The sequence below is a fragment of the Prionailurus viverrinus genome, chromosome E1 (assembly GCF_022837055.1).
Source record: "Prionailurus viverrinus isolate Anna chromosome E1, UM_Priviv_1.0, whole genome shotgun sequence".
NCBI lineage: Eukaryota > Metazoa > Chordata > Mammalia > Carnivora > Felidae > Prionailurus > Prionailurus viverrinus.
The window spans coordinates 22,387,990-22,631,782 of NC_062574.1; the positions used below are offsets into that span (position 1 = coordinate 22,387,990).

Here is a 243,793-nt window from a genome sequence, read left to right on the forward strand (position 1 = left end):
GGAAAAGTATCCCCTCCGCCGGGGATGACGCCTTGCTGATGTCTGGGGGACACCCCTGACCACACAAAGGCAGAGACCACTGGGTCTGGATTATCTTTGAACCTTTCCTCAGTGCCTCAGGTGGGGTCTGGTACACAGTAGGTGCTCAGTGAATTATGTTGCGTTTGAAATAAATCTCTTCGGGTATACTTGGCAATGAAGGGAGAGCTAGCTTCCCCGATAGCCCCTCCCCGCCACTTGTGCTGAAGAAATGGCCACGCCCCTAGCGCAAGGCTGCCTCCCTGGGAGACTGAGTCTTAGCATTGTTTTGGTGTGTGAATGAACGCGCGTGCACACACGCACACACACGCACGCGCACGCGCTGTCCAGAGCTGAGCCAAGAGTCTGACTCCAAGGCAGGCTTACCACATACTGGTCACATGCATGCCTACGTAACTGAATTAATGAATTGAGTTATGAGTAGTGCTGTGACCCACCTAGAGAAATTCTTTGGAGCAGTGGCCACATAGGGCCGGGAGTCCACTGGCCCGGTGAGAGGTGGGTGTCCGTGATGGCGAAAGGCTGCCTGATGCACACCCTCTGCCCCCACCAGGGGTATTCTTCCCTCCTCTTACAGCTCTGACCCCGAGACCAATGACCCAGCCCATGCACAACCACAGAGACAAGGAGCCAGACAAGGACCATCAGCTGGCTCTGGGAACCACATCCCCGCAGAGAGCCAGGGCTCTGGGGATGCCATTCAAGTTCTTTTCCACCTGGCAGGTCAGCTTTCCAGATGATGCTCTATGATTTGATGGAAAAGGACATTAGGGGAAACATGGTCCTCAACCGTTGCTCTGCTGCTTGCCACTAGGTGACCCAATGCAAATGCCAATTTTGGTAAGCCTCGGTTGTTTCGTCTGTAAAATGGACAAAGTTTGCCAAAAGAGAATGGCCATGGGGTTTGTCCCATTGTAGCCAAGTCCACAGCCCAGTGACCGACACAGAGCAAGCACTTGTCTCTCTCCTCCCTTTCTGTCTGACCTGGAGCGTCAACAGCAACTTCCTACCATCCTGACCCAAAGGCCCTGTGCAGAGACGGTGTGGAATCTCTCCAAGAGCCCACACAAGAAGAAATCTTGGAAATCCTGGGACAGATGGCCCAAGCATCCTATTTCTCTGAAAACTTCTGAAACAAGAGCGATCTCTGCCCATTCTCTGGCTGCTTTTATACTTCCTTTCTTGCCCGGCCCCCCAGACGAATCCCACCACCAGCTCTATTTACCTCCATGAATTCAGGAATTCTCTCAGGTCCTGAGCAACCTTCGCAACCTCACTATTCTTATGGGGCAGGGTGTACGTGAACCCATTTTCCAGATGAGACAGTTGATGCTCCAAGATGATAGCTCTCCAAAAGCCACTCAGCAGATTAATGGGAGAATGGGGACCTGGGTCATGAGACTCCTGCCTCCTCATCCTTGACCCAGGCATCCTGCCCAGCATCTATACCTGACAGTGACTGGGGACTTGTCTTCAGCAGCTGGAGATGCTTCCCAACCCCTGATTCCCACTCCAGGTTTGAAGCAAAGAGCAATAAACAATTTTTGGCATTTCTCGCCTGTCGGAGTGGATTTCTTGCTTAGAGAGGATATATGGGTTTCTGAATAATTAAGTACGACACTCAGCTTCCAGGGCCCAAGACTCCAAAAGGCACAGTGAAGCTGAAGCAGAAACTTTCCACCAGCAGCCAAGCCAGAGAAAGTTCGAGAAGTTTACTCCTCCTGTGTGGGCCCCACCTGGGAACAAGAAACCCAAGCTGGAAGGGCTCTTGGGGATGATCTGGGCCCCACACCTCATTTCCAGGTGAGAGAACACTGAGGGCTGGAGAGGAAAACTCACTCAGGGTCACCCAGAGCCTGAAGCCCTGGGAAAATGGTAGAGTTCCCAGATAGGGGCCCAAATATCAGGATGTGAACTCAACTGTTTCTTTCTAGCCATGTGACCCTGGGCAAGCCACTTCATCTCTGAGTCTTAGTTTTGCTTCTCAGCCACATGAGAACAAAGCCTAACACGTGTTGATAAATGCCATTCTACAGATGGGGAAAGAAGGAGGTGAGGAAAGAGAAAACTACTGGTGAATTATGAATAGACACGCAGAGGTGTGCTTTAGAAGCCAGGCCTCCCCTCTGGACTCCAGCACCGTCCTCTCTTCTCTCTCCCCCAGCCCCTCCTCCCACCGCTGCTGCCTCCAGGAAAAGACTGAAGGACACATTCGAGAGGCAGCAGGAAAACAAAGTCAAATTAGAACCAAAGTGCCACCTTCAGAAGAATGACAGCACTCGACAGAGACGCAGCAGGTAGCATGGCTTACCAGAAGAAGCAGAGTTAAAGGTCAACAGACTTAAGGCTATTCACATCTCAGGACTGTGAAAAGTCATCAACACGAGCATTTATAGACTGCTTACTATATGCCAGCACTATGCTGATCCTCTTACCTACTCTGTTACATTTGGTACTTACAACAACTCCATGAGATGATAAAGTACTTTGGCCTCATCTTACAGAATGAGGAAACTGAGGTTCAGAGAGGTTAAGTAACTTGCCTGAGGTCACACAGCTAGTAAGTGGCAGAACAGGGATTCAAACACAGTGGTCTGCCTCCAAGCCTACATTCTTAAGCCTTCTGCTTTTCTGCCTCCTTGGAGATTAAAGAAAATCTCTCTGAACCCCAGAGACTCCAGGCAACTCAAAGACAGCAAAGAAGCCTGTTTGAGCATCCACAGCTATAATTTATAGGAGATAGTAAAAAAAAAAAAAACACAAAAAAAAAAACGCCTCTCACCCCTGCCCTCCCAGACAACAGAAAAGGGCAAATGAAGAAGAGAAAGAAGTTGAATAACTTTTCTGTTTCAGCCTCCCAGGACCATAAATGGAGTTGCATAAATCACCCCAGGGCCAGGGAACTGAAATAAGACAGAAGGAGGATGGGCCCCCATTTATCACATCCCCCTGCCTATAACAAATGCCCCCTATTGAAGCCCAGTGAGTCAGCACCCCTTTCAACACACACACATGGTCCCACAGCCCCTGCCCTTTGCTCTGGGAACAAAGCCTCTATTCCAGAAGACTTTCCCCCACCCAAAGTTCACCGAAAGACCCCCAGGAAATGGTGGTTAGACAGGAATTTCAGGGGCCAAGGCAGGACCCCTACCAGGGGCTCAGGTCAGAACTACCCCCTCCCAAACACAAATAGGACAGCCGCCCACAGCCTCTGTCCGACCCTCAAGCTCGTGCAGGTGAGGCCACACCCACCCTGGAGCTGAGGCTGCCTGAAAGAGCCTTCTGCAGCCAGAGGATCTGACTCTAACTCAGAAGAGCCAGGCGGGAATGAACCGTGACAGCGCTCTTATCCAACTGACACACAGAGAAATGCAGGCTCAAAGAGTGGAAGGTCTGTCCCGGGTCACCGGGCTCATCAGGATAGAGCTCAGATGAGACGTGAATCTCCTGGCTCCTGGTCCAGTGCTCTCGCACTAGCCATCCCTTCAAACTTCAGGCTTAACTACATAACTGTCCCCCGAATCTGCCACTGCATATGCCCTAGAGCTGGAAGCCAACGTGCTGCAGGGCCTGCTAAGTACCAAGAGCTCGTCCACACTGGGGCTAAAGGGCACGGTTGGAGAGAGGCAGCCACAACAGAGTCAACCCGGAACGTTAGCACCAGCAGACCTGGCTTCAAATCCCAGCCTGGCCATTATGTTAGTTATCCACTGACGCACGACAATGACCCCAAAACTCAGCAGCTTAAAGCACCACATATTTACTAGCTCACTATTTCCGCAGGGCAGGAATTTGGGTACAGCTTAGCTGGGTTCCCTGCCAGCGTCGGCCCCGGGTCTGCAGTCTCACCTGGTGGTTTGATGACAAAAGAATCCATTTCCAAGCTCAGCTACCTGGATTCAGTTTCTCGCAGACTGTTGCAATGAGGGCCTCCCTTCCTTGCCACATGGGCCTCTCCCACATGGCGGCTTGCTTCATTAAAGCAGGCAAGCCAAGGGGTGCCTGGGTGGCTCAGTCGGTTAAGCAACCGACTTCGGCTCAGGTCATGATCTCGCGGTTCATGAGTTCGAGCCCCGCATTGGGCTCTGTGCTGACAGCTCAGAGCCTGGAGCCTGCTTTGGATTCTGTGTCTCCCTCTTTCTCTGGCCCTTCCCCTCTTGAGCTCTGTCTCTCTCTCTCTCTCTCTCTCTCTCTCTCAAAAAATAAACATTAAAAAAAATTTTTTTTAAAAAGCAGGCAAGCCAAGAGGGCAATAAGGAGAGTCTGATAGCAAGAAGGAAGTCATGTGCTTTGGTAACCTAATCATGAAAGTCACATCCTATCACCTGCCATATTCTCTTGGTTAGAATCATGTCACTTGGTCCAGCCCACACTTGAAGAGGAGATGATTATGCCAGGGCATGAATACCAGGAGGTAGAGGTCCCTGGGGGCCATCTTATAAGTCTACCTACCATAGCCATTGCCACCTGTGTGTCCTTGGCCACATTCCTTAATCTCTCTGTCAGTTTCCTCCTCTATAACCATAGGGAGGGGATACTGTGCTCAGCACCAAGGACATAGAAGGTGCTTAAAAAATGGGGGTTATCAGTCTTCTAAGTCCTGTCAGTAGACCTGGACTCCGGGAGAGGCTTTGGGGGCTAAGGAGCATCCAGGCACACATAGAGAGTCAGGTGGACCTCGACACAATGCAGGGGTGGAGGACCAGAGATGGGGGACCAGGAGCAGGACCAGGAGGCAGGAGAAAGGGAAACCATTTGCTGAGTTGGAGCCCAGAGGCAGTGTAACGGGGAGAGTGTGGGGCACAGAATAACAGGGGAAGCTGCAGATGTTGGCCCAGGAACCCTGAGAGTGAGACACACAGAGCTCCCCTTCACATCACAGCTTCAGAAGGAAGGCTAGGATGTCCTCTCTCTCGGGAGCAGGGATCTGGAGTTCCAAGGAAGTGGTCTCCCCCTGGCTGGCTGATCACACAGGATGCCCTTAAGTTTGCAAGTCCAGGGAGTCTGGGGAGGGGCAAGGGCTTTCATGAAGAGCTCTGCTTCACCCTGTTAAAATAACTATCTGATTAAAATTGGAGCCCGTGGTTGTAAACTGTAAACCATGGAGAAGGAAGAGAATAGAATGCTGGGGCACCCAAGCTCACATAACTTTAGAAGAATACAGATGGGCATTAGGGAGCCATGAAATTATTTATAAAATTGTGTGTGTGGCTGTGCATTTTGTGGAGGGAGAGAAATCTGCCCACCCCCCCGCCAAAAAAAAAACCAGATTAGGAACACAGATCCAATCCAACTCTCCCATTTTACAGATGAGGAGTCTAAACCCGAGTGGTAGCAGGGAGTCCCCCAGGCCATCCAGCTATCCAACAGGGAGGCAGGACGAGGACCCCCGCGAGCCTGTTTCCCTCTTGCCTTGGATGGACTCTTAATGCACCCTTCACCCATAGCATCTTAGGCCCTGTATCCTCCTAATAAAGCAGCGACGACTCTGTTGATGTTTAATTATTTTGCAGGAGAATAATTTTAATGGGCCACATGAAACTTAAAGGATTTTTAATAAAATATCGGGAGCTCCGGGGACTCCAGGCCCCTCCCCATGCTCCCCGCTCCCCTCTATTATTTCTCCTGATCCCATGAAGATATAACATTTGTCACTGTTTCATTAGGATCCGCATCGCCCCATGTTATTTATGAGCTTGCTATTTATTGAAAATTGTATTTTTGAGGGGGGAAGAAAGGGAGGGATGAAGTTTATCACAGAGAAGCCTTGGCATGAAAATTAGTGACATTTCAAAGTCCCCAAATCCCTGCTCCTATAAAAACTGGCTTGAGTTCAGCCCCCAGATGACAAAGCCATGACTTCAAGTCCTGTTTCAGGTGAGGGCTGTCCAGGGGCCCCTTGATGCCTTGATCACCTTTAGGGGGAAGAAAGGTTTTTATAATCTCCTCCTTGATTTGACCTGTGTCTGTCTTCTTTTAAAAAAAGAAAATGTTTTTATGCGAAATAACATATGCACAAGTTTAAATGCAGTATCCTGCTAAACGACTGCCTACTCCCAGTTCTGTTCCCCGTAGGCAGCTGAATCTGTTTAAAACATCTCTTCTTATATTTACCTCCATTTTTCCACATAATATGCTTCGGCTGATATTTCTTGATTCATCAATTTTAGACACAATCTATTGACTTACTACTGTAATAGGTGAGGATTTATCTCCCTCACACCCCTGTCACTTCTTCCTGCCATATCTCTCTTTGGAGTCCATCATTAGTCACCTCGTGATCTCCCAACCTCTGGAGTGGCACTTGACAAAAAGAGAATCTGCATGTCGTAAAGAGGATATTAATATCCCCACCCTTCACCTTGCTTCTCCCATTCCACCTCCTAACTTTGGCCGTTCATACTTTTACTTCTTTGTTGGTAAGGTTGCTGATATTTACGTGTATCCTGCAACCATATAGGTCTTTCATATTGATTCTAAGAGTTGAAAATCACTGAAAAGCACTTACATATGTGTGCCTCAATAAAGACCATTCATTGCAGAGCCGAGTGGCTACTAGGATTACGGTTTTCTTTCAGGTACGTTTGTGTATCTGTGCATGTGTGTGCGTGTGCGTGCACACTTGTAAGTTTCCACTTGCCTTTCTTTATTCTTTTGTCTTATTTGTCTTTATCACATTCCCAATTCTTTTTTTTTAACGTTTATTTTTGAGAGAGAGACAGAGTGCGAGCAGGGGAGGGGCAGAGAGAGAGGGAGACACAGAATCCGAAGCAGGCTCCAGGCTGTGAGCTGTCAGCACAGAGCCCGACATGGGGTTCAAACTCACAGACCGTGAGACCATGACCTGAGCCAGTCAGATGCTTAACCGGCTGAGCCACTCAGGTGCCCCAACATTCCCAATTCCTTTTAAAAGTCCTTATAAATCAGGAGCGCCTGGGTGGCTCCAATAGTTGAGCGTCAGACTCTTGATTTTGATCAGGTCATGATCCCAGGATCACGGGATAGAGCCCCACATTGAGCTCTGTGCTGAGCATGGAGCCTGCTTAAGATTCTCTCTCTCTCTCTCTCTCTCTCTCTCTCTCTCTCTCTCCCTCCCCCCCCCCCACCTCGTGCCCCTCTCCCCTGCTCACACTCATTCTCTCTCTAAAATAAAAAAGTCTTGGGGCGCCTGGGTGGCTCAGTTGGTTGAGCAGCCGACTTGGGCTCAGGTCATGATCTCACAGCTCATGAGTTCGAGCCCCACGTTGGGCTCTGTGCTGACAGCTCAGAGCCTGGAGCCTGCTTCCGATTCTGTCTCTGTCTATCTCTCTGCCCCTCCCCTGCTCACTCTCTCTCTTCTCTCTCTCTTTCAAATACAAATAAACATTAAATTTTTTTAAATAAAAAAAGTCTTTATAAATCCTATTCTATCCAGTCCTCCTTTCCATGAGGGAACACCACTGGCACCACTCTCCCCTACTGGTCCTCTTGCTTCAATCCAGACTGGTGTTCTCTAGGCCTGTTCACAGCCCATACCCTGGAATTCATCCCTGCTCTGCTGAGTTCTATGTACAGTTTTGTGCCTTCCCACTCTTCCCCCTTGGATGGTTTATTCCTCCAATATTGTAACACATCCTCAAGTTGCTTCTTTAAAAAAGATTCACAGGTGATAAATTTTCTGGGTTCTGGCAACTTGAATGGTGGGTTGCCTGGGTATAGAAATCATAGGCTGAAAATAATTTCTTCCAGAATTTTGAGGATATCTGATGTTGCTGATGAAATCTGATGCCCATCTGATTCTTGCTCCTTTGTAAGTGACCTGATTTCCCTCTTGGAAGTGTTTAGAAGATTCTTTTCTCTTATTCTTCTGACTCACAATAATATGAAATTTGGTATGGACTCTTCCTCCTATGTATTGTGTTGAGCACTCAATGGGAATGTTCTTTTTTTTTAAATTTAATTTAATGTTATTTATTTTTGAGAAAGAGAGACAGAGACAAAGCACGAGCAGGGGAGGGGCAGAGAGAGAGGGAGACACAGAGTCTGAAGCAGGCTCCAGGCTCTGAGCTGTCAGCACAGAGCCCAACGTGAGGCTCGAACTTGTGCACTGCGAGATCACGACCTGAGCTGAAGTCGGATGCTTAACCAACTAAACCACCCAGGCACCTCATGGGACCTTTCTTATTTTAAGTTGAAACTTACATGTAATTTTATATCTAACATATTGTAAACTACACAAATATGTATCAAGACACAAACATTTCCAGTACCCAGTTCCTCCATGCCTTCTCCTGGTTAGTAGATTTCCAAGAGTAGCCACTTTTGTCTCCTATCTCTATAAACTTAATTTTGCTGTTTTTGAGTTTTATATGAATGGACTTTTACAATATAAACCCTTCTGTGTCTGGATTCTTTATCTTAACATTATGTCTCTAATATTCACCCATGTTGTTCCATGTAGAGAATGCTGGCTCTTTTTTCATTGCTGTATATTCCACCATGAGCATATACCCACAATTATGTCTACAAATAGTGAGGAGCGTTTGGAACTGTCTCTAAGTTTTGAGCTGCTTCTGTAACATTCTTGCATGTTTTTCAGTGGAAATAAGTATTCATGTCCCTTCAGTCTACATTTAGAGGTAAAATTTGGATCACAGGGCAGGCACACATTTGACTTTTCTAGATGCTACCAAACAGCCTTCCAAAGCAGTGCATAAATTTACACTACCCGTGGCAATGCCTGAGAGTGCCACTCGCTCTACGTTCTTGCCGTATTTTCAGACCTTTTGCTTTTGCCATACTAGGGGTGTAGTGATATTTTATTATGGTTTTAATTAGCATTTCCCTGATGACTAACACTATTGAGCATGTTTTGCATATGTTTATTGACCATTTTTGTACTTCCCTCGGTGACTTATTTTGTAAATCTTTTGCTCATTCTCAGAAGCAAAAGTTTCTTATGCGGTGAACTTGTCGGATTTCTGCATATACTCTAGATGTAACTTCTTTGTTGGGTGTATGCATTACAAACATTCCAGGTCTTTGGCTTTTCTCTCTCAATATTGTCTCTACTGAAGAAAAGTCCTGGGTGGCTCACTCAGCTGAGCATCCGACTTTGGCTCAGGTCATGATCTCATGGCTTATGAGTTCGAGCCCCACGTGGGCTCTGTTCTGACAGCTCAGAACCTAGAACCTGCTTCAGATTCTGTGTCTCCCTCTCTCTCTGCCCCTCTTCTGGATTCTTTTTCCTTTAGATACGTTATTGTCTTACTTTTCACATTTAGGCCTCTGATCCATCCTGAACTAATTTTTAAGTTTATTTATTATGTTCAGAGACAGAGTATGTAAAAAGGGGAGGGGCAGAGAGAGAAGCAGAGAGGGAATCCCAAGCAGGCTCCATGGTGTCAGCACAGACCCAGACACGGGGTTTGATCCCACAGACCATGAGATCATGACCTGAGCCAAAATCAAGAGTCAGATGCTTAACTGGCTAAGCCACCCGGGCGCCCCATCCTGAATTTTTGCATTTGGTAGAAATCAGGATGAATGTTCATTTCTTTTTCATATGGATAGCCAACTGGCCCAATATTAATAGGCTCTTCTGAATCTAGATGCAGGTCTGCCAGCTTTCGGAAGTTATCTTGCATTGTTTCTTGATAATCTTCAACCCTCCCTTTTCTCTGTCCTGGAACTCCTATTATTCACATGTGAGACCTTCTAGATTCTTCCTCTGGGCTCTCTTTGCTCTCTCTACTTTCCTTGCATTTTTCTTTTTTTGTTTGCTTTCTGAGAAATCTCAACTTGATGTTCCAGTCCTTGTATCGAATCTCATTTCAACAATATCTTTTTATTTCCAAGGATTCTATCTTGCTTTCCCATTGTTCTTATTCCACAGCTCTGCCCTCCTTCTGCTTGTTGATGGAGAGCTGCCTTTCCATGCCATTTGGGGAGTCACTGTCACTCCATGCAGGGCCTTCTGCACAGAAGCCAAGGGCTAGAACATCCGATCTTGAAGTTCCAGAGGGGGACTCCTAGCTCCAGAGGAGCTGTTTTCCCGGTCTTCTTCCTTCTCATTCTCTTTCTCATTGTCTAAGGTCAGATTCCCTGAGGCAGTGAATTTGGAAACAGCAATTTACCTGCTGGGGATTTATGGGGGTGCCCCTGGGGCCACCCGGCAGAGAGGGTGAAGGAAGCAGAAACGGGCAGAGGGAGGAGCTGAATCGCCATGCAATTGCCATCAAGGCTTCAGCTGATCCCAGAGGTAGCTCTGGAGTTGGACTGGGTTCTTCAGAATTATGCCTCCTTGAGGACAGGGGGCAGGAGTTTTAACCTCCCCATCCCACTGTTCAGTTGCTGACTGTAGCCTATGCAGGAGAAGGCGAAGCAGCTCCCTTCGCCTCAGGGAAGCTTTTGGAGAAGGACTCAGCAGGGAGCCTCCTAACCCCTTGCACTGTAAGGCGTCCATTCGTGCACGTGCTCACTCCCACTGTAAGTGTTGTCTGTGTGCCGCAAAACCTAGGGTAAATAGTCTGTCTCCTTTTATAACAGGCCAGACCTTCCCCCAGCCAGGCTGCATGTTATCTCTAGTCATTGGTCTGGTAGCCAGACGAGAAGTGAAGGTAGGTCCTGAGGACAGTGCGTATTGTCCAAGACAGGCCTGTGTGTCATCTTCTGTAAGAGCAGAGCCAGGGTGACTCTTGTTGGCCTTTAACAGGGAAAAGCAGGCCATTTCTGCAGGCCCAAAGGGACCAAGGGGGTCTGAAGATTCATGATATTCAAGTGGTTTGACCCAGATGTTCCAGTCACAAGCTGAGGCGTTCCCACTCCTTCCCAGTTATAGTTATGACCTTGGGGTAGCAGACTAGGCTTGATATTTAGTTTTTTCTGCCCTTCAGTTCCAAGATCATTTTAAAGGTTTCCTCCTTGGACCACTTCCGGCACTAACTTTCTTAAGTCAACTTAAATAGGCTTTCAGAAAGAGATTCGTGTTCAGAAAGTTTATTGGAAGTTGCCTTGGGACCAAGGCCCATGGGGAAGCATCAGTGCCCTCTAGCCGAGGACCTCAAGGAACACCTCTACGGTGTACAGGTTGGGTTTATTGTTTGGTGCAATGGGGCAGAGCAGACACCATGGGGACCAGTAGGACCTCTCAGGAGAAGGTGTTTAAAAAGACTTATTATAAGATCTGGGCTCATGGTAGGTGATTTGGGGGATGGTTCAAGGAAGCAAGGCTTTGCTCTTAGCAAGCAAGGGTAATTCTATGATTGGGTATCTTAATAAATCTTATCTAGAAGGAAGGAAGACCAAAGCGAGGCTAAAGTTATAGTTGGGAAAAAGCACACCCCACCCCCGTTGGGACATGGGGGTGTTTGCTATTTTTGTGGCTTGGACAGTGGTCATGCTTTTGTCCTTGCTTCGACAAGATTACAGAGTGGTCTTGTTTTGTGCCTCACTTCAGCATGATCACTGAGTGGTCGTGTCCAGTGTTCTGTGAGAGGGTTCCTGTCCAACAGGGCAACACCAAGGCCAAGGTGTGAGTGCAGGGCCAGCTTCTAGGTGTCAGAGGCTGTGAAGGAAGCAGGATTAGGCAGAGAGAGAAACTGAATTGTGATGTAGTCACAGCAAAGACTTCAGCAGATCCCACAGGGAGTTATGGAGCCAAGTTGGCCCTTCAAAGTTGTCCCACTCTGAGGACAACTTATATCTCCCCCTCTGCACAGTGAGCAGTCATTGGTTGCAGACCATCCCTGGGAGCGGGTAAGACCTTGGGTGAGCTGGGGTGTTTTGGCTATAGCAATCCAAGAGAACAACTCAACTGAGAGTCATCAGCTGGGGGAATGAATGGTCCAGCCCTGAAGGGGGCATCTGGGCAGCGAGGCACAGCATCCACTACATTCAATCTCAATCTCGCTCTCTCCCTCTCTTTTTTCCTCTCTCTCTCCCATGCACACAAACAGACACACACGCACATGTGCCCCATCTGGAGCCGAGACCCTGAAACCCCTTCTATGTACTAGGCCTTGCTACGGGAAAATCGAGGAATCCTCGTGTGCCCATCTCCTCAGCCCCACCATACCCACACCCCCCATTTGGGCCTGATGAATGGGAGACAGAGGAGAGAGACCTGAGGCAAGTCAGACATGGGGGAGAGAATTAAAGCCACTGAAAGTAACACCTTTGCACCAAAGCCCCCCACCACAAACCCTAACTCAGCCCTGTCTTCCCCACCCCTCCTGGAAGCAAAATAATGTAAAACATCCTTCCATGTAGCTAATCTGCACTACAAAGAGAAGTTGGGGAGAGAGACTTAGGCTACAGGGAAGGATTCAAATTGAAAATGCTCAGGGGGCCCCATTAATAAAAACAATAATTCAGCTCCTTACTGAGCAATCCCAGAACAAAGAGGAGAAACCGCTGATAAGGAAGGGGGGACAAGAGGAGGTGAGACAGAGATAGGCTGACAGACCGGGCTAGAACCAAAATGCCCCATTGAATTTCTCCAGAGAAACGTGAAGTTCTATGGTTTTAATAAGCCCACACCACACTTTTCCCTGGCTGCTTCCCATGGTAGATCTCCCCACTGGAGCCATAAAGATCCCCTCCAAGGGGTGAGATGACCAGAGTTCTGGACTCCGTGGGAATCTCCCTACATCTCCCAGATTTGCTTGCGCAAGGAAGCACAGGATGAACGCTAACATCACAGTCACCAATTACATGTCAGACACTGTGCTCACTAGTTTTCCCCTATCTCTTATAATCTCCAGCAGCCCAGTGATAATGTTAATAACAAAACAATTAGCATAGTCTGGGAGCTAATTACATACCAGATGCCGTGCTTTATCTCACTGACCCTCATAACAAAACTGACAGGTAGACCTACCAATACCTCCAAATCCCCCTGGTAACAGCTTTGCTGAGATATAATTCACATACTAAATGAGTCACCCATTAAAGCACACAAGTCAATGGTTTTTAGTAGATTGTCAGAAGACAGCTGCATGATTATACAATATTTTCATCATGCCCCCTCACCTGCCAAAAAGCCATACCTTTTAGTTATCACTCCCCAAACCCCTTCACCCCCAGCCCTAGATGACCACTCATCTGCTGTCTTTATACATTTGCCTGTCCTGGACATTTCATGTAAGTGGAATCATACAATATGTGGTTTTCTGTGACTGCTTCTTTAATTTAGCATAATATTCTCAAGGTTCACCTATGCTGTACCATTTATCAGCACTTCATTCTTCGTTACAGCTGAAAAATATTTCATTGCGTGGATATACCACATTTTGCTTATCTGCCCATCAGACGATGGCCATTTGGCATCTTTCTACCATTTGGCTACTTTTTGGCTATAAACATGGGTGTATAAATTTTTGTGTGGACATATGTTTTCATTTCTTTCAGGTATATATGTAGGAGTGGAATTGTGGAATCATATGGTAATTCGTGTTGAACTTTTTTTTTTTTTAATTTTTTTTCAACGTTTTTGATTTATTTTTGGGACAGAGAGAGACAGAGCATGAACGGGGGAGGGGCAGAGAGAGAGGGAGACACAGAATCGGAAACAGGCTCCAGGCTCTGAGCCATCAGCCCAGAGCCCGACGCGGGGCTCAAACTCCCGGACCGTGAGATCGTGACCTGGCTGAAGTCGGACGCTTAACCGACTGCGCCACCCAGGCTCCCCATAACCCCATTTTACATATGAAGAAAACGAGGCAGATTTCTAGCAACTTGCCCATGAACACACAATAGTAACTGGTAGAAGCCAAGTCACTCTCTGAAGGAACTCCGAAGCTTCCTTGGAGGGCTTGAGCATGAGCAGGGACTCTGTCTCCTGTAGCTGTAGTCCTGCCTGAACTGGAGCAGGTCTCCCAACCCTGAGAGAATGCTTACTCCCGTCCCTGCCCATGGGAGTCAGGAATGGCCACAGCATCAGGCCCTGGCAATAAAATGGGGCTACCTATCCAAAGTGTTGATAACGCTCAACAAGTCTGCCCCAAAGGGCCACAGAGCACAGAAGAGAAATTCTTCCTCCTGGAAAGTGTGTACACGATAGTATGGCCTGTGGCAGGTGGATGGATAAAAGGAACCTCTCAATCTAGAACCCATCGACTCACCAGAGCCCCAGAGCTCACCCAATAGTATTAAGAGAGCCTTACAAAGTCCCTCTTGCTCCACTTTGATATTTCCCATACATCACCTCATTTTTCCTTATAAATATCCATTCCTTCCACAAATGTTGAATCAAGCACCCATTCAATGCAAAGCGCTAAGCAGAGAAACTGGAAGATAAAGTATTTTTCTCTCTAGATCACCCCGAGAAGGGGAGGAAACTATAGTCTGTGATCTAGAGATGAGGAAGTGGAAACACCAGAACATTTCATGACTTCACCAAGGTGATTAAACCAGATGGTGCTGAACTAATAAAGTCCAGATCCCTGGGCCCTGTGGTCAGGTTCTATCTACACCACAATGAACATCAGTCAGTGGGGTCAAACTCAAGGTTACCTCTGCCTTCGTTTCCCGTATAAGAATGGGATGTGCCCATTAGAGAAATATTACCCAAACCTGAAAACACAAAGGTGGCCACAAGTGAGTCTCACAGCCACCCTGCCTTCCGCCCATTCTGCTAAAACAAAGGGGTAGCCCCACAGCTCCAGAAAGGAATTATTGTCAGGTGCTGATTTGGCAATCTGGCTTCCTGCTAGGAAGATAGGGTCCAAACCCATCTTTTGATTATTACTATTTTACGACTAATTTTCCAGTCAAATCCTTTATTTGTGCAAAAGCCCATCCGGCCTTAAGCACATTCTTCTTGTCTTTGAATTTTATCTTTTTAATTAAAAAAAAAAAAAAAACACTCACATAAGGCGGCACAAATTAGGTCACCATCAAAGAGTTGCCTTCCCAAAGAGCAACTCTGTAGATATTTAACCCTAGCGCTGCCGCTCATGCTGAGAGTGGTTCCGTCCAGGTTGCTCCGCAGCCCTAGGCTCGGTTTTTTTCTCTCCAATAAGTGGTTTGGGTTCCACACTCCTGAAAGCTCCCCCTACCTCTAACATCCTTGGGTTCTTATCTAGGCCCAAGTCTCCAAGCAGCAACTATGATATACCTGAAGATGGGATGGTAGCCAAGATGCATGATGACCTTAAATGCAAACAAAGGGCACACTCCACCTGTTCTTGAGGATGACAGGCCCATTTATTGAGTACCTGTTGTATGTCAGAAACCTCATCTTTAATCTTCCATCACTAGTGTGAAGGAGCAGCCAAAGAATTTCCTTTTAAATATAAGCCAGAGCCTATCATTTCTCTGCACAAAACCCTCCAAGGGCTTCCTACTTATCTGGGAGTCAAAGCCAAAATCCCGACAATGACCTATGAGATCCTACATGATCTTCCACCTCTCCCTTCCCCTCTGATTCCTCTCTCCCCACTGCCCACAGCACCCCAACCACACTGGCCTCCTCACTGCTCCGTGGATGTGACAAGAACACACTCACCCCTCAGTCTTTGCTCCCGCTATTCCCTCTGCCTGGAATTTTCTTCCTCTGAACCAGTAGTTCTCAACCAGGGGATGATTTTGCCCCCTGAGGGGCACATTTGACACTGAGTGAAGACATTTTGGGTTGTTGCAACTGGAGAGAGGGTGCTACTGGCATCTAGTGGGTAGAGGCTGGATGCTTCTACACATCCAACAATGCACAGGAGAGTCTCCACAACAAAGAATTATCCCGCCTGAAATCGCAATAGGGTTGAGGTTGAGAAGTCTTGACCTAGATGGTCTCGTGGTGCATTCTTCCACTTCCTTCAGGTTTCTGCTCCTCCCTTCTTACATAAAATAGAGAACTGCCCAAGTCGGCGGTCCCCACCTCCTTACTGTCTTAGGTTTCTTCCTGGGACCTAGCGCCCTCTGACTCTAGCTGTCTCTTTTCCCAGCCGGAACATAAGCTTCCTGAAGGGAGGGAGCTTTGTCTGTCTCGTTTGCTGCATATTTCCCAACACCTGAAAAGATGTTCTGAATGAACAAATCAATTATCTCCCTCTCACAACTGTGGAAACTGAGGCTCAGTTAAGCTAAGTGGTTTACTCAAGGTCACTGTGATGGCTGATGTGGTGTGCTTCCCAGCTGCCCTCCCAGGGCTCAGCTGCTCACCTCCCCAGGGGCCAAGGCTCTCGATTATTGAGGCTCCCGGCTGAGTCCCGCTTCAGGCACTGCCTTCAGCTAACATCTGCCTTGCCAACGCGTATGCCCTTCTCTAGGAAGCCTATATCTAATGACTGGTCAATGGGGGTACAAAGTTCTGGCTCCCTTGCCTCCCCCTGGGACAACCCCCAAAAGCCATTCTGGCCCTAAGCCTCCCCCCTGGGATTGGCTGAGGCTTCCTGTTGCAACTGTACCATGATTCAACTTCCCCCTCGGCCCCCTCCTTCTTCTCTCTCACTCCCTTACAGCTACGCTTCCTGAGCACACACTGCCATGAACCTCCCACACACCCACACACACATTTAGGTTACAGAATCTATTTCTGGGGGAACCTGACCTATGACAGTCACAAAGCTTGAAACTGGCAGAACTTGAATTCTTACTCAGATCTAATCAAATTCAGCATCCTTGCTCTTTTGGGTCTTCTACACTGCCTCGGCCTAGACTTTGATCAGCCACAGGTAAGGCTCCATGTGATGAATATGACAGAGCCCTTGTTTTTGAGTCATCCCAGTCCTCAGGGAGAGACAATTAATTCCCCAACCAACCCACTGGAACCGAGTATCAAGGGTAGAGTGGGCTGGGCACCAGAGGAACCCATGGGCAGCCCCACTGGGACAGGCTGCCTTGGGATCTAAACGACAAAAATGCCTCCTGTCAGGTCCCTTCCCCCAGGCTCACAGCACAGACCCTGCAACCTCCAGAGAAGATCCCAGCCAGCAGGACCTAGAGCAGCCACTGCTACCTGAGCAACTTGAGGTAAGCCTGGAAAAAAGGACCACTAGGTATCTTGTTTCGATGGAAAAGGATACAGAATTCCCTGTCCCAGGCTGGGGCATCTCCAGGCTCAGTCTGGTTCTCAGCACAGTGAAAACCTGATGTCCTCCTAAACGCCCCTCCTCCAGCCTCTCCTGGGGCTTGGCACTGATCTGGTGGCCACTTTATCTTTTATGTAGTTTCCTTCCATTCTTTCCTATGCCTCCCACAGTTCCTGGGAGTCTCAAGAAATTCTCCAAACACATTCACCCTCTCCTGTGAAATTCCATGGTGCAATCCCATCTCACAGTCCTGGTTTTTGTCATTACACCAGGCTTCTCAGATGCTCAACAAATGTCATCAAAGGAAAAAGGAGGGAAGGGAAGGGAAGGGAAGGGAAGGGAAGGGAAGGGAAGGGAAGGGAAGGGAAGGGGAAGGGAGGGGGAGGGAAGGGAAGGGGAGGGGAGGAGAGGGAAGGGAGGGAAGAAAAGGGGAAGGAAGGGAAGACGAGGGGAGGGGAAGGGAGGGGAAGGAAGGGGAAGGGAAGGGGAGAGGAGGGGAAGGGATGGGAAGGGAGGGGAGGGAAGGGAAGAGAAGGGAAGAGAAGGGAAGGGGAAGGGAAGGCAGAAAGACCAAATAAACTACTCGTGATAGTGATTACCTATATTTATCTGTTTGAACGTCTAGGGCATCCTAAAGCAGGCCCCAGCATTTAGGGATTTCTCCAGGGCTCCTATCCTCCAAGGTGGGTCACTTGCCTCCATCTTACAGCTGGAAACACTGAGGCTGGAGAAGACAAGAGAAAGCTCTCCTGAGTACATTTAGAGGCAGCAGCAAGAGATTCAGACCTTGGGCGTCCTAATTGCTTGGCTGTGCTGAGACCCTGGGTGTGAAATACTAATGGAAGGATTCCGCCCACACAGTGAGTGATCAGAAAGCAGGTGAACAGATGCCCACAGACAGATCAGAGGCGCATCAGCAGGAGTGGGAGCCACTCCAGTTCTTCACCACCAGCCCCACCTCTTTCTCCACTGGCTTCAGGGAAGGAAGCTGGACCCTAGGAGCCATGCGGTCTCCCCAGGGGTTCTGGCCCTGGCGCCCTCCGGCTGCACTGCTCTACATTGGCCATCATCCACCCAGCCCTGCCTTCGGACCTGAAGAGCTGAGGCAAAGCACCAGCTCTGCCTCCTACCTGCTACTTGAGCCTTGGCCAAGGCCTTTTCCTCTTCTGGCCTCACTTTCCCTGCCTGTAAAATGTGAAAGCTGGGCATAATGGTTTCTGAGGGATCCGTCCAGCAGGAAAACCTCTAGGCTCTCAAGCCCACCAGGTGAAAGACACGGGAGCAGCCCCACACTGAGCCTCCCACCATGTCACACAGCCCTCCTCACCGGGGTGCACACTGGCCCTTGCTGACCAATCAGTTAACAAAGCTGAAGCCCCTCAAGGTGTCTGCTTCCCAGTCCAGTCTCCCTTACTTTCCTAGGGCTTCTCTGTACCCCAGCTCCTGGCTCTAGGGCCAGAACCCGGAGGACCTCTCACAGCTACAGAGAAGAGAGACCAACACTTGCTGAGCACCTCTGCCATACCAGGCACAGAGCTGTGGGCTTTTGCGTGTATTTCTCGCGAGGTTCCTTCCAGTGGGTAGTCTTATCCCCACCCAGTCTAAGGCTCAAAGGGGTGAAGTACCATGTTGAACATTACACAGCTCTTGGTGGGCAAGGCCAGAGTCCAGCCTGGAACATATATGCTTCCCGAGAGCACACCCTCCTGAACTTCCCCCCGCACACACAAATTTGGGTTACAGAATCGATTTCTGACTCTACAGAATCATCAGGGAGGTTGCTTACAGTGAGGACCTGTCTCCTCTCTCCACCTTCCCCACCCCTCAAGTGGGAGAACAGCCCCTTCTTCCACTTTAGAAGGAAGACGACTGCATGTCGCTCTGAGAAGCCAGGCTTCGGGGCTCATGTGAGAAGCAGCCAGAGAACATGCAAGAAACCCAGACTCAAGAGGCACCAGCCTTGAGACCGGCTCCTAACTCTGCCATTCGCTAACCGGCTTAACCCAAACAGGTTGTAACTAGCTCTCTTACCTGGAAGGAAAGGACAGAAGTACTTGCCTCATAGAGTGGTTACAAAAACTGAACCTGACAATGGCTATGAAAACGCATGGCACAGAGTATGTGTTGGATAAACACAACCCTCCTGACATTCCTCACCCCCACCCCCACCATCCCCCAGCCCAGCTTCTCTTAAACTCAAGTCCTGACTCTCTTCACATGGTAAGTCCCGAGAGATAAGCATGGAGACATTCACCTTAGCAAAATGTCTCTAGCATAAAAACATGCTCAGGATGGCAATTTGCTTCCTCTGCCCCTGCCCCACGGAGGAGTCACAGCACAGGCAGTGGCCACGGCAATCACCGCAGCCAAGCGGACCACAGCAGGCTTTGCCTTCCTTCCCTCCAGCCTGGGAGACTGCCATCTTCATGCATTCCATTCAAGCTGAAAGTTGGCACACAGGCGCCACAAGCCAGATGTTTGAGTTTTGTTAAGAGCGGCTTAAATAAAGCCTTTAAAACAATAATTCTCAGCCATCAAAGGGACATTTCTCTTCTGGCTTCATCTTTCTGACACACAGGAGATTTTTTTTTTTTTTAAGAGAAGGGGCTGAAAAACAACGCTTCTACAAAGCAGGAATCTTTTTTAAAGCACATGGATTTTTCCATCATGCTCTGCTTTTCTGTTATCGCCAACAAAAGAGAAAAGGAACTTTGGGGAAGAGCCAATTTCCTCCAGCCCTTGACACACACCTGCAGCTCCAGAAGGTGTTTGGGGGAACTTAAACAGGTGGTGGCCATCTGACAAACTTCCTAAGGCAAAGTTTAAGCAGACATACACTTGGATGACATTGGCAAGTTGGGGAACCTGCCTCCTTCTCCCTCCTGACCCCTCTTACTCTCCCAATGGAGACTTTGTCAAAAGTGTGCTTGAGAGAGGGACAAAGCTTGCCCCTCCACCATCATGATACCAGGAACAGTGATCTGGGAATGGATGCAGGTCGCAGTCTAGAAGCACTCCTTCCCAAGGAAGGTGATATTGAAGGTAACATGCATGGGGCAAAGCCACCCAGAAGGTTTTCCTGGGCACAGTTGCATGACATTTCCAAGAACCGGTCACAACACATCATTGTCTTAGTACCCACTATTAAATTCCTAGAGACTCTGATAGGATAAGCCTGGTGTGGCTCTAAGAACAGACCCACTGGGTAAGAGCCATAGGAGAAACTACATGCTCAAAAGCAGAATAAGGCTTCCAAAAACAGCCAAGTAGCTCCCATCAGGCTTGTCCTCCCACAGGTAACAACTACAAATTCTGTATAAAATATTTTATACAGAGGCACTGGTAAAACAACAAACAGGCAGAAATTGGAGAAGAATTGATACTTGGAGGAATGACAATGGGTATATTTTATGTTTTTAAAGCATTTTTCCTGAGGGCAGACCACAGTCGGTGTCAAACAGGATAGCTAAATTTATAGGAAATCTGAAATCATAGTGGCTTGAAGAAACAGAGAAAATGTGAGTGAACACAGCAGCTGGAAAGTGATGGCAGAAACCCCAGAAAGGAGAGAGCCACAGAGATTAAGCCCCAATTTCTTTGTATAATCTCTACCTAAATCTCTGGCTGATCCTTCAATATACATGCACAAGAGAGACAAAAACCCCAGCTAAAATTAAATGACCTGAACTGAGATTTCAGCTGCTGCCAACCATACAGGAGACAGTTTGAAGTTTGAGCCCAGTCAAATTAAAAACAAAAAATTGATACTCTTTTAGAGGAATAGAACAGAATCTAGAGTCTCTCTAATAGTTCATTAACAATGTCCAGGATACAATCCAAAATTACTAGACATATGAAGAAACAGGAAAATGTGACCACAGTCAAAGAGAAATAAATGAAGACCAATGGTGAGATGACACTAGGGTTTTAATGGACACAAAAGTGGGCCTGGTATAAGAAATCACTTTGCCGAAGAAACTCTTACACTGAGGTCAGACAGGGCCGGTTTGTGTCCCAGCTCCACCACATCCAGCTGGATGATTGTGACCAGTTCCTTTACTTCTCTCAGCCTCAGTTTCCTCATTTGCCAAAAGAGAGTAACACCACCTTCCTCCCTTGGTCATCATGGAACCAAATTAAATAAGAACGTGAAAGTGTCTGGGACAGTATTCACAATGTAGTATGAGCTCAATAACTATTTGTTGACTCTAAATAATGATTCCCAAGTCAACAGCACATCTCCACTCTTACACTTGAGGAGTCTAAACCCTCCACACGCCACCTCCTTCAGTTCTTAACATGGGAATGTTTTGCATTAAAGAACGGGAGTTCTAGGGAAATCTCTCTGATACATTCTAAGGGACAGCCCCACCCATCTAAGTCATTCAAATGCACACATCCGGGGATGCCCTAGTGGCTCAGTCAGTTAAGCGTCCAACTCTTGGTTTCAGCTCAATGTCATGATCTCACAGTTCTTGGGTTCGAGCCCCATGTCATGCTCCATGCTGAAAGTGCAAAGCCTGCTTGGGATTCTCTATCTCTCTTCCTCTCTGCCCCTCCCCTGCTCGCTCTCTCTCTCTCTCTCTCTCCCTCTCAAAATAAATAAACTTAATTAAAGAAAAGACAAATGCACACGTCCAGCCACACTTTCAGTAGGGCCCTAAAAGGGATGAAGAGAAACCAGCAATGCTCCCTACCTAGATATCATCCTGTTAAATGGCTGCTTAAACTAAGTCCTGCCTCCTAGACTCTGGAAGCCCCACCCTCAACTAGGAACACAGTGATCAGGAACTGAGATACCAGGACAGTCATGAGGTCAGATGTTGTTCAGGTGAGAAGGGGACTGAGAGTTGATGTGGTCTAATCTCTTCATTTCAGACACTGGAAATCTAGAAAAGGAAGGGAGAAGAGGTGTCTGTGGTAGATTCCCCTGGAAAATTAAGAGAATCCACCACCTTGACACGACACCTTAGAGGATACCAAGCACATATTCATTCAGAATTTTATTTCATCCATACCACAGCTTTATGAGTTATGAAAGGGGCCGATGGAAGGGAATGCTTTTTCCATTTTTCAGATGAGGAAATTGAGCGCTAACAGGCAATGTGACTTGCTCTGTGTCACCCTGTCAAGCATTGTCTCCTAGGGACTCGTCTCTGTCTCTCCCTCCCTGATCCCCAGATACAGCCATTTCTATTAGACAATGTACTTGTCAATGCATTTCTTGGAGTTCATCCCAAGCAGCAGAAACTGGACAGAAGGTGGGACTATCCAGCAGGAACCATGCTGGGGAGGTGGCAAGAACCGGCTGCTACTGGTTAGCCATAGGAGCAAAGCCAGTCAGATTCCCACCCCACCTCTACCAGGACCCATAAATTTCTGGGGCCTTGACCTTGGGGATGGCCTTTGGGATGTCCCTCTGGGTTCCTGGGGTTGGATCTATGTGGAGTACACCACAGCAGACTCAGCAGACTCAGACTGAGGGTCCCCCCACCAAGTGACTGGAAAAGCCTCAAAAGAAGCCACTTGGACAACTGGGGGTCTGTCTCACTCTCTCAAGCCAGTCAAGCTTCTCATTCTGGCACTCACCCAAGGCTGAAGAATATGCCCCCTACCCTCACCTCCCTTCTCCTTAGTACTCAAGCAAGGCCCAGGCCACAGGGAGACCAAATTCAGATTTAGGGACTGGCTAGTCCCTCTGAAGCCTGAGGAATCCCTGCCCCCTCACTGGACTCCACTTGTCCCATTTGGCCAGGACACAGACAACCTCCCACAAAGCTAGTGGCACGGATGCTTAGGTCCAGGCCTGCTACACTCCAGCCCTGCTCCCACCTCTGCCTCCCCTAGCTACGCCCTCCAGCCCTTCAGACCAGTCCTCTGGTCTTCCCCTGGCCCCACCATGCTGCTATTCCGAGCTGCTCATAAATTGCCAAGTTTGATTCATTTTTCTTCATAAATTCAGAGCTTCCAGCCTCCTGTTTGATTTGTGTTCCTGAATTATCCATGAAATTTTCAATGGCTCAATGAACAGTCAAGCAGAGGTTCCCCCTTGGCCCCCAGAAGAAGCCACAGAGACCAAGAAAAATGACGGTGGAGGTACCAAAGGGGGAGTGGTGTGGTCCAGCCTCTACGGAGAGAAGAAACTTCAGGGGTATGGCAGGAGACCTACAGGAAACAGAGGGGAAGCAGGTGGCCAGGTCTGGAGAAGCTTCTCCTCTACCACCTAAGGAGATACAACCAGAGGGGGAGACGAACTTAGCAGAGGTCACACAGCCTGTGCCTCAAATAATGATAAAGCCCCAGGCATTTCTTTGAATCCAAGATCATCAATCCACAGAGCATTAAGGCTGGAAAGACACTTCAGATACACCTAATTTTTCTTTTAGAGTCTGTGTGTGTGTGTGTGTGTGTGTGTGTGTGTGTGGCGAAGATACGTACCAAAATCTACCATTTTAACCATGTACAGTTAAGTACACTCACATTGCTGTACAACCATCACCACCATCCATTTCTAGCACTTCACCTGATTTTACACACGGAAAACCTAGTGCCAAAAGACAAGAGGACCAGATCGGGGCCAGGTAGCATGTCTGTAGCAGAGACCAAGTTAGAATTTGTCCAATGGAGTGTCTAGAGGTAGACCCCCCCCCCCAGAGATAGACCCCTATGGGAATGGGGGAGCACACAATGAGTGTGTGCTCCAGAAGAGAAAGGGCCCCTCCCACCAGTCTCTGCACCCCATGGGGTCCCCCACCTGACCGGCAGCCCCTCATCCTGAGCACCTGCTCATCCCTTCTTCCATAAACTTGAGACACAGCCTGAGCCAGCAAACACAGTGGGGGTCTTGGCCCCCAGCAGGTTTATGGAAACCATCCATCCCCTGCTGAGAGCTTAAATACATCTACATAATCAGCTCCCCTTGACCCCGCTGCTCCCTTCATTTCTCATGGAACCTCACAGAGGCCCTCATTCTTCCTCTTTTTTTTTTTTAATTGAAAACATCAATCCCCCTCAAGTCAGGGAAGTATGGTGCTCTGTTTAGACCCAGGTGTGACACAGCTAGATTAGACCCTGGGAGGGAACAGTGATAAAATACATCTCCCACCACACAAACACACACACACACACACACACACACACACACACACTGGTGTGAGCATTTAATTACCATGGGAAATCACTTCCTGACACTAAATCTACTCCACTCTCTCTGTTCCAGCCAGATGGCTTTTGCTGGAATATTTGTCCCCATAATGAGCCCTCAGCCTCTAACTAAATAATTCATACATAGGTAGGGCTGGGTCTTGTAGAAAGGTTTGGGACGAGGTAGAGGAGCCAGGGAAGACCCCCAGGACTGACGGAGGTAGGGGCTCAGGCCAGTCCATCAGGGGAGAGAGGGGAGAGTGTCTCTGTGAGAAGAGGACATTTAAGCTGACGGCTGAAAGTTTAAAAAGACCCAATCATGAGAAGAGGGGAGAGGAGAGCATTTCCAGCAAGAGGATGGCACATGCAAAGACTCCAGGCCTGGCCCATAGGTCTAGGGCCACCTGCTCCCCACCTTGTCCCAGCCCATCTCTCCTTGAGGTTTCTCCCTGCCCTGCTTACCACTACCTTGAACCCATGATTAGGGGAACAAGGTGACAAGCTGATAAGGAGTTATGCCACAATAACCCCCTGAGATAGATCAGGAAAATATTACTTTGGAGATGAGGAGAGTGTGCCTTAGAGACACTGAGTGACACATAGTATGGGACACGCAGATCCCCTCCTTCTAGAGAAGGTATCATTTGCTCGCTCCTGGAGGTTCCCAGCTAGGCTGAGTGGCAGAGTTGAGGCCACCACAGATAGGTCCCACTTCCTGCCAGAGGACCCTTCGGTCCCACCGCCTACTGGGCTCTTGGAGGGGGAGTCTGGGTGGCTGTGAGATGCTGTCCAGCAGAACAGCCAAGCAAGACAGGTATAGATGCCTAGCTCCCTCCCTTACCAACTGCACTACTGGTTCAGCTCACTTCACCCCTTCCAGTGTCACTTTCCTCGTCTGTAAAATGAGTTTAATAATTTTCCCTACTTGATAAGGTTGCTCTGTAAACACCTGGCATGGTTCCCAGCAGGTAGTAAGTGCTCAAAAAAACAACAACCCAAAACCATACTTATTTATTAATAATCTTATTAGTAGTATTATTGGGGTTCAGGCACAAGACAAGATTGGATTTTTTTAATTTGCCTTAAAAATAAAGCATACCCGGGATGCCTGAGTGACTCATCAGGTGAAGTGTCTGTCTCTTGGTTTCGACTCAGGTCATGATCTCAAAATTCGTGAGATCGAGCCCCAAGTCAGGCTCTGCACCAACAGCATGGAGTCTGCTTAGGATTCTCTCTCTCCCTCTCTCTCTCTCTGCCCCTCCCCTGCTCACGTGCATACTGTCTCTCTCTAAACAAATAAACATTTAAAAAAATAATAAAGCACACCCTTCACAGCCCACATTTATAGTTTTCACACAAAGCAAACACTGTCTTCATCCTCCCCTCCCTCTGTGAATGGCCCAGGGCTCTGGCCAGTGCCTCCATAGGAAGAAAGCCCCAGGATGCTGTGATGATCCAGGAAGGGGACATTCGGAAGGGCCACACAATGGTTTCTGTTGATTAACATGCTCCTAAAGCAACAACCTCATTATCTGATGCTCCTGGGTCCTACTGGGCCCTCTACTTCTATTTCCCAGTTGTAAGCAAGCAGCCATATAGCTGTGCCCTAAGTCATGAACAGACTTCCATGTTGTAATCAAATGAAACTCACAACAAAGCCATCCAGCCACATGTGAGTGCTGTGTGTTATGATTATTCAGCTTCTTGGAGATGAACTCTCAATGATAAGCAGTGGCTCAGATAGGAAGCATCAGTATTTTTCTCCTTTGTCAGTTCTGAATCTTTAAATGGTGGTGGTATTAGACTGAATCCGGATCACAGACACGTATACTGAAACTCATTCTCAGGAAGTTTCAGAGAGCCTGGATCCATCAGCCAGGGCTCCCTGTTGCCCCCACCCCCATCAAGCCTACAGGTCTAGGCTCCCTGGGTCTGCAAGTGTCCCTTCCATTCCTCCCTTCATAAGGGCATCTAGAATGTCAGCCTGTTCACTGGTCTCAAGGAGAGCAGCTTCTAGAAGGAGCACGGATTCTAACTTAGAATGCCTTGCACTCAAATCTCGGCTCTGCCACTCACAAGCTCCATGACCTGGAATGGGTCACCGATCTCCTCAAGATTTTAGTCTCCCCATCTCTACATTGGGTTGTTGTGAGAATAAACAAACTAGCATATGTTTTAACAGAGCAGCACATTGGTTAGACCCTGGCATTGGACTGCTTGGCCTTGGGTGAGTCATTGGCCCTCTCTGAGCTTCAGTTTCCTCATCTGCAAAATCAGAATAGGAACAGTACCTATCCCATAGGGTTGTCGTGGGGCTCAACTGCGACCTTCCAAGCACAGTGCTGACACTCAGAGTGCGTGCCACAAATATCTCCTGAGGTGCTTCTAACACTGTTACTTGTTCTGTGCTTGGCAGATCTTAAGCCCTCCTCTCAAATGTGCCGGCTCCCTGCTCCTACTGGAAGGGACAGCCTGGGGGTCCTGGGCAAAGGTAACCCTGGTGCCCACAGCCACAGCTCCATGCCCAGGAGGTGGTAACACTGACGCTGAGTTTCCTCTGGGGCAAGGTGGGGCAGGGAGATATGGACAGGGAAAAAATCAGGGAAGCAACCAGACAGGTGGGAAGGCCAGGGTTCAGGCAGGGCTGGCTCCGGATCTCAGGGCTTTGACTTGAGAGACAGGGTGGGCCCAAAAATGTGGGCCTTTGCCCTTAGCAACTCTGAGATGCGAGGCCCCAAAGCCCTGGCTTGGACATGTGCTCCACTCATCTGGGAATGAATAATTTACAGTCTTTCCTCTTATACTGCTGAGGAGGAGAGGGAGAAGACTGAGGGTGCTGGGCACCCAAAGATGAGAAAGGAGGGTGGGAAATAACACAGCCCTTTCTCCGGCCTCTCTCTGGCCTATCAAGTCTCCCTCGGATGCTGGCAGACCTGCCGATCCTTCTCACGAGGGCCCACACCCCCAGATGTTCAAGAGCTACGAGAACACGTTCAGAACACGCCGGTGCCTCGGTAAGACTAGCAGGGAAGAGAAAGGAAACGTTAATAAACGTGTGAGTCATCAAGGTGTAATGCTTGTACCAACATTGCCGAATGACTTCCACTTCCCCCCACTTAGATCCCGCCTCTCCTGTTGACAAACTACTTTTTTCCTTCATTCAGAAAACACCCCTACTTCACCAGCCTGCGAGTGTGAATGGCACTCACAAGGCCCAGATATCTCTAGCTCAGAGCACTCACCCTCTGCAGACTCTCTCCCATATCTGGGAGCCCTGAGGGCTTCCTCACTCATTAATAGGTTTGGGTTTCCACGCTCTTGATTGCTCCGCAAATTGGCTACAACAAACCCTTCCCTAAATGAGATGGGTTTTTTTTAATCTTATCAAGACTTTAACCCAGTATTTTTGAGCACCTACTTTGTACCAGGTACTGTGCTAAGCACTGAGCATTGTCCTGCAGGGTGGAAGAATGTTTCCCTGTGTTACGTTCAGGCGCTGGCAGGAAGCAGACCAGACCTCCTGGGGCCACTGTGATGAATTTTCGCTCAGGGATCCCACTCTTCCCCAGCATCCTGGCTTTCATTGCCCCTTCCACTGACCCAGCGGACACAGCTCTGAATACGTAACCCCCATTGTGGACACAGTTAAGGGTTTGGGTGCCTCCTCTCTGTCCACCAAAGTCTGACTCTCCCATGAGTCAGCAAATGCAGTGCAACTTAGGGTAAGAAGGGTCACAACCACACATGCCAGTGAGATCAGAGCCTGGGCCACCCCAGAGGCTCTGTCCCCTCTCTCGGCATGGCCCCTCCTGTGAGAAAGGGAGGAGCCTGAGTGGGAAAAAGTCACTGAAGCTCTAGGTGGGAAGAAAGGGCCACATCTGACATCACCCCTCCCTCAGGGCTGGGCCTGCTCCTGTCTGAGCCTAGCCACATGGGAGCCCAGTGTGGAGGCACTCAGGATGCCAGCCAGTGCTCCTGGCCCCTTCCCCCACCCCCAAGCTAGAACCCAAGGCGAGCAGGAAATATACTGAAAGGGTTGGGAGGAGGGGTGGTTACAGTGAGCCACACACCAGCCCTGGACACACACACGCACACCCCGACTAGACAACCCATCCATGCCTTTGCACAACCTAGAGGTTCCAACTCTGACCTGGACTGGGGTTCTAATTAACGGTTTCTATTGACCCTACCTCCTTCTTAAGGCTGGGTTCCATTCTAGGCCCCCATTCTGACCCCTGTGACCCAGTCCTCAGGCTTGAGAGCTTGCCTCAGCGGCTAACTAACAGTAAGAATAAAATCAGTAAAAATGGCGAATATTTATTAAGCACTATAACCAAATACCATCACATACAATTCACTTAATCTTCATACAACTTATGAAGTAAATACTATCATTAACCCTATTTTGCAGATTTGAAAGCTAAGGAATGTAGCCCGAGGGCCGAGGGCCTTATCTGGTAACCCATCCACCTGCTAACAGACCTCTGCAGGCTGACCCCTCATCTGACACTTCCCCCGGACATCATTTGGCCGGCTTGTGGCAAAGCTGAAGACTGGACTCTGCCAGGTCTGTGCTCCATGCCTCATCTACATCTCATTTCATCCTCAAAATGACTCCAGATGGTGAGCATTATTGCCCCATTTGTAAATTCCAATACTGAGGCTCAGAAGCTTATAGGCCGTGCCCAGGCCCACCCAGCTGGTGAGTGGCAAAGCTCCCAAGTATACAGCAACCTGTCCCCTTGCTTCCTACCACCCAGCATCCCCTCTACACAAACATCCAGCATCTAGTTTTGGTAGGCAGATGTCCCATCCCTACCTCCTCTCCCTTCCCACAGGTCTGGTCCTGGGAGGGGTGGCGGGGGGGGGTGCTCTGTTCTAGGGGAGACAAGAGGGTTCGCTCCCCTGAAAACAGGCTCCTGCGCTCAGGTGGGCAGGTGCCCCCCTCTGCTGCGTGTGGTGTCTCTTCCCACATCTTGCGCACCCTCATCCCCAGGGCTACAGCCCCAACCAGAGGCAAGGGGCTGGGTGCACCCCCTCAGCCCTCACCTCTGCCCCGGCATGGGAGGAAAGAGAGCAGAGACCGGTTTCACTTTCCTCCTCAACCCTCACCCTCCTCTTTTTGCCAGACAGAAGAGCCACCCCCCCCACCCCCCCCCACCCCCGCAAGCTCCCAGATCCTGTCCCCAGTCTTGTCAAACCTGGCCTCATCAGAGGAAAACAGGACTTCCCTGAATAGCCCCAGCAGCTCTGCCTCCCCCAGCCTGGAATGTGTCCTTTCACTGAAGCTGGAGCCTTTCTGAGTGCTCCTGGGGAAGTGGGAGAGCTGCCTACAGACTTGATCCCCAGGCCTCTGTAAATGTTATTTCGTTTTCAGGAAAACCCTGCCTTGCCTCCAAATCTTCCTTACGCGTCAATGCACAGTGGCTTTCCACTCTGTGAAGCCACCTCGAAATCACGCCCAGGGCTCACCATTCCCCACTCAGTGCCCACTATGCCGCCTCCCTCTTTTACCATCCCCATGACCCTGTGATATAACTGAGCTCCCTGACAGCACGGCAGGGGCGCAGTGTGGCACCCACAGTGCCAGCACATAGCAGGTGCTCAATAAAGATTGGGTGGCGATGCGGTTTTCCCACTGCCTGGAATGGGAGCCCTCAGAAGGGTGAATCTCAAGGCTTTTTAGGTCTAAAAAGGGCCCAGGGCAGAATCTACCTGAAGCAGGGCACGGCACGGGTACTCAGAGCACACTGCATGCATAGACTATGAGTAAAGCCAGCATTTAATTGGGCTCTTACAAGGGTGCTGGGTGCCGCACTAAGCACTTTACACCCATTATCCTATTTATTCCTCACAATGACTATGTCACATGGATACCATTAGCCCCATTTTCAGATGGGGCAATGGAAGATTGGAGGGTTAATTAAGGTGACTAGCATGATACTGCTACTTAGCGGCAGAGCTACACTCAGATTGGACCTGTCTGACTCTGGAGTGCAGGCTCTTATCCACACCAGCCTCCTGGGCATTTACACCCCACCTCACTACACAGTGATCCCCTTGTTTGGGTTTAAGGCTCCGTGTGAGTCCTTCACGCAGAGAACCAGAGGCTCAGCTGAAATCGACAATGCCACCCCTGCACCACCACCATCCCCCACCACACACACACCATCCCTTGTTCAGGGACTCAGACTACAAGGGGACCATCAAAGGTAAAAACATCCTGGTCAATTACAGAGTCAATTCTCCGGCTCCAGGAGATAAGCCTCACCTGTCAGATGAAAGCCTTACCCCAGGCGCCCAGCCACCTGCAAATCATAATTAAAGGGAAGTCCACGGCCTCTGAGGCAGCTGAAACTCCGACTCAGCCCCACAGGCACACCTCACCCTGCCCTCCCCTTGCTCCAGTCACCCAGGCCTCCATCCAGTCCCCTTCCTGGACCAGGAGTCTTGAACGTGCCTCCCTTGTATGTTTTTTTGTTTGTTTTGTCCTGATGAGTGGGAAAAGATACTAACAAAAAATTAAATCAAATCTAACAAATAACTTTACTTGCAGTTAATTGGCTGCTAAGCAAACAGGCCACCATGGATGGGCACCTGGAGGGAGAAGAGACATCCTTGCTGGCCCAGGGCTCAGGGCCCAGCTCCCCAGAGGTTTCAAGTTGAAGGGCAGCTGGGGGGTACTCAGGGCCATGCACACACTGAAAAGAACTTAAGAGTCACTTTTAAAAGAAGAGGATGGTCTGTCTTGAGCAAATCACTTTACCTTCTGAGCCTCCATGTGCTCACCTGCAAAATGGGTGGGTCTCCTAACGGATCTCAGAGGCTGCCGAGGGGAATTTAAACAGTTCACTTAGGGGAAAGCTTTACAGGGAGCCCAGGGCCATGCAGATATATGGGACTGTGACAGCTAATAGTGACAATGGTATACACCCTTACAGAGTGCTCACATGGAGCAGGTGCTGTCCGAGGTTGCTTTATGTCCATTAAAGCTCATTTTGTTCTCAGCACAACCCTCTGAAGTGGAATTATTGTCGCCCCGTTTTACAGATGAGAATATTGAGGCACAGGGAGGTTAAATAAGTTGCCCAAGGACACCCAGTTCGTGTGTGGCTGCAGCAAGCTGGTGAGGCAGGGCAGTTTGGCTCTCGACTCTGCTCTAATCACTGAACCACGCTGCCTCTCTGGAGCAGGGAGAAAGATCAGGGTGTCAGCCTCTCTGGACAAGATGGCCAGAGGCACCTGCCCCTGAGTGAGCACCTACTATGTGCCAAGCACTTTCCTCACTTAATTCAACATCCCTGCCCACCTCTCCTTCACCCCTACCCCATACCCCACCACCACAAGCTGCACACCAGGTGATTGAGGGCCAGAAAACCCAAGGTCTCCTGGCTGGCAGGGATATGAGCTGTGTATTCTCATTCCCCTTTCCCTTTTACTTCCACTCCACCCCAAACTTGTCTTCCTGAGCCCAAAGCCCCTACCAAGCCCTGCATTTCTGAGTTCCAGGGACTGGGCACCCTAGGGGATGGGCAGTGAGGTCACTAGAGGCTGGACATAGGCCACACCCTGCCTTATACCTCCTGCCACAGGGTCCATCTCTCCCTACCCCGGTTGCCAGCTCCTTGGTTCCCCCACCCCCTCTTCCCATTGCTACATCCAAACAGCCTGTCCGATCCAGGGCACCCAAAAGAGCCCTGCAGAGGGGGCACCTAGCATGGTCAAAGCTGGGCACTGGAGAGCTTTGGACCATGGGTGAGAACTGCTCCCCTGGACCAGACTGAGGTGCTCCTCAGCATCCTCAGATGCTCCCACCCACATGCCCAGGTGTGCCCCTGGTTACCCTCAGGGCACGACCTTCCCTCCTGTCCCCACTCACAGGCCCAGGGGAAGGGAGGAGGCTGTCCGGCTCTTCTGCCTCTTCCTCCAGGAGCCCCAACCTAACCCTTAGAGTAACTGGGCTCCACAGGACTCTACAGAGGGTGCGTGGGGTAAGGCTGCCCCCAACAGGCAGTCGGGGAAGGAGGTTGCTTTGCTCAGAAAACCTGCAATCAATGTAAACTGGGGGTGGACAGTCTCTATGCTGGATTGTGTCTGGGACCCTGAGCCTCACCCTCAAACCCTGAAGCTGGGAGAAATCCATTTACAAGGATATTAGGAGCGGGCTCAGAGTAGAGACTGTGGGTGAAGGGCTTCCAGGTCCAGCACATGGATGTGGGACTCCAGAAGGAGGTAGGCAGATAATCCCTGAATCAGAACTCTCCCCAAAAGCAGGGTCAGGGGACATGTGCCAGCACTCTCCCCCGCACCCCATCCCTCTTTCACTGTCCCTACTGCTGGCTCTGGGCCTTAAAAACTCCGGTCCTATATGCACCCTCCCACAACCCCTAATTGTCCAGAAGTGCTTCCTAGGATCCAACCAGGATGCCCTCTGCTGCAACTAAAGCCCAGGTGCAAATTCTCTGGTCCTGGTTGGTCTGGGTGCGTGCGGGAAGATGAGTGAGTGGGCACGGCTTTGTGCCCTCAGGGCTGCCTGGAGTAGAGAAGTGAGCAGAACACTATTGGAAGGGAACACGGGGTGGGGGTGGGGGGAGCCCCAGGGGAAATCTTCAGGCCAAAGGCAGCAAAGCCAAGAACAGAGCATTCCTTTAGATGTCTCTGTAGGAATACAGTCCAAAGCCCCGTTTCCGTAAAAACAACACCCTCACTGCTCTTTCGCCTAATCGGAATGTGTCTATAGGAAGGACTGCATGCCTACACCAACAGGAACACCACTAATTAGTATTTAAAACCCAGCAGGAGAGGCGCCTGGGTGGCTCAGTCGGTTGAGCGTCTGACTTCGGCTCGGGTCATGATCTCGCAGTTTGTGAGTTCAAGCCCCGCGTCAGGCTCTGTGCTGATAGCTCAGAGCCTGGAGCCTGCTTCGGATTCTGTGTCTCCCTCGCTCTCTGCCCCTCCCCCACTTGCACTCTCTCATGCACTCTCTCATGCATACTCTCTCTCTCAAAAATAAATAAACGTTAAAAAAATTAAAAAAAAAAAACAAAAACAAAAAACAGCAGGAGCAGAGGCTAGCATGTGCCCACCCCAGGGGCCAGGCCAGGGCCTTGACACAGCATTGGCTTCTTGGGTTTGAACGCCAGCCAGCTCTCCAGCTCCCTTTTTGAGCCACGGCCTCTTCATCCGTTAGGAGGAAGAATAATTCTTGCCTCTTGCACTTGAAAGAATTCAAGTGGCGTATTGCTTCGGAAGGTTTGAACACAAGGCCAGGTACCTACCCAGTGCTCCACCGGCATTCGAGAGCCAGTCTTTCTAGGGATGGCCTTGACTGGGTTCCAAGTCATCTCAGCCAGCTTATCCAAGCGTCTTGGGTAAACTGCCCTCTCTGAGCTTCAGCCGTCGAGCAGGGAGGATGCCCACCACAGGGTTGCCGTTACACTTACATAAGGCACCACGTGTATAAAACTCCTCGCACGTGGTAGGTCTGTGCTGAGTCAGCATCCTTGGTAACCAGATGCTGCCAACCAACTGTTAGAGCCAGGAACCCTGACATTTTGGAAGGAATTGTGAAGCCAGCTGAGGGGTTTCCTGATGCCCCCCTCCAGTGTTAAGTTTCCTCCACCCAGTCATACCCATAGTATTTCAGGGCCCAGTTTTTTAGGGTCAGAGTCCCTGACCCCTCAGCAGGGAAGAAGCAAAAAGCTGTGCCTATGGATTGGTGATGATCACCACCAGCTCCCGCAGTGTCATGTGGGAGGGACTCAAGTCAGCCGCCTGTCCACATCTCGGGGCCCTCACACAGTGCCGGGCTTGCCCCAAGCTCCAGCTCTGAGACCCCTTCCATCAACTCCCTGCACATCTGTCTGCTTGAGCACAGGAATGTCCAGGAGGACAAGAAGAGTGGGTTTCTGCCTGGCTCCACTCAAGCCTCTGTCCTGGGGATCTCTCAGAGCTGGCCTGCCCTTGACTAAGATGGTCCTTCTAAGCCCCCCCTATCTACAGGAGTCAGGTTGTGGCTGGAGACCCGGAGCCCTCCTAGGAGACGAGCCATGGGGCATCAACTTGACAGGGCCACTCACAGGAAAGGCCCAGAGAAGACAAGAGGCAAAGAGTGAGCCATCTGTGGCAAACTTGAGAGCAGACCTCAGGCCTGCTGAGTCCTGGGTCAGAGGACCTTTCTCCTGAGGCTGGGAATGGCTTCACTGTCTCTACAGAACGTTACTCAGTGCTAAAGTACACAGGGCAGATCTGAGTTCAAAGCCTGGCTCTCCCACTTCCTGTCAGGTACCTCAGACAAACCCACTTAGGCTCTCTGAGCCTCTGGTGGTGGTTGTTGTTGCTGTTGTTTAATCTGTAAAATAGTGGCATAATGGCCTACTTCACGGGTAGCTGTGAGGATTCAGAAAGATGATGGAAAGGAGTTCGGTAAAAGGATGCAGCCATGCCTGGCACATGATGAGCATGCAGTATGGGGAAGCAGTTGCCACGGCCCCCATTTTATATTCACACGCACGCACGCGTGCACACACACACATGCATACACAGTGTGTGCACATGGGCATACACACCCCACACACACAAACACGCCCACTCACTCACACACTCACAGACACACACACACACACACATACACAATGCAAACTGCAAATATTAATGAAAAGAAAGAAAAAACCTCAAGCCAACAACCTGGGACTTTGTCCTATCCCTGCACCCATTTGCTTCTGACGGCACTGGATGCAGGAGACAGGACAGAGGGTAGACTAGGAAGCGGGAGCACAGGACGTGACAAGGGGCAGGAATTCAGCCAGGAGCTAACAATCAAACTGGACCTGGGTTTTCCACAGCAGCCCTGCTCACCTCTCCCAGCCAACCCCTGCTGGTCACCTAGCAACAAGCATCTATCCCGAACCCTTCCTAAATCGCTGAGATTAGGCACTGCTCCTCATCAGTGCCTTCCATAACTCCCCATCACCCTCCCTCCAGGCATTAGCTGCCCTCACCTGGAAATCTACACCTCAGGCGTCCTCTGGGTCCACTTCTCAGGGTCAGGACAACATAGAAAGCATTGCTGGGACCTGTGACAAGGTGTTCCATGTGGAGGGAAGGGACAGCCGTCCCGGGGCTGGGCAGGATCAGGGCCAAGGAGGAAGCCCACAGTCCCGCCCTGAGAAGGAAGTGCACCCCGGCAGGATCCAGAGCCACCTGAGAACACTTTCCAGAAGACACAGCTGTGAAAACCCAGGGCTATTTAATGCCAGGGACCAATGTTTTGGGAAAGCCAGAGTGGAGCAGGGAAAAGAAGTGAACAGAAGCACTTGCTGGGTTCGTACTGACTGCGTGCTGAGCATTTTACACACGCTGTCTCAATCCACAAACCCCGCTGGGTTGGGACTTCGACCCTCATTTTACCAATAAAGCGGCTGAGGTCAGAGGAGAGAGGTCCCTCCCCCACGGTCAGAGAGCAGATGTGTGACAGCCCTGGGAAGGGAACTCGAATCCGACTGACCCTGGGACGCGGCAATGTCAGGGCTGGTGCCTGTGAGAGGGTCCGCGAGACAGACCCTGCTCAAAAACAGGTCTGCGAAGAGTCCCCAGCACCCACAGGGCCAATCAGGGCTTAAACCAGTCAGTGCAGCCCTCCCCCACCCCTCCAGGGGCCATGCCTCCACCTCCCCATAGCCCTGGGCTCTGGGCTGCCCTGGTGCGTCATCGGGCCCCTCTGGAGGGTTCTTCCAAGTCCCAAGGTCTCTGACAGGCAACGGCCATGCACCCCATGAGGCTTCTATGCCTTTCTGGCAGTCCTGAGCTGCCTCTGAGAGCCAAGGGCTCTTTATTCCCTACCCAGCACCACCCTGAGAGGTAGGCTGTGCACACGGCTAGCAGCATGGAGGGACAGTGATGGCAACAGGATGTCCGCCCCTCATAAGGCCGCCAGCGCCCCCAGGATGGGTGCAGGGCATGGAGATCTGTACCCGGGACAGCCAGAGCCCTCCCCGCAATCGTCCTTCTGTCCACTTCGCAGCCCCAGAACAGGCCGCCCTCTCTCCCACCTTCATGCCAGCCTTTGTCTCACACTGTTCCACCCCCAACATTGCTTCCTCCTTTCTTCCTGTCATTCAGTAGCTCTTGCTGGTGGCTGCACACTTGAATCATGAGGGGAGAGTCTGAATCGATGGGTCTGGGTGGGGCCCGGGCATCAGAATTTTTTAAAAGCTTCCCAGGGGATATCCCACCACGCCAATGTGAGACCTTTAGTGGATTGCCCCTCTTCCTCATACCTCGGCCCTGAGGTCACCTCTTCTAGGGAGCCTTCCCTCACCACCCCTCTACCCCCAGCCTAGGCTGGGTGCCTCCCTCTGAGTCCCCAGGTGCCCTGATACCTCCACTATCAAAACCCTTATCACACAATACTATAACTGAGTTTATTACAAATCTGTCCAGGGCCAGGACCACGTCTTATTCTTTTCTGCATCCCCAGCACCCAGGGACTGCCACAAAGAAGAGGCTTCAGAAATGTTTGGTGAATGGATGAAGGATTCAAGGAACAAATGAACGAATGAATGAATCCAGGTGCTAGTGCTCTGCCTGCTGATATCTCTTCCCCTTCTTCCTCGGCCAAGCCTCCCAGATTGCTAAGCTGCCCAAAGTCCCCTCTGCCTAATCAGCCTGCCCCAGCCTCCCAGCCTTGGCCTATGCAGGGTCAGATGCCTGCGGTGCCCACCACACAGGCGTAAACCTCTCAGGTCATTCTAAATGCTGCCCAGGTCTCACCTGCTTCAGGAAGCACCCAGTTAACCAGGCGGACCCCAACAATGCCCCTTGATGTAAAACACTCTGGCTTCTTTCCTACCACTTTCCTCCAACATGAGGTCTTGGACGGTCAGCACCTGGACTGACCTCGCAGATGACAACACTTGGCAATAAATTCAGGACTATGAGTCAAAAGACTTGAGTTCCTGCCACCAACTTGCTGTGTGACACCGGGCTAATCACTTAACCTCTCTGTGTCTCAGGTTTCTCGTCTGTAAAATGAGGGAAATAATAGTACCCTCCTCATTAGAGTTGCGATGAGGATTAATGAGTTAATAGACCTATCCTTAGAGTAACACTAGGCACAGGGTAAGTGCTATTACCGTACTGTTCACTACTCTTATCAACCAATCACTAGGCTTGAGGCTTTTCCAGCCTGATGCATTATTTTACTATATCATCTGGCCCAAGCCCCCACCCGTAGGCAGAGCCACCAGCAAGAGGCAGTGACAGTCCTGAACTTCCGCCAGCTGGCCCCGGGTCTGAGTCTGTTGATATTTCTGTAAACACAGCCAAGGTACGCCCAGGCCACCACCCAGCCAGGACCAAGGCTGGATTTTTCAGCCTCCATTTCCCGTCACGAAGGCCCAGCTTGATTCCCTCTGCACACACTCGCCCCTCCCTTTAAACAGACGGGAGCACCAAAGCGCGAAGACATGGAAATTACCAAACGCAATTTCTCTCCAGAGATGACAAATCTGCTGCAATTTGTATTTCCAAACAGGAGCTGCAGTTCCCGGGCAGCTCCCCAGGCGGGTTTCCAGCCCCCAGGGACCACCTCCTGGACGACACAAGCGCTCTCAGCTCCACCCCTGCAGAGGAGGGGGAACACACCCCCCCCCCCCCCGCCCCCATCTTCACTCCAGGGTCAGCAGTGCTACCGCAGGAAGGGGTCAGAGCAAGGGTAGGAGACCGAGGAGAGAACCAGGTGGTAGGTCCCTCAGGGTTCACTCGGCCACACCTGCTCTATCTGCACAGATGTCAGAGCACCCAACAACGGGTCATGACCCGGCTGAAGGACCGGCCCTGCCCCTAATAAACAATCCCAGTGACAGAGCCCACCATGCAACATGTAAGCTGGGCCTCTTTATTTGCAAAATCGCATTTACTCCTGGCTCCCCTACCCTGGGAGTTGGGTGGTCCTTTTCCCATTTTATGGGAGAGGATATGTATGAGAGGCGCCCCTGGGGCTGGCCCAAAGCTGCACAGTTAGTAGGACATGATGTTGAACCTCTCACGTCCCTGATTCCAAAGCTAGCGTGCTTCCCGACCACCACCTTGGGTACCTCATCGAATCTTAGTTTTCTCATCTGCAAACTGGTTTGGACCAATGTTTCTTAATATATATTTCTAAATATACGCCCCTGTTTAAGCAACATTGAGAGCTCACGTCCTTTCTGTGACCTGCACGGTGAAAAAACACAGAAGATTTTTGGTTTGTTTTCCAAAACAAAATTCTGAGAGAAGGTTCATTTCCAAAGATGCTGACACCAAAGTTGCTTTTGCCCATGCTAACTCCTCCCTGCTCCCAGGAGATTCGGATGCACTCCTTACAGGAGCACAGGGCCTCCACTGCTCACCCCACCATGCCCTGTTGAGAAGCTCCAGGCTCAGACCCTGGGGTGCTATCACTGCTCACACACTAGGAGAGGTAGCAGGACCTATGTCTGGGGCACCCCTCTGCACTGACAGCCTGAGAAAGTCACCTCTCCCCTCCAACGCTCTGTCTGTAACACAGGAATAACAATAGTTCCTAGTGGTGCTGTGAGAGCATTGAGTGAGTAAATACCTAGAACACTGCCTGGCCCGTGGCAAGTGCTAAGTGTTAACTCTTGTTAGGTTCTAGGGATGTTTCTTCACAGAGTCATCTTTTGCCTGCAACAGGAAAAGTCCTGTAGCAAGTGCAAGTGCCTGTCCCCTGGCTGGGCCCTAGGAGATCATTTTGTGGACATGTTCCATTACTGTAGCCTCTAACAGTGCTCAGGATGCACCCAAGAGTACAGTGGGTCCCATCATCTGTGAAAACCCAAACAAATCACAGCCTCTGATTTGTTTGGGCTCAATTCAAACAAATTCAAACAAACCACAGCCTCTGATTTGTTTGGGTTTCATTTCAAATATGAAGGACTTCCATTTGAGGAACTAGCCATCTGGGAAATATTTTAAGTTAGATCTTTACCTCACTCCATGCACCAAAATAAATTCCAGATGGATCTCAGATTTAAACATAAACAATGAAACCATAAATGTACTTCCAAAACATGAATCTGAAAGTGGGAAAAACACCTTTCTAAGTAGGACGCAAAACCCAGAAACCATAAAAGAAAAGACGGGTCAATTCAACTACATATGATTGTCTATTTCACATGAAAATAAAAACTATAAATAAAATTAAAAGACAAATGTAAAGTCAAGGGAATACATTTCAATACAGGTTTCAGAAAAAGGCCTCATAAAGAAGGGCTGGAAATGAATGCGAAAATAACAAAGACCCAGTTTGAAAAAAATGGGTAAAGAACAGACAATTCACAGAAAAGGAAAAAAAAATAGTCCTCAGACCTAAGACCTAAGATCCTCAGCCTTATTAACAAGGAAACACACAAAACCAGGAGCAGGATACCTATGGCTTTCTATCAATCATTAAAAAAAAAATGTCAATTATACTTCAGGAAAGCTGGAAAAAGCTTTTTTTAATGTTAAAGTTTGAGAATACTCCTTTGGAGAAACAGGAAGTGCCCCATTTTGCTGGTGAATTGGTAAAATATATAGCAGTTTGGCCAAATTTGACACAGTACTTCCGAATCTTATCCTACCTGTGCAAAATGACTTATGAACAAGGATATCACTGTTGCATGATCAATTCCACACCTGTGGGCATAATTAACCAAATGTGAGACCTTGGGCAAAGTGACTTAACCTCTTTGGGCCTCAGTTTCCTCATCTGTAAAATGGGGATGATAACAGAACCTGCCTCAGAGGTTGTAAAGCTTCTGGAACAGTCACCTGGTGTGTAGTAAGTGCCCACCAAGTGTTACCATTCATATTATCATCATGATTAATGTTGTCACCAGCGGGCCCCACCTGGAGACTAGCTCCGAACACCAGTGTGGAGTTTGGGAATAGCTGAGTTGCCCATCATCTTCCATTAGGAGGAATCTCAGTCAGGCAAGACGAAATTGCAACTGTAACTAAGTAGAAACCCATCGCTATATTCTGCCCAACACGTACAGAAGCTTGGTCAGCAACGGAAACAGGAAAAATGGCTTTCCCAGAAGCAAACCTTGAGAGGGCCCATTCCAGCTCTTGCCCTGGGAACATTTTGGCTAAGTAGATGGGACCATTCTGTCTTGGAAAATCTATCCAAGTGATGGGTGAAAGCCTTGCTCACTTAAGGCCAACTAATAATAAAAGTAACCGATATCATGCTGTGATGTGTTTTCTAAATGCCAAACAGAGCTAAGCATTTAACATACAATAGTTCTTTATTCCTCACACAACATTATCAGGTAGGTATTATTGTTCTTCCCATTTTATAGAAGAAGAAACTGAGGCTCCAAGGTGGAGAGACTGAAACAGCAGGTAAGTGGCAGAGCCCACATTTGGACCTGGGTCTCTGGTGCGTCAGCCGTGCCAAGGCGGGTGTTCTGTCCACCTGGCAGGTGTATCTCCATGTAGAAACCACAGGGTAGCACCCTGGCTTCTTTTACGTAGCTGTCATTATGAATCAGCCCCAAAGGCAGAAACTTTCTGAGCACAAGGACGAAACTGGGGTTTGGAGCTTAGGAGGCACAGGCCGGGTCATGTGACCCATCCAGCCCATGTGAGGCACACATTGCTGTCCTTATCCCTATTTCAGAGGGGAAACAGGCTCGAGGTGCCATACCTAGCAATGGCAATTGTCTCCTGTCTCCTGCCTACCGCATCTTTCTGTGGCACCTCAGGGCCTAAGAAACCGAGGCAAAGGCCTGGACAGCAGGCAGAGGGAAGTGAGGTCCCCTGCCTGCTCCTCCAATGAGAGGTCCCAGAGCAGAATCTGAAGTCTGTCCCCTCAGGCACAAGGGCAGGCACACGTGGGCTGCCAGCTGTCCTAGCCAATTACCTTCCCGGTAAAGGAGGGGTCAGTGCTGGGGGAGGGGTGCCCAGTGAGAGCACAGCTTCCTGGAATCCTTGTAGTCCCTTTACCACAAGATAAATTGTTGCCTCTGATTCCGCTTCTCCCTCCCTCGTCCCAGCCCTACTGGGCTTCCTAAAACAATAAGAAAACACATTTCTCATCACTGCATTTAATCCTTCAGGCAGAGAAGGGGAGCTGCGCATCTGGTTCCAGGCTTGAGATGAGAAGGGGAGGAGAGGCCCAGGGAGGGGCTGTGAGAGGGCCAGTGGAGTCCAGGAAGAGACTCAGGGGGGGAGATGGCTGGAAACAAAATTCTTGGGGGGAGGGGGCACAGCTTGCTCTACTGTGTATTTAGTGCCTGAATCACGCTTTCTCTCTGCTAGGATCCACGGAGGCAGGCCCTGTTTTATGCTGGACAGGCAGAAAGGAGAAATACAGGCCAGGATTCATAGTGCAATGGGCACCCGGACCTATAGGCCACTAGCTATGTAGATTAGAGCATTCCACAAACTCCAATAGGGGAAAGTTCTGGGCTTTGAGGGAGCAAGGACCAAGGGAAGACTTCACTCTGGCTGTGGAAGATTCTGCAGGGGACGGGGGCCTTTGTGCTGCTCCTCAGAAATTCATCAGGCTGGTGACAATGCGGAGGAAAAAATGTTAATTTAATTACGGCATTCTTCTCCTGCAACGGTCCTTACTCTAAATGTGTGAACAGGGCTTTACAGTTTGCAAAGCTGCCATCATCTCATTTCATCTCATGCCATTCCTGCAAAGCAAAGATTATTATTCTATTCTACTTACCCTGCAGAAGGGGAAGAAGAGGCCCAGGGGGTGAAATGGCTCCCCTGGGTCTCCACAGCCAATCAATGGTACAACTGGAACTCAAGCTCTTTCTACAACCCCAGGGATGCCAGTGTGTCCCCAGGAGAAGGGTGCTGCAGGGGAGGCAGTGACGGCAGAGTGGGCCCAAGGTGGGGTTAAGGAGGGCTGCGGAGAAACGGCCATGGCTCTGTGAAACAGGTCAGCTGCCGTCCCCAGGCCCAGGCCAATCCGCCCACATTGCTAGGTCTGAACTGAGAGAGCCCCTGCCCTCGGGGGTGACATTCTCACTCAGCCAGACAGCCATAGTGGGCAGTGGACGTGGTGAGGGTTTTGAAGAAAAGGATATCTGGTCTGTCAGCTTAGATTTGTTCTTGCCTGCAATTATGGAAAGAGAGATATATATGGAATCAGCTGCTATTCTGAAAATGGACTGAAGGAAAAGGAGCAAGGACATAACTTTTTGTAGCACTTACAGTGTACCAGGTACTATGCTAGATTTTTCATCTCCTTGGCTCCTCCTGATAACCCTATCAAGGGAAATACCACAATCCCCATTACACCCACTAGGAAACTGAGGCTCAGAGAGGTGAAGCTACTTGCCCGAGGTCTCTGACTCAGACCCTCAGCTGATGCTCCTTCCTTTCCACCATAAATGTCCAGAAGAGGAGCAACCACAGGTGGTCAGAACCCAAGGAGCTGGGGGTCACTGTGTGGCATCCTCCTGGATACCCTAGGGGTCTGAAGAGAGACCCCCTCACCTTCCTTTTAAGATGATCAGTGCCAATAAACATAATTTAGTGCTAACATTGATTTATCAGAGCATGACCCCGGGAGTGGCAACCACAAAGCTAAACCAAATCACAAGAGAGAACCAGAATTCCAAAGGCTGCCATTTTAATGCATCAGGAAGTGTGAACCTAATAGAAAGAATATAAACAGAACTGCAGCATTCTCCTCAAGGTCAAAGGTTATTAAAACCTGGAGATAGGAAGATATTTCAAGATCTCAAGAGGCCAACAAAAGCCATGTCTGAGCACATGTTGTGGTGGCCTAGGAGGGGTTGCATATTTCCGTAGTGGAGTGAGTCATGAAGGTGCTCAAGTCCTGGGGCGCGGACTGCATAACCACCTCCTTCTTTACTTTATAGCATCCCTGATGGAGCATCTAAATATGGAGCTTGGCGGGCTCCATCTATGCCGCTGATAAGAATCCAGCCTGAGTTGTGGCCGATGACTCTGATTATTAGGCAACCTTAACTGTCAAAGAAGGTGACTCCCCAAACCACTTAGGAAGGTATAATTATCTCCTTAGTGGGTAAAGACCTTCCATCCTCATAGAAATATTTGAGAAATTCAAACCCACAGAGTGAACATTTTTAGATGTTAAAGGCTCTGTGCATATTGGCGCTGTATTTACAGTATTTTGAGAACTTGGCCTATTTGAATAGCAAGTTGGCCTTTAGTTCCAATCTAAAATGTAATTTAACAATTGAGTTATATTTGTGACTTTAAGGTGAAAAAATCATCTTAAATTCATATGTGTGAAGTGCTAGAACACTTAAGATAACTTAAGATTCCTTTGCATTTATAAAAATTACCTAATTACTTGAGAAGATTTCACAGGTAATAAATCATAGTACTTAAAAATAAAATGAAATCTATGAAATATATCAAATGATGTTTTAAGTATTTGAAGGTGTGTGTGTTCTCTCTAAATAAATAAACTTTTTTAAAACATAAAGAAAAGGGGGGTACCCGGGTGGCTCAGTCGAGCATCCAACTTCAGCTAAGGTCATAATCTCACAGTTCGTGGGTTCAAGCCCTGCATCGGGCTCTGTGCTGATGGCTCGGAGCCTGGAACCTACTTCGGATTCTGTGTTTCCTTCTCTCTCTGCCCCTCCCTTGTTCACGCTCTTTCTCTCTCTCTCAAAAATAAACATTTAAAAAATTTTTAATTAAAAAAAAAACATAAGCGTCCTCTGAATATCCTTTCTGTGCAAACTGTCTTGAGGCTTAAAAGAAATCTCACACTAGGGCACCTGGGTGTCTCTGTGAACCATCTGACTTCGGCTTAGGTCATGATCTCACAGTTCGTGAGTTTGAGCCCCACATCGGGCTCTCTGCTGTCAGCACAGAGCCTGCTTTGGATCCTCTGTCCCCCTCTCTCTCTCTGCCCCTACCCTTGCTGGCACACACACGTGCTCTCAAAAATAAATTTTAAACAAATTTTTTTTAGAAAGAAAAAAATCTCACACTGACACGGAGCACTTCCTACATGCTCAGAGCTTATACTTTAAATGAATGATCTCACTTAGTCCTTATAACAACTCCATAAAGCAGGTACAATTACTATTTCCATCTTCTAGGCACTGAGCGCTGGAGCCAGGATTCTGAACTGGGGCTGCTGGGGTTTCAGAGCTATCTGCCTTAAGCCCTATGCCCCAGTTCCCACATAAGAACGAACCCTGTCAGGGCTGGCTTGGAAACACCAATGAAACAACCCGGTAACCGGCCTCATCTTGTGTTCATGAGTGTTTGAACCATGACCCCCGTCCTCATCTCTGGATTTTATCTCTAGGGCTTCGCTACTTACTATGTGCTCCAAGAGCTAGCAGCACACGCATCACCTGGGAGCTCATCAGAAAGGCAGAGTCTTAGGTCCCACCCCAACCTTTCTGGATAAGCACCTGCATTCACAGGAGTCCCAAGTGATGCGGGTGCCCACCAGAGTTTGACAAGCCCTGCTCTACAGCATTTCCTTGGACCCACCTCACTCAACCTGACAAAACAGGTTGCTGCTCCTGGTCCCTGTCCCCAGAAGATGCCAGCCTCCTGGGGATATGTGCAGTGTTAATACAGAGAGGCGCAAAGCCACTTGGCCCAGCCCTTAGTGAGGGTGGGGCTCTCCCACCACTCAAAGTTCTTCTACCAGCAGTTGCTGAGAAAGGTAAATTTTGTTGAACTGCCCAAGGCCACGCTAATCTTTAATTATGCCATTAATGTTGGTCTCCCCCCCAGATAGCTGTTAGGCTGGCAGTTACTGCGCTGCCCTGGCTTTAAACAGCTTGCAGATTTCCTGACAGTATTAATGGAAGTTTTGCAAATTGATTTGGGGAGATTAGATGGAGAGAGGCTGGCGTGACTCGATGTGAAGCCCATTCTAAGCAGCTCAGATCCTTCTGCCCTTGATCTCCACCCAGGGCAAGAGAGGAAAGAGAAAAAGTCAGGCCAAAGCCAAAAGTGGGCCTGTGACCCCAGGCCTGTCACTTCATGTCTGGGCCTCTTCTTTAAAATGAGCAGGTTGGGCTTGTCCAGATTCACCAGTGATTTCTCCTGGCTTGCTTCACTCCAATTTCTAAGTCTCGGAGGCTGCCAGAATGGCTTGCCTTAGAGGAAACAAGCTTCCTTTCTTCCTTCTTTCCCTCATCCATTCATTCATCTTTTCACTCAGTACACATGACCAAGGATCTGTAGGAGGCTCCAGAGTAGGGGACACAGATTTAAATCAGCTGCTTCTGGCTGGCATATAGTCACCCTCACCATGGTCTGAGCTCAGCATCAGGTTCAGAGTTCATCATCCCCTCTGCTCCAAGAGCCACAGGACGAGGACCAGAAGAGACAGGGAGATGGGGCAGAAAGAGAATTGGCCTTGTGCCACGCCTGGGTTCTGAATCAGCTCCGGCTCTAATGACTGTGTTAGTGACTTGGGCAAGTCCCTGTCTGTCTAGCCATCAGTCTCCTTTTCTGGAAAATGGGGAAATGGGAATGATAACTCTTGGTCTTGCTTGGTGGGGGAGGGAGGTGGTAGTTGAAAAGAATGTCATTAGTGAACCAGACGGCCTTTTGTGTGTTGATGAGGGAGAAGGATTGTGTGTTGCCAGGGAGCTGCCCTTCCCAACTCCAAGAAATCCAGCCACAGGGCAGAGTATCCAGGAGATCAAGCCTTGGCTGAAATCGCCAGGACTCCCTGCCCTTTACTCCTGACAGTGACCTCAAAGCCTTTAAAATATTCCCAGGGAGGGACACCAGGGTGGCTCTGTCAGTTGGGCATCCGACTCTTAATCTCAGCTCGGGTCTTGATCTTGAGGTCGTGGGTTCAGTCCCCTTGGTTGAGCCCCACATTGGGCCCCTTGTTGGGCATGAAGCCTACTTGAAAAAACAACAACAACAACAACAACAACAACAACAAGGGGCACCTGTGTGGCTCAGTCGGTTAAACGTCCGACTGTGGCTCAGGTCATGATCTCACTGTTCATGAGTTTGAGCCCCACATCAGGCTCTGTGCTGACAGCTCAGAGCCTGGAGCTGCTTCAGATTCTGTGTCTCCTTCTCTCTCGGCCCCTCCCCTGCTCAAACTCTGTCTGTCTGTCTCTCTCAAAAATAAACATAAAAAATTAAAAAAAAAAAAAAAACTGAAAACATTCCCAGGGAGACAGGCAGGGCAGGGGCAATAGCAAGACAGACCAAGGGTGGAAGGAAGCAGTCAGGGGCAGTATAAAAGCCATGGTCTGCCCTCACTCCCTGTAGAAGGCCCTCATCCCTAAACCATCCCACTGCACAAAGCCAAGCAAAATCCCGACTCCAGTATCCCAGGTTGGGAAAGTAGCTGACTTGGGGAATGGCTTGGCCACACACCGTCAAAGAAGTTGGGAGATGCTCTGGGCCTCCTGGCTCCCCTCATGCCTAAGGTGTATTCTTCTAGGCTGGACCGTCCCTGTATCTCTGGACCTGTTCTTCTAGCCACCGGCTTCTGGGTCTTAGCTCCTCTCTCCTCCTCTCTGATAAGCTGGCTAACCAAATTCCTAAATTCTGCCCAGCACACTACCCCGGACTCCAGAGCTGCTGTTGCCTATAAGTTCACCTGGCCCACCCCCTCCACCATCACTGTCACCAGCAGCAAGAAGTGTTTGTTTATGGCCCTGGGTTTTCTTCTAAAATTAAGTTTTCAATTAAAGTTGAGAAGTGGGAGAAAATGCAGCCTCAGGCAGGCAGCCCCTCTCTGAGGCTTCCTCTCAAACAGATGGTTTGTAGCATTTTTAATTAATGAGAGGTGTGCAGATGGGGGCCCTTAATAGCCTGCAGCAAAATGTAGAGGCTGGGGAGGGGTGGAGCAGGCTGGCCCTGAGCAGGCTCTGGGCCAAGGGATGATGCCCAAGTTGGGAAAGGAACCCTGCCCTTCAGCCCTGTCTCTCCACGGCCAGTCCTACCTGCAGCAGCCACACCTGCCCTAAGGATGAGAAAGTCTTGCACCCTGGATTCTCTGCGCTGTGCCAGCATGCCCTAAAAGAAGGACGGAGGGTGGGAGGGCAAGCCACTTACACAGTGACCAGTTTTGCCTGAGGTCAACTGTTTGATCCCTGTGAAAATTAAGATGATGACAACAATATGAAACAGACTATAACTTTGATTGCAGGTGCCAAGGATCTGGGGCCAGGAGAGGAGAAAACAGAGGTCCCAGAACAGCACCCCAAGCCCTGCTGTTGAAGCCCACCAGGTGACAACCAGCCTCCTCCTTCCTATCCCACCCCAGAGTTCACCCCCCACCTCAGGCTCAAGAAGGAAAAAATGGTCAGAGAAAGGTCAGCATTAACCAGCATTCCACTCCATCAACAAAAGCTCCTGGAGCCCCTGCTAATGTGCCAGGGACCGTTCTAGGCACTGAGGACTCACCTGGGGACAGAAAGCCTCTTCCATTCCGGTGCAGGGCAGATCAGCAATTAACAATGAGCATTTTATTGAAATCTCAGGTAGTGATGAGTAGTCCGAGGAAAAATAAAGCAGACAATACAGAACACGGGAGGAGGCAGGATTTAAAAAAATAAATAAATAAGTGGGACTAAATTAAGTAAAGGAGTAAGGCATGCAGGGGCCTAGGGGAAGAGTGTTCTAGGCGGTGAGAAAAGCAAAGTCCCCAAGACAGAAACAGCCAGGGAGACCAGCGTGGCTGAAGAGAAGTGGCAGGGGTGGTGCAAGGTAAGGCCTTTAGGACACAGTGGCGGGTGGGGACTGGAGACACAGGAGAGCCCTCCTGACACGAGCTGTCACCCCAGCTGCCGCCACAGCAACACATCTACTCCCAAGCTCCACTCTGATGCCGCTTAAGGTTCTGTGGGGAGAAGGAGGTGGCAAACTCTGTCATCCACTGAGGCATCGCCAAAGAGAAGCAGGTGGTGAGGGAGGGCCGCCGAGGTGGCCACAGGGACGGGAGAAGAGGTGCTTCATTCTTCACAAGAAACAAGAGGATTATGGATTTCAGTGGGGAAGGGAAAAGGGTGCACAGTGTAGACAAAGTAGGCAGAGAGAAGGAACATGCCAAATAAAAAGAGCAGCTTAACAGCACGTGCGGGGAGTGGTTCTTAAAGCTTTGTGTTAAGTCTCTTCATCTTGCGAACAACTCTGTGAGGCCAACAACTATGATGATGCCATTTTACAGATGAGGAAACTGAGGCACAGAGCAGTTAAGTAACTTACTCAAAGAGTAAGCCAGTGAAGGGACAGAGCAGGGACCCAACCCGTGTTGGCTGGCTTTACGGTCCATGCTCACGGCTTTGGAAGATGCTATATAGGGACAGGGACCTGCACAAAGATGGCTTGAAGAGAAGCAGGCTGGGCAAGGTTGGGGGGGGGGGGCAGGGAGCTCAAGGGGTGACTTATCTCCCATACTGATTTTCTCCCCATGAAATTCAATGATGATGCTATCCATTCAGCACTTGAGAATTTCACAAAGTGCTTTCCTTCCTATTTGATCCTTTCATGGGTTGTGAAGAAACTCATCATCATGCCCAAGTTATAGACAAGGACACTGAGACTCAAGAGGTTAGGTAACCTTACCAGGAAGTGGCAAACACAAGATTCAAGTACGAGCTTTGCCTGACTCCAAATCCCATGCTCTTTCATTCATCCAAAAGCACTTATGGGCATCTACGTAGTGGCAGGCACTGAACCAAGTATTCAAACATGGGAAAGGTGCTTCTCTCAGAAGGATCCCTTGGTTTGTGCCCGTCTCCTACATCCTTCACTCGGCCCCATAAGGAACATGCATCTCATTCCTGGCTGAAGCAAGTGACAGCCTTGGGGTAGATAGGGGAAAAACACTCGTGAGTTCCTGCTCTGAGCTTGGTTTTTTGTGTATTACATCACAAAGTCCTTCCATCAGCTAGCTCAGCAAGGTAGATGTGGCTGGAGCTGCTTGGCCAATCCAGTGTCATGCTTCCCTACTTCTGGAGAATGAGAACTCTGGTTTTACAGAGAGTGTCAATGAGCCTAACTAAAGACTCGTTTTAAAGTCTCTACTTCGATTAGGTAGAGCCATAAGACTCAGTTGTAGCCAACAAAATGTCAAAGAAGTCATTGTGTGAGACTTCTGGAAAAGATCCTTAAATCGAACAGACTCTGAGGTAGGCCCTTTGGGCTATTTCTCCTTTTCTCCTGCTTCCTGCCTGGAACTCAGTTATGATGACTGAATATCTAATAGACATCATGGATCATAAAGGAAACTCTGAGGATGGGAATCTTATGTTCAGAATAGTGGAACAAAAAATGTAGGGTCCTGGGTCCCAGATGATAGTGAGGAACCACTATACAAGCCTGATCTCCCTGCCTCTGAACATGGGTCGGAAATAAACTTCTTTATTATTAATCAAGTTACTACTATTCCTCATCTCATTTGCTGGCAGTCAAATGCATGCCTTAACAGATACAATGGTTATTACCATCATCCCCATCTGGAAACTGAGGCTGACACATTGTCCCAAATCCCACAGCCAAGTAAGGGAAAGAAACAGGATTCAAAGTTGAATCTGTCTGTTTCCAAAAGCCACGCCCCTCCCGTCCCTTTGGTAAGAGCCCTCCCTGTTCACTCTCAGTAATTCATGAGAAGGCACAGGCATTACAGCGATTTTAAACAGCCAACATCCCTACATCCCTTGTTCTTGTCTTAGAGATACACACCAGAGCAGATTGTCTTCCCAGTTACCCGTACACTCTAGTAGATGAATTAACCACATACCAGGTAGCAGGCAGATTTTTAATTTCCCATTCAATACCTCCTCTGTCTCCAAGTCCCAAGTTGCCAGGTTCTTCAGGACTCCAGGAAGAAAGTCCCCAAACCCATTCTCATACAAACTTGACAATCTTCTCTTAGGACACCTTGTGCTTATTAATTCCTTAGAGTTTCTAGATACCAGACAATGTTGTCTGGGAACACAGTTCTTCCTCTAATACTATGTTAAATTGAAGAGATGAGCGGGGGCATCTGGATGGTTCAGTCGGTTAAGCTTCCCCCTCTTGATTTTGGCTCAGGTCATAATCTCACAGTTCATAGGTTCAAGCCCAGCATTGGGCTCTGCACAGCCTGCTTGGGACTCTCTCTCTCTCTCCCTCTCTCTCTTTGCTCCTCCCCTGCTTACATTCTCTCTCTCTCAAAATAAATAAATAAATAAAACTTGAAGGAAAAAAAAAGAGGTGAGTGGACATCTTTGGTTAAGGAAGTTTCCTTCTACTCTAAGTTTATTGAGTTGTACCATGAAATTTGTTAATGATCTTCCTTATGTGTGCATATTGAGATAATTGTATGGGTTTTGCCCTTTATTCTATTAATATGGCATATTATATTAATTGATTTTTTAATATAAAAACAACTTTTCATTCCTGGGATAAATCCCACTTGGGTCATATACTGCATAATCTTTTTTGTGATACTGGATTCAGCTTGCTAATATTTATTGAGGATTTCTGCTTAGATATTGTTCTATAGTTTTCTTGTGATATCAGGAATATTGTGTTGGGGGCCCCCAAGACCATCCTCAGGTTCATTGATTCACTAAGAAGACTCAAAGTACTCAGTATATAGTCATACTCATGGCTATAATTTATTACAGAAAAAGAATACAAAGCAAAATCAACAAAGGCACATGGGACTAAGTCCAAAAGAAGTCAAGTGCAAGTTTTCCAAGGCCCTCTCTCACTGGAGTCAGTCAGTATGCTCTTAATTCTCCCAGCAAAAAACTGTGACACCTGTGAAGTGTTGCCAACCAGGGAAGGACATCAGAGACTCAGTGACCAGGGTTTTTACTGGAGGCTGGTCACGTGGGTGCCCTATGCCTGAGATAAACCCAAGTTCCAGACTCCCAAAAGGAAAGCAAATGTTCAGCATAAACCATATTATTGACAGCTTATCTTAGGCACAGTGAGCCACTCTTACCAGTTACGGTGGTGGGAACACCCCCAAATCCAAGCTACTGGATGTTGACTAGAAACAAATCTTGGAAGCAGGCCTTTGAAAGGAGTCAGGCCTGCTATGTTAGCTCTTTTCTGCACACTTGCATTTAATTTTTTTTTATATTTATATTTGAGAGAGACAGAGTATGAGCAGTGAGGGGCAGAGAGAAAGGGAGACACAGAATCCGAAGCAGGCCCCAGGCTCTGAGCTGTCAGCACAGAGCCCGATGCGGGGCTTGAACTCACGAACGGTGAGATCATGACCTGAGCTGAAGTCAGATGCTTAAATGACTGAGCCACCCAGGCACCCCTCTACACACCTGCATTTAAAACAAAAACCCAGATGGGGCGCCTGGGTGGCGCAGTCGGTTAAGCGTCCACCTTCAGCCAGGTCACGATCTCGCAGTCCGTTAGTTCGAGCCCCGCATCAGGCTCTGGGCTGATGGCTCAGAGCCTGGAGCCTGTTTCCGATTCTGTGTCTCCCTCTCTCTCTGCCCCTCCCCCGTTCATGCTCTGTCTCTCTCTGTCCCAAAAAAAATAAATAAACGTTGAAAAAAAAATTTTAAACAAAAACCCAGAAAGCTGATAATGCTTAATACAAAAGAATTAAATGCTGATGTTGGAATTTTAGCCACAGGAGGTAGAAAAGTTTGAGTGTCAGGACATTGTTGGTACCCTGAGACCATACTCTTTCAGCTTACCCACATGTGTGTGTAAGATCAAGCCTGCATCTCCAGAAAATTTAATTTGGAGCAACAGAAAAGAACTCCCAACTCATGTCACACAGTGCTTAAGCAGAAATATTTTCCCTACACTGTAGGGAAAATGGCTTCACAGGCCTTATGGTCTTTCAGCAATATTAGGCCCCCGCCCCCCCCCAAAAAAACTATGTAAGTTTCATCAGTCATAGTCTAGGGTAGAGACTGACAGCATGTCAAATGGGGAAACAGGAAAGAAAACACTCATTTGACTCACCGCTTTGGCATATTCTCAGGCACCCAACCTGTCTCCAGGCAGCATGATCCTGGTCCCACAGTCAAAGCAATGTTGACACTTCTTGAGCTCCAACAGCTAAAGCCAGAAGCTTCCAGGGTTATTGTCACTAGTTGATTTTACTCTATTTATGTCACCAGCTATGCCCCTAACACTTCTCTTATGCATACCATTGATAGTAATTAAAATAATAGCTAAACAGCTGTTAAGTACAAAATATGAACCAAGAACTCTGTGAAGCAATTTATACATACTAACTTATGCCCACAACAATCCTGTAAGATAGGTACAATACTGTCCCCCTTTTACAGATGAGAAAATTTTAGTTAACTGGCCCCAGGTTACACGGCCAATAGATGGTCGAGACAGAATATGATCCCACACACTCTGGTTCCAGAGCCAGAATTCTTAACTGCCAGCACAACCCAGTTCTACAAAGACAACTCCATGACAGAAAGAGTCTCCAAAACTTTCTTTCCCATAGGATAGCCCATCACATTCTCTGAGCCAGATCGGGGGTGAGGGAGAAAAGAGAACTTCTTGAGGCTGTTAGTGAAGACAAAGAAGCAGGTAATACAAATGATATACAATTGGGTAGATTCCTGAAGAAAGTTTCCTTCAGTGGTACCATCTTCCAGAGGACATCTGGAAATGTAAGGGCATTCGTAGTTGCCACAAGGAATGGGGGTGTACTGCCTGAGTGCTAGGAATGTGGAACATCGCCAATGGATAGGACAGTCAAGCACAACGAATGGTGACTCCCATATGTCAACAGCACCCCCCACTAACAAACACTGCATACAACTCCAGGGCTAGAGAAGAAAGAGGCAACAGGAAAGGTCCTTTTAAGCTCACTGCTTTCACAGCCTTACCCTATGCATCTTGAGCTTTTGTGAAGTACCTGCCAGGCAAGCATATGGCCCGAACCTGTTCTTCAACCTCTGCATCTAGATTTATCTCCTGCATGGGCAGGAGCCAGATTTAGGCCCACAGGCTATTTGTCCAACAAGACACTTGGCTCCATCCTGGCCCAGGGAACTAGCAGACACGGGGCTATGCCAGCTGACTCTGGGACGAAGCAACTGAAAAATGTTAAGAAAGTCTCAGAAGGAAGGAAACTGCAGTCATTGCTCATTGTGACTGTCATCAGCTCAGTTCTGTACCATCAAGAGCACAGAGAACATGGCAAACCTGATCATGGGAAAACCATTCTTACCATTTGTAGGCTCTGGGGAAATATCAGCACTCTGGTACTTCTCTCTCTGTCCTCAAACATAATGCCCAGTAAAGGCTCAGTGAAGACTCCAACTCAGATGCCCAAGTCTCCTTTTTAAAAGGCTAATATTTATGAAAAAACTAAAGAGCAGTGTAATCAAGAATTCATAATCAAGTGTATGTTGTAAGGCAATCTTTAGAAATAGCTTAGCAGCAGGTGGCCTGGGTGGCTCAGTTGGTTAAGCACCCAACTTCATTTCAGGTCATGATCTCACAGACTGTGGGTTCAAGCCCCATGTCGGGCTCTGTGCTGACAGCCTGGAGCCTGAAGCCTGCTTCGGATTCTGTGTCTGCCTCTCTCTCTGCCCTACCCTGCTCACTCTCTCAAAAATGAATAAACATGGGGCGCCTGGGTGGCGCAGTCGGTTAAGCGTCCGACTTCAGCCAGGTCACGATCTCGCGGTCCGTGAGTTTGAGCCCCGCATCAGGCTCTGGGCTGATGGCTCAGAGCCTGGAGCCTGTTTCCGATTCTGTGTCTCCCTCTCTCTCTGCCCCTCCCCCGTTCATGCTCTGTCTCTCTCTGTCCCCAAAATAAATAAATGTTGAAAAAAAAAATTAAAAAAAAAAAAGAATAAACATTAAAAAATTAAAAAAAAAAAAAAAGAAATAGCTTAGCAGCAGCTGTTTGTGTTTCACTAAGGCATTAAATCACTGATCTTCTAAATTCTAAAACACTGATCTTCCAGTTTCCCATTCCTGTCCCTTTCCCATATAGCCTAAACATCTGGCCAGGAAAAGTATGATTGAAGATTAACTCTAATTCATGAGGCACCTGATTTCCTGGTTGATAAGCTTAAAGACCTTAATCTAGAATAGGATAAGGAAAGCAAGTCTATTTACAGAGTCACTAGGGATGTCCTTAATGATTGTATCCCTGTTCCCCTAGATCTCTTTGACAATTATACAGGCAGCTGTAAAGGAAGAGTGAATGGATTGTTACAAGGCCTTAATACTTAGAGATATTAAACTGAATTATGTTCAAGAGCCAAAACCCTGGGATGGCAGTGTATTGTGGGAGGTTGGGAGGGTAGTAATGTATGACTATCAGACAGGATCAAAACATAAAGCAATAGTGATGGCACCAATAAAGTGATCTCAAAGAAAGAGTTATTGTTATGGAATGGACTATAAAAAAAAAGATAGGTAAGAAACAAACTGTTAGGAGAATGGCAGACAGGGGGATAACATTCTTGGCTCATGATACTTTAACTGAAACTGAGAGGTTTATGAAACAAACTTGGGATAAAGTCTTTTTTTTAAATTATTTTTAAGGGAATTGTTACAAATTTTCACATATTTAAAAGTTGGCTACTCTACAGAAGACAGAAAATTAGTTAAGCAATTTGCATTAAAACAGGATAGGTCTGGCAGTTGTAGCACATGTAAGATTTAGCTGATGTGGATGACCTCCCGTCAATTCAAAAACACAAAAAAATGCCAGATAAAATGCAGCATACTTGAAACTATACGGCACATTATGATATACTATTTTATAGTCATTAGGATGGCCATTATGGAAAAAAAATAACAGGGGCACCTGGGTGGCTCAGTCGGTTAAGCATCCAACTCTTGGTTTTGGCTCAGGTCACAATCTCCCAGTTTGTGGGTTCGAGGCCCATGTTGGGCTCTGTGCTGACAGCTTGGATCCTGGAGCCTGCTTCAGATTCTGTCTCTGTCTCTCTGCCCCTCCCCTGCTTGCTCGCTCTCTCTCTAAAATATAAAATAAAATATAAAATAAAATAAAATAAAATAAAATAAAACAAAATAAAACAAAATAAAACAAAACAAAACAAAATAAAATAAAATAAAACAAAATAAAAATAACAGAAAAGAACAGGTGTTGGCAAGGACGCAGAGAAATTGGAACCCTTGTGTACTGCTGGTAGTTATGTAAAATGTATGGTGATAGCTCAAAAATTTAAACACAGGTTATCACATGATCCAACAATTCCGCTTCTGGGTATATATCTCAAAAACTGAAAGCAAGGACACAAAGAGATATTTATATACACATGTTCATAGCCATTATTCACAATAGCCAAAAGGTAGAAGCAACCCAAGTGCCCATCAACAGATGAGTAGATAAATGAAATGTGGTGTACCTATGCAATGGAACATTATTCAGTCTTAAAAAGGAAGGGAATTCCAACACTTGCCATAATAGAGATAAATCTTAAAGCCATTATGCTAAGTGAAATAAGCCAGTCACAGAAGGACAAATACGATATGATTCTACTCATATGAGGTACTTAGAGTAGTCAGACTCATAGAAACAGAATGTAGAATGGTGGTTGCCAGAGACTGTGGAGAGAAGATAACAGGGAGTTGTTGTTTAATGGGTAAAGCATTTCAGTTTTGAAAGAAAAAAGTTCTGGAGATGGATGGTGGTAATGGCTGCACATCAATATGAATGACTTAATGCCACCGAACTGTACACTTTAAATGATTAAAATAGTAAATTTTATGTTATGCATATTTTACACAATTTGAATAATAGCAGAAAACAAGCAAACAAACAAAAAATAAAAACTATACTGAACTTTAAAAGAGAGGCATATTTGCCTCATGAGAAAACCCACAGAGAGTAATAAACTCTAAAGATGAATAGTAGATAGAAGCCCAGGAAAATAAGAAACTAGACATAAGATCCAGTCCAGGTGTCAAGTTCTGATGCCCACACAGAAACATGGCCATCCTCGAAGGACAGAGTTGATACCAGGCCCTAAGTGAGAGAAGGGCCTTGGAAAGGCCACCTCTCTGTGATGCTACACAAACTCTCCCCACCTTACTGCCACGCAAAGCAGTAAGGGAACTTGCTCCGCTCAGGGGTCCTACAAGAAACTGAAGCCCGAAGTCTGCACCGTGCTCAGGCTCGGATGAAGATTTTATGCTACCTGATGGGGCACCTGGCTGGCTGAGCTGGTAGAGCCTGTGACTCTTGATCTCAGGGCTATGAGTTCAAGCCCCACATTGGCCATAGAGCTTACTGTTAAAAAAAAAAAAAAAAAAAAAAAAAGGAACTTTATGCTACCGGAGTTTTTAAAAAAGGTAAAAGTGAGTTCCCATGCTCTATAAATTGGTGATGGGAACCCAAACTGGTACAACCCTTAGTGAGGGGAATTTGGAAACATTGTTGAAATTGCAAAGCATATACTATAGCAGAAAATAAGGAAATAATATTTTCAAAGTGCTGAGGGAAAATAATGGTTAACTTAGAATTCTCCACTCAGCTAAATTACCACTCAGTGGTAGGGGGGCAATGTAAAAAACCTCTTGAGGGAAGCAAAACCGAGAATATCGCTGCCAGACTCACACGACAAGGACTAAGGATATATGCGTCAGTAAGAAAGAAAGTGAGCCCAGATGGAAAAAGATAGTTACAAGAAAGAATGGTGAACAAAGAAATGAGTAAGCATATGGAAATTATAAACAATAACTGGCTATATAAAACAATAATTATTATTATGACTAACTAAGGGGATTTAAAAAATAAGATGGAACAAAATACTGAATAAGAACACATGTAAAACAAGAGGGGATGACTATATTTAAAATGTTTTAACGAGTTTATAATGCTAGGGAGGAGCAGAAAGTTAGTAACTACATTAAGTATGCAAGTTAAAATTTTTAAAGTAATAGTAAGATAGATGATTTCCAAACTAGCAGAGGTAAAAGAGGGGGAATAAACTATAAAACTGTGCCATTCCAAGAGAAGTAAAAGAAGAAAAGCATAAAAAAGAGAGGTAAGCAGAAAGTACCAAAATTATATGGAAGAAATAAATCCAATATATCAATAATCATAAAAAATTCACTTGCCAGTTAAAAGTGTCAGAGGAGCACATGGGTGGCTCAGTCAAACATCTGACTCTTGATTTCAGCTCAGGTCATGATCTCATAGTTTGTGGGTTTGAGCCCCGTGTCAGTCTCCACACTGACAATGTGAAGCCTGCTTGGGATTCTCTCTCTCTCTCTCTCTCTCTCTCTCTCTCTCTCTCTCTCTCTGCCCTTCCCTCACTTGCACTTTCTCTCTCTTTCAAAAGTAAATAGATAAACTTTACAAAGACACTGTCAGGGGCATCTGGGTGGTTCAGTTGGTTAAGCGTCCGACTTCAGCTCTGGTCGTGATCTCATAGTTCATGAGATGAAGTGCCACACAGGGCTCTATGCTGACAGCTCAGAGCCTGGAGCCTGCTTCAGATTCTGTGTCTCCCTCTCTCTCTCTGCCCCTCCCCCGCCTGCAGTCTGTGTCTCTCTGTCTCACAAAAATAAACATTAAAAAAAATTTTTTTAATGTCAGAATTTTAAAAATAAAAATCTAGTTATAGGCTGTTTTTAGAGTCATACTTAAAACTTAATAACAAAGAAAGTAAAAGAATGGAAAAAGAAAAATATTATCTTCTCTCCACCCACCCCATCCACCCCATCATAGCTAAAAGAGCCAGAATCTCTACAGTAACACAAAACAAGACTTCAAAGGAAAAAGCATCAATTTATAGAGGGTTTCTATAAAAATATAAATTATCAGAACAGACTCAAAAGAAAACACTTAAGACCTATAACAATGAAAAAAAATCAGTAGTCAAAAATCTATTCCTCCCATTTAAAAACTGTCCAGAGGGGCGCCTGGGTGGCGCAGTCGGTTAAGCGTCCGACTTCAGCCAGGTCACGATCTCGCGGTCTGTGAGTTCGAGCCCCGCGTCAGGCTCTGGGCTGATGGCTCAGAGCCTGGAGCCTGTTTCCGATTGTGTCTCCCTCTCTCTGCCCCTCCCCCGTTCATGCTCTGTCTCTCTCTGTCCCAAAAATAAATAAACGTTGAAAAAAAATTTTTTTTAAACAAAATAAAAAAATAAATAAAAACTGTCCAGAAATTATCCAGAGAGAACTCTCCATTTTAATGACTCAACTATTCCAAAGAAAAGAGTAAGAGAAATAACTCCCAACTCATTTTATGAGGTTAATATGTCATTTATACCAAACAAGGATACAGATGGTCCCCAGCTTACGATGGTCCAATTTACAATTTTTTGAGTTCACAATGCTGCAAAAGCATGTTTAAGGTATGCTAGGCTAAGTTACACGGTGTTAGGTAGGTTAGGTACATCAAATGCATTTTTAACTTAGGATCTTTTCTTTTCTTTTTTTTTTTTAAGTTTATTTTGAGAGACAGAGAGAGCACAAGCAGGGGAGGGGCAGAGACAGAGGGAGTGAGAGAATCCCAAGCAGGCTCTGCCCTATCAGACCAGAGCCCAAATCGGGGCTCGAACTCACGAACCATAAGATCATGACCCAGGCCAAAACCAAGAGTCAGCCGCTTAACTGAGTGAGCCACCCAGACACACCTCAACTTACAATATTTTCAACTTATGATGGGTTTATCAGGATTTAATTCCATCATAAGTCAAGGAAAGGCTGTAGTGAACAAGTAGAACCAATACTGCTTATGAACACATGCATAAATTTAAATAAATATTAGCATCAAGTGCAGCAACATACAAAAAGTTAATACAAAATTTCATTGAATCCAAAATGTCACTGACTGTAAGATACACCATTACTTTAAATACTAAGAAAGAAAATCTGCTGCCATTCAACCATAACATAATGCTTTCTTATCACTCATACATTTTATTCCATACTTAACTGAAGAAGCTTTTTTAGACTCACATAGGTTTTGTCATCTATCATTCTCATGCATCCATAACAAGGAAAACATAAGCAAAAAAAAAAAAAAGGTAAGATCCCCATATTTACAGTCTAGCTCCTCTAAATCACTTTTAAACTCAGTCTTTGATATTCATTCTTGCCATCAAGAGGTGGTGGTACATTTCATTGAAGATACTCTACTGCTATTTCTGGCATTTTCTTCTAAGCCACTGGCACACATTCTGAAAGTTTTGATGCTGAAAGTTTCTTTACCGTACCAGAAGACAACAACAAAAGTTTTCAGTCAATAATCAGGACTCATATTTCTTCCTCAAGTGATCCTTACATGGTTGCTGATTAAAACACTAAAGAATTACAGGTGACCAAGTTCAAACAAAAGCAATTAGAAGATGCCATTGACTGTGAAATATATTCTAACAGAATGTGACAGAAATGTGAAATGTGAAAAATCTGCATCTCAGAATCAACAAATGTGGTATATCAAATCAAACAGGATTTATCTCAGGAATACAAGAACAGTTTAACATTAGAAACTATTAAAGTAAGTCACCACATTAACAGATTAAAGAAAAAAATCTCAATGTATGCAGAAAGCATTTGATAAAACTCAATAAGCATAACTTTAAAAAAAAAAAAAAACCTCTTAGCAAAACAGAAATAGAAACGAACAGACTTAAGCCTTTATAGCTAGCTACCTGCCAACATTTCACAGCAAAAACAAACAAAACTAGTAAAATAGTAGAAACATACCCCTCTAAAGGCAAGAACAAAATATAAGTGACTGCCATCACTGCTTCCATTTAATATTATAACATGTAAGGTCTCAGAAACTTCAGTGCAACAGAAAAAAAGCAGAGGCAGTACAAGGATTGGTAACACAAAAGAACTATTATTACCAACCCAAATAATCCAAAATAATCTACAGAAAAACTACTGCAATAATAAGAGTTTGGCAAGGTTGTGGAATACAAAAGCCAATATATAAACCTCCATAAAGGGCCAATAGTACAGTGACAAACAATTAAAAAGTACATTTTTTTAAACATCCTATTCATAATAGCTTCCAAAATAAGACACATAGGAATAAATCTAACCAAAGATACATTTTTATATGGAAAATCTAAAGCTTTATTGTAAACAAAACATTTACTAATGTAAAACAACTGAAACACTTAGTAAGATATAAATGAAGTGATATCAAATATTTATGAGGTGTGTATATATATTCTACATTAATTTCTACCTGAAAAAATCTATAAAATAATTAAAGTTCTAATCAAAACACATAACTCAACAAACTGATCCTAAAATTCATATGAAAGAAAGAAAAGATGAGATCCAGGAATAGCCAAAACAATTTTGAAGAAAATAAAGAAGGGGTTGGGGGACCATCCTACCACATATCAAGAATTTTTATAAAGTTTTAAGAATTAAAAATCTACCAGACCAAGGGAACAAAATATTTAAACCAGAAATAAACACAAATTTAAAAATTTGATCAATTCAAGGCAATGCAATGTATGATAGAGGTGATATCATAAATCAGCCAGTCTGAGAATACTTGGTTGGCTATGGGGGGGAGGGGGGGGGCGGGAATAGATCCACAACACATACAAAAATTAAAATAAATTCCAATGAATTAAAGGCCTAAAAGTGATAAAATTTGAAAACTCATAAAATATAAGAAAATATCTTTATTGCTGAAGTAGAGGTGCAAAAAATTCAGTATATAAGAATAAAAATATGTGTGTCAAATTATTCTGTGTACTTTGCAAAGCTAAGAAGACCTCAGTCTGGGAGAAAATATTGTGAAATATGGATAGACAGACAGATAGATATACCAATCTGAAAGACAAATCCAATGAAAAAATACACAACAATGTGAATAGGCAATTTTATAGAACTGAAAATGGCCAACAGATTTATGAAAATATGTTCAATTATACTAGTAATCACAGCAATCCCTATTAAGACAAGATATAAAATTTTTTTTTATTTAAAAAAAATTTTTTAAGTTTATTTATTCTTGAGAGATAGAGAGAAATAGAGCATGAGTAGGGGAGGAGCAGAGAGAAAGGAGGAGACACAGAATCTGAAGCAGGCTCCAGGCTCTGAGCTGTCAGCATAGAGCCCGATGCCAGCCTCAAACTCACGAACTGCGAGATCGTGACCTGAGCTGAAGCCGGACGCTTAACCGACTGAGCCACCCAGACATCCCAAGACAAGATATAATTTTATACCCTTCAGGTGGGCAAGAATTACAACTTTAAAAATACCAAGACCTGGTAAGGTTATAAGGGCATGTAACTATTATATATTGCTGGGGAGAATGTAAAGTGAAATAATCACTTAGTAAATATAAAGATGAGGAACACTAAACCCAAGCCATTCAATTTCTAGGCATAATCTCCAAGAACACTCTCATATATGTGCCCAAGAAGACATGTACACAGAAATTTAATGCTGCAATGTTTAAAATGATGTAAAATTAGAAATAACCAAAAGGTCCATTGATGGATAAGTACATTATAGTATAGAAACACACTTGAAAACAGCTAAAATGAAAGGATAAATGAATGAATGGATAAATCGCAAAACCATATGTCAAGTAGGAAATTTAAGCAGTAAAAGTATATACATTTTATACACTTTTAAAACCCAAAAAGAAAAATTTTGCATTGCTACAGGCATATGCATACATATAAAAAGGCTTTTTTTAAGTGCATGAGGATGATACATATCAAAGATCAAAGACTACCTCTAGGCAGTCTTTTTCTAGGGAGAAAGAGTGGGAAAAGCAAATGATGGGGTGTGGGTGGGAAAGAGTGGCAATTTAACAGCATCTGCACTTTATTTCTTTAAAGAAAATCTGAAGCAAACATGACAAAATGTTACTATTTGTTAAAGCTAGGTGGAGGGTACAAAGGTGTTAATCATACTTTTTCAATCTTTTCAATATATTTGAAATATTCCATAATTTAAACATTTTACATAGAAAAGAGAAAGTCTGGCAGTATGCATGATATACACATCTTAAAAGGTCTATCCTATAAAACAAGGATAGAAGCTAAAGGAGGAGATGTTTGTTTTTACTGGGAAAAAAAACTGAAAACTCAATTAAATAATCACAGAATAGCCATACAATGAAATGTCATGTAACCACAAAAAAATTATATAGCTCAGAAGCACGGTTATTAACCCAGAAAGATGTTGACAACATACCAAGTCAGGGGGAAAAGGGGTATAAAAATATAGGTTTTTGTTCTTTTTAAAAAATTTTTTAATGTTTTATTTTGGAGAGAGAGAGAGAAAGTGGGAAAGGGGCAGAGAGAGAAGGGAGACAGAGGATACAAAGCGGGTTCCACGCTGACAGCAGAGAGCCCAATGCAGGGCTGGAGCCCATGAACCATGAGATCATGACCTGAGCCAAAGTTGGACATTTAACCAATTGAGTCACCCAGGTGCCCCAAAAGTATAGGTTTTCAACAAAGTCAGGAAATGGTTAAACAAACCTCCCATATGCACTAACAGAGGCCCAAGTCCCACTAACGCACCTGCCATATTTTAATCTCCTTATCAACTTGTGTCCATGGAAAGAAATGAACTACAAGCAGCCCAATGATAATAATAAGTACAATAGATTCATTCCAGTGTTTCAAACAAGAAAGCTTTTGCTATAATACTGAAACAGAAGAGCTGCATTCAAAGCCAAAAACAATTATTTCCCAATGTTGGTGCCAACAATCCCCACCTTTGCAGATGAAACCTGCTCTATTTAACCATCCAGTCGGAGAACTAGCACAGAAGCATAAGTTGCTGATCATATATACCAAAAACCCAGGTAAAATATAACATACTACAATCAAAATAAACTGTCATGTATCAGTGAAATCCAAAGCTATAGTCACAAAGTGATGTCATATTTGTAAGAGAAACGAGTGGCAGCAAGAAGTTACTGAAGGACTTTCGAGAGAGAATAAAATGTTTGCCTGTTATATTTATATCTTCTGATAAACTGGAAATTGACTTGGGTACTAGAAAACCTGTGCTCCCTATTTTTTTCACTAAAAGTTGTCAAAAGGTCTAAGAATCATAATGGATTCTATTTTATGAAAAGTACAGTAGCCTATGAAAGGAAAACTGTTTCCTCTTCTCACAACACTTCTGACTCCAAATGTGTATGGGGTTTTCACACAGCAATCAATTCTACAACTCTCCAGATACCAAGTGGGTGTTCTACAAACAATTCTGACACCACCAACTACCTGGAGTTAGTGCAGACCCCACAGACCAAGGGCTCACTCCCACAAGACTGCCCCCCACTTCACCTGATCTTAGCCAAAAGGCCGAGAAGCAATTAAGACTGACCTCCCACTTCAGACACCAATTGCAAGTAATGGGTACCCATGTAACTCACACTTCTGTCCAACAGGGCTAGAAATCAGGGTTCCCATGACCCCCTCCTCATGTTTGATAATTTGCTACAGCAGCTCACAGAGCTCACGTACTTACATTTAGTAGCTTATTATAAAGGATATTATAAAAGATATAAATGAACAACCTAATGAAGAGGTCCATGGTGTGAGGTCAGAAGGTTCCCAGACCCAGGAGCCTCTGTTCCCAGGAGGGTTGGAGCACACTGACTCTCTTTACACAGGCTTCATCACATAGGCATGACCTATGACCTAGCAACTCAATCTCCAGCCCTTCTACCTACCCCAGAGGTAGAGGGGTAGAGTGGGAGGTGTGGGGTAGAGGCTGAAAGTTCTAACCCTCCCATCACAAGGTTGGTCCCTCTGGCATCCAACTGCCCTCCTAAGGGCCCATCAGTCACTCATTAGCATACAAAAAAACCACTCATTAATTTCAGAGATTCCAGTGGTGTTAGAAGCTCTCCGGGACTGGGAGTGCCTGGATGGCTCCATCGGTTGAGCACCCAACTTCTGCTCAGGTCATGATCTTGTGGTTTCTGTGTTCAAGTCCCACATCGGGCTCTGTGCTGATAGCTCAGAGCCCGGAGCCTGCTTTGGATTCTGTGTCTCTGTCTCTCTGCCCTTCCTTTGCTAGTTCTCTCTCTCTGTGTCACTCAAAAATAAGTAAACATTTAAAAAAAGTTTTTTTAATAAAAAAAAAAAAAAAGAAGCTCTCCAGGCTGGGAAGTGGAAACTAAGACCAAATACTATAACCAAAAAAAAAAAAGCTCCTATCACCCCTATTCCTCAGGAAATTACAGTTTTAAAAGCTCTTGTGTCAGGAACTGAGGATGAAGACCAAATATATATTTCTACTATTTCATAATATTATACATACAATAAAGGGTAAGAAGTTAGAAATCTTTTTTTTATATATACTTATTTAAGTTATTTCTACCCTCAATGTGGAGCTCGAGCTCACAACCCCAAGATCAAGAGTCACATGCTCTTCTGAGCCAGCCAAGTGCCCCAAATGTTAGAACTCTTAAGAACAAATATTTTCACTATTATTCCTTTACTGTGAAAATATTTCTTGTATTCTTTATACTTTGATGAAGTATTATTGAGACTGCTAAGACCAACAAATATAAACTGGATTTATTTTACAGAACTTGAGAATGGCTCAGTATATAACGGTAGTTGGATATAAGGTATACTAAATCTCAGCTTCCAGAAGAGTTGGTTTTGAACTCAATCACCCTTTAAGAGAAGACATACCAGCTCGCATAATTTCATCAACCAGGAGAATGTTGGTGGCAATCACTGTGCTGAGGAAAAAGATAATAGGGTGAGTAGAGTCTACCAACCCACTCCCATCTTTTCCCCCGGCAATCTTTAGCTACTAAAAGTACTTTGTTCATCAATGATGTTGGTATGAGATCTTATGAGACAAAGCTATTATAAATACAAACATCAACTCTTGTATTGTAATTTCAACTCCTTTGCTGATAAAGTAAAAGTTTGATTTTAAATTGTAGCAAAACTGAGCTCATTTTTGGCACATCATTTGCCTTTCCCCCCTATGCATGTGGTACTATTTTAGTTAATTTCCCTCTTTCCCTTCCCTCTCAAATAAACAGTAAGATAAACATTTCTTATATATCACACTACTAGAATTAAAATGGAAAAGGGACTGAAAAATGACGGAAGCTAGTGTTAGTAACTGGATACCACACCTTTTCATACACTTAACCATTTTTCTACTATAGAGTGGTAAAAATAATAGACAAGTTTTAATGTTATTATGTCCCTAAAAGTCTTTATTTTTATTAATATGAATTTACCAAGAGTGAAGAAGTTGTTTTTTCACACAATAGTTATCCCAAACTCCTGCATCAGCTGCTAACATTGGCTCACCTGCAAATAAAAACAATGTTAACAATACAATCTTGATATATTCTGTTAATACTGGTTATATATTCTAACAGTACTTAATGTACCAACAAAACTATAGTGTCCAGGTCACAATGAACTCCATGGTATCAAATCAAATCCAGTGGCCAGTTGTCAGGCCTCATCTATAAGCAACATTTAACACGGCCTCCTCACTACTCTTTCTCACTTGCCTCCCAGGCCACCATGTTCAGCCTGACTTTTTTCTTTTTTGTTAGTGGCTCCTTTTCTGTTGACTTTCCTGGATTTTCCTCTTCTTCCCTTAATTTTGGAATACCCAAAAGCTCAGTCCTGGATTCTTTCCTTCTCTCTCTACACTCACTCCTTAGGTGATTTCATCCAGTCTTCTTGATTTAAACCATGTGCACTTTGGCAACTCTCAAGTTTTTATCTCCAATCCAGACCTCTTTTTTTTTTTTTAAGTTTTTCTTTTAATTATTGATTTTTGAGACACACACACACACACACAGAGTGCGAGGCAGGGAGGAGCAGAGATAGAGGGAGACCCAGAATCTGAAGCAGGCTCCGGGCTCCAGGCTGTCAGCACAGAGCCCAGGGTGGCTTCGAACTCACGAACCAGAAGATCTTGACCTAAGCAGAAATCGGCGCTTAACCAACTGAGCCACCCAAGTGCCCCCAACCCAGAATTATTTCTTGAGCTCCATACTCATACTTCCAATTGTCTATTTCACTTGAAAGTCAAAGACACTTCAAACTTAGCTTTGCCAAAACTCAGTGCTGACCTCCCCCCACACAACCTGCTGCACCCACAGTTCTTCAATGAGGTTAATGGCAATTTCAACCTTCCAGCTGTTCAGTGGACTTTTCTCCACAGAACAACCACAGTGATCCTTTTAAACATAATTAGGCCATGTCCCACCTCTACTAAAAATTGCTCCCTATCTCACTACAGTCAAAGTCAAAGTCCTTGGGCTGGCCCACATGTCCCTGCATGATCTTTCTATTACTTCTCTCATCTCCTTCCTCCTCCTCAGAAACTTCAAACCCTGGCTTTTCCACTGGCTGTTCCCTCTGCCTAGGATATTCTTTCCCCAGTTCCCCAACATGGCTACTTCGTCACTTCCTTTGATTTCTTTCTACAGACATATTCTCAATTAGCTCTACCCTGACCACCCTCTCTTTTTAAATTGCAAACTTCTGGGTCACTGGAGTATAACCTCTTTCTTTACTGAGCAGCTAATTTTTCTTCACTTTCTTACCTGTATTCAAGTCTATGCCAACAGGTTGTTTTGATTCTGAATGTTCAGCCTGAACTTTTACTAGAGTTTCCTGCAGGTCATAACCAGAATTCTGAGCAAGAACCTTTAGGAATAAAAATAATAATAAATATATGTATGAAATACCTTCACACATATATTTGAATATCAAAGATAATAAATAAGGCACTGCTCTCTAGTCTTGTGAAAACACACTTATAATACAATAATCCCCTCCTTTTAAAGACTTCCATTCTTTGAGAGAGAGTGCATGCACACAAGCAAGCGGGCAAAGGGCAGAGGGGGAGGGAAATAAAGAATCTTAAGCAGGTTCCATGCCCAGCACAGAGCCCAACTCAGGGCTCAATCTCACAACTGTGAGATCATGGCCTGAGACAAAATCAAGAGTCTAATGCTTAACCAACTGAGCCACCCAGGTACCCTTGAAGAATTCTGTCCTTAATCTAAAACAAATTAGTATTTTATGTCTCTAGCAGTTTTTATATTTACTTAAACATTTTCCATATGTACATCACACTAAATTCTGAGGACATTATAGTACCCCCATCCCCACCCCACTACAGTAATTTCCCTCCTTGCAAAAGATCTCTTAAAAAATGGAAAGAGGGACACCTGGCTGGCTCAGTTGGAAGAGTGTGTAACTCCATCTCAGGGTTGTGAGTTTGAGCTTCACATTGGGTGTAGAGAATAAATAGATAGATAGATAGATAGATAGATAGATAGATAGATAGATAAAGTAAAGAAGTAGAATGGTATGGTTTCTTTTCGTCCCTCTAGCCACACATTTTCCAGCTTTTCCTAGATACCTGCTAAAAGAACCCTTCATATTTGCAGGATGCTTGTGTCCCTCACCAACATGAAGAGAGTCATGACCTGTGACAACAGGAATGGAGCTAATAGCACTCCAGACCAGGTTTATTTCCAAGTAGTACAAAACCAACAGCTGATAAGTAAAGAACCACCACTGTACCAGTTTGTGTCAACTACAGGCTTACCAGTTTGTGTCAACTACAGGATTACCAGTTTGTGTCAACTACAGGATCATTACTTAACTGACTTTGCTGTTTTGGGGAAAGAGAAAAATAGATATCTGATTCTCAAAGATTCCACAAATTGTGAATAATTTAAAGCAATTACCAAAGAGACTTTGCTAGCATTGTTCTTTTTTTTTATTTAAAAAAATTTTTTTAATGTTTATTTATTTTTGAGACAGAGAGAGACAGAGCGTGAACAGGGGAGGGGCAGAGAGAGAGAGACACAGAATCTGAAACAGGCTCCAGGCTCTGAGCTGTCAGCACAGAGCCCGATGCGGGGCTCGAACTCACAGACCATGAGATCATGACCTGAGCCGAAGTCAGACACTTAACCGACCGAGCCACCCAGGCGCACCGCTAGCATTGTTCTTAATGTTTTTAATTCATGGTAATAACATCTTTGACATGGTCTTCTGTGTTTCTAAGTGGTTCACAACCAGATTAAGGCAAAGGAAAAGGAATGGTAGTCTGTTTCCTTTGTTGACACATGGAAAAAATACCTGGTTTCTCTCCTTTTCCAGGAATTATAATGAAAATGACAAAAGCATGCTAGTATTTGGAGTTCTCATTCCCACAGTTTAAAATAATAATTAATACTTTGGATACCACCAACAAAACAAAAATCTACGCAAAAGTCTGGTTAAATTTTAAGTTCTAAACTTTTTCATTATGATTAATCATAAACCATTTTTGAAGGAAATTTCTGGACTTACTTCCACTTTTGGAGCTCAGAGATTAGCAAGGGGGTAACTTAGTGATTTCAGGAAACTCTGACAAGGATTCTGAGCTATTATCCCAAAAGTTTCCCTGCTTTTGCTGTAAAATATCTTAGACAAAACTGTGTGGGGAAATGCAAATTAAAACTCTCTCTACTCTGGTGTTAGATAATGTGGGCAATTTGTAATCCAACACCCTTAGATCTAACCAGTTGTTCTTTAGCCATTAGGATAGTTGTACCTTAGGAATAATGAGTAAGGCATTAGCAAAAGCTTGTACTCCAAGACGAGCTCTTCCTTTTACACTATGCTTGTAATTAACAAGAGCTTCAGCTATTGCCACTTCAACTGCACCTGCTCCTGGAACCACACAACCTATTGGAGGAAAAAAGATTGGCAAGGCATTCCATACAGGGAAAAATAATTAAACAAAATAAACAAACAAAAAAAATAGAGAAAAAAAGCAATTAGCTATTCAGGTGTGTTCTATTACCTATTATATGGCCTACATCTAAAATATACCTAAGTAGACACAGAAATAAAGTAAGTTGCATAGTTCAGTGATTACTTAGATGTCTTATGAAGCATCCTGAAGTTACATACCATTAAAAAATTAGGCATGGTACAGACAACTGGCTGCAACCAGATTATTTAATTGTTTGTAAAAGTAGACATTCTTCCCACCTTCATCTTATTCTTTTATGACTACATGCAAAAGGTAATTATTTATCATGTATAGGGACAGGTAATAAATTGTAACATCCGATTTGAAAAAAATTTAGGCCAAGATGATTTGGCCACCATTTTGGTATGGAATTCTTGGGACTTAATGAAGTATTTGTTTTCTATACTGAAGCAAAACCCAAACTGCTACCTAAGGAAAAAATATAGGTGTTTTCATTATTCTAAGGCAAAAGCTCTGTTTAAAAACATCAATTTTCACAACAGGATATGACTTTTATACCTGCTGGTATGGTTTTATAAAGTTTATGACTCTCCTTTGAATCAGCAAATTTGTTTTGGAATCACCCATCTTTAAAACAAAACAAGAAGAATCTCTCCTTTGTCCCACATCATTTTTTTTAATATTTGTTTATCTATTTTGAGAGAGAGAGAGTGAGCAGGAGAGGGGCAGAGAGAGAAGGAGAGAAAGAATCCCAAGCAGGCACCGCGCTGTCAGCACAGAACCTGATGCAGGGCTTGAACCCATGAACCGTGAGATCATAACCTGAGCCGGAATCAAGAGTAGATGCTTAAAATGACTGAGCCACCCAGGTGTCCCTATCCCACATCATTTTTTAATTACTAGCTCCTTCGTCTGCTTCTCTGTACAACAAAACTGTTCAAAAGAGTTGTCTACCCACAAAATGATTGCATCCTTGCTTCCCATTCACACTTTTAAAAAGTTAAAAGTTCCCGAGGTGCCTGGGTGGCTCACTCTATTGAGTGCCTGACTTCGGCTCAGGTCATGATCTCACAGTTTGTGGGTTCGAGCCCCACACTGGGCTCTGTGCTGACAGCTCAGAGCCTGGAGCCTGTTTCAGATTCTGTGTCTCCCTCTCTCTCTGCCCCTCCCCCACTTGCACTCTGTCTCCCTCTGTCTCAAAAATAAATAAACATTAAAAAAAAAATTTTTTTTAAGTTAAAAGTTCCCTGTGGTGTAACACTGTATGTTAATTATACTGGAATTAAAACATAATTTTAAAAAACTTTTTTAAGTTCCTGTGAAATATTGAATATACACAAAAGAATATTTATATGTGTAAAGTACAAAGAATAAATGCACAAATAAATGTACTCATGTACTTCTCACCTGGCTTAAGAAACAGAACATTGCCAGTATCTTTGAAAACCTCCCTGATCCCTTTCTGTGAAAACACAACATATCACAATTTGTGGGATGCTACTCAAGCAATACCTGAAGAGAAACTTATATCACTAAACACCTATGCTAGAAAGAAGGGTCTCAAACCAATGACCTCAGCTTTCACCTTAAGAACTAGAAAAGAGCAAATAAAACCTAATATAAACAGAAAAAAGAAATAATGAGAGTGGAAATCAATGAAATAAAAATGAACAGTGTCCAAAAAAAAAATAAACAATGCCAGAAATGAAAAAGGTAATATCACTATAGATTCCACAGACATGAGAAGCATAATAGTAAGGGAATATTATGAACAATTTTATGCTAATAAATTTGAAAAGTTAAGGGATTAGCAAACTTTCTATAAAAGATCAGATATAAATACTTCAGTTTCTATGAACCACACCATCTCTTTTTAACTAATCAACTCTGCCACTATAGCACAAAAAGAGCCACAGACAATACATATATGAATGGGTATAGCTGTACCCCAATAAAACTTTATTTACCAAAACCAGGCAGCAAACAGGATTTAGCTCATGGGCAGTAGTTTGATCATCTTAACAGATGAAATGGACAAATTTCTTGAAAGACACAAACTCAAAAAAGACAGATAACCTGAATACCCCTGTCTCTATTAAAAAGATTGAATTCATAGTAAAATTTTCCCATTAAGAAAACTCCAGACCCAGATAGCTTTACTGATGAATTCTACCAAACATTTAAGAAATAAATACCAATTCTACACAAGATTTCAACACTTTCAGAAAATTAAAGAGGAGAGAATACTTTCCCACTCATTCTATGAGGTCACCATTATTCTAACAGCAAAAAAGATAAAGGCATTACAAGAAAGAAAATACACAAGTACCCCTTATGAACATAGATATAAAAATTCTTAACAGCATAGAGGCGCCTGGGTGGCTCAGTTGGTTAAGAGTCCTACTTCCACCCAGGTCATGATCTCAGAGTTCATGAGATCTAGCCCTACGTTGGGCTCCACGCTGGGCATGGAGCCTGCTTAGGATTCTCTCTCTACCTCTCTCTCTGCCCTTCCCTCATTTGCACTCTCTCCCTCTCGCTCTCAAAATAAATAAATAAAACTTAAAAAAATTCTTAACAGCATATTAGCAAATCAAGTCCAATAATATATAGAAATACATAGCAGCATTACTTACAATACCCAAAAGATGAAGTGATCTAAGTTTCCATCACTGGATAAACAGATAAATAAAATGTGGTTTATACATACAATACAGTATTATTCAGCCCGAAGAAGCAAGGAAATTCTGACACATCATTCAAGGATGAACCTTGAAGACATCGTGCTAAGTGAAATAAGCCGGCCCAAAAAGACAGATACTGGATGATTCCACTCAAATGAGGTACATAGAATAGTCAAATTCATAGAGACAGAAAGCAGAATAGTGGCTTCCATGAGCTGGGAGGAGAGGGGAATGGAGAGTTATTATTTAATGGGTATAAAGTTTCAGTACTTAAGATGGAAAATGTTCTGTGGATACATGATCATGATGGCTACACAACAGTGTGAAAGAAAGGATTTATTGCCACTGAACTGTAATACGTACAAATGATTAAAATGACAAACTATATACTTATATCCACAATTTAAAAAAATAATTTTAAAAATTGTAATCCATTTTTAAAGAAAATAATACATCATAAGTAAGTAGGGTTTACCCCAAGAATGTAAGTTTGGTTGAACATTTGAAAATCAATGTAATTTACCACATTAATAAACTTAAAGAGAAAAAACATGTAATCATCTCAATAGATCAACAGAAAAGCAACTGACAAAATCCAACATCTATTCATGATAAAAAGTCTCAGCAAGAGAGGGGAACTTCCTCAATATGACAGAGGGCTTCTATGAAAACCCTACAGCTAAATATCATACATAATAGAGAAAGGCTGAATATTTTCCCCCCATTATCAGGAGCAAGGAAAGAATGCCCACTCTCACTATTTCCATTCAACAATGTATTGCAGCTTCTATCCCATGAAATAAAGAGAAAAAGGAAATAAAAGATATCCAGATTGGAAAGAAACAAGTAAAACGGTCTTTATTAGCAGACAACATGATTATTTATACAGACAACTCAATTAAATCTGTAAGAAAGCTACTAGAATAAGTGAGTTTAACAAGGTTGCAGAATTCAAGATCAGTAACCAAAAAGCAGTATCTATATGTTAATCAGAAATTGAAATTTTTTTTTTTTATAATTTTTTTTTTAAACGTTTATTTATTTTTGGGACAGAGAGAGACAGAGCATGAACGGGGGAGGGGCAGAGAGAGAGGGAGACACAGAATCGGAAACAGGCTCCAGGCTCTGAGCCATCAGCCCAGAGCCCGACGTGGGGCTCGAACTCACGGACCGCGAGATCGTGACCTGGCTGAAGTCGGATGCTTAACCGACTGCGCCACCCAGGCGCCCCTAGAAATTGAAATTTTAAGAACATCATGTATAATAGGATCAAAATTCATGAAATACATAGATACATCTGAAAAAAATATATGCCACTAAGAATCACAAAATATTGCTGGGGTAAAAAAAAAATATATATATATATATACATATATATATATATATATATACACACACATATACATATACATGTGTGTGTGTGTGTATATATATATATATATATATATATATATATATATATATATATTGCTGAGACAGAATCAAGAAGGCCCAAATAGTGGCACCTGGAGAGCTCAGTCAGTTGAGTCTGACTCTTGATTTTGGCTCAGGTCATGATCTCCTGGTTCGTGGCTCTGTACTAACAATGTGGAGCCTGCTTGGGATTCTCTCCACCTCTCTCTCTCTCTCCCTACGTCTCTCTCTCTCTCTCTCTCTCTCTCAAAATAAATAAACTTAAAAAAAAATAAACTTATTTTAAAAAAAGAAGGCTGAAATAAATAGATATACCATGACTCAATATTGTTAAGATATCAAGATATCAATTATTCCCAAAATGTCCCACAGATTCAGTGAAATTCTAATCAAAATCTCAGCAGTCTTTTTAGTAGTGACAAGCTGATTCTAAAATTCATATGGAAATGCAAAAGATTTTAAATAACCAAAATAACTTAGAAAAGAACAACATGAGAGGATTAACATTGCTGATTTCAAGACTTATTATAAAGTTACAGTGATCAGGATAGTATATTAATATTGAGCCAGACAAACAGATCAGTGGAACAGAATAAAAACCCAGAAATAAAACCACACAAATATGGACAAATGGTCTTCATCAAAGATGCAAAAGCAACGCATTGGTGAAAGAAGAGTCTTTTCAACAAACGTAGCTGGAACACTTTGATCAAAGGTATATTATGGTATACCTAAGAGTTGATTTGCTGGGTCATATAGTATCTCTGTGTTTAACTTTGAAAAAAGAAAAAATTTTTAATGTTTATTTATTTTTGATAGAACACAAGGTGGGGAGGAGAAGAGAGAGAAGGAGACACAGAATCTGAAGCAGGCTCCAGGCTCTGAGCTGTCAGCACAGAGCTCAACGTGGGCTCAAACTCACAAACCGTGAGATCATGACCCGAGCCAAAGTTGGACACCCAACTGACCAAGCCACCCAGGTGACCCTAATTTTTAAATTTTTAAATGTTTATTCATTTTTGAGAGACAGAGACAGAGTGCAAGCAGGGGAGAGGCAGAGAGAGAGGGAGACACAGACTACAAAACAGGCTCCAGGCTCTGAGCTGTCAGCACAGAGCCCGACGCGGGGCTCGAACCCACGGACCATGAGATCATGACCTGAGCTGGTCAGTCACCCAACGAACTGAGCCACCCAGGCACCCTGTCTCTGTGTTTAACTTGTTAAGGAACTCCCAGCTATTTTCCAACAGTTCCCACCAGCAATGTTGAAGGCTCCAATCTCTCCACATCTTTGCCAACATTTATTATCATCCAGGTTTTTTGATTTATAGCCATCCTAACAGTTGTGAAATGGTATCTCTTTATGGCTTTCATTTTCATTTTCCCAATGACTATGTTGAGCATTTTCCATGTGCTTATCGTTCTATTTTAAACGTCTGTTTTTTATTGAATTATCTACCTCAACTCCTTTTAGAAGGTATAAATTATCAATTATAACTGATAATTGATAATTTATAAATTATCAATAAATAATAAATGCTAATATTCTGTCCTAATCATTCTTTTTTAATTTTTTTTTCAACGTTTATTTATTTTTTGGGACAGAGAGAGACAGAGCATGAATGAGGGAGGGGCAGAGAGAGAGGGAGACACAGAATCGGAAACAGGCTCCAGGCTCTGAGCCATCAGCCCAGAGCCCGACGCGGGGCTCGAACTCACGGACCGCGAGATCGTGACCTGGCTGAAGTCGGACGCTTAACCGACTGCGCCACCCAGGCGCCCCTGTCCTAATCATTCTTAAGATTACACTACATCTAAGGTAACAGAATGAGTTCTAAGCTATTAAATCCTTTTCATGGTTTTAAAAATAAATTTCTAAAAATAAAAAAACTTTATTATAGTGTGGGGTAACAGTCTTTCCATCCTGGAACTATGGCCTAGTTTGTCCATAACCTTGCAGAGAAGGCCCCAGGGCTGGTGAATGAACACCAGCATTTGGTGCTGGTAAGGTCACATCTTACCTGAAGCCCCGACTGGCCACATTTCGGCGCTATGCCAAATTAAACTGGCTCCTCCAATTCCTGCTGAGATCCCTACAGCTATTCAGAGCTTGAAAAAAATAGCCAAAAGCACTCAAACTGGTAGCTTCAAAAGGTTCACAGTTAAGGAATCTCGCTGACTGGTTTGGAGGCCACTGAGGTGTGGATGTGGTTTTATGTCGGTAAGATCATAGGCAAGCACGGCATCATTGGCTATAATGTTTGAAGACCAATCTTTAACATCTATTTACATTTGGTTTGTTATTTGAGCCCTCTTGGACCATGTGTAATCACACTGGTATTTGAATAAACTAAGATAACGCATCAAAAAAAAAGATACTATAGCATTAAATTAAGTGCTTTTTCATTTCATAAACAGAAGCTAATTAAAAGGGCAGCAAACTCACTACAAATAATGCAAAGGAAAAATCTTCACAATCCAAATTATAAATTGTCCAAAGTGAAATAAAGAAGAGTAATCAGTCATATCTTCTAAAATACTGTGTGTACCATGACAGATTTAGTACCACTTTTAAAATACATAAGGTTCACATCCATCATAAAAAAGAGCCTACCATCTTCAATGGCATTTTTGATGGCACGAAGTCCATCCCTTAGAGCATCCTTGATTTGTGTGAGAGTATGTTTATTTGGTCCTTTAACCAACAAGGTGACAGAACGAGGGTTAACACAGGCCTCGATAAAAGTGAACTTTTCTTCACCCTAGAGGGTAATCCAAGAAGATATAACTCTAATATTTAATGTCATTATGAAGTGAAGTCCTAGTTTATAATACTAGAATCCAATCTTGCAAATTTTTCTCATCAAACATAACTAAATAGACACTAAAAGCAGTTAAGTTATATTTGAACTCTTAACAAACATTTAGAAAGATAAATTGTAAAATACATCCTGGGGATTATTCAGATATCAAAAGGTAAAGCCTGAATGAAAAGATTTAGTATGTAAAAAAAAAAAAAAAGTTTACTCTTCACTTTATAACCACTGCCCACAGATATACTCACTAATGTACACTCATGTACAAGACCAGCATGCCCCAAACAATGTATACTGAGGTCTTCAAGAGAATTCACAGCCATTCCACCACAAGCAAGAGAGAGTCTGAAATTACAGAGGTCGTCGTAGCTTTGATTATGGTAAGCATGAAAGACTTAATTTCTCAAAGGTGAAAAAATACCTAACACAGAAGACTGCATTGTCACTTTATTGTACTGTTTTTAAAATCTGGGTTTTTAAAAAATTTTTAAGTTCATTTATTTATTTTTGAGAGAGACAGAGAGAGAGCACACAGGGGAGGGGCAGAGAGAGAGGGAGAGAGAGAAAATCTCAAGCAGGCTCTGCACTCTTAGTGCAGAGCCCAATGTGGGGCTCAAACTCACGAAACCATGAGATCATGACCTGAGCTGAAACCAAGAGTCATATGCTTAACTGACTGAGCCACCCAGGCACCCCTAAAATCTGTTTTAAGAAGATGAAAACCTTTGTCCTGCAACAAAGTTCTGACGTAGGTTAACAATCTTGATTTTTGACATTTCCATTATTTATTGAAATTAAAAACAAAATTTGGAACATGTATGCTACTGCTCTGTTCAACAATGTTTACATGCAAGTTAAAAGGAATATCATGAAATCATTTCAATTTAATCTGCTAAAAACTTAGGATACATAATTATCTGCAAGCTTACCTTTCCATATTTCTTCTTTTTGCCCTGCGAAGAGCTACTATGCCATGTTTTGCAAGAGCATCTAAGGAAAATGGATCAATTCCCTAAAATCAAATTAGCAAAAAGTTATAAGCACATCTTAAGCCACTAGTTCTCAAACTTTTTTTTATCTCAGCACTGCTTCACATTCTTAAAAATTAAGAACCCAAAAAACTTTTGTTTACGTGGACTCTAAGTTATCATAAATTAAAATTCAAAATAATAGTAAACTCATTTTATGTTAACATAAATAACATTTTTAAGTGAAAACTTACTATACTTTCATAAACAAAAAAATATGTAGGTTAAAGTAATGGCACAGTTTCACATTTTTTATATCGTTTTAATGTCGGTCTTAACAGAAGACATATGGAGTCTCATCTGCTTCTGCCTTCAATATGGTGTGATATCTTGTTTTGGTTAAAGTATATGAAGAAAGCTTGGCCTCACACAAATACATACTGGGAAAAAGAGGAATATTTTAATAACTTTTCAGATAAATGTGGGTGTTCTTCTTTGATACTACACCAAAACTCAATAAATAATAGTTTCTTAAAGGTTAGTTTCGAGGTGAAATATGGAACTTATCAATAAGCTTTTCTTCTTTAAATTTTTTTTTTTTAATTTTTTTTTTAACGTTTATTTATTTTTGGGACAGAGAGAGACAGAGCATGAATGGGGGAGGGGCAGAGAGAGAGGGAGACACAGAATTGGAAACAGGCTCCAGGCTCTGAGCCATCAGCCCAGAGCCTGACGCGGGGCTCGAACTCACGGACCGCGAGATCGTGACCTGGCTCAAGTCGGACGCTTAACCGACTGCGCCACCCAGGCGCCCCTAAATTTTTTTTTAAATGTTTATTTTTAAGAGAGAGAGAGGGACAGAGTGTGAGCGGGGGAGGGATAGAGAGAGAGGGAGACACAGAATCCAAAGCAGACTGCAGGGTCTGAGCTGTCAGAACAGAGCCCAGCACGGGGCTCAAATTAACGAACCCTGAGCTCATGACCTGAGCCAAAGTCCGACACTTAACCAACTAAGCCACCCATGGGCCCCTCAACAAAATTTCCATACTCTCTCATATGAAAATCCACCTGTCTGGGGCACCTGGGTGGCTCAGTTAAGCGCCCAACTCCTGATTTTGGCTCAGGTCATGATCTCACAGTTCATGATTTCAAGCCCCGTGTAGGTCTCTGCACTAACAGTGCGGGGCCTGTTGAGATCCTCTCTCTTCCTCTCTCTCTGTCCCTCCCCTGCTCACTCATGCTCACTCACTCTCTCCCTCTCTCTCTCTCTCTCTCAAAAATAAATAAATTTTAAAATAATAATAATAATAAAATCAAATCCACTTGCCTGTCTTATACTTCGAGTGTATTATTTACCCATGCATGATTTTGTTAAATCATATGGTTTTTTTGTCATTTAGAAAACATTGAGGGTGGGGGATGGGCTAGATGGGTGATGGGTATTAAAGAGGGGCTTGTGATGAGTACTGGGTGTTGTATGTAAGTGATGAATCACTGAATTCTATTCCTGAAACTAATACTGCACTGTATGTTACCTAACTAAAATTTAAATAAAACTCTGAAAAGAAAAAAAGAAGAAAACATTGGTTCACTATGTTAAGCAGAGCTTCCAAATGCTGATACATTTCATAGTTCTACAATATCAGAAATATCACATTTGCTAATATCACCATTAACATTATCAGAAAAGTCCTTTAAGTATTGGAGAGCTGTGACATTCACAATGGCAGATACAAGTTTTCCAAAATTTTAATTTTTGCTTGAAAGCTCAAATTTATTGGCAACAAATACTGTCAACTGTTTTCCTTGAAGTGACAGAACCACTTCTTCCTTTTTGAGAAAAACCTGCCAAATACCCACATCTAAATAACCATAGTTTGTCAGTTACTTTTTTTTTTTTAAGTAATCTGTCTGCCCAACGTATGCCTTGAACTCACAACCCTGAGGTCAATAGTCACTTGCTCTACCCACTGAGCCAACCAGCTGCCCCTGTCAGTTATTCTTTAAAGTAAAAATGGCATTCCATGAAAAAAGTGGCTAGGTCAGCTTGCAACTCAATTATACAAGAGTTTTCCTTCAAGATAACCCTATTCTGATGTGCAGACTTCACACTCCGTCACACAGAATTATAAAAGGATGCCTATGTAAGGATCAAAATTCAATAAAATTAATAAGTTTTACCACTTCATCAAGATATTCTCAAATGAAACTTTTTTTTTTTAACCGCAAGTGTACGGTAGAATGGGAAAAAGAATATAATGACTATTAGTACAGTTTGGGGCTACTGCTTTGATTTGTACTAATGCACCAGTAGTTTTACCTAAAGTTGCCTTTGCATGATCATTGCAAATGTCAGCACAACGTAAAAGGCATTATTATTACTATTGTTATCATGAAAATAATTTTGACCTCATAGACTCCCTGAAATGGTCTTATGGACTCCCGGGAATCCACAGACCACACTCTGAGAAATGGTGAAAAACATTTACACATAGTTAAAATCAAAATTTTCTTTCTCACCTTTTGATTAATGACAACAAATCCTTTACTGGACTGAGCACAGACTTTGTCTTTCAGGTCGATTATTTTTTGTACTCGATCTTCAATAAATTTTCTTTCAGCTTTTACCAGTTTCTCTTTCTCTTCAGCAGACTTATAAAAGAAACCAGAGCTCACCTCTCTAAAAGATTAATAAAACAAGCTAGTAAAGGCAGAAGAGAGAGGAGGAAAAGGCAGAAGGCATTTACACTAAACATCTGGCAGGGAAGCAAGAGATTAAAAAAACACTTTTAGAAAATACAATTTCAGGAGTGCCTAGGTGGCTCAGTCGGTTGAGTATCTGGCTTCAGCTCAGGTCATGATCTCACAGCTCGGGAGCTCGAGCCCTGTGTTGGTCTCTGTGCTGACAGCACAGAGCCTGGAGCCTGCTTCGGATTCTGTGTCTCCCTCTCTCTCTGCCCCTCCACTGCTCACGCTCTGTTGTGTGTCTCTCTCTCAAATAAATAAATGTTAAAAGAAAATTTAAAAAGAAAATACAATTTCAAAATTCACAAAGAGTAACTGACACGTACGTTTTTTCATATTCTAGTGATACATTGCAAGAAAGGATAAACGCATCTTCTACTCGTTTCTTCATATCTGGATGACGGGCACCATGATCCAGAACTAATCCTCTGATCAACCTATTAAAAATATGTAATGTTTCTTCCTCTGAATATACACTCTAAAATTTGTTATAAAATAAGGATTGTATTCTTAAAATTGTAACAGAACTACTGGGGCACACATTGTTTCCTTGCACCAACTTTAAGCCTAACACATAATTAGCAAAATTAGAAAAGAAAATTTATTTTAACACAGTGTGACTGGGAAGTCACAATGAAAAGTCAACCCAGAATTATTCTCTAAATTATTTGGCTCACACGTATGACACAGCTGGTCAAGTATTGAAAGGTAGGCACACAGTGAGTTTCTTAGGAACATTTGTTCAAAATAATTATATGGAACCACCAAACATTGTTAACCTAAATGTCCAATAATAAGGCATTGTTCAGCAAATAAATGACCCAACTATTTTGTGGTCGTGAAAATTATGTAATGACATAGAAAAATATTTACAGTGGTAGCTGATAAACACAGAATAGCAAACTACCTATAAAGCATGATTATAACTACTCTTTCAGAAAATAAGCACCTCAGTACTGACAAGAAAAAATGAAAAGAAATTAAGAGTAGAGTTATGCTTGGGTGGTAGGAATACAGATAATTCCGGAGTGGGAGATGCTTTTTTCTATCGTTGAAATTTTCTTTCAAGAGTAAATATTTTTATAACTTTTAAAACTTCATTTATACCCAATTAGGGAGTGGTATTTCTATTTACAAATCTTTTATAACCAATATTTGTTATACATAAACATAAAAGAAATAATTGTTAAAATAGTTAAACACAATTATAAGGAAGTTTTCAAACTTTTAATTTAACTACTAATTTTAATCTGACTACAACATTTTAATCTAATTATCCAACTCCCAGCTGAAAGTGCAGAGCTTTTCTTTAGGAAGAAAACAAGCAAACTATATGTTCAACACTTGTCACTCTCCAGGTCTCTTTACTCTTCCCCCCCCCCCATTCTCAGCAAGTGACCTTGTGCTTTGAGAAAATACACTGTCCCATCACTACCTCTACCAGTCCACCTGCACTTGACCCTGAACCTCCTGTTCCTATGAGCGAACTGTCCATGCTCTTCTCTCAGGTTAACCCCTGCATGTGTGTACTCTATTCCCTTTCTGGTCTCTGCTCCGGCATCATCCCCTCTTCCCCCATGTCAGTTCCTCCTGCCTCCAGGAGCATTCTCGTCAGGACACAGACTTGCCATGAAAATTCTCATCTTTAAAACAAAGAATGCTTCTCCTTCAAGTCCCTTCCCATCCTCCCTTCTAGCTACTGCCCGTTTCTCTGCTAACCTCCTTGGAGCTGTGTATGCTTGCACCCTCACTTCTTCCTTAACCACTTCTCTCTCTCAAGCCCACTTCAGTCCAACTTTCACACCTACTCCTTTATTGAATCAGTTCCCATCCAAGTCACCAAAAACATTAAATGCCTTCCATATCTAATGGTCAACTTTCAATCCACAACAACTTGCTTTAAGTTTCAGCAGCATATGACATACTTGATTATTCTCCCCTTGAAACATTTTCCTCTCTTAGCTTCTGGGACAATACTTTCTCTTGGCTTTCCTCCTATCTCAGTGACCATCCCTTCTGGTGCTGAATCCTTCTCATCTTCTCAATTTCTTTTTTTTTTTTTTAAGCTTATTTATTTTGACAGAGAGAGTGTGTGTGAGCAGGGAAGGGGCAGAGAGAGGGGGAGAGAGAGAGAATCCGAAGCAGGCTCCATGCTGTCAGCACAGAGCCTGACATGGGGCTCAAACTCACAGACCATGAGATCATGACCTGAGCCTTAATCAAGAGTTGGACACTTAAGCGACTGAGCCACCCAGGCACTCCTTGTCTTCTCAATTTCTAAACATTTGAGTTTCCAGTCACCAACTTTAAACTTCTATCTATATTCACTTCTCAGCTGATCTCACTACCTCTCATAAGCTTTAAGTCATCTATACACAGATGACTCCCAAATATTTTTCTAGATCAGACCTCTATTCTGAACTGCAGACACACCTCTCCAACTCCCTACTCACACATGGATGCCTAACAGGCATCTTAAAACATAACATTTCCCAAACTGCGCTCTTGATTTATTTCCCCAAATCTGTTCCCCCGAGTCTTTTCCATCCCAAGAAATGGCATTTCCCCTTCTCCAGATGCTCCATGCAAAGCCCCAAGAGACATCCTTGACACTATTTCTGCCACATTCTATGTCAAACCATCAACAGATCCTACTGCTCCTTCTAAGTATACCCTGATCTAAAGTGTTTTCACCCCTCACCCGTATTACAACAGATTCCTGACTGGGCTCCACTTCTGCCCTTGCCCTGGGAAATGCCCTGCTTCACAGTGCATTCTCCCCACAATAACCACAGAGATACTTCTGAAATAGAAATCAGAACTGCTATTGCCCTCAGCAATAGTAGACTAATTTGGACCTACTACCAAAAGCAAAATGCTGGGTTAAAAACAAAAACCTTAGGAGCACCTGGGTGGCTCAGTTGGTTAGGCGTCCAACTTTGGCTCAGGTTCGTGGGTTTGAGCTCTGCATCGGGCTCTGTGTTGACAGCTCAGAGCCTGGAGCCTGCTTCAGATTCTGTGTTTCCCGCTCTCTCTGCCTCTCCCCCACTCACATTCTGTCTCTGTCTCTCAAAAATAAATAAACATTTAAAAAATTAAATGCTTAAAAACACTGGAGAGCTTTAAAATAGTAAAGAAAACATGAACTCCAAAGGATAAGAAAAGAACTGCAAGTACTCTTATCCTAAAGTCACTTGACAATTCAGATCAATCTGAACTTGGGTTTCAACAACCTCACTATGAGAGGGGGACAGAATGAAAAGCTCAGGGCTCATCGAAGGTAGAGGGTCTAATAGGAGACACTCTTCACTTTAAGTAGGAACACCAAAGGGCTACATACTCAGGGCATAAACCAGAAGGATGAACTAGAAGCAAGCAGTCCTCATATGAATCAGCAGTTAGAACTACCAACTGGATATTTGGGATGCCTGGGTGGCTCACTGGATTAAGTGTCTGACTCTTGGTTTTGGCTCAGGTCATGATCTCATGGTTCATGAGATCAAGCCCTGTGTGGAGCTCTGTGCTGACAGCGAACAGCCTGCTTCAGATTCTCTCTCTCCCCCTCTCTGCCCCTTGCCTGATCATACGCTTCCTCTCTCTCTCTCTCTCTCTCTCTCTCTCTCTCTCTCTCTCTCAATAAACAAACATTAAAAAAAACAAAACTAGGGGCGCCTGGGTGGCTCAGTCGGTTAAGTGACTGACTTCGGCTCAGGTCATGATCTCACACACAGTTCATGGGTTCAAGACCCGCATCGGGCTCTGTGCTGATGGAGCCTGGAGACTCTCAGAGCCTGGAGACTGCTTCTGATTCTGTCTTCTTCTCTCTCTGCCCCTCCCCCTGCTTGCAGTCTGCCTCTCTCTCTCTCTCTCTCTCTCTCTCTCTCTCAAAAATAAATAAATATTTAAAAAAATTTTTAAACACAACTAGATATTAAAAACAAACAAAAACAAAACCCTCAAGCTGTGGATTTAAAGTATTCCCCAGGCTCCTTGCAACAACAAATTCAAATCCTCTGTGCAGAAATGCACCTTCATCCTAGGTGTCAAATAATTTCTACAAATACCTTTTTCAAACATGATGAATGGCACATATAGAAACAAAACACAGGGGCACCTGGATGGCTCAGTCAGTTAAGTGTCCAACTTTGGCTCAGGTCACGATCTCACAGTTTGTGCGTTCGAGCCCAACGCTGGGCTCTGTGCTGACCGCTCAGAGCCTGGGGCCTGCTTCAGATTCTGTGTCTCCCTCTCTCTCTGCCCCTCCCCTGCTCGTACACTTTCTCTCTCTCAAAAATAAATAAACATTAAAAAAAATTTTTTTTAATAATAAAAGGCAGGCTTGGAAAGATCTGCAGGGAATAAGACACCATAAAAAGTGCAATGGCCAATCTAAGAAAAACCAAATAAAACTTCAAGAAATAAGTAAATAAAGAGATCCACAAACACACATATATTAAAATAAAGTATTTTCAAATGAAATATGATATTTGGATTGGCTTCAAAATAATCCAGGTTTGGGATGAGGAAGAGAAAGAGGAGTTTATAAGGGGAAATAAAAGGAAAAATAAAATGGGCCACAGACTGAAAATTGATAAACATGAGTGACAGGTATGTGAGAGTTCACTATTCTATTCTTTCTGCTTTTATGTATGTTTAGAATTTTCCATAAAAGAAAGTTTAAAATTCATTAAGTCCAAAATCAACAACATGCTACATATTCTGACTACATACTTACCCAGACCATGTCAATTGTCTGACCTCTCTTTCCTCTCCAACTTCAAATCCTACTCTTTTTTCCTCTTACTCACTGTGCTCCAGGCACACTGGGACACCCCAGCACACTGGTGCCTTGGGGCCTTTTCAACCATCATTCCCTTGACTTAGAACTCTTCATCCAAATATACACATGGCTAACTCCCTTATTTCTTCAGACACCTCCTTAGCTCTTGAGTTTAGTTTCCAATCACAAGGATCTTCCCTGAGCACTCCAAAATCACACACATGCTCTCAGTCACTCTAGTTTCTTCCCAGCATTTATTATCACTTATGTATTTATTATCTCCCACAACTAAAAACATGATCTTCTTAGAGAAAGAAATTCTGTTTTGTATTACTCTTCATTCCCAGCACCCAAAACAATGACTGCCTCAGGGTAAGTATTCACTTAATATATGTTGAATTAACAGACTGATGTTGAGGGGCGCCTGAGTGGCTCAGTCAGTCGAGTGTCCAACATCGGCTCAAGTCATGATCTCATGGTTCATGAGTTCAAGCCCCACATTGGGCTCACTGTTGTCAGTGCAGAGCCCACTTCGGATCCTCTGTTCCCCTCCCTCTCCGCTCCTCCCCCACCTGTGCTCTCTCTCAAAAATAAACATTTTTTAGGGGCGCCTGGGTGGTGCAGTCGGTTAAGCGTCCGACTTCAGCCAGGTCACGATCTCGCGGTCCGTGAGTTCGAGCCCCGCGTCGGGCTCTGGGCTGATGGCTCAGAGCCTGGAGCCTGTTTCCGATTCTGTGTCTCCCTCTCTCTCTGCTCCTCCCCCATTCATGCTCTGTCTCTCTCTGTCCCAAAAATAAATAAATGTTGAAAAAAAAAATTTTTAAAAAAAAACATTTTTTAAAAAATAGACTGATATTGAATTAAAGTAACTAATGAAATTAATGAAAAAAAAGTATCTGAACGACACCAAATATTCTAGAATCCATGTATTGTCAAAGTTTATGTAATTTAGGGGCACCTGGCTGGCTCAGTCGCAGGAGCATACAACTTTGATCTTGGGGTTGTAAGTTCAAGCCCCATGTTGGTGTAGAGATTACTTAAAAATAAAACCTTAAAAAAAAAAGTGTATGTAATTTACTTTGTATCTGTTTCTGATTTATGCTTCATCTCCATGATTTCTATCATGAAGAGATCAATAGGATAACCTGGTCTTCTAATAGCCAAAACAGAATCCACCACAGCCTGAAAGAGAAGTGAATGAGAACAGTAAATTACTGGTCTATTAAAAGAAATCACTGGCCCAAGTAATCATCAGACTAAACAGATAAAGGGCTTCAGGCCCCAAAATATAGGGCAAGGCCACAAAGGCCACTCTGTCATGGACATTAGTAATAATCAATGCCAGTGGGTACTTTAGACCCTGAAGGAACTTCAGAGATCATCAGGCCCAAAGCCTTCATTTTACAGTTAAGTAAAGTAAACTCTGAAACTTTTAAGAATTTACAGACTTAACACAAGGTCTAAAAGCAGAGCCAGACCTAGAATTCCGTTTTCTTTAACTGCCAAGCCACTGCTCTACTACCAACACTACTCAAACTTTTCCACCAAAAGACATATTTAATGGAAAAGAAGGAAATGCAATTTGAGGTAAAAGCTAAAATTTTCTGGTTACACTAACACGAAGTGTCTTAAATTTTGTGTTTTATCATGAAAAGCTTCTACATCATGCCATGATATACATTTGTTTTAATGTGAAAGTAATGCTTTTCCCCAAAATTGCAGCGTGAAATTAATACTCCAGAAAGACATGTGCTATTTATTCTGCCACATAGCCCCAGGGATATATAGCATGGTACAATAATATATCCTATTGCTTAGCTCAGAAACCTTGGGTGGTTCAGTCGGTTAAATGTCCGACTTCAGCTCAGGTCATGATCACACGGTTCGTGGGTTCCAGCCCCGCATCGGGCTCTGTGCTGACAGCTCAGAGCCTGAAGCCTGCTTTGGATTCTGTATGTCCCTCTCTCTCTCTGCCCCTCCCCCATTCATGCTCTGTCTCTCAAAACTAAATAAATGTTAAAAAAAAATTTTTTTTAAAGAAAGTAATATGAAATTACATAAATTAAGTATTACAATATAACCACCCAAAATATAAATAAAGCAAAAAACTATACCTTAGTTTACCTGAGATAACATGATACTTGGTTTTGGAACCTAACAGGGAATAATGACAAAGACCACAGGATAATGAGAGTATCAGTGTTTCTACAACTCCAAAAGAGAATGGGCGCACTAACCAGATAACATGAAGATTCTGGATCACTTGATATATGTACTCCAACAGGAGAAAATACTGTAGTCTTTATTTGAACTCTGCTGAGCAAGAAATTGTCTGATCTTAATCTGATTTGCAAAGTAGGTTTTCCTATTGGTAAGGGGAATTGACCAGAAACAAATCAGGTGTTCTAGTCCATTTGTCATTTATATTTCTCAGAGTAAATTAGCAAGACAGCATTCTGATTTATATATCAATGCCTTGTGATTTTGGTTATGAATTCATCATTCCTGATAAACCAATATATTCAAGTTGCAGAAAATACAAAGCTGAGGAACAATGATGATATCAAACTATAGCCACCTGATAAAAGCCTTCCCCAAATACCCAATCTACTCCTTAAATTACATACATTTTACCTTTAGAAATAAACAAAACAAATACGCATTTCCCAGATGTGAAGATTATCTGTCAAATCAATCACGCTTCATTAAAGTGGTAACCTTAACAACCTATGTGTCACCTCACATAATAAATATTGACCTCTAGGTTTTAAGAGACCAGCACCTCACCCCAATGACATCCACAAGGGTTGATCCACAGGCAGCCAAGCTCCCTTCATGTTAACTTAAAAGAAAGTTTAATATAAGAGGCTCTTAAATACTGAGAACAAACTGAGGGTTGATGGGGGGTGGGGGAGAGGGGAAAGTGGGTGATGGGCATTGAGGAGGGCACCTGTTGGGATGAGCACTGGGTGTTGTATGGAAACCAATTTGACAATAAATTATATTTAATATAAAAATAAAAGAAGGTTTAAGAAGGCAGCCAGACCCCTTTCATTAACTTTCATGTTAACTTAAAAGAAGGTTTAATATGACACTTTTGAAAAATTACACATACTGTTCTGACCAATCAAGTATAGACTATAACTAAGTGAATAAATGTTTGCCTTCTGTATTTTATTTCATGTTCAAAAGAACCACATACGATAGTTGATTCTTATAGGAAAAATAAAAATATCATCATGCATTAGTCTATATTTGTTCTGAATGCAAAAGTTTAATCACAAACCTCTGTTAACACATCAGCCAATTCAGCAGGAACTTTAGTTTGTAGAGATGTTCTAGCCACATCTAAGAGGACTTCTCTTTTCATCTCTTTGTTAATTTTAACCTTTTCCAGAACTTCAAGTGCTTTTATCTTCGCAGCTTCAAATCCTTCAGCTATTATTCTAGGATGCAGGCCCTGTCACATCAACATAAAACTAAAAATCATAAAGTAAGTCATCCAAAGTAAAAGTAACCATCTTCTACTGTTAATAGGTATGTCCAAAGAAAGTAATATTACCCACATCAATGGCACTCAAGACAAATGCATGTACATAACTTATGAAAGTAATTTTTCAGTGCTTCATATTTAAAACAACCTCAAACTTACAGAAAAAAATTTATGTCCAGGACAAAACACTACAAAACTCCTCTTTATTTCCAAAAATTATGACACACTGTCATGTGGTACCCTTCCGAATGGGCACAAAAGAAAAGACTCCTTTAATGCAGAGGAAAAGAACCAACGCTGATTTGGAGGAAAGTACAGACAAACACCACCTTCACCAAATGTTAACATCACAGCAATAGGACAAATAGACATCATGTGCCTCCTGATACAATGCATTAAGAACACTACCACACGTCTATGGTATTTCATGCCAGAAGTTTATTACCTGAGTCTAATTGTGATAGTCAAATCCAAATTGAGGACTTTGTACAAAATAATTGGCTGTACTCTAAAAGTAGCAATGTCATAAAACACAAAAGACAGCTCAGGATAATTCCAGTTTAAAAGAGACTAAAGGAGGGCGCCTGGGTGGCTCAGTCAGTTAAGTGTCCAACTCTTGATTTTGGCTTAGGTCACGATCTCACAGTTTGTGAGATCCAGACCCACATCAGGCTCTGCACAGACAGCACTGGAGCCTGCTTGGATTCTCTCTCTCCCTCTCTGTCTCTCAAAATAAATAAAATTTTTAAAAAAATTTTTTTAAGAAACATACACTGAAATATTCAGATGATCATGTCTGCACCTTACACCATTCAAAAAAAATATGTACATACATACATATATGCATGCACCATATATACGTTTATATCTGAGAAAGAGAGAAATGTTATTCTTTGGAATATTCCTGAAACATTTCTATAGGCTTGATATTATAACAAAATAATTTTTTTTTATTTAAAAAAATTTTTTTAACTTTTTTTTATTTATTTTTGAGACAGAGAGAGACAGAGCATGAACGGGGGAGGGTCACAGAGAGAGGGAGACACAGAATCTGAAACAGGCTCTGAGCGGTCAGCACAGAGCCCAACGCGGGGCTCAAACCCACGGACCGTGAGATCATGACCTGAGCCGAAGTCGGACACCCAACTGACCGAGCCACCCAGGCGCCCCAACAAAATAATGTTTTTAATTGTCTTTTCTGGAAAAATATATAAACTTACTGAAAGCTGGAACTGGGTCTAATTTATTCCCTTCCTCCATTCCTCTACATCAGTCCTACAATAATTTTTTAAAGTTAACATTTCTTAAGGATTTGTGCCAGGTTCTAATCTAAAAGGCTTATTTCATTCAATCCTCTCAACACTACGAAGTGGGTATTATTTCTGTTTCACAGATGAGGAAATTGAGGTTTATAAGAATAATGTAACTTGATTTAGATCACCAGGATATTAAGTGGTAGAGCCAGGATTTAAACCTACAAAGCCTGACTCCAGACTCTGGATGTTATTAAACATTTTCAAAACACTTCCTCAGTCTCGGATCTCACAATTTCTCACCCGGACTATGATCCTCTAGTCTTGACTCCCTTAAAGCTGTCCCTCGAATATTTAAAATGCCAATCTGACCAGATCAGTCATTAATATGTTAACACGAACATTCTTCGTGGTTAGTATACCACATGCCCTCTGTAATCCAGCTTCCACCTACTTCTCCTGCCTTTCATTGCCCTCCCACAGCACTTTAAAGTCTGGCCAACACCAAAATGCTTGCAGCTTTACACACATACCATGCTGCTTCTCTTCTCTGTTAATTTTGCCTCTGTTAATTTTGTTCCTTCTGCCTGGAATGTCTTTCTCCTTGCTCCTCACTCTTTCCACTGGTTCACTGCCTCTCATTCTAAAGAATTAACCCAGGTCTTACTTCCTCCAAAGAGTGCTTCCTAATTCGGGCAAGTTTAGGCTATCACTCCTTCCTCAGTGTTTCTATCACATCTGGTACTTAGGTCTATCACTATACTGCCACAGTTTCACAATTGTGTCAACGCCCGTCAGCATCTCCCCCTTCCCAAACTTTTTTTTCCCTAACCAAACCCTAATCTTGTTTAGGTATCTCTTCCTCAGGTCTTCAGAGGAAGCTACCCTCTCTAGCTAACTCAAGGGGTGGGTCCTGATTGGATTAAGTCAATTCCCCTAAAACCTGTTATTGATTTGGGATGGACACAGATCAAGGTTGGCCCAATTATATTATAAAGGAAGGAGTTAAACTCCATAATTGGGCAAATAGCTTTATCCTCCCTCTCCTGCTGAGTGTTATTAAAGGAAGCAAGTAGCCCTACTTTTCTCTGACAGTCTTATAATCAGGACAGAAATAAGCTTTATCATGAAACAGCACTATAAATGGAAGAGCTAAGACACAGAAAGGACCAGGGTACTTGATGACTAATAGACATTTTCAATCAACCAAACTTGGATGTTCTGTAATGGGAGATAACTTACTGTTTAAGTGACTTTCAGTCAAGTTTCTACTGCTTACAGCCAAAGGCATCCTAAATGAGGTACGTTGCAGGTACTGAATTGTTAGACAATTCCCAATACTAAATGAAATGCAAAGAAGTACTAATCTTAGCACTTGGGCCAGGTAATGCTTTGCTGAAATGGTTCTTGAAAGAAAGGAAAAAACCCAAATACTTAATTAGATTAGACAGATAAATAATGCCAAGAAAAGGATACAGATTGAACAAAGGCAGTGACATAGAAATGTGTGTAGTGATTTCAGAGGCTAGTGAGTAGACTGGAGGAGTCTGGCTAGAGTAGATGGTTTATAAGGAAAATAAAATAGAAAGGTAGGTAAATTCACAATGTGAAAACCTTCAATTATTTTTCCCCAGTTATTTTTTAAAAGGTACATAATTTGGTTTAGACTTCATCAGTGATGTTTTCTTTTTTAGGTCATTATCCATGGGTATATGGCTAATTTTTTACCTTCTTATATACCTTAAATATTTCATTTTTTAAAAAGGGATATCATTCCAATGAAAGGAATTATTTTGGCAAAAAAAAAAAGAGTTCATTATTACTTCCATTTACAATTGTACTAAAACCGGGGTGCCTGGGTGGCTTAGTCGGTTGAGCGTCCGGCTTCAGGTCAAGTCATGATCTCACGGCTCGTGAGTTCAAGCCCCACGTCAGGCTCTGTTTTGACAGCTCAGAGCCTGCAGACTGCTTCAGATTCTGTGTCTCCCTCTCTCTCTCTGCCCCAACCCACTCTCATTCTGTCTCTGTCTCTCTCAAAAATAAATAAACATTAAAAAAAGAAAATTCACAATTGTACTAAAGTATCTTGATAAAAATTGGCACAAAAACAGACACTCAGATCAATGGAACAGAATGGAGAACCCAGAAATGGACCCACAAACGTATGACCAACTAATCTTTGACAAAGCAGAAAAGAATATCCAATGGAATAAAGACAGTCTCTTCAGCAAGTGATGCTGGGAAAACTGGACAGTGACATGCAGAAGAATGAACCTGGACCACTTTCTTACACCATACACAAAAATAAACTCAAAATGGATGAAAGACCTAAATATAAGACAGAAAGCCATCAAAATCCTGGAAGAGAAAGCAGGCAAAAACCTCTTTGATCTTGGCCTCAGCAACTTCTTACTCAACACGTCTCCAGAGGCAAGGGAAACAAAAGCAAAAATGGACTATTGGGACCTCATCAAGATAAAAAAAAAAAACCTTTTGCACAGGGTAGGAAACAATCAGCAAAACTAAAAGGCAACAGACAGAATGGGAGAAGATATCTGCAAACGACAAATCAGATAAAGGGTTAGTATCCAAAATCTATAGAGAACTTATCAAACTCAACACTCAGAAAACAAATAATCCAGTGATGAAATGGGCAAAAGACATGAATAGACACTTCTCCAAAGAAGACATTCCGATGGCCAACCGACACATGAAAAAATGCTCAACATCACTCATCATCAGGGAAATACGAATCAAAACCACAATGAGACTTCACCTCACACCAGTCAGAATGGCTAACATTAACAACTCAGGCAACAACAGATGTTGGCGAGGATGTGGAGAGAGACGATCTGTTGGGCACTGCTGGTGGAAATGCAAACTTGGGCAGCCACTCTGGAAAACAGTATGGAGGTCCCTCAAAAAATTAAAAATAGAACTACCCTACAACCCAGCAACTGCACTACTAGGTATTTATCCAAGGGATACAGGCATGCTGTTTTGAAGGGGCACATGCACCCCAATGTGTATAGTGGCACTATCAACAATAGCCAAAGAAGGGAAAGAGTCCAACTGTCCATCAATGGATGAATGGATAAAGAAGATGTGGTATATATATACAACGGAGTATTACTCGGCAATCAAAAAGAATGAAATCTTGCCATTTGCAACTACGTGGATGGAACTAGAGGGTATTATGCTAAGCGAAATTAGTCAGAGAAAGACAAATATCATATGACTTCACTTATATGAGGACTTTAAGACACAGAACAGATGAACACAAGAGAAGGGAAGCAAAAATAATATAAAAACAGGGAGGGTGACAAAACATAAGAGACTTCAATACGGGGAACAAACAGAGGGTTGCAGAGGGGGTGTGGGAGGGGGGGATGGGCTAAATGGGTAAGAGGTATTAAGGAATCTACTCCTGAAATCACTGTTGCACTATATGCTAACTAATTTGGGTGTAAATTAAAAAAATAAAATTTAATTTAAAAAATAAACATTAAAAAAATTTTTTTTTAAGTATCTTGATAAAAATTAACTTTTGCCCTCTAAAATTAAACCATTGTACGAGTGAAAACAACAATTTCTACCTGGGTGGCTCAGTCGGCTAAGCATCCAACTTCAGCTCAGGTCGTGATCTCACAGTTCGTGGGTTCGAGTCTGGCGACAAAGCCTCTGTCTATCCCCCCTTTTCTGCCCCTCCCCCCGATTCAAAAATAAACAAACATTTAAAACAGTGAAGTACTACATGAATGTGAATTCTGTAATATGCTAATACCTCAGATATGTAAAGATCAGCTTGTTTTAGTAACTCTCCAATAATTAGAACGTTGGAAGTAGTACCATCTCCTGTAATGTCATCCTGGGCTGTTGCTACTTTTGCTATCAAGGAAGCTGTTGGGTGTTGAATTTGCTGGAAAAAGCAAGCAACAGATTAAAAGAATGAGATTGAAAAAAAAAAAAAACAGTCCAATGCAAACAAGATAACCTAAGGGCCACCAGTAAAATTAAGAAATGAAATAAGCCTCACTCTACACGTTCACAAATTCTGTAGTATCAATACTTAATAAATGTCAATACCCAAAATTTTTAAATTGAGAACTAATGAGGTTTGAACATTTTAGAAGAGTCTTTGCTTTAGAATGCAATGACATTTCCAAAATAACATTAAATCCTTCAATCTCTAAGATGAATATATTTACTAAAATTGCAAAGGATTTTTTATATTTTCATGATTACAAAGAACATAACACAGTGCCTTTAAAAGATGGAACTAATTTGGAAGTATCTCTAAGCTATTACTTGATCTGTATGAAGATTTGAAAACAACCAAAAATATCTTTTATTAAGGTTTAACCCAGCAAGTATAACTCATGACTGCAGTATGAGCAAGCTGACAGCCTTGGTTTAAGGATATACAATTTGTGGGGCACCTGGGTGGCTTGATCAGTTGGGCATCTGACTTCGGCTAAGGTCATGATCTCACATCTCATGGGTTCGAGCCCTGCGTCGGGCTCTGGGCTGACAGCTGGGAGCCTGGAGCCTGCTTCAGATTCTATGTCTCCCTCTCTCTCTGCTCTGCCCCTCCCCAACTCGTGCTCTGTCTCTCTCTCTCTCTCTCTCTCAAAACTAAACATTAAAAAAAAATTTTTTTTGAGGATATACAATTTGTACTATGTTCTAGGCTTATTAAGGTTTCTTAGAGTCAGTAGCATCAGCTCACCATCTCATGGAGCAGTACGTTGCCATCTTTGGTGAGTTTGATGTCACCTGCACCAGAAATAAGCCTGTTCAGAAAACAGTGATGTTATTAAACCTCAGATGGCAAGGGTCAAGCAAGATATTCTCAGTTCTTCCCAGTGTACAATCCTTGATATCAGGAACTGGGCTTCAAAACATCTATGTGCCATAGGGAGATTCCATGGTAACCACCACCATGTACAGCCCACAGAATCACTTCTCCCCATGTGGACTGCTATAGCAATTTCATTCCAAATGCAGCATTTACAAGTTTAAGGATAACAGAAATTGATGAGTTATGAATGGCAGTTTGGTCCAAGAAGAGTATTTGTAAGTCTACAAACCACAAATTTGTAAATTTGCTGTAGGTTTTGTGTGTGTGTGTGTGTGTGTGTGTGTGTGTGAAATGTTACCATTCATTCACTCAACTTACTTTCTTCCCTCATCCCTCACATTGATTAGATCATCAAGTTCTGTCAATTGTACAACCTAAGTATTTCCTGAATCTACTCCCTCCTCTCCATGTTCAACTGTCAACATCTCTAGCCTGGACTACTTAAGCAGCATCCTAATATCTCTGAATTTGAATCTACCCTCCACACTACATTTATCTTTCTAAAAGGCAATGTGGCTCAGTCAGTTCTCTGATCAAAAATCTTTCAATGATTCTTACAAACATGGGGAAAAAATCTTTCAATGAATTTCATGTTCTCCATCACCTTCAAGGTAAAATCCAGACTATTTGGCAATGACCTAGTTCACCCTTCCCAAACTGGTTTATGTCCATTTTTCCTGGCATCTACCAAATGAGATCTGGTGGGAAAATACTATGGTTCCTTGAATACGTCATGCTTGTTTTCACTTCTGTTGGATTTACACCACTGGACTTTCTCATTCCTTAACTTACCAGGAGGCCTTTACTCCCTTCTCCAACTGGTGAACTCTAACTTATCAAGATTCTGATCAAAAATCTGTTTTCGGGAGGTTTTTCCTTCTCCCTACCACCATCAGTAATTAGTCCCTTTCCTCAGTATTATATTTGCGATATATATGATCAATAACATATATGATACCTTCACCATCTGTGTTCCCAGCACCCAATTAGTACACAAGCATTCCCTTTTACCGTTAATATTAATTTTGCTCATTCCTCTTAGAATGCATCTTTCCCCCTTACAAATTTTTTGCTCTTTTTTCCTCACTCTTCTAAAGAAACTTGTGATACTAAGTAAATGCATGCTGATGGCGCGAAGCGTTCAAGTTAAGTTGCCTAAGGACGCACGCTGGAAGGGGAACTTGGATTTGCAACCGCAAGGTCTTTGTGCCCTTAACGCTACAACACACTGCCAAACACAAACCAACCTAAGGGCATATAGTCTCAAAGAGCAGGGGAGTTAAACCGCTTAAGTTTCTAAAGAGACACCAGATGAAATGACTTTCCAACTGCACAAAAGCGTTAACGTGGGCGGGGGGTAGGTGGTGGGGAGTGGGTGTCACAGCTTCATTGGGGGCCCTTTCCTCGGGCTCCTCCCGTCCCAGGCCAGGGATGACCTCAGGGCAAGAATGAGAACGAGGACAACCAGGCCCACAGGTGCGTCCCGTCGCTCCAGGCCCTTCGTAGAACGTCGGCCTTAGAGCGCGCAGCGACACCCTACAAGCCCCCGGCTCCCTAACCGCCGCCTCACATTTTCATGGTGCCCTTGGGCCCCAAGTTGGTACGTAGCACATCTTGCAGCCCTCGGGCGGCGCATATGTTGACGGCCAAGGCCGACCGGGCCCGCGCCACCTCTGCCTTGGAGTTCACCCCCGCGATCGCAGCCATAGCACCGTTGAGCGTGCGACCCGGCCGGCAAAGACGGCCTTAGCGCGGATCCTGAGGGAGATCCCGGCGCCACCGCCCGCGCTCGCGAACCCTCAGCCAATCCTCGCCAGCACAGGAAGTGACGTTACCAGGCCTCGCCCGCACGGAAGCCAGAATCACCTTGGGTCAGGGCGCCAAGATGGCGTCCTCCGCCTCCGCTCGCACTCCGGCGGGGAAGCGAGTGGTGAATCAGGACGAACTGCGGCGCTTGATGAAGGAGAAGCAGCGTCTGAGCACCAACCGGAAACGGATAGAATCTCCATTTGCGAAGTACAACCGTTTGGGGCAGCTGAGCTGTGCCCTGTGCAACACCCCGGTGAAGAGCGAGCTCCTGTGGCAGACTCACGTCCTGGGAAAGCAGCACCGGGAGAAAGTGGCCGAGCTGAAAGGCGCGAAGGAAGCCACCCAGGGTCCGTCCGCCAGCTCAGTGCCTCAGTCAGCCAAGAGGAAGGTGTCGGAGGCGGACGGTCAAGATGCCAAAAGACCCAAGGCCTCCCCGCTGCCCCAGGTACAGCCCTCCACATCCGCTTTGTCCACCAACTTTGACAAAGCAGGGAAGGAGTCCACTAGAGCGACCCTCATTAAGGTTTCAGGACTCGGTTTACTCCCTGATTATGAAGATGAGGAAGAAGAGGAGGAGGAGGAGGAGGAGGGAGGAGAAGGGAAAAGGGGAGACGCCGGCAAGCCGCCGCCCGATGCACAGGGCAAGGAACACTCGCTTTCCTCCTCGAGGGAGGCAACAAGTAGTATGCTGCCAAGCGGCTTCTCGGATACAAATCCTCCCAAGGCCCCTTTAATTCCTCATTCAGGGTCCATTGAGAAAGCAGAAATACATGAAAAAGTAGTGGAAAGGAGAGAAAACACAGCGGAAGCATTACCCGAAGGCTTTTTTGATGACCCTGAAATAGACGCTAGGGTTCGAAAGGTTGATGCCCCAAAGGATCAGATGGACAAAGAGTGGGACGAATTTCAAAAGGCCATGAGACAGGTCAATACCATTTCCGAAGCCATAGTTGCTGAAGAGGATGAGGAGGGACGGTTGGACCGGCAAATTGGGGAGATCGATGAGCAGATAGAATGTTACCGTCGGGTGGAAAAGCTTCGGAATCGCCAGGATGAAATTAAAAATAAGCTTAAAGAGGTTCTGACTATAAAAGAACTGCAGAAAAAGGAAGAGGAGAATGTTGACAGCGATGATGAGGGAGAACTACAAGATTTGTTGTCTCAGGATTGGAGGGTAAAAGGGGCTTTATTATAGGGTTTCAAAGACCCAAGATTTCTACACCCTCTACAGTGGTACCAAAAGTGCTGTCTCTGGATATGATCTTGGTTACTTCATGCCTAACTGGGTTGTTAAGATACAATGAACCTGTGAAGATAGCACTTTGGAAAGTTGGTGTAAAATATTTTTGAGGTAAAGTTGTTTTTGAAATTTTTCAAGTATTACATACTATATTGCCAACTTTTTACACATTTACTCAAGTGTATAATTTTGAGTTAAGTCTGTAAGCTGTAAATGTACATAGTTAAATATATATTTACTTAAGTAATTCTGTTTTGAAATTTATAAATTAATAGAAGTCGGGCTAGCAGAGAAGGCTTTAGGTGAAAATCAAGTGTAGTATTTAGGATGTATTTGGTTTTTTTCTTTTCTGATCCCCTAAATCAACTCAAGGGTGGAGGATGTTTTTTATTTTAAGAACACTACTCAAACACATAAATCAGGGCAAATCAGTTCTCTGAATTTTCTGTTTCAAAAATGTGCCAGGGGAACATGGTGAAAACATGCCAAACATGACCAGCCTCCTTAACCCAAAAGTTTCTCTTGTTTAAACCAATGATTCTTGGGTGTAGGTGCACAGGAAGATGACCCGCCAAGCTTTTGAAAAGGTGCATATGAGTCGCCTTGGAGCTTTTAAAAAATTCATGTGCCTGAGGCCTACTGCTAGAGACTCAATAAACCTGGAGTGGGGCCCAGGCATTTAAATTAGTTTTGAAAGTTTCCCAGGTTATTCTAATATACACCGAAGTTGGAGAGCCATCTGGCCCTAGATCCAGAACACATATTTTTTCAGCCTGTTTTTTAAGTACCGCTTTTTATTTTTTCTAAAGATGTTCTTTTTCTTAAGTAATCTGTACACCCACCATGGGGCTTGAACCCACAACCCTGAGATCAAGCATTGCATGCTCCACCAACTGAGCCACCCAGGCACCCCAAGAAATACTACCTTTTATTTATATCTCATCTAGTCTTAAGTGTTATTACATCTTGTAGAAAATTAGGGTTTAGGGGCACCTGGGTGGCTTAGTCAGTTAAGCATCTGACTTTGGCTCCGATCATGATTTCGCGTTTTGTGAGTTCAAGCCCAGCATCAAGCTCTCTGCTGTCAGCACAGAGCCCATTCCAGATGCTCTGTCCTCTCTCTGCACCCCACCCCCCACTGGTTCTCGTTCTCTCTCTCTCTCTCTCAAAAAAAAAGAAAAGAAAATTATTGTTCACAGTTTCTATCTATTGCAGGAAGAGAAGTTGTTTTCTCAAGGAGTTAACAATTGGCTTGTGCCAATCAGATTGTTTAAATCACTACTTTTCCCTTTGCAGACAGACCTATTCAAATAGGAAAAAGGATTTAGCAGTGTTCCAGAGGTAGAAATGCATACAGCTTACTCAAATGAAAGTCAGCAATAATAATAATAGCTAAGATATATAGTTATTACAGTATAAACCAGGCATGGTTCTAAGTGCTTTACATAAAGTCAGTCTAGTTGCTCTAAAGCCCAGGTTTTATGGAGGATAGTACCAAAAGATAAGGAATGAAAAAGCCTGCCTTGAATGCTAGATGAAGGAAGGAATCTTCCTTTGGGCAACGTAGGAAAAGTGGACGTTTTTGAGCAGAGAATTATATTTGCAAAAAAATACTATGGAAGATGATTTTGTTGCAATATATAAAATGGAACGAGGGGCACCTGGGTGGCTCAGTCGGTTAAGCTGCTCTTGATTTCGGCTCAGGTCACAATCTCACAGCTCGTATGAGTTTGAGCCCCATGTGGGGCTCGGTGCTAATGGTGTGGAGCCTGCTTAGGATTTCCTTCCCTCCCTCTCCCCCTCCCTCTCTGTCTCCCTCCCACCCCCTCCCACCCCTTCCCACCCCCCGCTCACACGCTCACTCTGTGCTCTCTAAAAAAAAGAAAAAATAGACTTTAAAATGGAACAAATGTGGATGGGGAGAAAAGCTGGGAGACTACTTGGAAACTGAATTTTAAAAGCAAGGTGAGCAAGACTTGGATTAGTTACGAGAGAAAAGGAATAAAATTGAAAAACTTCACAGGAAGGGCTAACATTTTAGTAACTGGATATAGAAGAAAAACAAGGATAAAGATGGAATTCAAGGATTTGGGGTTTTTTTAGCGTGGGTGACTAAAGGCAATCTAACACTTACTGAACATGTTAACTATTTTGCTGTCTTTGCCAGAAAGTGTTTTCTTGAGCTGTCAGCTGGTAATAGCAACTTCGATTTGATAACAGGGCATGCCTGCCTTAAATGAATAAAACCACAGGTACTCACAGTTTTCTATCATCCATCACTTTATTATTTTAGAATGAGGAAATACTAAGGTGGGCTTGAGTAGAAGGTCCTGTTCTATGTTGGCTTAAGAGGCTAGGCTGATGATTTAGTAGAGCACTGTCCATTTAAAAATACGGTGTAGTGGGGCGCCTGGGTGGCTCAGTCGGTTGAGTGCCTGACTTCAGCTCAGGTCATGATCTCACGGTTTGTGGGTTCCAGCCCCACCTTGGGCTCTGCTGACAGCTCAGAGCCTGGAGCCTGTTTCAGATTCTGTGTCTCCCTCTCTCTCTGCCCCTCCCCTGCTCGCAGCCTGTCTCTCTCTGTTCTCAAAAATGAATAAATGTTTAAAAAAAAATTTGTTTTAATACGATATAGGGGTGGTTGGGTGGCTCAGTCGGTTAAGCATCTGACTCTGGTCACGATCTCACGGTTTTGTGAGTTTACGCCCCACATCGGGATATTCTTTCTCTCTCTCTCTCTCTCCCTCCCCCCCTTCCCACTCGCATTGTCTCTGTCTCTCTCGAAATTAAATAAATAGAACTTTTAAAAAATAAAAAGATGTAAGCCACATATATATTTTACATTACTTAGGAGCCACATGAAAGTAAAAAATGTGAAATTAGTATCAATGTGTTTTGTTTTATACACTATACCCAAAACATTCACTTTTCAATATATAGTCAATATTTATTTTCTCTTTTTTTTTTCAACATTTTATTTATTTTTGAGACAGAGAGAGACAGAGCATGAACGGGGGAGGGGCAGAGAGAGAGGGAGACACAGAATCGGAAGCAGGCTCCAGGCTCCGAGCCATCAGCCCAGAGCCCGACGCGGGGCTCGAACTCACGGACCTCGAGATCGTGACCTGAGCTGAAGTCGGCGCTCAACCGACTGAGCCACCCAGGCGCCCCTATAGTCAATATTTAAATACCATGAATGAAATAGTTTACAATTGGGGTTCTACATTTTTGAAACCTGGCACATCTCAGTTTGGACTGGCTCCATTTCAAGTGTGAGCCATATGTGATGGATGGCTACAATAAAGGACAGTACATACTTAAAGGTGTGCAGGTAGAAAAATAAAACATGCACAGGAGGTAGCAAGCAGACCAGTATAGAGCAGAATGTTCATTTCAGACAACAGTGGAAGCTATGATTGGAAAGCTAGATTATGAACTGTTGTGGAAGGTCTTTAATGCCATGCTCTAAGGAGTTGGAACTTTCTCTTAAGTTAACAATTGAGTATCTTTGAGGTTGTTGAGGCCTTAACTGTAACACAGTTAAAGAGTGCTAGGTATAGGGGCGCCTGGGTAGCTCAATCAGTTAAGCGTCTGACATTGGCTCAGGTCATGATCTCACAGCTTGTGGGTTCCAGCCCCGAGTCAGGCTCTGCGCTGACAGCTCAGAACCTGGAGCCTGCTTCAGATTCTGTCTTCCTCTCTCTCTGCCCCTCCCCTGCTTGTGCTCACTCGCGTGCTCGCTCTCTCTCTCTCTCTCTCTCTGAAACCTAATAAAATATTTTTTTAATTAAAAAAAAAGTGCTAGGTATGTGTTACTACACATGTAAATAGCATTGGGTGTTCAAGAGGGACAGAAGCTCTCAAAATCTCCCAATGCTCTGCATCCCAGAGAATGAGTGGTGGGGCCTTGAACAAAATCAAGGGAATCCTTGTTGGGTCCAAGATCAATGTAAATAGCTATAGGGGTTAGTGGATCCTTTCAGATCCTCCACACGTTGGAGAGCTCCTTTATGCCTCTCTGAACTGGGTCAAAGAGGTTCTGGCATTAGACTGTAAATCCACTGAAGTTCCCAAATCTTAAGACTTAGTCCCACAGATTTCTTCCAGTCACTGTTCTCTTTTTTAGAGAACCTCCTAATTTAGCCAACAGTATATCAGAGTTACTGTAAATGCTACAGAGGTAATCCTCTTCACCAATTCACTTGCCAATTTACTGTAGTTCCCCTGGGTTGAGGGGGAAAAAAGCTGATTTAATTAGCTTTCAAGTGTAAATTTGCCCAGTGCCTTACAACTTTCCAAATGCTTTCACATTTGTATTTCACATAATGATGAAAGTAATGACTACACACAAGGAAACAAGAGGCTGTGGAATGAGAATTCCAGAAAAAAAAATAATTTAGGCCTAAAACCTTTAGTAGTAACTCACTAGATTCCTATGGAACAATAGAAAGAACAGAGAAATTGGCAAGAGAACAGAAGACCGAGGTTCAAGTTCCCACTCTACATTTTAATGGTTAGTAATCTTGGGCAAGTCACATCTCTAAACCTTAGTACACCCTACATCAAATGATGATATATCATTTACAGGTCAAATGACGATACATCATTTACAGGTCAAATGACGCACGCATATGACAGGGATTTATAAATTGAAGTGCAATAAGTGTCTGGTCCCCCACCTACATGAAGTTGTATTTCATGAAGTTTTGATTTCATAAGAGTGGGAAAGCAAAACACATTCTGTAGAAACTGCTTCAAATTGTGAACTGTGGGCCACCTGGGTGGCTCAGCTGAGCATCCGACTCTTGATTTCAGCTCGGATCACAATCCCAGGGTCGTGGGATTGAGCCCTGCATCAGGCTCTGTGCTGAATGTGGAGCCTGTTTAAAATTCTCCCTCTCTCTTCCTGTGCCCTGCTCACACACTCTCTCTCTCTGTAAAGAAAAGAAAAGAAAAAAAATTTGTTTTGAATTGTGATTTGAATCTTCTCCTGGGCTAGTGATAGGGAGTATGATACTGTCGTGATACTGGGCATGAGCAGTGAGCCACAGCTACCAGTGAGCCACATGATCGTGGGTGTAAACAACCAATACTCTGACAGCCATTCTGTACTCCAACAAGTATTCTGTCCTTCACTTTGAAGTATTCAATAAATTATATGGGATGTTCAACACTTTAGTATAAAATAGGCTTTGTGTTAGATTTTGCTCAACTGTGAGCCCATGTAAGTGTTCAGATCACATTTAAGGTAGGCTAGGCTAAACTATGATGTTCGGTAGGTTGGCTGTGTTAAATCCATTTTCAACTTACAGTATTTTCTTTTTCTTTTTTTTTTTAATGTTTATTTTTGAGAGAGAGAGAGGCCGAGCATGAGAGGGGGAGAGGCAAAGAGGGAGGGAGACAGAATCAGAGGTAGGCTCCAGGCTCCAAGCTGTCAGCACAGAGCCCAAAGTGAGGCTCAAACTCACAAACCATGAGATCATGACCTGAGCCAAAGTCGGACACTTAACCGACTAAGCCACCCAGGCACCCCTCCACTTACAGTTATTTTCAACTTATGATGTCTCTTGGGATTTACCATGGAGTTACGTCCTAATAAACCCATCCTAAGTTAAGGAAGATGGACTGGTCTTACCCTGTTCCATGCTAACTTCATTTTAGGCTAATAATTTAGTGCCCCTTAATTTCTTCTCTGAAACTGAGGTAATTAGAGTAATGATTTACTTGAGATTTCTTTTAACTCCAGATGTTTAATTTTGCCATGAGACAAGTGGCATCTCACCTTTTAAACATTTTTAAAGTCATTCAATTGATCATCTGGAGACAGATGGCTAAAGTACTGTTGCTTTTACTTACAAGATTTGCCCAGCATAGTCCTGTTTGTCTTGGCCTAATATGAATAGTGCCCCCCACCTACCCTTCACCCTCAATGCTGGCCTTTTCTGGAGGTATATATACTCACCTAAAATTTTTATAAGAAGAAAAACCACTTTCTAATGAACATGGAATAGATGATCTCAATGGAGATAGCATGTTTCATTAACAGGAAATTGGCATGGGGCGCCTGGGTGGCTCAGCAGTTAAACGTCCGACTTCAGCTCAGGTCATGATCTCACGGTCCGTGGGTTCGAGCCTGGCATGGGGCTCTGTGCTGACAGCTCAGAGCCTGGAGCCTGCTTTGGATTCTGTGTCTCCCCTCTCTGCCCCTCCCCCACTCCCACTCTGTCTTTCTCTGTCTCTCAAAAATAAATAAACATTAAAAAAAAATTGAATTTAGGTCGAGTCTCTGTCACTTAAAACCCTTCATTGCATGCTTCCATTACACTTGGGGGAAAACAGTCCGGGTCCTTATTAAGCTCAAATGGTGCTCAGCTTTGCTGATTCGAATGTCTACTGCCTATGAACTAATGATGGGCCACAAGCCCCACTAAAGGGCGGTGGAAAGGGCAGGAGAGCATAACTGCTCTATGTCGAAATCAACTGTCCTCCAATAGTGGGCTGGCATGGCCATGTGTTTTTAATTATCTGGAGAAATTACAAGTCAAGGTTGTTTTTGTTTTTAGTGAAATCTCAAAAACATCTTGTAGGCTAAAGGTAATCCATAGGATCTCACTCTGTGACCTGTCTTTTAACTTCATTTGCTACACTCTCCCCCCTTTATTCTCCATGTCCCCATTCTTGCTGGCTAACTTTCTGTTCCTCAGACATGCCATTTTAGGACCTCCTCCTCACAGGACCCTCTGCTTAGAACCTGACTTCAAATAGCATGGCAATCTTATTCTGTTCTCAGCCCTGATGTTTCTTTCTCAGATGATATAAACAGCCATCTCTCCACCTCTTGTTACATCATTCTATGGGTTCATTAAATTTACCATTATCTTGAATTAGCTTGTTTATTTGCACATGAATTAGGTCTCTCCCCAACCAGAATGTAAACTCCACAAGGGCAGGGGACTCATCTGTGTTGCCCACAACTTAATGCCAAGCAATCATAGAGTTCAATAAATATCCACTGAATGAATAACACCCACATAGCAGGAAGTTGCTTGGAAACGTGGTGAGAAGACCAAGCTAACTCATGGAAGCCAGAACCAGAACAAAAGTCAATTCAGAGGCCTAAAGGGCTGAGAAATCTTTTCCTACCTTGTGTATCCCTTGTCTGGCACAAGAAGTCATTACCTACTCTGAGAGCAGCCGTACAAGAAGTGTCCACAAGAGCCTCTGGAGTGCAATGGGCCACCCCCGCATTTAGCAGCTAATGAGAATTCCTCATGGCACCAAACAATCAAAGAGGGATGTCCAGAGATGTCCGTATGTCAGCGGGAGCTAGTGGGCAGCCCTCTTTGCCTAGAGGCCCCTTAAGTGGAGGAAAGGAGGAGTAAAGTGATTCTGTAGCAGAGTGCGATCAAAAAGTCAGCAAGGACACATTGCTTCCCAGCTGCTCTCAGCCCTCGGTGCTCTTGTTTGCCACCGCCATTTCATTTGGCTCCCTCCTCCTGTCACTTGGCAGTCAAAGCTATTTCAGGGTGAGTCTGCACTCAGCCATCCTTCATTAAAATCACCCCCAGTCTCTCAGAGGAGAAAAGGAGTTCCATCTGGCTAGACCTCCCTTTTGCTAACGGCATTTGGCCAGCTTCACATGCACTTGGGAGCCAGCCGTCACCTTTAGGGGAGCACAGAGGACCACACTGGTGGGGTGGTTGATGGTGGGGGTTATTGCTGTTTTCGTTGTGTGCGTGTGTGCCGAATGTGGTTGTAAGAGAGTGTCGACCAAGCCAGGTTGTCAGGTTATTATTAATAATAGCTACCGTTTACTGGATTCCTACCATGTGTCTGGCTCTGTGTTAGGGTTTGACATACACTATCTCTAATCCTCCCAACATCCCTGTAAGTATGTAATATCTTCATTTTACAAATGAGATTGATGCTCAGAAGTGAAGGAACTTGCTCAGGGCAACAATCCCAAAGTCCTCACTATTACCCTGCATCATTATTATTTAACATCACCTTACATTTACATGGTGAGCGTATCTTTTATTCACTGCCTTCACATCAGTTTTCTTCAAGTCTCAATGCCCCCCGGAGGTAAAACAACTGCTATCGCCTCCATTTTAGACATCTAATGACTTGTCCAAGGTCACTCAGCAATTGCTAAAGTAAGACTAGATGTAACTTGATTCCCTCTACTATTTAATAGAGAAATGCGGAAAAGGGGAGAAGATCCCCCAAAATAGCAAGAATTAAGACTAGGGAAGTTTGCTATCAACATTAAGAGAACTCAGCACTGTTCAGAGACCTTGGCTGGGTTGGAAGCTATATTTTTTGAAGTTGTTAACAGACTGTCCACACTGCCCCACCCTCCTCCATTTCACCAGCAATAAATTTTACCTTTTTTTTTTTTAATCTTTTATTTACTTTTGACAGAGAGCACAAGCAGGAAAGAGGCAGAAAAAGGGGAACAGAGAATTTAAAAGCAGGCTCCCCGCTGACAGCTGTGAGCCCAATGCAGGGCTCGAACTCACGAACCTTGAGATCATGACCTCAGCCAGAAGATGAATGCTCAACCAACTGAACCACCCAGGCGCCCCAGTAAATTTTACTCTTTAGTGGTCTCTGATGGGAGCAAGAATAATGACTTCAGTTCCCAGACATTTCAACTAGGAAATAACAGAGCATGCCCTGTGGTCCACCACTTTTTAACTATGCGACCTTGGGTAAGTGATCTCACCCTTCGTTTCCACAACTACAGGGAAAGTAACAGTTCCTACCTCCTAGAATTACTGAGAGGATTAAGTGAATTTCAAGGCATGTACATGCTTTTACATATAGATTTTTAATTTTTTTATTATTTTTTTTATTTTAAAATGTAAAAGCATTTTACATAATGCTTTTGAATAAATGAGTGAAGACATGACCCTTAGATTCAAGAAAACTACAAGCTGGTTGTACTGTAAATAGTATAAGAAATTGAGCAGGACCAAGGCGTCTAGGTGGCTCAGCTGGTCAAACGCCCAACTCTTGGTTTCGGCTCAGGTAATGATCTCACGTTTCGTGAGTTCGAGCCCCGCAGCAGATTCTGCGCTGACAGCGGGGAGCCTGCCTGGGATTCTCTCTCTCCCTCTCTCTCTGCCTCTCCTCCGTGCTCTCTCTCTCTCAAAATAAATTAAAAAAAATTTTTTTAAGAAAAAAGAAATTGAGCAGGATCCAATTATTTTATTAAACTACTGGTATAGGCAGTAGAAAGAGAGCTAATCAAAAGTGTTCAGTCTGACTCTTCCCACTGACTAGTTATGTGTTATTTATCTAGTCAGTTTGCTCTCCAAGCCTCAGTTTTACCATCTCTGGGTATTATGCTATCTGGGTACTCCCTAAGACCCCTCCCACATCGGTCTATCACTGTGATATTGTGATTCAAAATAAGAGATATATATTTTGGGGCACCTGGGTGGCTCAGTTGGTTAAGCATCCGACTTCAGCTCAGGTCATGATCTCTCGGTCTGTGAGTTTGAGCCCCACGTCCGGCTCTGTGCTGACAGCTCAGAGTCTGGAGCCTGCTTCGGATCCTATGTCTCCCTCTCTCTCTGCCCCACCTCTGCTCGTGCTCTCTCTTTGTCTTTCGAAATTGAATAAATGCTAAAAAAAAAAATAAAAAAAAGAGACATATATTTTGGACTTTGTCCCCATTTCTGGCATAGATCTCCTAAAACCCTTGGAATTTCCTAAGTGATTAGGGTGGTAAGAGTGACAAAGGGGTCATTTGTTACTCAAAACAAGCCCCTTTCAACCACCTCAGGGTTCATGATAATCAGGTGACTTCTGGGCAGCCCCTAAGGTTATGTGCTGCTTGCCAGGGGAAGCAAGCTTGCGATTAGAAAGTTAAACTTTCAGCACCCCTCCCCCATCTCTGGGAAGGGAGAGGGGGCTAGAGATTCAGTTGGATCACCGACTGCCAATGATTTAATCAATTGTGTCTCTGTGAGGAAACCTCTGTCGAACCCCGAAAGGATGGAGTTTGAGAGTTTCCAGGTCGGTGAATATGTGGACATACCGGGAGGGTGGCGTGGCCAGAGAGGGATCTGTACTCCTTCTCGCACACCTTGCCCTACGCATCTCTTTCACCTGGCTGGTCCTGAGTTACATCCTTTTATTTCTCTCTTTATTTTAACGTTTATTTATTTATTTTTAGGAGCGAGAGAGAAAGTGAAAGTGGGGGAGGGGCAGAGAGAGAGGGAGAGAGAGAATCACAAGCGGACCGCACACTGCCAGCAAGAAACCCGATATGGGGCTCGAACCCACAAACCATGAGATCACGACCTGAGCTGAGGTCAGAAGCGACTGAGTCATCCAGGCACCCCGGATTACATCCTTTTATAATAAACGGATAATCCAGGAAGTAAACTTTTCCTGAGTTGCTCTACCACATTTATCAAACCCACAGAGGGGGGTCTGGGAAGCTCTGACTTGCAGGTGGTCAGTCGGAAGCCCAGGTGACAACTTGGCCTTGGGACTGGCATCTGAAGTGGGGGCAGGGAGCAGTCTCGTGGGACTGAGCCCTTACCCGAAACCCTTTCATTGCTGGATGTAGAAAACCCATGTCTGGTGTCACAAGTGAAGTAGTCTTCAGAGTATCGTCTGTAATGCAAGTGGAAGCAATTGGGGTTTTTTTCTTTACTATCACCAACACCAAGACCGAAGCCGAAGGCGGGAGAGGGAGAGCACAGCAGGCTGCACGGTCAGAAGGTTCAGTAAGAGGGCATGGGTGGAAGCTCCCAGAAGAGAGAAGAGGGGTAGGCCCTCTCCTGATGTAAAGGGAATGGCATGAGACACGAGAGAGGAAGGAAGCGTTCGACCTGATCTTCAAGCTGTACCATCATACCCAAACTGGAAAATCAATGGGCACCAAGGCCACCTCTCAGCCAGCTTAGAGTCCACTGGAGGAGACAGAACTTAGGTTTGTTTCCCAGATAGGCTCATCTCTTTATAAATTTCCCTTTTGAAAATTATTAACTTGCCTCCTAAAAATCGTGACTAGAAAACCCACCCCTGAAGTTTAGGGAAGACGTAGCAACTTTGAGGCCCCTCACTCCGTATCTGTGACCTCAACTGTCGGGATCGAACGTCCTAAACCCTGCCCCTGTCTCTGTGTCATGATCAGCTATTCCCGGAGGCACACGAGACACTTGACTCCACTCATCTCTGTCCTACCTCAACCTGGCAGCTACAACACAAAGCTATCCCAAGGAGAGGCCAAGAAACCCCACTGGTTAAGAACCAACCGCCACAGCCTTTATTGAAAATAAAAAGCCATGAGCTGATGTGAGTTATTACATCTTCCCACAGCTGTTCCCTTTTAAATATTTATCCTGGCAAACACCATCACCGTTTTTTACAACTTATTTTAATTGTGTGACTATTAAGCAAACCAAACCGTAAAATTGGCTCTCAGTGCTGAGATTTATGTGATTCATAGACCAGAGCTTATTAAAAAAGGGAATCTACTGAGTGTAAACTAGCTTCACGAGTGCCCCACACTGTCTCTCGGAAGGTGCGAAGCCTTTTCCCTACTCCTGCCTGTGACTGCCAAGCTTCCATAGTGAGTAGCATAAAAAATGAACAGAATCAATGATTTTTTTTTTCTCCTTAACAATCCTAATGAGCTTAAACCGGAAGTCAGGGATGTTACAGTTGTTTTAATTTTTTTTTTTTAATTTTTTTTTCAATGTTTATTTATTTTTGGGACAGAGAGAGACAGAGCATGAACGGGGGAGGGGCAGAGAGAGAGGGAGACACAGAATCAGAAACAGGCTCCAGGCTCCGAGCCATCAGCCCAGAGCCTGACGCGGGGCTCGAACTCCCGGACCGCGAGATCGTGACCTGGCTGAAGTCGGACGCTTAACTGACTGCGCCACCCAGGCGCCCCCTTTTTTTTTTTTTTTTTTTTTTTTTGAGAGACAGAGCACAAGCAGGGGAGGTGCAGAGAGAAAGGGAGACACAGAACCTGAAGTCGGCTCCTGGTTCCGAGCTGTCAGCATAGAGCCGATGCAGGGCTCGAACCCACAAACTGTGAGATCATGACCTGAGCCGAAGTCGGATGTTTAACCAACTGATCCACCAAGGCACCCCATGTTACAGTCTTAAAAGGGGGTGGCAGAAGCTCTGGGAGACTCAGCAACAGAATCGGTGCCCTGGAGGGTTTGGCAGCAACATCCAAGGGGAGGATTTAATCATGTGGACTTTGAATAACTAGGAACAGGTAGGAGGTACCCTGGTTATTTGTCACCAAGGTCATTTTTGGTTTGGATCATGGAATTGCTTTAGGACTTCAATAAAAGCGCTCCCTTGAAAAATGCACTTACAGGGGCGCCTGGGTGGCTCAGACTCTGACTCTTGGTTTCTGCTCTAGGTCATGATCTCATGGTTTGTGAGTTCGAGCCCCTCATTAGGCTACGTGTTCACAGCGCAGAGAGTGCTTGGGATTCTGTCTCCCTCTCTCTCTGCCCCTCTCCAGCTTGCTATCTTTCTCTCAATAATAAATAAAAAGAAAAGTGCACTTACAAAAATTTACATGAATACTTGGTTACTCTTTCACTGTTAACTACCCCAGCTGCCTTCATCTTCCCCTGTATTTTTATGGTAGCCAACTAACTCATCTCTGTTTCTCCACACAGCAGCCAGAATGATAGCAATCCTGGTAAACCTAAGTCAGATCATGTTACTTCTCTGCTTAATACAATCCACTGGCTTCCCATTTTACCTGCAATAAAAGGCACCAGATCTATAGGATCTGTCTCCGGATACCCTCCTGACCTTGTCTCCAGCTCCTCAACCTTAACTCCTGCTGCTGTTTGCACGCCCATCTCCTTGCTGATCTCATAACCTGACTGACACATCCTGGCCTCTGGGCCTTAATTGCTATTCCCTAGACTACCACGTGGCTCTCATTCATCCCTTCCTGTCTTTACTCGGTTGTCGCTTTGGGGGTGAGGCCTTCCTGACCACTGTGGGGTTTTTTTTTTTTTTTAGTTTATTTATTTATTTTGAGAGAAAGGACAAGCTGGGGAGGGGCAGAGAGAGGGAGAGAATCCCCAAGCAGTCTCTGCTCTGTCAGTGCAGAGCCCGATGCAGGGCTCAAACTCACAGATTGTGAGATCATGACCTGAGTCATCAAGAGTCAGAAGCTTAACTGAGCCACTCAGGTGCTGCTTGACCACTGTGTTTAAAACTGCACCCCCATCCCCGCCTTGCCTGGCACCTCCTATCCCCCTCCTCTGCTTTCTTTTCCTCCAGAGCACTCAACGTCACCTTACATACTATGCATTTTATTTATTATTTATTTTCTACCTCTCCCTTTTTGTTTCACTGCTGTATTCCACTTCCTGGAATAGTCCCGAACACAGAATAGGCATTCGATACCTGCCTGATTGATTCTGCTTCGCAGTGGGATGGATGCATCCAGGCTGGGGAGTGGAGGAGAATGTACATTTAGTGAAATACCTCTAAGTGCAGTTTGCAAGTTAATATAAATCCTATCACTTAACTGTCACACACAATCCTAGAAGGTATTTTTAGCCCCATTTCACCATGAAAACTGAAGCCCAGAGAAGTTAAGAAAATAGTTACACAGCCTAGTTCAAACCTAAATTTGTTATTCCAAAGCCCTGCTATTTCCACTACACGTTACTTCACCCTCCTTGGTAACAGTTCCCACTTCTCTAATGAAATGCAACTGCCAGCTTTCACACCTAGTTCTGTTTTATACTGGGGGACAGGGGAATGGAGGGTGAATCAAAGAGATTAGGGGTTCCTTGGAGCTGTATTCAAGCAAAACAAACATTAAGAGCCTGAGTCTTTTTGCACATTTATATCAAACATTGCCAAAGATACAATGTAATAAAACATTCTTCTGAGGGAGCTGATCAATGTCAGAGTTTCAAGTCCTTGCATTCACTCATGGGTTTCATTAATGTATTTATAAATATTTGCTGAGTGCCTACTATGTACCCAGTACTATTCTCCACAGTGACGATAAAAAGACACATAAGGCACAGATGTCACCCTCCACAAACACTGAAGTCCAGGGCAGTGCTGTCCAACAGAAGTATCAAGTGAGTGGAGTATGCAGTTTTACATTTTCTAGTCACATTTTCAAAAGAGTGAAACAGTTGAGATTAATTTTAATATATTTTTATTTAACTAACCCAACTTATCCAAAAGATTAGTTTAACATGGAATCAAATAGATAATTGATGAGATATCTTACAGTCCTTTCTTGTTTGGCAACACATCTTTGAAATCAGTGTGTATTTTACGCTTACAGCACGTCTCGATTTGGACCGGCCATGCTTCAAGAGCCTGATAGCCACATGTGGCTAGCAATGACAGCAGCCAACAGCACAGGGCCTGGGAAAAAGGTATAGTCAAGGGGATTCTCAAAACAATGTAGTAAATGCAGTGATAGAAATCAGGATTCCTCAACTGCCCGTTAAAATTTGAGCCTGCAGTGACCTTCCAAACCCCAAAACCATGCTCATTCTGCAGCACACTAAAGACTGCCCCACTCCAAACAGTGGGATTGTGGTTGTCCTCAACCAATCAAATATGTCCAAACAAAACTCATCCTTTTACCCCAAATACCTACTTCTCCCTGTTCATTTTGTATCTCAGTTGATGGCACCATTATCTCCTGCTCACTCAAGTCATTCTCATTTCATCTTTAGGTAAATGAGCATTGTATCCAAGTATTTATTTATCCAATCCAAGTATTTATTTTAGGGGCGTCTGGCTGGCTCAGCCAGTAGAGCATGCAACTCTGGATCTCAGGGTTGTGAGCTCCAGCCCCACGTCAGGTGTAGAGATTATGTAAAAGTAAAATCTTCAAAAAAAATTTTTTTTTAATAAAAAGTAAAATCCGAATATTTATTTTTCAAAAAATGCCTGTTCCTCTCCATCCCAACTAACTGAGCATGTTCAGGCCACTTTCTCACATGGGTCACTACCAGAAATGTTTTGTTTTTTTTCCCAGCTTTATTGAGATGTAATTCACATACATTACTACAGAAGTTTAAGGTGTACACAGCATAATGGTTTGACCTATATATTATGAAATGAATGCGAAACTTATAAAACTTACCCAGTAAGTTTGGGTAGCATCCACCATCATATACATAAAAGAAAAAGAAAAAAGGGGAAAAAAAAGAAAAAATTGTCTTTCTTTAATAATATGGAACTCTTTATGAATTTGTGTGTCATCCTTGTGCAGGGGCCATGCTAATCTTCTCTGTATGTTCCCATTTTAGTCTACGTGCTGCCTCAGCAAGCACCAAGAACCTTTCATTTCTTCCCTTGCCTCAGTCTCTCCCTGACCCAGCCTCAAAAGTAGTTACTATTCCCTAAGGCCCTTTATGGTTGCCCATCCCCTACACAGTAAAAGTCAAGCTCTTTTGCACATAGCACAGAATTCCCTCCAGAATCTGATTTAATTTGCCTAATAATGCCCGATTGTTTGCTGTTCCTAGACCCCGAACAAGTTCGCTTAGGTTCTCTGAGCCTGCTGCTCTTTTGTAAAACTAGCCATCCTAATCCCTCAAAAAGTTGACCTGAGGTTTAAGCAACACAAGGGATTACTCTCCCCAACACTCCTTTACACTTTTAATGTGTCCACGTATCTAGTGCTTTTCAACTCAATACTATTTATTGAATACAACGTGCTAGGCATTGTGCAGGACACAAGACACAGGGAATATAGAAAAATAAATTCAAAAAAAAGAGGTTGAATGACGCATTCCTTTGCCTTCCCCAAGCTCATTACAAAACAGTTTCTCAACCATTCGATTTCAGGACTGGAGCATCTCTAACATTATGAACGCATCGGGGCGGGGGGGGGGGGGGGTCCTCTGAAGGTCAGGCCAGGGTGTGACCCCAGCTACCACCATGCCCCCCCCCCGCCCCCGGCACCTCCACTTTTCCTGACCTCCACCGCAGGCGGGGAACCACCCCCAAACCCCAACACCATTCCCAAAGCCTCACTCGGCGGAACCTGACCACCGCCCACGTGGCAGGGGGGGCGGGGACGCGTAAAGCACCTTGGGCCCGGACCTCTGCGCCTGCGCACTGCGCGGGCTCAAGGACCCGGATTTAAAGAGACAGGCGCTACAACCGTCGTGGCGGCGCGCGGCCTGTGGGCGCCCGGTGCGAGGCCTGCGGTGTGCGCTGGAGCGGGGAAGGTAGGTGAGCGGCGGGCGCGGCGGGGCCGGGCAGCGGGGAGGGAGGCGGCCCGGGGGGCCGGGGGCCCGGGGCTCGGCGCGGCCCGGGAGCCAGCCCCCTCGGCTCCTCCCCCGCCCGCCCGCCGAGCCCCGGGGCACACCCTCCGTGACGTGGCGGCCCCCGGGGAACCCACGGGGGTTGGCCCGTCGTTCCCGGGGACCCCCACGGTTCCGCGCGCGGGAGGGTCCCCCGGGGCCCCCGCGGAACCACCCTGGCCGCGCCGAGGCCGGTGTGCGTCCGTGCCCGTCCGTGCGTGTCGGGAGGCTTTCTCTGCCGGCTGCGTCCCCTTCCCCAGCCCCGGGCCGTGTCCTCGCGCCCCTGGCCGGTCCGAACCGAGGAACTCGCTTCCCCGCTTCCTCCGCGGCCGTCCCCGGGCGTTCGCACCGGCCAGTCGCTCAGCCCACCCCCGCGAAGGCGTCGGGGAAGGCCCCCCGGGAAGAGCGGCTTCAGCGCGCTCGCTTCCCGGCCCGGGCTGCGTTCGGGCCCCAGCCGTTTCATTCTCCACCACGTTGGAGGAAACGCTGCGCGGCGGCCGTTGGGGGCTGCGAGCACATGGGCTTGCTCCGAGCAGCGTGGTGGTGCCTCCTCGTGGCCCAGCTCGCCCTGGGCCTTGGGCCCCGCGGAGGGTGGGGTGCTGCGCCGCGCCCTCCGGTCGGCTCCGTGCGGAGCGAGGGGGCGCGCCTCCCAAACATCCTTCTGAGGACCGCGTGGAGACCTAATTCGGCCTGGGCTCCCCGGATGGGCCTGCCCTGCCCACATAACTCACCTCTGCAGACCTCCTCTCCAAGAGAATGCCCCTTGATGAATCTGCGCACTTTGTGTACGTTTTCAGGGAGTTCAGAGCCCCTTCCCCCAGCCCATCCATGGACTCCTTTAAATTTTCCCAGTCATCCTGTGGAGTAGGTATTGTTTTCCCTACTTTGGAAAGAACAGAAACTGGGACACCAAGGAGTTAAGGGTTTTCTCAAAAATAATATAGTCACTCAACTGAACACTGCCAGTCGCACTCCCATCCCTGATCCCGATCCACCTGCCTTCCTCTGCTTCGTGTTGCACTACAGGAAGTAAAGCCTGCCTGTCATTGTAAACAGCTAACGTTATTTCCCTTTTGCAAAGCATGTGCGGGCTGGAAAGAATTTCCAGGATATTTAAAATGAGAACAATGAAGATACTTTAGAAAATGTGAATATAAAAAGGTGGGGGGATACCAGGTAGACATAATCCCTTGTTTCCATGCGGGTTGATCTATCAGTTCCTTTGATTCTTGCCGTCCAGTTGCTTCAACATTCCCTGATTCGAGGTGCTATAAATTATGAACAGGCTGATTGCACAGAGGGAGCCTCTCCTTAAAGAATAAGTGCTTCCAATGGGTATTGAACCTGTGCTGTGTGCCCAGCTCTGTTCTTTGGGCCTTCCTCTTAGAATGACAAGTTAGGTGCTATCGTTTTCCATATTTACAGTTGAGGACATTGAGGAAGGGAGACGTTAAGTGACCTACCAAGGTCACGCAGCTAATGAGCTGGGATATGAACCCAAGCAGTCTGGTTCTAGGCTCTCCACTTAATGGCCTCTCAAAGTAGGTCATCTGATTACATCACAAATCTATATAGTGAATTATTTTCAGAGGATGGCATATATGTTATGCTTCACATTAAAAACTTCACAAACCTGGGGCGCCTGGGTGGCGCAGTCGGTTAAGCGTCCGACTTCAGCCAGGTCACGATCTCGCGGTCTGGGAGTTCGAGCCCCGCGTCGGGCTCTGGGCTGATGGCTCAGAGCCTGGAGCCTGTTTCCGATTCTGTGTCTCCCTCTCTCTCTGCCCCTCCCCCGTTCAAGCTCTGTCTCTCTCTGTCCCAAAAATAAATAAACGTTGGAAAAAAAAAATTTAAAAAAAAAAAAAAAAAAAAAAAAACTTCACAAACCTAATGCAGTTCTTCTTGGTGATTAAAAAGAAACTTCAGGATAGCTTGTAATACTTACCAGTCATCATCCATTACGAGTATCGGATGTTGCTGATGGCCTGAGAAAAGCTTTTATGTTATTTGGATTTGATCCCCTTGATTATGATTTACTAGATGTACATGTGTGCATTAGATACTTGAACACCCTTTTGCAAACTGAATTTTCCTGTTTTGAACTTGTCTTCATCCTGTAGGCAATAAATCTTTAATACTTTGGGAAATGTTTAGTCAGTCAGCATGGACTGTGTTAGGACTCTGGCCTCTGGGGACAGTGGAAGCCTAGCTTCTGGTTTATATGTCACTTTTCCTGCCTCTTTTTCATGCAGCTGTATGACTTTGACTTTAAAGATCCTCTTCCTCCCAACCCTCCGCGCACTCGGGCGAAAAGAACTCTGCCTCTTCGGAGAACAACATCACTGGCCTGACAGAAGACAGTTCGGCCATTGGTCAGAAACAGAGCTGTTTCATGGGCACGGCCTCCTCCAGAGAAGAAAGGCAATTCTGTCATCCCAGAAAGGCGGTCTAAGACCACGTGCCACCCGCCTTGTTTTCTTGCCAGGGTCGCATGTGGGACTCTGCAGTGGCCCCTGTGAGATGGCCGAGCAACGGTTCTGTGTGGACTACGCCAAGCGTGGCACGGCCGGCTGCAAAAAGTGCAAGGAAAAGATCGTGAAGGGCGTATGCCGGATCGGCAAAGTGGTGCCCAACCCCTTCTCAGAGTCCGGGGGTGATATGAAAGAGTGGTATCACATTAAATGCATGTTCGAGAAACTGGAGCGGGCCCGGGCCACCACAAAAAAAATTGAGGACCTCACCGAGCTGGAAGGCTGGGAAGAGCTGGAAGATAATGAGAAGGAACAGATAAGCCAGCACATTGCAGGTGGGTGGGGAACTGGTGCTGAGAGAAAGGGGGGGGAGAGTAGGACCCCATTTTTTTTCCCCCCTGCCTGCCGCCTTCTTTTTTGTTGTGTTTGGTTTTTTTTTTTTAACTTTTTGAAAACATTTCCAAACTCACAGAAGAGTTGTGAGGATAAAAAAAGAAAAAAAGAAAGCTCTTATTCCCTTTCCCCAGACATACCTGTTGTTACCATTTCGTTGTCTTTGCGTTATCATTTGTGTTCCTGTGCTGTTACTCTCTCTGTCCACGCGCACAGTTTTCTTCCTGACCCATTTTAGAGTAGGTTGCATACGTTATGGCCTTGGCCTTGAAGTACTTCAGTGTGTTTATCTTAAGAATAGGAATATTCTCTTATGTGACCGTAACAGTTATCAGCTCCAGTAAATCGATGCCTTATGTAATACTTTCATCCACCATCTGTGTTCAGTTGTGTCAGTTGGTCAAACAGTATCTTTTTTTTTTTTTTAATGTTTATTTATTTTTGAGACAGAGAGAGACAGAGCATGAACAGGGGAGGGGCAGAGAGAGAGGGAGACACAGAATCGGAAGCAGGCTCCAGGCTCTGAGCCGTCAGCCCAGAGCCCGACGCGGGGCTCGAACTCACGGACCGCGAGATTGTGACCTGAGCTGAAGTCGGACGCTTTAACCGACTGAGCCACCCAGGCGCCCCTCAAACAGTATCTTTTATAGCTTTTGTCTCTGGTACAGAATCCCACTCTAGGATCCAGTATTGCATTTTGTTGTCTCTTTGTCCTCCTTAATGTGGAACATTTCAGTAGTCTTTTTTTTTTTTTTTTTTTTTTTTAAATGCCATTGATATTCTTAAAGACTAGAGTACCTACCATCACACCCTCTTATCTTTCAACTTCTTATCCTATGGACTCACAGGTTACTTTTTCCTGGTGGCTTATAATTTTATTGTATTTTATTAATTTGGTACTTATCCCATAGTTGGCCACTTGGGAAACCCCTTTGAGCTGGTTTCTGTGTCCTAGATGCCTCATCATTTTTTAAAATGTTTTTTGAAAAACTTATTTTTATTTTGAGAGAGAGAATGCACACGTGTTGGGGGGAGGGGCAGAAGGAGAGAGAGAATCTCAGGCAGGTTCCACGCTCAGCACAGAGCCCAATGTAGGGCTCGATGCCATGATGCTGGGATCATGACCTGAGCCCAAATCAAGAGCTGGATGCAGGGCGCCTGGGTGGCTCAGTCGGTTGAGCGTACGACTTTGGCTCAGGTCATGATCTCACGGTTTGTGAGTCCGAGCCCTGTGTCGGGCTCTGTGGTGACAGCTCGGAGCCTGGAGCCTGCTTCGGAATCTGTGTCTCCTTCTCTCTCTGCCCCTCCCCAACTTGTGCTTTGTCTCTCTCGGTCTCTCAAAAAATAAATAAATGTAAAAAAAAGTTAAAAAAAAGAGTTGGATGCTCAACCGACTGAGCCACCCAGGTGCCTGTTTTTAAAAATATTTTACCAGAGCACACTTTACATACTGTATGTTAGCCAATTTGACAATAAATTATATTAACAAAATAAAATATTTTAAAGTACTTCCTTAATTTTCTGGCATAACGCTCTTAGGCTTACTTTATTTTTTTATTTTATTTCCTTACTATTTTTAAGGTTTTATTTAATTTTTTTTTGGATGTTTGTTTATTTTTGAGAGAGACAGAGACAGAATGCGAGTGGGTTGGGGCAGAGAGAGAGGGAGGAACAGAATCTGAAGCAGGCTGCAGATTCCGAGCTATCAGCACAGAGCCTGACGCGGGGCTCGAACTAAGGAGCTGTGAGATCATGACCTGAGCTGAAGTCGGATGCTCAACTGACTGAGCCACCAGGCAGCTCTTACTTTTGAGATTTTAAAGTAATCTCTACACGCAGTGTGGGGCTTGAACTTACAACCCCAAGATCAAGAGTCACATGCTCTGGGGTGCCTGGGTGGTTCAGTCTGTTGAGTGTCCGACTCTTGATTTTGACTCAGGTCATGATTGCGCAGTTCATGAGATCGAGCCTGACATCTGGCTCTGTGCTGACAGTGTGGAGCTTGCTGGGGATTCTCTCTCTGCCTCTCTCTCAAAAAAAAAAAAAAAAAAAAAAAAAACAAGAAATCACGTGCTCCACCAGACTAACCCACCCAGGTGCCCTTCTTAGGCTTACCTCATGTGTATCCTACCATAACCCTGGAATCTGCCATTTCTCTGAAGAGTCCTGGTTCTGTTAGTGGGGAATGGCTTTAAAGAACAAAATCTAGATGCTCTGTATCCTTGTTACCATGAGGTATCTTTGCTTTTAAGCTCTTTTAGCAGACAGAACTAGAAAATGTATGTTCATATGCAAAAACGCCTGCATATACATACACAGATACATCTATATGCACACGTACATATTTACATGTGTGCATATTTTAGAAATCTTACACTGGTATTTCCAAATCCATTTAGTCCTTTATGACCTTCCTGTGCTCATTTTGACCTTTTTTTTTTAACTTTATTTATTTTGAGAGAGACATAGCATACAAGAAGGGGAGGGGCAGAGAGAGAGGGAGAGAGAGAATCCCAAGCAGTTTCGGTGCTGTCCGTCCAGAGCCCCATGTGGAGCTCAAACCCACAAATCATGAGATCGTGACCAAAATCAAGAGTCAGACACTTAACTGACCGAGCCACCCAGGCACTCTTCATGTGTTCATTTTTAAAGTAATCCTATCTTCAATTAAGTATAGTTCTGGTCACCGAAGGAGAACTATAGCAGTGGCTCTAAAAATGGGCAAAAAGATAAAAAAAAAAAGTGGGCATCTATCTATCATTGTTCTTGGAGAGGAGAGAAGACTTCCAAGAGAGAAAGCTACTTCACATATACTCTTTTCTCAAGTTCCCCATCCTGTCCTGACTTGGCCATTGGCCTTAGCCTTTGTCACTTCTTAACTAATCTCCTTCAGAGGAAGAGAAATACAAGGTGGAGTCAGACTGTCACACAGCTCAAAAAACTCAGCAGCTGGGGCTTTTCCTGCCTGTGCCAACCTGACCTGCTCTGTTTTCCATCTTTATTTTACTTTCCTGTTCATCTATAAATCAGGGGGCTAATTCCATGGAGCTGAGTCCCCAAGTTTTATCTGTGAAGATGTGATTTCTGATTTTCCCCAAATCTGGAGATTATTATATATGGGATAAGAAGTAGAGAGTGTTGATGAAAACATAAGTTACTAACAGAGGCAGAGTAATGGGGTCTTTTGTCGCCAGAACCTGCTCCTTCCCCTGCCCCCAGTATTCTGTTACCCACTAGCTTCACTCAAAAAGATCAGTCCAGGGACATCTGGGTGGCTCAGTCCGTTCAGTGTCTGACTCTTGAGTTCAGCTGAGGTCATGATCTCATGGTTTGTGAGTTCGAGTTCCACGTTGGCACGGAGCCTGCTTGGGATTCTCTCCCTCTCCCTCTCTCTCTGTTCCTCCCTCCCTCTGTTTCTCTCAAAATAAATAAATAAACTTGAAACAAAACCAGATCAGTCCACAGCCAACCTTTGTAATGCCATGGTAGTAACTTACCAAGTAAGGCTGTAAGAGCAGTTGTGAGGTTCTTTGGAAGCTTTTCTCAGGGAGTTTTCACTGAAACATATTTTCCCTTCTTTTGGGGTCCTACAGATTTGTCTTCCAAGGCAACAAGCACACCAAAGAAGAAAGCTGTTGTCCAGGCTAAGCTGACAGCCACTGGCCAGGTGACGTCTCCAGTGAAAGGTGCCTCATTTGTCACCAATACCAATCCTCGGAAATTTTCTGGTTTTGCAGGTGAGAGATTAGGGCTGCTTTAGCCATTATGGTTCTTTTAGTTTGGAATCCTATTTGGGATTCTGGCTAAGAGTGGAAGTTCTGTGCTATCTATCTGGCCTCCTTCATAATTCGCTTTCCTCTGAGCAGAGGCAGGTAATGGCTAATTTTCAGCATTCCAGTTGTATAGCAACCATTTCTTTGTATATGTGAATCTCTGTGACAGCCTAAAGAGGTTTTGTGTTGGCAGGACTTTTTGCCCTTGAAGTAGTCACCTGGGTCGGATGGAGATGATTATACCCTGCCCTAAAGCTTCCTTATTTTTTGGTACTGAATGAAGTTTGAGAACTTGCATCCCTAACCTTGCCCAAACCAGAGCTGAAAGTATGGAAGAAGGGAGGTGGCATGTGTGTCCTGTGTAACAGGTAGCACTGGGCTAGGTAGGGACTCTTGTCCATGTAATTTGGTTTGTTCTTCAGTTAACCTTACGAAGTACTTTTACGAGGCCTATCTTATGAAAGAGAAAGCTGACGTCTAGCGTTCATTATGGAATTAGTATTTACGCTAAAGTCTGTTTAACTCCAACACCTGTGCTCTTTTCCCTGCACCCTGCTGCCTCTATCATTTGGAGACATTTCTGTGACTCAGGTAAAGAAAGTAAAGCCAAACACATGGCCTTAGAAGTTGTGCGCGGAGGTGGCTTTTTGTGAGTGAAAGAAGCGTAGGCTTGAAGTCAGAAGTCCCAGCATGTGACAGCTCGCTCGGGGGAGCACGTCGCTCTACCTCTGAGCTTCTGTGGCCTCATCTGTGAAGTGGGAACTGTAACACCTGCCTTGTTTACCACCCGGTATTCTCATGAGCACTAATGGAGAAAAGATTGCAAAAACAGTGCCTGATTCTGTGGGGGTTTTATTGTTTTAAAACTCTGAGGTTTGGTTTTTGTGTGGTGGTAGGCCAGAGATGGAAGTACAGAAGAGTTCAGGTAGCAATAAGGACAGCATGTTTCTGGAAGGGCCCTGGTCCTAGGGAGGGAAATTTGGGAGGAACTGAGAGAAATGGGGTGTTCTAAATTCTCACATCCTGCTGAACATCGACACTTTGGAGAGTTTGTCCCCTAAAATCCTCTTTAGACTCCGGGTCAGAGATGGGGATGGGTTCATAATTTACAAACCCCAGACAAGAGGAAGCTTACGTCAGCAGTCTGCTTGCTAATGGATCTGCTGCAAGCTTGCAGAACAGAATTTGCTTTGTAAATAGCCACAAGGAAGTAAGAGAGGACCATTTGGGGATGTCTGGAGGAAAGTCTTGCTCATTTAGCCAAATACCTGTTATTTTGGCAAGAATAAAGAAGTGGTGATGGGCGGGTGGGAGTGGTGATGGGCGGGTGGGAGTGGCGAAAGGCTGGAAACGCCTTCTCCCTGGTCTTGGGTTCCTCAACAGTCTGCGGTAGTGATGATTTCCCACTGACTAATATGTCACTTGGTTTCTTCTCCTGCTCTCCTCCCTGCCTCTCTGGGGTCAGCTTTACCATTGCTGAGGTCTGCTCTCGGCACAAAGGTGACCTGTTCTGTGCGGCACTCATATAAACACATGCGCGTCAGCTGGGCACCTGCATGGGTGTGAGGCCAGTGTTTCTTTCCCATTAATAGCTGTGATGCCTGTTCTTTATCTGTAAGGTGGGAATAATGGTATCCCCCCACAGGGCTATTTTGGGGGATTAAGTGAAGCTCCAGCAGATGGCTTGTCACTTTCCCTTTCTTCTTTCTCAGTAAAGCCAGTGAACCCTCCCTCATGTTTCTCTCTCTAACAGCCAAGCCCAACAACTCTGGGGAAGCCCGCTCAAGCCCTACCCCTAAGGCAAGCCTGTCCTCAAGCAGATGTGACCCCAAGCACAAGGATTGTCTGCTACGTGAGTTTCGGAAGTTGTGTGCCATGGTGGCTGAAAATCCTAGCTACAACACGAAGACCCAGATCATACAGGACTTCCTTCGGAAAGGTTCAGCAGGAGGTGGGGCCTAGAACATCCTGGATGGGCATTTCCTTTGAAGAGCTCAGAGCCGTGACTGGTTTCATGGGCATGTGAACTATACGGTTTCACGGGGGGAGTGGGGGAGCTTGCTTTGATGTAATCTTCTGTTAATACCATCTTGAAATTCTCTTTTTTTTCTTTAGATTTTTCATTTTTAAGTAACCTCTACACCCAACATGGGCTCAAACTCACAACCCTGAGATCAAGAGTTGCATGCTCTACCCACTGAGCCAGCCAGATGCCACTTGAAATTCTTAATAATTTTGAAGAATGAGCCCTGCATTTTTACTTCTTCTTTTTTTTAATGTTTATTTTTGACAGAGAGAGAGAGAGAGAGAGATCGTGAGCAGGGAGGGGCAGAGAGAGAGGGAGACACAGAATGTGAAGCAGGCTCCAGGCTCCAACCTGTCAGCACAGAGCCCAGTGCAGGGCTTGAACTCACAAGCTATGAGATCATGACCTGAGCTGAAGTCGGATGCTCAACCAGCTGAGCCCCCCCCCCAGGCACCCCCATTTTTACTTCTTACAGGCTCCACAGGGAGCACAGCCAATTGTTCTTGGGGCACAGTGGCGTCACTCTTCTGCTGCCCTTATTTTATCCCCAGAAGGCCGAAAGGACCTATTGCATTTGACCAAGAGGAAAGTTCACTATCCTGCATGTTGGATAAGGTTTTTGTGAACGATTCATCTAACAAATGATCATTGAGCATCTGAATGTGCTCATCACTGGGGACACTAAAGCAAAACAGTGGCTCCGCCCTGTGGGAGTTCATCCGGGGAGGTAGATGCGTAAGCCACGAGCCACCAGATGCGGTAGCCTCTACCTCTGTGATGAAGTACACGGGGTATTGTGGCAGCACAGACAGCGATGTAGACATCTCTTTCAGTTCCTTGAGTTTATGTATGTGTTTGTTTAAGCTCCCATTTCTCAAGAAGGGTTCTATTCTTCTGCCTCCAGATGGTTTCCACGGTGACGTGTATCTAACAGTGAAGCTGCTGCTGCCAGGTGTTATTAAGAGTGTTTACAACTTGAACGATAAGCAGATTGTGAAGCTTTTCAGCCGCATTTTTAACTGCAACCCAGATGATATGGCACGAGACCTAGAGCAGGTCAGAGGAAGGGGAGGGTGGGCGGCATTCCAGGTGGGGCTCTGCCGAGCTAGGCACCTGCAACCTCTTTTTTCTGGTTGGGGCATATACTGTTTTAGGAAACTGAAACCCATTTGAGCAAGCTTCCTTTTCGAGAGAGCTTCCTTTACTAGAGGCCACAGCCGTTAGTGTCACAAGGTTGAGGACGGAAATTGGACTGCGACCCCATGAGAGGCCTAGATCTCAGCAACGGCATTTGAGACTTCCCACTGGCTCTCCTTGGGTTCTCATTCTGGGCCCTCCTTTTTCTTGTTTTTTTTTTCCTCCGTAACTTGGTATAACATTCAGCTTTTGTTTGTTCACAACTCCAGCTTTGGCACCATAGAAAGTTTCTAACCGAGCGCTGCCCTTACTGATGACCATATTTGTTTCTTGGTCCAAATTCTACCAGGAACCCAATTGGCTGCATCCTGGATTAGTCCTTCCTTGCGTCACTTCTCAGCCAAGGCAGATGGCCAGATCCTAAGGCGGGTAGAGGTGCCCTTTCCAGGAACTGTGGGTGGGATAGAGTCTCCAAGAAGTGAGCCCAATATGTGCGAGCTGGGAATAGGAGTGATGATTGAAATCCCTGACTCACCTTTAGTGCTGGGGGGTTGGGAGATACGCTCGGCCACTCTGGGGTTGCAGCAGAGCCATTTTGGTTTTTGGAGACAGGGTGACGTGTCAGAGACGATCAGAGTCTTCTTTGAGCAGAGCAAGTCTTTCCCTCCAGCTGCCAAGAGCCTCCTCACCATCCAAGAGGTAGATGCGTTCCTCCTTCGCCTCTCCAAGCTCACCAAGGAGGATGAGCAACAGCAGGCCCTGCAGGACATCGCGTCCAGGTCAGGGGAGCTGCCTCGTGGGGCTGGGCGTGGGGAGATGCGATCACCAGGAGAGGAGGCTTTGGGGGTCCACAGCTCTGCAGAGACCAAGCTGAATGTGCCTCACCCCTAGGTGTACAGCCAACGACCTTAAGTGCATCATCAGATTGATCAAACATGACCTGAAGATGAACTCAGGTGCAAAACACGTGTAAGTCCCAGCCCCTCTGATGTCCTGAACTGCCAGCTTCCTTTGTTGCCAGGTGGGGTCAGGGCCTTGGAGTCCTGATCTAGATTTAAATCCTCATCCTGCCTTATTCCTTCGTGTGGGACCCATCACTAGACCTAGCTCAGCCTCCGTCTTCTCACGTAAAATGTAAGGATCCCCTTCTCACGCAGTTGTTAAAATGGAAAGTATGGAGCATGTTCAAAAAATAGAATATGAGTTCTTTGTCCGCCCCGGCCCCCTCTTTGCCATGGCAGCACCCATGGAGGCCCAGTATCTCAAAATGCTGAGTTTTCCAAGAGCTCATTTTCCTGTGAAAGCCTTTAGACAATAGAGCGTCAGCTTCCCCTCAGAGGGGGAAGCATTCAGAGGGGGAAGCATTCAGAGAGATGCTCTCTCTCTGAGAACTGACTGCTATCTAAAGCAGTAAGGTCAGAGACAGTGGGTTTTGTTTCCTTGCTCCCATCTGCCTTGGCAGGTTAGATGCACTTGACCCCAATGCCTATGAAGCCTTCAAAGCCTCACGCAACCTGCAGGACGTGGTGGAGCGAGTCCTCCGCAATGAGCAGGAGGTGGAGAAGGAGCCAGGCCGGAGACGAGCTCTGAGTGTCCAGGCTTCACTGATGACGCCAGTGCAGCCCATGCTGGTAAGGATGCTGCTCCGGCCCCACGTGCTCCAGATACTCCCCGTGCTTGTGAGATCTGCTAGGGTATGATGCTGGAGGGGTTTGGGGAGGGAACAGTGGAATTGCGGAGGGGTATGTTTCCGCGGGGAATTAGAGGTAACAGAGAAGGCGGCGTGATCTAGCAGAAATACCTGAATTCTAGGCCCGACTCTGCCAGCAAGCTGTAGAATCTTGAATGAGTTACTTGGCCCTTCTTAGTTTTTTCCTTCCCTCACACAAATGATGTATGAAATCTTCTGAAGCATCTACTTAGAATGGTTTGTCGGTCATCTTTCCTGAAAACAGGTGGATGTATTAAGTAACTCCTGAGATTCTGTGACCTACCCCAAAGTAGCTCTGAGACTTAGTGGCAGAGCCGAGCTGCTTATGACAGGGTGGTTTGGCCTCATATTCTTCTGGAAAGCACAGCTCAAGGAATGAAGACCAGGTGTGACCGAGATCATCTTGAGCCTCTGTTCATTTCACGAGATGTGGGATTTCCTTTCTGGGATTGGTTTTTCTGTGCATCGGGCCCCTCCACATATGCTGCCGGGCCTACTCTGTGGTCCCTGGGTTGCTCCAGCCGGTGCAGTGCCTTTTGTGAACCTGCCTTGTGTGTGCTGCTAACGCCTTCGCAGAAGTGTTCTCTCCCTCCCGGGAATGTGGGATGGCCAGCTCCAAATTTGTGAGCTCACCATCCTGGGGACAGGACTCTTGTCACCGGCAGTAGTGGCCTTTCTGACTTTTATAAGAGTTCTGTCCAGAGTCTATTGTACAACTTGTCACTTATTTGAAGAGTGGCATGGGTTCTATAGCTTAGTGCTTAACCCCACAGGCTTTGGAGTTGGGGCTAGCTGCAAACACCAGCCCTGCCATTGACCAGCTATATAGCTTTAAGTAAGGACTCAACCTCTTTGAACGTCTTGTTTTCTCAACCATGAAGCTAAGACAGCGTCCCTCATGTAAGATAGCACATGGAGGGTGTGGCGGGGCTATGTCTGATCTATACCCGTGAATAGCCCCAGAATGGTAGTCAGTCAGTCAGTGTTGTGTGAGGCAGGGTGGCCCTGGTATGTGAGGAAGCACTCCTGTGACCTGTCCTGACCGCTGTCCCTGACCGCTGCCGCCCTGCCAGCCCCTGTCAACGTTCTGCATCCCTTATCTTACCTCTGCGTACCTCCTTTGCTGACCGGTGTGTTTAACAATAAGCCAAGACCCTGCAAGATCTTAAATTATTGAGAAGAAAATGAAATGCTGTTTCAGTGGAAGTTTATTACTCTTTTAAAATGAATCACATTCGTAGTCTTCAAAAGGCAAGCTCCGTGCCAGCCCTGAGGGCATCCTCCGGTCCTCACTCCCCGGGACCTGGACTCTGGGGCTGTCCCTGCTGAGCAGCCCCCAGTGGGAGAGCACCTGTAAGTCTCCAGGCTTGTCTTTCCTCACCCCAAGGCCGAGGCCTGCAAGTCCATCGAACATGCGATGAAGAAGTGTCCTAATGGCATGTTCTCTGAGATCAAGTATGACGGGGAGCGAGTCCAGGTACATAAGAACGGAGACTACTTCAGCTACTTCAGCCGCAGCCTCAAGCCTGTCCTGCCTCACAAGGTATAGGTTCCTTCTTTTCTGCCGGGACTTTCTTAACCTTCCCGCCTCTAAGACTCTCAGGGGCAGGGTTCCATAGTCATTTCAGCTCTGGTACCCAACAGGGGTTTTCTCGTATCTGTTGAATGAACGTGTGTTTGTTTTTGGAGTCTCATTAACGAGGGGCTGCCCAGTAGGGACAGCCAAAGAGCCCAGACTTGGGTAAGTCAGCAGAGCCCCAGGGGACAGTGATGCTCTCCTTGCCCACTGTGACACTGAGACAGTGAGCTCACCTTGCAAGTGACTTGCAGTGCTTGTCTCTTACATTTCCATGCCCGTGTGCTTCTCAGAGCTAAATTACAGGTCGGGTACAAAAGGCTGTGGACCTGTCGTTCGTGAGTTTGGTAAATATTTATCGAGTGTTTTGTCTGTGCTGAGCACTGTTCTAGGTAGTGGGTATACAGCAGTAAAAAAATGGGCAAAGGTTCTTGCCCCCTGGAGGCTTACATGCTGACGGAAACAGTCCAGTGGGGACATCTGGGAGCCCAGACTCCTGTCCTTCATTCAGGGGCGTTAAGAACCTCACCCCTCAGTCCTTCTCAGCACCAGGGCCTCTGTGAGCCTTGGGGCTCTCTTCAGGGGAAAACACCTGGAACATCTGGCCGCAGGAGCTTGTGAGTAGATGGACTTCCTGTCCTTGCTACCCGTTCTCTCCTTGCTCAGACTCCATTTTTCAGAGCTCCGGGGATGAAGGGGACCTGTTGGGTGTCTCCCGTGCTCCCCTCCCCTTGCCTTCCTGCTAGAGCCCTGAGCCTCGGGCTGTTCATTTCAGATGCCCAGAGGAGAGCTCAGCACTGCCCTCCCTGGGGAGATGAGCGCAGGCTCACTGGCGTATTCGGACCCAGTAAAGCCGCTGAGGAACTGTTCCCAGGGAGCAGCTGCTCAGTGGGCACCTCTGTTACCCAGGAAGAAGTTCGAGCCTGGCTTTTCGGAGTGTAGAGCCCTTTCCAAAGCTTCATTCGTTCCTTGTCTCTCCTGTACTTCGGGTTTGTGGAGAGTGGGTTGGGGATTGAAGTAGAGCAGGACAGGTATACAGGCCTCTCCTGTCCCAGCTTCCAGCCCCATAGGTAGCAAGGGCCTGCGTGCCCGGCCCAGGGGAGGAATCGGGCCGCAGCACGCTCTCTGGACCTCACTGCTGGCATCACTTGGCAGGGGCTAGCAAGGGTGGGACTCCTCCCTCTCTGGAACTATCAGAGACTAGGTTTCTACCTCTATCAGGAAAAACTCTAATTCCAAACATCCTTTCTTACTCATTTTTGAAGATGGTTGTGGATTTCAAGCTCTCAGAGAAGACCCTCCTGTTTCCTAGCTGCTCCTAAGAGGGTTCATTTCTTCCTTTCCATCCACCTCTTTGTAGCTGACCTGTTCTCCCCACAAGTGTCTGCCTGGCCGCACTCCCTCCTCTCATGTTTGTCCACCCCCACCTGCTCCTGCGCATACTCCACGCCATTTTTCTTCCTTTTTCCTCCAAACTCTCCTCCATGGCTCAGGGGACTCAACCCAGGCCCACCTCTTCCTGGGTCCGAAATACCCATTCCTCTGGTCTCAATGGCTGGTAAGGCTTAGGTCTGTTTTGCACATGAGTTTGGCTCCCCGTGTTGATGTTCTGCGTTCCTTGTGGGGCCTGGGTTTTGCTTTCTGGCTCGGCTGTAGGTCACTGCTGCCCATTCCTCTGTCCCTTACCTAAGTCACCCTTTTGCCTCCAGGTGGCCCACTTTAAGGACTATATCCCCCAGGCTTTCCCTGGGGGCCACAGCATGATCTTGGACTCTGAGGTGCTCCTGATCGACACTAAGACAGGCAAACCGTTGCCCTTTGGGACTCTTGGGGTGCACAAGGTACTGGCTCAGGGCCACACGTGTGGGAAGGAGCATGTGTGCGCATGTGGACGTGGACGTATGCGTGCTGTTGGTCTGAATGGAGGGGAATCTGTCACTCACTCAAGGTTAGGCTTATTCTTTGTTTCTGAACTATTTCTGAATGTAGCCCTGAGTTTAGATGTGTTTTTTTTTTTGTTTTTTACATAAAAGGAGCTAGTACAGGGAACTTAGAATTGGGTTGATTTCCATTTAGGACCATGTGCTAAGTGCCCTTGTGGCCCAGGGCTTCAGAGCATGTCAAGACTTTTCTGTCCAGTGCTTTAGAGGGTCTCCAGAAGTGGATTGGGACTCCCCATTTTTTCTGCCCTCTTGTTTTTGTCCCTCATGTATCTCCTATCTCATTTTTCTTTACAGAAAGCTGCCTTCCAGGATGCTAACGTCTGCCTGTTTGTTTTTGATTGTATCTACTTCAATGACATCAGCTTGATGGACAGGTGAGGGAGCTCTTTTTGGCTCCTGAGTAGGGAGGCAAGGGCTCGCTCACCTTGGGAAGGAGGGAGGGGAAGGGGCTGGAGCCTGTGCCTCTTTGTACCCAGAGCTGGGGAGGAGGGAGCTAAGAAGTAGCACACTTGCTACACGCACAGTGCTCCACGAAGCAGAAACGGGACCTGCGAGGGCAAAGTGGCTTTTGTGCCGCAGCTCGGTCACGAGAGAGGCTTTGAGCCATGGCAGTCCCTCTCACGAAGCAGCAGTTCGTCGCTGAGTCCCTCCCTCCTCAGAACTCCTGATGGGGTTCGGAGGACCCTGACCTCAGCTCTCTCATCCCCCTTAGGCCTCTGTGTGAGCGGCGGAAGTTTCTTCATGATAACATGGTTGAAATTCCCAACCGGATCATGTTCTCAGAAATGAAGCAAGTCACTGTGAGCAAAGACCACACCCCAGACAGCCGCCTAGTGGTTTGAAAGGGCACACAGCCCCTTGGTCAGATGTGACTGGGAGAACGAGTCTTAGTTGTCTTATGGGGGCTGCCGACGTGCGTATGTCGTCCACTAGTCACCCCCGGGAGGACACAGCATGAAACACTCTTCTGCGATGGGCTCCCCATGTCTCACAGCCGCAGTAGCTTTCTGGTTGGGAGAATCCCTGCTTTGCAAGACCTTGGTTTGTCGTACTCAAGTCGGGGTGTTTCCAGTGGGCCCCGCACTAGTGTGCGAAAGGGAACCGCGGCCACCTCCCCGCCACAGCAGTGTCTGTTCTCACGCTAACCTCAGCATCTCTCTGTTATCCTTCAGAAAGCTTCGGACTTGGCCGACATGATAAACCGGGTCATCCGAGAGGGGTTGGAAGGGCTGGTGCTGAAGGACGTGAAGGTGAGCCACTCAGCAGCCACTCACACCCTCGGCCTTCTTCCTCTCTCCTGTGGGCCCCCCCACCCACCCGGTCTCTCCAGCCCTGGCCAGCAGAGGGCGGCGTCAGCCTGAGGTGGCCGGGGCTGGCTGCAGCAGGGCCCTTTCCAGGGTCCGCACAGCTCCGTTCTGTGTCTAGAGGATGGGTTTGTGTATGTTTCCTGGGCCGCGAGCTGGGGGGTCTTGGCCAGAGTGGGCCGGGCATTGTGGTAGAGCTGAAATGTCAAAGGAAGAGGTGAATCCCACCCTTCTGCGGGTTCCATTCTAGTTTGAATCTTTCTTGCTTTTTCCTCTCAGGGTACATATGAGCCTGGAAAGCGGCACTGGCTGAAAGTCAAGAAAGACTATTTGAATGAGGGGGCCATGGCTGACACAGCTGACCTGGTGGTCCTTGGGGCCTTCTATGGGCAAGGGAGCAAAGGTCAGGGCGGCCTCTGGATGGGACTTCTTTGACAAGCACCACTCAGGGTGTAGGCTGGCCTTTTTGCTGGCTTAATCTACCAGCACGGCCCATCATGACTTCCACGGTTCTGGGATCAAGGGCCCCAGACTGGCCCGTGTCACCTCAGGTGGGGACATCTATGTGAGAGCTATAGACTTGGGCAGGGAGAGGTCAGGCAAGAGTACCCTATGCTACCTGGCATTAAGAAGCTCACCATCAACTACTTCCTCGGGGCCTGGCCACTTTCTACTCAGAGAAAAATCTCAAAGTCTCCTGACTGGAGGGGAAGCTGGGGTCTGAGGAATGAATCTACTATGTGCCAGACACTGTTCAAGTTGTTTTACTCACCGGAATCTGACAAATTCTCTATGATTGTCCCTAATTGACTAAAGAGGAAATTGGGGCTCATAAAGGTTTAACTTGTGCGGCTAGTAAGAGGTAGAGGAGGTAGATCCAGGAGGGGCACTCGGCGCTCTGATGCCTGGGACCAGGGCTTTCCCCTCCAGCAGGCTGCCCCTCACTGGGCACGTGGGGCTGACAGCAACGGCTCCCTCCATCCGCAACTTAACTCGCCGCCCCCCTCAGGTGGCATGATGTCCATCTTCCTCATGGGCTGCTATGACCCAGGCAGCCAGAAGTGGTGCACGGTCACCAAGTGTTCGGGAGGCCATGATGATGCGACGCTTGCCCGCCTGCAGAAGGAACTGGACATGGTGAAGATCAGTAAGGTGAGGAAGGGACCTGTTTGGCCCGGGCCTCTGGACTGGCCATCGTCACTGAGACTGGCTGTGCTTGGGGGACTGCGGGGATTGTTGATCTGTCTCCACAGAGAGTTGCTGATTGGCCATGGGAGCAGTATTAGGCCTTCAGAGTCTTTGAGTGCCAACCTTGTGCAGACCGGCCCGCCTGCTCCCTGGGCCAAACTCTCTCTGGGCAGGGAGGATCCCCTGGGGTGAGGGTCAGCCTTTTGTAAACAGTCACCTCTTTGCACAAGCCTGTGACTGGGGAGGGGAGTAGCATCTGCTTCTTGTTTTGGCGTGGGAACAGCCCAGCACAGCGTCTTTTGTCTTCAGGATCCCAGCAAGATACCCAGCTGGCTGAAAATCAACAAGATCTACTACCCGGACTTCATAGTTCCAGACCCAAAGGTATCAGCCCAGTGGCCCGAGGCCCTCCAGCCCACAGAACAAGCTTGCAGATTCCATAGGGCCACAGAGATGCCGTTTCAACCTTGCGGACAGCCCACCTGAGGATGGGGGTCTAGACCGGGCAGCCAAGTGATGGGCCAGTCGGCTCTGAGGAATCCTCAATAGAGGGAGGATGACACTGACCATCCCCTAGACAGAGGGTTTGCTCGAAGTGACCGGGCCCGGTTCCTTCTGTGCACTGACCGAGAAATTGAGACCCCGGAGGAGAGCCAGAACTTCCCTAAGGTCACATAGCGTCAGCAGCACCTGTTAGTGCTTTTTGGTTTTAACGGGTCTGTGTTGCTTCTAGCTGGTTGGGAGAGGCTTCCCTGCTTCACCAGCGAGTGACCTGACTTAACCCCTGACAGAAAGCTGCCGTGTGGGAGATCACAGGGGCTGAGTTCTCCAAATCTGAGGCTCACACGGCCGACGGAATCTCCATCCGATTCCCTCGTTGCACCCGGATCCGTGATGATAAGGACTGGAAATCTGCCACTGACCTCCCCAAACTCAAGGTGCCTGCTTACGCTGCATGTGTGTCCTCTGCCCTGCTGTCCTGGCCTGGCACCCCAGCTGTCTGGCCCGCTCACATGTTCTCTCTCCCCTGAGACCAGGAGGGCAGTGGAGGGAGACCACCTGTTACAGGGCCAGGAGCTGCAGCATCCTGAGAGAGAATGCTGTGCTGCTCTCCCGCTTCCTGCTCGGGGGCTGGCCCCAGGCTGTGGTCTGTGCTGCTGAGAAGAACCGGGGGACAGAGAACAGTGATTTGTACCGACTCCCTAAGAAACAGGGATGGAGTTTAGAAAAGCACTGAGGGACACCTAGGTGGCTCAGTCGGTTGAGCCGTCGACTCTTGATTTTGGCTCAGGTCGTGATCTCTCGGTTCGTGGGATCGGATCCTGCACTGGGCTTTGTGCTAACAGCGGGGAGCCTGCTTGGGATTCTCTTTGTCCCTCCCTCCCTCTCTAAATAAATAAACTTAAAAACATACACACACACACACACCAAGAAAGCCAGCTGCTTTTTTCCCTGCCATTTATTTGTCTGTCTCCCCTCTTTGTTCCTTAGCCACACGGACCTAAGACACACCTCAGAGGCCAGTGGCTGGGAAGGTAAGGGAAGGATCACACCTGATATTCTCCGTGCCTCTCCTCAGGAACTGTACCAGCTGTCCAAGGAGAGGGCAGACTTCACTGTGGCAGCCGGAGACGAGGGAAGCTCCAATACTGGGGGTAGCAGCGGAGAGAACGAGGTTACCTCGCGACCTGCCTCCAGGGCCTCCCCGAAGCAGCCCTCCACCAGTGCCAAGAAGGCAGGAGGAAGGCGGAGCAGCCCCGACAGCCGAGGTGGTGAGGAGAAGGGAGGGGCTGGGGCTATGAGTGTGGTGTGAAGGCAGACATCGAAGGACAGGGACCTGGTCTGACATTCCAGCTCTGAGATCATGTGATTCTCTGCATCCGCCGTGGCAGACGTTGACCGTGTTCCTGTTGTGTGTCCAGCCGCGGGCCAGAAGCCATTCTCCTGGGCCCCCTCCATCTGCTCAGTAAACCTGAGTGACGGGACCCCGGGAGAGCCCACCTGACCTTTGGATAAGCCCCCTCTGAGCTCCCCTCCCGTCTCAGCCGTGCTCCTAGGAGAGCCAGGGCCTGGCCCTTCTGCGTGCTGCCCTGACCTCCGGGGTCCGTGTCCGCTCCCCTCCCCACCGCCTAGTTCTAACCCTGAGCTCTCCTGCAGGTAGCAAGCCCACAGCGAAGCCTCCCCCCGTGAGAGTGGGAGAGAAGCGGAAGGCTCCCGACGAGCCCCCAGGCCAAGCAAAGGTGAGGGGAAAAATGGCGGGGTACCCGCGGCCGGCTTGGCCCGGGGCTGTGCGTTCCCGACCCTGCACTGGAACACGGAGAGACGAGCGATGTCTGGGGACTGATGGCCAGACACGCACCCCACCCCGCCGCGGCTGCCAGCGCCGCTGCTCCACCCTATGCCCTCTCGTTGCCTTGCAGAGGCGGCCGGCCAGCCAGCAGAGAGGAAGGAGAGCTGTGCCCGCAGGCAGGAGATAGAACAGCCGGGCCTCGCTGAGAGGCTGCAGGGACCCATCGGGCTGCCGCTCCCAAGTCACAATTTACATTAAAGAAAGGGGAGGAAGCCCAGTCTGGGTGGAGTGCGGCTGGCCGTGTGAGTCTGTGCTGTCTGTGCTCGGGGCCAGAGCAGACCGAGCCCACGAGGAGCAGAGTGGGGAGAGGGCGCTGGCTTGGTGATTGTCCCCCAGAGAGCCCTTCGCCTTTTGTAGCCCCTTCTCGGTCGTTGGTTTGACAACAGCTATTGAGCACCTACTGAGGCCAGTGATTAGGCTGGCCCAGGGGGGACGTGGGAAGTAAACACCCGATCTCTGTACCGTGTGACGGAGCCACACAGTCCTCCCCGCTAGCCAAAGCAAGCACCGAAGTTTGGCAAGTCAGGCCCTGAGCCCCGTCCCTGGAAGATGTGTAGAACCGTTCCCGTCTTTTCCCTGCGCGAAGCCCTTGAATCCGTCCATGGCCGAGGAGGGCTCCTGACCCCGCAGCCTAGCTAGTTGGGCACCGTGGACTGCTCGATCAGCCGGCATCCCGGAGTCCGAGAGCCACTGGTCCCGCCTGCCGGATGGTTCTCAGACACATGTACTTCCCCCTTCTCCAGGTCCCCGCACGGGGACCCACCCTGTCTTCCTCCTTTCCCTCTAGGCAGGGAGGGAGGGGGGTGCTTCCTCTAGAGTGGCTGGAGGACATGGGTTTCAGTGCCTGTTCCTTTTCTCCACTAAACTCTCCGTGCTGGTGTCCTGACCACTAGGCTTCATCTCTGGCTCTTGTTGTGTCTCAAGTCCCCTTAGTATCTGGCCTGTGCTCGTCTCTGTGGAGGCCCATCGGTCCCACTGCTGACCGCACTGACCCCTGTGCGTTTGCAGGTGCTGCTGGACATCTTCACTGGGGTGCGGCTCTACCTGCCACCCTCCACGCCGGACTTCAGCCGTCTCAGACGCTACTTTGTGGCATTCGATGGGGACCTGGTGCAGGAATTTGACATGGCTTCAGCCACGCACGTGCTGGGGAGCAGGGACGAGAACCCTGAGGCCCAGCAGGTCTCCCCGGAGTGGATCTGGGCGTGTATCCGGAAACGGAGGCTGGTAGCTCCCTGCTAGGACCGCGGCCCTCCGTCTCCCTTGGCCGCACTCTTCTGCCTCCCCACAGGCCTGTGCTCCTGCTGGGCAGGCAGGCGGCCCCAGGAACCAGGGGAGGCGGGTGGCATTTCTTCTCCAAGCGGTGCATTTTCAGAACACGCCAGCCATGCTTGGTCTCTTCCCGACCAGGATGGACTTGCTGTGGGCACCCCTCCAGGGAAATCACTTTCTCCTGCTGGTTTACATAGATCTTTCAGATCTGGGTGCTGGTTTGGTTGTCTTTGTTTTCTTTCAAAAGCAGTTTCCCCACGCCTCCCCCCCCCCCCCTAAATAAAATCTCTTGCAGTTATCCCTGGCCTTGCCCCCCATCCCCTGTAACTTCCCTAGCGATTAAGGCTATTGAAGGCCATCCACAAAGCCACTTGCCCCTTTTACTTGCAGGCTCATTTTAAAAGTTGTATTTAAAAGATTGCCTTCGGAAACGCTTCTTATACTTGGCGGAACTTGTATTCAACTTGGCCCTTTTTGCCAGGAATGAATCCTTATTTGAAAGAAAACAAAATGAATTTTATGACTTCTCTGTGTTCTCCTCTTCCAGGGTATGGGTCCTGGTTTGAAGGGAGGGCACCAGGATCAGGTAGGAAAATGGGGCCTTTCTACAGAAGCGACGTTGTGTGAGCTACTCCTCTGGGGGACACAGGGCTCCAGGAGGATCTGCCTCCTCCAAATCTGGAAGCAAGACTGGTTTTGAAAGTCAGAAACCCACCCAAGGACAAAACCTACACAGCGTCCTTACCAAGAAAGGCTCCTGCGCCACTGAGGCTGGTTTCTTTGAATAAAAGGAAAGCAATTTAGTGTAGAGGAGTGCTGTTCAGTAGAACTTTCTCTGGCAATGGAAATACCCTGTAAATCTTCACTAGCCAAAATAAATTAGGCACACTTAGCTATGGAGCTCTTGGAATGTGGCTAACACAACTGAGGAACTGAAGTTTTCATTTTAATTCAACTTTAAATGGTCCCAAGTGGCTAATAACTACTACATTGGACAGTGCAGGGATGGGCCTGGTTCAGATCCAAGCCGAGACTCCGAGGCTGTGACGTCTGAGCCTCGCTTCCTCCCAGAGGAGTGAGGAGAGGACTTGTGCCTGTGTCCTTAGGCTGCTGCAAAGAATAAACAGATCCAGGATAACCTGTGTGAAGCACTCAGCACAGCGCCCAGTCCACAGTTTTCTGGAGCAGGGACTGCACGCGTGCCCACTCCCTGCCTGGGACCTGGGAGAGGGTGCCCCAGCCCCTGACTTCCCAGCTCTGGTCACACCACTCCCACAGCTTCGGGTCTGTGTGTGCAGCTCACGCTCTGGGCTGGCGCAGGTTCATCAGGCTGCCCTCTCCTTACAGACCAGCTTCCACGTTTTCCATTCTGCAGACTCCAGAGAGTGAGTTTTTTTGTCTTACTATCAACAGGTCGTCAGGCTTGTTTGTCCATCTCCTAAGTTCATGAGCCTCAACCTCTGGAACATGCTGGAGTGTCTGAGTCTCTAGGATTGAGGACCACTGCCTCCCCCAGACCCCCTCCAGTGTGTTCAACTAAGGTGATATTCCGCTGGGAGGCTGCTTCCCAGTCGGCCTGGAGGCTAGCTCTAACCTCATCTGGGTGTCTACCTGCTGGTTCAAGTGTGTTGGGAGGAAGGGACAGGAGGGGTTGGTACCACCCTGACTCTAATCCAGCACACTGGTGTTTCTGAATAGGCACCATTCAGTCTCACATCAGTATTGAGAATAAGACTCTCTTTATTCTGTCCTTTGTGGAGACAAAAGCTGCTGCTCCTTTGAGCGCTGACCTACATAAATTTCCACCCCCTTCTCCAGCCTCCTCGGGCCAAGCAGCCAGACAGGGCAGCAGAACAAAGTGTGCCCCTTGGGATTCTGCCAAAGGACACTGTCACTGCCCTTTGGCCCAGCTGACTTAGACCCAACCTACCTGCCCTTACCAATCACTTAGACTCCAGGTGTGCCCTCATGGCAGAGGGGCCCTGCCAGCCACAGGGGATTATCTTAGTAATGAGCCTGGCCCTTTTTGGCCCTTCCCGGTTTTGCTGGGTGTTCTTTCAGTTCGCTGTTCAAGGTACTATGTCTATTTCCTTCTAGTCTCTCTCCTGCATGTTTTTTTTCTGCCGCTGAGATTATACTGTCTACACAGCTTCATATTTCCCAGACCCCGGGCAACAACATCTTACACCTCCCCAGCACAGTGCTGGAGGCCTGCCCTCCTTGGAGACTGTTTACATGCTGCTGGTTGGCAGCGTACAGGAGGTTGTCCTGGGTGCTCAGCAAGCCGGTCCCCCAGAATAAGGAGGATAGCTGCAGCTCAGCCTCCGGCCTTTACATCCACCAGGCAAGATTGCTTCCTCGAGTCCCAGGGTAGATGTGCATGGAATCCAGCTCTCCCCACACAGGCCTGTGTGCACACAGCCATCTGCCCACGAGGCTCAGTGACCTCTGAGCCATAACTACTACAGCTGTATCCAAAAACTACCTTCTGTCTCCCAGGGTCACCTGAAGTCTTGACTGGGCACACTGGCTGTCCTCAGATTCCTTTCTGCCCACATCTTCGAGGCCCATTTCTATGAGATCAGTGTCAAGTGTCTGAACTCAGTTGGTGTTTCTTGCTATTTAGTCTTAAGGCTGGTTCTTTTGCTACGCAGCTCCCGTCCTCTCGTAGGCTGTTCCGTGGCTTCTCCCATACTCTAGCTGTGAGACCTTGAACAAGTCAAAACAGCACCAAACTTCAGTTTCCTCATCTGTTGAACAGGAATATCAATAAGGCCACAGTGGCCCAAGCATCTCCACAAATAATGCAGTCTCTCAAGAGCATGCCTGTGTGCACACAGCCTGGGATTAGCCTGTGGTGTATCAACTCTGTCAGTCTTAACTCTCAGACCTCTGGTGTTCTCCCACCAGATGAGACAGGCTTCTATAGTGAAATTTTATTACAAAATTATAAAGCAGAGCTCTGTAACAAAAAATACACATTTGGGTTTGCTTTAACACCCAAGTAATTCTGAAGACTCTTAATATAAGCCACTTGAAGTAACACATTCACGTCCCCAAGATTTCAACCAATTTATACAATATATATTGTGCATGAATTCCTGTACAGCTTATTCTTACTAGCTTGGATCCAACTATTCCAATATATTATGAACCAGTCAGCTCTCCTAAGTCTTGAAACAAGTCTCAAATGAAATCTCAGAACAATCACAGCAAAAGCCATGGAATAACTGGAAGAATTAGAGGTTTTCATGATAATTAAGACCCAAGGATCCATGAAGGGTGGGGGCGGGGGCAGTGGTTACTCAGAAAAATCAGGTTTTCTACCTAGATTAGATAGTAACTGAAATGGGATCTTGAATTCCCAGCCTTTATTTGGTATGATAATGATGGATGACGACAAATCGGGGTGGTTTGACACCATTTTTCCTGAATGAAAACCTTCGTCAAAATAGATAAAAAGACTCCAAGGCAAGTTCTTTCTCCAGAATGAAACGATACCAGTTATAATTCTTACTGAGGTTACTAACCTTCAGGACATTATTCGTAACTTCTGTCTAGGAAGAGGGACTGTGGGAGGTGGGGAGAGGGAAGGCCTCAGCAGTGAAAGCAAGTTTTAGGGAGAGAGCCAGCATCTGCCCTGAAGTTATTGCTAGATCTTAACTGAGTTGCATAAATATAGACCTGTTTCACAGTGGAATCGAGAAGTGGTGGAATTCTCTGCCAAACTGGTACGCATTGTAAACCATAATATTTACTGTCCAGCAGAAAGGTCAAAGGTCCTCTCACTGACCTCTTGATTCCCCCAATTCCTACAAAGGCTGAGTCCCAGAATCCAGTCATCCAGGGCTTGGTGTAATGTCCAGGTAAGTGGCCCAGTGGTTCAACTGGCAACCACCTTATGCAATCATTTCACTCCTCTGAAGGGGAATAGTGGTTGATGATGGGGGAAAGCCTAAGCACATATGTACCGATAAACAGGTCCCCTTGGAGTTTCCCACCGTCTTCCAAAGTCATGCTAGGTTCCAGTCTGAGAGAACTTGACTGTTCGGCAGGGGAGTAGGGTGGGGGCGGTGGTCTGCCAAGGCCCTCGGTGTCTAGGGTTTGTGTAGTTCATCCATTGGTGATGGCCGCACACAAGGCTCTTCGATAGCATGTGTGTGGGTTCTTGACTAAGCTTCTCCAGCAAACCTAAGCCCTTTGGCTCTTCCAGTGGTAGAACAACCCTAAAAGGGCTCAAGAATCCTCTAGCTCAATGTATGGTCTTTCTAAAGGACCTTGAGAATGCTTCTTCCTGACCTTCCCTCAAGTCAGTGTTCTGAGAAAGGAAATGGGAGTAGAGAGTCCCCACCAACCTGGAGAAGTAAGACTTGGAGCTGTCTGCTCAACAGCTGACTCCAGTCTCATTCAGTAACTTCAGATACCCCTCGGGTGTTGAGGTTTGGTCTCCAGGAACTTCAGGAGAAGTGTGGCTACAGGAGAGCAAGGCTCTCTGCCTTCAGTGAGACCATGGAAAAGAGTGGAACTTCATTCTCAGAGGAAAGTGGTTTGCTATTCCTGTCTGCTGGAGAAGTCAAAGTTAAGCAGAAAGCCCCTGCCTCCACCCAACACTTTCCCTTCTCTCAAACTAACAGGGATGGCGTGCGGGCCCTAGAGAAGCAGAGAGGCTGTGTGAGCCGTCTCACGCAAACGGACTCAAACTTCCCAGCAGTTTGGGAGCCGGGGTTGGGGTCAGGAGACTCATCGCTTCCAGTCCCAGCACTTAAGGAAGCAACTCTTCATGACTTTGAAATTTTTCAGTAGCAGTTGAGTTTTGTTTCTCACCAGAGCTAAGTTTACCGGTCCAAATTCAGTCCCAAGGAGGATCACTCTCGGTCTGGTAAGCTAACATCTTTTTGGTCTGAAGAAACAAATGGATTTTAGGCAATGTAGCCAGAGACGTTAGCAAAGGTAGGTTAAAGCACAGAAAGCCAGAGCAGAAATAAATCCAAAATGTGCTGGGGAGGAAGAGAACCATTTCTACCAGGACTTCTGACCGGTGAAGGCCAGAGGCAGGGAGCTCAGAAGGATGGGTGGGGTACACAAGGGTGAAACTGTTAGGCCTTCGGATGAAAGGAGGAAGATGCGGTCCAAGTTCTGGCAAGTCCTCTCTTCATCAGGTGCCATCATTACCCCAAGATCACTGAGATAGGGACTTGCCCGTGCAGTCTGTTCCGGTTTCCACCGGCCTCCGGCGCTGCCAGCCAAGAGGTGCGCCTCCGCGGCAGGACAGGCATGCCCAGAGGTGACAGCATCCTTGCTTGCCCCGGTCTTACGAGCACTGCAGATTTTCTTGTTAGCCTGCCCCTCTGTGAGCTGCCCAGTCTGGAGCCCAGACACCTCAAGCTACGTCCCCATAAGGCACTGAAGAAGCCGGTGCAAGCCCTCACGATCGGAAGACGTGCACGGCTCGGATCACGTACTGCCGACAGATGGGACACTCGTTCATGCGCTTGCCACACTTGGTGCAGGTCACCATGTGGCCGCACTCCAGCAGGACACAGTCGATGGGCGAGTCCATGCAGATCCTACACAGGTTCTCCTCCACGCTGGACGGTGCCGCTCCCCCTGTACAAACACCAGGCAGGAAGTGGGCGGAGGGGAGGGGAGGCTGTGAGTGTGGAAGAGAACAAACGCCCCAGTCCACACACTTCCCTCAACTGGAGCTCCAGGCAGACATCTCCCCCCCGGCCCCAGTCCTCAATCCCAGCTGCGTGCTTAATCTGCGCCTCTGTGGGGCAGGCTACGGATCTGAAGAATAAAGTACTTGGAGATCAAACACAAGCCAGCACAGGAGAACTAAATAAGGCCAAGTCCTCAAAGCTTAAAAGAATTTTCAGACAGTTGAGGATGTAATATGGTGAGAAAGTGGCACTTGGGGACTCATTATCCCCTGAGGCAGAACATGCTGAAAAGATAAAGAACTGGTTCCAAAAAGTTTAGATCTAAATGGTACTGTAGTGAACGGCTTGTTAACGATGGCAGGGCTTATCGGTAAACATATCCCCAATTTCATATAGCCAAGGATCAGGGGGGCCCCCTGTGCTATCCCACAGACCTCCCCAGGGCCTCCTCCTCGGAGGGGACTTCCGGGCAGAAGAGCCCAGCAGAGATCATAGCTCCCTCTTCTGTGCCCACCCCCCGACGCCTGCTCCTCGCATTGGATCACAGTGTTTATCTCCCCCACCACACCAGGAGCTCCTTAATTCAACAAATTCCATCAACTTCTGCAGTTCTACACTTAGCATTTGTTGTCTGCTCTGAGGTCGGGTATTTCTCTTTGAATCCCTAACATGCCAGTCATGTGATAGGTGTTCTCTAAATGTCTCATAAATGAACATCTCCCAAAGGAGTGCTAGCAGCTCACGTTTGCGGAATGCTGTGCCAGGCAGGGTCCTAAGAGCTTTGCGTATTTTCACTCTCTGATTCCTCATTAGAAACTAGGAAGTAGGTACTCTTGGCACCTGGGGCCAAGGAGTTAAGTGGCTTGCCCAAGGACACACAACTGCTAAGTAGAGGAGCCAGGATTCGAATCCCAGCAGGCAGGCCTTCCGGGCAAGTGGCCCAAGGACAGGGACTATGGAATTAGTATCAGCTGCTCCGTGCACAGGGCTAGTAGCAGCTGGCTGGCTTGGGCCAGTGATGAGGTGCAGTGGGCATGGCCAGGATCCTAGTTTAGTGCAAACAGAAAATCCACGTCCAAAATCCCAGCCATCCCCAGCATGTTTTAAATGGTAGCCCAAACCAGGTAGCCATAAGCAGGGAGCTGGTCGCGTGCCAGTCACCTGTCCCATGCCACTGCTGCTCTGCACTTTCTTCTGTTTCCTGGACTATTCAAAAAGTCAGGAAACATTTGAGGTGGGCTAGCTGTGAAAGGCAGTGAAACCTACTGGCCCCTTCGAGCAGTTGTTGGCCCCAACAGGGGTTTGGAAAGGACTGAACTATATACATAAAATGATCTAGAGCGAACTACAGAATATCATACTGATTGCTGTTCTTAGGAACAACGATAAACCCATCTACTCAGTTGCCAGTATTCTCCCAGAGAAACAAACAAACAAAAAAGACAGCATGTGGATTAGCCTGATCTTGGCACCAGGAGAGGGGGTGAGTCTAGAACCCCCAAGGGTTTGTGGGGGCCGAAAACTCAACGTTTGAGGATTTATCTGAGCAAAAGGCCATTTTACTAAAGAACAAGTTTGGGAGAGTCTTCTGAAAGTTTTAAAATGGTTTGCAGGCCCCAACACTACTCTGAGAACATTCTCTCTTGGGGGCAGAGCTCAATCGCACAACCTTGAGGCTTTCAAAAGGCAGAAGGAAGGTATTTTTAGAATGAAGCCCAGGCCCCACCAGATTTCTGTAGTGCTTTCTGGGGTACCTGCAGGCCCAGTGGCTGTCTTTAACACCCAGGTGGGGGTGTGGCAGCAGGGTGGTATAGGAGTCTTGTGGTCAGAGAGCACCACATGTGACACCTTTCCTGCTCCATCCCAAGAGCAGCTCCAGTCACCACCCAGCCCTGTATGAACAAGGCTCAGGTCACCTCCCTCTCTTTTTGGTTGGTACCAGGAGCTGTGAGACATGTCAGGCGATTTCTCTGCAGGTACACGCAAAGACCCTCCCCACTCAGACCAGAACAGAGTGAAAACTGCAGGGGAAGGAGCGCCTTAGCAGCAGGAGTATGAAAAATGAAGCGAATGCGACACGCGCCGCCGCTCGCTTTGGTAAATATTTTACAGATGCTGGCTCCCAAGCTCTGGCAACCCCGAGACATGCACATCAGTCTGCCCCTGGGTAGGCTGCCACTCTTCACCTTCCCCAGCTTTCCCAGGGAGGCGAGAAGGACAGTTTTTAAAGATGCTGAGAAGCCCTGGTTCTCCGTGAAATTTTCCCTACGCTGTCTAGATGCCAATACGCTCACAATTCTTAGCCTGCTAAGAGGAAGCAGGGTTAGCAGAGGGGAAAAACAGAAGAGCTCAGAGTCCAAGCATGGTCCCAAATAGAAGCAACTACGTACCGTTCTGGTCTTCAGCACCACACACTGCAAAGGAAAGAAAAAGAAGATGTCTGAATGTGTGATGGCGTGAGGAACGTCTCCAACCAGCCTGTCCTCACTTTGTGCTCGGACCGCTTCCCTGCTTGGGAGCCAGGCTGGCCAAGAGCCCAGCCAGACGCCCGCCCTCCTCGCTCACACGCTCAGAGCTCACACACAGCTCCCGCTGGCGTGTCCGGTCCAGTCTTGGTAAAAGGGATTCCACTGGTTTGGATGAACAACACTGCCAAGTAGGCAGGACCCTGCACAGGCACAGTATCCTTTTCTATCACTTTTGAAGCAGCATTAACATCAAGAAGGAAGGAACAGTCAGCCAAGGAGTCTGGATGAGGTACTCCCATGGGGCCATGTCCTATTCCCCAGGACATCACAACTCTACAGGGATTTTGGGGACAATCCAAGAGAGGAAAGTGAGTCTGTGAGCAGGCGACTAGTCAAGACATCCTCAACTCTGATAAACTAGTGGGACAGGAGAGCCTGAAATCAGATCTCGACCACCAACAGCATGCATGGAATCAAAATGCTGATTGCAGAAGCTAAATCAGGTGGGGAGGAGAGGGCTCTGGGTGAAATTTTAGGAAAAGAGGAGTTTAAAAACAGCTGAATACACACTCCTCTTCCACAGGACTTCTCTGCCTTTCCTATGGCGTCCCTCATGAATCGGTAATAGGGAGACGAAGTTCTTTCCCCAAATTCATTCAACCACAGGCCTAGATATTTTACTGAGCACTGCCTAAAACTGATGCCGTGTAGAATGCTTTGGGAAATGACTGCAGGGAAAGCCCACGATCAGGCAGAATAGATCTATTCCCCTGCACCACGTGTGCAGATGCACCTCCTCATCTCCCAACTGCTCAGGAGGGTATTGCTGGGCGGGGTATGGCGGGGTGGGAGGGGGGGAAGGGGACACGTGGTGGGAAAGGCTATGGACTCCGTCCAGGATGCCTTCAGTTCAAATACAGGCTCTACAATAAAAGGGTAATGCCAATCATGCCTATTTCGCAGGCAGCTCTGAGGATTAAATGAATGTACACGGTGCCTAACCCGGTCCTGGCACTCAACTTCAAATGGCAGCTATTACTGGCCGGTGCAGATGCGTAAGGTGACTCCTTCCTTGGCTAAAAACACGGAAATCTAGTCAGGTCGGTGCCGTCAGGCTTTAGAGTGAGAGCAAGCAAGCGGTCCGGGTCCGTGTGCAGCTGCCGCGCAGCCGGCCCCTCACCCAGGTGCTGGAGGCCCTTCTGGTCCTTGTACAGCCGCGTCACCCTCTCCATCAGCTCCCACTTCTCACAGCAGCCCTTGTAGTTGACGAAGTTGCGCGCCAGGATCTCCTTCAGCTGCCGCACGGTCAGACCTTCAATGTCCTCCAGGTCGGTCAGGTCAGACAGAGAGGCCCTCCGGCCTGGGACGAAGCCGTCCTCTGAGTCGACAGACTGCAATGGCAACGGTGAGATCGGTGGGCTCAACTCTTACCTCCCAAGCTCTCGCCGAGACCGTACTTCTGGGCCCGACCTCAAGAAGTAAGTAGGAACAGAGGCAGGAAGAGGACCTGGCCTGGTGCTTTGCTTTGCAAAAGAGCCCCCAGTCTCTTCCTGACCCACGGTCCTGGGCTCAGGCACAGCCAGCCCCAAACCCACCAACCGGTGTCATACAGAAGGCGCACCGGTTTGAGTCACACGGCCCAAATTTTGACTCCTCCACCGACTGATGCTAAACACCATCGAGCAAGTTGCTCGCCTCTCTAAGCCCGTCTTCCTGTCCGTGAAGGAGAAATTGCCGTCCTGCCGCACAGGGTTCCTGTGAAGATTAAAGGTAGCAACACAAGAAACCACCAAGCATGGTGCTGGCCTTTCCCCTCTCCCCTGGAGTGAGTTCTGCTTCCCTCTGGAAGAGGCAGACTTCCCTGGCCAGCACTCCTCTGTACGCGACCTCGACCACAGCTTCGTGGCCCTGCTGCCTGTGCCCTCTGGACTGGCCCCGCCACGGCTGAAGCCTGAACTCCTGAACTCCGTCTCATCTTTCCTCCTGATTTTCTGACCTCCTTCTCCTGACAATAGCTACTGTATGCTAGAAGCAGAAGAAAAGAATGACAAGATTTGCGCGGCAGCACCAGGAGCCTGCCCTCTGGCAACTTACAGAAAGGCAAGAGACTAGAAACAAAGGGGCCGCGAGGCTCCCTGGTCTCCACTGTGACCTCACAACTCCTCACTTAACTGACGGCTTCCAAGGTTTATCTGGAACGATAACACTAAGCTCCACCCCTGAAAACAGAATTGTAAGACTATCATCACAGGCTGATTCTTCACTTCTGAGTCCGCTGAGAGGGTCCCAATCACAGCCTGGCAACACCAGTGAAAGAACAAAGGCAAAGGCACAGACCCGAGCAGAGGCCCCACCTGGGTCTCATCCTCAGCAGGTGCTCTGGCTGTGCTCTCCGGGTAGACGGGTTCCTCTTGGTCCTGAGACACATGGCCATTGGCCTGTGGGAAGAGAAAGGTGCCATCACATCCACAGAGACGACCCAGGGATTTGCACAGCATGGGCCTCTTCCCAGCTCATATCATATCCAAACGTATTCCCATCTCCCCCGGAAATCTGGTGTCTCGAACCACAGCATTACAAAAGACTGCTCTTTAATACTGACTCTGTCGGGGGGAGAAACGATACAAACAGATTTCAACTCTAAAAAACAAGCAATACATTACTTCTGCTCACCACCAGGGTGGCATTAGTGGCCACTCACCATCAATGTGATCTCAGCTTGAACAGTCCAAGTGAGGGGAGGACCACAGGTCCACTGCACTGCGGGCTGCTCTCTAACTGCCATCCAGGTTCTCCTTGACGCTGATCCCAAACTGCCCTTCCTGTAACTTCTACCCACCATCCTTGGTTCTACCCCTGGAACCAATGTCCACGATCTTCTCACAAATTGTTCACGTCATGTCTTCTCGCCTCCACACCATATCTCCCTGGCTTCCTCATTTGACCCAGATGAGACTTTTTAGACCCTTATCACTCTGTTCCCTCTCTTCCATCCAGTCACTGCTCTTACATTCTAGAAATGTGCTCCGACCAGCAGTGCACACTATTACTAAGAGCTATCTTGATACCTGGTCAAAAATTACCTTAATGCACCAGAGAATCTATTAGCCTAAAACTATAAAGACAGATGTCTATGCTTAAGGAGTTTAGAATTCTAACTTCTCAAAAGGCTTTGTCAAAGAGTAGTTAAAACTGTGAGCCTCCTAGTTCCATCACCATTTTTTTAATGTATATTTTGAGAGACAAAGAGAGAGAATAAGTGGGGAAGGGGCAGAGAGAGAGGAAGAGAGAATCCCAAGCAGGCCTGCACTGTCAGTAAGCAGAGCCTGACACGGGGCTCAATCTCACAAAGTGGGAGATCAGGACCTGAGCCAAAATCAAGAGTCAGATGCTTAACCAACTAAACCACGCAGGCACCCCACTCCACCCCCGCATCACCATTTAAGCCACAACCCCCTTAACTAGAGCCTCTTCACCCACTGCTCCCTCCAAGCAAAGGCCCTGGTGTGAGCCAGGAGCGAACAGGTGTCTGAGCTCACAGGTCTTTCCTCCAGACTCTCAGAACAATAAAGGGACAGCCCAGGAAACCAGTCCCCCATGGCCCCAACCACTCATCCCAGATTACGATGCATGACATAGAGCTAATTAAGAAGAGGCCAATAACTACAATGGAAATGAAAAGTAAAAATCACCACCACCACCAAAAATGGCAGGTGGTGGTGAGATCACACATGTAGCATACATGTACGGGGATGCACCCAACACAGTATCTGGTTCTCCCTTAGCTTTACGTGGATGTGGTACCCACCAGTCTCCTGGAGTTACAAAGCCTTTCCGAGCCTAACCTCCTAAGTAGACAGCTTCTGTATGTCCTTTTTTCCTAGAAAGAGAAACTGGAATCCACACTGCAAAGCATGCTCTTGTCTTTTCAGTTTGCCCACTGGCTAAATCAAAATCTGTAACTAGTGTCTACCCACTATTTTGCTTATTCCACCCACTTCTATCCCTAGTAGTGATGGCCAGGGTGCTAAGGGGAAGGGAAAGAAGCCTGGAGCGGACGCCATGGCAGATTTGCATCCTAGGTGCAGGTAGTCTGCATGAGTTACTTGACTTCCCATGTCTCTTCTCCTGGCTTGAAAACTGCAGATGTCACCAGAACAGGGGATGTGAGCTGTGACCTGCGGGTGCAGCCTGGAACTTCTGCTTAAGGGCAGGAAGTTAAGAACCTACTCCTTTCATGGAAAAACCCACCTGAAAGTTCTTTAGGGAACAGCAATTTCCTCAAGTTACTTTCCAGGCTCCCCATAAACAGGAGTGCTCAACCCAGCCAAGGGAGGAAGTCATACTAGGGGGTAAAACCTGCCAGGAGACAGAGCCCCAGTGTAGGGAAGAGTTAAACTCCAGCTGGGGAGAGGGCACACCACAGCCCCCAAGAGAGCTAAGTGAGTTTACTGCAGGTGAAGTAAGCCAGCACCCTGGCCTTTATGCCTCAGTGCCTGCCAGAGCTGAATCAGGGGCCCAGTCCCGGCGAAGGAGGGGGTCACAAGCAAGAGGCAGCGGCCAGCCACGGCCTGCACAGGACCTAACACTAGTGCTAAGCCAGCCGTAAGAGGCTCCCAGCTCTTCAGACCCGCTGTCACGCCAGCCAGTCCTCCCAACATCCCGGTGAGAGCAAAAGTGGTCTGGGATCGCTAACCCCATTTCATCGATGAAGGCTCAAAGCTTGCCCAAGGTGACCAAAGAGTCAGTGACAGATTGGATATGGAAACCAGATCTTCTAGGTCCTAATGCCAGAAAAATAAAAGGGTCACCGAGGCACTTCAGTGTATCTCTGGGGCGCCACCACTCCTGACACGCTGGGTAAGTGTACTGGCCTCGCTCTAATCCAGTAGCTGGTTTGCACATCTACCTTCCCTCTCACAGGGGCTTCCTGAAGGCACGGGCAGCTCTGTACTCCCCAGGCCTGGTTCACAGCTCCACCAATGTGCTGCTCTTTGCCTGCTGTTTCTAAGCCCCCTGGGAGGATGCCAAGGCCACTTCCCATTCCATAGTATACCAACCACAACCTGACCCAAACGATGACTGGCGAGAGAAGCAGCGACCGTGTTTTGGTCGCAGTGTTCCTCCGTTCTCCCTTCCCTCTTCATGTGCCTTTTCCTACGTGCCTTGTGACGGTTACTAAGGCACCGAGCTCCCCACCTAGCTAAGGAAGACTGATAACAAAGATAAGCAGGAGTGCAGTCTGCACAGAACTAAATTTGGAATTAACAGCTTTCTCACAGTATTTCTGGAACAATGAGTTTTTAAAAACTGACTAACAGGGATATATGTCTGTATTGAGAGGATACAAAAACCACAAAAATACCTGATGCTGTGCATTATCGTCTCTGAAAAAAACAAAACCGGGGTCTGATGTCCAGAAAACATGCCTGCATCAGTAGGCAGAAGGGACACTTAGCCTCACGCCCACTCGCACACAGCGAGCAGGAGAGCGCATTGAGCCCCCTGACCGGCCAGGGGCGGCCGTGACCCGGTGCATACCTGCTGGGTTTCCTGAGCCTGGGCTGGGGGAACAGAGGTGGCCTGTGCGGATGAAGAGGCAAGGTGAGGCGAGGTAGGAGGTACCGTGCTGGCGCGAGGCTGGGTCAGGAAGGCCTGCTGCTCGGGGACATCCGCGGACGAGGTGGGCGCGCGAGTCCTGCCCTCCTGGGAGATTACGGGCTGCTGGCCAAGCACCAAGAACACCAGCTCCTCTTTCTCCCGGCACATTTCGGTGGAGGTGTCATGGAGGCTGAGATAGTCCCTGAGGTCCTTCACCTTCATCTTCATGAGCTCCTCCCGCCGAAAGGCCGTGGCTCGGAACCGCTGGCACAGAAGGCAGAGGCGGGGCCCGTTTCCCACCTGGCTCGAACAGCTCAGGCAGAAATTCTTCTTGCAGTCCAGGCAGGTCTGCTGCTTAGAGCAAGAGGCAGCGGAAACCATGTCAGACTGAGGACAAGAGGGGTGGGATGGGGGCCTACAGCTGCATGACCAGCAAGGCCTCCCCCAATCACTCCTACTTGTACTAAGTTACCTATTTTTTAGGCTATTTTAAAGTAGGCCCCGCGGCCCGACATGGGGCTTGAACACACGTCCCCGAGATCAAGAGTCGGACGCTCTACCGACTGAGCCAGCCAGGCGCCCCAGGATGCGGGTGCCAGCTCCCTTTTTCAGGTTAAACACCACCCCCAGATGGCAGACCTCCCCCCGCCCCATATGCATCTGTGTATCCATGTACAGGACGCTACGTTTATTATTCCAGTTGAGGCTTACTTTTTCATTGTACAGATAGAGAAACAGAGGTTACTAAGAATACCAACTTTAGGGTCGGAAAAAAACCCAACATTTTTATTTAGTCTCCCCCTCCATTGTTTTCAAAAGTTTATTTTTTTTTTTTTGAGAGACAGCACAAGCAGGGGAGGGGCACAGAGAGACAGGATCATAAGCATGCTCTGCACCATCAGCACAGAGCCCAACTCGGGACTCGATCTCACAAAGCTGTGAGATCATGACTTGAGTGGAAATCAAGAGTTGGACGCTTAACTGACTGAACCATCCAGGTGCCCCTCTCCCCCATTTTTTATGGTGTCACCTTGGGTGTGTAACTTAGCCTCTCTAGCCCTCAGTTTCCTCATCTGTAAAATGGGGGCAATAATAGTATCTACTTCATATGACCGTTGTATAGTTAAGAGAGAATGCATTTAGCATATCTGACACATGATTCTTCAATAAGTGTTAACTCTTTTAATTATTTCTAGGAAATGGGAGATAATTTTGAGAGCCAGGATTCAAACTCTGAACTACAATTCTTTCTACTTTACTGCTGAGAAAAGAAAGCAAATGCATATGTATGATGGTGGTTACTACTATTATTAATTAAATTTACTGAGAGGCCACGATGTGCTAGGGCCTGTCATTTAATTCTCAAAGCAACCCCGCAAAGCACTACTGTATCACTGTATTATGTATTAATGTACATAATCATTAATCAATCATTATTAACAGGCCTCCCTGTTTCACCAAGCAGGCGAGGCCCAGAGAAATTAAGCACCGTACTCGGGGGCAGGCAGGGAACAGCAGAGCTGGGACTCACACTGCAGGCCTGTCTATGTGGAATGTCCGCAGCCACGCCCATTGCACCAGGCTATGCTGCCTAACTCAGTCCCGGTCAAGCCTACAGCAGGACCTAGTCCAGGGCCTGGCTCTCCATCTCCAAACCCCCCCCCCCCCCCAGGAAGGCCCAGAGTGCTGGCAATCCAGAGACACACGGCAGCATACCCAAGGCAAATACTCAGACAGCTACAGGGGCCCCCCAGACGCGATGAAGGAGCTCTCATCTGCGCAAGTGCAGAGTGTCCCAGCCGCACGACGAGAGCACCTAGCAGGTAGGAGGTACTGCATGACAGCAGCCTCTCCCATAACGGCAGACCACACAGCACACAAGGGCTTGCTCAACTCACAGGAAGCAAATCCTCAGCCTCTCGCCCTACAGGCTGAGCCAGCACAGCAACATCTGACTGAGCTCTGTCCCAGCCAAGAGCAGGCCACACTCCCACGGCAGAGGTAATCCGTGGGCATGCTGGCATGGCCCTAGAAGCACACACTACTAGTCCTCTAAAGAAATTAAAAACTTTTCATCCTCTGGTGACTTGAGCATTAACTAAACATTTCTGTTCCCTCTCTTCTAAATATAGAAAGCTGAATTCAAACTCGCAAGAATGCCCGAGAGACTTAGGTTCTCCTAGGCGAGATCAGATACCCCTGTGCAGGCTGAAGAAGGCTCCAAGTGGCATTTGTGTCATAAAGGGAAACGGGCATGTCTACCACCCAGTTTTGACCACTCATACTTAGAAGGCGTTTTGAAAGGACACATATCCAGCTCCCTCACTCTCTACAGTCATAACCAGACAATAAAATGGTCAGAGCCCAAGTTAAAAGGACACATGGCTGCATGAGCATCATAACAGTCCTGAAACCTGTAGCCACTCAGGTGGAAAATAGATGTTTTGGGGTCCTGGGGGGGTTCATTTAGATCTAAAGCTTTTCTATTGGGAAATGAAATACGTTTAGGATGACTGATCATGAAATGACGAGGCTTTGGTATAATAAAGCTGCAGGTCCTGATGTGGAACATTACTTAAGTCAATGCAGTTTGACAAGACCTAGCCTGACGCAATTAAAAAGCCCTGAGTTGCTCAATCAGCCAGATCTAAACAACTCTCTATTCTTTCTTCAAATGTGCCCAGCTTATTGGATTATTGGATGCAAGATCAGAATGCAAAGGCAGCCACCCAGCTTCTCCATATCCCCTTGCTCGCAGGGGACTCTCAAGTCAGCCGGCATCTGAAACACCCCCTCAAGGAGTGAGACAGCCTCCAGGCTAGCATACCAGCCTGCAGAGCCAGGACAGAACAAAGGGAAAGGAGAAAACGGCTGTCAACAAACGTGGGCAGAATGAGCAAAGGCAACACGTGTGTATAAATTCTAGCAACCCCTGCAAACCAACTGAGTAACAAGGAAGCATGAAAGATGAGTTAGCGGAGCCAACATCCCTGCAAAATTGCCAAGAGTACAGCACCTCCAGGCAGGCACCGCCCTTCAAGGGATGCCCGGCGTGGGGGGCGGGGGAGGGCAGGTCGCTCTCCTTGGCTAATCTGCCCTTCTGTTATTCCTCTCCACTCCCCGTGCACACTCCCTGGCACAGGTGGGATAGCCCCTCCTCCGCACCAGCCTTCCTATGGGCATTTCTCCCTGCAGCCCACTGGGGGGGGAAGAGGACAGCCTGAGGAGTGACACAGTTAGGATTCATTCCTGGCAGGTCCCTTCCTCGCTAAGGGAACTTGTACAAAACAAGTAAGTTCCCAGGGCATCAGATTCCTCACCTGTAACATCAGAAGGTCAACCCACCTCTAAGAGTTACTGAAAGCATTACATGAGGTCATGCACAGGAAACCTTAGCATAAGGTGGGCACTCACAAAAAAAGGTAACACAGTCACCTTTTATTCCCTTCTCCCTTTGCCTTATCTCTGAGCTTCTGCCAGTACTCTGAGATCCCAAGATCTTTTCCAGTTTCTAAGTACGACCTCCTCCTCCTCCGCAGCCTCCCCCAACTGGTCCAACTAAAGAGGCTGAGCACCAGCCCCCCCACCCCACTTTCCAAAACAGTCAGGGCCCCTGCCAAACTACACATGGGTATTGCAAATACAGAGGAGGTTTTTGGCTTGGGGCAAAACCTTTGGCTTGTCATCCCTCTCTAGGACTAAAAACTCTAAGGCAGGGGGTACAAGCTATGTTCTCTCCAGATAGTCCTGAATGTTATCTGTGCATTGTACTGGATGAGTATTCAGAAGATACTGACCACAATGAAGAAAAGAAAAACAGCAGGATCCTCGTAATCATTTCCTTTCAACCAACTTCTAGAAAAACGTTTTAAAAGCCTGTGGTTGTTATTTGCCAAGCCCTAAAGATATGAATGCTGATCCACTTAAGAAGGAAGTTACAAATGAAAAATTCTCTTAGGAGAAAACATCCTTAATATTCACAAAATCCGTTGTGAATTACACAAAATTAATTCTTATTTTTGTGGCAAGACAACATCGTACCAATAGCCATCTTTTTCCGTTCAAACTGGAACTTTTCTTGCTCTCATACCCCCCAAAAGCTCTTTTTGCTACAGAAGCTTTCTCCTTATCTCTTTGATCTCTTTCGTTCCTCTGTTCAAAATCTTTCTTGTGCTTCCTTGCTATCTGGTGACAAGCTCCTTCCAGCGGAAGTCATGGCCTTTCACCATCTGATCCCAGCGTGGTCCACCCTAACTCCTCGAGCATCCTGCACTCTGGCCAAACAGGCCACTCACAGTTCCCAAACACACCTGGCACTTGCCCCACCTCTGGTGTCTTTACTTCAGCCACTGCTTTGCAGATCAATAAACTTTCTTTCATCCAGCTAGAATTATCTGGTGTCTCAATTTACCAGCAATGCCTGATTCCCTAGTACACAACTTGCACAGTTGCTATGAGGGCCTCCTTAGCCAGCCAGGGAGCTCCCCGATGGAAAGGCCGACTCAGCTCCATCTCCACAAACCTGTAACCTCTAGCTGTGAGCACACTGCTGCAGCAGCAGAGTTGGGCCCTCAATGAAAATCTTCAGCATGGAATTATCAACCACGAAGTAATGAAAACAGAAACTCTCCAGCCTACTTCCTCCTTTACAAACTGTTGGCAACTCAACTGCCTAGTCATTCATTCATTTATAAAATCATATTGCCTATGACTGCATGTCAGTCACTGTTCTACTAGCACTGGGGACAGAGTTGCAAACAAAATCAACAGAATCCCCGTCCTGTGCTCCACCTCTGAAGATGGGCCATGGGCAAACATTTACGTCAGGTGGAAACAGGCACCATACACAAAAATGAAGCCTCCTCCCACGTTCACCTACCCGCCATTCTCTCTTCTCGGGGGGCAGTTTCCTTGCTCACTCATTCTCTTTTCTGGCTCAGAAATGTCAGGAACTCGCCAGATCCCTTGGTTCTCTCAACATGCTTTTCGACACGCTTAGTGTGCTGGTGCCCGAGCTGATCACCATCACTGCGCTCGCTCTCTGCTCCCCTCCACTCACCTTCCACAGGGTATAACTGATGTTTTCAAGAAAAGGTCACACAAACCTAGAGCAAATTCATGCAACCTCACTGAAACAAATGTCTTTCCTGTTCCAAAGGAACAGGAAGTTACTTTGCCACTTCTTCCCGCAGTTGTTCCCAGCATTTCTCGTTGAAAACAGCAAGGTCTTGGACTATCCAACAGACTCTAGTTGCACCTGAGGAATCCTGGAAACTACTGACTACCTTAAACAGAGAGAGCAATTTCTTCATCTCTAAAATGGGAACAAACAATAGCACACGTTTCATAGGCTGTGTTAAGGGGTCAAAGAGGGAATGCATTTGAAACACCAAGCTCAGTGCCCGGCAGGTGACAAGCAGCCCATGGGCCTCCTGCCTATCTCGCTTCGGCTCCCGAACCCACCCCACCGTCTCCATCACTAAGAGGACTCCCAGCTCCTTCTAGTCTCTGCATCGGCTTCCGTCCAAGGACTCGACCTTCCAGTCTAAGTGTAAGGGGAACAGCGTCGCAGCCACTGAACCACAGCTCCCTGGCCACCTGCAGTGGCCTCTCTGGTGGCATTCTAGCAGTGACCAGGGCGGCCAAGCAAATCGCGGCAAAGCTCTGCTGAGGGCCCACCTTCGCTGCAGTGGAACGTAGGCAAAACACAACCTACGAGGCAAAATGCCAGTCCTCCTCCACCTTATGGGGACAAAAGGGTGGTCAGCGCTACAGGAATTCTCTGACGTGCTGAATGTCTTCTGGGAGGCAGCTTGGGAATTCAAAGAGCTGGGTGTGAATCCTGGCTCTGCCCTCTACTAACCACATGGTCTTGGGGTACTACCTAAGTGGAGGGAAAAGACGGGAGTCGTTCAATCCCTCTCACTCCATCTGCCAGGAACTTGACAGTCTCCTTCTTAACGGTTAAACTCTAAAGCCTCAGTTTCTCATTTGTAAAATGGGAGTTTCGGGACCCTGAAACCTCTATCACAGAGACACTGTGAGGATGAAATGAAACCAAAACATCCACACAGCTCACAGCAGACCCTGGCATATAGCACGTGGCTTAAAAAGTAGCTCTTCCTCTCAAAGTCCCCGTCAGCGCCATTCTAACATCACATCCAGGGCTGCAAACCGCCCGCTCTGCAGAAGAATGCAGGAATTCCCAGGTCAGGGTTCACCTTCAGCCCTGGCCGTGCTTGACCGAGGAGAATATGCCACCTCTGAGCCCTCACCAGGGACGCCCGCACCCAGGCACAACTCCCCAGCCACTGGTCTCCCCTGCTGCTTGCTAATCTGGAAAACATGATGACTACCGCGCACGGCCAGTGAAGTCGCTACAGTAAAGGAGCCCCGGTCTTTGTCCTGTCAGGGTCTTGATGTACCTGAGATGTCCTCGGCACTGCGAGTGATAAAAAGAACAAGTTAATCTGCGGCCGGGCTTCTTATGACGACAGCGAATGAAGGGAGTAACACTGAGTGCCTGCTCCATTCCAAGCATCAGGCTGGACGCCCCTGGTGGCCTAACCATTTTATTCTCACGACACTGTCCGATGTGTATGACTATTACACCCCCATTTTAGAGACGGGGGTGGGGAAAGAATCTCCAGAAAAGTTAAGTCATATGGCTTGTAAGCAGCAAAGCTGACATCTGAATTCAGGCCTATCTGGCTCCAAATCTACACTGAGATGCTCTGCTTTGGGCTAGTTTTTCTTTAACAATCTTGTGAAGGGATCAGGTGTGGATTATGGGATCAGGCAACGGCAAGGCGACAGGCATTACGGAGGGGTCGGCAGGCTTGCCCGAGGACCTGAGGCTGTAGCGGCCCAGCAGGCCGTGAAGTCAACACTCACCTTCCTGGCCATGTTCGCGAAGTGGGCCCCGCAAGCCTTGCAGCTTGGTTCCGAGCCTGTGGGGGAGGGGAAGGAGCTGTACCCAGGGTTGGAATAGGCCTGCGTCCTGGCTCCCTGGGGCGGGGGGACCTCCTCAGGCTGTCCATCCAGGCAGAACCAGTTGCAGCAGGTTGCCCACATGATAAAATCTGGTGCGAGGGAGGAAGGGGAAAAGGGTCAGAGTTAAGACACACCTCTACTGCATTCCCCCATTCCCGAGGGCACAAGTGAGCCGGGATACTCAATCCACACCTGCTGCCAGAGTCGAGCGTCGAGGTGAAGACATGTTTTCAGGGGCCGTAGGTTTCTCGCCACCTCCTGCTTCACCAGTGGCCACTGCACACAAGACAGACGCCTGATCTACCAGGACGACACGGACAGCCGAGATGGCACCCTACCTTTGAAAGGTTGCTGAGCTATGTTTTGGTTTAATCCGAGACCTGACTTCAAGTAAAGAACTGCCTTAGCAATCGTAAGTGACCTAATACCCGCTTTATTCAGGAAGATGAATTTGCTCCTAGAGCTCAGATAGATAGAACTTTATCAGGGGCGCCAGTGTGGCTCAGTGAGTTAAGCGTCTGACTCGGATTCAGCTCAGGTCATGATCCCATAGTTTGTGAGTTCAAGCCCCACATCAGGCTCTGCGCGGACAGCTCGGAGCCTGCTTAGGATTCCCTATCTCCCTCTGCTCCTCCCCCGCTTGCGTTCTCTCTCTCTCTCTCTCTCTCAAAATAAACAAAAGGTTTTTTTTTTAACTTAAAAAAAGAAAGGACTTTATCATACATGTACATACACACACACAAGTATAATCCCATATTCACAATGACCATGGAGAGGAACTATTATTATTTCCTTTAGAGATGAGGCAACCCAGGCTCAAAGAAGTCAAGGTCACCCAGCTAATATACAGAGAACTGAGATTCTGAAAACCCAGGTCTTCTGACTCTAAACCTAACGTTCTTTTCCTGTACCATGCCACCCACCTTGATTTCCCCTCTGCCGGCCAGCAGAGCAAACTGCTGACGTTTGTTCTTCCAGTCCTTCCTAAACCTCTCTCCCAGCAGCTTAAACAGTTTGTTGCACAGACATTCTTACCCTCTATTTTCTGCCACTAAAGCATAAATTCCTTGAGGGCAGGGATGACTTCTTAGCCACGTGTGTGCTGCATCCTAGCAGTGTCCTGCACACAGAAGATGCTCAACCATGTTTGTAACCTTGCTGAAGAGGTGCCTCTATGGGTTTATTAAGAAATTCTGGAATATTATTCCCATTTAACATATCAAATAGGGGTGCTCCTTTGTCCAAAGGAATAGATTTTTTTTTAAGTTTATTTATTTTTGAGAGAAAGAAAGAGTGTAAATGGGGAAGGGGCAGAGAGAGACAGAGTGAGATAGAGAAAGAGAGAGAATCCCAAGCAGTCTCCACACCACCAGTGCAGAGCCCAATAAGGGGCTCGAACTCACAAATGGCTGGATCACAACTTGAGCCAAAGTCGGATGGATACTTAACTGGTTGAACCACCCAGGTGCCCCTGGTTTTCTTTTTTAATTTTAGAGAGAAAGAGTGAGAGGGAAAGAGAGAGAATCCTAAGTAGGCTCCATGCACAGCATGATGCAGGGCTCAATCCTACGACCGTGGGATCATGACCTGAACTGAAATCAAGAATCGGACGCTCAGACGACTGAGGCACCCAGGCACCCCAAATGCTTTAAGTAGGCTCCACACCCAGCACGGAGCCCAGTACAGGGCTTGAACTCACAACTGAGATCAAGACCTGAGCTGAGATCAAGTTGCTTAAGCGACTGAACCACCCAGATGCTTAAGATCACAGAACAAAGAAGATCCAATCCCTCAAATGTCAGAATAACCTAAAGTTGCAAAAGGGTCCCCTGAAATGCCAAGCATTGCCGTGATGAAGTAAGAGCGTGCTTTTCTTAGTACACTATGGCAGTCAATATGGACATTTTGAGCCTGAATTCTCTGCCTACAGAAATAATAAATGAAACATTTAGTGTTACTACTCAATAATCAGGTCACACAGAAGAATGGTACCTTCTGCTCTGCCTCCTGACTCATGCAAACTGCCTTTGTAAATCATAGTTCAAACATGTGCTAAGCTGGGAAGTACTAAGAGTAAGAAGCCGACTGGTTCAAGCTTGGTCATCTCACAGAGGAAAAGACAGAGGCCCAGCAGGAGGATTCACTTCCTGGTTCACACAGCTATAACCTTAGGTCTCCTGACTACTCTAGGGCCTTCTTAGCTTCTAGCATTTCCCAATACTCCTGATGGAGAATTCATTCCCTTTTGCAGGCATGTCTGATTCACATCCGCCTCTTCCCACCCCACCCCCCTCCCTCCCCTGAGAACAGGGACCATGACAGTCAGCCAGTGCCCAGCAGATAGATAGCTCAACAAAGACTACAGGATGAAACACACACGGTATTTAAACTTTAATCGCATTCACTCCATTTCCTACACATCAAACACCTTAGTCTCGGCCTAGTACTTGTCCAAGGCCTCTCAGTTCCTAGAAGACAGTCTTAACTGCAATGAATAGTTCACATGGAAAAACAAAGTGAGAAACAGTTAAATAAATGAGTTCTGTGTTGGCAAGATAATGGCGCTAACAGCAGAGTGGCCCCTCTGAAAGAGGGGTTGTACGATTCTCTCAATCACCTGGACAAGAGCATCTGGGACCATGTGTTGTAATGTAAGGAATGCAGGATCTGGAACCAAAAGACCTGGGCCAAAGCCTTGCTTTACTACACCTGCCTCTAGTAAGTCCTACCTTTCTGTTCTTCCTTTTTCTCACCTGGACATTCTCTGGGCTGAGAGCCACTAAACAAATCAGTCGTTGCTACAAGCATTATAACAATAGCTCAGCCACGATTTCTCTGGCAAGGTTCAGATTAAAAAGTAAACCTAGAGATTTCCCCCACAATTACCATTGGCTTTCTGGGCTATCCTAAAAAGGGATATGGACATCTGTGACAAAATTAGCAGAAGGGGTCAAGTAACTGAAGGGGGTGGGGGCAAGGCGAGGATCAGCGCAGCCCGGCTGTGGGTGGTCTGCAACTTTGGTCAGAATCTCCACTCCCCCACACACGCAACCTTTATGGAAGCCAGTGCCTTGCTGTTTCCAGTGCTAGGCAGGTAAAGCGAGAAATCTGACCCTCGAGGGGTTCACAGTCTGGCAGGGGAACAAGAAATGTAAAAGCAGGGGCACCTGGCTGGATCAGTCAGTAGAGCACATGTCTCTTGATCTCTGGGTGGTGAATCCGAGCTCCATGTTGGGTGTAGAGATTACTTAAAATCTTTTTAAAAAGACAGAAATGTAAAGCCAAAGCTAGAAATTTCAGGGTGCTCAGTGCTTTAACAGAGGTTCCTACAGCATATGGGAGGCTACAAAGATACAATCAACTCCCCAGGGGTGGAGGGATGACCAGAGAAGACTTTTCCAGTGAGACGCCACACATATCCTGCTGTTAGAGTAACTGGCCCAGAGTAAAAGGAATTTGCAAGAAAGAGCAAACTGCATGGAACATAGCATTAAAGAAACCACAAAATGGGGGTGCCTGGGTGGCTCAGTCTGTTAAGCATCCGACTTCAGCTCAGGTCGTGATCTCATAACTTGTAAGTTCAAGCCCTGCTTGAAATGGGCAAGCTGTGCTGATGGCTCGGAGACTGGAACCTGCTTCAGATTCTGTATCTCCCTCTCTCTCTTTGCCCCTTCCCCGCTCGTGCTGTCTCTCTGTCTCTCAAAAATAAACAAACATTAAACATTTGTTTTAAGTTAAAAAAATACAAAAAGAAACTACAAAATGTTCAGTAGGGTCAAGAGTAAGGGTGGGGTGTGCAGCAGGCAAACGAGCAGCCACTAAAGACCACGATAAGGAATCTGGACTTTATCCTTCAAGTAATGGAACACGGTGAGGGGTTCAGGCAAGCAGGTTTTCTGATCTTATTTACATTTTAGAGTGGGCACTCTGTCGGTAAGCAGCCTGGGGAACAAGCCTGCAAGGGGAAGGCTAGGAGCAGGAAGCTGCTATAGTACAGTCAAGACACGAGGACACGGGTGTAAGAGAAAGGCACAGACAGATCTCTGACAAACTCGTGGGATGTGTCAGTGAACTGAAGCAGTGGGAGAATGGGGAGAGAAAGCAGTCTTGGACGAATCCTGGGGGTCTCTGAAAAAAACAACAGGACACGGTAGAATCCTTAACTGTAATGAGGGACAAGGCCCTCAGGAGGAGGCATGTGTCTGTGTGAAGGCAGGGGGCAGTTAAGACGACAAGTGGGGTTTTGTACCCAGGGGACTTGCTGATGGACACAGCACACAGGAGCACAGTCCTGGTTGAGGACAAAGGTCTGGGAATCCTCAACCTGCTGGAAGCATGACAAGACAGAACGGGGCAGAAGACTGAATTAGACAGTGGGGGGTCAGAGAGGGTGGCCAGGGAGTGCCCCGGGGAAGACCCGACCTAAAGGGCTAGTGGAGGAAAACCATCACAACAGTGGAAGGAAGAATGCTCAAAGGTGGGCGATCTGGGGGCGCCTGGATGGCTCAGTTGGTTAAATGGCTGACTTTAGCTCAGGTCATGATCTCACGGTTCACGAGTTAGAGCCCCGCATTGGGCTCTGTGCTGACAGCTCAGAGCCTGGAGCCTGCTTCGGATTCTGTGTTTCTGTCTCTCCCTGACCATCCCCTGCTCACGCTCTGTCTCTCTCGGTCTCTCTCTCTCTCTCAGAAATAAATTTAAAAAATCAAACAAAAAACCAAAACTAAACAAAACAAACAAATAAAAACAAAGGGGGGGGGCACCTGGAAGAGGCTTGTGTTTCAGGAAGAAATGATCAATGCTGTCAAATGACCCGGAGAGTAGAACGCATGGAATACAAAATGTCCAATGGACCCAGGCCCCAGTTTCAAGAAAACGTGAATATGTTCTTCATCCGAGCAGTTAAGGAAGAGAGAACCTGATGGCTAACCACAGGTCAGATGTGAGGATGAGCCAGGCCCTAAGGATTAACTGTTCTCTGAAGAAACTTCTGGCCATGAAGGGAAGAGAGAAGGCCAGAGCTAAAGAGGATGCAGGTTACTAACACAAGACAGAGAAATGCAGAAACTGCAGGAGACCCCCAAAGAGGAAGAGGTTACAGGGGAAGGGAAGCTGGCAACACAAGGTGGGAGTCAGGGCCAGGAGGAGAAAGAAAGACTGGGGGTGGGCGGGGAGGAGAAAGGTCACCTCTTTCACCAGAGACTGGAAGCAAGGGGAGACAGATGTCACCAAAGATAAGCTGCCAGCAGACAAAGGTGAACGGATGAAGTAAAAAGACAAGGGTGGGGGGATGTTAACCACAAGAAGAAAACAAACTTTTCCTTCGCACAAGGAATCTGCACGTTGCAATTTTTTCTGAGAGCCAAGGACTTTGCCACACGATGGGTAGGCCCGCAGAGCAAGGCGTGATCAACAGGAAAACAGCCAGAAGGCCAGCCAGCTGTACAGTGTTTAAATTCCTGTGCTTTCCCAAGCACTTAGGGAGCACCAGCGCTGTGCTGGGCACTGGGAATACCAAAAGTGAGGTCGACTAGGTCCTTGCCCCCAGGGGACTCTGGGCCCAATGAGGCACAACTATACAGCTCAACTCGGCCATCCTGACAGAAGAGCTAAGAAAGGTCTTCCTCAGTCGAGAACCAAGACAATCTATCTTCCACGGCGGTATTTTCATTCTCTCAACTTTGGTTCTAATCTTAACTGCTTCCTCTGAAGAGCTGTGAAAGAAAAGCCATCAGCCTATCCAAGTATGTGGCCTGGCTCAGGAGGTCTTGGCTCTGGGAGAAGACTTGAAGATTGCCTCTGGGTTCTTCCCCCGGCCCCATGTGCAGGTGGAGAACGGAGTCTTATCCCGGGCATATTGAGTACGTGGGGACGGGACTATTACAGAAAGGGCTGGGGCGGGGGGAGGTCTCCAGTGCTGAAGTAGCTAACTTCAGTAACTGGTGACCCTGTCACCAATGTCAGGAGACCAGGCTTTTACTCTTTTTGACATATAATTAAAATACCATTTCCTAATGTGGCCAGTTAAAAGTACTCTCTTGCCAAACCGGAAAATACGAAGCCTAAATTACAACTGTATTCAGGATTACCTCAGGGAGTGAAAGGAAAGCGTTTGTAATTTTAACATTGCCATACAAACCAAACGCTTTTCTCTTGGCAATATTTTTTCATCCCTCAGCCCTAAACAGACACACACACTTGGCATCTGATCGTGTTACCAAAGGGCTGGAAGTGGAACCAACTGTGGGTGTATAACGAATTTTGCCCATGGCGCCATCATGAGAAAGTTCCCTTTCTGATCTGCAAATCTCCTGATCTTGAAAGAAAATGATCAAATCTTCTTTGAGGGTTTGAAAATTCCTTCCCCGATTCCCCTCACTCTCTTTGGAAAAGACGGACTTGGCGATTTAATCCCCAAATACAGTCTCTGACCACGGTCCCAGGGAGCTTGTTTGAAGCCTGCGAGGCTCTCCTCTCCCGCTCTGCAGGACCGGGAGGAAGACGGGAGGTGTAAGGCCAAGATGAGCAAGAAAACTTGCTCCTCCCTGTGGAGGAACCCTGCGGTCAGGGGGCCGAGAAGGCTAGTCAGCATGTGGGAGTGTGTCAGCTTGACAAGTATGCTGGCATTTCTTGAGAGACTAAGCTCTGCTGAACAGGAAAATTACAGTTTTAATAACAGGGTTAAGATAAATGATCTATCCCAGGTAGGCTGAGTACAGTTGTAGTTAGAGGCAAGAAGGGAGATAATGTGATTTCTCCCCATTAAGTCCTAGAATCCTAAGTAATTTTAAAACAGTCACTTCTGCACTCGTTCACCTGCCCAAGGCAAATAATTTTAAGCAGATCAGTGGTTGTCATGGGCTTTACCGAGGAGGAGGGAAGGGTCAGAATGGACCCATGGAGTAGAAGGGTCAGAATGTCAGTGCCGTAGTAAAATAAGTGCTAGTTTGCAATGCGACTCCAAACCACCTTGCTAACCTCCAAAATCTAAGGCAGTAAAGTCAAGTCCCCAAGGTTCTCATCCAATCTGTTCTGATTTTAATTAACTGCTCTGTGTGCCAAGGTACTTCTGCAACAACGGGCTTTACATAGATGCAACATCCTGGAATTAACATACTTATGGTGAACCACTGTGTAAGATTTCACAAAAATCCTTTTTAGAAAACCAAATTACAATGCCCACAATCCTCAAAGAAGTACCTTTCTGACAGGGCAAATCAGAAAGTGGCTACGAAGCAAGCCTTCAAGAATGTCTGCAGTTCCGTGAGGGAGGTTTGCCTATTGTCACTACCATATTCCTGGAATTGTTAAAAGCAGCTAGGCTGTAAGTGCATTATGAAAAGTATCCCACGTTATGGATCATTAATACAGAATAGGTTTTGCTTCATCTTGTATATTATCCTTAAAAAGCAATTAAAGTACAACTGCAATGACTTTGAAAGGAAATGCTATGAAAGCCTATCAATATGGCTTAGCTATGCCTCTTTGAAATAACTGATAAGTAATTACATGTTTTCAGAAGTAGAGAAGAAAGTAGTCATTCTCCACTTGAAGACTACTTCTGATCTGTCAGGCACTGAGCTAGGGACTACCTAGTGCCTTATCATGTAATCCTCACAATTCTGGCAAGGCAAATTAGATTAGTGCATCCCATTTACAGGTGAGAAAACCAAGGTTCAGAGAACTTAACTTGCTAAAGGTCATCGCTAGAGGGTAGTAAAGCCAAGATGTGAAACTAAATCGCTTATACCATGAAGCCCGTGCTCTGCAGGCTGCAAGAAGTAGTCCTGATTCCACAGTCCATCAATCAGTCAAATAATAATAAAATCAGCCTAGGGCGCCTGGGTTGCACAGTTAAGCGTCTGATTCTTGACCTCGGCTCAGGGCAGGATCTCATAGTTTATGAGTTTGAGCCCACACAGGGCTCTGAGCCGACGATGCAGCCTGCTTGGGATTCTCTCTCCCTCTCTGCCCCTCCCTTGCTCGATTGCTCTCAAAAATAAATAAACCTTAAAAAAAAAAATTCTCCCAATACTCAACTCACTTCATCAACTTCACTCTTTAAACCCTCCAGTCTCGCTTGAACCACTCCACCTAATCTCTTCTTCTCAAGGTCACCAAGGAATCCCAAGTGGCCAGATCCAAGTGACACTTCTCTGTCTTCCTCTTAACCTCCTGGCAGAGCCAGACACAAGTGACCCTTGCCTCCTCCTTGAAACACTCTCCACAACTCCGTGTCCTTGGTTTGCCTCCCAGCTCAAAGCCTATTTGCTGCTCTCTCCCCTCCCTCTGCTCTTCAATGTTGGGAGCCCCTAGGCTGTCTTTGGGACCCTCTCCATCCATAGTCTCCCGAGAGGAGCCCTGTCGGGTGACTTTGGGTACTGTTTTTAAGCTGAAGATTCATAAATTCCTATCTCCATCTCCCCTGTCACCACTCCCCTTCCCCTCTCCCCCCCCCCCCAATATGGCAGAGATCTCAACCGCCATCTCTGATCTATTATGCACACGGCACACTTCCCTCCTTAGACGTTGAATCTGCTGCTCTTGCTTCTGCCTGGACTCTTCTCCCCAGGATATCACATACCTGGCTCCCTCCTGCCATTCACTCTTCAGTTTCAATGTCATTTTCTAGTCTCATGCCTAACAGCATGAACTGGTATTACTGGCTTACTTGTTAACTGCTTTTCTAACTAGAATTTAAAAAATACACGAGGGCAGGGATTTTACACTCTACTGTAATTCCAGAGTCTAGAAGGGCTTCTTGGGTAGAAGAACTGATCCTAACTAGCTTCCCAGCTTCTGTTCTTGCCTCTCTCCAATTCTTTCTCCCCAACAAACACACACACACACACACACACTCTTGAACAGAGTCCCACTGCATTTTAAAAGGAAAACTCAACTCCTTGCATGGTTAAAAGACCCTGCATGTGCCACCAGTCCACTTCTCTGATTCGTGTCATGCTGCTTTTCTCCCGGCTCGCTAAGCTTCAAGCCATGGTGGCCTTTAGAAGGTCAAGCACACGGCTCCATCCTGCCTCCAGGTCTCCGCTTGTTCTCCCTGCCTGGGTTGTTCCTCCTCATCTTTCAGGATGCAACCCGGACACCACCGATTGAGAGGAGTCCTCCTCAGTCACACTGCCTCTCTCTCACTGCCCTTAGTTTCCTTCCTGAGCACTGCCGATATCTGCAATTATAAAGCTTTGTTTACAGCTGATCTACCCACAGACTGGAAACTCCAAGGGCAGGAACCCCACCTGTCCTCACTTTTTTATCCACATCTAGCACCGTACCACTTTGCAGCAGGCACCCAAATAATTGGTGAAATGAACAAACAGAGGTCAGAAGAACGTTCAAGTATTTTATCAATACAGCCAATGAGGCAAGTACTAGTTATCTCTCCTTAGGGCCCAAAGCATTTTGTCAATATTTATAGTGACATATAGGGACTATGAAAAAAAAAAGCCCTTTATCAAAAACAAAGGGTAGCTAACCTTGGACAGGTGACTTACGCTTTTTGAGTCTGTTTCCTCACCTCTATAAAAGGGATAATCCCTGTGTTGGGAGGTAATTGTAGGGATGAAAAATAATATTCAGAAAGTGCCTAACCCACAGTAAGTGATCACTGATCAATAAATAACATGCTAAAAGAAATTATCATTTAACTTTAAGTTACAATTCTAAAATGGCAACAGCCTAGATGTTTAACAGTGACTATGGGCCGGAAAGCCCCATACGTCTCACGCTTTTTCTCTCTGATGCCCCAAAGCTTGAGTCTCCTACCACCTAAGGGACTGGGTTAGGTGGGGCTCCGGCACAGCTGATCACACCACACACACGACAAAGAATCCTTATCTTGAGAACTCACCTGAAATTTACAATCATCTCTCAACTTGGAAGGCTGCTCACTTCTAAAGTTTGAAAAGAAACTTGAAATCCCTCAAAACTATTTAATTTAAAAAATTTTTTTTTCAACGTTTATTTATTTTTGGGACAGAGAGAGACAGAGCATGAATGGGGGAGGGGCAGAGAGAGAGGGAGACACAGAATCGGAAACAGGCTCCAGGCTCTGAGCCGTCAGCCCAGAGCCCGACGCGGGGCTCGAACTCCCGGACCGCGAGATCGTGACCTGGCTGAAGTCGGACGCTTAACCGACTGCGCCACCCAGGCGCCCCAAAACTATTTAATTTAAAACCCAAACTCAAAGTCACAACTTGAATTTTCCAGCAAACCTGCCTAAGGTAACCACCCTGGCTGGGGAAGGTTTAAAGGGCTGGCGACAACACCATGAGCATGAAACAGGGCCACTGTTGCATCTGTGAGTAAGCAACCCACAAGTGCACCATATTACACACTGGTCTCACTTGCTGCGCGTGGGAGAGTGAAGCATGTTCTCTGTGATACGGACATTATTTCTGAGGTATTTACTTTAGGATAAAGAATTCAGAACACCTAAGTCACAGAGAAAACAAGTATATTATGGAACTCTAACACCCGAGGCCTGAATCAGATCAGCAGCCCTGGTAAAGTGGTGTCTGGGCTGGGCATGAACAAGGGATCTGTCACAAGGCTGGAACACAGCAGACGAAAACATTTCCAAAGGCTTTAAATCCTAATAGACATTGTCCATCCTCCCAAGCAGTCCTTAGGATGTGGGGAGTGGATAATGCATATTTCCTAGCTAGGCATTTCATTTGGGGGCTAAATTTTTAGAAAATACAAGAGTTAAAAAAAAAAATTCTCGGGGCACCTGGGTGGCTCAAGTCGGTTGAGCATTCATTCCACCTCAGCTCAGGTCATGATCTCAGGGTTCGTGGGTTCGAGCCCCACATCATGCTTTGAGCTGAAAGCACAGAGCCTGCTTCAGATTCTCTCTCCCTCTCCCGTTTGCTCGCACTCTCTCTCAAAAACAAAAAAAAGGAAAAAAAAATTCCCAACTACATCTTACTCTGGTTTTAGCTTCAGTCAGACGTGACCTTAAATCCAACTCTAACAAGGAGTAACGGAATGAACTTGAGAAAGTGGGCTCTCTGAGCTTCGGCGGAACAGGAATAAACTTGCCTGTACCTCGCAAGCTGGACACAGAGTAGGTGCTCAGTATAAAGAGGGAGCGTACTTTACGAGCTAATTTTTAGTCTTACAAAAAGAGCAGAAGATGGTACTAGACATTCAGTAAATGGCTGGCCTTATAATAAGGCATGGGGCTAAGGAGGATTCAATGTTTGCCTCTCTCCAAACCAGCTCCCAGAGCCCCTATTCATTCTGAGATGTCAGACTTCAAAGACACTAGGACTCCTATGTCCTCCAGTTCCCAAGTTCTACTTTAATATAAAGGATAAAAGCTCTAGGTGAGAGAAAGAATTTCCTGTGCTGTTATTTCAGGGGTAGACAAGGGGAAAATAGGAAGTATTTAGACTCAGGGGTTCAGAAATCCCTTCTCAGATGATCCTAGAAAACAGTATTTTTTTCAGGAAAAGTAAAAACACTACAAAACACGTGAGTTGTTTTGTCGGCATCTGTTGTCTCATTTGATACAATAATCCTGCAAACATCGAAATTACAATGTTCTTTTTGTAAATCAAGAGGCTGGGCCCTTCGGGTTGGGTCATACAGCTAGGGGTGATTAATCTGTGGCCCTACAGAAAGAGGGCGATGCTTTCACCACCCACAACTCCCTCCCCATAGCACTACTAACAGAGCCTGTGTGCTGGAGAGCAAGGTAAATGAGTTGACCATAGGAGAGACAGTGGAAACCACCTACCCGCTGAGCCAACCTTTCAACACTTGAGGACCTTGTAAAAGGAATGGCAGACAAACCATCCCCAGGAATACAGAATTTTAATTTATACATCCAGTAGGCCATCTGCATTTCCGACCCACTACAACTTTGGGGTACTGACGCTATGAAGAGACCCCCAACTTTCTAAAGATAGAGCCCTTAATCAATATTTAAGATGTTTCGGTTTCCATCCTTGCCCACCTTGGTTCCAGCTGAGGAGGGGTTTTTCAGTTAATTGTCTCAACTACCTAATGCTCTATTACTCTCCTTTTAATAAGTGTTTTCACTGGTACCCATTAAATAATAATGAAAGTAAATCCTTAGCAATCAGGGCCTCGCTCTCCTTGCTCTTAGCTCCAGCTACGCCGCTATTCCGTCGACCCCTCAAAGACCAAGCTTATGTGGGTTTTCAGGAACCTCCCTCACGCTATACCCTTGACCTTGACCTCCTCATGCAGCATTTATTTCCTCAGGAAAACCTCCTCTGACCCTGTCTGTGCTCCCACAGCATCTCGTACACCTCCCAAGAACTTTAATTCATTCACCTGTCTGCTTAGCGCTACTTTCTGCAGAGCTCTCTTCCAGGTGCTGGGGACTCCAAGAGGAACAAAACCAGGCAAGGTCCCTTCACCACATGGTGATTACATTCTGAGGGGATGAGCATTCTAGCAGCACTGCATTTAATCAACTGGCTAACAATTTGTGTAATTTTTTTTTTCAAGTATTCTTCTCCCGTGGTTAGGGAGTGAAACAGGAAAAGAGTCTACAGTTTAATTCCCAGCCTTAGTGCCAGGTAAACGTGATCACCAGGTATTTGTTGAAGTCTTATTAATGATAACAACAACAGAGCTTTAAAAAGAGAGAGAGAATGAGAGAGAAATTCATGCTTGAAAACTCTACAATCCTGATTACAGGGTGATGAGCAAATTAAGGGTTTTAAACCCAAATGACCATAGCAGTATGTTAAGGGAAAGGCTTAATAGGTACATGCCTACCTCACACTTGCTGAGGATTAAGTTTTTAAAGTGTCTGCTAAGAACGGTAACAGACTGAGTTTCTAGAAGTAACAGACACATGTTAAAACTGCCAGTTACGATAACATTAGAAAGCCAGAAAACCTCGAGGATGAACAGGATCGGCACGTCCATCCCCTCCCTGCATCAAAAGGCACAGAAGCCTTCAGTGACCTCCCAGCGGCTTCGGTTGGGAATAAATAGCACAGTGATAAGAACTGCAGAGAACACAAATTAAAGTGAAATCAACACATGGAGAAGAGAAACAACAGAGAAAAGCAATGCTAGACAATCAAAGAGACTCTACCAGATCCACCCAGGTCTAAGCAGAGCTTTGCCAGTCGCTACCAATGTGCGCAGCTCAAGCAAGAGGAGGGAGAAGCAGGACACAAGGAACCATGGCAGCGGGTCTTGGAACACAAAGCGTTAAAATGACAGGGAAAGAAGGGAGGTTTCACTTTTCGCTAGTAATACATGAGCTCTTTTCCTGAAGTGATAACTGTTGTAAACAAGTGAAAAACATACACAATAATCCAAGTTATAAATGTTCTTGAAAACTCCCTCGTTTCAACTAGTCTATGACAAATACTTGCAGAGGGACCTCAGCATCTGCTGCGAAGTTCAGGGAAAAGTAATTCTAACCAATGGCCTTGTGCCAAAATCTCACCCTCGGGGTCTGACCAATTAAATGGCTGCTTCTTAGTGTGGCGTTCAGGAGAGATGACAGATTGAACACTGCAGCAGAGAAACCTACACATTTAATTTCAGCCCAGGCATTTTGCCCCAAAGGGCGAGTCAATCAGGAAAGAAAGCAGTTCAGAGGATCTTCAAACAAGCTGAAAACAGAATAAACGGACCTGTGGTTTAATTACCACAGGATCCTTCTTCCATCAAAACTGATGACAGAGCTCATCAAGAATAAAGAGATTCTGATCCCTCTGAACTCTTGTGCAGAAAACAGGATTTACCAGAGAGGCTATTCTGGACCCAAGAAGTTGTTCTCCTGAGCTACTATCACAGTGACGGGACTACTGAGTCACCAGGATAAGGAAGCCAGGGATTCACTGAGAGGGTTTCTGCCACATGCAAAGCCCTGGGGAAAGGCAGCACTTCAGGGCGTGAATTCTGTCTAGAGTCAAAATGACCCCGTCTGCCTTTCCAAAGTGGACCGCACAAAAGTCACTGTGGCTAAACGTACACTGGCGTGAACTCAACTGAGGACTCTAGCCCCTGGAGTTATTTAATCCCTTTAAACGTTATTTTTCTCAAAAACAACAGAGCTTGCTAGGTTGAAAGGATAATTGAAAGGATTAAAATAATGCAGGTCAAGCATGTACTCCAGAGCCTAGCACAGAACGGTACTCAATAAAAGCTGGCTACAAGTAACTTAAAGAAAAGCTGTTTTAAGGTTCTTTAAAGGGACAAAATTTACCTGTTCTATCCCCTATCTGCTTTTTTCAAGACCTGCTAATACCTTTCTTTCACCAGGCAAAGTCTAGTTTTCTAATGATCCTCCAAGAACTAAATCACCCAGGCCCCTCCCACCAGCTCTTAACTTTATAATCCCTGGAGAAGGGGCAGAGGAGATCTGGAGGTGGTTTTCCCTTCATGCAGCCCAGCCTGCTACACTTCTTCCCAAGTCCACCGCTTTGCCAACAAGTTTGCCAATTTTCCCACGGCTCAATTACTGGAGACTCTCCCTCAGCTCAACCCTTCCGTCCACCTGATGCAGAGGACTGAGCACACACCTCTGCCCCCCTCTGGCCCCCACCTGGCGCCCCATAACTGCCTGTGCTGCGCTGAAGTCTGATGGGAGTTTGTGATAAACCCAGGATAAATTCAGACTAACCACCCCCTTCCTCCCACAGACCTTTGGCTTGGTTTGATGTTTGATCTCAATCTAGAAATTATGCTGACTCTCTGAAATGTTTTCTGCTCCTGCCAGGATGTGATATGTCCACTATCTCTCCCAAGAGGCAGAAATGGAGATTTCTAGTTCACCTCATACCACAAAGAAATCCTTCATGTTCTCATCACCTTCCCTCCTTGGGAAGAACACCTGTGCTTAACCTGGTCTTCGGGTTTTATTCTGTCTGTATATCCCACAATGAAGTGCAAACTGGCTCATATTTACCACTCCTTGCGAGAGTCAAGAAAAGAGACACCTGTGCTGATATCGGTCTATCATAATACTGATACTGTAATGCTATTCTCATTGATGCCAACATGTGCCACTTTACCCATCTGCTCCTGGAATTACAAAGTGGAAGGACAGGTGTGCCTGGGTGGCTCAGTCAGTTGAGCACCCGACTCTTGGTTTCAGCTCAGGCCGTGATCTCACGGTTCATGAGTTTGAGACCTGCATAGGGCTCTAAATGCAGCCTGCTTGGGATTCTCTCTCCCTCTCTGCCACTACCCCCTCCCCAACCCCCTGGCCACATTCACGTGCACAAGTGCACTCCCTCTCTCAAAATAAATAAATAAACTTAAAAACAAGAAAAGTGGAAAGATAGTCTGCAATGTGGCAAGGATGTGGATTGCACAAAAAACATTACCCAGACTTGTACCTGCTCCATATTCATTAGTTTATGGTTTGAGACCACCAGAATGGACTTGTTCTGAAATAGCTCAAGTGGTTATGATAATCCACAAAGATCCCAAGATTACTTCCCACAGGGAGTTATTCTATAGACCATCCAGTTCCCTAACGAACGTAATAAAGCAGATTTCAGCAGTGGGAAGCAATGAGGAATGAGAAGGGGTTTATCAAATAGAGGTTCCTAAGATTGTTTACCAGCTGAGTGACCTCCCCAACAAGCAAACTGCTTATTTAATCTCTTCTCCAGAAACATGCCTACAGGGGTAAAACAGTTCAGCAGTTAGCTTTAGATCCAGCCTCCAACATACAAGGAAATTTTCAATTCAAAGACTAAAAAGGCCTGGGGGTAATTTGTAAACTACCACACTTAGGAAGCACTCAAAAGGTGTGCTAGAAATCCTGGAATCCAACAAAAGGAACCTGTAATTTAAAAGGCTGGGGAATTATAGGCTAAGATTTTCTACTGTTATTAAGAAATAAATAGCCAAGCACAGCTTGGATCCCTCATCTACCAAAAGTAACACATCAGCAGGCAATTCAGTGGTTTCATTTTATGAAACATATGGATGCAATACGGTGTAAGGGAGGAAAAACCATCATGCACCAGGAAGAATGGCTTAATCCCTAGAAGAAAGATGTGTACCTGTATACAGGCAAGGGCAGTAAAGGACTAGTTAGTTGCCTTACCACCTTTTCAAACCAGAAACAGAGACATCTTTGGTCAAGCTCAAATACTAGAAGTCTTGACTTTTTAACCACACCAAGTTTCAAAACACAGATACACAAAGTTACAGTAAAGACAAGCACATCCTGTTTGCACTTGACTTCCTGTTCTGGGCAGTCTGATCTATTTACACTGCTGCTGCCTAGCCACAAAACAGGTAACCTTTCATATCTGCCAACAAATGGTTCACTGAACAGCAGTCCACTGACAACATTTGTTCTACGAGTTGGGTTAAAAAAGATTCACCTGAAGAGCACCAAAAAAACAATCATGAGCTCCTGAGCCACTTTCGGTCTCTCCTACGCTTCCTACTGACGCCTGACCTAAATAATAAAAACTGAACACAAACACGCGCTGAGATAAGAAAGTCACGCCTGAAACAAAACGTGAAATATGAAGGCTGGGAAAAGAGCAAGGAAGATTGGAAATGTTTTTATTATTAAACGTGGGTCTCTTTTCAAATATAGAAGAAACAGGTTTCTGTCGGCCCAGAATCCCCACCGAGCAGATGCCCAGAAGGGAACCACCCGAGTGATCACAACCCTTAAAAGGGCCCTTCTAGTGAACACTGCCCCCAACCCAACCTGCTACCAATCTGAGTCTACTTGGCAGCAAAAGCCTTCTGGTTTTACAGACCTGAAGCCTCCACGTGAAGTGAAATTTTCACCGCTTTCAAAGAGTTAGTGGTGTCCCCCACAAGCCAATTCAGTGTTGGGAATAAATGCTGGGCCAACAAATATCCCAGTTTTTATGGACCCATCAGTTAGCCTCCTAGGGTCTGTTTTCTCATCTGGAAAATAGGAAGGCTGAACGACACAAATCCCTAATGTTTCTTCCAGCTGTAGATTCCAGGATTCAACACTAAGAGAGGAAGCTTCTGTGGCTTTCGGCGTTATTTCTTTGGTCAAAAAAGACACCTCCAACACCCCACAAATCCACAGTGTGAATACATGCCTTGATCTACCTCTCAAGTACCCAAGGATTCTTTTCCCTTCCCTTGAAATGTGGATCGGAAAGTTTCCCATTTGCAAGCTAAATAACAAACCTTAAGGACTGTTCTCTTTACACATGGTCTTTTTATTAAAATCTTAATGTAGTCACCACTCGGTTCTCATGCTGGTCATATGATTCCTGTACAGAATAAAGCCACAAAAGGATGGAGACAATCTGACCAGCAGCTTGTGGCACTCCCACACAGTGATTGTTAATGGGGAAAAAATGAGGCAAAATCTGAGTAAGAAAAAGGAGTGGTAAAGACAAGTTTCGGTGAGTCAGTACAAAGGAAAACACAGCAAGTTTAACAGAAAAGAAAAAGAAATGAAAAAGGAAAAAAAAAGGCGGGGCAGGGGGCAGAATCCAAATCAATGAGCAGAAACTTAAATCTTAATTTCTGCTTCAGGAGGGGCGCCTAAGTGGCTCAGTTGGTTAAATGTCCAACTTCAGCTCAGGCCATGATCTCCGGTTTGTGGGTTCAAACCGGCGTCAGGCTCTGTGCTTTGGATCCTGTGTCTCCCTCCCTCTCTGCCCCTGCCCCACTCATGGCTCTGTCTGTCTCTCTCTCTAAGCAAATATTTAAAAAAAAATTTAGTTCTGCTTCTCCATCTACCTATTCATCCAACAGATATCGAATGCCTACTACGTGCAGGGAACTGAATTAGACACTAGAGGAGATACAAAGGTCATCCGGATAAATCTATTCAGTGAGGTTATGGTCTAGTAGGAGAGATAAAGGCATGTACACAAACTATTGAAATATGTAGCAGAAAGTGTACTGTGCCATAAAAGAGAATTCTCTACTATGAGACCCAGAGGAAGGAGTGATTACTCCCAGGGAGGGATCAGACAAAGAGGCTTCACAGGAAGAATGACATTCTAAGCCAAAAGCACAACAGAAAAGCAAGGACACCCAAGTATGAAATCAAGGACATAGAGGTACAGTGAGAAACTGGATTTGATTTGAGCTATAAGTGGGCATGAAGGGAGGGATGGTAATAATAACAGTTAGCAATCCACAGAGCCACAGCTAAATTGGATAGCTGGACTGGAGCCAGACAAGTATTCCAAAGTCAGACTCAGAATTTGAGTTTAAATCCAGTGGAGAAGGAAGGGGAAGGAGGGAGGGTGACAAGTTAGGAGCCTGGAGGAATCTCATGAGCCATAAAATTAAGATAATAAAATTAATGCAAAATCAATGTGTACAGATTAGTACCTCCAAAGAGATACAATGTCTCCCAAACTAAAAGCAAGAAGACAGGAAGACAAAAGGGCTTGGGTGATGGTATACACATATTTAAATAAAGAATGTGACCACTTTGGGGTGCCTGGCTGGCTCAGTCGGTACAGCACATGGCTCTAGACCTTGGGGTTATGAGTTCAAGCCCCACATTGGGGGTTGAGATTACTTAAAAATAAAAAGAACACAAGCACATCAAAATGTGGTCAACAAACTTAGAAAAACCTAGAAAAAAACAGAGGGGGCCATTTTGAGTCCAGAATAACCCAAGGTAGAGAAATACTTCAACTAGGTGGCACACCATCTTCTCTCCTATGGGACAAGGTCTGTTTATGAAGCTTAAATGGGAACTGCGTACAGCAGCAGTTAGGGGTATGGGCTCTTAGAACTGGAGGGACTGGGTTCCAATCTCAGTTTATCCTCTTACCCGCTGAGACAGAGCTTTGGTTTCTTTATTTATAAACTGAGGATAATTGGCCCACTGGGAGAATTAAATGTCCTACTCTATGCAAAAGCACTCAGTACCAAACTGAGCGTATAGTAGGCAATCAACAATCTTTTTTCTTTTTTTTTTTTTTTTTTTTTTTTTAGTTTATTTACCAACTTTGATGGGGGTGGTGGACAGGAGAGAGGGGAGAGAGAGAATCCCAAACAGGCCCCACAAACCTTGAGATTAAGACCTGAGCTAAAATCAAGAGTCAGACAGATGGTTAACCAACTGAGCCACCTAGGCGCCCCAGGCAATCAATAATCCTAGCTTGTTTTTTTTCTAACTTCCCTCACAAACTATTCTATTATTCCATGCTCATCAAGCAAGCGTGGTATTATTAAATTTCATTTCTCAGATCTCTTGATATAGAAAAGCAATACCCTAGCAAAATCCAGATTCCTGTCAATAGGAAAGGCCTCAGTCACTCTAAAATAATAAGTTGTCATTCCTTTCTGATCACAGACACTGAAGTCTGAATACAGTGCTGTCCCCAAAAGACTGATCATTTCCAGGTACAAAACAAGACAAATGTTGTGCCTTGAACCAGACCTAAGACGTAGTGACCGAAACCCTGAGGGGTCTTCCTGAGGAAACAGATGGCACCCGCCGGGCCGGCCCTACCTAGTGCCACCCTCGATCTGCAACAAGCCAGTCTGTAGAATACTTCCCCATACTTCTTCCCCTTCTACCACTCCATACCCTTCAATCATGCACCACAGTCAAACACTTTCTCTCTCTCTGACCTTCTAGAGGTCAAAGATCCCATCTTATCATCTTTGCATTCTTGCCTCCATATCCCAACATACCTTGCATCAAACAGAACCACATTTATTATAAAAATGAATTTCAAACACAACTTTCTTCGACACCACAATCCATTGCAATCCACCAGTCCTACACCCTGAGGCAGGATTTATTGAACTCTCTTGATTTACTGAACTCTTATTCTATGGTTTTCTTCCCTTCTAACTCCCCAACCTCTCCACACCTGAGCTACCAAGTATTACAGAAACGTCAGAAGACTTTATTTACTGGGTACCCCACAAATTCATACAACTGGGACCAAACCACCACTGGCCTCAGAAATCTTTTATTCATCGTTAGTTGATGTCTCCACAGGAACTTTCCAAAGAGCAGTGTTCGGCAGGGTTTTGGGACATGGGGCCTGGAGTTAGACAGAACTCACAGTCTTCCTATGTGACCTCAGTCAAGGTGCTAAACTTTCCCAATCTTCGCGTCCACTTCTGTAAAATGGAATCCCTAAATGAGGTAATTAATGCAAGCCCTTAACAACACAAAATGCTCAAAAAGTGGGAACTATTACTGTTTTCTACTTTGTGTAAGCCCAACCAATCCCTCTCCCCTCTTCCACGGCTTGGTCGAATAACCAGCAACTGCCTCACCTACTTTACCGAAACAATTCAACAGGGTTCTATTTACTTTGAGGCAGTGGTGGTACCTTAGGAAGAGCACGGTGATCAGGCGCGCCGCGCTGCTGGTGCCCTACCCTAGATATGGGACCACGTGCTAACCGTTTACCTTTGCCTCAGACTCTTCAACTGCAAAATGTGGATTTCATTTTTAGTTTTTTTTAATGTTTATTTACTTTTGAGACAGAGCACAAGGGGGTTGGGGCAGAGAGAGGGAGACACAGAATCCAAGGCAGGCTCTGAGCTGTCAGCGCAAAGCCCGATGGGAGCTCAAGCCCACAAAACATGAGATCATGACCTGAGCTGAAGTCAGATAGTCAACCGCCTGAGCCACCCACGGACACCCAAAATGTGTATTTTAAGATGTGAGAATTAAATGGAAAAATATGAAAGAGCCATCAAGCAGACGAGGGGAGGGGGAAAATATGTCAGGTAAGAAGGCTTTCAAGCAAAACAGACCTGGCTTCAAATTCCAGTTCTACCGCTTAAGTAGCTGTGTGACGTCGGGCAAGTTAGTCTCTGGTCCTCAGTTTGTCTGTAAATGGCGGAAACAGCATCACAGGGTTTTGGACAGGTTTAAAACAACGTACAAACTACCTGGTATGCTGATTCCCCACCCCCCTTTCTGCCTCTTCTTTTCTTTCCATCTCAACAACTCCCCTTTATTTAGTAGACCAGGAGAGCACCATTTCTGACCATCAGTTAAAAAAAATTAGCACATCTCCAATATATCTATATGTAATATAGGTGCCCCTACTGTGTTCTTTCTAAAACCTAATACTAAGAAGAAATTTCAAAGAGTAAAATAAAAATATTTTTAAAAACTTAGTTCTGGGGCGCCTGGGTGGCTCAGTCAGTTAAGTGTCTGACTTTGGCTCAGGTCATGATCTCGCGGTTCTTCAGTTCGAGCCTGGCGTCCGGCTGTGTGCTGACAGCTTAGAGCCTGGAGCCTGCTTTGGATTCTGTGTGTGTCTCTCTCTCTTTGCTCCTTCCCCACTCACGCTCTGTCGCTCTCAAAAACAAACATTAAAAAAAATTAAAACACACAACAAAAAACTTAGTTCTGATGTCTCCTTCCCATACCCCAAAGGAAGTTCTTATATACCTTAGAATCTAGAAATTCATTTTGGAGGTCACTACACTATTAGGCAAACTGTTTAAAAACAAAGATAAATAGAACAGACTCAGTATAGTTCCTAGCACAGCAACTGGCATATAGTAGATGCTCGGTAAACACTGGTCCATTAAAGTTTTTATAAATCTGTTTCCACACACATGCTTCTCTGTGCAAGTTTGCACAAGTGGGCTCTCCGCTTAGTCTCCCTTTCTCTCGAACTCCCTACTTCTCCAAAAAAGAGTGGTGCTCTGCTTCACCTCCAGGTCACACACTCATTTGTTAGCTCCACTATCTTACCCAAAGCCCTTTCTCCAAGGTCACCAAAGATCTGATGGCTGGACGAATGACTTTTCCCTAAATCCTCCACCTTCCTGACCTCCCTGCAGCGCCATATACCAATGACCTACCCGTGTTCTTCCTTCTGGCTCCTTCTTCCCCTTTGGTTTCCACTGAAAGTGCAGTAGCTAGACTCCCCTTTGACTTCAAAGACCAATCTTTCTCCCAGTCCTTCCTGGCTCCTCCTTTTTGCCCCCTAAGTGTCCCCTAGGACTCTGTACTTACCATTCTTCTTTTCCTTCTCTAGTGAATTCTACAGGGTCTTTTCAAATCTATCCTGCAAATATCCCGTTCTCACTCTATACATTGCCATACCCTGTCCTACGTACCATTATCTTTCTCAAGAACTAGGGCAAACACCTCCTGACTGGTCCCCTTTGCCACTCTCTTTTCTCCACACAGTACTCAGGATCACCTTTCATTAAAAAAACAAAAACAAAAAACAAAAAAACATACTGCTTGTTACTCTCCTGCTTTAAAACCTTCAGTGACTTTCCTACCACCATGCTTATTTTGGTAAAGCTTAGACTCCCCATAGAGCCCACAAAGGCCTGTGTGATATGGGGCCTGTCTTTCTCTCTGCTTTACCTCGCCCCCCATTGCTGCCCTGTTCCCCCATTCACCTCACCCTAATCCCCTGGTGATCCTCCTTTCAGGTCCTCAAAAAGAAAAGGACGATTTATTGCCCCCCGCCCAGGTCTGCCCACTTGTGGTTCCTTTTCGACCTGGAACATTGTCCATAGCTCTCTTCACCAAGCTGGCTCCTCTTCAGCGAGACTCGAGCTCACCTGCCCTGTAACACAGTTTTCTGACACACAGTCGGAGCTTGGGGAGTCTGTGTTGAATGAATGGATTCCACAGACTTTAGTCAGATAACTCCCAAATCTAAATATCTGGAATCAGTTCTCACCCTTCAGTGTCAGCACCTGACTTCTAAATGCTTCCTAGATATCCATACCTCAAATTTAGCACAGCAAATACCCTCAAAACCAAACCCTTCATCTCCACCCAAACCAGTTCCTCTCATCTTCTAGAATTACATGAGCAATTTAACCTACACCTCCACTTCAGAACCATGAATTTCCCAGTCATTTGCTCCACCTGTCCACAATTCTAATTACCCTTTAAAACTGAATTCAAGTATCACTTCATTCAGGCATGCATTCAATCAACCACTTATTCATTCAACAATACTTGCTGAGTGCCTTTTATGAGGCAGGTACTATGTTAGCTACTGGAGAGCAAAGCAGACATATTTTTGTCTACTGTATATCAGTCAAATAATCACACAAATATTACAAATTGTAAAAACTGTAAACAAAAAATGTTATGAAGGAAAAAGGTGCTAGAAACTATGAGAAAAAATATGCAAGGTTTCAAAAAACATTCCTTAAGTGATGTGCTGAATGAATGAGACATAATTTAGCTTAGGCAGACTGGAGGGCAGAGCATACCAGGCGGAGGGTTCAATCAGGTCCTGGAAGCAAGAGGAGACCAGCAGGCCTATCTTAAGGCACCCACCATTCTGCCTTATGTTGTACCTATCTGGAGCAGTCTTGTTCCCTTTCTCAACCCCCACCCTCATTTTAAGGTTATCTGAGAGAAAGGACATAGACTGTCTCATAAGTGCCAACACCCTCCAGGAGATACTGATTAACATGCCCAGGCTTAGGCCTTAAGAGGCCCTGCAGCTTCCATTATGGCCACCTTGGAAACCAACCACCATGTAAAAGGAGCCTGATTTTGATTAATGAATGATGAGAGACCAAGAGAGTGTCAGAACTCATGGAGGAGAACCAAGATGTCTCAGCTAACAGCTAGCAGAGAGGCCCACGTATGTGAGTGAACCCATGTTGGATCCCCCAGTCAAGTCAAATCAAATGGAGCAAAGCAATATGCCCTGCTTCCCTGAATATAACTCACAGATTCATAAGCAATAAAATGGTTGCCATTTGAAGCCACTCAAATTTTAAGATGATTTGCTACACGGTAATAAAAAACTGAAATCGTCAGAAATTCAACACTTTTAGCAATCATTCAAATGTTTCCCAACTTGGATGATCAAGAAAATCTTCCTCATATTCATTACAATGACTCCTCCTTCAATTTAAGCCCATTTCCTCTTAGATCTTTGAAGTACCAAAGAACAATTAATCAAAACCCCCCTGGCAAAAACTATTCTTCTACTTTAAGATGGTAATCATGCCATCCCTTAGCTTTTCCTTCAGTAGGCTAAAATCATTCCTTTTTTTTCTTAAACTTACAATGATAGGACTTGTTTTTAAACTTTGTAATCATTTTTATCCTCTCAAACATTGGGGCAGTGCAGGCAGGGGGACAAAAATTGGAGGTCACATGCCAGCATCTAACAGAGATTTCCTTGCTCTATGGTTCATCGTATTGGTTCAAATTCCACACAGTCCCAAATATGGCATGTTAGCACCACAGAAGTTATTACCCTACAAATGCAATCATATGCTGACATTATTACGAAAACTTTTGGGCTCTTAAAGTTGAGCTTACTCCATCTTGTGCCGACTCCCTTCACTCATCAACCTGGTTTGACACTCCATTATTGAAATAGATTTTAACAAATTCTAGATATAGGAAGCACAACAGAAAAGCTTGAGGTTGGAGTGGGCACACCATTAATTTCAGTCAAGGTCTCTAACCACAGTCAAGGCCTTTCTGTAGGTCAGGCGGGCTCAGGGTACCTCCTTCCACCTTGATGGCAAAGCAGTCTTGTAAAAGGCAAGATCTTTAGCACTTGCCTATTGAGCAAAGGCACCTTTTTTTTTTTTTTTTTTTTTTTTGTAAAACCCAACAGGGTATATTTAACTACAAAGAGACAAACCAGTTGCTTAAAGCAATGTAAAAACACATTTTCTCTCTGAAGTATCACATGAATGTAGGCTTCAATGTCAAATGTAGCTTTATAATCACCAGTAAAATAGGGATAAATAAAGCCTACCCAAAACGGGGTATTGTAGGTATCAAATAAAATGATACAAGGGAAATAATTTTGTAAAGTACTATATAAAAATGGTAGGTGATATTGTAGAACTAAGTTTCAGCAAGCCCAAGAAATATTCAAATCAACTTTGAATGGTTACCTGATGGTTTCAGGTGAAATATATGGAATAGGCACCATGGGCTCAAGTTCATCTAATAGGAACTAAAAAGCTTCCACCTAATAAGAAAGCTTATGAATTTTCTAATACTGCCAAGACTAATAAAAATGTTTGGACTAGTGGCTGGACCCTGGGAACCCACTTCAAACACTGTCTGATGGTGTCAGGATCTAGGCCAGGGAACAGGCTCAGTCAAGGAATTCAACAGTCTACTGGAAGAAACCAAATAATAAACCGTGGAAGTCCAAATAAGGAGGAATAACTCTACTTGAAGAAGGCAGGGAAGGTTTCACATATGAAGTAAGTCTCCTGGGGGATGAGTACTTTGCTAGTCTGAGGGGGAGGCCACCAGAAAAAGACACAGAGTCCTAGAAGAAAGTGCAATAACCAGGGATTCAGAAAATGAGAGAAGTTGGGAAGGGGTTGGGCTGGAGAGAAATGACTGCGGACAGGAAGGAGATGAGACAGGTAACAATAACAGGTAGGATAGGGTCAAATTGTGAAGGATTTCACCTATCAAAATAAGTTGGTAACAGGGAACCAATGGCACTCTGAAAACCTGAGAATGAAAAGATTTGATTTGGGCTTTTAGGATGATAACTTTGGCAACAATGTGAAGGAGACAGGAGCAGAGAAAGACCCATGGTAGAGTGGCAAAAGCCCAGTCAAGATTTGATAAGGGGGCAGGGGTGGTGGTGGCACCTGGCTGGCTCAGTCGTAGAGACTCTTGATTTTGGGGTTGTGAGTTTGAGCCCCACATTGGGGGTAGAGATTACTTTTTAAAACAATAAATAAATAAATAAATAAATAAATAAATAAATAAAGTCTTAAAAAAAAGATATGATAAGGGTCTCAACCACAAGTTATAAACTCAAATTCCTGGAGGCAAAGTAGGTAAAATGTGATATCTTTAGTATTTAACATCTGGGAGAAGGGTTACCTGTAATCTTTTTTTTTTTTTTTTATGTTTATTTATTCTTGAAAGAGACTGAGCGTGAGCAGGGAAGGGGGAGGAGAGACAGAGAATCTGAAGCAGGCTCCAGGTTCTGAGCTGTCAGCACAGAGCCTGACGTGGGGCTCAAACTCATGAACTGTGAGATCATGACCTGAGCTGAAGTCGGACGCTTAAATGACTCAGTCACCCAGGCATCCCAGTTACCTGTAATCATTGAAGAGTGCAGGCCCTGCCTAAAACTATTTACACACATTTTAAGCCATTGGACTGGTTAAACAAAATGGCTACTTTCTGACCTCTGGTACAGTAATGCAATAGAGTGGAAATGAAGGAAAACCACACATGAAACAGTACTCCAATAATACAATCAAAAGGGTTTAAGCAACCATGGATTTAGCATATTTAGATGATGTGAGGCATTAAAAAGTATGAATAGGAAGATTTGGTAGACATCATTAACAGAGTTCAAACCTACAGCAATACAAGCAGATAACTGATACTGGGTAGTGGAGATAATGTATGTAACAATTTAAGATGCCTTTTGAACACTCTGGTAGGTTTGTCAAGTTGGACAAAGTCTATCAAGTTGGAAATAAGGATCTGAAGCGTGGGACAGACAGCTGGTTGGTAAGACATACTGAGGATAGCTGAATTTATGGGTATATTTGAGATCCTTGGAGTAAAGCTACGGGGAAGAGTGGAAAGACACGCAAGGCAAAGCCTTGGAGTATCTCAACATTTATGGGATAGTCAAAAGAGAATACAAAGAAATAATAGAAGAACACTGTGGAAACTCAGAAGAGACAAGGTAGCCTCAAAGCCAAATGAAGAGGGTTGGGGGTGGCAGGGAAGGAATGGTTCAACACTGCCACATGCCAAGCAGAGATTAAGTAAGGTGGAGGCTAAAACCACAACACTGGGTTTGGTAATCTGGAGTTTACTTGGGTTCTTCAGGAAAACACGAGCAAGGTAATGTGGGTAGAAGCCGAAATAACAAACGGTTTGGTAAGAGGATCAGAGCTGAGGAAGTACACTATACATTCTTCCTCATTCTACCCTGAAAAGCCATGTGCCAAGTAATATGGATAGAAGTCTAAGAAAACAGACGGTGATTCTTGATATACCCTATGGTCAGAGTAAATTCTGACTTTGTGGAAGAAGTGACTTCCGGGCTAAAGCCAGTAGCTAGGTTAAGTTGGGGCAGGGTGTTTTAGAGACGGCTGGCTTATGTAAAGGCCTTAAAGGCCTGAGGTAAAAGAACATGCGCCACTTGGGGGGAACTGGAAGGAGCAGAAGCAAACTTTGAGAGGGGCAACTGCCTAGCATTGAGACTTAAGACTTAAAAAGGTTAGATGAGAGGGGCGCCTGGGTGGCTCAGTCAGTTAAGCGTCCAACTTCGGCTCAGGTCATGATCTCACGGTTCATGGGTTCCAGCCCCGCATCGGGCTCTGTGCTGACAGCTCAGAGCCTGGAGCCTTGTTTCAGATTCTGTCTTCCTCTCTCTGCCCCTCCCCCATTTGCACTCTGTCTCTCTCTGTCTCAAAAACAGATAAACATTAAAAAAAATTTTTTTTTAAACAAGGTTAGAAGTGAAGAGCAGGAGGGAGAGAGAATAGTAGTCTGATCAGAATTAGGGATGAAGAGAGGTGCTTCATAGTACCTCAGAAATATGGAAACTCACTGATAAGACAGTGTTCCCTATAATTCGATATTCCCAATGATTAGGTAGATAATAAAATACCTTTGCTTCTCTCTCTTCCTTTAATAACGGTTCAGTTTGACCAAACTGCTTCTCAAAAAACATAGGACAGAAACTATAAGAGCAAAAGATGGATAAAGCTGTAAGCCTGATGTGTTTGGCTTCTCTAAGGTTTCTGTAATAAATGGTCTAATTAGGTCTAAAACCACATCCAGATCCCAAATGAAGTGAAACTTTTCCCCTTCAGACCCCTTCCAAAGGACTGAAGGACTGACTTTAAGACATCCAAATTGTTAAGGCATTAACGAACTTCTGAAACAAAGGACTGGCCCAGTTCGTCCTGCAGCTCAGTCTAGCTGATGAAAATGAAACTAAGAGAAAACAGTCTGGGGTTACCTGGTTTTGCCTGTTTCAAAACATTACCACAGCAGAGAGCAGGCTGCCTCCAGTTCCTGCCGCTGAGGTCCTTGGAGCCATTTCAGATGAGCTCATCTCAGGAGCCAACAGCAGCAGCTTTCAGGCAGAGTGAATGGTGCCGCCTGGGGACGTATCTTTGGTAAGCGAGATTGCAACAGAGCAGGCGGTTTACCCAGGGCAGTGCTGACTCATGCTAGGCAAAACTCCTCTTTCCCAAACAACCCAGCCTGAGCCAACCACAATCAAGTGCAACCTCGAAAAAGAAGAGGCGCCCCACTGATTTTTTTTTTAAATCCAGTGCTGATTACCGGGGGCAGCTTCCTCATGGCCCTCCTGCTGGTCGCTCGGCTGCCTCTGGAGCCCTTACCTGGAAGGCTCCAGTGGTCACTTTCCAAAGTTTCATTTGAGAACAGCCCGGGGCTCAGGGCAGCAAGATTACAGAAGGTAGCAGGTTCACAACCCTGAAGATTTCTCCAGAGTGGCTGATAAAGAAGTCACTTTGCATTTACAAATTAGAACATCTGGGTCAGAGGACTCCGGAACTTGCCCAGTCATCCTTAGCTGGTCAAATCATCAGAGTGAATTTGTCAGCTATGACCAGGCTCACTCTTCTTTTTCCCTACTAGGCCTTCTCTGACCTTTCTATTTCCTTAGGCAATTCAAAATCTCAAATTAAGACAGAAATAACTGAAGGCTTTTTTGTTTAATTAGCTGCCACACACAGCTTAAGCTACATTATCCACCATCACACCTACCAGATGCTTAAGGAATACAGGAGTGTGTGAAAACTGTATTACCACTTACATTTAAAAATCCCTAAATCTAGGTCGATTCTCATTTATTGGCCAGCTTATTAAATAATCAATTCTAGAATGAATGGTTCATCAACAGCTATTAATTATTATTCAATTTGCCCTGACCAGCTAGAACGGGCTTTGGTGCTATACCAAGAAAACAAAAGATTAAGCCCTTGCTTTCTGTGTTTTCTCATTTGATAAGAAAGAAACGAGATTTCGTATCAGATCCTTCTGTTGCCTGCTCAAAATTTCCCACGGCTACCAGCTTTTCCTTAGCATGGGCATTCAAGGCTCCCATTCCAAGCCTTGTCCATCCTTCAAGGCAGATCCCACATGCTATGAACTCTGGATATAACTACCAGCCCAGCCTGTCATTCAGTAAATGTTATTAGGTTAATTAAAATGTATGTGCAGACCGTCAGATTTTGGGTTTAATAACTATGCTACTTAATTCTATTCCTTTTCAAGGGTCTAGTTAAAGAAAAAAAAAGTTATTTATCCAACTTGCTTAATTCCCCTTAATTACATTATTCCAGTAGGATAGCCACACTGGGCTTTATAAGGTTTTATAAAATGTTCTCTCTTTTATTTCCTCCCTTTCAGCATTTTCTTTTTCAGAAAATGGCTGTTTAAAAGAAGTTTTCCTACAGTATGTGTTAATTAGTTCTTTTCAAATGATAAAAGCGTTTTACAGCAGCTGACAACCATTATCTCATGGACCACATTTTAAGAAATATTTCTGTAGTTGATGATAAACAACATTCTGGTATGGAGCAACTCTCAAGGTTCGTACAGTAATGGACAAATATGAAACCTCTTTTGGAAAAAACATTATTGTTAGAGGCTTCTGGCTCATTCTATATTAGTAACTGTAAAAAAGAAAGAGAAAATTCAGATGGTACTATACCCAGGAAGTAAATATAAATTATATAAACAGCAACACGGGGGCCAAAAGCATGAGAATCTCCTAATTCTGCTAAAATAAACACCATTAGCAGGTGAAGAGAAATATGGCAGATTATCATTTCCCGGTTTGGGATTCTGTACAGTTCCAATCAGTTTCCCCAAAATATAACCATACATACCCATCCCAGTTCCTTCTTTTAGACTGGAAAGGCTGAGGATTACACTGATTTAGGGCTTTCAAAAGATGCTAAATCTGAACAAATGGCTTCAGGCACTTGAAGTTTTATGAGGTTATATGAAAACTAGGAGGTTATATGAAAACGAGAAATAAGAAAAATAATTGTGGCTTTGTGCTTATTAAGTTCTCTCAATGCATTATGTTAAAACTCAGACAAGTTATTCCTCACCTAAAGGTACATTTTATGGGTGGTCACAGGAGAGATTAAGTGTGTGTGTGTGTGTGTGTGTGTGTGTGTGTGTGTGTGTGTGATATCACACTCACTGTTTTTCTTGAACAGGAATATGGAATGCTATTTATAGGCCCCCCCTTTTTTTTTCTGCAAGAGATCTTAACGTTACAAACGTTAAGTAAGCCAGGTGTCAAAAGAGAAAAAAAAATTCACATCTCTGGATTCTGTCATCTTCCAAATCCATAGAGAATTACCAAATACATACAAAAAGATATGGGAGGATACACACATCAGGGAGGGAACTGCAATGGGAGATCCAGGAGGTATTTTTAGTTTCGCGAGAATTTTAATTTTTTTGTTTTAACAAGGAACACGTATTCAAGTATTGGTAATTTATTTATTTTTTTAAATTTTTTTAATGTTGATTTTTGACAGAGAGAGAGACAGAGCATGAGCGGGGGAGGGGTAGAGAGAGAGAAGGAGACACAGAATCAGAAGCAGGCTCCAGGCTCTGAGCTGTCAGTACAGAGTCCGACGCGGGGCTTGAACTCACAGACTGTGAGATCATGACCTGAGCTGAAGTCGGATGCTTAACCAACTGAGCCACCCAGGCACCCCAAGTGTCGGTAATTTAAAACTGGGTTAAACGTTTTACCATTTATTAACTAATCTTTTCCCTTTCTCACTTTTTCCTCTAATCATCTCCCTTTTACCTACTTTCCCCTCCTCAACATCCTACAGGATACTGCACATTTATTCTTTTCAACAAAATTAATCTTATTAATGTCCATATCCTTTCTCTTATGGAGAAGAGATTGAATTGATAAATCCAAGTCTCCAGAAACCAGTGGCTGCCTCAGCTTGTTGAGTATTAGGGACATTGCCAAATTCTCATCTTTGGAGTTCTAGGATCTTCTAACCTTTTTTAAAAAACTAGAGTACTTCCCCTTCAACGTTTATTTATTTTTGGGACAGAGAGAGACAGAGCACGAACGGGGGAGGGGCAGAGAGAGAGGGAGACACAGAATCGGAAACAGGCTCCAGGCTCTGAGCCATCAGCCCAGAGCCGGACGCGGGGCTCGAACTCACGGACCGCGAGATCGTGACCTGGCTGAAGTCGGACGCTTAACCGACTGCGCCACCCAGGCGCCCCATAGAGTACTTCCCCTTCAAAAAAGACAGATGAGCATCAACTATCGTCTAATAAATCACAGAAATTAAATGTGAAAAATGAGTAAATTTTAGGATACTCGAGAATCCACTCTAGGGGTACTTAAGAATCCACAGGGGTGCCTACTGAAAATAATTCTTTCTCATCCGAGTCCCTCAGACATTCTGGATTAGCCCAAGTGGAGAGGCCCCAGAATCAGAATTTTCAATAATCATCTCCTGCTCCCACATGATTCTGATGCAGGTGGGACTCAAATATTTTGAGATACCAGTCATATAGCTATGTTCCCCGAGCACTGTTTACAATAAAATGAAAAGTTGTGTTTCAAAGACCACCAAAATGAGCCACGGTCTCCCTGAGTATGCCACAGACATTAGTCCTCTTACCCACAAGAATCACCAAGTATACAACAACTGAACTGTATTTATTTTGTCAACTGGACCATTATTTTCTTCAAGCCTCCAGAGACAATTATTACCCTAACTACTCTTAAGGATTTTAGCTGTCACCCACAGTCGTTATACTGAGACACTTTCACACCTGGGATGCAGTACAAGGGGCTTAATGGAATTTTTATGGCTGTAAAGATTAAAGTTCACTTGACTCAACAGAATAGTCAAATAAAACAAAGGATAAAACCTCCCAAAAGGCACAGGTTGAAAGTAGAGGCTTTTGACTTCCTGATGAGGCAGTTTTGCCCAGAAATTCAAACCATGGGATGCTATATAGCTCATATGTCTTGAGAGTACCCAAATGCCAACTTATCACCACAGCATCAGCCAATGCAGGCTTACTGTAACATTTGGAAGCACAAACCTCCTGTATAAAATGGCCTCTCCTGGGAGACAGAGGCTGTCGCCATGCCGGGGATCATTCCATCTTGGGGCCAGAAGGACCAGGCAGTCCTTTTAATCTTTAACGAGCCACTTTCATGTTCAGGTGTGGGAACCTGCTTCACAGCACTTTGCTGCAAAACAACACCCCCCCCCCCCAACCAGCTGTGTGAGGGCACGTGATGTGAGTCTGTCCCTGATGGTACAGTGACCAGAATCTGGTCTATAATGTAATTGTGGGCATTTGATTATCCACTGCGGTGTAATAGTTCAGAAGGGTATCCAATATCGAGGGTACAGCAACTGCCTACCTCAGTCACAGTGAAATACTAGATCCCTAAATGTCAGGGAATTGAAAAAGTAGCAAGCCTGCGGGAAAAGGAAGAATCCTAAGCTGACAGGACACAGTGGGAGGCCCTAATAACAAGATGGGGGGAAAGGAAGTCAGCAATGTGACCAATCTGCTATCCTGGGCAGCTCAATTTAGAAACCTGGCGATGGAAATGTGGGAACCGTCTGATAGTGTAATTTCCTTTACAAAGCTATTTCTTCATTTTCTCTCCTGAGTTGTTAATACAGAAGAAGGGCAGGGACAGGCCCTTGTCCTCCAACTCCATCACGTAAACAACTCCCATAGCTTCATAATGAAGTGACTAGTAGGCTCACGTCCTATTCCCCAGTAACCACCCTCTCGGACCAAAGATTCTGTAATTCAACTCTGAGGATTTCCTGAATTCACAATTCTTCTTCACTGTTTACCTCTGGACTCTCCTCTTTAAATACATCCACACACACTCCTCTTTCTCTCTCTACTCCCTGCCACCTCCCATACCCATGCCCTGCCTCCCATAAGTCAAACTTTCTGACTTTTCACTTTGGTTTCCACTAAAATGCCACAAGATTTAAGTTACCTTCTCGCAGGTGCCCAAGTCTATGGGGCCTCTGTTGACATGTGTCTCATCTGGATGGGTGATTTCTGGCCAAGTAGATAAAACTACCTGTTCACCTACAGTTAATCTTCAAACTGGCTTGTGTAGGCTGTGGAAATAAAAGAGTAAGGCTGCACAGCTTGAATGTCCCATCAAGGTAATCAAAATAATGGAAGAGAGACAGTAGACAGGAGAGATTTCAAAATAAAGACTGAACTGTGCATTTCAGTAGCACTTAAGAAAACACTCCATCTGATTAAGCCCCTGATGAGTAGGCTAATACCCAAAGGACTGTACGTTCTCCAAAGATTATTGTGCTCACAGCTCTTGCTTCCCTCAAGGTTCATAAAATGAAACTTGCATTACTTATAATAAAGTGGATAGGTAGATTCCAACATCAAGAATTCTGCTGATTTCCTTGCAAATAAAGCTACAACCTTATTTCAACCCAAACTCATGTAACGAAGAATAAAATACATTTTGTTTAGGTCTTTCAAAGGTACCTCTCATGCCTTTTATAAGAGAACAAAAGGTGTTAGAAAAAGGAAAACAACACTATCCCAAGCTGAAGCACTTAAAAAAAAAAAATCACAGCCAAAATGCCCATAATACATTCTCCACTGAAAACAAAAAAAGCATTAACACAACAGCAGATGGGGACTATGGGAACACGAACACACACACACACAGAATATACATACACATAGAGTGAAAAAAGATACAAAACACATATAGTTCAAAAGTTTAAAACCATTTCATAGTTACTTCTGATAAGGATGGGGTTTACCTCCTGCCTTATATTACACTCTCGTGCTATTTTAGTATTTTTAAATGAGTGACATAAGCTAAGTAATATTACCAGAAGTGGGGTACCTAAGGTCACTTGACAAAAAAACAGCTATGTGAATAAGATGGTAGGGCCATTGTAAAATCAATTTTCAGCATATTTAAGGATATTTTCACTGAGGCAAATTTCTAAAGAACTAACCAGAAATTTGGGGCACCTGGGTGGCTCAGTTGGTTAGGCATCCAACTCTTAAAAAAAAATTTTTTTTAATGCTTATTCACTTTTTGAGAGACAGAGGCAGAGCGTGAATGGGGGAGGGGCAGAGAGAGAGGGAGACACAGAATCCAAAGCAGGCTCCAGGCTCTGAGCTGTCAGCACAGAGCCTGACGCAGGGCTCAAACTCATGGACTGTGAGATCATGACCTGAGCTGAAGTCAGACACTTAACTGACTGAGCCACCCAGGTGCCCCCAAGTATCCAACTCGATTTCAGCTCGGGTCATGATCTCATGGTTCATGAGTTTGAAGTCCCCCCCCTCCTTGTCAGGCTTGCAATTCTCACTCCCCCTCTCTCTCTGCCCTTCCCCAACTCACACCCTCGCAAAAATAAATAAAACATTAAAAAAATAAAAATTAATAAAATAAAGTAAGTGAAACATTAAAATAATAAGTAAAAATTAATAAAATAAAATAAACATTTTTAAATTATACATAAGTATAAATTAGACATTTTTGAATTATAAATATAAAATAAAATAAAAATTTTATTATAAATAAATAAAAATAAAATAAAATAATAAACATATATAAACCATCCGACTCAGCAGTTATACTCCTAGGCACTTAATCTAGAGAAATTAAAACTTGTATACACAAAACACCTCTAAACAAATGTCCGTGACAGTTTTATTTACATTCTGAAAACTGGAAACAACCAGTAGGTGAATCGCTAAAAAAAACCTGTGGCACATCCACTACTTCTCAACAAAAAGGAACGGGCTACTACAACACACAACTTGCATGGAAGGCATCGTGCTAAGTTAAAAATGCCAATCTCAGAAGGTCACATATTGTTGTGAATCCATTTCCATAACATTTCAGAAATGACAAAATTATACAGACAGAGAACAGATCGCTGGTTGCCAAGGATTAGGGATGATGTGACTATAAAAGTGCAATTACTCATTCAACTGTCCAATCACCACGGGGAACCCAGAAAGGCGAAAAGTTTGTAAAGCAAAGCACATTTCTTCTTATGTTGCAGTTCCTACCATGCCAGAAAAAAAAGAAAAAAGATTCTCTAAGCATGGATCAGTTGCTGGCCCAACCACCTGAAATACATTTCAGGCATTACCTGTGCTTCATCCCTCCCTGTATTTCCGTCTGAGCTCCCCCAGAGCCATAAGCAATGAGCCAAAAGGCAGAAGTAACCCATACAGAATGAATTCTGCTGTAGTTTCAGCTCAGCATTCAGCCGAAAGTACCCTGCTGGAAATCAAAAGCATCTGAACACCGCAGCAACAAGACAAAGAAATTGTGAAAGACGTGGTTACCAGGTAGGGCACCTCACATGTGACAGGGTTCTTACTACAAATAGCTTTCCTTACAAAAGTCTCAGGAGCATTCTCCAAAAATGTGAGGGAGAGGTTAGCAGAAAAAAATTAAATGATGCTTCTTCTGTGATTCTTCAAGCCAGTCCTCAAGGGTTTCATACGTAGGGGAAGCAGGACATGTGTCTCAAGCCCAGAGAGCAAAGTTTTACTTTCCATACTGATCAGGACTTCCTCCTGAAAATGGTCTATCACCATTTATTCCATTATCATTTACAACAGGAAGTCAGAATATCTACATGTCTTATGTAGAGGGCAATTTATTGAGGCCTAGTGACAAACAGGAAGACACTGCCCCCACCAGAAAAAAAATAATTGAAAAATGAAAAGCCATCAATAAATCCTTCTCTAAGCCAAAGCTTTAGCTGTTTAGCCAAATGTGCTTTTAAGGGTGACTGGTTTATACACCAAATACAATTACAGGGGCACCTGGGTGGCTCAGTTGGTTGAGCATCCGAGTCTTGATTTTGACTTAGGTCATGATCTCATGGTTCGTGGGTTTGAGCCCCACACTGGGCTCTGTACTGACAATGCAGAGCCTGCTTGGGATTTTCTCTCTGCCCCTGCCCCACTTTCTCTCTCTCTCTCTCTCTCTCTCTCTCAAAAAAAATAAATAAATTTTTAAAAATACAATTATAATGTTAGAATTTGGAATAAACCATGAAACAACACTTCAGTGCTAACAGAACTAAAACTAGTAAGTAACAAGTGTTGCTAACATCTTTTTTTTTTTTTTTTTTTTTTTTTTAAGAGAGAGAGATAGAGGGGCGCCTGGGTGGCTCAGTCAGTTAAGCAGCCGACTTCGGCTCAGGTCATGATCTCGCGGTCCATGAGTTCGAGACCCGCGTCAGGCTCTGTGCTGACAGCTCAGAACCTGGAGCCTGTTTCAGATTCTGTGTCTCCCTCTCTCTGACCCTCCCCCGTTCATGCTCTGTCTCTCTCTGTCTCAAAAATAAATAAACGTTAAAAAAAAAAAAATTTTTTTTTTAAAAAAGAGAGAGAGCTAGAGAGCCAGCAGGGGAGAGGGGCAGAGGGAAGGAGAGAGGGAGAGTGGGAGAGAGGGAAAGAGAATCTTAAGCAGGCTCCATGCTCAGCATAGAGCCCCAAGTGGGGCTTGATCCCATGACCCTGGGATCATGACCTGAGCCAAAACCAAGTTGTACACTCAACAAACTGAGCCACCCAGGCACCTAATACTCTTTTTAAATACCATTTCACACAAAGAGGCCCACATATAAGAAATTTCAAAGCCCACCACTATATGAACTAGAACCTACTTCTGAAGACATACTCTGAAAAGTAATGGCAATGGATGTGTCAACGGACCATGTGGCCACTATAGCCTGGTGGTTGAAAGCTTGGACTTCACAGCCAGAAGGGTTCAAACACTGTGTGGCCTTGCACCCATCACTTAACTTCTCTGTGCAGTGTTTTCACATCTGTGGAACAGAGAAACTAGTACCCATGCTTCGTAAAACTGTTGGGAGGATGAAATAAGTTCATATAGTCAAGTCCCTGCACACAGCAAGTACACAGGGAGTGTTGGTAATTTTTATACAGGTAAAATATGGCACAAAGACAAGTATAACACAGCAAAAGAAATGTCAGTCTTTTCATCAGTCTTCCACCAAATTCTCTCATACTTTTAGACAAGAGTAAGCCTTCCCCTGACTCCCACCAAACAACGCATACAATTCTATTTAGAAAAAAAGTATCATTTTACACAACGGAATGAGTAAAATAAATCCTGCTGAGCAGGCCTAATGCTTCCCAAACTCTCATGGGCAAAATATGATTTCAATAGGAAAGGGGGCTGTTTTGTCGAGACAGTTTTATAATGTCCTTCACCAAATCAAATGTTCAAAGTGCAAATTCAAGGCTTCACACAGCAGGCACAGACTTTCAAAAACATCTGTATCCTCACACTCATGTTCTCCATCCTTCTTTCCTAATCAAGGTTATAATAACCAAAGTCCTCTGTAGGTGGCACACTGCCGGACAACATGCCATCCTACTGAATAGTCAGTAACTAGGAAAGAAAGGCCCAGGGAGTCAACACTCTCTTTACAGCCCCCCACCCCCACCCCACCCCACCCCAGTCAGAAAGATGGCAAGAGACATTTGTTCGTCTCGAGAGACACTTACAGAAAACAGTTTTGACTTGAATAATCTAGACACAATGCCATACCTTTCTCCACTTCTAGGTTTCCCAACCATTCAGAGAACAGCCAAGACGTTTTGGAATCAGAAACGTAAATTGTTTCCAAAAGTGTTCAACAATGCTTGTCCAAAGGCCCCAACAGAGCTGGTAATTTAGACAGCTGTGCTAGGAGCCACAGAAGCTGCATTTTCTAACTAGTATTGCTTCTGAACAATTGAAACTTTCTCCAGTGCAAAGTCCAGACACAGGGAGCAGTGTTCCTTGAGAACATCCAAACAGTTTCATTTTTGTTTAACCACCAAAATAACAGCTCCAATAATCTATCAAATTTGACATTTTATCCAACTAGGCAATTTAAACCAGGATGCAAAGCCTGCAGAGATTATCCCCCCCTGCTCCATATCAACATTCATTTTGACATTACAGCAACACAAACTAGGAAGACTTGTTCCTAGACTACTTATAAAAGGCTTCTAAAAAAGGCACCGCAAACTTTAGTGCCTCAAAAAAACTGCACATCCCCATATTTTATTGTCTTACACTTTTAAGCAGGTTTTATTAACTGTGAGTAAAGTTACTCACAGTTAGGCCAAGAGGTTGAAAACTCCTTTTTAGTGGTTAGTCAAAAGAGGTAAACATCCCTCCTGATCCAGGCACCAAATGCAAGTTGTACTGACTTATTCTTAAACATATTAAAGGTAAGTATCCCTCACCTAATCTCCAAGTAGTAACACTGTGGTTCTGAATTAGCAAATCACCAGGTGATGGAACTTCTCTCCCCAAGCAGGGATGGGAGCTCAGGGCTGTTTCATTTACAGGTAACAGGTAGCTGAGGAAGACAGTGATTATCAATGTCCTCAGAACCACCTAGAACAATGCTATTCAAAGTGCCTTAAGCTCCTCTGGGCCTTAAATTCCTCCTCTGCAAAATAAAGGCAGCCTCGTAATTTCAGAATTTCTCAGCATCATCACCACCACCACCACCACCATCATCATTATGGTCGTCAGAAACCCAAGCCTCAGTCCCAAACACTGATTGTATAAGTCTAGGCTAAGAAGCAGGAAACTGAATTTTTTTTTACAAGTGCCCAGGGGATTATGGGGCACACTAAAGTTTGAGATCAGCCATATATTTTTATATATTATAGCAATGTTTTTAGGAATAAAAAAGGTTACAATTTGTGTGTAATCCCTGATAAATTATCTTAGGTAAAGAATATTTTTAATTTCGTATATTAAAACTTACAGAAAGCATATTTTAATGTTTTTAAAAAATTTTTTCAATGTTTATTTTTTAGAGAGATGGAGTGTGATTGGGGGAAGGGCAGAGAGACAGGGAGACAGACTCTGAAGCAGGCTCCAGGCTCTGAGCTGCCAGCACAGAGCCCGACGCAGGGCTTGAACCCACGAAACATGAGATCATGTCCTGAGCTGAAGTCCAGCACTTAACAGACCGAGCCACCCAGGCGCCCCTAATACACTTTTATAATATTTGTAATATGTAACAAATTTCAACTTTTCCCCATTTTTAAATTTTTTTTTAGTAATCTCTACATCAATGTGGGGCTCGAACTCATGACCCTGAGACCAAGAGTCACGTGCTCTACCAACTGAGACAGCCAGATGCCCCAACTTTTCCCCATTTATAAAAATGACATTGGTGAGGGTGCCTGGCTGGCTCAGTAAGTGGAGCCTGTGGCTCTTGATTTCAGGGTTGTGAGTTTGGGCCCCACGTTGGGCACAGAAGTTAAAAAAAAAAAAAAATGATGTTTGGTTGGGAAGATCAAATGTAAATTAAAATACATGTAAATATGTACGTTATGACATCAAAATTGTTTTGTTTGTTTTTAGAGAGAGTGCAAGCAGGGATGGGGAGAGAGAGGGATGTAGGGAGAGAGGGGGAGAGAGACTCTTGAATTTTCTGCAATCCCTCCCAAATAAAACCAGTGGCTTATTTTTATGTTTGTGTTGTTTCTAAAAAGATGAGACAAGGAGGATTTCAGGCTACGGTTTATGAGCATTTCCAAAAGTAGGTACAGTGCAGGTATGGACAGCCTATATCTCAAATAAAAACCAATTTAAATATAATTGTCAGTGTATTTTCACTTTCAGTATTAGTTTTGGTACTACAAAAGACATGTTGATATGCTGTATGAAAAAAAATGTTTAATGTTTATTTATTTATTTTGACAGGGGGTGGGGAGAAAAAGAGAGAAAGAGCGCCTATGTGCCTGCAAGCAGGGTAGAGAATCCCAAGCAGGCTCCACTCTGTCAGCACAGAGCCCAACACAAGGCTTGATTTCACAAACCCAGCCCATGAGATCATGACCTGATCCGAAATCAAGAGTCAGACACTTAACTGAGCCATCCAGGCACCCCTCAAAAATTTTATCACACAAAGTTTAAGAATCTGATGAAGATCATCTGGAGGTGAAGTGGCAGAATGATACCATTTTTATGTCCCCTATTAACTGGCTGGCTCACTGTCCCTATTCATCAAGCTGCTGGTCCGCAACTGTGTCAACAACCCAGAGAGTTAGGAAACACCTAACTGGATCAGACCAGTGGGCATGGGAGTAGAGGATTCAGATTCATCTGGAGTGCTGGGTCCAACTATACGGTGAGGGCAGTAAGGAAGGTGGAGTGGCCTTTGTCAAGCTTTCTGGGAATATTCAGGCACCCCCTCGCTCCACCCGCCCCGTAGCAAACACTGGCTAAGGCAAACTTCAGCTTGCACTCAGAATGATTAAGCAAATTCTTCCATCAGTAAATAAAATGACCAAGAATGGTACCTGAAGTCCAGTCATGCCCAAAAGGTAGAAACCAAGGCAAACAGGAGAGAAGCTGAAAGACTAAGAATTTCCCGCTATGGGCTGAGAGGGTCCTAGCATCCGCAATTCTTCCTGCCACCTTCTTCCAACTGTACAAAATGTTAGCCCCTAACTCTTCCTCTTCACCCCTCCAAAAATCCCAAATGCCCAAACAATGGCTGCTACTTTACAAAAAAACCAATTCCCCCTCTTCCTAGAACCATCCTTGACTAAACATTCCTCCAACTAACTGAACTTCAGCTGACCTACTGCTGCTAGAGCAAGCCCTAGAAAACACTCTGCTCTCTTTCTCCAAACTAGAATGCTCCTTTTGTCCAGCATTTTCGATTAAAGCCTTATGCTCTGGTGAATCTTCTTCCACACCAATAAATAATAGTTTACCATGGTCAAGAGGAGGTATAATTAATTGGTTGTGGACCCACTGACTCAGGACCTCGGAAAAGGTTGGAAGCAGAAATAGGATGAGGCTATTTCCCAGGCAGATGTCTTAAACATTATCATAAAGAAAAAAGGTAAGATTCACAGAAAATGCTGGAGGGACAACACACTTCTATACATTTTAGGATCAAATCTTGTGCTGTTCGTCTGTATGCCTGTCATCTGGACTGAGACTGGAAAGATTTTCCAAAGCAAATGAGTAAAGCATGAAGAAGATGGGGTGGGAGAGAAGGATGCTCCATTTACTTAAGAAAAGCTTTTTTTTTTTTTTTTTTTTTTGCAAGTCTTTTAACATAATCCAGCAGTTGCAAATAAACAATGGTGCTGATTACTAACGAACTGCATTAACCACTCAGAGGCCAGCAGAGCCTCCAGTTGGCCTAACTTCCTGTAAGTTTCAGGATGACTAGGCAGCATTTCTTTCAAGAGGATCAAGGCAGTTAAAATGTTTTCAGGGAACAGACTGGCTCCTGGTAGTTCAAATGGGGATGGGCTTCCCCTCCCTTTAGAACTGGACTGCGGGAAACAAACAGTTGTCCTAGGGAGCCCTGACCACTCCACAACCCAGAGACAATGAAATCGGGTCTTTATACGCGATTCCAGAAGGCCTGAGCATGTTAAACCGGGAGATGGGGGCCTAGCCCCCAGCACCAGAGAGGGGCAGCTTTAAAAAGTCAAGTAACACTTGCTCAACAAAATTTTTTAAAAGTTCAAAATCAGCACGAGGGGTAGCTGCTGAAAAAGGCTGCTGAGATTGCAAGAAGGTTTTGCTTATCTTTTTATAGGAGAGGACAATGGAGAAATTACCAGACCAAGGTCACTTTCCATTAAAAAAACACAAAACAACACAAAAAGAGGCTGGAAGCCTTAACAGAGCTAAAAACCTGTGTAAAGTCATGACTCCATGAAATCAGCAGCCTGGTGAGAATCTCTGCAAGAATCCTATAGGAAATGAGGGCGGATTAGAGTAATTAAATGTAAAGTCTCCTCGAGAGCAACTTCTGTTCCTGAAGACTAGAGCCATTTCTGTGAAACGTATCATAGAAAAATTGTGAGGAGGATTTGCCAGGCAGCTCAGCCTCTCCACTTTCACATCAGGTCTGCAAACGCTATGATCTAAAAAGAACAGAGCGGTGATTTGGGGAGGGCATTAAATAATACACCTTATCAGAGAAACCCACTCCACTCTCCAGTCTTTGCAAAAGTCCACATGCTCGTGTAAGTGTAATATACTTAGAGGTTTCAAAAATTACACACATTTCCTCAAAAGAGATGTAAGGAAAAAATATAATCATGGGGTAAAGGCCAAACATTGTCTCTTCTGAATGCTTAAATAGCCAATTATGTGCCTTAATACATTAATTCTATGGAGAGAAAGAAGACTATTACAGGAAAGTTGAATAAGACATCTTAAAAAATGTACCCTGGGGCCTAAGTCCATTCAACTGACAGTAAAATCACCCCCTCAAAAAAGCAGTTTTATGCAACATCTAGTATTTTAATTTCCCAGCTGCCAAGAGAAATATATAAGGAGCAGAAATTAAACTAATTATGTCAGCAGCACAGTGAACAAAACTTTAATTGTATTACACACCAGTTAGACATTTGCTGAACAATACAAAGGCCCTTAAGGGTAGAAACTTCTTTAGAATATAAATGATTCCCAATCAAATGACAAAAATTAGTCTGTTTGGGCAATAAACAGATTCATGGCTTAGACACAAACTTTCAACCAACATCATAATTCAATATAAAAAATAAATATATGGTATAAGGAAGAAATCTTGAAAATGGCTTTGAATCACTCTCTGATTTACATATGCTGTATCATTAATAGGTCCTTTAAGCCAGTATTGTACTAATCAGCTTTTTTAACATCCTGCCCACAAAAGGGCCTATTCATTTAGCTGGGAGACAGGTGTTAGCAACCAGCAACCTCTCTTTTAGCCTGGAGTTTCAGGGGCCTGGCCTGTGATTACTGGGGCATGATTGGCAAGTCGAAAGGAAGGGCACTTTGAAAGGGAGGAGAGAGGGAAAGAGAAACAAAAGAGACCGAAAGGGAGAACGGGAGATGAGGGAAGAAATGGATGTCAGCTGCTACTTAACGGGGCCACCCTTACAGCCTCCTAGACTGACGTGAGTGCCCGCGCACTACCACCCAGATAGATACGTATGGCTGAATTTGGATGGCATTAATTCATTTCTGCAAACAGTAACTCTGGATATATGCCTATACTCCTCTCATTCTAAAAACACTTTTGAGTGTCCTATGACTCATCTTCTTTACCCATATCATCCAGTTCCTAACTTTAGTCCTCACTCTTTCAGAGACTCTCTAAAAGAGCTGACAGAGTAGATATTCCTGGAAAGAGATACAGAGAAGGCCAGATTTAGAAAGACATCTTAAGCCTCTGGAATAGAAATCCTAGCAGAAAGTAGGAGAAGTGAACATTCACGGAGTTGCCTGCAATGTATAAAGAATGGATCTTCTCTCTTTTAATCCACGGAACAATCCCATCAGGCATTATTTTCATCTTGGGGATGAAGAAAATGAAGCTGACAAAGATTAAGGAACGTGTCTTGAAGTAGCAGAGGCCAGGAGGTGGAAGAATTGGGATTCAAAACCAGGTTTGTCTATTTCCTCAACTGTTACACTTTTCCCAAGTTTAATTCCCTAACATGTTGAGTGCCCCAATTCTGTTTTAACTGGGATGGTTCTGTACTTCAGCAATTGTGCTTCCTTCCATGAACTCCGCAAAGGACCCGTGACTAAATTTTATTGACTATTAAGCCTCCATTATTTTCAATAAAGCTCTTTGGCTATGAAGCAGTGAAACATCTGGCAAGTTGGCTTTATTTTTAAATCCTACACGCGGAGAATTCCCAGGCATCTCTCCTATCCAACACTGATCGTAACTAGATTCGACTACCGATTCAGACCTCCAGTCGTTTCCACATTATCATTCATTTGTCCACTCAGGAAATAAAGGAAGCTACTTTCACCAACCCTCCCTCATGACTCCAGATAGATAATACAGCGGGAGGGCGGGGCCTCTTTGTAAAGTAATTTACATAAAAGTTATAAAAGCTCTTTGTTATCTGTCATGACTAGGAAATGGGCTCTTCTAGCAAATCAAACATCCTGGATACCATAATGATGCTTTTAAAGGGACTACCATTTGTAAAGAATTTCAAAGCAGTGCAACAGTGGCTCCCAAACCTGGCTGCATATCAGAATCGCTTTGGGGACCTTTTTGGAAATAGATGCCAGAATGGTTTTTAAAATGTAGATTCTTGGGGCGCCTGTGTGGCTCAGTCAGTTAAGCTTCTGACTCCGGCTCAGGTCATGATCTCACTCAGGTCATGATCTCACAGTTGGTGGGTTGGAGCCCCCCATTGGGCTCTGTGCTGACAGCTCGGAGCATGGAGCCTGCTTTGGATTCTGTGTCTCCCTCTCTCTCTGCCCCTACACGGCTCATGCTCTGTGTCTCTCAAAAATAAAATAAACATTTTTACAAAATTAAACAAATAAATAAATAAAATGTAGATTCTTGGTCATCACTCATTCACTCAATCAAATCTCCAGGAGGTGGGGCTGGGAAATCTGTATTTTTAAAGAACCCCTTAGTGACTCAGCTGCAAACTGCAGCTTTCAAGGAATGGCTGGCTTTGGGAACTCCTTGCAATAAAACACACTAAAAAGGCTAAAGGCTGCACTGAATACAATGTGACCTTTTTTTACTGATTCGGGAAGACTTGGGGATCTCCCAATGGCTCTAGTTCATCATTCACTACTGTCACCAGTCACTGTACTGGCAAAACCAGAAAGGAAAGGTTAAGATTTTGTATTGGTACAAAGCTGGAAAAACCAGCTTTGGTTTTCCTATCAGATTCAAAAAGCTAATTTTCCCCCAGAGGAAACACAGATTTTATGCTTGCTCTGAAAAAGGAAAATGTTTAAGATTGTGCAGTAGGATTCTCTTAACCAACTGTTTGGCTCCAATTCAGAACGTTAACAGGCCCAAATTCATCAAAAATGGGGAATATTCAACCTGCACAGGGGAAAGCAAAGAAACTTCATGACCATCTTAATCAAGGGAAAGGAAGATAATGGGTTTAAAGTAAGAATGGCATTATAGGATTAGATAAAACCACTGTCCTGACCATGGCAACTGATAAATCCTGGAAACTGGGAGAGCCAAGGCCTAGGATTCCTTCCTGTCAGGGATGGCTTTCATTTGAGATGTAACAGAATATCCTATTAAAAGTCCTATTTAAAACACTGTTGATAATATAAAGTCATGATACAAGAAAATGACCAAACCATTTCCCTATTGAAAGAATGGGAGTTCGCGTGTTTGCATATAAAAAGACTGTCCTTGTGTGTCAACTATAGTTCAATTAAAAAATAAACCAAAAAAAGGTAATAAAAAAATAGACTGTCCTTATAATTACCAAAATCTTTCTTACATAAACACAAGTAACCACTACCAATAACCAGTAACCAAACAAAAATAATAACCAGTAATCATTACCAAACCAGTAATCATTACCAAACAATAATAAAGCAGCTCGTCCCTTGAGATTTAACCAATAGCAATTGAAAACTATGTATTCTCATTAAACTCTAAATTATAACTTAGCTCTGTATTGCAGAGGTGAGGAGATTCGAAAGGTACATAGGTTAAAACTTTCATCCCAAAATATAAACACTATGGTCAGTACAAGTTTGATATAAAAGTCTCTAGGGGCGCCTGGATGGCTCAGTCGGTTGAGCGACCAACTCTTGATTTCAGCTCAGGTCATGATATTGAGGTTCGTGGGTTCAGGCCACGTGTGGAGCTCTGAGTGGATATTGTGGAGCCTGCGTGAGATTCTCTCTCTCTCTCTCTCTCTCTCTCTCTCTCTCTCTCTCCCCCCCCCCACTCCCCCTGCTCATGGGTGCAGCACTCTCTCTCAAAATAAATATTTTTTTAAGTCTCTAATCTACCATTAAAGCAATAGCAGCATTAAAGATTCTATTATAAGACATCAAGGTGGAATTTGTCCCCCTAACACTCTTTAGGTGTCTATAGGTGTTTCCAGAAAGTTCTAGGGACAATACTCTTACAGATGGGTGTGGCTATATTAAACATGACAGTGAACATGTGTTTAGGGAAGAAATTGTGCCCTTTTTTGTTACTGTTGCTGTTTTGTCTTTTCTAAATGCTGGTAATTGAAAATGCTTTTTCCACTGCTATCTTAAGAGGCCTTAAAGATGCATTATTAGATAGTGCTAAGCAGTTAGTTATGTCAACCCCTTGGCCATGAGAAAGATTAAAAACAAATTAATTTCTGGGGCACCTGGGTGGCTCAGTCGGTTAAGCGACTGACTTCGGCTCAGGTCATGATCTCACAGTTGGGTGAGTTCGAGCCCCGCGTCGGGCTCTGTGCTAACAGTTAGCTCAGAGCCTAGAGCCTACTTCAGATTCTGTGTCCCCCCCTCTCTCTACCCCTCCCCTGCTCACACTCTGTCTCTCAATAATAAATATTAAACATTAACATTAAAAAAATTTAAAAAAAACAAATTAATTTCTAATCTGAGAACAGCTCTTGTTTTGTGCATATTATTTTAGCAAATGGTTAAATTAAATCAATTTAGAGGATTTAAAACCCTTGATCCCAATGTAAACAGAGTAACAGCTCTCTACCTCTACCTGACCAATTTGAAAGTTTTTAGTGGGCTTATCTTCATAATTAGATATAGACATTAAAGTGTGTGGGTGTCTCCTAGATTACATGGAAATTTCCTTCAAGCACAATCAAGTTATTATTTAGCCTTGCCACATCAAGTTGTTATACACAACTTCCAAACTTAAGAAAAATAACACCTGTAAATCAACTGTAATTTATGAACTGTACTCTGAAGTCCAAAATTATTAGGAAATATGCCATAATGCTTCAGAAATACTTGCCATCACCCACTTCCTTGAATGTGAAAAAGAACACAATCAGGAAAAAACGATAGAGAAGTTATTCAAACCTGAAATCCCCTGAACAGAGAGAAACCCTGCATCTTCCAACCCTGGAACTCTGTATAGGAACTCGGCCCTGCACCTGTCCCCTGCCTACTCCCATTCCTAAAAAAAATGGCTCAATAAATAGGACAGCTTTGGTCACATTGCAGTAACTTGAATTGTCACTAAGAAAATGACAAGGCTCCCCAGACAGCTGTAGCAACAGGAGTGACGGGAAATCTTCCCGGTCCTCCAAACCACCTGTAAAAGGGGATGAATAAGGAACTCGCTGCTTTCTAGAAGGCCACATTCACCTGTGGATGTCTGTAATTAGGTCACCGTGGCCTTTAGCCAAGGTGCAAAGTGACAGTAGTGGGTAAAGCCCTATTTCCAAGCTAACCGTAATTCCTCCCTGCGGTAGACTGGGAGGAGCTTGATACACCCTTCCTTGATTACACAAGCAGTTTTTTCCCACTAGAATAAATGACAGGCCAACAAAAAGGAGAAAATATGCTGTTGTTTGTATCTTCTACCAGCCCGAAATCAGGCTCTGAGCAGACAGATGCCTGCCATGCTCTGACTCCCCTGGTCTAGCCATACTTCCCTACGCCTGGGCAAATGTCTCAGGGGCTGCCGGCTGCAGAGAGGTCCCACTTCCCTCTCCGTCTTGGCCACTGACGACCTCACACACCACCTCACACGAACAGAGGACAAATCCCTAAAGCGGGAGGGGGTTGGGGGGAGCACATTCCCAAACTTCTCCACTAAGCCTCCAAACTCCAGCCGTCTCCTTCCGAGAGGCCCGAAAGGCTCCTCCGCTAGGAAGCAGGGACAAGCCAGCTCCTTTAAGGGGGCACCAGGCCGCCGCGTACCTGACTCAGTTTCCTCTGCCGTAAGGCGGCATCTTTCCCCCCACAAACCAATTGAACCTGCCGGTATGTAAGGCGTTTGGGGATATTTGAAAAGACCCGTCTCCTGTTACTGCCCCCACAGGTGAAATGCTTTCTTTGGAAGGACTTTTACTGGGACAGGTGCGAGCTGCCCCGGATGCGGAGACTTCCAGCGAGGCAGGGAGAGTCCCAGGCCGCGCCCCGCACGGAGGAGGCGCTTCCAGACCACAGCGCGGCGAGAGCCGAGGCCGAGCAGCGCCCCCACCCCGGCCTCCCCCAGGACCCCACCCAGGCCGGGCGCCCCGCGGATCCCAGCGCCGCCGCCGCCGCCTCCTCACCTGCCGCGGCCGCCCGCCCGGTCCGCACCTGGGAGGGGAGGGGAGGGGAGGAGCCGGATCCGGGCCGCGGACGCCTCAGGCAGGGGGGCTTCGGACTCCGCCGCGGCGGCGTCTCCGGGGCTGAGGGGCACCGGGGGGCGGTCGTGACATCCTCACGGGCGGCCCCAGGAAGTTGGCCCCCCCACCCATCCCCAGCCGCCCGGCCCGGCCGCTCCCGCCCCTCGCGCGGCCCCGCCCCCGGCGCGGCCCCGCCCCCTCTCGGGAGCGCGCCTCCGCTCCCGCAGCGCCCGAGCCACCATAGAGAGGGGCGAGGCACGCGGCGGGCTAGAGCGCGGCCTCCGAGCGCGCCCCCTGGCGGAGCTGGGGCCGCCGGAGGCGGGGCTGGCCGAGTCCGAGCCTGAGTCCTGTGGATGCATGCATTCGCCCCTATCTGGGCATCCCTCTGCTCCTCGTTGCCTTGGTCACCAGACTGCGCGACGAGCTGGAGTCCAGGTCTGAGGCTCAGCTAGATGGTGGTCCAGCCTGGTGACCTTGAGCGAGTCCTTTAACATCTTTGAACTGGTTTCGTTGTAAGAGGTTGTGAGTCGCCTCTCCTATCTCATTGTTCCTCGCAACAATGCTATAAGCAAGTGATGGTTCATAATGGAGGCAACCCGGGCCCATCAGGGTTCATTAGTTTAGTCAAGGTTCTGTAGCTGGAAAGCTATTAAAAGCCAGATCTGTAAGACATCAAAACCCAAGCTTGTCCCACTCACTCGCTGGCACCTCCCTCTTCTAGGATTTCCCAGTCTAAACCCCCAGGGTTAGTTTTACCCTAAGAGGGTGAGGAAACTGCTCAGAGGAAGGCCTTAGTAAAAGGAAAATGACCCTGTGCTCGGGAGCCCACCCTGGCTATTCATCGGCTGTGTACCTTTCAGCAGGTACTAACACCTCCAAACTCCAGCTTCCTCATTCTTGAAAGAATTGGAATGGTTTAGGAGGTAGGTTGGTATGAGGATTACGGAGCACTACGGAGAAGTGCTTAGCAAACTATAAAGCACAAGGGTTGCATGGGGGATCGTTAGCCAGTGTAGACTAGGAAAATGCCTTAGGAAAATAATATACATTCTCATCATTCTGACCAAGTCTAGTGATACTTTCTCCTATTTTTAGGGTCCTGTCAAAACCTCCCACAGTTGTGAACAGTTTGTATTTGAAAATAATGAGCATCACAAGGAAGTGATGTAAAAATACTATCATCTATACACGTAGACTCTCACAAGTATGATTTCTAATCTTCACAACCCAGCAAACTGAGTCCTGTCATTCCCATGTTATTAACAAGGATCTGAAGATTAATTCACCCAAAGCCACACAGGTAGAAAAAGGCTAAGTTGAAATTTTAAACCAGGTCTTTCCACCCCCAGGAACTCATGAAAAGACTAGCCTTCTAGAGGTCTCCTACCCCTAAATTAAATGTGCTCATCTTTTTCCTACCTGACTATATTCGTAACTTTCTTTGATGGAATTCTGTCCTCTCTGCTTCTCTCCAGGGCTTTAATTCTCCCAGTGAAGGCATTTATTGTCTCTTATTTTCCCCTCTCAGGACATTGTTCATCTTCATTCTGAAATGGATTTGTGACCTGTGATTAAGGCCCAGTATTCTCCACCTGATCTCTCCTTCTCTCAGTGTTAATTATAGTCATAGAAAGTTAATAGGTTCAGAGCAAGGATAGGGTGAGGCCCAGAGATGTTTTTGTAAGCTCAGTTTACAGGCCGAATGCTCAGTTCCAAAGGGAAGTGTGCTCAATCCATGGGTTAGAGCCTAGATTCATAACATCCTATAGAGGTCATTTTTTTCCCAGGGCCCTCTGGTCCATATTATAGCTAAATCATTGGAATGCTGCTAAATAATGTGCAGATCTCTGAAGCAAGGAGGTCTCAGAGCTGCATTTACCCACACTTCTCATTTCTCCACCTTTAGCATTATCACCATCACTATTTTTCATCTTTATCGTGTCCTTCTGCAGAGGCACTCAATAATGTACCCATTGTGCAAGTAATCTAAAATCCTTTTCGGCAAGCAATAGTATTTAGTAGTAATAAAACACTAATTTGTCTACCAAGTGACATATTTATAGGAGCAGTTTACTTTGACATATTTTTATTATTTCTACTCATTTGCTAAGTACTTTCCAATACATATTTATGAAGCACATGCCTTTCCCAAAACAGTAGTGAAAAAATAAATCATATTATTTCTTTTATTAGTAGCAGCATGGTTTGTAAGTTCTAGTGCCCTGATTTTGTTACTTCTGGCAAGAGCCGAAAGAATTAATGGTGATTGAGCACCTACTAGGTGCCAGACTCTCTATGGAAGGCATTTTGCATAGATTATCTGTTAAATTCCCCTGAGACAATGTAATTTTACCAATAAGGAAAATATAATTCCCCCACAACATAGATTTTACCAATGAGACCAAACACCTTACCTTGCCTGAGTAATTTGGCCAGAAAGAGCCCCGCAGCATTTTGAACCTGGATCTTTTCCTTATCCAAAACCCCAAATCATCATTCTACTTCATCAGCCCCCTCTTAACTTCTCTGAACCTAGTAAATTATGTAAAATATAAAGTATTCCTTTCTGAAAGAGGCCATGTAGATTACCCCAGAATGGAACAGAGATAAGACACAAGATGTTAACCCCAATTTTTCTATAGGAGGTAACTCTCTAAGGGAGTTATTCCCTAAGAAATCAGTGGTAGGGTATTTTCCAAAGGGAAGGGCCAGTACAAGAGTTCTACTCATTGCTGGGGACAGGACTGGTTACGTAGCTTGCAGGGCACAGTGCGAAATATGGGATGCTTGTTCCAAAAGTATTAAGAATTTCAGGATGGCAACAGTAGAATATAAGCACAGGGCTCTGTGCAACTGCACTGGTCATACTTCCTTGAAGCTGGCCTTGCCCGGACAGAAGGAAGCTGTCACTAATTATCTCCCAGGCATCAGAAGCCTCATAATAATAATATGAGGTTAAGTCCCATTATAGGCCTGGAAAAGTCTTCAGTGCTTTACGTAAACCATATGAACCTAAAGCAATTATAAGCAGCAGGTCTTATTTTTCCCATTTCACAGATAAACTGAGGCTTAAGGAGTCTAAGTCATGCAGTCTCTTGTAAATTCCCTAGGGGAAATTGGGAAGAGCTAATAAAGTAGATCTCTGATGCAGCTTTTTATGGTGAACTAAGCTGAAAAGAGCTCAGGGTGTATATAGCCTTGGCTGCTCTCTGGGCAAAATATGAAAAATAATCTTTTTTTTTTTTTTTTAGGATTTTATATTTAAGTAATCTCTACACCCAACATGGGGCTCAAACTCACAACCCCTAGATTAAGAGCTACATGCCCTTCCGACTGAGCCAGTGAGGCACCCCAACAAAGAGTTTTATCAAAACGTTTACATATTCACAGCTGAAGGCAGCATGAGGATGGAGAGAAGAGTTTAGAATGAGACAGACCCGAGTTTGGATTCTGTTGCTATCACTTATTAGCCTTATGTCCTTAGCCTTGCTGGGCTCCTATTGTCTGTACAATGGAAATGATTCCCCATGCTAGAAGGGTGTCTGTTCTAAGATCTAAATGAGATGTGTACAAAGGGCCTAAGCACATGAGAGCCTTGAAAAACTTGCCTTCTGGACTTGGGGCTGCCCACTGGATGTCTAATTCCTCCATGCAACTCCCTCCTTTCTAGTAGTGCCCCATTTCCCAGAAGGCCACAGCATGTGCTTAAGAGAAGCCTGACCCCAGCCCTAAGGCTATTTTCTTGTTGGTCTCAGCCAATCACAGACCCATTTCCCTTGCCATGATTTAGGTGTGGGCTATAAGAAAGCAATTCTGTGCTAAGGTATGAGGTAAATCTGCTCTGGCCAGAAGTTGAATTTTCCTGGTTCTTAAAAGGACCCAAGGCCCGGGTTCCTGCCTATAGATACTGTCATGTCTGGATTGATGCTCAGAATGGCCACATCCAGAATTTAATGAGGAAAATGAGCTTGAAGACAAAACCAACACAAAAGGAAGGCAGAGTGGAGAAATCAAAGAGGCCTTATACCCCTTCACACTGAGCCACTGAACAAGCCAAACTCGGACTCCTTGTAACTGGAGATAATGTCCTTATTGTTTAAGCCTCTTTAGGCCAGGTTTTGTTACTTGCAGTGGAGAGCAGCCTCAAGGAGACATGGACCTTTTTTTGCCTGAGAGTCTCTGGGGGCTCAGGTGCCTGACTTAATGTCATCAAGTGCCAGCCCCGGAGTAGGGACTCAACATTAATTTTTTTCTAATATCAAACCCAGGACATACAAGAATCCTCCGTAGAAAGCTCTATAAAAAGCTACTCTGGGGAATCAATAACTATCTAGATCTAGAGAAAAACATCCCTGCGTTCCTCATTTGCCATCTTTAAAATGCATTAGAGCCCACCCATTCATATAGTTAACCATTACTGAGCTCCCAGACTGCAGAGAGAACAAAAGGAAAATTGACATGGGGGCTCTTAAAATGGATCTTGAGCTCGTGGGCAGACAAGTGAACAGAAAGAGAGGCAGAGAGGGGTTATGATGTCTATCTAGACAATACTTGCTGCATAAAAAAGGGAGGATGTCAGGGTGAGTGTGCACCTGACACAGCAGACACATAAGCAAAGGGAGCAAAAGGCACTTGGGCAAAAGAGCCAGCCTGGCCCGAGGCCTGCTAGGCCAACGCACCGTGCAGCCTGCCCAGAATGGAGTGTGCAGTGGCAGCACGCAGGGTGAGGTGAAGCCCTGGTCTGAGAGCAAGATCCAGGGAGGAAGCAAGCTTGGGGGTTGGGGGGGGGGGGCAGGATCCTGCAGGAATGTCACAAGGTGGTCTGGAGCAGCAGCGAATGGGGCAGCTTCCCGTGGCCAGTGAGGCCACCTGGGTGATGGCTGTGGCACCCTGAGTTGCAGTGAATTGTCCAGGGGAAGAGAAGTATGCAGATGGGAAACTAAAGGTAACAAGGAGACCCAAAGGTCTCTGGGGTCCTGGGTGCCCGCTCCTGTTCTGCCATGGGACCATCACTCCTCCTCTTTGGGCCTCAGTTTCCCTCTCTGGTTGGTCGTGACTACCTGGACTCCTGAGTTCCATAAAAAAAAGAACCCTTGAGTGATTGGGGAGACCGCTGTGCAGAAATTACCTCTGTGGGCTCAAAATGCCCAAATGTCAGGAGCGGCAGGGATTTGCAACTCCTAGCTTAACGTATTTTTCCCTGCTATGGTTGCAGAAATGGGCCAGCCCCTCATGGTGTGAGGATACCGAACATTAATTTCTCCCAGGGTCCTCTCTGCAAGCAGCAGTGCCGGGCTCCCCCTCATCTTAGGCTCACCAACCCTGTCTTCGTTCAGGCAGATACCCCGGAGCCAGCGTGCTGCTCGTTCCCGGTCCTCCACGCTTCCTGCTTCTGCCTCAGCTACGTTCATCATCTTAATGTCCTAGCTTCCCCCTGTAACTCTGACCCCCCTTTTCCTGCAGCCAAGACACAACTAATTAATTACATGACAGGCTCTCTAACCAAGAAAGGCGACCTTCCTTTAAAAAATGTAGTCAGTAAACAATTCTGATCATTTCTCTACTTTGCCTTTTATTATTCTTTCCCTGGTGTCCTCCTCACCACCCCCTGCCCACCCCCCCAGCCACGGCTACAGCCCTCAGATGGATGGCCACAGTGCCAATAACAGACAGGGGGGTTATTTCATACACTAGGGCACCAGGCTGTGGTACAGCTGGCAGGAAGAGAAGGGTAATTATATTGCATCTCGGAGCCACTGGCAATGAATTTCTGCATAAAGGACTAGATTTGCCATGTATTATTTACGCCAGCATCAATTTTCCCAGCTGGCTCTATTTACTGTGCAAATTCTCCTCTGTCTGTTTATGGGCAAGGCTATGGTTCAGCACCTTTGGCTACTCTATACTGTAGAGGGGCCCTGCAAGGCACTGTGCATAATAAACAAGTAGCTGGATTCACTGTGGTCACATCCTCCCTTCCTGTTAGATTATATCCCTGGGACTGCAGGGAGTTCACAATCTCACCTAGTCATGGTGATGCATGCAGGTGTGTGAAACCAAATCGGCAAGAGGGAAAAAAGGAATAACCGTTCTTTGGAACCTCACCAGGAGAAAGTGAAAAACAACCTTCTGGGGGGAAATTAGGTGGCTTTGGGGCTCAGGGAATTTCGTCTTTGTATTTTTCAGAACATGACATAGATAAAGGTTTTGCATTTACAAGGGCACTTCCACCTAGTACCTCAGAGACAAAGCTAGGGGAGCTCCATCTTACGGATGGAAAAACAGAGGCCAAAAACCCCCAAACAAAAACAAACAAAACAGACAGAAGCGGGGGCAAGCCGGAGGCTTCATGGCTCAGTCACTGTGTAAGGATGGAGTGCAGGCACAACAATGACACAAAGGGTTCTGCTCAGTTACTAGCATGCCTCTTCAGAAATGCCCTAAGCCAGGGTGAACTCAGCTCCCACTGGAAACATACATGATAGAAACAAGGAAGAAAACTTGGCACCGGCATGGATTTCTGGGTCCTTCCACCACAGCACCTCTCTCGCCTGTAGCTCTGTTTCCACAGAAAGAGAGGCTGCGGAAACAGAGATGCCTCTTCTGTCCAGCCCAAGAGCTTCGACTGGAATCCCAAGCGCTGGATGGCAGTGAACAGCAGGTGTTACTGTGCACAGAGTTGGGGGGCCCATGATGGCCCTCCCTTTCCCAATCAGTAGAACAGTCACATCTGATCTCCCTGTGACGTGGGGCTCTGCTCTGGAGTCCCCCAGGTTCCAATGTCTACCATCTCCTGGAAACCTGTTGGCTGGGAGAAGACAGGAGGGAAGGGTAAGTTTTTGAGTGAAGCAGCCCAAGCCGGTGGCCACTTTGGTTGCAGGGTCTCAGCATCCAAGATGTCTCTATAAGACATCTGGGCCGATTCCTGGCTTTCCCCTGGGGCTGGCTCACCAGACGGGGAGATTTGGTCAGATAGGCCCTGCGCCAACTGCCTGACATCCCTGCCCCTTCCTCAATGTCCAGGAGAATCCGGGTGCTGGGTACAAAGCTCCAGGAGCGTCCAAGGGCAGGTTTGAGCTTCCCACTGTCCCTGTCTCGGGTCATGTGATTGGTCACCTGGGGAAGAAAGCATCAAAGACTTAATGCAAGTGTAGAGGACATCAGTTCCTACTGCTTCATTCTACAAGTGGGAAAACTGAGGCCTTGCACAGAGAAATGACTTCCCCAAGGCTCCATAAGTTAGTAACAGCAGGTCCTGCGTTAAGAACCGTGGGTCCTCACTTGTGCTCAACTCTTTCCATTAAATCACAATGCCTCAGGCTGGACTTGGACAGAAGGTGATGGGGCATGTGTCTGGGAAAAGCAGTGTTGTCTGCCCTTTGCTGAAGGGAAGCCAGCGGCGGGCTTCCCCGACCCAGCAGACAGGCATCCTGAGACCACGTCCACCCAGCCTTTTGTGTCAGGGAGTGCCTCTGTGTGTGGGGAGGTTGGGGGAGCTTTGAAAGGGAGGTCGTAATCTGGTCAGTCCGTTCTACTCTGCCCAGGATAGTCATAGGTAGGCGACCTGAGCCTCACGGCATCCTCTTAATAAGATTCTCCCCACCAGACCCCAACCAGGGGCAGGGGATGTGGCTTATTCGTCACCGAGTCCCCACTGCCTGAGCCAGAGGCACAAGCAGGTGATCACGTGCATTCTAAAGTCAGGAGAGGGAGGCCCTGGGACTCAAGAACACTGCTGGTGGGTGTAGAAATGAGAATACCTCCCTGGAAATTAGTTGGCATCTACACATTTAAAAATGCATGCACCCTCGGGGTGCCTGGGTGGTTCGGTTGGTTAAGTGTCTGACTTCAGCTCAGGTCATGGTCTCATGGCCCCATCGGGCTCCCCGTCGTGCTGTGTTGACAGCACAGATCTTGGAGCCTGCTTCAGATTGTGTCTACCTCTGCCCCTCCCTTGCTTGTGTGTGCTCCTTTTCTCTCAAAAATAAGTAAATAAACATTAAAAAAAAAAAAAAAAGAAAAAGAAAATGCATGCAACCCTGACTCAGGGAATATACTTTCAGGAGTTCGAGGAAATAATATGAAATGTGCAAAGAGATTTAGGTATCAGCGTGTTGTTCACTGGCGTCTTCCTTAAAATAAGAGGAAAACCAGGAATGACCTACAGGCCCCAAGATCATTATGGTATACGAGGGGCTGGCAAACTAATACCCAAATGTGGCCCAAAATTGTTATTGAAAATCAAATGTGACTGGAACATAGCCATGCCCTTTTGCTCAAGTATTGTCTATGGCTGCTCTCATGCTATCTAGGCAGAGTTGAGTGGTTGTGATGCAAACCGTATGGCCATAAAGCCTCAACTATTTACTGTCTGGCCCTCTACAGAAAACTTTGCTGACCCCTGTAACCTAGGTATTAGATAAAATATATAACTGCTGGGGCGCCTGGGTGGCTCAGTCAGTTAAGCGTCCGACTTCGGCTCAGGTCACGATCTCATGGTCCGTGAGTTCGAGCCCCGCGTCAGGCTCTGGGCTGATGGCTCAGAGCCTGGAGTCTGCTTCCGATTCTGTGTCTCCCTCTCTCTCTGCCCCTCCCCTGTTCATGCTCTGGCTCTCTCTGTCTCAAAAATAAATAAAAACGTTAAAAAAAAATTAAAAAAATAAAATAAAATATATAACTGCTAAAAATGGCATTCTTAAAACATCTAAAGACATGGGAAATGGAATGAGTTTTTTAAAAAAAATTTTATTTATTATGAGAGAGAGAGAGAGAGGCAGAGAGAGAGGAAGAAAGAGAAGCCCAAGCAGGCTCCACACTGTCAGCACAGAGCCCAATATGGGGCTCGATCCCACAAACTGTGCGATCATGACCTAAGCTAAAATCAAGAGTCAGACGCTTAACCAACTGAGCCACCCAGGTGCCCTGAGTTTTTTTTTTTTAAACAAGGTTACAGTTTAGTTGGAAAGCTGGTTAAACATATAGGTATATATGCAGAGAAAAAAGATCCTATGGAGATATACAAAAATATTAATATGATTTCTGTGGATGTGGAGATTTATTGCAAATTTGATTCCTATATTTAACTATTTTGCCCTATGAGAAGAATGCAGACTTAAAAGGCAAAACTATTGAGATAGAAACCAGATTGGTGGTTGTCTGGGGCTGGGTGACCTTTTTGGGGTGACCAAAATAGTTGAGATCTTGATTGTGCCAGGGTAACAAGACTGGATACATTAGTATCTGTTAGCCAAACTTTAAATGAGAAGAGAGTTACTCTGTGTGAATTATACTCAAATAAACCTGTCTTAAAGTAAAAAGAAAAACAAGACTGTCCTTGACCCCTTGGCTATTTACGTCCAGTCCCATCAAAATCCAGTGCTCGATGACCCAGGGAAGTTGGGCCAGGACCCTTTCCTAAAGGGCCACTTTCGGGTTTCAGAGGTTGCCATTTAAGGGAAGTAAACAGCCTAGAAACTGAATTAGAAATTGAATTCATGTGCCCCCTTGGCAAAGCCCTGGGATCAGACACAAAAGCAGCAAGCTGGCCAAGTCCAGTTCCTCACCATTACCGCCACGCCAACGTCCCGGGCCAGGGTCTTCAGCTCTCGAGCCATCTGCATCATCAAGGCCAAACCTGGAAGAGAAGCAAAGGGCGAGGGCAGCAGGGCACCCGGGACTAGGCTGGATGGGGACTGGATTTCAGAGCTGGGAGGCAAGGTCATGTCCCGGGCTGTGGGCTCTGCCACACCTCTTACCTTCCCTCTGCTGACCTCCCAGAAGTGGGGAGACCACGGCAGTGACCGAGTCCACAACCACCACCTTCACAGTCGCTGAGGCACTGCTCACCTGGGGAGAAGCAGGTGCCATGAACCACTTAGTCTCTAGGGGGTGTCCATTACAGGACAAGATTGCTCCTCTATCCGGAACTGGTAAGAAGTAAGTTCCCCAACCCCAAATATTAGCTGTGCAGGTTTCATGGACTTTCAGTCCCCCCACCCCAGCTCCTATGTAGGTATGAGAGATTTTACTGAAGACTTGGGTGGAGAGAGAGGTTTTAAATCAAAGGACATCACAGATACACCAAAATATATTTGTGAAATCCCTGTTCCAAGTTCTATAGCCCTAGCCATGAATTTTCTTTTTCTTTTTTTAGGATTTTATTTTATTTTATCTTATTTTTTAGAGAGCACATACACACACGTGCGAGGGGGATAAGCAGAGGAGGGAAGAGAGAGAATCTTTCTTTTTTTTAATGTTTATTTCTTTTGAGAGAAAGCATGTGAACAGGGGAGAGGCAGAGAGAGAGGGACAGACAGAATCCCAAGCAGGCTCCCAGCTGTCAGCACGGAGCCCCACACAGGGTTTGATCTCACAAACTGTGAGATCATGACCTAAGCCAAAATCAAGAGTAGGGTGCTTAACTGCCTGAGCCACCCAGGTACCCCGAGAGAATCTTAAGCAAGTTCCATGCTCATGTGGAGCCCAACTCAGGGCTCGATCCCACGACCCTGGGATCACAAGCCGAGACGAAATCAAGAGCTGAACGCTCAATTGACTGACCCACCCAGGCACCCCTTAAGATTTTACTATATTTTTTAAGTGTATTTACTTATTTTGAGAGAGAGAGAAAGAGTGCATGAGCAGGGGAGGGGCAGAGAGAGAGGAGAGAGAGAATCCCAAGCAGGCTCAGCATTGTCAGTGCAGACCCTCATGTGGGGCTCAGTCCCGCGAACTGTGAGATCACGACCTGAGCCGAAACCAGGAGTCAGATGCTTAACCGACTGAGCAACCCAGGCACTCCTTAAGATTTTATTTTTAAGTAATCTCTATACCCAACGTGTGGCTTGAACTCACAACCTTGAGATCAAGAGTTACATGCTCTACTGACTGAGCCAGCCAGGTGCTCCAGTCCTGAATTTTCTTAGCAGCCATCTTTCTCCTGATGGCCAGCCCTCCACCATCTTTTCAGGTCCCTCTTCTCCCTCTCCTTCCTACTCCCCAAATTCCTAACTTCCTGTGCTGAAGGGTTAGCCTTCTATTTACTTCACTGTCTCTTTCCAGATCATCATGCCTCTAGGGCCTCATCTTCTGCATCTGAAGTGGTTCTAAATATAGACTATATAGACAGCCATCTGTTAAAACCATAAACTTTTGTCTTTACACAAGCATTAGCATCTTGGACCTAACCTCCCTTACTCCTTATATCCAAGCCATTTGCTGATTCTGTTTCTACAGCTTTCTTTCTCACTTCATGCCAACCAGATCTTGGATATTCAGCATTATCTGGCCTGTCTTTTGCATGTCTTCGTTCATCTTCCAGTTTCTGACTCTCGGCCATCAGCTTGTCTAAGAGAAGACGGCAGAAGAGAAGCTAAAGCTGAAATCAGCTTAACTCTTCCTCACTCTGGGAGAGCAGGTTGAAATCTCTGGCTAAAATGGGGACAGCCAGGCTCTCACAACTGTCATCTGTGGCAGACAAAACCTAAAGCAGCCCCTTGACCCCCACCTCCAGGTGTACAAGCTCTCATATAATCCCCTCCCCCCAACTACGGGTGAGTCTTATGGCTTGCTTCTGACTAATACAGTGTCAAAGGTGTTGGAATGTTACTCTCTTGTCTAGGCTACGTTATACGGCAAAGGTAATGAAACATCACTCCCAAGATTACATTATGCTATATGAGACTGCGTGTTGCTCTCATTCTTGTGCTGTCTTGAAAGCAAGTGGTCATGCTGTGAACTGCTTATGGAAAGAGCCACATGGCAGACAACAGGGGGCAGTGTGCCAACAAGAAACTGGACCCCACTAGGAAATGAATTCTGACAACAACCTGAGTGAACTTATAAGTGGATTCTCCCCCAGTTGAGCCTCCAGATAAGAACACAGCCCAGCTGCCATCTTGATTACAGACTACTGAGATCCTAAGCAAAGGCCCCAGCTAACTGTGCCAGACTCCTGACCCATAGAAATTGTGAGGTAGTAAACATGTGTTGTTTTAAGTCATTAAATTTATGTAATTTGTTATACAATAATAGGATACATACTATCATAACGGTCTTCCAGTAAAAAATACAGTCATTTGGGGCGCCTGGGTGGCGCAGTCGGTTAAGCGTCCGACTTCAGCCAGGTCACGATCTCGCGGTCCGTGAGTTCGAGCCCCGCGTCGGGCTCTGGGCTGATGGCTCAGAGCCTGGAGCCTGTTTCCGATTCTGTGTCTCCCTCTCTCTCTGCCCCTCCCCCATTCATGCTCTGTCTCTCTCTGTCCCAAAAATAAATAAACGTTGAAAAAAAAAAAATTTAAAAAAAAAAAAAAAAAATACAGTCATTTGACTTGGGAGTTGAGAGATTTGGGTTATTTGCTTAGTTCTTATCCTTATTATGTGGTGACTATAAATAACTTACTAAACTTCTCTGGACCTCACTCTCATCTCTAGAAATAGAGGGTTGGATTAGATCAAGGCTACTTGACTTCATGTCTCAACACACATGGGTCATAATCAGCAATGGCTCCTATGGCAAGTATCTCTTCAGTACATTCTGAAGTTTGTAAAAATGATTTACTTTACATGCACATGTTATGCTTTGGGGTCAGAGTTTAACATGAATTGAGCTATTCTTTTTTTTTCTTTTTTTAATGAATTGAGCTATTCTAAGATGTCTTTCTAAATCTAGTAGCTCATAAATCAGTGCACCAAATCCTAAGTACCTAGGCAAGTATAGTGCAGTACCAATCCAAATGCCATTCTAAACTCCTCTTCCTTGTTTACAGGATTCTGAAGGTTTTCAGGTACTGGGCAGAAATCTCCTGACATCATGGAAAGTGGGCCCAAGTCCTAGTCTGAGATACACATAAAACTCTGTTTTGGCCAACTAGATGTAAAGCAAAGTCTACTAATGGCTTCTGAAGACAGATTTTTCTTTCCTGATAAAAGGAGAGAAGTACAGAAAAGGGGCCATCTATTACTGCCCTGAACACCAGGGTTGATGTGTGAAGACATAAGGCTTAGAGCTATAGCAGCCACTTTGCAATCATGAGGGGAAAGAGCAAGAGAATCAGACACACCACCCTAGAGCCCTGATACTGTGGACCAGCCAACCTCCAGACTCATGTGAGATAATTAAATGTCCTCAAGGTTCACGTGTCTGTCAGGCAGACTCTATCACTTGCCGCTGAAAGTAATCCTAGCTGATCCTGTGGGGGAATGAATGCAGAAATGAGTATGACATGATCCTTGCACTCAAGGGTCTTACTGTTTAGCAGGAAATATGGGCATGTAAACAATGAGGTACTCAGGAATGGATTTAGCACTCAGGAGTCCCATCCTGGAAGTGGCATGCACAGCTAGAGTCACCAGATTGCACATCTGCATTTCCAAACAGTCTGTCGTAGGGCACCTGCCCACATACAGATCGCCCTGGCAAGTTGGGTGAAGCAGGAAGGGACAGAACAGTAGGCTCACCTGCTGGGACATAGCGCCTCGGAGGTCCTGCAACACGTCCAACATCTGGAAGATGTCAAACGCACGAACCACCTGGATCCTCTGGAGAGCTCCTGCCTAAAGAGGTGGGAAAGAGAGGGAGGGGCTTTCAATAAGAGGGAGCAGGGGATCAAGCAAGTTAAAGAGGGATTTTAAACCTGAGCAGACGCATCTAGACATAAGGACTCAAGTCCAAGATGGCAGATGGGTTTTGTCTACTGGGCCAGTTCTCACACTGGTGGTTGCCGGGGGCTGACCTACAAAGCCAAGTCAGAGTGCAGTCGGGGAAGTATGACTGGCAGAGCTGGTTAGGAACGTCTGCTGAGGGCAAGCAATGGGAAGGAAACACAGATGCTGGGTGTTTGCCAGCCATGACTTAGGGTGCGCAAGGGTTGGATTACCTGGGAGATCAGTGCGGTAGCATCCCAGCTAGGATAATGTCATAACAGGGGAAGCTTGAAGAGTACAGGAAGTATTAATAGAAATGACTATTAATCCAAATGGCCATAATTCTTGCAGTATAAGGGATACTTGGGTCTTTCTGTGTCAGAACCTCAAAGGAACTCAACCCTCCTACCCCTTACCTGCTCCTCCTCATCTGGGGTTCTAGCCTGAAGCAGCTGGAGGAGGCGGGAGGCTGTCAGTCCTCCATTGGAATCAACGTATACAACATTCTGCTGCAAGCTATAGGCCACATTTGCAGCCACACAAAGACATACCTGAAAAGACAAGGCATTGGGAGAACTTGAGCCCCCAAAATGAGAACTCCCCACCAAATCCTGTCCAAAGCCCAGTGACACGATCGAGCCAAGTTCAAGCCCCACTCCTCATCACCCATCCTCTCTCTTCCAAGTTCTGAGTCACAAGCACATTGGGAGAAGCTCCCTCAGGGATACGGAGCTATGTACCCACCTCCCCCTGTCCTCCTGGCTGCTGGCCGCACATGTACCTGGGTTTTGCCGCTACCTGGGCCTCCTACAATTTCAGTCACTTCTCCAGTGTAGAGACCAGCATCAAGCAGTTTGTCTAGGCTGATGAAAGAAGAGGAGGAAGGATGAGAATCAACCCAGGGGACTGGAGGGAACAGAGGGGAGTAGGAACCAAGAAGAAAAGGAAGACATTCCTTCCCAGCACTGGTTCTGCCCAGACGATCTGAACATCTCTGGGGAAAGAGGGCACGGCTACAAGATCCTGCTTGGGGCCATCCTCATCTGTTCACTCTCAGCCTAAAGATCACTCCCCACAGAGGTCTCTGCTGCCCCATCAAAAGGTCCTCCTTCCTGATCTGAATCTCAGTCCCTTGTGGGTTTCCTTTAAACTCTGAAATAATTATAGATTCATTAGGAAGTTGCACAAAAAAAAATCGTACAGGGGTGTTGCATGTACCCTTCGCCTCACTGTCCCTAACGGCAGCCTCCTGCACTGTAAGATACACTGTACCACAGTACAACATCGCCAGGCAACCCTAGTGCAATCTGCAGAGCTTATCCAGATATCCCCAGTGTTATGTGTGTGTGCGTACAGTTCTATGGAATCGTATCACACGTGGTTTATGCAACCACCACAATCAAGACACAGAATGTCTCCATCACTATAAGGCTCCCTTTATAGCCACCCTTTTATAGCCACACCCCTCCATTCAACCCCTACTCCCCTAACCCCTGGAAACCACCAATCTGTTCTTTATCTCTATCATGTTGTTTCCAGAATGTTATGGACATAGAATCACACTGTATGCAGCCATTGTGGCTAGTTTCTTTTGCTCAGCATCATTCCCTTAAGATCCATCCAAGTTGTTGTATCCATAGCCGTTTCTTTTCATTGCTGAGAAGGAGCCCATGGTAAGGATGTACCAAGTGTGTTTAACCACCCACCCATTGAAGTCTGTTCTAGCTGTTTCCACTTTGGGGCAATTATGAATCAAACTGCTATGAACATTTGTGTACAGGTTTTTGTGTAAACCTGTTTTTGTTTCTCTGGAATAAATGTGTAAGAATAGAACTCCTAGGGGCGCCTGGGTGGCTCAGTCGGTTGGGTGTCCGACTTTGGCTCGGGTCATGATCTCACAGTTCGTGAGTTCAATCCCCACATCGGGCTCTGTGCGGACAGCTCAGAGCCTGGAGCCTGCCTCAGATTCTGTGTCTCCCTCTCTCTCTGTCCCTCCCCCACTCGCACTCTGCCTCTCTCTCAAAAATAAACAAACGTTAAAAAAAAAAAAAAAGAATAGAACTCCTAGGGGGTGCTTGGCTGACTCAGTAGAGCATGCAACTCTTGATCTTGGGGTTGTAAGTTCGAGCCCCACGTTGGGTATAAAGATTACTTAAAAATAAAATGTAAAAAAAAAAAAAAAAAGAATACAACCTCGGGGTTGTGTGGTAAGCATATATTAATTTTATAAGAAACTACTAACTGATTTTCCAGAGTGGCTATGCCATTTTACTATCCCACTAAGAATGTATGAGTAATCCAGTCTCTCTATATCCTTACCAGCATTTGGTATTTATCACTGCTTTTTATTTTTTTTATTTTATTTTATTTTATTTTTTTCAACGTTTATTTATTTTTGGGACAGAGAGAGACAGAGCATGAATGGGGGAGGGGCAGAGAGAGAGGGAGACACAGAATCGGAAACAGGCTCCAGGCTCTGAGCTGTCAGCCCAGAGCCCGACGCGGGGCTCGAACTCCCTGACCGAGAGATCGTGACCTGGCTGAAGTCGGACGCTTAACCGACTGCGCCACCCAGGCGCCCCTATCACTGCTTTTTAAATGTTTGTTTATTTTTGAGAGAGACAGACAGAGCATGAACAGGGGAGGGGCAGAGAGACAGGGAGACACAGAATCCAAAGCAGGCTCCGGGCTCTGAGCTGCCAGCACAGAGCCCGATGCAGGGCTCAAACCCACTAACCGTGAGAGACCATGACCTGAGCCGAAGTTGGGACACTTAACTGACTGAGCCACCCAGGTGCTGCTATCACTACTTTTTATTGTAGCCATTCTGGTAGGTGTGCAGTAATATCTCACTGTGGTTTGGTTTTGTTGTTTATTTTTTTAATGCTTATTTATTTATTTTTTAGAGAGAGAGGAGAGAGAGAGAGAGAGGGAGGGAGGGAGGGAGGGAGGGAGGGAGGGAGAGGGATCATGAGTGGGGGAGGGGCAGACAGAAAGGGAGACAGAACCCCAAGCAGGCTCCGTACTGTCAGTTCAGAGCCCAGCACAGGGCTTGGACTCACGAATTGTGAGATCATGACCTGAGCCGAAATCAAGCCAAACTGAGCCACCCAGGTGCCCCTCATTGTGGTTTTAATTTGCATTTCCTTAATAACTAATAATGTTTGACATCTTTTCATGTGATTATTTGCCACCTGTATGTCCTCCTTGGTGAAATATCTGTTCATGTCTTTTGACCATTTGCTAACTGGATTGTTTCACCATTGAGTTTTTTTTTTAAGTTTATTTATTTATTTTGGGAGAGAGAAAACTTGTGTGTACATGTGGGAGAGGGGCACAGAGAGACAGAGAGAGAGAGAGAGAGACAGACAGACAGACAGACAGAGAGACAGAGAAAAAATCCCAAGCAGGCTCTGTGCAGAGACTGAAGTGGGGCTCGACATGGGGCTTGAACTCATGAACTGTGAGAGATCATGACCTGAGCTGAAATCAAGAGTCAGATGCTCAACCGATTGAGATACCCAGGTGCCCCTCACCATTGAGTTTTAACAATTCTTTATATATTCTAGATGCAAGTCCTTTGTTGAATATGTGGCTTGCAAATACTGTGCCCAGTCTATAGCTTGTCTTTTTGTCCTCTTTTGCAGGGCAGAAGTTTTACATTTTGACTAGTTTTTATTTTTACTTTTTTGATTAAAAATTTTATCTTTTTTTAATTGATCACACGTTTGGTGTCACATCCAAGAACCCTTTGCCTCGCCCTAGTTCCAGAGATTTTCTATATTTTGTTCTAAAACCTTGACAGTCTTAGGGCACCTGGCTGGCTCAGTCGGAGGGTGCAACTCTTGATCTAGGGGTTGTGAGTTTGAGTCCCACGTAGGGTGCGGAGATTACTTTAAATAACATCTTGAAAAATAAAAATAAAGATAAAAGCTTGACAGTTGTACATTTAAGTCCATGATCCATTTTCAATTTTTGTGTGAGATGAGGGGTTTAGGGATACTTATTACCCCATGATGCCCACCAGCTCCAGCACCACTGTTGAAAGATTATATCCTTCCTCCACTGAAGTGTTTTTGGACCTTTGTCAACAATCAGTTGGCCATATCTGTGAGTGTACTGCTAGGTTCTCTACGCCACTCCGCTGATCTGTGTCTTTTGCGTGGCCAATACCACACCAGTCTTGATTACTGCTTTATTGTAAGCCTTAGCATGTGGCAGACTGATTCCTCCAACTTTATCCTTTTTTAAAATTGTTTTAGTGATCCTACATCATTAGCTTTTCTGTTTAATTGTTAGAATAAGCCTTATCTCTACCGTCAAAAAAAATCCGCTGGGACTTTGGTAAGAACTGCATGAAGTTTTTAGGGCAGTTTGTGAAGAATTGCCGTCTTTACTCTGCTAATCCACGAATATAGTGGGTCTCTCTATTTATTTGGGTCATCTTTCATTTCTTTCATCAGCAAGTTTGAATTGTCAGCATACAGCTCCCATACCTGCTTTGTTAGATTTAGACCCAAGTATTTCATTTTCTTTGGGGCAACTGTAAATGGTATTATGTTTTAATTTTCCAATTCCACATGTTCATTTTCAGTATACAGAAATGCAATTGATTTTTATGTGCTGATCTTGTATCCTGAGGCCTTGCTGAACTCACTCAGTTCTAGGAGCTGGTAATTATTTTCTATGTGCTTGTTTTTGTCTGTCTTCCCCATTTGGCCCAGAGCACCCACGGGCAAGGACTAGGCTCCGACACTGGCATAGTGCCAGAAACACAGGAGATGAACAGTGAATGTTCCCAGAGAAGCAAGTGATAGAAAAGTACCAATTAGTTCCTATATTGCCAAAACCCTGGCTGCAGAAGCCTTGGGATAAACTCAAGACACAGCCAATTCCTAATCCACATCCTGTCCTTGAACCACGATGAAACAGGTCACTAACCACTTTCCACTCCCTGCCTGACCTGTGGGCTGAAGCTTCTCTATCTACACCACAGCCCATACTAATGGCTCCATGTCCTGACCTCATGCATCCCTTTCCCAGCCCTGCAAACCCCTTCCCAGGCCCCAGTACTCTGCAAAGGTTCTGGAAGACCTCCCCTGACCCTCCTGTGTACTCCAAGCATCACCTCAGTAAATACTCCATCTATTTCGATTCCAAGGACTCCATGATTATAGGCACACGTCCCTGCCAGTCAAAACACTCTTATCACCACTCCAGTAGCCTGTGGCTTCTCCTGCTGGGACCAGACAATCCCTAGCTCCATCACGGCAGCGGCAGCGGTTCTCCTGGGATGGTCCCCAGACCAGCAGCAACAGGGTCACCTGGGAACTGGTGTGTAATGCAAATTATCAGGCCCCGCCCCACATCCGCTGCATCAGAAACTGGAGACTGTATCTGATTTCAACAAGGCCTCTAGGTGATCTGGATGCGTGCGCATGTTTGAAAACCACTAGGCTAGACTAGTGATTCTCAATCCTGCCTGCATATTAAAGTCTCCAGAGGAGTTTTGAAAAAGAGGCCTCTGTCAGCAGTTCCCAGACTTGTCCGCACAGTGGAATCACCTGGGAACTTCAAAAACGACTGATGCCTGGGGCACCTGGGTGGCTCAGTTGGTTGAGCATCTGACTTCAGCTCGGGTCATGATCTCACAGTTTAGGAGTTCGAGCCCCGAGTCGGGCTCTGTGCTGACAACGCGGAGCCTGGAGCCTGCTTCCTATTCTATGTCTCCCTCTCCCTCTCCCCTCCCCCGCTCGTGCTCTGTGTCTCTCTCTCAAAAATAAATAGACATTAAAAAACAAAAAGTGTTAAAAAAAAAAAAAACCTACTGATGCCTGTGTCCCATCCCCAGAGAATGTGATTTAATTGGTCTGCAGGAGGCATGGGCTTTGGAATGTTTAAAGATTCCCCAAGTGATTCTAATGCCCAGACATGTGTGGGACCCACTGACCTAGAGTAATTAAGTCAGAATTTTTCTTAACCTCCCATTTGATTCTAATGTGTAGCCTGGGCTAAACCACTGGTACTGACTCTCCAGACAAGAATCAACCTCGTTCTTGGCCACGAGGACCACGCTGCATAAGGAATTCTCAAATCCCCCTCTCCGCTGACTTCTTAGCTGTGTTCCTGTGTTTTCATTTCATGCCTCCTACTGCCCACAGGGCTCTCCTACCGAGCACTTCTAACTCGGGGCATGCGACGTCAGAGAGAGACACCTCGCCCCGCCTGCCTGGTGCAGCAGAAGCACACCCTGCTCTTACGACTTGCTTTGAATCCGAGTGATTTCTGGGAGTTAGCCTCCCCCTTTCCCTTGGGATTGGCTTTCAGTCTTTTCTTTTCCAGCCGTTCATTCCAACATGACCTAAGTACCTCACCATTTCCTGAAGGTCTTACTCTAAAACGAGGGAGATACAGAGACACAGAGAGACCTAGCTCCAGCCTTGGAGATACAGAGATACAGAGAGACCAGCCTTCAGGGAATCACCTGTCTCCCCCAGTCAATACAGCTTCTTACAAGGTCCACTTCACTCTCTATTGTCCTTGTAAAGACTGACATTGCACATCAGGCTCTGAGATGGCCTACAACAAAGAAACTCATTTAATTTGGGTTAATGAAGCATTTCCTCAGCGTGACAACAGAACTCCCCACCTCCCTTTTAAAAGTTACATCCATCCGTTAACTGTCCAGAGAACGTTGTGAGGAGGGCAGAAACCCAGCACATCATCTGATTCCTCACAGCCACATCCCACCAGGTAGCAAGGCCTGTTGCGCATCTTTTCAATGCGTCTCCTGCTGTCACCTGCTCTCGATGGGACTCACGCACTCCACCGCTACTATCTCGGTCTTGGCCTCTCTCCTGCGAGCCTCCCTAGTCCGGTCCACCCTGCACACCTCTGCCTCCGTGCCCACAGCTCATTTTCACATCACGGCCTCCCTCCTGGAGGCAGGCAACAGGACAGAGCAGTCCGAGTCAGAAGTGTGACAGGTACAGCCTCAAGGGCCACTTATTAGTTGTGCGAACTTGCCCACGTCACTTAACTGGAGTTCCGGTCTCTTCATCTAGCCAATGGTGGTTTTACCTGTGATGGTGGTCGTGGAGAACAAAGGAAATAATGTACTGTGGAGTGCTAGCATGGTGCTGGGTTCTTGGTAGGCACTCAGAGAAGACCCATATGTTCCTCAATGCCCACAGCCTGCCTCCGCCTCAGAACTTTCCAGAACCACTCTGATTTCCTTTTCTTTAAAAAAAAATTTTTTTTTTACATTTATTTATTTTTGATATAGAGAGACAGAGCACAAGTGGGGAAGGGGCAGAGAGAGGAGACACAGAATCCGAAGCAGGCTCCAGGCTCCGAGCTGTCAGCACAGAGCCCGACGCGGGTCTCGAACTCACAAACGGGGAGATCTGACCTGAGCCGAAGTCAGACGCTCAACCGACTGAGCTACTCATGTGCTCCTTGCCCTGTCCTTCAGTGAAATGGGAAGCAGGGCCAGAGAAGAACTGCTTTGATCTGCTGAATAATAATGAAATACTGACATTTTGTGTGATAGGATAGTGGTTCTCAACCAGAAGCAATTGTGCCCCCACAGGGGTCATTTGGCAACATCTGGAGACATTTTTGATTGTCACAACCTGGGGAGAAGGGAGGTACCACTGTTATCTATTGAACAGAGGCCAGAGATGCTGCCCAAAATCCTATAATGCACAGGACAGACACTCCCCCACCCCCCCCCCCGGGGCAAATAATTACAAATCCCAAAATATTAGAAGTGCGAAGTCAAGAAACCCTGTCATAAGGTAAGACAACTCAGAAGTCCTGGCCATCTGCCCATGCTGCCCTCATCACAGCTTGAAAAACCCTGCTCTCTCTAGATTCAAGAGTGAAAGGCGGTACGGGAGGCAGCCCGGTCCTCCAGCCTCTCCCCTTCTTCCCCAAATACAAACCTTCCGATGCCAGTGGACAGGATGGCTGTGGAGGTCTTTAGTTCCTCGTACAGATCAGCGCCATTGAAGGGGAAAGCTGAGAACTGAGCCAGCAGCACCCTTCTCAGGGCAACCAGGGCCTACGAAAGGGGCGGGGGCAACTCAAGATGGGGCCTGGATCGCTTCAACCCAAAGCAGCCCGGAGCACACAGCAATGACCCGCCAAGGGAGGGGGCATCCCAGGGTCTCATACGCTGCTGCCACCCCAGTTTTCAATCTCTGGGAGCCCTTTGCTCCTTTGACTCAGGGTTGAGCATTTAGAGACACCCAAGTTTGTAGCGTGGAGATAGCTCACCTTGTAAGACAAGCCACACTTCTGGGCTACATCCTCCAGGTCTGCAGAAACCAGGTCCACCACTGAAAACAAAGCACACGTGGTTGATTGGCAGGAAGGGAGGCGCCGGGCTTCCCACACGTGGCTTTTCCTCTTCTGTAAAGCGAGGTGACGGTTCTACCCCGGGGCAGGCAGTCCCAGGCGGCCTACGTGACAGCACAGAGCCGTGGGGCCTGGCGGGGCGCCTGGCACCCAGTAGGGGTTCTGCCCTCCCCAGGGGCTCGGTTGGCCCCACTCCCGCCTTCCCGAGGCTCTGCAGAGCGGTGCGGGGCAGAGCACAGGGGTGCGGGGAGGACCCCTCCCGGCTACGCCTAGTCCGCGCTGTGCCCAGCTGGGTGGCGCGCACGCGGTCACCTGTCTTGATCCCGCGGCTCTTCAGAAGCTGGACTGTGTCCTGCGTGAGGCCCGGGCACAGCCCGGCCCTGAGAACGCCCATGTTCCCTGGGGGTCGGTCCGGGTAACGCCGGGCTCGGGGCTGGTCGTCCCGCGGGCCTCCGCGGGGCCCTCTCCCTTCGCCCCGGCGGCACCCTGCTCGAGAAGGGGCGCAAGGCGGCAGCGCGGAGGGGGCGCGCCCCACCGGGTCTCCGCGCCTCAGCCCAGCTGCTCGCGCCACGCCGCGCTTCCGCCTTCCAGGCGCCAGGACCTGGCTTGCAGCGCCATCTGCTGGCCGTGCGGCGACAGGGCGGTTGGGGCGGGAGCCGGCCCCCAGTCCCCAGTCCCCAGTTCCCCGCCCCACGACACTCCACCCCCGTGCTCCCCGGCGCCCGCCGCGCGCTGCGTACTGGACCCGCTCTCCGCCCGCCACGCCCCGCGCCCGCACACGCCTCCACCCACCTCCGGGGGCGCGCGCGCAGGTCGTGCTGCGCGCCCCCGGGCGTCAGCTTCTGTTCTAAACGCTGGGCCGCGGAGTTCGACCCGACGGACCATCCCTACCCTCAGGCACCTACGTGTTAGTGGGGAGGACAGTGAAGAGGAGTCCAAGATACCGGGTAATTACAGATTTCTATGGTAGGTGCTCAGAAGCAGCAGAGAGGGCATCTGCGGCTCTATTTTTGAAACAACACTTTCTCTTTTGGGGGATGAATTAACAACAAAAACCCTGATGATTTGGAACACAGAAGATATGATTTGGCGTTTTTAAATATCCTTTGCTTTGCCTCGTCCTCTGGGAAACATAAAACAACTTTACAACTCCTCACAATCCAATAAGGCGGCTGCTGTTTTTATCCCCAGCTTCCAGAGGAGGAAACTGAGGCTCAGCGAGGTGAAGTCACTTGCCAAAGGTTTACACAACCTGTAGGTGCAGAGCGGGACTTAGAGTGGACAAATCCACATGTGAGTGCAAACCCACTCTAACCACTCCCGGAGTTATGTGTCGGTTTTCCTACGGTAAGGTGGTTTCCTTGAGAACAGAAACATGTCTGGCCCATATTTGTATCCCTGTGCAGCATCCACCGTTGTCACTCAACACACAGAGACGCTCGGGGTGAGGATGTGGCACATTTAGAGTTCTAGCAGCAAAACCTGGCTGTATGTGGGCTGTGAACCCCATGAGCCATCTGGACTTTCCCTGTGCCTACTGACATAGTTGGGGTTTGCTGCCCAGGATTTCTGGATATAGAGCCTCAGCATTCTGGAGACAAACTCCCCCCTCCCAGAGACCCATTTCAGTGCTGCCTGTCTCCCAGGGCCCCTGCCGACTCCCACCTGCCCCCGGGAGCCTTTCTCTTACCACCTGCTCCTCCTTCCCAGAGCAGCTCCAAAGGGAACAGGTGGTAAGCATTTTGAGATCTTCAGAGAAGGACAGGGTTGCTGTAACCACAGAGCATTAGAACTGGAAGGGGCCCAAGGGATGATGTAGCCTGTCCCTTGTACGCCACTCCTCACACTGGCCCTGGGTGGCAGCAGCCTCCGATCAAGGGGGAGGCTGGCCCCTAATTGTTACACTCTGCCGTGATTATGAAGTCAGCTCATTGCACCCCCAGCCCACGCAAACTAAGGGTGGGTCCACTGCCCCCAGTTTCTCTCTGCTTCCTGTCAGCTGTGTGGTGACGGCTGCGGTCCCCAAACAGACAAGATGGCATCAAAGGCACTGTGTAAAGTGGGAGATGGGGGGGAGGCCATGCTGAAGAAGGAAAACCTCAATGTTCTGAATGCACTCTATCAAATGTCGAAGCCTTTTCCAAACCCCAAGTCTATGAACAGGACCGTCACTACCAAAGGACTCCCACTTTCCACAAGAGGCAGTTTGGTTAACTTCTTGGAGGAAGATACCATCAATCTACCGTAAGACACAAGTCTGGTCCTTTCCTTCTTTCTAAGGCCGGAGCTGAGGGGCAAGGAGAGGGTCCCGGAAAAGCAATGCTCCTTCCTTGACCTGTCACAGCTTGGTCCCTGAACTCCCCGGGAAGAGCACGGCACGTGTACAGGTTGCACTTTGGATGTCTGACCCCAAATCAGTTCTTGGAGGCTTGGAGGCCTCCTGCTCCAAAAGGCCTTCGAGGATTAGAGTTTTGTTGACGGTACTTTTTATCCTGCTTTGTCTAGCTGTGGTCCTCCCCACTCCCACACCCCCATACAGACACCCCTAGTCCATTCCATTCCCCATGGCTCCTCTTCCTCAGTCCCCCCTTTTGGTGCCTTTGCCTGCCTGATTATGTCCCCCCAATAGTCTGCCTGCTGTCAGCCTGAAGTTTATTGTTCTTCCTCAGTGATTCTGGGTTCTCTTTAGTTTGTTCCACAAAATTCTCTGAGCATCTCTAAGGTATCTGGCCTAATGTCAAGTTCTAGGAATGCAGAGTTGAAAAACCCAGCCCCTGCCTTCAAGGAGCTCTCAGTCTGGTGTGTGTGTGTGTGTGTGTGTGTGTGTGTGTGTGTGTGTGTGTTTGGAGATGTTTGGCAAGAATCAAGAATAATAAGCCCAATCTGTGCTATGACAGGACACCTTGAGGAACCAGACAGGGCTGTCACTGTCTAGAAATTCTTAATAATTTTGAAGAAGTGGCCCCATGAACTGTGTAGCTAGTCTTGATTACATGAAAGGGATATGACATCCAGTCCCTAAGGGACCTATAAGTAAGCAGGTGTGGCTAACGTGACAGATACTTGTAGGAAATGTCATGGGATATGACAGGAAAATCTTGGGCTAGGAGCCCAAGTTCAAATCCAAGTTCTATCACTTAAGATACATGACTATAGACTAATTAAGATCAGGGACCTTCAGTCCCTCATTTGCAAAATGGGGCTAACACCCATCCAGCAGAGCTGTCATGAAGAGCATAAAAAATTTTTGTCCAGCATATAGCTCAATACTTAACTACTTTCTGTGCCCACTTCAGCACTGCTCTTTTGAATAAGAGAATCTAAAACAGATATTCTTGGGGTGCCTGGCTGGCTCAGTCGGTAGAGCATGTGACTCTCGATCTTGTGGTTGTGGGTTCGATCCCTGTGTTGGGTGTAGAGATTAGCTTAAAAAATTGCTTTAAATCTTATAGATAAATAGAGACTCATTAGGACAATCTGAAGTATAAGTGACCTAAATACAAGACTCCAGCCTACAAAGGGCCTTGATGGGGGAGTCACCTATGGCAAATGTTCACCAAAGGCTAGCATAGAAGGTTTGGGCGGATCAGGATTTCTCAGGAGGTAGTCTTTGGGGCTGGAACTCAAGGAAAAGTTGGCATATCCATCAGCCATGAAGCCAGTGGTTGGCCTGGAGTGAGGGATCCAGGCATGTGTATTGATTGCTGGATCTGTCTGGAGCAGCTGGGGAAATGGGGTAAGAAGCAGAGGAGAGGAGCCAGAATGCACCAGAGGCAGATGGGAGCTGTGAGGCATGGGACCCAGGAGATCTGGGTTCTGGTTCAACCTCTGCCTTCAACTCACCTTGTGACCTTGGTTAGGGTACTTGGTCCCCAAAGGCCCAGTGACTGCTCCTGCTATACCACTGCTCTTCAAAATGTGGGTTGTGGTCCATTAATGGAGTTGACAGAGACCAGGATTATAAAAATGAAACAGAAGAATAGAAAATTCCAGAGCACATCACACATAGAGTAATTACTGGTTCGTGAAACGTGTTTCAGTTTTACATGTATGTATGAGTATACCAGGTTTCCAGGTAGTATGTATTTCTTCCTTTTGGTCAAGGAAAAAAAAAAAAAAGATTTGAGACCCAACCTTTTTGGATTCTGGACTACATCAGTAAAAAAAAAAACCAACCAACCAAACAAACAAAAAAACAAACTAAGGAAACATGTACAAGGTTTTTCTTTGTAATAGCAAAGAATTGGTAACAAGACAAATGTCCATGTAATGGAAAGTGTACAACAGTTAAAATGTCTGAACCAGAACTGCATGTATCAAATGAATCTAAAAAAACCAATGTTGAATGAAAAAAGCAAGCTGCTGACGGATATGACACCATTTATTTATATGAAGTTTTAAAATATGCAAAATAACTTGTGTAAGGATAGCGTACACATGTAACAAAGCTTTAGAAACACACATGAAGAATAAACACAAAATTTGGAATGTGCTGTACTGGTTACCTCTGAGCGGGAGGATGCAGACTGAGGAGGGGGACACAAGTGTCAGGGGCTTTAACTGTACTGCTGAGACTTTAGAAGGTGTACATGATTTGATACGTGTGTGTATTATGAAGTGATTATCCCAGTAAGTTTCATTACCATCCATCACCACACATGGTTATAGACTTATTTCTTATGATAAGAACTTTCAAGTTCTACTTTCTTAGCAATGTTCTTCTTTTTGTTTAAAAAAAAATTTTTTTAATGTTTATTCATTTTTGAGAGACACAGAGCATGAGTGGGGAAGGGGCAGAGAGAGGGAGACACAGCATCTGAAACGGGCTCCAGGCTCTGAGCTGTCAGCACAGAGCCAGGCGCAGGGCTCGAACTCACAGTTCACGAGATCCTGACCTGAGCCGAAGTCAGACGCTCAACCGACTGAGCCACCCAGCTGCCCCTTTCTTAGCAACTTTCAAACATACAATATAGTAGTACTAACTACAATCACCATACATTATTATATATTAATATATTATTCTTGATATCTCGTGTATGTCTAAAATATTTCATAATTTAACAAAATTGGAATGGAAGAAAGGTTTTTGAGCTTTTACCCCAATATATTCATATTTACGTGTACTATTGTTAACTTTACATGCTACATATTAATAAATATTGTTAAATGTTGCAAAATCTAATTAGTAATTACTGTTCAACAGTAGCAAGTAAGTATTAGTAAAGCTTAATTATTTTTAATTTAGACACTTAGATATTTTTCCATACCCCACTAGATTGGTTTGGGCATTCCCCAGGGTATTTGCACCCTGCTGTGGAAGGAGGACTTAAGATTTTAGCAGTGTTTCTCAAATTCTGGGCCTCAGAACACATGCCTCAGAATCATCTGAAGATCTTATTAAAGATACTTTAGTAGCTTCCCCAGTCCCATCCCAAAGCGGGGCGGGGGGGGAGTGGGGGCAGGGACCAGGAATCTGCATCTTTCAGTAGGTGCCCTGGTGGGTTGAATGGACTGCTACAGGGTGATAAGGATGTTCTGAGCTATTCAGAAGCATCTGGGGTTACTGGCGAGTCAGGCTCAAGGCCTGCCTTCGGGGAGCTTCCCAGCTGCATGGGCTGGGGTGGCCTCCTTCAGTGGCTCACCTGTCTCCCTCCCACTCAGGAAGCCGATGCCAGTGGAGGATTCTGAATGCAGCTCTGACGACACCAGCATCTCCCCACTCTCATCCACCTTGTTGAATCCCATCAAACTGGCTGTGACCCAGCCCAACAGCAGCTTCTTTGCAGGGATGCTAGAGGGGGAGCTGAACAAACTCAGCCTCTCCTCGATGGGCAACGACACACACAAGAGGGACCTGGCTCTCTGCCCCCGTCCATCGAAATCCCAAATAGTCCCTGGGGGCCTGCTGGACCTTGACAACCCTGAGCTGGACACAGACACCTCCTCAACACCCTCAGAGTCCTCTGTGGTCATGGATGTGCCGGAGGCGCCCTTCATCTGCGAACACACAGTCAGCGACTCCACGGCTGTGGTGAGTTTCCCTCTTCGTGCCTTCAAGTGCAGGCTTACTGGCCGCCCCCGTGTGCCAGGCACTGAGCTGAGCTCCACAGGGAGTGCGAAGATGCCTACCACCTGCATCCTGACCTCACGCTCCTGGCACAGGAGAGAGGCCGTGTCTGTAAAGCACTCCATTGCAAGCTGGATTGGATGCAGTTCTATGGGCAGAGTTCAGATCAAGTGCCACCAGGAATTCAGGGGGAAAGAAAAATTACTTCCAGGTGTAGGAATAAGCTTGGTGGCTTTGGTAGCGTTTAAGCTGGGATGCAGAGGTAGGATTTAAACATCCAGGGATGGGAGAAAGACATTCCATGGAGGGGTTGACACTAGCAACACCTCACAGGTGGGAAAAAGTGGGAGCAAACAGCCAGGTCCCAATGTAGGGCTCTCGCACTTTTCTGTGCCTACAGAGCCAACCGTCTTCTTAAAAATGAAATTCCTGGGCCTCATCCCTAGAGATTCTGATTCAGTAGGTCTGGGGTGGGGCCTGAGAATTTGCACCACTAACAAATTCCCAGGTGGTGCTGATGGGCCTCATGTTGAGTAGCACTGTTCCAGGTCCAGGACAGGGAACAGAGTGGGGGAAGTTAGCCTGGAGTCATTTTTTTGGAGGTCCTGCAACGTTAGACTACTGTATAGATTTTTCTGTAAGCAGTAGAGAACAGCTTTTTGCAAAGCCTTCTATCTGGTGATATAAGGTGATATTTGAGCTGTATTTTAGGAAGATAAATCTGGAAGTCCCAGATGAGCAGTGTCTCTCCAAGTGTGGTTCCCAGACCACCAACAGTGTCAGCATCGTATGGCAACATGTTTGAAATTTAAATTCTCCTCTCCTCCCCCTCCACCTGGGCCTACTGAATCAGAAACTGTGGGGGCCAGCAGTCTGTTTTAACAGGTCCTCTAGGGGGTTCTGATGCACACCCAACTTTGAGAACCACTGGCCTAGATGGAGGAAAAATTGGTAATGGGAGACCTGAGAGAAGACAGCATGGCCAGGAATCTGCAGTGTTATAAAAACTCCCCCAGCTCCTTAGCCAGGCTTGGCAACCACTGTTGTAGCACAAAGTATGTGGGCTCTGGAACTACTGGTTTGAACTTTGGCTCTGTCACTCTGTGTGACCACGGGCCAGCCACCCGCCTTCTCTGAACCCGTAATCTCATCTGCAAGGAGTGAGGTGCACAAGATGATCTCTAAGGTCCCTCTCAACTAGTCTAGAAGAAATACGGGCTGGGGGCACACCCTGAGGTGGGTGGGGCTGCCCAGGGAGAGTTGCAAATGCTACAGGCCCGTAGCATGCCTTATCCCTTCCATCAGACCTGCCTCAGCCCCAAGGAGGGACAGGGGATGGGAGTGGGGCATTCGGACCCATGGTTGGGGGTGGGAGGTGAAGGGAGGACAGCCTGGAGCAGGTCTGAGGAAGCCTGGTGGCGGGGGGTCTCTTCTTCTAGATTTCCTGGACGTATTCCCTGGGCAAGCAGCAGGTCAGTTTCTACCAGGTCCTGTTGCAGGAGGTGGTCAAGACAAAAGACAATGAGCCGCCCAAGACAAAGAATCGCCCGTGGATCTTCAACAAGATCTTGGGCACCACTGTTAAGCTGATGGAGCTGAAGCCTAACACGAGTTACTGCCTCACCGTCCGTGCGGCCAACACAGCCGGGGTGGGAAAGTGGTGCAAGCCCTACAAAGTGAGCCCTGGGAGAAGAGGGCCGGGAGGTCAGGGGATTTGGAGGCAACTCATCTTCTCGCTGGCTGCCTTTCTGCCTGGGCGGATGGGCATGAATTCCAGGCTGCTTCCTTCTGGGAGGTTTAAGGATTACACCACTCTGGGGCCCACTGGGAATGCAAACTAATATATTCACCAGCACCTCTGTAATGTTCAGCTTCCAAAGCCACTACTTTTGGGATTCTTCAACTCATAATAATCGTGAGTGGGCCAGGAAGTTAAGGGCACCGAGGGAAACACAGGGAAGAGGCGAAAGGGGGACAAAGAAGGGAAGGGAGGTGGGCAGGGGCACGGGAGGAGAGGCCCAGACGACTGTGGTTGGAAACCTCACACGACAGAGAAGGCACTGGTTTGTACCTGTTTCTGGAGTCCGTGAACAGGCGGTAAGGCTACCTAAGATCCCATTTGGCAAACAGCAAGGGGGTTGCAGAGATGAAGAGCTGAGCTAGGGTCAGGTCTGGAATGGAATTCTGAGGAGTTTTGTTTTATTTCAGTTTGCAACCGTGGCCACTGACTTGAACAGCTTTCCCGAGAACAACCCCATCCAGATCACCGTGCAGCGCAAGGAACCCCAGCGGAAAACCGTCTCCATCGGGTTGGAGGAGATGCGGAAGCTGGAAGATCTGGAATACCTATTTCCCTACTAAGGAGGGCCCCGGGAAGCCCCTCACCTATCTTCAGCTTCAGCCTCAGCCCAGGGCTCTCAGGAACCAGAATCGTGAGATGTACCACCAGCACCATGCCAGGGAACTGCTGACCACCCTGCCCAGAGCCTGGTGGCGATGCTCCCAAATCTACACTCCTGGGCCCGGGCCTAGGCTAGATAGGAGCTCCATTCACCTGGAGACGCCACAGGCCAGGTCTGGTCAGCTACTGCCTACAGCTGCTCGGCATCCTCCTCCCCAGATCTGGGCTGGGTCCAGTCCCTTATTAAAGCACTGCAGGTCACCCAGCATACCGAATTGTGCTTCGTGTTGACAGCCGGGCTGGCTGCCATTCACCTTCCTAGCTTCTGCCAGGACTGAGAGTCTGGGTCGGGGGCTGGGGGGATATGGAACATATCCCCCTTTCCCTGGGGGAGGAAGAAATGTTAAAGACTAAAACGCACATACACTGGGATAAACAGCAACACTGGACAGAGGTGGTGGCAGCTCGTCGATTGTCAACAAGCTCTGGAAGGACGTGGTGCAAAGTGCACAGGTTATGGGGCAGGGTCTGCTCTAATCCTAGTTTTTCCTGGAGGTGAGGGCACGGACAAACCATCTAAGATTCCTGGGCTGTTTCAGGGAGGTGAGAACCCTACGGGCAGGACAGTAGGGGTCCCATGAGGATCACGTGAGCACATAGAACAAGTGCACAGGGTAGGAACTCCGCCACTGGTGGCCCCCTTTGCCCTTCCTGCAGCCTCCCTGCAGAGACACACAAGGTGGAGACGGAGCACATCCAGATGATGTGCAAAATCACAAAGGCATGGTGGGCGGGGGATAAGAGGTTAGAAATGCCGTGGCCTTGAGTAGTCCGTACAAGAATCCAACTGCCAGAGCATTGAAACGGGACAAAGCAAAGGCAGGATGCATGGGAGGCAAGACTTTGTTCAAGCATTTGAGGACATCTGGTGGGGATTCCTTCCACTGTGTGACAGTCCTTATGGGGCAGAGAACCATCCTCCCATGTCACATCACACCCACTTCTGCTAGAGCCCTCACCACTGCACGCTGTTAGAGGGAGCCCCCTGGGATAGCGGTCACCTTCTGCTCTGTACCCTGAGAGCCCGGCACAGTGCTCGGTGCACTGCAGGAGCTCAGGAAGTGTGTTGTGTGAGAGAGGGGCGGACAAAAGAAGCCCTAGAACAACACTGGCCCGCACAACTCCATGGGCTGGTGAAGGTGTTCTCCATCTGTGCCGTCCGGTGCAGTGAGTAACCTTCAGCTAGCATCACAGAACTGCACTTCTAACCATGTGGAATTCTGGTAAACACAGCCACATGTCGCTAGCATCTGCTACACTGGACAGCACAAGCTCACATCATCCTCTGGCCACTATCCTATGGCTTCCACCAGCGCCCCCAGCCACAACGAGCCTCTCCCTCGTAGGCACAAGAGAAAGAGAAGAAAGGCCACCTCCCAGTCAGTATGGCTTTGGTGTAGCCCAGAGGGAAGGGTTAGACAGACTGACTCAGCACAGCCCTTGGGTGAGCCTTGGGGACAAGGAATTAACCCGAACACACAAAATAGAAGTTATTTATTTGGTCACAGGATCCAGGGTCTGATGCTGAATAGAGAGAACATTCAGGAAAGGAGGAGGGGCAGCAGCAAGGGTCTGGTCACTGCCTGCCCCCCGCCCCGCCCCAAGCAAGGTATGGAGTAACGGCCAACGGCTGAGCCCAGTGATATTTTCCCATAACTTCGACCTCCTGCTCTGGGGAGGGACCTCACTGGGATCTGTCCAAGGACAGCAGACCACATTGGTTCACAGGGGCACCACCCTGGCCTTTGGTCTCTGTCAGGGTGGGCACTGGCAGCAGCTGAGTCCAGGTGGGAGTCCAAGAACTTGGGATTTCTCATCTCCTCCATCTGTGGAGAAGGGGAGGGAACAGCATGGGGATCCTATCTTGGGAAGGGGAGACTGCCATATAATCCCAGGAGCCCACTACGGGGGAGAACCTGTATTCACTTGGTCATTAAGAGACTGGCTACCATTTCTGCTCTGGCCACCCAAACTCACGCTGGGCACCCATTGCCTGCCCCGGCCGAGACCTCATCCCAGGGCCTGGCCTCTCAGATGCCCACCAAGGTCATCTGATAGCAAACAATGACAACATTTACAAGTACACGTGCTTTGGGTTCCCAAGTGTGTTCGCCTCCTATCTTTGATCTTCCCATCTACTGAGGCTTGACAACTCTCAGGAGGCAGGTGAACCACGCTCTCCAAAACCGCACAATGAAAGTCGGAACCAGGATTGGAACTAGGTGTGACGCCTTCAAAACCCAGTGTTCTAAGAACTACTGCCTCGTGCTGGAGGGACTCTGGGCTCACCCTTCGGAGAGCACCGTCAGGGTCTCCCATAATCACTGTAATTCTGCAGTTCTCCCTCTTAACCACCGAGAGAACGTGGCACCACACGCTGTCCTAGGCACCTGGAGAACCCTTAGAATTCTACGCCAGAAGGGAAAGGTGCAAGGAGTAGCCAACTTAAGGGCAGGAGAGCCAAGCACACCAACCGCCACCTCCCCCAAAACTCACATCCGGAGGCATTTGTCCTTCCCACCACTTGCCACTCTCTGGCCATCTGGACTCCAGTCAACAGCATACACCTAAACGGAGGTGGGGGTGGGGAGAAGCAGGTAAGGTGCCGGGGGTGGGGGCAGGAGGGCCAGGCTTCAACCCCTACCTGCCCCACCTTTGCTCACGAGGTCAGCCATACCTCATCTGCGTGGCCTGGAAGATCAGCAGCCAGCTTCTGGCCCTTCACATCCCACACCTTCAGCGTGCTGTCACTGCTACCACTGACCAGGAGCCGGCTATCGGCTGACCACGCAATCTGGTACACAGCAGCCACGTGGCCACGCAAGGAAGCCAGATACCTGGGCCAGGAAAGTGATGATGGGTATTAGGTCTGAAGGGGCCCCTGTGCCCTCTGTATCTGGACAACTTTGCATGACTTCGAATCCAGTGTAGTCCCTGCTTAGCCCATCTGCCTGATAATCCCCCTAACACAAGTTGCTTGCTGACAAGTGGCATGGAGTAGTGGGCCAGGCTCACCTGGCACTTCCAGGTCAATACAGATTAGCTATGTCTATTTGGACAAGTCATTAGGACTTGTCATTTTGGACAAGTCTCTGAGACTCAGTTTCCTTATCTTGAAAAAGAAGGGAACGCCCTATTTCAAAGACCGCTATACGGAAACCCACAATGGCCGAGACAGCAAGGCCCCAGCAAGGGTTTCCCTCGTCCCCTTTCTCTTCTTGCCCGTGCCTTTGCCTCTCTGCTGACCTGATTAACCTCAAGGGCACAGTATCTCGTTATACTGAGGCTTCTCAGACTTCAACGGGAGCAGAATCAGCTGATGACTTTATTAAGATGCAGGTTCTGATTCTTAAGGTCTGGGGTGGGACCCAAGACTCTGATTTCTATCAAGCTCCCAGGTGATGCTGCAGCAGCTGGTCTGTGGACCACACTTTGAGGGGGGCCAGAAAATGACTGCAGCTCAAGTCTACACTTCTGCTGCAATCCCAGCCGTCTTAAGGTCATTTCTCTCCTTTGATACAAAAGGAACTAGCACTTCAGTGCCCATTTATTGCCAGTCCTAAATATACCATCTCCCTTAGTCCTTGTAACAAAGCTGAGAGGTAGGTCTGCATATTACAAAAGAGGAGACAAGGCTCAGAATATCCAAATGCTTGCCAAGGCCACGCAGCAAGTAAGTGACACAGCCAAGCTCCTTCTAGAGGACCAGTGCCCTTCCTCTCCCTCCCCACGCCTCCACTCACCTGCCTGTCCTGCCATCCCACAGTTTGATGGACTTGTCAAAGGAGGCACTGGCGATGATGCGGGAGTCAGGGGAGAAGAGCACCTGGTTGATGAGGGCCTGGTGTCCCGTCATCCGTGCAAGGGGCTTCTTGTCCTCTGCTGGGGACCACAGGAATAAGGTGAAGTCGTCTGAACCAGACACTAGCCTCTCTGGGCCCTGGCCCTAGGAGAGGCAGAAAGCACACCGTGTTGGGCACGGTCTCAGACAGGACAGCCTGGCCTGAGCAGCAAACGCACCACTGATTGCCCAACACCAGCACGGAGGCCAGGACTAGGAGAAATGAGGCCCGGCCTGCTACCAACTCACATGGGACCCCTGGCAGTCACTTCCCGCAAAAGGAAATGTTATGCACCTGGGATAATTTCTAAGATACATAATCACAACAAAAAGCAAGGTACAGAATAGTGTACTAAAAAAGGGAAAGATTTTATGTGTGGGTTTGTACACACGTGTATGTATACTGCATCCTGTGTACACATACACGTGTATGTGGAGGTATGAAGTCTCTGGAAGGAAAGACAGGACACTAGTAGCTCTGGATGTTTCCAGAAGGAAAGGATGGATGGGCAACAGAGACAGGAGACTTCTTCACCATCTACCTTTTTGTGTTCTTTGAAGCCTCGACCACATGAATGTGCTACTTAAATTAAACACAATAAAAAATACAGAAAATGCAATAAACAGATAAGCAAGTGAACACAACAGAATCACATGGTCCTATACATTAAGATTTCAGGATTAAAAACTAGGATTTTCATGAAGAACTTTCTGGAAGAGGAACGTCTGAGCTAGGCCTAGAAGGGGGAGGGGCCTGAGTGCCTGCAGAGGGTTTGAGAGACCAGTGGAGGAAGAGTAGGGAGCCGGGCATGCTGGCGGCAGGCACACACTCACCCGCACGAGGCTGTATCGGCTCAGAGCCCTTTCCTTCAACTCCTGCACTGTGGCCAGGTACCAGAGGGGAGAGGAAGAGATGAGGAACAAGGCTGATTAGAAAATCCAACACAAATGGCAAACACCCCCGGCCCAAGTTGCACACTAAGCCCAAGAACCGGCTCCTTCCCAGGCGGCCCTCTCCCACGCACTCACAGGACCCTCGGAGATCTTGGGCGTTAACCGAGGCCTCAGCTGGCTCGAAGGCGCCCGTGCGCAGGGCGTAGTCAGTGCTGAGTGCCATGGTGTTCACCCAGTGGCCGTGGCCTTGCAGGGTCCGGCACAGCACACCCTAGGGCAGAGGAAGACCGGTCAGACGCACACCCACCCTACTCTCCACCCTAGGGAACTGGTACCCCCAGATTAGCCCCAGAAGACAGCGACATGGGACTCAGAATTAGGTCCCTCGTTCATTGTGATCTTAATCAAATCACCGCTCTGGGCTGAAGTCTCTCCTCACTTACAAAATGCAGGTACTGGCCCAGATTGTTGTTTCCAAAAGTATGTTTCATGGAAAGGAACTTAAGTATGTGAGAAGAAAAGGGTTCCAGTCAAGTAACTCTGGGATGTGGCAGGTTTAATAAAGCTAACAACAGGCTTCCTGCAGCGGCAATTTCTGGACCACGTTAATGAACACTGGAACCTCCACTATCATGCAGCACCAACCACAGGAACCCACTGTTCCTGAAGCACCTCCTGCCACCCGGATCCCAGAACACACTGGTCAACATTCCTTCCAGCCCTGGCATCTCATGGCCCGAGATTTCCCCAGGCTGCTCTCTGGACCCTCCCAGCTCTTACATCGTGAGCCCTCCAGACTTTGATGGTGCGGTCCTGGGAGGCAGAGTAGAGAAGCCCGTCCCCTCCCCACCGGAGACAGGTGACTGACTGTGTGTGCCCGGTGAGGATGCGCTCACAGCGGCCCACAGTTGTATCCCAGACCCGCACGCTGCCATCCTTGGAGCTGCTGGCCACATAGCGGCACTCGGGGTTCCTGGAGAGGGGAAGGGAGATGTGGCCCCACTTCTGATGTGGGAACAGCAATAGCAACCCCCCCCCCTTCTTAGCTCAAAGGCCAGGGATAATGACTCAACAGCTTCCTGACTCCAAGACCCAGCTGCATTGCAAGGCAACTCTCAGGGCCCATGATGAACAGCCCCCTCTCAAGCAGCAACAGATTTGGAAGCCCTAGCCCACTGCCCGCCATGCCAGTACTGTCAGTCGGGCTGGCCATCCCACCCCCTGAGGCAAAACCCCTCTGCATCAAGCAAGGGAGGAGACCACCTTGAAGCCCTGGCTCCTCACTTCCCCCAGTTCTGTGAGCATCACTTACACGTGGAGGGGCTCCCAGCTCAGGCCTGTGATCCACTTGCTGTGGCCAGCGAGGGGCCTGCCCACCTGCTTCCCTGTGCTTGGGTCCCACAGGAGAATCTGAGGAACAGAAGCTTACTAAATAACCCTCTCCATCCTGTCCCTAGGTCCACCAAAGTTCCCGCCCACTGCCCCCAATCCATCTTTCCCTGAAGGCCCCAGAACCTCACTTGACCCATGTCCTAGGAAGGAAGCCCAGAGTCCCTGACTGGTTACCATGACCACCATCTACCTGGCCATTCTTGCAGCCCGAGGCCAACTTCTTGCCATCTGGGGACCAGGATATGCTAAGGACCCAGTGTCTGTGTCCTAGGAAAGCAGGGGAGGGAGAAAGCAAGGAGCACATATCTGTCTTTATCCCCAGTACCTAGCACGCCTGACATGCTGCAGAAAGTCCTCAACTAGCCCGAGAATAAATGATTGGTCAAACCAAAGGGGAGACGCAGTTTTCTAGGCAAAGGAAGAATTCATCCCAAGTGCTACAGCCGTGCATCCTGCTGCATAGATAGTACTTCCGCTAATAATTCCTTCCATGATATGTGGTATAAAGTTTCAAATCCTTTTTTTTTTTTTACCTTAACCAAAAGTAAGAAATGCATGCTACCTGGAAACCTAGTATACTCATACATACACGTGAAACTAAAACACATTTCACCAACCAGTAATTACTCTATGTGTGATGTGCTCTGGAATTTGCTTAAGGGTATGGAGCAAAGCAAAAATTATTCCCAATTTTCCAGATGACAAAACTGAAGCTTAGGGAGCAGGCCCTACCCACACAAGGTCACCCAGCTAGTGTGACCTCAAACTAGCAGCATCAGCACCAGCTGGAAACTTGAAATGCAAATTCTCAGGCCTCATCCCAGAACTAAAGAGACAAAAACTCAGGGGTGGGGCCCAGCAACCTGTAGGTTAACAAGCCTCCCTGCTGATTCTGATGCTCAAGTTTGAGAACCACTGTGGTGGGGGTTGGATTTAAGGCAGGTTCTCCTTGCTACTCAGCACAACTCACAACCCCACACCCTCTCTCTGGTCCAGTCTCTGGAAGTGGCTGGCTGGGTTCAAGGATAGCCACTACCTAGGAACAGGCAGCTGCTAACTGGGTTAAGGGGTTGAATTGGCTCTGGGCCTCCTCAGAAACTAAAAAGCTGAGTAAATGATCACCCACCTACCACTGGGTTAAGACGCTCCCTCTAAATGGCTAACTGCATACTGACCCTGGCATGTGAAATGGGGTGTCTCGGTGCTGAGATCCCAGAAGCGCACAGTGGTGTCTCCGGAGCCACTGGCCAGGTACCTGAGGAAGAAGAGAGGACACCTGACCTCTGCAGTGGGGACAAGGGGTAGGGCTTACACCAAAACAGGGCACATGTGCATTTTGGCTGCCTATTCAACTGTCTTCTACACATACAGTCTGGGATTGGACTTTTCTCCCTCCCCTGAGGAGGAGAAGTATAACACTGATACCATATGGGAGAAGAACCCCCTACCTCAAGGCAGCCATATCTCTCTTCTTCCTTTCTAAAAGGAATGGCCACAGCCATAATCAGATTTAGAGTTTCTCGTTATCCGTGTAGGATTGCAAAAAGCAAACAAACTCAGTTTCACAGATGATGAAATAAGTCAGAAAGTGATTTGTCTGGGGCACACCGCCAGGAAGCCTACAGTTCAGCTCTCCTGAGATCAAGGCCAAGAAAGGCCCTTCCAAGGTGGGTGTCCTTCAAAACCAAACCCCACTGGGGAAGTCATCTACCTGGAACCCGTGCCCTGAGCTCAGGTCTATGATAGGCAGCCTGAGGTCCCATTGATTGTTAACTTGGGGTATCTGCCCCACCCCAGCCAGAGCTGTACCCCCACATTCTATTCCACGATTCTGCAACTGTCCTTACTTTCCTGTGGGGCTGAAGGCCACAGAAATGACTGCCTCGCTGTGACCTTCCAAAGAGCTGGTGCAGCGGGTCACAGCACGGACCCTGAAGATAGCCTGTGGCTGGTAGATGATGTCAAGGACCTTCTCTGTCTCCACTGCCTGTGACTCCAGCGTCCTCCCCAGTGATGAGACGATCTCAGCATCGTGGACAAAGAAAGCCAGCGGCACGGGATCCTCCTGGAGGGCAATGGCAAAGGGCAACTCCTCCATCAAAGGATAGGAGCCAGGGGTGCTCCCCAGTGTGCTGTGGCCAGGTGAAGCTTCACTCTCTCCAGCCACGGTGTGGGTACCCCCACCATGCCCACCCAAAAAGGCCTCTTTTATCCTCCAAGAGCAATGGCAAGATACTTAAAATAGTACTTTAAAATCCTTTATCTGCATCTCACAACAACCCTGGGAGGCAGGCATTCATATTCCCACTTGACAGATGAAAAAACTTGAGGCTCAGAGCAACTAATTAACGCAACGTCATATTGGTAACGACTAATCCAGAAAGAAAACTGAAGTCCAGAATTAGTGTCAGTATACAGGATTATGCGGCGTTTTCTAAACTGCTACACCATGATGTACAATGTGTAAGAAGCATCCAAAACTCTGGCTGAAAACACAGACTCTGCCTTACCCCAGGGTCTGGTGTAGTAAACCTGGGGTGGGGTCTAGGTATTATATTTTTAAGCACCCCACCCCACTATAATGATGAATGGCCCCACTGGTTTAGAAGACCACGGGTTTTGAACCTGACATTCGGGTTCTAATTCCCAATCTACCACCTACGACATAGCATCGTACAAATAATTTACTGCCTCTGGGCCACACTGTCAGATGGGGATATTAACGAGGAGCTGCGTCGCGGAATCTGACGAGGTACCCGATGCGTTCAAAACGCGCGGTCTCTCTTCCCAGGTGGACCTCGCAGGTCGAAGCGTAAAGCGCTGTCACACGAAATACATCTCCTGACCGTCCCCCGACGTAGGTGGCACTGCCACGGACGCGCGCCAGGGTGGTTCTCCCAGTGTCGGCGAGCGCTGGGACCCCCGAAACCCCAGACCTTGGATCTCCCGGTCCCCTGCGGGCCGGCCCAGAGCAGGCCCTCCCGCCCGGGGGAGGAAAGAGGGACCGCCCGGGCCGCCGCTCACCTGGGCCAGCAGCGCGTTGCACACGAGCTGCAGCTTGTCCGGGGTGATGTCCACGGGCACGTCGAACGGGGAGCCCAGCAGCTGCCCGCCCTCATCCTGGAACTGCACCAGCAGCCGCTGCACGTCGCGCGCCGCCGCCTCGTCCTGTGCCTACAAGCGCCGCGGGGGTCAGCCACGCCGCCGGGCTGGAAGGCCCCCACTGCCGCTTCCCTCTGAGCTCGGGGACCCCGGGCCGGAGCGCCCCCACTCCCATTCACTCACACCCACCGCCGCCGCCGCCGCCATCCCGCGTTCGCACGTGGAGGAAAAAGACTCAGGCGGGACGGAGCGCCGCCCCCGGGGTAGGGCGGCGCTGCAGCCCGCGACAGCGCCCTCTGGTGTGGCGGAGGGGACGTGTCACGCCGTGCCGGCCAGGCTTCGACAGTGGGAGCACCTGGTACCTGCTTCCACAGCCCCACCTTGGACAGGTGGCTGTCACCCCGACCCAGTCCATCCCAGTGTCGTGCAGGATACAAACAGCCTTTTGTCTCTGCAGAACAGGGATTTTTGCCCCACTTCATAGGTGGGGAAATCGAGGCTCTGAGCGGTTGACTTAACCCCAAATCAGAGACCAGAAATGGCAGAAGACTAAATTGGGTTGGCTCTGACAGCAGCTCCTCTGCATGGGTGGCTTAGGAAACTAGAGCCTGTTGGGTTGCAGGCAAGAAATTATTATTCTTTTTTAAATGGACCAAATCGATTCATAATTCTTGAGTACAAAAGCAAAAAATGTCTGCAGTTTTCAACACTGTAAAACAATAACAATAATGATGATAACGAGAGCAGTGTGGCAGGCATTGTTCCAGGCGTGTCACACATATAACTCGTTAAATCCCCACCTTCCTCTCCCCACATTACAGATGAGGAACTGAAGTGCAGACCCACTAACATGAGGGCTCTTACCAGAAACCTGGGGTCTCTT

At 46.2% G+C, this 243,793-nt stretch overlaps 7 protein-coding genes and 2 non-coding genes across 34 annotated transcripts; 4 read left to right on the plus strand and 5 right to left on the minus strand.

The window, feature by feature from the left end:
• Positions 1-64,642: 64,642 nt before the first annotated feature.
• Positions 64,643-95,668, minus strand: CCT6B (chaperonin containing TCP1 subunit 6B). Of its 8 annotated transcripts, none has more exons than XM_047831753.1 (14): positions 95,430-95,668; positions 93,728-93,791; positions 92,783-92,917; positions 87,539-87,712; positions 85,331-85,434; positions 79,799-79,909; positions 79,248-79,407; positions 76,689-76,771; positions 76,008-76,104; positions 75,558-75,705; positions 68,682-68,815; positions 66,673-66,775; positions 65,344-65,416; positions 64,643-64,827 (listed from the first exon to the last, which is right to left on the minus strand). In XM_047831753.1, exons 1-14 carry the CDS (start codon positions 95,564-95,566, stop codon positions 64,755-64,757), a joined length of 1,596 nt encoding a protein of 531 aa, XP_047687709.1. In that variant the 5' UTR covers positions 95,567-95,668; the 3' UTR covers positions 64,643-64,754. The 8 variants fall into 8 exon arrangements, 6 of the variants coding, with proteins under 6 accessions (XP_047687709.1, XP_047687711.1, XP_047687708.1 ...); XM_047831755.1 differs by lacking the exon at positions 75,558-75,705 and adding an exon at positions 70,254-70,308 and having other exon boundaries at positions 76,008-76,128; XM_047831752.1 differs by having other exon boundaries at positions 76,008-76,128.
• A 52-nt stretch (positions 95,669-95,720) lies between these two features.
• On the plus strand, positions 95,721-111,775 carry ZNF830 (zinc finger protein 830). 3 transcript variants are annotated; one of them, XR_007146682.1, is made up of 2 exons: positions 95,721-97,019; positions 111,226-111,775. XR_007146682.1 is itself a non-coding variant. In XM_047831773.1 (1 exon), the coding sequence occupies exon 1, from the start codon at positions 95,745-95,747 to the stop codon at positions 96,861-96,863; it is 1,119 nt and encodes a 372-aa protein (XP_047687729.1). In that variant the 5' UTR covers positions 95,721-95,744; the 3' UTR covers positions 96,864-97,155. The 3 variants fall into 3 exon arrangements, 1 of the variants encoding a protein (XP_047687729.1); XR_007146683.1 differs by lacking the exon at positions 111,226-111,775 and adding an exon at positions 105,333-105,353; XM_047831773.1 differs by lacking the exon at positions 111,226-111,775 and having other exon boundaries at positions 95,721-97,155.
• A 347-nt stretch (positions 111,776-112,122) lies between these two features.
• Positions 112,123-112,228, minus strand: LOC125152294 (U6 spliceosomal RNA). Its single transcript, XR_007147143.1, has one exon. It is a non-coding gene; the product is annotated as a U6 spliceosomal RNA (small nuclear RNA).
• Positions 112,229-113,006: 778 nt separating this feature from the next.
• LIG3 (DNA ligase 3) lies at positions 113,007-134,870 on the plus strand. Of its 6 annotated transcripts, XR_007146679.1 has the most exons (21): positions 113,305-113,991; positions 115,459-116,012; positions 119,664-119,807; positions 121,597-121,794; positions 122,774-122,925; positions 123,619-123,785; positions 123,898-123,975; positions 124,469-124,637; positions 126,105-126,260; positions 128,003-128,134; positions 128,531-128,610; positions 128,949-129,036; positions 129,409-129,486; positions 129,820-129,943; positions 130,550-130,692; positions 131,038-131,112; positions 131,520-131,666; positions 132,308-132,500; positions 132,886-132,968; positions 133,149-133,320; positions 134,087-134,218. XR_007146679.1 is itself a non-coding variant. In XM_047831747.1 (20 exons), exons 2-20 carry the CDS (start codon positions 115,463-115,465, stop codon positions 134,318-134,320), a joined length of 2,991 nt encoding a protein of 996 aa, XP_047687703.1. In that variant the 5' UTR covers positions 113,007-113,131; positions 115,459-115,462; the 3' UTR covers positions 134,321-134,870. The 6 variants fall into 6 exon arrangements, 5 of the variants coding, with proteins under 5 accessions (XP_047687703.1, XP_047687704.1, XP_047687705.1 ...); XM_047831747.1 differs by lacking the exons at positions 113,305-113,991; positions 133,149-133,320 and adding an exon at positions 113,007-113,131 and having other exon boundaries at positions 134,087-134,870; XM_047831748.1 differs by lacking the exons at positions 113,305-113,991; positions 133,149-133,320 and adding an exon at positions 113,116-113,135 and having other exon boundaries at positions 134,087-134,870.
• A 2,401-nt stretch (positions 134,871-137,271) lies between these two features.
• On the minus strand, positions 137,272-203,312 carry RFFL (ring finger and FYVE like domain containing E3 ubiquitin protein ligase). 12 transcript variants are annotated; one of them, XM_047831763.1, is made up of 9 exons: positions 203,092-203,229; positions 188,024-188,150; positions 155,268-155,375; positions 154,977-155,164; positions 148,023-148,436; positions 144,836-144,919; positions 143,662-143,872; positions 142,404-142,427; positions 137,272-139,957 (listed from the first exon to the last, which is right to left on the minus strand). In XM_047831763.1, the coding sequence occupies exons 3-9, from the start codon at positions 155,299-155,301 to the stop codon at positions 139,776-139,778; spliced, it is 1,137 nt and encodes a 378-aa protein (XP_047687719.1). In that variant the 5' UTR covers positions 155,302-155,375; positions 188,024-188,150; positions 203,092-203,229; the 3' UTR covers positions 137,272-139,775. The 12 variants fall into 12 exon arrangements, with proteins under 12 accessions (XP_047687719.1, XP_047687728.1, XP_047687720.1 ...); XM_047831772.1 differs by lacking the exon at positions 188,024-188,150 and having other exon boundaries at positions 155,268-155,351; positions 203,092-203,312; XM_047831764.1 differs by lacking the exon at positions 188,024-188,150 and having other exon boundaries at positions 155,268-155,351; positions 203,120-203,252.
• Positions 203,313-209,475: 6,163 nt separating this feature from the next.
• Positions 209,476-225,828, minus strand: RAD51D (RAD51 paralog D). Its single transcript, XM_047831774.1, has 10 exons — positions 225,466-225,828; positions 225,073-225,134; positions 224,739-224,857; positions 217,574-217,655; positions 217,209-217,343; positions 216,607-216,702; positions 212,904-212,994; positions 212,712-212,782; positions 210,100-210,264; positions 209,476-209,956 (listed from the first exon to the last, which is right to left on the minus strand). Exons 1-10 carry the CDS (start codon positions 225,545-225,547, stop codon positions 209,873-209,875), a joined length of 987 nt encoding a protein of 328 aa, XP_047687730.1. The 5' UTR covers positions 225,548-225,828; the 3' UTR covers positions 209,476-209,872.
• A 1,274-nt stretch (positions 225,829-227,102) lies between these two features.
• Positions 227,103-233,872, plus strand: FNDC8 (fibronectin type III domain containing 8). Its single transcript, XM_047831775.1, has 4 exons — positions 227,103-227,397; positions 230,815-231,184; positions 232,660-232,896; positions 233,429-233,872. Exons 1-4 carry the CDS (start codon positions 227,189-227,191, stop codon positions 233,579-233,581), a joined length of 969 nt encoding a protein of 322 aa, XP_047687731.1. The 5' UTR covers positions 227,103-227,188; the 3' UTR covers positions 233,582-233,872.
• On the plus strand, positions 228,496-228,568 carry TRNAE-CUC (transfer RNA glutamic acid (anticodon CUC)). The gene has a single exon. It is a non-coding gene; the product is annotated as a tRNA-Glu (tRNA).
• A 1,286-nt stretch (positions 233,873-235,158) lies between the features above and the next one.
• On the minus strand, positions 235,159-243,125 carry NLE1 (notchless homolog 1). Its single transcript, XM_047831758.1, has 13 exons — positions 243,100-243,125; positions 242,833-242,982; positions 241,656-241,873; positions 240,984-241,063; positions 239,999-240,075; positions 239,729-239,826; positions 239,197-239,389; positions 238,552-238,687; positions 238,357-238,403; positions 237,425-237,627; positions 236,359-236,518; positions 236,178-236,248; positions 235,159-235,507 (listed from the first exon to the last, which is right to left on the minus strand). Exons 1-13 carry the CDS (start codon positions 243,115-243,117, stop codon positions 235,495-235,497), a joined length of 1,464 nt encoding a protein of 487 aa, XP_047687714.1. The 5' UTR covers positions 243,118-243,125; the 3' UTR covers positions 235,159-235,494.
• Between the last annotated feature and the right edge of the window lie 668 nt (positions 243,126-243,793).

Coding starts and splice junctions, on each gene's coding strand:
- CCT6B (XM_047831752.1), bottom strand. CDS start 95,566: ATGGCTGCGATCGCGGGGGTGAACTCCAAGGCAGAGGTGGCGCGGGCC. Junction 85,435..87,538: donor TGGCTGATGTGTTAACAGAG/GTTTGTGATTAA, acceptor CTTCTCTTTCAG/GCTGTGGTGGATTCTGTTTT. Junction 66,776..68,681: donor CCTTACTCATTATTCCTAAG/GTACAACTATCC, acceptor TTATTCCTAAAG/GTTCTTGCTCAGAATTCTGG.
- ZNF830 (XM_047831773.1), top strand. CDS start 95,745: ATGGCGTCCTCCGCCTCCGCTCGCACTCCGGCGGGGAAGCGAGTGGTG.
- LIG3 (XM_047831746.1), top strand. CDS start 113,963: ATGCCCCTTGATGAATCTGCGCACTTTGT. Junction 119,808..121,596: donor GAAATTTTCTGGTTTTGCAG/GTGAGAGATTAG, acceptor TCTCTCTAACAG/CCAAGCCCAACAACTCTGGG. Junction 132,501..132,885: donor CAGCCCCGACAGCCGAGGTG/GTGAGGAGAAGG, acceptor GCTCTCCTGCAG/GTAGCAAGCCCACAGCGAAG.
- RFFL (XM_047831772.1), bottom strand. CDS start 155,301: ATGTCTTCACCTCGACGCTCGACTCTGGCAGCAG. Junction 155,165..155,267: donor ACGCTCGACTCTGGCAGCAG/GTGTGGATTGAG, acceptor CCCTCGCACCAG/ATTTTATCATGTGGGCAACC. Junction 142,428..143,661: donor GAAGGGCCTCCAGCACCTGG/GTGAGGGGCCGG, acceptor TTTCCTTTGCAG/TGTGTGGTGCTGAAGACCAG.
- RAD51D (XM_047831774.1), bottom strand. CDS start 225,547: ATGGGCGTTCTCAGGGCCGGGCTGTGCCCGGGCCTCACGCAGGACACA. Junction 225,135..225,465: donor GAGCCGCGGGATCAAGACAG/GTGACCGCGTGC, acceptor CTTTGTTTTCAG/TGGTGGACCTGGTTTCTGCA. Junction 217,656..224,738: donor CTGTCCACTGGCATCGGAAG/GTTTGTATTTGG, acceptor TTCTTTCATCAG/CCTAGACAAACTGCTTGATG.
- FNDC8 (XM_047831775.1), top strand. CDS start 227,189: ATGGCATCAAAGGCACTGTGTAAAGTGGGAGATGGGGGGGAGGCCATG. Junction 231,185..232,659: donor TCAGCGACTCCACGGCTGTG/GTGAGTTTCCCT, acceptor CTCTTCTTCTAG/ATTTCCTGGACGTATTCCCT. Junction 232,897..233,428: donor AGTGGTGCAAGCCCTACAAA/GTGAGCCCTGGG, acceptor GTTTTATTTCAG/TTTGCAACCGTGGCCACTGA.
- NLE1 (XM_047831758.1), bottom strand. Junction 239,827..239,998: donor CGGGCTGCAAGAATGGCCAG/GTAGATGGTGGT, acceptor TCTGTTCCTCAG/ATTCTCCTGTGGGACCCAAG. Junction 237,628..238,356: donor GCCGATACAGCCTCGTGCGG/GTGAGTGTGTGC, acceptor TGCCTCTCCTAG/GGCCAGGGCCCAGAGAGGCT.